Source organism: Giraffa tippelskirchi, chromosome 3, assembly GCF_054371585.1.
Source record: "Giraffa tippelskirchi isolate mGirTip1 chromosome 3, T2T-mGirTip1v1.2.pri, whole genome shotgun sequence".
Lineage (NCBI taxonomy): Eukaryota > Metazoa > Chordata > Mammalia > Artiodactyla > Giraffidae > Giraffa > Giraffa tippelskirchi.
This window is the reverse complement of record NC_137277.1, coordinates 166,962,122-167,250,479: the sequence shown is the minus strand read 5'-3', so window position 1 is coordinate 167,250,479 and position 288,358 is coordinate 166,962,122. Positions and strand designations below refer to the sequence as shown.

The 288,358-nt window shown below is 39.8% G+C and overlaps 2 protein-coding genes and 3 long non-coding RNA genes across 7 annotated transcripts; 2 read left to right on the top strand and 3 right to left on the bottom strand.

Moving 5' to 3' along the window:
• Nucleotides 1-55,123: 55,123 nt before the first annotated feature.
• On the bottom strand, nucleotides 55,124-57,642 carry LOC145541817 (uncharacterized). Its single transcript, XR_014079312.1, has 3 exons — nucleotides 57,519-57,642; nucleotides 57,038-57,227; nucleotides 55,124-55,736 (listed from the first exon to the last, which is right to left on the bottom strand). It is a non-coding gene; the product is annotated as an uncharacterized LOC145541817 (long non-coding RNA).
• Nucleotides 57,643-57,697: 55 nt separating this feature from the next.
• On the top strand, nucleotides 57,698-70,725 carry LOC145541816 (uncharacterized). Its single transcript, XR_014079311.1, has 3 exons — nucleotides 57,698-57,774; nucleotides 63,892-64,070; nucleotides 69,562-70,725. It is a non-coding gene; the product is annotated as an uncharacterized LOC145541816 (long non-coding RNA).
• Nucleotides 70,726-100,177: 29,452 nt separating this feature from the next.
• On the top strand, nucleotides 100,178-263,280 carry EPHA4 (EPH receptor A4). Of its 2 annotated transcripts, none has more exons than XM_081579276.1 (18): nucleotides 100,178-101,777; nucleotides 104,790-104,857; nucleotides 108,988-109,651; nucleotides 170,100-170,255; nucleotides 192,015-192,353; nucleotides 224,311-224,435; nucleotides 225,467-225,626; nucleotides 226,826-226,937; nucleotides 237,752-237,810; nucleotides 240,004-240,117; nucleotides 240,368-240,553; nucleotides 244,507-244,568; nucleotides 245,020-245,229; nucleotides 247,083-247,232; nucleotides 252,591-252,784; nucleotides 255,795-255,950; nucleotides 256,295-257,209; nucleotides 262,742-263,280. In XM_081579276.1, the coding sequence occupies exons 1-17, from the start codon at nucleotides 101,687-101,689 to the stop codon at nucleotides 256,407-256,409; spliced, it is 2,961 nt and encodes a 986-aa protein (XP_081435402.1). In that variant the 5' UTR covers nucleotides 100,178-101,686; the 3' UTR covers nucleotides 256,410-257,209; nucleotides 262,742-263,280. The 2 variants fall into 2 exon arrangements, with proteins under 2 accessions (XP_081435402.1, XP_081435403.1); XM_081579277.1 differs by having other exon boundaries at nucleotides 255,795-255,978.
• On the bottom strand, nucleotides 224,829-230,281 carry LOC145541815 (uncharacterized). The gene is made up of 2 exons (XR_014079310.1): nucleotides 230,201-230,281; nucleotides 224,829-225,604 (listed from the first exon to the last, which is right to left on the bottom strand). It is a non-coding gene; the product is annotated as an uncharacterized LOC145541815 (long non-coding RNA).
• On the bottom strand, nucleotides 249,046-249,997 carry LOC145541814 (acidic leucine-rich nuclear phosphoprotein 32 family member D-like). Of its 2 annotated transcripts, XM_081579279.1 has the most exons (2): nucleotides 249,667-249,997; nucleotides 249,046-249,543 (listed from the first exon to the last, which is right to left on the bottom strand). In XM_081579279.1, the coding sequence occupies exons 1-2, from the start codon at nucleotides 249,878-249,880 to the stop codon at nucleotides 249,131-249,133; spliced, it is 627 nt and encodes a 208-aa protein (XP_081435405.1). In that variant the 5' UTR covers nucleotides 249,881-249,997; the 3' UTR covers nucleotides 249,046-249,130. The 2 variants fall into 2 exon arrangements, with proteins under 2 accessions (XP_081435405.1, XP_081435404.1); XM_081579278.1 differs by having other exon boundaries at nucleotides 249,046-249,997.
• Nucleotides 263,281-288,358: the final 25,078 nt, after the last annotated feature.

Sequence of the window (288,358 nt, the reverse complement as noted above, 5' to 3'; positions counted from 1 at the left end):
CAGCTGGTAAAGAATCCTCTTGCAATGCAGGAGATTCCCTGATTCCATCCTTGCGTCCAGAAGATCCTCTGCAGAAGGGATAGGCTACCCACTTCAGTGTTCTTGCCTGGAGAATCCCCGTGGACAGAGGAGCCTGGCAGGCCACAGTCCGTAGGGTTGCAAAGGGTCAGACACAACTGAACGATTAAGGACAACATGAAATTTTAATACTGTATATCTGTAGCTCTGATATACTGTTATCTGCTGATGATACAGTGACCCTTCCAAAGGTCACAAACCATTTTAATAGCTACAAATTTTTGGTTCCTTCCAAAGACTCAAATTTTGCATCTTGAGTGCAATATAGCCCAGGATGAGAATATATCCTTTAGACTAAGGAACAATTGGGATAAAAAAAAAAATGCAAATGTGAACCTTAGAGATGAAAGAATTGTTTGGGCTTCCCTGGTGGCTCAGTGGTAAAGAATCCATCTGCCAATGCAGAAGACACAGGTTCCATTTCTGATTCTGATTTGGGAATATCCCACATGCTGAGCAGCTAAGCCCCTGTGCCACAACTGTTGAGCCTGAGCTCTAGAGCCTGGAAGCCGCAACTACAGAGCCTGTGTGCCCCAACTACCGAAGTCCTTGCACCCTAGAGTCCGTGCTCCGCAACAACGGAAGCCACCACAATGAGAGGCCTGAGAACAACTAGAGAGTAGCTCCTGCTTTTTGCAACTAGAGAAAAGTCCATGCAGCAACACCCAATGCAACCATAAATAAATAAATAGATAGATAAAGTTATTTTAAAAAATTAAAAAGAACTGTGTTCAGGTCTGGATTGTAATTCCTAGATGTGTAAATGTGGCTTTGACGTCTGATCCACAGAAATAGAGAAGTAATAAGACTTTTCTCACATGGAAATAAGAGCCTGCACTTAGCATTTCTTTATCAGGTGGTTTTTTTTATGTGCTTTGCCTCATTTAATCAACAATCCAGAGAACTTCATTTAACTCCATGTTGCTGGCAAAGAAACTGAAGTGCAGTGTGGTTTTAAAAAACTTGCTCAAGGCCACACAGTTAGAAAGTGGTGGGTAGAACTGGAATTAAATGTCCTGAATCCAGCTTCTGATTTTAACCACTACGTCACATCTTCTCTTAACACATTTGCAATTGCAGTTAGGTCTTGCTTTTGAGGAAGAATGTGTACAAAAGAAAATTCACAGACTCACAAAAAAATGTGATCAGTGTGATGAGTCACGTCCGACTCTTTGCAACCCCAGGAACTATAGTCTGCCAGGCTCTACTGTCCATGGAATTCGTCAGGCAAAAATATTGGAGTGGATTGCCATTTCCTTCTCCAGGGGATCTTCCTGACTCAAGAAGAGAAGCAAAAAAGCAAAGGAGTAAAGGAAAAATATACTCATTTGAATGCAGAGTTCCAAAGAATAGCAAGGAGAGATAAGAAAGCCTTCCTCAGTGATCGGTGCAAAGAAACAGAGGAAAACAATAGAATGGGAAAGACTAGGGATCTCTTCAAGAAAATTAGAGATACTAAGGGAACATTTCATGCAAAGATGGGCACAATAAAGGACAGAAATGGTATGGACCTAACAGAAGCAGAAGATATTAAGAAGAGTGGCAAGTATACACAGAAGAACTGTACAAAAAATATCTTCATGACCCAGATAATCACGATAGTGTGATTACTCACCTAGAGCCAGACATCCTGGAATGTGAAGTCAAGTGGGCCTTAGGAAGCATCACTATGAACAAAGCTAGTGGAGGTGATGGAATTCCAGTTGAGTTATTTCAAATCCTAAAAGGTGATGTTGTGAAAGTGCTGCACTCAATATGCCAGCTAGTTTGGAAAACTCAGCAGTGGCCACAGCACTGGAAAAGATCAGTTTTCATTCCAATTCCAAAGAAAGGCAATGCCAAAGAATGCTCAAATTATTGTGCAATTGCACTCATCTCACATGCTAGTAAAATAATGCTCAAAATTCTCCAAGCCAGGCTTCAACAGTAAGTGAACTGTGAACTTCCAGATGTTCAAGCTGGATTTAGAAAAGGCAGAGGAACCAGAAATCAAATTGCCAACATCTGCTGGATCATCAAAAAGGCAAGAGAGTTCCAGAAAAACATCTATTTCTGCTTTATTGACTATGCCAAAGCCTTTGACTGTGTGGATCACAATAAACTGTGGAAAATTCTGAAAGAGATGGGAATACCAGACCACCTGACCTGCCTCTTGAGAAAGCTGTATGCAGGTCAGGAAGCAACAGTTAGAACTGGACATGCAACAACAGACTGGTTCCAAATAGGGAAAGGAGTACGTCAAGGCTGTATATTGTCACCCTGCTTATTTAACTTATATGCAGAGTATGTCATGAGAAACACTGGGCTGGATGAAGCACAAACTGGAATCAAGATTGTCGGGAGAAATATCAATAACCTCAGATACACAGATGACATCACCCTTATGGGAGACAGTGAAGAAGAACTAAAGAGCCTCTTGATGAAAGTGAAAGAGAAGAGTGAAAAAGTTGGCTTAAAGTTCAACATACAGAAAACTAAGATCATGGCATCCAGTCCCATCACTTCATGGCAGATAGATAGAGAAACAGCAGAAACAGTGGCAGACTTTATTTTGGGGGGCTCCAAAATCACTGCTGATGGTGATTGCAGCCATGAAATTAAAAGGCGCTTACTCCTTGGAAGAAAAGTTATGACCAACCTAGACAGCATATTAAAAAGCAGAGACATTACTTTGCCAACAAAGGTCCATCTAGCCAAGGCTATGGTTTTTCCAGTAGTCATCTATGGATGTGAGAGTTGTACTATAAAGAAAGCTGAGCGCCGAAGAATTGATGCTTTTGAACTGTGGTGTTGAAGACTCTTGAGACTCCCCTGGACTGCAAGGAGATCCAACCAGTCCATCCTAAAGGAAATCAGTCCTGAATATTCATTGGAAGAATGGATGCTGAAGCTGAAACTCCAATACTTTGGCCATCTGATGCAAAGAGCTGACTCATTTGAAAGGACCCTAATGCTGGGAAGGATTGAGGGCAGGAGGAGAAGGGGACAACAGAGGATGAGATGGTTGGATATCATCACCGACTCAATGGGCATGAGTTTGAGTAAACTCTGGGTGTTGGTGATTGACAGGGAGACCTGACTTGCTGCAGTCCATGGGGTTGCAAAGAGTTGGACACGACTGAGGGACTGAAATTAACTGAACTGAACTGAACTGCAGGAATGAACCCATGTCTCTTGCATCTCCTGCACTGGCAGACAGATTCTTTACCACTGTATCACCTGGGAAGACAAAAATTAGGGGCTGGGTTCTATTTCTTTTCTTGTCACAGTGTTTATAATTTCCTGGAAAGGGTCAATGCAAATATTAATAGTAAAATGACAGTCCACTTTAATTTACTCTATTGGAGAACTCTGTTGAATACTTAATTCTGAAATACTATACTTTACCTTTAATAAAGGAAATATGTGGAATTAATCCCTTATAGAGGAATGACTTTTTCACCATAGAAAATTCTCACCCTAGATGTTGAAAACATTCGTTTGGAATCACATATCTTAAGACATAATCATCAATTAATTGCTAGATAATCAGGGAATATCAATGAGTTACAGTCAATCTTTTTATGTATACACTTAATATATAGAACTTAATACTCTTGATTTTAGGGGCTTCCCTGGTGACTCAGTGCCAAAGAATCTGTCTGCCAATGCAGGAGATGCAGGTTCGATCCCTGCGTTGGGAAGATCTTTAAGTGGCAGTTCACTCCAGTATTCTTGCCTGGGAAATCTCATAGGCAGAGGAGACTGGTGGGCTATAGTCCATGGGATCACAAAAAAGTCAGACGTGACTTAGTGACTAAACAACAACTCTTGGTTTTGATTGTTTGGGAGGGGAGTCAAAGGCCCAAAAAGTTTTTTCAGTTTTCCGTGCCATAAATTTAAATCATATTTATATTTAAATTGATATTAAATCAATTTAATAAATATCCCTGGGAACAACAGAGCATTAGTTGCAAAACTCTTCAGCTCAAGAACAATAATAATAACCATAATGGATCATATAGTCAAATTCTTGCCTTGGGACAAACATTGTGCTGTTTTTTGCATTCTTGGTTTCATTCAATCCTCAAAATAACCCTATGGCTACTATCACTGCTTTTCTTATTTTATAGAAAAAACAACTGAAGATTAGAAAATTCGAATTGTCTAAGGATTAAGTACTAGTGTGAATGCTAACTTGAAGTAACTCAGGTCTGCCTGAAATGCAAGCTCATACTACATTTTGTTGCCTTCCATGCATTGTTATGTACTAGCTAATAATAAAAATAATAACTTTATTTATAATAAAAATTTCAGTTGGGTGCGTTTATAACAGTTTCACTAATTTGACACATATTGATTGAATGACTCTGTGCTAAGCCTAGAGGTTGCTGCAGAGACAAAACAGACATATTCTCTGCCCTCATAGAATTTACATTTGGGGGCCAAGGATTAGCATTAAAGAGATAATCACAGAAATAATTTGGGAAGTGCAAATATTAGAAAGGAAAAGTAGAGGGTACTGGAACGTTATACCTCAGGTACTAGTTTAAACTGAGAAGTGATCATCATGGGAGAGATGAATGTTTATCAGAAATTGTAAAGAAAATTATTTTGTGGAGTAGGGATATGTGTAGAATGCAGGAGATACTTAGTGGAAATGTGACACAGGAGAAAGTCCCAGAACAAGGCAGACTGTTCTACACTTGCAAAGATGGGGATTCAATATGGCCTCCTGAACATACCCTCACAAAAAAGGTAAGTATTTACTATATATGGGCTTCCTGGATGGCTCACTGAGTAAAGAATCCACCTGCCAATTCAGGAGACACTGGAGACATGACTTCAATCCCTGGGGTGGGAAGATCCCCTGGAAGAGAAAATGGCAACCCATTACTGTATCCTTGCCTGGAAAATCTCGTGGACAGAGGAGCCTGGTGGGCTACAGTCCATAGGGTTGCAAAGAGTTGGACATGACTGAGCAACTGAACATATACTCTACCATATATAATTATGTATGTGTGGGTCTTTAAAGAACAATAAGTTGACTTCATGAAACACTAAGAAAGGGCTGGAATTTAGATTCCTAGAGCCATCTTTAGGACCAGCAATGAATGAGTCAAATTAAGTACACTTTGAAACAGGTGAAGAATCTAAGTTTGAACTAGCGAAGTACCAAAACCTAACAGTTTCAAATTTAAGAAGTTAAGATTTATCTGCCTTTCAATTATCATAAGCAAAACAGAAAAATGATTTGTTGCTGTCATTTAAAATACACTTTATTAGAACTCTCAAGCATATCTTACTTCTTCCACCTGTCCATGTATCTGCAGTGAATGTATGTATACCCTTTCAGGGTTTCTAGGTACATACATGCAGATATGAAGATACAATTTTATTTCTACTCATTTGTACATAAAAGATATCTTCATATATAAGCCATTCTTCACATTGCTTACTTTGTCATTATCAATCTATCTTGGAGATTGATTTCATTCTTTATCTCTTTTTCATAGTTGCATAGTAGTCCATTATATGAATTTACCATGATTTATTTTATCAGTACTCTCTTGATGGACATTAATGTTTCTGTTCTTTGCCAATTATAACCATTACACAATTAATTACCCTCAAAATATTTATTACTCATGCATGAGCATATCTATGGTATAAACTCTATAAAGCTTTCACACTGATTTCTTTTTTCCTAGATATGGTCAAATACTTCTGTTTCCCCACAATTTTAAAACTAAGCATGCCATTAAACTTTTGGATTTTTATCACTGTGATGTGTGAAAATATCCTACCCAGTATAGTTTTATTTTGCTTTTATTTTATCTTTGGTGAATTTAGTGAATATCTTAGCATGTTTAAGAACCATTCATGTGTTTTTTTTCCTACCAGGTCCTATATTATTTCATTTTGAATTAAATCATTGGTCTTTTTCTAAATCAATGTTTTGTTTTGTAGTATCTGCAAAGTTAAAAATATACATATATATGTATTTTGAATCCTGTAATAATTCTAAGCAACTGGGCTAACTTTGCCTGAGTAAATTTGATGAAAACAACTCAAACTAGAAACAAGTGCATTATGGAAATGAAGATAAACAATTCTTCAACTTGACATAAAATTCTTTCCAAGTTTTTAAATCAATTTGAACCATGTCTTTTCTTTTGTGGTCACGGGCTTTATAAACAGAGCTTGAAGAGAGGAAAATATATTAAAAGCATTAAATTCTTTAAATACAAGCATAAGAAAAAGAAATCTTTATCATATGACTTTGGAGTAACAGCTGATCTTTTAAATTTAATCCCAGATCTACTCAAAGAAGGATTATAAAAAAGATATTAAATGTCAATAGTGACTAATCTTTCAGGGAGTGATTAATCTGTGTCGTTATCTAAACATCTGCCTAATTATTTTATTAAATTCAATCTAGCCAAGATTACAGATTCTTAAAGTAAATACACAATATAAGCTAGTGTTAGTTCTCATTTAGTAAATAATAATAATACAAACAGATCTGTTCTCCTTTCTTATTGACCTGACCAATCTCTATGTGATTCATAAGACTTTGTTAGTGGTCAAGATTCTCCAGCTCTTGGAGAGCTGATCTTAGCACTCTTGGAAAGCGTTCATATTATCTCATAACAGATTCTTCATTAGGCTACCTTGACTCTTCCAGGAATCTCACACAAGTGTTCCCAGTCTAACTTGGAAGTCCCAACTAATGGATAGATGTGTCTGTGGAGAAGTTTGGCTAATTCCAATTCTTTGCCATTGTCCTTGCACACGCACAATCCCCTGTATACACTTCAAGTCACATAGCTTTGCTTATCAGATTGATCAATGGCTACTCCATCTTGAATCTTGATGCTTATATCTTTTCAGATGTATTTGAGAATAGGTTCTCAGGCTGTGGAGGTTTTAGTGACAGTTATTTTAAAAAATTGCTGCTACATCTGCCCTTTGCTACTCTTTAGGCTTCTCACCAGCCAGCCAAGAATTCTCAGAGATAATGAGCTGTGGTCTTGGGCATTCAGTTCCTTAAGTGCCCCATGATGTATCAAGGCTTGTAGAGACATAACTACATCCAATTTACTTATGAAATCTTTCTATTTTATGGTGGCTTTTGAGTCTCCAATCATCAGTGCTTCTTATTTCAGATAATATGTAACCCTCTTTAATAAAAAAAAAAATCTATTAAAAAAACCTCATAAATTATTGAGACTATTTTGTCTTTTCAATGTCATTGATTTAGGGACTTTAAAATATACACCGCACAGTCATAAGTATACCCTGATAAGCAATACAAAGATAATAGAAGACATTAAAGAGTTCAGTTGAAATCTGTCTGCTCATTAGCATATGCTGATGATCATGTCTGTTTCTATGAAGAGATTTCAGATATTGAAAGCATAATGACCATCAGGAAAAAGTAGTCTGCACTTTCCCCATGCCCTGCACTCTTTTCCTTTCCTTTCTGTCTGTTTTACACCCTACACAAAAAGAACCCGCTGCTCATTCATTTTTCAGAGGCCACTATAATTTTTCTTGACATGGCAATTACTTTTTAATCTGGTTAGCATGGACTGTAATGGAACCAAGTTGTAAAACATCCTTTCTTGTTTACTCTTTTATTTTGCTTTTAATTTATTGCCTTGATTTCAATCCCTTTTATAAACCCATTAAAGCTCAATTACTCACTTTGAAGTCAATCACTAATCAATTCCATTTTATTTTGTAGTTTGGGGAGTTGGGAGGGTAGTTACACACTATGTCTGTATTTCAATAAATTTTGTGATAAAGAGCAGATTATGCTAGGCTTTACTGTTCTAAGGAAAGGGAAAATTCTGTGCAAATAAAGGGGAAATCTCTAGAGGAGAGGTAAGATCCATAACTTGGTTGATGTTGTAGCAGGAAGGAAATGCATGGTACATGAAGCACTTAAAACATGCGCTGACTTCATGAATCTAAATTGATTAGTGAAAGTAAATGAAGAACTGTCATTCTATTACCAGCTGATTTTTCTTTTATAAAACTAAATCTAGAAGCTCAAAAAGAACACCTTTTGGTAAAATTTACAATTTTAAAAAGGCTTCTACACATATGATGTTTAGTCTCTAAGTTGTGTCCAACATTTTTTGCGACCCCATGGACTGTACCCTTCCAGTTTCATCTGTCTGTGGGATTTTCCAGGCAAGAATACTGGAGTAGGTTGCCATTTCCTTCTGCAGGGGATCTTCCCCACCCAGGGATTGAACCCAGGTCTCCCACATTGCAGGCAGATTCTTTACCGTCTGAGCTACCAGAGAAAGAAGGCATTATTTTTTTCTTCTTTTAGGTGTTGATGTTAAGGCCCCAAAAAGATGCAAGCAATTTTTGTGATGTGTTACAGTTTTTAAATGGAGGATCCAAAAGAATCCTAGATCTTGGGGCTTGAATATAGTCTACTCCATGCCATTCTCCAAGCTCAACTTGCATACAGTTGACAATAATTCAGGGAAAGTCTACCATGTGCTCTAATGGTGCATTGGGATAGGGTGTGAATACATTTTTATTAGGGGAATTGATGATGAAAGAAGCCATAGAAGAGAGGTAGTTGTACTGAGCAATAGAGAATAAACAGTTTTCAACGAAGTTGTGGAAGTAAAGTTTGGTAGACTGAAAACAAAGGATGAGTTCTAAACATACTCAGTAAAAGTACAGCGGCAAGCTTAAACAAATGATGAATGAGGAGGTTAGCCTCAAGAGATCATCTTGGATCATGCTTCTCAAAGTGTGATCTGGGACTTCTAGTGTTGGAATCACTACACATTTTTTTGATGTAAATCACAGGAATCCATGCTGGGTCTACATTCAGAATCACTTCAGTTCATTATCCATAGTAAAGTTTTGAGGACTGCTGTGTGTCAAAAACCAAAAAAAAGTTTTTTAAACAATTTGAGTGACAAAATGTTATTTTAGAGACAAAAGATTCAAGAAGCAGTGTGGTGCCTGGCTAGGAGGAATAACACAGAAGAATCTGGAGATCAAGTTGTGTGTAGGCAACAGATGCTGAGGGTTGAAACTAGAGTGAAAGTCAGAAAAAAGGAAAGAATCATCTAGATTGAAAAAAATATTTCGGGCCTGGGGTTCTCATCCTTGAGACCCTAGACATCTAGAAGGTACCTACATGAGATCTGGGGATTCTGTTAATCCTAAAAACGGCCTATGAAATTTTGTACACTTGGATGCATCATTCTTTGGAGAGGTTCATGGTTTCACAAAACCTTAAAGGAGCCATAAACCACATTTTTTTTTTTTTTTAAGGAATAACTGTCTGTGACAAAGAATTGATTAACTAGGTTGGAGGATGGCAGGGGCGGTGGGGATGGTGGTCAGGGACTAAAAAGAAAAACTATTAAAATATCCAATAATTCTTAACCTGAAATCAGCTGGGAGATTGATTCTATTATTAGTCAACATAGATATAGTAATAAGAGGGACTTTGCTGGAAAATAACATGTGTTCTCCTTTTTCCAGAACAAACTTAAGGTATTTGCATTTATCATGATAAAGATGTTCCTTAGGTTCATAGAGAGGTCACAGGGTGCAATGATAAGTTGTAATATTTTATTCAGTGCTAAATATTTGTTGGATGCTTGTGTATATTCTTATTTACATATATTCCTATTTAATTCTCACAACATCCAAGTAATTATTACTCTCCTAATGTTACAGAAATATCAAGTTGAAACTTTTAAGTGATTTTACCCAAAATCCCAAACCTGACAAATGGCAAAGACAGAGTTCAGACTTAGGTAATCTTCCCAACTGGCCTGAGACCATGTTTTGAGGTTCTCTACTATAGCTGCCACCTTGGCACTCAGCAGCTGAAAATGAGATTCATTTGGGCAAAGGGCATTTCCACAAGGAAGAAGCTTAGCTACAATGTCTACAGACTAGATTTTGCCCACATATTTAAGGGCTGTTTTCTCTTGGATTAAATCAGAAAAGAGAGAATTGCTAAAGCAAGAGATACAGGTGAGAACACCATCAATGCAAATCAGAGTTACCTTGACTATTCCAGCTTCTCTTGGGTTCAATCTCTGCACCACACCTAGGGCTCTTCCTCTACACTATTTGCTTTTGCTCATCTTCTTCTCCAATTAAGAAAGTTGTTAATTTGATTTGAAAGTTCATAAATTAAAACTCACTGCAGTCAAGGTATTCCATAAAAGGCCCTATGTGAAGGTGTTTGAACAATGGGATAGACATGCAGTTTCAGCAACACAATAAAACGAGCAATTAGGAGAGGCATGTAAATATTTGAATAGAGCCTGTTATGTGTATAAAGCTATATTTATTTCCAAAGTTACCTTCTACTGCCTTATGTAGCCCAAAAGACCAGAGTAGTCAGTTCCAAGCATTTTATCCCCATTCCTGGGGTTGCAAAAGATATGACGTAGAGACTAAACAACTTCATATAGATGATTTCCTTGGATTAGAGTGAAAAGAATTGAGACAAAGCACAGCAAGACACTGATTGTATGTTAGCTTACTTTCTAGTTAACTGTCAATAGATTGTGTGTGTGCTCAGTGGTTTATCTGTGCCCGACTCTTTGTGGCCCTATGTACTGTAGCCCACCAGGCTTCTCTGTCCACGGCATTTTCCAGATAAGAATAATGAAGAACGGCTCCATTTCCCACTCCAGGGGATCGTCCCCACCCAGGGATCAAACCTGTCTCTTGCATCTCCTGCACTGGCAGTCAGATTCTTTACCACTAATGCCACCTGGGGCTTCTGAGGTAACTCAGCTGGTAAAGAATCCGCCTGCAATGCAGGAGGCCCCAGTTGGATTGCTGAGTCGGGAAGATCCCGTGGAGAAGGGATAGGCTACCCACTCCAGTATTCTTGGGCTTCCCTGGTGGCTCAGATGATAAAGAATCTGCCCACAACGCGGGAGACCTGGGTTCGAATCCTGGTTGGGAAAATCCCCTGGAGGAGGGCATGACAACCCACTCCGGTATTCTTGCCTGGAGAATTCCCAATAGAGAGAGGAGCCTGGCTGACTACAGTCCTTGGGGTCGCAAAGAGTCGGACATGACTGAGCGACGAACAACAACATCAATAGATTGTCCCAGTTGAAAGGAGATGGAAGGATCCTTGGTAGGAAGAGTTGTGAGTGGTAGCTGCAAAGGAAGCCTGTTCAGTTCTCAGTGAACTATGTGAAAGAGGGTTTGGTATTAGTGGTCAGAAGAGTATTGGAGTTGATAGCCATTTCCTTCTCAAGGAGATCTTCCCCACCCAGGAACTGAACCCAGGTCTCCTGCATTGAAAGTGGATTCTTTACCATCTGAGCCACTGTGGAAGCCCATTATAAGGATATAAGAGGTGGAAGGAGGCTGTGACAACATAGACCAAGGAAGAAGTTTGGTTCCTATGCAGTTAAGAGCTCTATTACAAGAATAGGAAGCATTAAGAATGAAGTGCTATGTTTTATCTCTAAACTGATCTTATTTCTCAAAAATTATATACACTGACATTGCTATAACAGAATTTAAAAAATGAACTAAATCAAGTACTCCATAAAATCAATAATGTATTCTGTTTGAAAGGACTTATTCTTCAGAAATACCATTTTAGTCTTCCAACAGTTTTGAGAGAATCATAGCTAGTTTTTGCATTTGATGTTTTTCTTCATTCTCCATTCTCTTTAGGGTAATACTGAAGGAGATCTCTTCTGAGGAAAGAGACAGGAGCTTCTTCCTGAACCTGTGGAAGAACACCTTCTGTGGATTATAATAGTCCCACCTCTAGTTTTGGAGTCACCTTCAATGATGCTCAATCCTTTGACCCTCAATCAATCACCAAGGCTTCAATAGGGATCTCAGATTTATCCCTGCCTTCCTTCTTCCTCTTCAATGAATATGAGCACAAGTCATTGTACAAGTGCTGTATATCTGCCCTTCTCTAACCTATCTCCCAACCGATGCCCTGCCGAGTCAACTTTGTACACCTGTGCTGCTTTCGTCATGGATCTTCCTGCCAAAAATCTGCAATAACTCAATTACATGTGACATCAAGTCCAAATTCTTCTGTTAAGATTTCAAGGGGCTTCAGTTTGTTCCCGCTAAATTCTGCAGTCTTGTATTATACTCTACTATACTTAAAACCTAGGTTTTGTCAGAAAAAAAGCAAAGGAGAAAAGGAAAGATTTACCCATTTAAATGCAGAGTTCCAAAGAATACCAAGAAGAGATAAGAAAGCCTTTCTCAGTGATCAATGCAAAGAAATAGAGGAAAACAATAGAATGGGGAAGACTAAAGATCTCTTCAAGAAAACGAGATATCAAGGGAACATTTTATGCAAAGATGGGCACAATAAAGGACAGAAATGGTATGGACCTAACAGAAGCAGAAGATATTAAGAAAAAGTGGCAAGAATACACAGAAGAACTATACAAGAAAGATCTTCACGACCCAGATAACCATGATGGTGTGATCAGTCATCTAGAGCCAGACATCCTAGAATGCTAAGTCAAGTGGGCCTTAGGAAGCATCACTACAAATAAAGCTAGCGGATGTGATAGAATTCCAGCTGAGCTATTTCAAATCTTAAAAGATTATACTGTGACAGTGCTGCACTCAATATGCCAGCTAATTTGGAAAACTCAGCAGTGGCCACAGGTCTGGAAAAGGTCAATTTTCATTCCAGTCCCAAATAAAGGCAATGCCAAAGAATGCTTGAACTACCACACAATTGCACTCATCCCACATGCTAGCAAAATAATACTCAAAATTCTCTAAGCCTCAACAGTACATGAACTGTGAACTTCCAGATGTTCAAGCTAGATTTAGGAAAGGCAGAGGAACCAGAGATCAAATTGCCAACATCCACTGGGTCATCAATAAAGCAAGAGAGTTCCAGAAAAACATCTACTTCTGCTTTATTGACTATGTCAAAGCCTTTGACTGTGTGGATCACAAAAAACTGGAAAATTCCTCAAGAGATGGGAACACCTGACTTGCCTCTTGAGAAACCTGTATGCAGGTCAAGAAGCAACAGTTAAAACTGGACATGGAACAACAGACTGGTTCCAAATAGGGAAAGGAGTGTGCCAAGGCTGTATATTGTCACCATGCTTATTTAACTTATATGCAGAGTACATCATGAGAAACACTGGACTGGATGAAGCACAAACAAGAATCAAGACTGCTGGGAGAAATATCAATAACCTCAGATATACAGATGACACCACCCCATGACAGAAAGCGAAGAAGAACTAAAGAGCCTCTTGAAGAAAGTGAAAGAGAAGAGTGAAAAATTTGGCTTAAAACTCAACATTCAGAAAACTAAGATCATGGCATCTGGTCCCATCACATCATGGCAAATAGATGGGGACACAATGAAAACAGTGAGAGACTATTTTTCTGGGCTCCAAAATCACTGCAGATGGTGATTGCAGCCATGAAATTAAAAGATGCTTATTCCTTGGAAGAAAAGTTATGACCAACCTAGACAGCATATTCAAAAGCAGAGACATTACTTTGCCAAAAAAGGTACGTCTAGTCAAGGCTATGGTTTTTCCAGTAGTCATGGATGGATGTGAGAGTTGCACTATAAAGAAAGCTGAGAGCTGAAGAATTGATGCTTTTGAACTGTGGTGTTGGAGAAGACTCTTGAAAGTCCCTTGGACTGCAAGGAGATCCAACCAGTCCATCCTAAAGGAAATAAGTCCTGAATATTCATTGGAAGGACTGATGCTGAAGCTGAAACTCCGATATTTTGGCCACCTGATGCGAAGAACAGACTCACTTGAAAAGACTCTGACGTTGGGAAAGATTGAAGGCAGGAGGAGAAGGGGACAACAGAGGATGAGATGGTTGGATGGCATCACCGACTCTATGGACATGAGTTTGAGTAAGCTCTGGAAATTGGCGATGGACAGGGAAGCCTGGCGTGCTGCAGTCCATGGGTTCGCAATGAGTCGGACACGACTGAGTGACTGAACTGAACTGAACTTTGTCAGAAAGACTTCCTGTCTACACTGCCACTTTCTTAGTGTCTAATACTACTGTGTCCTCTCAGCTTTTTATTTGCTTGTGTTCCTCTCCAGATTTGAAATTACATCTCCTCACTCTACTATACTCAGATGCTAAGACTTAAAATCTAGTTCAAGTGTTATCTCTTCAAGGAGGTATTCTCTGAGCTTGTCAACCTTCATTTACCTCCTTCTGCTCTAAGCTATAAAAGCACACTTAATCCCCATATCAAGTAACTCCTCTCCCTTGATCAGACTCTGTTGTTTATCCCTCTGCAATTTTTTTTGAGTAAATTTGCATGTTGCCCTCCAACCACACCTAAACTTCTTAGGGATAGTATAACTGCCGGTCACATTTCAATATAATCTTTACAGGGAATGGCCCTTAATAGGAACTCAGTAAAGTCTTAATTGTTGACACATAATCCACAGATCTGTTTGATTTTGATTTTCCTCAGTATGCCAGGTATATGCTGATGGAAGTCTTTCTAAAGTTTTGTGTTGAAACAGAAAGAATGCTTTCCTGAAGGGAAGTACTCATAGACAGGAATTCAACTGTACAATGTGCTGGAACATTCTTGTGACATGTCCACAAAGACAAGTCTTACCTCAGGAATTTTCTCCCTTCCAGGCCAATATTGAAGAACAAGTATAAAAGAATTGAGATTCCCTGTATTTTACATATGGTGATGTATGTGTCTCAGTGCTGCTCTGTCAATTTGTCTCCCCCTCTCCTTCCCCTGTTGTGTCTGCAGGCTGTTCTCTATGTATCCGTGTCTCTATTCCTGCCCTGCGAATAGGTTTAACAGTGCCGTCTCTTTTTCTCTTTCTGACTTACTTCATTCTGTATAACAGAATCATCACCTTCACTAGAAATGACTCAAATTCATTCTTTTGAATGGCTGAAAAATATTCCATTGTATATATGCACCACAGCTTCGTTATCCATTCATTTGTAGATGGATATCGAAGTTGCTTCCAAGTCCTCTGGTACTCTGGGTGGGAGGGAGGTTCACAAAGGAGGAGACATATGTATACTTATGGCTGATTCACATTTTTGTATGGCAGAACCAAGACAACATTGTAAATCAATTATCCTCCAATTAAAAATAAATTTAAAAAAGAATTGAGATCTTTTGTAACTCAAAAGAGAAACACATACTCATTGATGAGTATCATCTCTTTTGTCTAAAACATTTCCAGTTCTATCCTAGATGCCACAACCAAAGCAATGATGTATGAAGTAAATATTTGCTCAAATAGTAAGCGGTTTGGGAAGGAAATCCTCACCAAGTCACTGAATATGCTGTGCTGTAAAAATGCCCAAAGAACTGGAAGGTCAGAATGGCTGTGACGGGCAGAAAAGTCCTCCAGCCATTTCAATAGAGACCCTTCCTCTAAATGAGGTTTTTACAAAATAATTATGCCTTGACAGCTCTCAAAATGGAGATCCCAGAGGCAAAATGAATATTTGGCTACAGGGGAGAAGCTAAACCTTTTCTTAGCTTTTCTGCTTTCTTTTGGAAACTTTTTTCATTTAAATAAACAAATTAGGCGTTCTGAAATTCAAAGGCCTATACAATGAAAGCAGTTGCTGTTCATGATGGATTAGTCTGATGTTTAAAAAGAAGGCAAAAAAAAAATGCAAAACAAGCTGTCACCACTAGTTATATGAGAAATAGATCACAGGTGACACTGGCTTCTGTTTCATCTGTGGGAGGTTAGGAAGAAATGCATTCAAGAAGAATACACTTCATTCCAGGTATTACTAGTGGGAGGCTCCTGAGCCATGTTTGTGTATTATTCTTTTGAGAACATGTATACGCCCCCCTGAAATTCTAGCTGCTTAGAATATTTTTCATCTCAAAACTCAAAACCAGGCTCAGATTTATTGAGAGCAAACCCCCTGGTAACCTTCACCTATAATATGTTTTCTAAATCCTCACACTCTGAGAGGCAGGAGTGGGTCACTTTGTTCAGAAAGGCTCAAGGAGTTTGAGTGGAAAGAAGTCTCTCCAGGTTGCTTTCAAGTTCTGGAAATAGTTTAATTCCATCTGGCACATCTAAGTCTATAGATTCTATATGTCTAGGTTATTGGTCTTAAATGTGAAGTCCAAGGATTTGTGTCTTTGGTTCAGTGTGTGGTAGCACAGACACAAAGTGTGTACAAAAACTTCCAGAGGGTGGTTATTTGCCCTCTAAACACATAGACATTCTCTGGAGTGGACTGTGACAGTTTCTAGCAACTTTTAAGAGTTGATGATATGGCTGTTTGTCATTCACCCCTCGGGGTCACAAATGGGACCAGAAGAACTGCGTACCTTCTAAATGATTCCTTCTCCAAGCAGCCCATCAATTGCCAGACCGAGTCTTCCAAAGAAAATTTCTAACCAATGACTCTGCTATCTAGTCTCAACCCTCCACTTCTGTTAAGTTCAAAATGCCTGAAGAGAATTCAGGAGTTTCAACCATCTGACCTCAAACCAGTTTAAGGGGTGATTTCACCTTCTTGTACCCTAGGATTTAGCAGCATTTACTGCTGGCTGATCTCCCAACATGCCCTGAATTTTTATGCCTTTGTGTCTTTACTCTTTTCCTCATGACTACAGAGTCAGAAGTCCTAGAATCAAGTTCTGCTGCCAGCTTCCTAGGTATGAAACCTTCATTGTTGCTCAGTGTCTAAGTCATATCTGACCCTTTGTGACTCCATGGACTGCAGTATTCCAGGTTTCTCTGTCCTCCATTACCTCCTGAAGTTTGCTCAAATTCACATTCATTGAGTTGGTGATGCTGTCTAACCATTTCATCCTCTGCTACCCACCTGTTTCTTTTGCCTTCAAACTTTCCCAGCATCAGGGTCTTTTCCAATGAGTTGGCTCTTCACATCAGGTGACAAAAGCATTGGAGCTTCAGCTTCAGCATCAGTCCTTCTGATGAATATTCAGAGTTGATTTCCTTTAGGATTGACTGGCTTGATCTCACAGTACAAAGGACTCTGAAACATCTTCTACAACACCGCTATTCAAAACCTTTACAGATTACCTGTTATTAGCCTCAAGTTCCTTAAAATCCGAAGAATAAAATCTACCTAGTAAACTTTACAACTGATTATAAAGATTAAATGAACTAAGACTGGGGAAAGAAGATACTGTATGATGGAAATGTTCTGGGTTAGGTTAAGATGCTGCTCATGACAGATATGTTGGTCAGGTCTATCTAAGAAAAACAACCCATTTGGAGGCATATATATGGATTTATTTGGGGAGGATAGTTTGGTTGGTTAGTGAGGGTTTTCAACCTCAGCACTATTGATATTTCAAGCCTGATACTTCTTTCTAGTGGGGAGCTATCCTCTGCATTGTAGCACATTTAACAGTAGCCCTGCCCTCTACTAACTAGATACTACTAGGATTCCTCCCCTGAAAGTTGTGGCAACCAAAAATGTTTCCAGATATAGCTAATTCCCCCTTCTTTATCTCCAGCTCAGAGGCCTGAATTGCCCTGTTAAGAACCACCGTTTGAGATTTCAGAGATACATTATGTCTACATTAATGTCTGAATATATCAAACTCAGTTTTCTAAAAGGTCACACTCATTGCCTTAGGGATGTTATGAACTAAGAGTAGAGGGCAGACAGGTATGTAAGCAACAGCTTATGCTATGAATGCTATGAAAGGAGCACAAACAAGGCACTGGAGGCACAGAAGGAATCATCAAGATTTGGAGAGTGGAGGTTGCATTCAATGCAAAGCACAAAGAGAAATTTGCTTCGGCATCAGTCTGGAGATAAGAAAGGGAGCCTGTGGCTCCTGGCTAACTCACCATTGATGGTGAGTTTCAGTACAGTTATTGCTAAGCAGAGATTTTTGAGAGACTGAACAGGTGAGAGCCTTTGAAGAAGAACTTTAAGTGAAGCAAAGGAAGAGAGGAGAATGGAAGTGAATGGTCCAAGAGAGATATCAGACTTCATAAGACTGTCATTTTCTAATTTTTTAACTTCTGTGCAAACCTAACTACCTCTTCTCGTTTTGGTAGCCCCTTTTGTTTCTCTTTCCTTTTTGCTGTTTCTCCTTCCTAAGAAATGTTTTTTTATATACTTGAAGTTTTTATATACTTGAAAGTATTGATAACCTCCCCCAACACTTGAAAGCAGTGATGGGCACACATACACACAGCTTGGTGGTATTACAGTGAATCTAAATCACTGGGGCATTCAAGCCAGCCATAGTGGCTGTCCTTCTTGGTTTATTACGGGCAAGGAGATAATAAATACTGACTCTGCAGAGTGAGGACAGTTGGAAACTCAGTTTTAATGTGTGTCCTCTGTCCTTGTCTATAAGTTTAATATGGGGAGGTGCTAAATTACACAAACCAGTGCATAGCAATCTGTATAGTTGTCAAGGCAGGGATTCAAAGAACCAAATGCTGGAAAACTTGCCATATTGACAATGCCCAGCCTGGGGCTTTTGAGGTCATAGCTACATGATACCAGCTTTTTATCCCATCCTGCTCAGAAAATGCTGAGAAAGCCAGGGAGGATGTAGATGGTGTGATGTAAAACATGATCACTGTAAATATCTCAGCATGCATCTTGCTGACAGTGGGAAGTCCAGCTCTGGAAGAAACACTGTCAGCAGTAGCATCTATTTATATGAAAGATTAAGCTAGAAAATGCTTATTCTTGTTGATATTTTTAGTAGTTCTCCCAGAATTTTAAAATTGTTTTCAATACCCTTTTTTGCTTGCTTAGATTTTCACACTTAAACCGATTCTATTCAGTGCATCCGTAAGGGTTGGATTGACCAACAGACAGACATTTAATATCTAAATTAAATAGCAATTGGGATTTATGGACTGTAGCCCCCCAGGCTTCTCTGTCTGTGGAATTCTTCAGGCAAGAATACTGGAGTGGGTTGCCATTCCCTTCTCCAGGGGATCTTCCTGACCCAGGGATTGAACCCAGGTGTCCCGCATTGCAGGTGGATTCTTTACCATCTGAGCCACAGGGACACATGTATGAAAGTCACTCATTTGTGTCCAACTCTTTGCGACCCCATGGACTATACAGACCATGGAATTCTCCAGACCAGAATATTGGAGTGGGTAGCCATTCCCTTCTCCAGAGGATGTTCCCAATCCAGGGATCGAACCCAGGTCTCCCGCATTGAGGGCGGATTCTTTACCAGCTGAGCCACAAAGGAAGGCTGAGCCACAGGGAAAGACCTAGCAATTGAGTGGTCAGAAATACTGAAAAAAAGATCCTGCATTAGTTGTCAGGAAATTTGAATTCGAATGTCAGATGTGTCAACTATAAAATGGTTAACCTTGAAAAAAAGTCACTAATCATTTATAATACCCAAATATCATTCTAGTGGTCCTATCTCTTAGGATATCTGTGAAGATAAGGTAAATTGACATATGTGAAAGCATTTGGCGACCCTTCAGCTAGGAAGAAGAAAGACAAGAAGGGAGGTTGAAGGAAAATGTGTAGAGAGGGAGGGAAGGATGGAGGGAGAAAGGAAGGAAGGGTGGAAGGAAGGATGGAGCCCAAAGCATTCAACATTCTATTTTAAAGCTTGACAAATTGAAAACAATTTTCTTTTTTTCAGCTTTATTGAGATATAATTGGCAAGTAAAATTGTAATATATCTAAAGCATGAAATGTGATGCTTTATATATAGGTATATATGGCGAAATAAATAAACCCATGGTGAGTTAATAAACACATCAATCACCTCAGATATTTACCTATTCACCTTTTTTTGGTGAGAATATTAAGTTCTACTCTGTTAGCAAATTTCAATTATATGACAGTGCTAGCAACTATTGTCAGGTTTTCTTTAGATCCTCAGGCAATTATTATCTTATAGATGAAAATTTGTATCCTTTACCTTTTACCAAACTTTCTCTATTTCCCCAAAACCGCAGTCCTTAGCAACCACTTTTCCACTCTCTGTTTCTATAAATTCATTATTTTGGATTTCACATATAAATGATACCATGCAGTATTTATCTTTCTCTCCCTGGCTTATTTTAATTAGCATAATGCCTTCCAAGTTCATCCACCTTGTAACAAATGACAGAATTTCCTTCTTTTTTAAGGTTGAATGTATATATACACATGGGCTTCCCTGGTGGCTCAGATAGTAAAGAATTTGCCTGCAATGCAGGAGAGCTGGGTTTGATCCCTGGGTAGGGAATATCCCCTGGAGAAGGGAATGGTGATCCACTCCAGTATTCTTGCCTGGAGAATTCCATACAGATATTTCTTTGAGATAATGGCTATATCAAACTAAAGAGCTTCTGCTCAACAGAGGAAGTCTCGACAAAATGAAAAGACGACCTGTGAAATGGAAGAAAATATTGGCAAACCACATAGGTGGCACTAGTGGTGAAGAATCCATCTGCCAGTGAAGGAGATGCAAGAGACATGGGTTTGATCCCTGGGTCGAGAAGATCCCCTGAAGTAGGACATGGCAACCTACTCCAGTATTCTTGCCTGGAACATGGGCAGAGGAGCCTGGTGGGCTAGAGTCCACAGGGCCACAAAGAGCTGGACATGACTGAGTGACTGAGCACATTGCATTGCACGTTGTACAATGAGTTAATATCCAAAATATACAAAGAACTCCACAGCTTGGTAACGAAAAACAAAACAATTAATAAATGCAAAAAGAGACTGAATAGACATTTTTTCCAAAAAGGATATACAGAGCCAGTAGGTACATGAAAAGATGCTCAACATCACTAATCCTCAGGGAAATGCAAAACAAAACCGCAATAAGTTATCACCATATACCTGTTAAGATGGCAGTTATCAAAGAGACAAGAAATAGCAAGTGTTGGTGAGGATGTGGATTAAAGGGAATACTTGTACACCATTGGCGGGACTGCAAATTGATAAAGTCATTATGGAAATCAGTCTGGAGGTTCCTCAAGAAATTAAAAATAGAACTGGCATAGAACTATGGTACTGTCCAGCAGTACCACTTCTGGGTATTTGTATGAAGGAAACAAAATACACTTTATAGTGAAGTTAGAAATATGTCTGAGAGAAATACTACTCTATCCTGTTTAATCACAATCCTATTATAGACTGTGCTTACGCTTGCTTGTTTTTCTCCCTCATTGTCTTCACAACATTTGGTGGCAAGAAGAATGGGGAAGCAATGTCCTTTTCATGTGCTAAGAGTTTGGTTAATCACAAAACTGTCAAAACCACCCTAGAACTACAAATTGACGGATGGATCTTCACTGATTGATGACTCTGTTTTACCTGCCTGAGACCATCTAGAGAGACTTATTGTTAGGAAATGCTAATGTTTTGTGTGTTTCCTTTAAAGGGTAAACAATAGCTACAGAACTAGGGTAGTAACTTCTTCGAATATGACTGAAAGGGTTAGTTCTGAGTGAAACAGGTGGTCACAAAAACAACGGGACAGACCTATCTGAGCAGCAACTATTCTTGAGAGTAATCACAAATAAAGAACATTTAAATTTTGAATAAACAAATCTACTATATTTTAGTTGCTCATATTTTATTGGAAGGGGGCACAGAATGATAAAAATGATTTTTAATACCCTAACAACTGAGGGGTTTTTTGCTTGTTTGCTTGCTTGATTGAATGTTATGGTTGTTTACATTTTCCTATGATAAGTGACAGGCCACATATTTTTTTCATTTTAGCTTTCCATCAGAAGGGTTTCTTACCATCAAGCCAACCAGCTCCAGATGTAATTTCACTGATGAGCAAGACAATCTCTGCCAACTGAATTCCTATTGATTAGCATCTGATTTTGTTTGTCAGCAAAAAGAAAAACTTATTCTTTAATGGCATGTTTTGGTACATAACCAGTGGGTATATGTTGGAAGGGGAAGGTGTGGATGGAGGGGTCTCTTTCAAAAGTTGATGAAAACATATTAGTGTGTCTGATCATTTTTGCTCTCAACTCTATAAATAACATCTGTGATCTTAAAGCAGCCAACATCTTGCCCTGAAGATGAAAGAAATAGTTGGCTTGATGTTCTTTGGAGTTGAACGCTGTCACGGTCTGAGATGGAGGACATGATGTACTATGGGGCCAATGTCTCTCACCGTCCGCTCAGCCCCCTAACTCCTCCTCCCTGGAGGGTTTGAGGGGCTACACACAGCCAGTCATTCTCACTGGGTAGGAGGAATGACAACTCCTAATATCCTAATTACAGCTGTTGTAGAAAATATGCCAGCATGAAGGCAGGTTTCTCATCAATATAGTCTGGATGGGGATTTGAGGGTCAAACCGAGCAGACCTAAAATTTTATAAACAATCACACACAGACAGACTACAGTTACAGAGTATTAATTTACCAAGACCTTTTCATGCATTATTTCATTTAATCGTGACTACAGTCGCATGTGCGCATGCCAGACCACTTCAGTCATGTCCAACTCTTTGCAACCCTGTGGACTGTAGCCCCCTAAGCTTCTCTGTTCATGGAATTCTCCAGATAAGAATACTGGAGTGTGTTGCCATGCCCTCCTCCAGAGGATCTTCCCAACCCAGGGATCAAACTCACGTCTCTTAAGTCTCCTGCATTGTCAAGTGGGTCCTTTACCACTAGCACCACCTGGGAAGTCCCACAATCGCATGAGGTAATCATTATTATTATCTCTATTTCATGTCACAAAGATATGCAAGGTCCAGAAATAGTCAATGACTCATCCAATATTATACAACTTATAAGTAACAGACATAAGTGTTGAGCCTATGAGTCTGGTCCAGTGTTCTGTCCAGCACAATGGACTTTTTATCTCAATTTGCTAAGGGAATATATTTCCTACACTTTTCAGCAAAACTTTTGCTTTCCATTGGTAAGACTTTTTTTTTCCTAAAAAGGGCCTTTTATTACTAATCATATAGAATTTCAATAATTTATGAATGTAAATGTGTCACTTAGGTGTCATAAAGAAAGAACAAAAAATCAGTATTAAGATTACAACTAAGACATTTGTCACTTAAAAAATTTGATTTCTTTAGTAAGTGGATATGCTTCTTTCACATTAACATGTATGTCTTTGCATCATGAGAGGGAAGCAAAAGGGTGTACAACATGATTAAGTAATACAAAAATTTCCAGGAATGACTTAAATGAAATAGATTTTCTTAAGTGATTGACCGAAGACCTGTGAAGAGTTCCCATTCAATTCCTTTTCCAGTCAAGAGTGTTTCTGGTTAATTGTAGCCCTCAAGGAATTAAGAGGTCAGAGTGCCCTTGCAGTGCTAAGATAAAATACAGAGTAATAATAGAAAAATAGAAAAATTGGCATGAAAGTATGGGACCATCCAGTGTGTATAAGCTCAAGATTTTCTGAGAGAGCTCACCTGCTCTCAAGTGGTAATAAGAATTTAGTTAGCTGAAGACAGGCAAGAGATCTCCTTCAAGCAAATAAGATGTAATTTCATAAAGCAAGACCATGAAGCATGGTTTAATATGAAAAATATTTTTGTAACAGGATTTTTTTAAAAAATGGAATTTTAACTCTGTGTGGGTGCCTGCAGGAGACTTTAATTTTAGATCTTTGACCTTACTCCTGTTCAGATTACCTTTCCCAGTAATTCCGTAATTTACTGTCCATTAAACCATCTTCCTCTTAACAAATTCAAACACAAGCATTCCCTTTAGGTCCTGCTTGGATTTTATAATGAGCAGTCAATGGCACAATGATCTTCCTTTTTTTAATCTGCTTGCTCAGAGTCTCTATTACTCTTCTTCTGCCCATTCCATTAGGCATATGCCTAGTTTATGCTTTCTCATTTTTTGATGCCTTTGTCCCATATAATTATATCTGCATCTGATATCTACTTCCTCTACTTTGCCCCTGAACTAGATGCTAAGTTTGCTTTAACAGAACATAAGCATGGTGGCAAGGTACTTGTGACAGTTTTTAAGGACTGGCTAATTATAATTTTCAAATATTTTTTCTTGATTCAAAGAGTCAGCTAATATTATGTGTGGTGATAAAACTGCACACCTCAGGTTGAGACTTGAACCCAGTCAAAATCCAGACTGGGAACTTGAACTCACTGTCTTTTAATTGTGATCACACAGTTGGTCTCAAAATATGATATGACAAAAACTGGTTAGAACAAACTGGGTCCAAGATGATGGGAGATTCAACTGCCAGTGGACCTTGAGCCTCAGGTTCTCAATGTCTCATCACAGAAAGAATTCAGTGAGAGACAAACTGATCGGTGAGAAGTGGATTTATTTAGAGAGACACACATTCCATAGGTTAATGACTTTTATTTTGGGGGGCTCCAAAATCACTGCAGATGGTGACTGCAGCCATGAGATTAAAAGATGCTTGCTCCTTGGAGAAAAAGCTATGACCAACCTAGACAGCATGTTAAAAAGCAGAGACATTACTTTGCCCACAAAGGTTCGTCTAGTCAAGGCTATGGTTTTTCCAGTAGTCATGTGTGGATGTGAGAGTTGGACTATGAAGAAAGCTGAGTGCCAAAGAATTGATGCTTTTAAACTGTGGTGTTGGAGAAGACTCTTGAGAGTCCCTTGGACTTGGATGTCCTAAGGGAAATCAGTCCTGAATATTCATCGGAAGGATGATGTTGAAGCTGAAACTCCAATACTTTGGCCACCTGATGCGAAGAACTGACACATTTGAAAAGACCCTGATGCTGGGAAAGACTGAAGTTGGGAGGAGAAGGGGAAGACAGAGGATGAGATGGTTGGATAGCATCACCGACTCAATGGACATGAGTTTGAGTAAGCTCTGGGAATTGGTGATGGACAGGGAGGCCTGGTGTGCTGGAGTCCATGGGGTCGCAAAGAGTTGGACAAGACTGAGTGACTGAACTGAACTGAATTCATGAAGCAATTTATAATAATAATAATGTATAAATTCAATATAATTCCAATAAAGAAATCCCAGCAGAATTTTTTGTGGAAATCAACAAAATGATTTCAAAATGCATTTGGTAAGGCAAAGGAACTGAAACAGTCGAAACAGTTTTGAAAAAGAACAAAGTTGAACCACTCACATTACTTGATTTCAAGACTTGCTATAAACTACAGTCATCAAGCCAATGAGTTAATGGCAAAAGGATAAAGGTATAGATCAGCGGAATGGAATAGAGTCCAAAACCAGACACACACACATATGGGCTAATAGATTCTTTTCAAAGTTGAAAAAGCAATTTATTGGAAAAAGGATAGTCTTTTCAGCAAACGGTACTGGAATGATTGGAGTTCCATATGGAAATTCAAACTGGGCATCATGTCTTACACCACGGACAAAAAAATGAACTCAAAACACATCATAGACTTAATGGAAAGCCTACAACTGTAAAATTTCTAGCAGAAAGCATAGGAGAAAATCTTGGCTCTGCAGTATCATCTATAACCCCTCCAGAAGCAAGGGAGATTTCAGTCTGTTTATATTGTCTCCTGGAAGTTGCTAGATATCTGATCCACAGGTAGTGGAAAATGGTGTTTCTGGGGAGGAGCCTCTGACTGTGGGAACCATGTGGTCCAAAATGGCTGCAAACACGCTTCAGCCTTTATGAGCCAGCGGCAGCAGGTGTATTACAGCCGCTGATTTGGCACAGTGGAAAACATCATAATATCCTCGAGCTTTTCCCGTTCTTGCAAATGGCTCTAAACAGACTACTCTAAACAGACTCTACTGGGTCTAGACAGACATTTGGAGCCAACCTATTTTTTGTCCTGTGAGTGAGACAGGAGAGCTATTCTAGCCCAATGATGGCAGAAATGTGTGGTGTTCTTCATTCCGTTCCCCACTGATAATTTGTTTTGCAGCCTCCCTCTTGCTACTCCTCTGTAGCAGCTGTTCCTTTTCTTTGCTCTGTATATGTCTCCTTTTTATCTAGGCAGGCAGGGCAATTTCTTTGAAATAAAGCCCCCTTCTCTGTCGCCAGTGACCTTGAGAAATTCAGTGCTATCATTTCCCAGCTGTATTAGTGACTCCAAATCCAATTTCAAGGTTTTGAAAGCTTTCCCTTGTCCACCTTGTGTTCACTTGCCTTCGTTTAAGTGTCCTACAATGCAATTTCTTTGGGATCCTTGTATCCATTTTAGTATGTGTCTAACTTAGCCAAAGAGAATTGTAGCAAGCGTGGCCTCAATGCCTGGGGCCTGGCAGTGATCCAGGGTGTCACAGTTGGGGCCTCTGTCATGTCTTTGGATGCTGTGAATAGCCAGTAATGGGAAAAGAGGAAAATGTCATGGTAGGACCTCAGGGTCTAGATCATGCAAATCATTTAACAAGATATAGTGGAGACTCAATTACTCACAGTATATAGGACCAGGAGTGCTTTCCTAACGGTAAACTTGAATAATAAGCAATTATAAGCACATTTTAAAATGCAGATGCATGCTTCTGATTGATGGGTGGGCTGGTATACATGGTGATGCCATTGAAACATGCTATTTATGGTTGTCATCAATTATATTGGTGTTTGTCAAGGCACACCCTTGTGAAACAGCTTTTTCATTTGTAAAATTTGTGTCTAAGACATTTTTCGGAACAGGACTTCTGGGCCACCTGCTTAGTGAGTATTCAGAAATATACTTGATCCAGCTGACTGTGACTTTGTCTTTTATCCCACAAATTCTCCCATCCCCCCCAAAAAAAATGAGAAATAAATTTTATTTCTGGTGCTCAGGATAATCGAACAGTCACAGCTGCCTGGATTGCAAAGAATTCTCAAAACTGTGCTTAGCATCACCCAGCACAGGATTGGGGAATGATATCAGGTGTGTTTTAGGAATGACATCCCAGCCTATGGGTTTATCCCTTTAACATTCTCACACTATGTCTGGTCTACTTGACTCCTTGCCTCCATGTTTCCTCCTGTTGGTGGAATTCAGTCTGCCTGAATAACAGCTCTCTTGCAAATGTAAAAGAATTTAAAAGATATTCATAACCTCCTGTTTGAAATTTTAGCAGATTGTAATTACAAGGGAAACTGACAGGGATTACCAATAGAATTAGGGGTTCAAATTAAGTGAAGTTTCAAAAAACAAATTATACCTACTTTTTATTTTTGAAAAGTAAATAAGTGAGTCCTGTATTTTGATATCTCTAAGAATCCTTTTTAAAGCATTCCTAGGAGAGCCATAATGGCGCTTCCCAGGTGGTGCTAGTGGTAAGGAAAACACCTGCCAATGCAGGAGACAGAAGAAATGCAGGTTCAATCCCTGGGTCAGGAAGATCCCCTGGAGGATGGGATGGCAACCCACTTCAGTATTCTTGCCTGGAGAATCCCATGGACTGAGGAGCCTGGCAGTCTACAATCCATAGGGTTGCAAAGAGTTGAACACAACTGAAGAAACTTAACATGCGCAGGAGAGCCGTAAACATCCTTTTTGACCCCCTTATGCTGTTTCATTCCACTGAAAAGAAGCACCCTCACTTAGTACTACTATTTCCTGGACATGATAAAGAACATTAATAAATGCCACTTAGGAGCATGTGATCTCAGTGTTCAAAGGAGATTAATTTATATTGCAAGTGACACCATAATGCAAATAACATTTTTCTCCAAATTTAGCTACCAATCTTCTGTCTTTAAACAGGAAAAGTCACCCTCAGTCATTATGTAGAAATGTTGTGCTCAATACAGAATACCATTTTAAATTCCAGGGTTATCTAATCAGCCAAAATACCAACCAAGATTTCCATGTAAGATTCACTGTCATTGACTGGAAATAAGTTTTACAGTCCTTTTATACTAAGTGCATATACTTTCTTTGTCCAAGGCTTTTGGGGTTTTAAATTTCAAATGTTTTACCCTACTGCATTCAGTGAAATTCAGTCTTTTGAGTTTAGGAAAGTGATGCTCTCCTTCTGGCATTTCTTTATGGATTTAGCTAGCCACTTGTAAGCACTCAGGCCCATGTGTACATGTATGTTGTAAGTGTGTATGTCTAAATGTTTGGTAGGGTGATTTCAGTTTTCCCTGGACAGACACACAGAGTGTCGCGGGGGGCGGGATGGAGGTGAAGATGGGGTAATGAGCCTTGGGGAATCCCAGGCCAATATAGGCCTGGGATTGGAGAAACTAAGTATAGGCTTGGTTATGTTCTTGTTTACCCTGCAAAGGATTCCTGTACCCAATTCCATGTAAAGAGGCTTCCCCACATCAACAAGCAATTCTCAGATGCCAGCAGGGTGTCTGAGAATTCAACTCAATTCTGACACTATCTACCCAGACATAGAATTCGATTCTATAGGTAAAGAACTCAGTCCCACATGACCACCCTTTGCTTCCAAGGCTAGTCTCAAGTCCAGGTTTTAACCTGCGCTTCTAACCAACTGCCTATAAACCAGACGTTCTCACGACCCCTTCCTTGTGTTTGATTAATTTGCTAGCACAGCTCATAAAACTTAGGAAAACTCATTACTCAGTAGATTACTGATTTATTATAAAAAGATACTAAGGGATACAAATCAACAGCCAGATGATGAGAAACATAGGGTGAGGTCCAAAACAAAGGAGCTCGTGTTCCTATGAAACATGGACCCAGCAGGGTGGTAAGCAGCAGCATTCTCGTTCCCCAATATGAAAGCTCTCTGAGAAAGGATAAGAAGCTGTCCTTTGGGGTTTTTAATGGAGGTTTTATTACATAGTCATGATTGACTAAATCATTGGCCAGTGGCAGTTGATTCAACCTGCAACATCCTCTCTCTTCCCTGGAAATCAGAGGATGGGACTGAAAGTTTCAACCCCCAATTCACAGGGTTGGTGATTGCGGCAATCAGCCTCACCCTTGGTTGGGACCTAAAAGTTATCTTTCCTGAAGCATTTTCAGGATCCAAAGACAAGAGACCAAATATTATACTATTGCTCTTTATCAATAATGAATTACCAAGAGTTTTGGGAACTTCTGAGCCAAGAACTGTGGATGAAGATGATATATTCTTAGTCTGTACATTTTTCTTATAAAACACAATATTTCATACCCTTTTGCCTTACCAGGATTTACTCTACCTCATTCTAGTGACTCTCTTATCAAGAGCAGAGAGCAGACTTCTTTCATATTTCAAGATGCCTAAATGTGATAGGTAGGTTCTTAAATTTTAAATATGAAGACTATTTGAAAAAAATAATGTATATACCATTATGGGATTCTTCATAGTAGTCTTTTTAGATCTTGATATTTGTCATGAGACAGTATCTGTACTTATTTTCTTGCCCAAATTACTAGTCTATTTTTATTTGTAGCTCTAGTGTCTGAAATCCAGCATAAGACAGGGTGCTGCTGCTGCTGCTGCTGCTGCTAAGTCACTTCAGTCAAGTCTGACTCTGCGCGACCCTACAGACAGCAGCCCACCAGGCTCCGTGGTCCCTAGGATTCTCCAGGCAAGAATACTGCAGTGGATTGCCATTTCCTTCTCCAGTGCATGAAAAGGAAAAGTGAAAGTGAAGTCGCTCAGTCATGTCCGACTCTTAGCGTCCCCATGGACTGTAGCCTACCAGGCTCCTCCGTCCATGGGATTTCCCAGGCAAGAGTGCTGGAGTGGGGTGCTATCGCCTTCTCCGATAAGACAGGGTAGATTATGAATCAACATTATTGCAGGAATAGAGTTATTCAATATTAGTAAAAACATTTTAAACTGTTATCTCCTTAGACTCAGAGAATTCCATAACTTGAAGAGAACTTAGAGTTTATCTTGCCCAAAGCCTTTGTTTTTTAAAAATTTTATTTATTTTTGCCTGTGCTTGGTCTTTCTTACTACACACAAGCTTTCTCTAGTTGCGGCGGAGCATGGGGCTACTCATTGTTACAGTGCACGGGCTTCTCATTGTGGTGGCTTCTCTTGTTGCGGAGCACAGGTTCTAGGCCTGTGGGCTCAGTGGTTGCTGCTCGCAGATTCTAGAGCAGGGCTTGGTAGTTGCGGCACATGAGCTTAGTGTCCCCACAGTATGTGGGCTCTTCCTCAACCAGGGATTGAACCCATGTCCCCTGTGTTGGCAGGCAGACTCTTATCCACTGAGCCGCCAGGGAAGTCCCCCAAACCCTTTGTTTTAAAGTAAGAAAGCTCAGTATATATATAACCATATCACGTTGCTGTACACTTGAAATGATGCAGCATAGCAAATCAACTATGAAAATGAAAGTGAAGTTGCTCAATCATGTCCTACTCTTTGCAGCCCCAAGGACTGTAACCTACCAGGCTCCTCTGTCCATGGGATTTTCCAAACAAGGGTACGGGAGTGGGTTGCCATTTCCTTCTCCAGGGGATCTTCCCAGACACAAAGATTGAACCTGGGTCTCTCACATTGCAGGCAGACACTCTACCATCTGAGCCACTAGGGAAGCTAACTATACTCAAATCAATTATACATCAGGGAATCAACTATACTCAAATATAAAATAAAAATTAATTAAAAAATAAATATAGTAAGGAAAGTCAGGTTTAGAGAGAGAATCTTATAATAATAACAAGGAAATTGCTTAAAGATCATCTCACAGACAGAGTAGATCTGAGCCTGAGGTTCAGATGTCCTGACTCCTAGTGAGTTTCTTATCCTTCCTTCTTTTCAATGTAGCATCTTGTTTAAAAATAAAAGATATATTCCTGTTTTTGGGGGGTTTTTTTTTGGCAATGTTTCCATGTATTGGAAAGAAGGAAGGCACAAAGGGAATCTTTCATGAAAATGGCCTGTGCCCTAAAAAACTGTGAGAGTTATTATTATAAAAGGACGCTATTTTCCTCCCTATTGCTCTAAAATTATTTTTTATAACATCAAGCCCAAATGTCTTTTTGTCCCCCAGGTGTCTGACAACTTTGTGGAAAAAAGGTACCATAGAAAAAGTTTCCTTGTGAGGTCCTTACATTGAGGTCACCATCTTCTGCCATATTTAGGTAATAAAAATGGGAAGTTACTTCCTTAAAAAAATGACATAATATCCTAAATATAGCAATCATATTAGTGAATGGTTAATTCTATTTGGTATATAAAATTCAAATGTACTGGGATAAGGGCATTAGTGAGTTGTTTTTGTTTAAACTCTCTGCATTCCCCTTAGAGATTCTGCCTTCTGTCAAGATTAAGTTGTTTAAGCTTTAATATTTGTCATCAAACAAATGGCTTTGATCTCACAGATGCCATAGAGAGGCAGGGTGGAAGAGCCCCATTACTCAGAGAGAAAACGAATTTCATGGGCTGCAGGCATACATTCTGAATGTCAAGCCCCAATGCAGTAGCCATTCTCCAAACAGAAATCAAAAAGCCCGCAGAGAAATATCTGTTTCCCTAAGAGGCAGTTCACCATGGAAGAAATGACAGATCAGCATCCACATGGTCAAGCTTGAATTTCCTGATTTAAGCTGGGTTTCCCCATGGCTTCCCCACAAATTCTCATGATGGTCTGGATACAACACCACCAGATGTTTCCTTAGACACTTCTCTGTGGGTCCATGAGCACCAGCCAATTAAGGCCAGAGCTAGGTCCCCCTGCCCCAGTCTGGCATACAGTGAGTGCTCAGCAGAAATGAGTGCTCAGAAATAACCAATTTATTGCAAATAGAACTGGAGTCTAGGCCAGTGGTTCCCAATCAAGGATGATTTTACCATCAACCCCAAAAGTGGCAGAGATATTTTTTAGTTTGTCATCACGTGGGAAGAGGGTGCTATTAGTGTCTAGTGAGTACAGGTCAGGATGCTGCTAAATATACTATGTTGGGCAGGACAGCCCCTCAACAAAGAAGGATATGGTCCAAATTGCCATTAGTACTGAGGTTGAAAAATTCTGCCAACGCTGTTAGAGGGAAAAGGGTATCCTTCACCCTTCGGGTTTTTCTTTCCACTGGATGTAGATCCATCAACTCAGCATCCATGGGTGATTCCTCAGATTGATGAGACATGGCTGAGAACCTGGGTATGCAGAGACCAGCCCTTTCTTCATCCCTTTCTTGTGGGCGCTGGGCAGCCCACAGCCTTCTGCTGTGTCCCTCACACCACAAGCATTACAGCTCAGGCCTCAGAAGGGCCTACCCAGCCTGGACCTCAGCAAGTGTGTGGGTCTAACTTTGTGGTTTCTCCACACCTAAGGCAGGTATAAACCTCTTACTTGGTTCCAAATTCAGGCAGGGAAAATAAGCGCAGTTTATGGTTACCCATTTCCCAGATAGGCTGTATTTGCATTCATTAAGACCCATGAATTTGAACTTCCCTGGTGGTTTGGTGGTTAAGAATCTGCCTGCCAAAGCAAGGGACACAGGTTCAATCCCTGGTCTGGAAAGATTCCACTGCTGAGGGGCAACTAAGTCCATGAGCCCCAACTACCAAAGCCTGCAATCTAGAGCCTGGGCTCTACAACAGTAGACACCATCACAATGAGAAGCCCCCTACCCCACAACTAGAGAGTGCCCTGATTGCTGCAACTAGGGAAAGCCTGCACATAGAAATGAAGACCCAGCACAGCCATAAATTAATTAACTAATTTAAAAAAGACCTATGAATTTGTTTCATTAGAACCATCCTGCACTGTTTCAGCCAGGCTGGGGCAGGGGTAGGGTTGGGGGAAGGTGGCGTGGATTTCTCCTCAACAGTCAGTCATTCCCAGGGGCACATCCTGCCTAGACAGATATGCAGTGATATGCTTCTGCTATCAGGAAATGGCCCTAAATTATTGGGAAGCAGGAAACTTAAAGATATGTTTGAAGTCATCATCCAGCCAGCACTGCTGTGACAGACATGAGCCGTTTTGGAAATGGAGGTTACTGATTAAAAACTGATAACATGGATTTGATAACATGGACAGTACAGCCCTTGTTGGTGGGCTGAGGTTAAAGTGATGTTTTCTCAGACTGAATGGATATAGAGGGTGGCAAAGAATGGTCTCTTTCCAGGACATGGCCTGCTGATGTCCTTGCTGTACTGACAGCAGAAGGTTGTACATTTTCATTAGATGCTCGAGGGCTGAGAAAAGATTATTTTATATTATCACTCTCCCATAATAATGATAAGCAAGCCTAGGGAAAAAGAAAAAAAAAAGTTCTTCAAATGGTCTCACCAAAATGGACAGAGAAAAATGATGCTGGTGGTTCCCATCTCTCACAGCTCTGTTTAAAGCCTTATCCCTCTAGACTCATTTGTTTTATTTTTAGTGTTTCCCCTACAACATCATTGATTATATCTGATTCATAATTAACTTAGGAAATATGAGTAAGACTTGGGATTTCCGTTTAACACTTAGATTTAGGAAAGAGAATATTGATTATTTCATTCACTCAAGTTAGTACCTCTTAATGAACTTACAGCATACATCAGTTTTGCTTTACCTTTTTCACTAGATGGAATAAAACTGATATCTGATGTTGAGTAAAAAACATTTATTTTTGAAAATGTTCCCCCGCCATCATTACTGTTCATTTATAGCTCTTCCACTGTTTCTTCCAGGGGTTGAGATTGAGCTAACATCACCAACATCCCCAGCATCATCATTACTATGGTAACAGCCCTCATTACTTGAGTACCTACGTTGTATCACAAATTGTCCTACGTGCTTGACACACTATTTCCTTTAAATCTTATAATAACCCCGTGTAGTAGGCACTATATCCCAGATTTTACAGGCAATGAAACTGAATCTCAAAGAAGTTAAATATTTTGCTCAAGGTCACATACCTGTGAGGGAAGAGTCCAGATTCAGACTGAGGTCTGCCTGACTCTTATCAGGGATACAGATGTAAGACTGTATCAACAAGGCACAGGGTAATTCAATCCACAGTTGAATCAGTTAAGTCCTTTTTCTGTGGCATGTCCTGTGCTAGCTACTGCCAGCACAGGTGTGGAGGTAAAGTGTTTGTCAATAGTTTTATTAATATGGCATCACCGACTCAATGGACATGAGTTTGAGCAAACTCTGAGAGATAGTGAAGGACAGGGAAGTCTAAAGTGCTATAGTCCATGGGGTCACAAAGAGTCGAATGCAACTTAGCGACTGAACAACAACATCAATGTACCATAGGTGGCAGAAAAGATTATTCTGTAATTCAGAGGATCTGTATATGTGGCCCCAAATGACTACAATGGGCATGGAACACTTTGGAAGTACTGCTGTAGAATATGATTTCATGTTATCTTGGAGCATCATGCTGCTGTGAATATCTACAGGATGAGTCAGAAAACTGGAGATCCAAGAGAGAGGATGGGCTATGTTTACTGTGAAGGCCAGCAGGCTTGAGGCCAAGGACGAGCTGATATTTCAATTCAAATATCGTCAAGCAGAAGGAGTTTTCTCTTAGTCAGCCTTTTTATTCTGTTTAGGTCTTCAACTGATCAGATAAGGACCCTCTACAGTAGAGAGAGCAATCTGCTTTACTCAGATTGCAATGTCAACCTCATCCAAAAACACCCCCGAGAGAAGACCCAGAATAATGTTTGACCAAATGTCAGGGCACCTCACAGTCCAACCAAGTGGGCTTGTAACATTAACCATTATGTTCCCAAAAGAAAAAAATTAAAATTGAAAATATAAAAATATCTCCAAAGGTTTAATTTTTAAAAAGTGAAAAAAATACATCTCTAGATTAAAAGAAAGTAAATCTGGACTTGATATAAATAATGAAATCCCGGACTTTGAGCTTGTTGCTATGATTGGATAAGATTTTGGAGGTCTTGAGATGGAGGTGAGTATATTTTTCAAGTGGTAAGAATATGAATGATTGTGACCAAGAATATGAATGTAGTGAATTATTAGCTCCAGCTCTTCACTCCCCTCTGCATCTATAGCTTTCGCCATGTGACTTTATAGCTCTTTCAACTAGAATTAAAGAATTCCCTCTGCCCCTTGTCATTGGCATTGGGCACGTGGCGGCTTTCATTAGCCAATGAGATATTTGCAAACATCACACAAACAGAAGCCTGAAATATGTGCAGATAACCTGGAACTGTGTCCATGCCTTGGCACCAACCCCAGCTGAGCCCAGCCGCAATCAGTTGATCTCACTGACCTAAGGGAATATATACAAGGACAATATCAGTTCATATCAGCAAGACACAGAGCAATTCAGCCAATATCCATTGAATGCTTCTTCTTGTGTCCTCCCCATCCACTGTTCTATGTACTGCCAGGAATGATAAAGTAGGAACTGAGAATTCCTTCCAGACTGTTGTTAACCATTGAACTTTAGGGCCAGCTTGTTTCACAGAAAACCTAACAGATCCCTTGGTCTTAAAATACTATTCTTTTATTCCATAAATATGTGAGTACCGACCCCATACCAGGACCTGCTGGGCATGTGATCTTAAATAAAATAGACATGCTACTGGATCTTACAGAGCTGACAGTCATGAACCTATCTTTCTTTGTGTTAAAAAGAAAAGTGATTCTTTCATACTGCAAATCATTACCCTCCACCATCTACTGCTTTCAAAATTAAATTCAAGTCTTATAAGTATTCACGGCCATAACATTTCAGGATAAAAGCTGTGGTGCAGAAAGTAGACCAGGTGCTAAGTTTGGGGTTTTGATTTTGCTTTTATCCGCAAAGCAGGGCAGTATAATTGGAAAATATGGTGGTTGAATCCAGTGAATAGTCCAGTGGCTTTTTAAACATAGGAAGATGAGTGTGTGTGTGTGTGTGTGTGTGTGTGCGCGCACACACATATGCATAAACAATATCTCAATAAATGGCATGTCATCTAACTGCAAAACCTACAAATTGTCTTTGACTCTTTTCCAAGTTTTTCTAAATATCTGATGACCATGTAGACTTTTCTATCATGTAATACTATCATCCTAACCAAGCCATTGCCATCTGCCCCTTGGATTATGAGGCAATAACATTATGAGGTCTCTCTGTTTTCTCTTCCTCTTCTCTGTCTAGTCTATATCCAAAGATTTATCAAAAATATAGAACTGACCTTTAACTCTCGTGCATGATGCCCTTTGATGTTTTCCTATCCCTATAGAATGAAGCTTAAACTTTTTAGGGCACAAAACAAGACCTTCCTCATCTCAATGCTGCCACCTCTCCTCCTATTACTCTTTGCCTCAGACATAGACGTCAGTAAGTAGACACATCTTTAGGTCAGGGATGAGGGTAATGTAAGCAAGGTGTCTAGGATGCAAACTTTAAGGAGGTACTGATTGTCAGGATCATACAAGCACATCTCAGAATAAATACCTTCCTAAATGTTGTACCCTGAAGGTTTTGATTGCCTCAAGCTGGTCTCCATCTTGAACTTCATGCTATTTCTCATCTTCTGCTTCTTGACTCCTATGGTCGCCTTTGCTGGGACACTATTTTCACCTTCCTTTTCCTACCAATTCTCACCCACATTTGTTAGATTGGGCTTAACTGGGCACTTCCTGAGGAGCATTTTCTTACTTGCCAGGTTGGTGCAAGTTTACTTATATTTTCTATGTTCCCATTGGAGCTCTGGGCTTACTTCATCTTAGCATTTACCATATTGGGTCAAAACTGCTTATCACTCCTGTCCCAATCCATTGACTCAAAATTCTCTTAAGATAGAGTCTTTTTTTTAACTTATCTTTGTAGCATAAAGCACTAGGCCAATCATCCTTGTAATTTCACCTTTCCTGAGTCCCCCATACCTAATCTATCACTAAATCATGTAATCATTACCCTCAAACATCTTTCAAAGCCATCTACCTCTCCCCACCTCCTCTCAAAGCACAAGGCTGTCATTATCTGTCACCTGCACTATTACATTTGTGTCTTACCAGGACTTCCTATGTCTTCTCACACACACTCACAGTTCAGCACCCTTATTTATTCTTTTCATCATAACTATAGTAATTTTTGCAAATTGGAAATAAGATTATGCTCCCAAACTTTAATGGCTTTTAAAAAAAATTGTTATTTATTGATATTTATAAATTATTTATTTATTTAAGTATTTTTTGTTTGTTTTTTGGCTACCCTGGGTCTTCATTGCTGTGTAGAGGCTTTCTCTAGTTATGGCGAGCAGGAGTTACTCTCCAGTTGTGGTGTGCGGGCTTCTCACTGCAGTGGCTTCTCTTACTGCAGAGCACAGGCTCTAGGGCTCATGGGCTTCAGTAGTTGTGGCCCACAGCATTTGGAATCTTCCTGAGCCAGGGATCAAACCTGTGTCCTCTGCACTGGCAGGTGGAGTCTTAAGCACTGGACTACCAGGGAAGTCCCTTTAATAGCTTCTTATTTTTCTTAGGACAAGAACTCATATCCTTATGTTGGACTAGAGAACCCTTGCATAGTCTGGCCCTGTCTGACCTCTACAGCAAATCTTACTCAATTTGAGCCACTGTTTTTCATATTTCATCCTTCTTTTAGTTCTAGAGTGTTCTGAGCACTTCCCTGCACCTGAAAGTCTGGATGAAGCTGAAGTTCCAATACTTCGGCCACCTGATATGAAAAACTGACTCACTAGAAAAGAACCTGATGTTAGGAAAGATTGAAGGCAGGAGAAGGGGACCACAGAGGATGAGATGGTTGGATAGCATCACTGACTCAACAGATATGAGTTTGAGCAAGCTCTGGGAGTTGGTAATGGACAGGGAGCCTGGCATGCTGCAGTCCACGGGGTTTTCGTAAAGAGTCAGACACAGCTGAGTGACTGAACTGAAGTGAATGGTCTGGATGCAGGTGGGTCCCACTGGTTAAAATGTTTTTCCTCTTCCAATATTTCACTGGATTAGTAGTTTCTTCTCCACAAGTCAGTCAAGGAATCACTAGATCAGACCTCTTTGAAGTTTCAACACAGATCAAGTTCCTAGCTATTCATTTTCCTAGTTTTATGTTCTTTTCCTTCAAATTTTTCACCTCAGTTCAAAATGTTTCACATTTTGGGGCAATTATTTTTGTTTAATTGCATCTAGTCTTCTTTGTGTTCATAAAAAAAATTATTAGGGAAATTTTCAAACATGTACAAAGTGGGATATAATGAACTCCCATTTCCTTCTTCCTGCCCTAACCATTAGCACCATATGGATGTTTTCTCTTTTGTACCTTTTATTCCTCTCCAAATATCACATTTTATCCTTATATACCTTAGCCTGTATTCTGGAAAATAAGAACTCTTTCTTTGAAAAATCCTCAAGATATAGTTAAATGCTTACGTTGTCAAAAGGGCTTCCCTGGTGGTTCAGACAGTGAATAATCCACCTGCAATGCAGGAGACTGGGATTCAGTCCCTGAGTCAGGAAGATTCCCCTGGAGAAGGGAATGGCTACCCACTCCAGTATTCTTGCCTGGAGAATTCTGTGGACAGTGGAGCCTGACAGAGTATGGTCCATGTGGTCGCAAAGAGATGGACACGACTGAGTGACTAACACTTTCACTTTCACTCACACTGCCAAAAATTGAATTTTTAAAATTATCAAATACCCTGTCAATGTTCAGCCACTATATGAGATTTTTACTTAAGTTTTTACTTCCCACAATATTGAGGTCAAGGATGATCTGCTCAATGCAATGCATGCCACATACTAGTTACTCAAATATTGTAGAAAGAGACTGAATATAAATGAATTGTTGCTTAATAAATATTTATGAATATTTATGAGCTGGACACATCAAGGGTACCTGGGGAGCAAGTCCTAAAGAAGACCAGTTAAACAAACTGCTACCCCTTCCTTCACTCCATGTGGGACAAACCTCATCTTCAGTTGACATTCTGGGCCTTGGGGCAGGATGGCACTCTGGGACAAATGCAGAGAAATGGAAAGGTGTCAAAGCTTTGCCCTCGAGGTAACCTACTCTCATCTTTGAGTGAGGCTGATAGATGACACAGTGCTTCCTATTATAGGAGAGGTTCACTTTTGAAAAAATTTAATAAACAGAGATCTCCATTAAATAAGAGTTGAGAGATCAGAAGCAGGAACTCTCACATCCTACTGTAGTAGCCAAGCCCAACAGGAAGAAAATAAGACTCCTTTGTTGTCTACAACTTAACCCATGAAAAGCCATGGACTTTTTGTTTATTACAGCCCCTCCTGATTTTCTTTTCCTCTCTATAAAAAGTTCTCCTTTCCTTGCTCCGCAGGGACTTGCATGTGGCTTGCCATGGTCACAGACCCAGAATTACAAAAATTCTCTGTTGATCCTGAATAAATCCATTTTGCTAGAGAAATAACTGGAAGTCTGCTTTAGGTCAACACTTCTTTCTTCCCATCAATCTCTTTCCTATTACCAAAGAGTGTTAGACTCTATAAGCAGGGTCCACTAGTCAAAATGGATGAACTGGGCATTGCTGGGATTGGTGGTTGGTCAGGAAGCTTTGTGTCTCTGGGTGGACATGAGAGCATGGTCTGAGTGTGTTATTAAGAAGCTCACATTTATATTGTCTTACCACAGGGGAAGAGAGCAGTTATAGTCAAATTTCATCACGGGGGAAAAGAAAGGCTGTGATGTTTATTACTTCTACTCTCTATAACTTTGATTTTTTAAATATGTAGTTATATAATTTTTCTTACAAAAATAGTACATTTACCCCTAGTTGTGATTTTCACTCTTTCATAAGCAGTTTTCCATATTATTTCCATATTGGCATTATCTTTCAGAATATTCCATTAAATGGCATTTCCAAACTTTTTATAGTGAAAATTTAGTTTGCTTCCATCTCTGAACTATTATAAATAATGCTTTGACAAACAACTTTTTGTAAAGCTTTTTCTGTATCAAAGATGATTTTCTTAGGGCTGATTCCCAGAAGTAGAATGACTCAGTCAAAGAATATGAACAATGTTAAAACTTATATAAGCCTATTACAAAATGGCTTGGAAAGCATTGCTGTTCATTTATAAAATTAATTTGCCTTTAAATTAAATTTAATTTTGAAGTACCTTTTATTGCTTTTCTATTGCATAAATAATGCATATTTATTATAGAAAAACTAGACAATACAAATACAAGAGGTAAATTAGAATCAGGAGCAATGCCAGCACTGAGTTAACCACACAACTTCTTAGTGCATAGACTTCCGGATATTTATTTATGCTTATCAGCAATGTGATTATATTTTGCATACGTATATATCAAGCTCTATAAGGTCTGAAAGAAGAAACATCACAGAGTACTGTTTTTTTTTCTTTTTTTTTTCCCGAAAATAATCTTTTATTTATTTATTTATTTTTAACTTTACAATATTGTATTTGTTTTGCCATACATTGACATGAATCCACCATGGGTGTACATGTTTTCCCCTTCCAGAACCCCCCTTCCACCTCCCTCCCCATCCCATCCCTCCGGGTCATCCCGGTGCACCAGCCCCGAGCACCCTGTATCATGCATTGAACCTGGACTGGCGATTCGTTTCACATATGATAATTTACATGCTTCCATGCCATTCTCCCATATCATCCCGCCCTTGCCCTCTCCCATAGAGTCCATAATACTGTTCTATTTAATTGTGTCTCTTTTGATGTCTTGCATACAGGGTTATCTTTACCGATTGACTAAATACCATATATATGTGTTAGTATACTGTACTGGTGTTTTCTTTCTGGCTTACTTCACTCTGTATAATAACTGGAGCCTATTACACAGAGTACTATTGAAAACGAGGATTTGTTTCAGGGGTACATAGGGACACAGTGTAACTAGAGAAACTGTTTCATGATAAGTATAGTCTTTACAGATTCAAATGTTTCCAGGACAAGGATTGGCTGGGCCAAATAAAGAAACAGATTGGGGCCATCTCTTTGTACATCTATTCTTAATTCATTAAATGCTGTTAGCATTTTTACTTTCTGAAAGAGAGATTTGATTGGGTTTGCTATCCTCCATATGGGCCGTTTCTACATCTCTTTTGGATAGAGTTCATTTCCTCTTTTATACCCCGCCTATTTATATTACCTTGTGTTCTTGCATGGAGACTTTCAGTCTGTGGAAGAGAGTCATATGATTGGTTTCACTCCTGCCAGGCAATTTATAAAGCAAAGAACTAACTCAGACACCTTTCTCTGGCATGATCTAAGGATGATGTATAGTTTTAAAATGTCACTCGCGTTAATGTTAGTATCACATTGTTTTGTAATTCACTTTATTAATTTATTACTGCATCTTCAGCACTAAGCTTTAGCATCCCATCATATAATTGTGCCAGAAATTATTTAGTCAGTTTCGTATAGCTCAACACCAGGTCCTTTCTAATTTGAGGCTACAGTTTTTTAAATGAGAAAAGAGAAGCTTTGTAGCTGAATTATTTTTGGTTTCTTTCTGTGCTAACATGTCTTTGCTCATTTCTTTTTTAACTTTTCTACAGCATTTTATTTTGGGTGTGTGTCTTAAATCTTAAATTTTTGTGTTTTAATGGATGAGTTTTGCCTATCTACATTGATTTTAATAACCAAATACGTCTTATCCATTTTCTTTTTAAATAAATTTATTTAAATAAAACAAAGCCAGTTCCTCATTTCTTCCAGCCCTATTTTCTTTCCTATACCTATTTTGTTGTTTTTAATGTGCATCCTGATGGTTTCTCCTTTTAGTCTCATTGGTAATATTACTCAAGTCTCATTTGGAAATAATACATTGTCTGACTTGGAAGAATACATTCAATTTTTCTGCTAACTACCTTTGAAATACATACATACATACATATATATATATATATATATATGTTTCTCTAACAAATGGGAAATAACATCTTTGAATAGTTTTCACAGAGGCTCATACACTTAGGAAAAACTTAATTCCTTTGTCTCTTGAACTTGCCAACCATAATTTTATAGGAATAAATGAAGGTTATAGGAGTAAACAAATCATTATGAATGGACATACTTGATTCATCTTTGCTCGATAATTTCTGGAAAATGTATAATTCTAAGAATTTTCATGTTTTCATAAGTTTTATAACCCTTTTTCCAATCATTATTTATATACAAATTATGATATACTGACTTTATTTATAATCTTTATGCTGTATACCTTCCTATCCTTTAGTGCATTATTTTGTTTACCCCGGTCATCTACTGTAGCATTTCTTCATCTGATTTGATTAGGAAAGGTATGTGGGTGCTCTATTTTCTGAGTGCTTACTTGTCTTAGGAAAAGGGAATTTTTGGATTTAATCTTCTAAAATCTAAACTAGTTTTCTGCCTTAGACAATCTGGTATGTGCTGCCTCCATTTCATTTTAAAATTAAACTTCTGTGGAAATTCAGTCTTCCCTAACTTGCTTATTTCCCATTTTATTATTCAGTATCTTAAGGATTTGTATTGATGGTATATGTTTTTTTTAAGAAAAGTATTTATTTTTATTTTACTTATTTGGCTGTGCCAGGTCTTAGTTGTAGCATATAGGATCTTTTGTAGCACGGGGGAGCTAGTTCCCTGTCCAGGTATCGAACCCAGGTCCCCTGTTTTGGGAGTACGGAGTCTCAGCCACTGGACCACCAGGCAAGTCCTGATAGTATATGTTTTATAATTTCTAACATTTGCTTGTTTGTTTCTTTTAAATTGATTTCATATAGAAGTATCTAATCTCATTCCTCCGATTAGTCCTGAAAGTCATAATAGGACTTCAGAGTATTTTCAGATGTCTTGGGATTTTTTTCCTATATTCTTTTTAAAAATTTATTTATTTTTTAATTGAAAGATAATTGCTTTACAGAATTTTGTTGATTTCTGCCAAATATCAACATGAATCAGTCATAGGTATACATAGGTCCCCTCCCTCTCGAACCTCCCTCCCCAATCCTATATTCTTAATTTAAGATTGATAAAGTCTTTATATATGTCAGTGTGTGTAGCGGGAATGGGGTTTGGGGGGGAGGGTCATCTTTATGTATCCAATTATTGGAGCTTAGATGATTTCTTTCAGAGATTCTATTTAAGACTCTACAAAAACCTTGTTTATGCTCAGCTAAGGGAAAAAGAAAACATTTACTTTTGTAGTATGTGTTGCTGTTTTGTATTGCATCTTTTTGTTCGTTTACGTGTGCAATTATCTCCCTGACTCAGAGCTCAAGTTATATGTAGGAATTAAATGGTGCTGCAGTCAGAGGCAGACCTGTCAGAACCTATTACAGTGTTTTTTTAAATCATATTTTTTGTTGCATTTTGTGGTCATCTGAGACACCTTTCTGTATCTTTCAGCTACACTGTTCACATATAACCTTTATATTTTTATAGATTCAAACCTGTTAATTGTTTAATGAAAAAATATGGAATTTCTTGTCTTGCTTATGAGGGCCCCTCTACCTTGAAGTTTAACAAATATTTGCCTGTATTTCCTTTTGCTGTGTTAAATTTACATGGCTATTCAGTCATTCTGCAAGTTATTTTGTATATGAGATAAAAGTCCTTCACTAGCTTCTCTCAGATAGCTAGCCAGTTGTTTCGAAGCTATATTGAATAATCCATCATTTTTCATTGACCTGTCATACTACCTTTATCATGTACATCTTCACATGAACTTGCCTTTATTTCTGTACTTTAGATTTCAATTATATCCATCAATATAAGAATTTCAATGCCATATTTTCTAATAACCTGCCATGATCAAATTCTTTTGATTCTGGTTGCTTTTAATCCAGGGTATTATTAAGTTTTCTCTTAAAGTATAGCTAGTCCTTTATAAAAATTCATTTTTAACACATAGAATTTATTATCATTACTTACTCTGCATTTTACAATTCATCATTGCTTCTTACATTGACTTTCCCCATCTTGCATTCCCAATCTGATTAATTTTTGTTGGCTAAAGTAATTCCTCAGATATTTAAGAGACTTCTTTGGTGGTATACTTTCTGAAGTTCTGCACATCTGAAAATGTTTTCTTTCCCCCTCACAGCTGAAGAGTATCTTTACTATTTATAGAAATCTTGGGATTTACAAGTGAATATACATTGTTCAACTATTATCTTAGCTTCCAGGTTTACAAAGAGATATCTGATAATCCTCTAATTGTCTTATGTAAGTGTGTTCATGTCTGCTCAGTCACTCAGTCATATTCAGCTCTGCGACCCCACGGACTGGTAGCTGAACAGACTCCTCTGTCCATGGGATTTACCAGCAAGAATATTGGAGTGGATTTCCATTTCCTTCTCTAGGGGATCTTCTTGACCCAGGGATCAAACCTGAGTCTCCTGCAGCTCCTGTAGTGGCAGGTGGATTCTTTACCACTGAGCCACCTGGGAAGCCCCATCTTATGTAACTTGTCACTTCTTTCTGTCTACAAAGAGGGTCAGAACAAATCTAACAAGCTGCTTCTTTCTGTAAATAAAATTTTACTGGGACACAGCTACAGCTATTTATTTGCATATTGTCTATTGCTGCTTTCACTTGCTATATGGCAGAGTTGAGTAATTACAACAGGGACCATATGGCCACAAAACTTAAAATATTTACTACCTGACCCTTTACAGGAAAAGTTTGTCAACTGCTTCCCTAACCTAACTAGAACGAACAACTGTCCAGTGAGACTGACAGAGAGCAGTGGGGAAGATATTTTGGAGCTTAGCATCTTTGGCTATTGTTCAATCACTCAGTCGTGTCCAACTCTCTGCGACACCATGGACTGCAGCATGCCAGGCTTCCCTGTCCTTCACCATCTCGTGGAACTTGCACAAACTCATGTCCATTGAGTCAGCGATGTCATCCAACCATCTCATCCTCTGTCATTCCCTTCTTCTCCTGATTTCAACCTTTCTCAGCATCAGGGTCTTTTCAAACGAGTTGGCTCCTGGTGGCTGAAGTATTAGAGCTTCAGCTTCAGTATCAGTCCTTCTATGAATGTTCAGGACTGATTTCCTTTAGGATTGACTGGTTTGATCTCCTTGCTGTCCAAGGGACTCTCAAGAGTCTTCTCCAACACTGCAGCTCAAAAGCATAAATTCTTCAGCCTTCTTTATGGTCCAACTCTCACATCTATACATGACTACTGGAAAAACTATAGCTTTGACTATGCAGACATTTGTGGGCAAAGTCATGTCTCTGCTTTTTAATATGCTGTCTGGGTTTGTCATAGTTTTTCTTCAAAGGAGCACGTATCTTTTAATTTCATGGCTGCAGTCACCATCTGCAGTGATTTTGGAGCCCAAGAAAATAAAGTCGGTCAATATTTCCATTGTAGATGCCCAACATGCTATTGGAGAAGAGTGGAGAAATAGTTCCAGAAGGAATTAAAAGGCTGAGCCAAAGCAAAACCAATGTCCAGCTGTGGATGTGACTGGTGATGGAAGTAAAGTCCGATGCTGTAAAGAACAGTATTGCATAGGAATGTGGAATGTTAGGTCCATGAGTCAAGGTAAATTGGAAGTGGTCAAACAGGCAAGAGTGAACATTGACATTTTAGAAATCAGTGAACTAAAATGGACTGGAATAGATGAATTTAATTCAGATGACTATTATAGCTACTACTGTGGGCAAGAATCCCTTAGAAGAAATGAGTAGCCCTCATTGTCAACAAAAGGCTCCTAAATGCAGTACTTGGGTGCAATCTCAAAAGCAACAGAATGATCTCTGTTCGTTTCCAAGGCAAACCATTCAATATCGCAGTCATCCAAGTCTATGCCCCAGCCACTAATGCCGAAGAAGCTTAAGATGAATAGTTCTATGAAGACCTACAAGACCTGCTAGAACTAACACCAAAAAAACAATGTCCTTTTTGTCATAGAGGACTGGAATGCAAAAGTAGGAAGTCAAGAGATACCTGGAGTAACAGGCAAGTTTGGCCTTGGAGTACAAAATGAAGCAAGGCCAAGGATAACAGAGTTTTGCCAAGAGAATGGACTGGTCATAGCAAGCACCCTCTTCCAACAACACAAGAGATGAGTCTACACATGGATGTCATCAGAGGGTCAATACCAAAATCAGATTGATTATATTCTTTGCAGCCAAAGATGGAGAAGCTCTATACAGTCGGCAAAACCAAAACTGGGAACTGACTGTGGCTCAGATCGTGAACTCCTTATTGGCAAATTCAGACTTAAGCTGAAGAAAGTAGGGAAAACCACTAGACCATTCAGATATGACCTGAATCAAATCCCTTATGATTGTACAGTGGAAGTGACAAATAGATTCAAGGGACTAGATCTGATAGAGTGCCTGAAGAACTATGGACAGAGGTTCATGACACTATACAGGAGGTGGTGATCAAAACCATCCTCAATAAAAGCATTTTTGGGTGGTATCCCTAATACCATGCTATTAATATGACCTCCTACAAATATGGAAGACCAATCTTGGAAACATCATTCTAAAATGAAGGTCATGCCAAATATCTGAGACTCAGATGGGTCTGCACCAACTATGATTCCAAACAGTGTGTTGATGCCAATTTCATTCTCTCTGAGTGAGCTAGGAGCTGGGGGCAGAGAGGAGGACAACCTTTTTGAATGACTTTCTACATTCTGCAGCAGATGCAGCTGTCATGATATTGAAGCTGCTGATCGCCTGAGAGCAATACTTCCTTTCGGGGCAGCACAATCTTGCTCGTGGAAGAGGTTTAATTTATAAGTCGTCTAATTTAATTTTCTCTGTTTGGACAGACTGTAATTTGGTGCTAGAAAGTAACCCTTGAAAGAGCTTTGTTGTCTTAGCTGACAATGACATGGCTTCACGTTGCCCTACATCCAAGCCCTTGTGCTCACACATACATGGCAGATTTATGTTCTTTATCTCTTTAGTTGCTATTTCAAATCAGTGCTTGGGTGATAGATACTTAGACAAGATAGCTAGTCCAATTCTACTTATGCCAAATTACTTTAGTACAAGAGAGCAGAACAATTTAAATGATAGAATCCCAAAATACAACTTCTTTCAGAGCTCCCAATTGGAAAAGGTAACATGTTCAGTAGTCCCCTGGAACTCTGGAAGAGCTAATTCATCTCAGCAGAAGGAGCAATTGTTATCAAAGACATGCATGCTTAGCTTACTCCATACAGGACCAGATTCATGAAAGGAATCAGGCTTTTAGAATACTGCATTTAACCTAAATTTGCTGTCTGTTCCATCTACATGAATTTAGCTTGCAGAAACCACTGAGCAAGCAAGAGGAGCTTCAAGATCATTCTGTAGTTCACTGTTTTCATATGTGTCTAGAAATAGCCAAGAATCTTAGCAGCAGAAGAAATCAAGCCCATCTGTTTTGGAGACTCAGAAAAGCTCCTCTTTACCATCACTGAGTGCTTTGAATAGAGCTCTGGAAAAGCAGTTTCATTTGAGTCAAGTCAGACACTCTTCAAATCCGAATTTATTTTATTGAACAAACGCTGGAACAGTGCTTACTTAGATGTCAGGCACTGCTCTGAGCACTTAACAAATTGAAACATTTAATCTTCACAACAGCCCTATTAGGGAAGGCACTGTTATTAAAATCCATTTTGCAGATGAGAAAACTGAGAAACAGAGAGGCTAAGTAATTTTCCCAAGATCATGGAAATAGGAAAAGTCAGGATCAGAATTTGTCTTCAGGAAGCCTGGATCCAGAGACCAATCCCTTAACCACTGCTACCGTGGTGCCAATTCCATCAGCATCGCTCACCACCAGAGCAGAATCCTTAAGTCTTGTGACTTTCATGAAGCATCCTCAGCTCACCCAGAGCAACCATCCTGAATTCTTCTACCACAGAATTTCTATAGCATTTATCTGTTCCTCCAGATTGCCACTGAGGATTCTTGTCTTTTATTGTTAAATAGCAATTCAAATGTATGCTATAAATCTTACTCTTTAAATTCCTTGGGAAGGGTATAAACACAGCATTGTGCTTCATAAATACATATAGACTTCTCCATTGATCTTTGTTGTTCTTGGAGTTGCTTTAGAGTTTGTGGATATTTTATTCACTAAGAATGGAAGTGTCTCTTTGAGATGTGTTTACCTGGGGAAGTTTGATGGTATAGCATTGCAGATTCTTCTAGAAAAAGTGAAGAAATCTCAGGCCAAGGGGTTTTGGGCTGTGTTCTAGAAAGTCTGTGGAGGTCAAGTTAAAGAGCTCTTTTTGTTTTTTGTTTTGGTGTTCCATGTAATTTTTCATTTTAGAGATAGTTCCACTGCTATACTGGTGTACAAGAGAAAATCATTGAGCTAGAGAATGAATTGCGCAGCAGCCAACTTTCCTCTTGTAGCTCTGTGCCCTCTTTTCAACATATGATCTCATCTAACTCCCACCACAAGCTGTGATATAGTTATTATTATGGCCACTTTGCAGATAAGAAAACTAAGAACATCAGTTGTGTAGTGGTTATTTGCAAATACTACCTCAAGAATTATTATAATCCTGGAGAATATCAAGCTTCTATTACAGCTAGTAATTAATGGATTGATTTCTACCAGAGGCCATGAATCTTTAAACACATTTATAGCAGTGGGTGCATGTGTGCGTGCTAAGTCTCTTCAGTCACGTCCGACTGTGCGACCCTAGTATTGCAGCCCGCCAGGCTCGCCTGTCCATGGGATTCTCCAAGAAAGAATACTGGAGTGGGTTGCCATGCCCTCCTCCAGGGGATCTTCCCAACCCAGGGATCAAACCTACATCTCTTACATCTACCTTCTCTGGCAGGTGGGTTCTTTACCACTAGCCCCACATGGGAAGTCCTTATAGCAGTGAAACTGTCTCTAAAATGAAAAATTACACAGGAACCCCCAAAACAAAAAACAAAAAGAGCTCTTCAACTTGACCTCCACAGACTTTCTAGAACACAGTTTGAAAACCACTGCTATAGGTCAAGTAAAGATACTTGTGTTCTGTGTTGGTTAGCCAGAAGACAGTCAGGAGCTGAAAATGGGCAGATACTCCATTTTTTATGGCTTCATGTGTATGTAGCTTTTATTTTCATCAAATACTTTCATATGCAAAGATGCCAAGAGCCGAATTTGTTGAATCTGCTTAGAATTCAATTTAGATGATCACTTAGACATTTATTTTATTCCTTCTCAAATGAAGATGTTTTTAAAAGACAAGAATTCATAATCTCTTATTTTAATGTGAGTGAATTTTGAAAAGAACTGATAGTAATCCAGAGACCTCTATGCGGGATGACTCCATGAATTCGTAACTTGAAATATCCACTGATGAAAAGCAGAAAGGGGTGTTAGGGATTGGACAATAGAGCTGAAACCCCTGGTCTAATGGGCTCTATTCCTGGAAGCCAGCAGTATGGGTTGAGTGTTCAATTTATGAAAGGTGGTAAGGACGATTACTGGCTTCCCAGGTGGCACAGTAGTAAAGAATCTGCCTGCCAATGCAGGAGATGCAGGTTCGATCCCTGGGTTAGGAAGATTACCTGGAAGAGGAAATGACAATTCGTCTCAGTATTCTTGCCTGAAAAACTCCATGGACAGAGGAATCTGGTGGGCTACAGTCCATGGGCTTGCAAAAAAGTCAGACACGACTGAGCAACTGAGCGTGCGTGCGCGCACACACACACACACACACACACACAAGGACTAAGGTTGCAAAGTGGATGATAAGGTTGCAAGTGGATCATAAGGGTCTGAAGATAAGTCTGGTGAGGCTTGCTAGCTTGTGAAGAGAGACAAATTAATTAAAAAAAAAAAAAGCTTACCTGCAGAGTTCTGGGATCAAGGCTTTAAAAGAAGCTATGTCCTGGCATCTGTGTGATCAGGAATCAAGCTGCTCATCACACTGGATCTGTGACACTCTCGGCATTGCTGCAGGACAGGTCCCTCCAGATTGTATTTTAAGATCTAGTTCTAAGCTAGAAGAAAAAGACTTCAGTGGAAGAAATTCAAAATTACAAAACTGCTAAAGACAAAAAATAGAAAAACAAAAATAAAACAGAAACCAAAACTTCCCTCAAATGAAACTGCAAAACTAATTTCCAAACCAAAGAATAAAGCTGATGCTAAGGTAGATAATAACATTAACATAGGTTTCCTATACTGTTCCATGAGCTTTTCAGTCTCTCTCTTTGCCCATTATATGTTTTACCACGTATTTTTACCTTATAGGATGTGTTCTCAATCCCTTAATATTCCTTTTCAAAATTGTGCTATTTTCAACCCTTACCTCTTCCATCATACTTACAAGATAAGTTTGCCAAAAATTCTACTAAAAAATGTTGAGACATTTATTGGAATTGAATGAAATTTAGGTAGAATTTATATCTTTTTATACATATTCAGTGAATGTATATACATATCCATTGACATGAGCTAAATATGAACCTATTCAAATCTTCTGGGAAAGTATTATCATTTTCTCCACAAAGATCTTACACATCTTTTACTTTACATGTAAATACCTTACAATTTTTGTTAGTATTATGGAAGAGACAATAGTATTTTCATTAGTTATTATTGTTCTATACGTTACCTCAAGTAAATATCCATTAGATTGACAAAGAATTCTTATTTTCCCTAATAGAGACCAGAAGATCAGGAACTGATACCTTCATAGTGTTAAGGGGTTCAGTTCAGTTCAGTTCAGTTGCTCAGTCATGTCCAACTCTTTGTGACCCCACGAACCGAAGCACGCCAGGCCTCCCTGTCCATCACCAACTCCCAGAGTTTACTCAAACTCATGTCCATTGCGTTGGTGATGCCATCCAACCAACTCATCCTCTGTTGTCCCCTTCTCCTCCTGCCTTCAATCTTTCACAGCATCAGGGTCTTTTCCAATGAGTCAGTTCTTTGCATCAAGTTAAGAGGTAAAAATGACCAATTTAGAACTTCATATTTTGCTAAATCGTCATTTTGGAGGTTGGGGAGCGGAGAAAGGTATTATTCAACATACAGAGACTAAGAGAGCTTACCATCTACAGATTCTCACCAAAATAAAGAGCAGTAAGTTATTATTTATTTCAGTAATAAATAATAATTAACCCAGTGAAAATGTGTAGCATGCAAAAAACCAACAGGAGATTGGTAGATTGGGTTTTCTTTTTCTGTTGTTCTTGTTTCACTGCCATGTTTCTATGTGTGAATCTATCTTGATTTACCTGCTTGATATTTAAAGCACACTGTTTTGATATTCAAAGCGAGTTCTGAGATTTCTTTGTTTTTTTTTAATTCTGTAAATTGCTCAGTTTTTATCTTTTCTCTCCATACTCTCTTCTTTTGAAACTTCTATTAGAGATAACCTAAAAAATACTGTACTTTTGGTAGATATCATTCCTTTACTTCCTTTTGAGCATTTTAAATACAGTCACTTTAAAATTCTTTAGCAGAGAGTTTTTTTTTTTAAGTTAGTTTAATTTGGAGTGGATCAATAAGATAAAGACAAATGACTAGACAGGAAAATGGGCAAAGGTTATATGCAAGAAATCACACAGACACACACACACAAAATCTGAATGGCTGGATAAACATAAAAATGTTCACTGCCATTAATAAATATAACAAAGCACTCATACAGCACTTACCACATTCCAAGTACCTTTCTGAGCCCTTAATTTTATCTTAAACTATTAAATCATCAAAAACTCCTATTTTATAGAAAAAAGAACAGAGTAATTGAGAGATTAAGTAACTTACTCAAAGTGAAACATCTAGTAACAGACCTGTGATTTAGATCCACAGGCAGAATGGCTGGCTTAGTTTCTAACACGGTAGCCGTGAGCTACATGTGGCTCTTAAATTTAAATTAATCAATATTAAATACAATTAAAATTCAGTCCCTTGATTACATTGGCCACATTTCAAGTGCTCAATATCCACAAGTGACTAGTGTTTTGCCATAATGGACAAAGAAGATATAGACCATCTTCGTATTTGGTGTCACTAAGAAGGTGAAATCTGAACCTCAGTTACTCCTCCTTGAAACTAAGACTGTATATAGGCTTTTCTTTTTGAACATTCTGTGGTATGAAAAATGCTTTTATATTCTTTTCTGAAGCTCATATTTCTTTCTATGCCTCACCCTGTGGACTAATGAAATTAACTATTCAATGTCTGCAAAATTTGATTACAAAGGCCATTTCTCTATTAAGACATTTGAGCCTGGGGACCTACAGGAGCAGTATGGTGACTAAATTTCCCACTTTCTGCATCTTAACTCAAAGTCTCATCATATGGTAAACAGATATGTTTCTTGTTTCAACCTGAGTCTAATAAACTTAGAATACCCATTTTTCAATTTTCTAGCTGGTATTCACATACATATTACTCACCATTTTTAATGTTAAAATAATATATTAGAAGCAAACATTACAAACCATAAACTGTTGTGAATTTTGGATAGTAAGAACCTAGGTGTTTGTTATATTATTCTCAGTACTATTCTGTAATTTTTTAAAATTTCCCTCCAAAAGAGAATTATGAGATAAATAAATATTGTAACTTTCATTTTACAGATAAGACTCATGAGACCCCAGAGAAGTCAAATAACCTATGCAGAGTCATAAAGCAAATTAAGATGTGAGAACTGGGTTCTCACCTCATTCCTGCTGAAGTCAAATTAGCTAGCAACCCCAAGGTCGGAAGCCCCTAGATTCAGTAACTTATTTCTTTGCTGCCAAGTAGGAATAGCATGGTTTTACTCTGCCTGGAAAAAAAGAAACTCATGATTCCTCTGGGACTAAAAGGTGATGGGACTCTAAAGATAAATTGCTCACAATAGACTGGTTCTTGGTAGTTGCACAATAAAGATTTATTAGATAGCACTCAACTGAACCAAATTTAACTGAATTGAGCTTAATTGTTGGTAATTAAGGGTAATGGTGCAGGGCTTCTCCTTCCTGAACTTCATGAAAGAAATAGGAACTATTCTCCAGAACTGGTAGAACCCAGATATCAAGAACTCCAATGTAGCACTAGTGAGTTATGCCTAGTGGGTCAAGTATTCCTTTTTCTAATTTCATTGGTAACACTGGAACTCGGAAAAAATAAAAGAGGATTTCAAATCTTTTGTCACTTGAATGTCTATTTTCTTTTCTTTTTCCCCCCTTTTACCAACAAGCTCTTTACATTTTGGAACAAATGTGCCAAAGCATTTATTGTTATTGAATCTTTAATTCTGTTCAAAATAAATTGAGGAAACATTTTCCTTCCAGAAAAAGACATCTTAGGTTTTGAATAAGCATCAGAAAATCCTTACTTTTATTGGAATCTTCCAGTATTTTCTGGCTTGCCCTTCATCCCCTATGTACATATTTTCCTTAACATGTCACTTTTCCACATGACAACTGCCCTAAAGAGGCCAGTTTCCACAGCAATATGTCAGAAACGATAAGCTTTTTTTTGGTTACACAGCTAACGTGGACTTTAAAATACTGGTCTTTTCAGTCTATTACATGCTTACAAACCATTCTTTTGCTGTCACTTGGGGGAAAAAAAGGTGTGCAAATCAATTGGGCCAGGATTTTTTTTCTTTGAATTAACTAGTGAAAACTTTCTCTTCTCTATTCTTTTTTCATTTACACAACGCATAGTCTGTCTTAATTCCTCCTAATGGTACCAGACAACTGTATCCCATGGTCCTTCAAGTTGCAGTAGGCTCAAAGCTTTGGGCTCAAATCAGTCATAGCTCTACAAATGCAAACAAACTATGGAACTCATGCTATAATAGCAAAGAAAATTATCCTTACTTTTAATAATGCAGCTTTGAACCCAGAGCCTATAATGGCCTTTAAATTAAGAAATTAGTTACATTTCCTTGATAGCTCACATTCTTATTAGCATCGTTGGCATCCTTGCTTGGCCTCCTCCTAATTATTCATAAAATATTATCTTACATGAGATGTCTCATTTTCCACTAATTTTTCAGTTTAAAAAATTGTTACTATTATTATTAAATGGCATATTCCCAGTACTTATGTAAAAGGAAGAAAAAAGAAAAAATCTTTGCTATGGGATGGAAACTGGTAATTACGTTCTGCTAAGCACATTACAGACGCCCAGCTGGCACAATTAAAGAAATAGCTGATCAGTTCCAGTTATTGATTCTGCTAACATGTTTGTTCATGGTTGCTTCTTGTCTAATTAGTTTTTTCTGCTTTCTTAGTCTAAAAGCATACCTTTCCAGACGGAGCTATTTTCAGGCATTAGTGAGCAAGACTTCCTTTGGTTGCCTTTTAGATTTTTTTTTTTTTTTTGATGCAATAGTTTGCCTATTCATTTAGCTAGGCGATGACCGGAAAGCTAGACTTTCCTCTGAATTCCTTTTTGAATTTCAAATCTGGATTTTACATGCTTCTCTTTTTAAATGGATATCTCTGTAGCATTGGTACAGTCTCATTTGAAGCTGTTGTCATCGGGGGTGATGTGTGACTAGGGCTGTTGCCACAAATTGAGACAAACTGAAAATGCCTAAAAGATGCTGGAAGTCGTATGTGGCAAGGCTTGATAGAAGCATTCATTCTCCCTTCTGCCAAAAAGGAAACATTTCAACGCACTGTAATTTTCATTTCCTAAACACAAATTGTATAAGAAGTGAAGATGTTTCTGCTATTAACAAAAGGCGGGAAAGGGCAAAATGCAGCATTGATTCCTAGAAACAAAAGCTTATGATCACCTTCCTGGAAAACTGATAAAATACCAGTCTGTTGGAGGAGCAAACACGTATGGAATGGAATATTTGCCTTTGTCAAAGTTTGTGGAATAAAGCTTTAAAATACAGCAACAGATGCTAGTGTGAAATGGAGGCAGAGTGTCGGTGGCCCAGCAGAGCAGTTTACTAATAAATCCTGCCCTGACTCTATGGCTGCACTCAGTAGCAATGGCAGCTGTCACAAAGCTCAGGGACACTGGGATGCTGTCAACATTTTAATCACTCCCGCACACGCAAAGAATAAATGTTGCTCTTTTTTAATATTGATATTTTTTTTCCAATGCAAGATTTAGAATCAAAGGCATTTGTTTACCTAAGCATTAAAAATCAGACAGAGGAAAAAAAACTGAGACAGAGAGAACCTTAGAGTATTACAATAGGAATTTCTATTGTCTCGATTAAAAAGCCTGGGACCGATCCATTTTCATCTGGTGTTTTTACTGTTTAATTGCTGATTTAGTTGGTCCTGTTGCTATAAACCTTTCAAACCATAGAGGATGAGCCAATTTCCCTTCTTCAACAAAAGAGCATCTTGCAGATTATAATATTCCATTAACTTTACAGTTTTACTTTAGCACCATATTGAGGCATCAGGACACTGATTCAAATGATAGAAAATTAATTTGCAGTTTTTTTTATTACATTTGCAATGGAAAACTAGTGATGACATAGCTGCTGTGGCATAAAAATGATACAGAAATGATGAATTTTATTTCCTTCAGGGAAAAGAAAGTGGACAATTAAGCTTTGCCACTGCTTGTTTCTATCCTAAAAGTTCACAGAAGACTAAAATTTAACCTAAAAAAAAAAAGAAAATTTTTAACCTTTTAAAATTTATGCTGTTAAAATCATTACATTTGAGTGTAAAATATGATACAGAATATGAATGAAAATGAATCACATCAACTGAACAGCAGATAGTTGCAAGTAAAAGAATCTTCAACAGAGGCAGATTTTAAAAATGGTCATGTAATTTGGGAAATGGCCAGCTCTGGCTCTAGCACCAAATCTGGCCCGCAGCCTGTTTTTGTAAATAAAGTTTTATTGGAACCCAGCCACACTCACTGACTTACACACTACGGCTGCTTTTACACTACAACTATAGAACTAAGTAGCACAGCAGAGAATGTATAGCCTGAAATAATTACCTGGCTCTTTATGGAAAATGTTTGCCAGCTCTTCATAGAATGTACAAAATATTTAGGTATTTTCTTCCTTAATAAGCAAACAAAAAATTAGAAATAAAATGGAAGCTTCCTTGCTCCCTTTTTTTTTGGCACTTAAAATATATGTAAAAAAATAATAATACTGACAAGATACTAGATTGTTTCAAAGAGAAATTCCAATGGGAATCAAACCATAAAGGGATATTGAGACTTTGGAACATTCCTGAAGAAATATGCTAGTATATTCAGAAAGCGCTGTAACAAATAGGAGACCCTGTCTTAGCACATTTTATTCAGTTTATTACCAATTGGTAATGCTTTGGCTTCTGTATTGCTGTCTAAGTTCACTCATATCCTCTCCAATTCCTTCCATAGCTCTTGTCACTACCTGAGTTACCTTCTTTACACCTGTTTAACTCTATTACGTAGTCGCACAGTCCATGTCCTACTATTCTGTGCCTCAGGAGAAGCATATGTTTGGTGTCACCAGATAGAATGAGTTTAAGTCCTCTTCTTCCACCCTCATCCCATTTCAAACATTTAGTCATTTCAGACTCTGCTGCTTTTTGCCCTTCAAAGCAAAAGGAAAAGGAAACAGTCCAAACTCCTTTCACTAAGGTACAGTACCAGATAAGATAAAGACAACTCTTCCTCCCTGAAAAAGCATTTTATTTTATTATAGGAGATATAATAAAGGCACCTGCCAGCACTTCAGGCTTATAAGAGTAGAAAACCACCCCAGGGAAATGCTATTTTCCAGAGGGTGGTCTGTAGAGGTTGGGGATGTTCACTAAAGATGAGGCTTGAATTATGTTTCTAATGCTTCTCAAAGGATGTGATCAAGCTACTCCCCACATCTAAGACTCTGTGCCAAGTAAATCCTTTCTCTGCTCCCAGCCTGCCATGGCCCTTCATTAGATGGCACCAGGGGCAAAATTCCCCAACACACTGTGAACCAAATCTGAAACATAAGCTTATCAAATATTTGGATGCATGAGCATATTTTGCTTCTCAAAATGCCCCAGAGCCTTGCCTCTTGACTCAGAGTAAAAGTCAAAGAGTCCAGTAGCACCAACATAGTCTGGCTTCCATTTCCTTTCTGAATGTCAGCCCTTTGCTCTCCATTCTGTTTATTCTGCTCTGGGCCTTCTTCTCACTGTTCTCCTTGCCGCCACCCCAGGGCATTTATGCTTCTTGTTTTTTCTGTCCTGTTATATCCGTGGCTTACCACCCTCATTTCTTTCAAGTCTCTGCTCAAATATCATTCTTTCCCGTGACCTTTCATCCTGTAAGCCAACTTCTTTTTTTCCCCATAGCACTTGTCACCTTCTAAGACAATATATAACATACCTATTTATTTCTCTTGCTTTGCAACTCTCTCCATTAAAACATAGGCTCTACAAAAGCAGAGGATTTCTTTGTTTTCTTCATTGATATTCACCCAGGATGTAAGACAGTACTTGGTACAAACCACACACTCTGCCAGCGATAAGTCTTTTCTTTCTTTTTAAAGTCTTTTCTGAATGAATTATTCCAAAGCCTGTGAACAAGAAGCAGACTTACTTCCTCTCCCTCTTTCTTAGACTTTGACTGCATTGTAAATATGTACAAACAATGGCTAATGTATAAAACTGTGTTCATTTCTGTCCCCCCACTTTATATCTCCTATTCTAGGAACTTCACCTCACCTTCCCTTTAAAGTCTACTCAGAAGAAAGATAACTCCTCTCATCTCCAATTCCATGTGTATTAAGATCCTTGTTACAGTAGACTCCTATAAACCCACGCAGCATTGCTGTTCAGCTGCCTGAACAAAAACACAGAAACTATACCCTGTGTCATCCTCTTGGCCCACTCCACCAGGTCCCAGATGGCACAGATCTTCCAGACAGCAAATCTAATATATGTCGCATCTGAGCAGGCCACAGAGTTCTGTGCCTAGAGAGGAAAGAACCTCTACAAGAATGATCATTATTATGTAGCCATATGACAGTCCTCTCCCCTGACATATGGATTGGGAATTGGGATGGCTGTCACCCCACTTACTTCCTAAATTGCTGAAGGGCAAAGACCATTTCTTCAGACCAGGTAAAACCTCATCACTGCTAGCTTGCATGGTGCTTTTCTTCTGGGAAGCATTCAGTGTAGAGATACTAATAGGCAATAGAGTGAGGAAACAAAAGAGAAATTAGGCAATGGCTTAGTTATTTGTTTAGAATTATATCTATTCCACATGTAGGTAATGGCTCCAGTGGGAATATGGCCCTATGCATAGAATGAGCTTCTTTGACACTGATGCACTAGGTATATAGAGAGATGCAAATGGAAAGAGTATACATGCATGGAGAGAACTCAAATACTTTTATATCTGAACGACTTCATGCTCTTTTCTTGTAACATCTAGTGAGAAAAAAATAGTCACAGAAAACGAATTCATCCATTTCTATAATTTTTCGATGTTATATCAAATTAAAGTATGTACTTTTTCAGAATTAAATATAAGACATAGAATTTCCAAGAGGGGCTTTGAGTCTCATAACTTCTAAATAAATTTAATTTAATTAAACTAATTTTGTTCTTATTTGTGATTTTTTTTTTTTTTGAAAGAACGACCACATTACCATGCACGCTAAATTGCTTCAGTTATATTTGACTATTTGCGACCTCATGGACTTCAGCCTACCAGGCTTCTCTGTTGATGGGACTTTATAGGCAAGAATACTGGAGTGGGTTGCCATTCCCTTTTCCAGCGGATCTTCCTGACACAGGATCAAAACTTCCTCTCTTAAGTCTCCTGCATTGGCAGGCACGTTCTTTACCTAACATTACCTAAAGTTAGGGCTGGAAAGCCCTAACATCATCATGGTTCCTGGTAAAAAAGCAAAACAGAAAAGTATAAATAATTAAAAGATTATGTAGGTTTATTGTGATGAGATGGGAACTAAAAGTTACATTTAGGTTTGTCTAGGATGACAACCATTAAAGAAGGTTGAGTGCTGAAGAATTGATGCTTTTGAACTGTGGTGTTGGAGAAGACTCTTGAGAGTCCCTTGGACTGCAAGGAGATCAAACCAGTCCATCCTAAAGAAAATCAGTCCTGAATGTTCATTGGAAGGACTGATACTGAAGCCGAAACTCCAATACTTTGGCCACCTGACATGAAGAATAGATTCATTGGAAAAGACTCTGATGCTGGGAAAGATTGAAGGCAGGAGGAGAAGGGGACGACAGAGGATGAGATGGTTGGATAGCATCACTGACTCAATGGACATGAGTTTGAGCAAGCTCCAGGACATGGTGATGGACAGGAAAGTCTGGCGTGCTGCAGTCCATAGTGTCACAAAGAGTTGGACACGGCTGAGTCGCTGAACAATAGCAACAACAAGGATGAAAACTCCAGCTGCATTGCTACAAAATCTCTCTGTTCTTTCCACTTCTAGATCAGCCCCTCTTTCTTTCAGCTACTGTATATCTTACAGCTGTCTTTCCTTCCCAGCTGAATATACCTTCCACTGTTCCAAACACCCTTCTTCTCTACTGGTCAGTGATGGCAAGAGAGAGGTGAGGCAGAATGACAAAGACAAAAGAGGATCACCATCTGCCCTGTTTCCATCATCATGGCTAAGATCCACTCTCTCCATCCCAGCTCTCCCTGTCCACAACTGTCACTTCTCCTCATCCTCAGTACCCGCTCCCCTGCTATTTTCCTTGCATCTGTCCTGGGGTCTCAGTATTCCCCTCATATTAATTACCTCATTTCAGAGTTCTGGTTTCTATGCTCATCTTAATTCAGAGTTCACATCCTGGTTTCTAAACTCACAGCATGAAACGTTCTTATCACAAGCCCCAGGTCTTCTTTGTCTGGCCATAGGAAACCCTACCAATACCTTCAAGTCTACAACCAACACGGCCTGGTTGAGGGGTAGAGAAGAAACCTCTGCTCTCACCCCTAAGCCTGCAGTTAAGTGTAGGTGTGTTCTTGGCTGTAGCAATGCACTTTTGCACAGGAAGGTAGTAATGGTTGGGGATTGAAATCTTCAGTAATACACAAAGAACCTCAGTAATTAAGTAAGAATGGGGGAAGAGAGGATAATTGCTACAAACATTCATATCCAAGTTCATAAGGGAAGAAAGGAAACTTGCAAATGCTGGACAAAAATTCCCACCAGCTTTATTGAGACATACTTTATATATAAAACATTGTGTGACTTTAAGATGTACATGTGATGATTTCATAAATGTATCTATTGCAAAATTATTACCACAATAGGGTTAGCTAACACCTCCTTCACCTCATGTAGTTACTTTGTGTGTGTATGTGTGTAGTAAGAATATTTACAATTTACTCTCAGCAATTTTCAAGTATATAACATAGTATTGTTAACTATTATCACTATGCTGTACATTAGATTCTCAGAACTTATTCATCTTATAATTAAAAGTTTGAACACTTTGACCCACAGCTTCACTTTTCCCTCCCCCCTCCCCCAGCCCTGACAGACACCATTCTACTCTCTGTTTTGACTTTAGCTTTTTTAGATCACACATAAATGAAATCACACAGCATTTGTCTTTTTCTGTTGTCATAAATGGCAGAATTTCCTTCTTTTTTATGGTTGAATAAAATTCTTAATGCAGGTGTTTATAACTATAAGTGTTTATAAAAACATGTGTTTATAACATAGGTGTTTATAAGAACTTTCCTCTTAGAACTGTTTTTGCTGTGTCTCATAAGTTTTGGCATATCATGTTTTTGGTTTTGTTTGGAGGTTTTTTTAAATTTCCTTTTTTTATTATTTCCCTTTTGATTTCTTCTTTAACCCATTGACTGTTCAGGAGTGTATTGATTAATTCTCACATATTATTAAATTTTCAGTTTTCTTCATGCTATTGATTTTTACTTCCATATCACTGTGGTCATAAAAGATAGTTGGTATGTTTTAAATCTTCTTAAATTTACTGACACTTGTTTTGTGATCTCATATGTAACCTATCCTGGAGAATGCTCCATTTGTACTTTAGAAGAATATGTGATCTGCTGCTCTTGGATTGAATGTTCTCCATATATAATCTATTAAATCCATTTGGTCTAAAGTACAGTTCAAATCTTCCCTTTCTTTATTGATTTTTCTGCCTGGGTGATTTATCTATTAGCGAAGTAGGGTATTACAGTCCCCTACTGTTATCGCATTTTTGTCTATTTTCCCCTTCAGACCTGTTGGTATTTGCTTAAAATATTTGGAGTTCTCCCATGTTCAGTGCATATCTAGTGATGACTGTTCTGTTCTCTTGATGAATGGACACCTTTATTAATATAGAATGGCCCTCTTTATCTCTTGTTTCAGCTTTTGAGTTAAATCCCATTTTATTTGCTATAAGCATAATTACCTTTGTCGCCTTTAGGTTTCCACTTGCATATAGTATCTCCTTATATCTCTTCACTTTGAGCCTGTAAATGTCCTAGAAGCGAAAGTGAGTCTCCTGTGGGCAATGTATAGTCAGGTCTCATCTTTTTTTCTTTTTTTTCCCACTCAGATATTCTTTGCCTTTTGATTGGAGAATTTAATCCATTTATATTAGAGTAGCTATGAATAGGTGAGGGCTTACAAATTTTAATTTTAATCTTATTTTTTTCTGGCCCATGTTCCTTTCTTCTAGTCTCTAATCTCTGTCTTCCTTTGTGAGGTGATAATTTTCAATAGGGGTGTGCTTTGATTTCCTTCATTTTATTTTTGTGTATCTACTGCAGAATTTTGTCTTGTAGTTACCATGGGGCTTAAAACATCCTATACATATAACTATTTATTTTATGCTGATAACAACTTTTATCATAAAAACATTTCATACTTTTAATCTCCTCTTTCATATATTGAGATAATTTACTTTTTTAATACTATGTATTTATTCAAAAATATGGTAGCTACAGTTACTTTTAATAATTTTGTTCTTTAACATTTATACTGGAAGTAGTTAACACATCACATATTAATGATTCTGAATTTGACAATATACTTATATTCACCACTGTGTTGTATTTTTCATGTTACTAATTACTATCTTTTAATTTCAGCTTGAAGATTCCTTTGAGAATAATTTTGTTTATTTGTTTGTTTATTTCTGAAGTCGCTTCAGTCGTGTCTGACTCTTTGTGACTCTATGGACCGTAGCCCACCAGGCTCTTCTGTCCATGGGCTTCTCCAGGCAAGAATACAAGAGTAGATTGCCATGCCCTTCTCCAGGGGATCTTCCCCACCCAGAGTTCAAACCCACATCTCTTACATCTCCTGCATTGGCAAGAGGGTTCTTTACCACTAGAGCCATCTGGGAAGACCAGCATTTTTTATAGATCAAATCTAGCAATCATGAACTCCCTCAGCTTTTGTTTGTCTGGGAGAGTCTTTCTCTCTTTATTTCAGAAGGACAACTTTGTTGCATAGAATAATTTTGGTTGGCAATTTTATTTTCTTTCAGCGCTTTGAATATATCATCCCTCTCCCTCTTGGCCTGTCAGGTTTCTGCTGAGAAAATCACTGATAGCTTTATGGCTGTTCCCTTGCAAATTGCAAGCTTCTTTTCTCTTGCTGCTTTTAAGATCGTCTCTTTGTTATTTTTTTTATTATGACGATATTTCTTGCATTTTTACTTTACTGTATTTTATCATATTATAATGTGTCTTGAAGAGACCATCTTTAAATTGAATTTGCTTGGGGATCTATAAGCTACACAAACTTGAATGTCTAAATTTCTTCCCAGATTTGGGGAATTTTCAGCCATTATTTCTTTAAGTTTTTTGCTGCCTTCTTCCTCACTTCTTTTGGGCTCCATCAACCTCAGGTTTTTTCTTATAGTGATATCTCATAGATCAGGTGGGCTTTATTCATTTTTTTTTTCATTCTTTTTTCTTTCTTCTCTTATGAGTGGATAATTTTAAGTATACCATCTTCCAATTTGCATATTCTTTCTTCTGCTTGATCCATTCTGACATTGATGCTCTCTGTTTTACTAATTTTCATTGCATTCATTGTATTCTTCAGCTTCAGAATTTCTGTTTGGATCTTTTCTACAGTTTTTATCTCTTTGCTAAACTTTAAAAAAAAAATTGTGTATTGTTTTTCTTGTTTCAGTGAATTGTCTTGCTATGTTTTCTAGTAATTCATTGAGCTTCCTTAAACAACTATTCTGAATTTTTTGTGGGGTAAAACACAGATCTTCATGTCTTAAGGTAAGTTACTAGAAATTATTGTATTTATTCATGGTATTTCCTTGATTTTCCACATTCATTAAAGGTTTGCATTGTTGTCTTCACATTTAAAGTAGTCGTCACATCCTCCAGTCTCTACTGACTGGAGAGAAATACCTTCCATCAGCTCTGCTAGGTATTCTGAGGCTATCTCAGACCTTATGTAGATATACTTATTCTACACTTCTTGCTCCTTCCCTCTTGTGGCAGAGGACAAGATGTTTGGATAGCATCACTGACCCAGTGGACATGAGTTTGAGCAAACAGTAGGAGCTAGTGGACAGGGAAATGTGGAGCACTGCCGTCCATGGTGTCACAAAGAATTGGACATTACTTAGCAATGAACAACAACAACAGATCCTTTAGAGCCAAGCCATGTGCTGAAAACTCTCTTTTGCTTTCCTAAGAATGGTCTCGTCCAAGGCCTGCATATTTGGGCATGCTCTGGTATTAGCTATTTGCAAAATCTTGCTTTTGCCACCATCTGGAATATATATAAGAAGTCAGGCACAGTGAAGAGGTGTGTGAGTGAAGTATGAGGAGTGTTGGAGATGCCTATGGATCAGCTTGGGGGATCAGTAGGCAAAGTATTCCCAGTGGCTCATGGGCAGATCTTCTCATTGAGTTTTTAATGTGATTAGGGGGATCTACTACCACTTTATATGTTGTGTTCTGAGCCCTGGCTGCTATTTTGCCAACTACTTATTCCCCCAGGAATGCAACACAGTACTATGGATGTGACAAGAGAGAAATAGGCCCTTTAGGCAGTGACTGGCAGAGCTGGGGAAGCCAGGTGCTCATTCACTTTCCCCTACAGAAGAAATTACAAGCCAAAAAAGCCTCTCTTGGTACAGAGCTATGCCACCTTGGGGAAGATTTAGATTAAATCAAATTGTTTGACTTAAGTGAGATTGTTTTTCTTACCCTTTCTAATGCATCCCTTCCTGTTTTTTCTCCCCCATCAGGGTGTTGGAATTTCTCACTGGACTTCTGGAATTTCACAAGAGCTTTCTCATTCAAGGATGACTGTCTGAGAGTGTTCTCCATGGGTTCCCAGAGGGGAGAGGGGTTGGAGCCAGTTCATGAGGCACTTCTGGGTCCACAGCCAGGACCAAAGTCTGCAAGCTTGTTAGCTGACATATGGGTGAGTGGAGATTCCTTCTGGGTCCTGGGTTTATGGTGCTGGTGACAGAACCAAAGCCAAAAGTGTCTGTAACTGAGCCCTCAGAGGCAGAGAGCTGTTTTCAGGTGTACAGCTGGGATCACAATTGGCAGTTCAGCTGTCTTCTCAAAATTTCTCTTTTCATTCATGGACTAAATGCTTCACTCCCCATCTGGAGCCCTCAGCTCCCATAAAGACACCTTTGCCCGTGGATGGATGCCAAATTATTTGGGTGGAAGATATAAGTAAGAAATGTCTTATTTGGTCATCTTGATGTCACTCTCTGAAAATTTTAGAAATTGTTTCTAAAGTTATATAGACTTTGTATAACCTGATTGAAAATTGTTAGACTGGAATATCTTGTAAAACTTTCTTTTTCTTTGGTTAATATTTATTTGTGTTAATATTGTCTTTGGTCAATATTTATTTGCAAAATCTCTATGGAGGTCAAGAAGTAACAGTTAGAACTGGACATGGAACAATGGACTGGTTCAAAATTGGGAAAGAATTTCAAGGCTGTATATTGTCACCCTGCTTACTTAACTTATATGCAGGATACACTATGCAAAATGATGGGCTGGATGAAGCACAAGCTGCAATCCAGATTGCAGGGAGAAATATCAATAATCTCAGATATACAGATGATTTCACTCTTACGGCAGAAAGCAAAAAGGAACTAAAGAACCTTTTGGTGAAGGTGATAGAAGAGAGTGAAAAGGCTGGCTTAACACTCAACATTCAAAAACTGAAGATCATGACATCCAGTCCCATCACTTCATAGCAAATAGATGGGGAAACAATGGAAATGGTGATGGACTTTATTTTCTTGGACTCCAAAATCACTGTTAATGGTGACCGCAGCCTTGAAATTAAAAGATACTTGCTCCTTGGAAGAAAAGCCATGACAAACTTAGACAGTGTATTAAAATGCAGAGACATTATTTTGCCTACAAAAGTCTGTATAGTCAAAGCTATGATTTTTCCAGTAGTCATGTATGGATGTGAGAGTTGGACTATAAAGAAAGCTGGGTGCCGAAGAATTGATGCTTTTGAACTGTGGTGTTGGAGAAGACTCTTGGGAGTTCCTATGACAGCAAGGAGATCAAACCAATCCATGCTAAAGGAAATCAACCCCGAATATCCATTGGAAGGACTGATGCTAAAGCTGAAGCTCCAATACTTTGGCCACCCAATGGGAAGAGCTAACTCATTGGAAAAGACCCTGATGCTGGGAAAGATAAAAGTCTGGAGGAGAAGGGGACAACAGATGATGAGATGGTTGGATGGTATCACTGACTGAATGGACATGAATTTGAGTAAACTCCTGGAGACAGAGAAGCCTAGCATGATGCAATCCATGGTGTCACAAAGAGTCAAACATGACTGATCTATTGAACAACAACAACAAATATTTATTTGTGTAGGCACTAACACCACCATAGTCAAGCAGTATAATTTCTACACCTGTTATGGCCTGAATTATGTCCCTCTCCAAATTCATTTATTAAAATCCTAACCCCTTGTACCTCAAAATGTGATTGCATTTAGAGATAGAGTTTTAAAGAGGTAATTCAGTTAAATAAGGTCACCCAGTGTGTTAATCGTGTCTGCCTCTTTGCGATCCAACGGACTGTAGCCCACCAGGCTCCTCTGTCCATGGGATTCTCTACGCAAGAATACCTGAGTGGATTGCCATGACCTCATGACCTCCTCTAAGTTTATAAATGATGTGACCCTAATTGACAATCTAAATATATCTGACTTTATTTCCATGTGAAATTTTTAAGCACACTCTTAATACACTAGGAGAAAACTTTTGAAATGCTATCCCTTTGGGGACTGCTACCTGCAAGGGGTATCAAGTACTTTTCAGATTCCAGTCTTGTAAGCTGAATAAATACACTAGAGGTCCCTACTTAATAAATCTTCCTAATCTCTAAATTCAGGGATTAGAGATTTGGCAGTTCAAGTGATGGCAAAGATCAAAAATATCCTTTCTCCCCTTATTCTATAAAATAGGGGCTTTAGATAAGTAAAGCCAGCATCAGATGAAGTGTATATTTCCCAGCCTTTAGCCCAGTAGAGAGGTTTGGTCATAAAGCTAGAATCTGGCTAATGGGATGTGAGTTAAGGTATGTAACCTTCGAGCCTTATCCATAAAGGAGAAGGCACATACCTCTCTTCCTTTTACCCTTGAGTCTGAGGATGAAAGGGTTTCCCTGGCAGCTCAGATGATAAAGAATCTGCCTGCAATGCAGGAGACCCAGGTTTCATCCATGGGTCAAGAAGATCCCTTGGAGAAAGGAATGGCTATCCACTCCAGTATTCTTGCCTGAAGAATTCCATGGACAGAGGAGCGTGATGGGCTACAGTCCAGGGGCTGCAAAGTCAGGCACTACTGAGCAACTAACACTTCTACTTTTCACTTTGAGTTTGAAAATGGTGATGAAACTACCTTCAGGACAAAAGCAATACTTTCAAGATTTCAGATACATCAATTGAGACTTGGCCCCTGACAGAGTCAAGCTTCTCAACACCCTGGGCTATTTAGATGGATAAATGAGAAAGATATCATTTCTACCATATTTAAGCCACTGCATTTTGCATTTTTATTATCACTGACTAAATTGTAGTTTAACTAATACCCAAATTCCATAAAAGAAGAAAGCAGATAAAGATCTTGAAAGAAGGTAAAAAAACAGAAAGAGTGAATAGTTTCCTAGGTAAATAGTTTGTCAATGCATTAGTTCATGACTTAAAATGAACATTTAAAAAAATCAGTAAGGGAAAGACAGATTGCCAAATAGAAATACTGAATAAGATACCTGAAAAGGTACCTTATAAAAGAAGATATATGTACAGACCACATACATGTGAAAGGATGCTTAGTCTCAATAGTGATCAAAAACAGTACCACCTCTCAACCTCTGAATGGTTAAAATTAAAACAGTTGACCACACCAACTGTTGCTGAGATGTGAAACAAATAGAATTTTCCTGTGTTGTTTGCTGGCGGGAAAGCCAACGGTGTAATGGTGTTTGAAAACTCCATGGCAGTGTTTACTGCCAAGAGTTGATTAGATGTCTTTCCCGTGGGCCACCAACTACAGCACCTAAAGAAATGTGAGCCTATATTTTTCATATGCTAAAATATTCATACTAGCCCCAAACTAAAAACAACCAAGATAAATGAATTGCAGAATGATCATACAGTGGAATACTGTGCAGAAATGGCACATAACAAACTCCTGCTGCACAAAGCAACATGGAAGAATAATCACAAATATGATGTTGAGTGACAGGAACCAGACACAAGAAGAGAGAAACCCTCTGACTCATTGCTTCCAGCCTAGGTCAGTTTTGAATTCTATTAAATCCTAGCCAGTTCTTCATTTTTACTTCCTGATCCCTTCATGGTATCTATACACAAACATTACTTGAATGAAGACATTCAAGACTTAAACAAAGACAAATTCTTCTTGCTAATCTAGTTTTGCCAAATAAAATAGAAGGAAAGTCTAAGTGACACATTATCATAAGGGAAGAAAACTTTAGAAAATTTATAAGAGGCAAGTTTGTGAGTTTCAGATTAAAAAACAAAGAGGTTAAGTTCCCAGTGTCTGGGTGTAGGACTGGAAACTGGGATTCATCAAGGAAGGGCTGCAATAAATTGATAGGGCATAATTTGGGCAGAGAAAAGTGTTAGAAATAGGAATAGAGAAGAAAGACCTTATTAAGAAGTAATCTGAATACGTGGCAATAAGGAACTATGCTTAGAAAACAAGGCTTTGGAACCAGATGGCCCTAGGTTCTAATCAGAGAAATTTTACTATCTGTGTAATTTGGACAAATTGCTTAACTTCTCTAAGCCTCTACCCACAAAACTGGGGAACGTTTGTTTCTACCTTGCACCATTTTTAGGAGGATTAGACAAGGCAACAAACCACCTGGCACATACAAAGTACTCAGTAAATTTAAGATCTATTTCTATAGCTACTAATAAGTATATTATCATTAACACATGCACAGTTTAGCAGACATATTGCCGTTAAAATATATGATTCTTCATCATCCTGCTTAAATGATATATAAAGTGCTTCTTTCTTAACACTGCTGAATCTCAAGAAGGGATTCCACGCTTAGAAGAGATATTCACTGAGGTATCATTGTTTCTAAAACACTTTTAATAGGTTCTATTCGTGTTGTCCTTAATCCACATATATTCCAGTTCCCTTAGCCTACACATAAAACTGAAAAACACCAGTCAGCTTTTGTTTGCTAGATCACGTGGATGTTTGAGGTCCCTTATATCTGTGTGACTAACTCTGTGCCACACAAACCAATTGAAAAGGAAAATAAGGACAATTATCCACCTAATTCAAGGAGCAAACACTCTCTAGAAAGAAATTAAAAGAAAAATTGTATTGAACTATATTTTCTATGATGAAGCTCGCCATGGAGCTATTCAGCTGACAATTTCTTATATTTGTGCCACTTTTCTTTGCCTTCTAATTCTGGTTTTACTTGCTTTTATAAAATGATATTTAACATTTGCATAAATAAGCTTCTAAAATATGGAAATCCTGTTTACTGACATGGCTTTATAGAGAAATACCTGTGATAATGCTTACAGTCTAAGATCATTAGGAACAAAAAACCTGCTGGCTTGCTTGCTACAAATTGGAATTCCTAACCTTGTTTTCAAAGAAAGGTGTATGTTTTTTATTGCAGTCTAAATTTATAGACTGTTTTGGATTCTCACATTTCTATAGTCATTTGCATAGTACAAAAAACATATTACATAACAAGTCAGTCAAGCTAAATTATAGGCAGTTCTTTTCAATCAGGCCACTGCAGCTCTGTGTTGCTCAGTTCAGCTTCTGTCTCCCACTGCTCAGATGTTGCCATGGTGACCAATTTTTGTCATGTACATTCCTAGGTCCCGCGTGGCCCCCTTATTCATAGCACTTTGCCATCACTACAGCGACCGCTAGCTGTTATCTGATTACTTAATCTCCCTGTAGTAATACATATCACCTTGAAGCTACCTGGGTGAATTCTTGAAACCTGAATATAAATGATGTTACATAAACAAGAAAATAAATTCATATTAAATAAAATGATCATGGTAATAACAAATAAATAAGACTCCTTAAGCTATCCATAAGCAAGAACTCTATGAATTTATTATCTTACTATTCTCTAGCTGTATCATAGTCCATATCATTGGAAGATCGATTTGATTCTTTTATGACAAATGCAATAGAAAGATTGCAAAATTGCTGAGCTGAATTTGATCAACTGTGTTGCAATCCATCTGATTGTTGAGCTTTTCACTGTTATGACAGCTGAAAAACACAAATTATCGGCGTATTGGAAGAAGGCATTGAGAGGTACGTAGTCTAATTTATCCATATGCCTAAAAAGACAATTTCATATGGATAAAATAAATTTCACCTCTTTTTCCTTTTTAGATATCATAGGCTGAATGTCTTTCGAGTAAAAACACAACCTTAAAAAAATCACAAGAAACCAGATCAAAGACATAAATAGAACAAAATATGCACAAGAGATCTCATCCAAGATCAAAGATGTGAAAGTAATTGCCATGAATAAGAAGTGCAGAGCTCACCAGAACAGAATGTCTTCAGCACACAGAGAATTCTACCAAAAAAAGAAAAAGAAGAAAAGGAGGGGGAGAAAAAAAAAGGTCTCTGGGAAATCAAGCCCTCCACAAAGCCAGTAAAATATCTTTATTTTCCCCTCTGCAGTAAGCAAAATTTCTATGCCTTACCACTGAAATGACCAAATATGGGGCGATGTCCACCAATGCTGAAGAACCTTTCTACTTTGTGAGCTAAGCATCTAAATTTTATGAGTTTTTTTCTGCCCTTGTCCAAATCCACCCCCAAAACTTCAATCTTTCTAAATGTTTCACTGTAAATCAACCCAGTACAGAGAGAGTTTTCAGGAGTGTGAAATATAGACATAGTAGAATTTGAGAGAGCAGCTCGGCTTGTTAAAATCATGTAATTCACTTAATGCATAAGGGAAAAAGAAAGAAAAAGTAGAAGGAGTTCCCTTTATTAAATATTTATTGCTGGTGCCCTGGGTAGATGCCACTCAGAGAAGCAATCATTAGAGATGGGACATTGATTGAAGTGAATATTAAGTAGTACTCTACACTAAATAACAACTGCTGATTTCTTGGGGGGAAGAAAGTTCTTGGGACTCTTAGACACTGCTCTTTTAGAGAGTCTTACTGCATGCATGTAATTTTAAGTAATTCAGTCTTTTAAAAATGTGTCTCTGCCTCTGACCTTAAAGAGCTTTCATCTCATTCAAGCCAATGAACTCAACTCTTTTCTACCATTCTACATCAACAGGGTGTAGGGGAGAGGGTGGGGGAGAGGGCGTGCGACACAGAGTGGGACAGGGAACACGTGAGAGCAGATGGTTATCAGAAATGCAAGCTCATAGCTGCAGAAAGAGGAGACATAGCAAATTAATAATCCATGATTCTATTCAGCCTACCAGGACAAAGACAAATGTATGATTCAAGGTAGTTTGCTCAGATAGCTTAGTTTTGAAGGTGCTTACTTGATTCTCTGTAGCAAAAAAAAAAAAAAAGAAAGAAACACTTAGGAAACTTTGCATTTTCTCATGATTTTGTTGTTATTTAATTGTTAAATTGTGTATGACTCTTTGGACTGTAGCCCGCCAAACTCCTCTATCCATGGGATTTCCCATACAAGAATGCAAGAATACTGGAGTGGGCTGCCATTTCCTCCTCCAGGGGATTTTCCAGCCCCAGGGATTGAACCCTTGACACCTGTGTCTCCTGCATTGCAGGTGGATTCTTTACTGCTGAGCCACCAGGGAAGCCTTGCTAATGATATTGAATTATAAATATATTCATTAACAGATATGTACTTTTTACTTTTAGAATGTGGATATAATAATTGAAAATATTTTTTTGAAAAATAATATGAATTTTGGACAATCTACTTCTATGAGGCTAATATCCCTAACAAATTAAATGTACCAGCATTCATTTTGAGGTTATTCCTAATATTGTAAAGTTATTAGGAAGAGCAGTATTTTCCTATCATTCTAGATCCTGAGTATTATCTGACTTTTATTCTGACCAAGGCTTTTTACACATTTAATGGGCTAGTTTCCTGTGGTTACTTCACCTGCAAGCAAAATGCAGCCTGCACCTACATAAAACAAAGCGCTATTCAAGGACATGGGATTCCTTGCCACAGAGATTTCAGTTGCAGTGTGAAGTAGAAGAAAACTAGTGTTGAGTGAAATATACAAGGGGCTATATGTAAGAAGGGAATACAAGACATTATAAATAAACCTAGAAAGACACTGAGGCCTATGTCTTCTTAGCTCTAAGTATGGTAAAACAAGCAAAATAAAAATGTGTCTAGAAAACAGAAGTCACCTCCCAGTAGCAAATAATCCTGTACTATTTGTTGGAAGGAAAAGTATGGGCTACTGAATCAGCTTCCCTGGGTGTCCCTGGTGGCTCAGAAGGTAAAGAAAGTGAAAGTGAAAGTCATTCAATCAGTGTCCAACTTTTGAGACCCTATGGATTATAGAGTCCATGAAATTCTCCAGGCCAGAACACTGGAGTGGGTAGTCTCTCCCTCCTCCAGGGGATCTTCCCAACCCAGGGATTGAACCCAGGTCTCCCACATTGCAGGCGAATTCTTTACCAGCTGAGCCACAAGGGAAAACTAGTAAAAAATCTGCCTGCAGTGTAGGAAACCTGGGTTCGATCCCTGGGTTGGGAAGATCCCCTAGGGGAGGGCATGGCAACCCACTCCGGTATTCTTGCCTGTAGAATCCCTGTGGACAGAGGAGCCTGACGGGCTACAGTCCATGGGGTCAGGAAGAGTTGAACACAACTGAGCAACTAAGCACAGAGCACCACTGAATAGGCAGTAAAGAATCTGCCTGCAATGCAGGAGATGCAGGAGACTCAGGTTTGACCCCTGAGTTGGGGAGATACCCCAGAGTAGGAAATGGCAACCCACTCCAGTATTCTATCCTGGAAATCCCATGGACAGAGGAACCTGGTGGGCTACAGTCCATAGGGTGGCAAAATAGTTGGATATGACTTCACTACGAAGTCATATCCAACTATTTTGCCACATGCTAGTAAAGTAATGCTTAAAATTATCCAAGCCAGGCTTTAGCAATACGTGAACGGTGAACTTCCAGATGTTCAAGCTGGTTTTAGAAAAGGCAGAGGAACCAGAGGTTAAATTGCCAACATCCGATGGATCATTGAAAAAGCAAGAGAGTTCCAGAAAAACATCTATTTCTGCTTTATTGACTATGCCAAAGCCTTTGACTGTGTGGATCACAATAAACTGTGGAAAATTCTGAAAGAGATGGGAATACCAGACCATCTGACCTGTCTCTTGAGAAACCTGTATGCAGGTCAGGAAGCAACAGTTAGAACTGGACATGGAACAACAGATTGGTTCCAAATAGGAAAAGGAGTACGTCAAGGCAGTATATTTTCACCCTGCTTATTTAACTTATATGCAGAGTACATCATGAGAAACACTGGGCTGGATGAAGCACAAGCTGGAATCAAGATCGCCGGGAGAAATATCAATAACCTCAGATATGCAGATGATATCACCCTTATGGCAGAAAGCAAAGAAGAACTAAAGAGCCTCTTGATGAAAGTGAATGTGGAGAGTGAAAAAGTTGGCTTAAAGCTCAATATTCAGAAAACTAAGATCATGGCATCTGGTCCCATCACTTCATGGCAGATAGATGGGGAAACAGTGGAAACAGTGGCTGACTTTATTTTTTGGGGATACAAAATCACTGCAGATGGTGACTGCAGCCAAGAAATTAAAAGACACTTATTCCTTGGAAGGAAAGTTATGACCAACCTAGACAGCATATTAAAAAGCAGAGACATTACTTTGCCATCAAAGGTCCATCTAGTCAAGGCTATGGTTTTTCCAGTGGTCATGTATGGTTGTGAGAGTTGGACTGTGAAGAAAGCTGAGCACCGAAGAATTGATGCTTTTGAACTGTGGTGTTGGAAGGCTCTTGAGAATCCCTTGGAATGCAAGGAGATCCAACTAGTCCATCCTAAAGGAGATCAGTCCTGGGTGTTCATTGGAAGGACTGATGTTGAAGCTGAAACTCCAATACTTTGGTCACCTGATGCGAAGAGCTGACTCATTGGAAAAGATCCTGATGCTGGGAAAGATTGAGGGCAGGAGGAGAAGGGGACGACAGAGGAGGAGATGTCTGGATGGCATCATCGACTTGATGGACATGGGTTTGGGTGGACTCAGGGAGTTGGTGATGGACAGGGAGGCCTGGCGTGCTGTGGTTCATGGGATTGCACAGAGTCGGACACGACTGAGAGACTGAACTGACAGACTATATAACAACTGAAGAGTAAGTCCACTTCCTGCAGCATCTGGAGTTTCTAAGGAAAATCTCTTTCCTCCATCCGTGTATTTATATTAGCTTTGCTATGGACAGAATGCTTTGGAGGCTTCTATTGAATCTGTTTTCAGGGATTTTAGAAATGTTAGGGTAAGGGGGGAAAAAAAAGACACTGCATCCTAGCCAAAAAGAATAGTGTTGTACTACCATTGATCACAAACACCCTTGGGACCGTTTTCTTGAGAAACTAATACAGTGGTTTGGTAAATGGAATAGCATTCCTCTGAGGGGTGCTTACACAACAGTAGTAGTTCTCAACTAGGAATAACCCTATCTGCTCTCCCCTACCAGGGCACATGCAGCAACGTTGGGAGATATTTTTGATTGCCCACGTGGATGGGGAGTGCTCCAGGGGTCTAGTAAGTAGAAACCAGAGATGCTGCTCAATGTCTTCAACACACAAGTCAGAACCCTCATCAAAAAAGAAGAGCTCAACCTAAAATGTCAGCAGTGCAGAATTTGAGAGACCGTGTATTATATGGTCCCCCCGTTTTTTCTCCACTTGTCCTTTGGTTCCATGGGCACATTTTTACTAAGAGATAAAGCTTATATTTTCTTTAAAGATAATCAAATCACAAATTTTCTTAGGTGACAATCAGATATTCATAATTCATTTACTATAATGATGCTTCAAATTCATGTGTTGAAAATTTAAAGTTTGATAAATATTCAGCTTGATTTTTCGGATTCAGTATTTAGTGACTGGGCTCCAGCCCAAACCTTTTGTTAGAACGAAGTGGTACCCCACGTGGTTATTTCACTCTTGCATCCCTCTCATGATTAGGGATCTGATGCCCAGAAATGGCTTGGCAGCTCTGTGAACCCACACAGCTACATTTTCCTTTGTGTGTGGATTTTTCTGAGAGCCCAGCACCTTACTGATAACATTTTTACCTTGGAACTTATTTGATTTTTACAAATTATGGCCTTTACAAAAGAAGAAGTGATTTTCAACCACCTTTATACCTCCATTTTCTCCTGTAAAACTAAGACAGACATCTGGTGATTTTCTCTGAATGCTCAAATAACTGTTTTGAATAGGAGAATTACTATGGTCAGAATTTCAAAAGAAAAAAAAAATCTCCTCTTTTCTAGTCCTTTTGACTCATAAATTCCTGCTAAATCAAGTCAGAATTCTAGATGCTGTAGAGTTGATAGAGAAGAAGATTTTGAGCTTGCCTGAACAGTGTAGTGTGACATCACATTAGAACACAAAATCCTCTTTTAGATGTTTCCTAGTTCAATGAGAAAGATGCCCTGGTCACTATTATGGTCTCAGAAACCAGCTTTGATCGCCACACTGTGACAAGACTCACAGTATGTCATGAGGCCACTTCATAATGAGCACTGTACTCAATATAATTTATTTATTTCTAACAACTTTAATAAAACCCATTAGGCAAGACTTTTACCTGAAAATCCTTTTATCCATTGTCAAGTTACCCTTGAACTTTAGGCTACACTTCTTTAGTAATATTCTATAATCCAAAGTGCTCATACAATCATGCAAAGATGTGTATTGAATGTTCACTGCTTAAAATATATCTGAAGTATAAACTTCTGCTAGACTTACTTCTGATGTAAGAAACTAAAAAACTTTTTATTTTCAAGTCAGTGTTTTCCAAAATGTTCTGAGCATAAAAAAAATTATCTGGGTTACTTGTTAAAAGTAAAGGCTCTTAGCCCAAAGAAGACCTCGGTGGGAGGGCCCTAGGAATCTGTATTTTTAAATAGCACCCAGAACTGACTCATTGGAAAAGACCCTGATGCTGGGAAAGACTGAAGGCAGGAGGAGAAGGGGATGACAGAGGATGAGATGGTTATATGGCATCACTGACTCAACAAACATGAGTTTGAGCAAACTCTGGGAGACAGTGAAGGACAGGGAAGCCTGGTCTGGTGCAGTCCGTGGGGTCGCAAAGAATCGGACACAACTGAGCAAATAAACAACAGGGAATCATATGACTTGATAATTTTGGAAACAGTGCCTTAAGAAAATGCACATACATGGGAGGCTACGAAAGATATCATATTAAATTACTAATAGATTTGGTACCTATCTTTCAGAAGGTTGTTTGATACATGCAGAGCACTTAGAAGAGTTTCTGGCACATAGTAAGCATGTAAGTGTTAAATATTATAATTTTCCCATCGTCCTTGGTGTAGATAAGGATTATCATTTCACAAGGTCAGCCTTCAAATATCATTAGTCTTCTCAGTCAGTGACCCAGAGCCTTGTACTTACTGCATCCATGACTCTTTGTCTTTTTCCTCAAGTATTTGACCAAATTCCTGTCTTGTTTTCCTTAACTCTCCTATTTTGATTGCTTTCTTATCTCTCCTTTTAACTGAGTGTTCCTCCTGATACTGACTTTTCCAAGAGTCATTTAATTCTTTATCTGTGCACACAAGGAAAGCTTCCTGGGAATTCTGACATTCCATTGATAACCATCAAGGTGTGTACCTTGATCCTACCCTCTAAATCCAATTTACCTGTACCCTGAGCTTTCCCAGGATCTGTGGGTCTCACCCTCTTGAACTAATGTCACCGCAATCCACAAATATTTGAACATTAGTTTGGAATGTTCCACTTGAGTTGTCTGAGCCCACACCGTGTACATGTCATAGAGATTATGTTGAACTTGGGAGCAACCCAGAAGACATATTGATTTTTTTCTCTAATTCAGAAGAAATCCTGGTGCTCATTCACTACATAACTACATAATTTATCCATAACTACAGCTTACATTCTCTTTTATGTAATGCTTGGTACAATCATAAGCAAGGAATAGGAAAGGCTGTATATAATCAGTCTGTCCCTTTCCATATTACTCATTATTGCAATTTTTCCTAAGTAAAAGTATTTGCTGCATAAATCAGACATGTCAAATCTATGCTGTTGATCTAAAGAGAAAAAGAAAGAAGCAGCTTTGCTTCAGCTCATGTATGTTTAACCTTTGCGTCTAGTATCAATATTCCTAGGCTGGATTTTATAATAGAAAGATCCCTCCGCATGTTGTGAGGAATTCAGGTATGTATACAAATGGCTTTATTCACAAAGATAATTTTTTTTTCTTTCTAAAGAATAATTTCATTCTGAAGTGAATAAAAAAAAACAATCGCTTTGATTTTACCCACTGATTCTCTCCTTTCAGATTGTAATGAAATATATCAGTGGCAAGTCTGGAAATTCCTAAATGGTCACAGAAACTACCATTACTCTGTGTTAAAAGAGGTTAAACTGCCCAAAGCCATAATTTCGAGTCTTAATTGAATGCTAGCAATTCAACCGTAAGCAGGATCCCCAGAAGAATGGCGGAGTCCTCTGTACGCTTCCCACAATGGGGATGTGTGGGTAGATGCCATCTGAGGCTCAGGGTAGGGGAACAAAAAGACATTTGAGGAAGGGGGGATTTCTTACAGATATGATATAATGGGAAAGAGCTGAAAGTCATCCATCATGACTCTGACATACCTCACACCCAACAACAGCCAAAAGCCATGAGATGTCACGTACCGCCTGCAGCGTGTCAGGCCTTCTGGCATCAGCACTTTTGTGCACCCTTCCACCTCCCCTTTCTTGCTGTCCTGCCCGGGGAGGTTCAAGAATGCCTCTGCCCACCCCACCCCAACGTTTGCTAATGCCTTCTTTATTATCACACACCACAACAACCACTCGGGACAATTCATCTGGTGACAGGGAGGGACAATCAGAGCCGAACAAGGATGCCGATGCCACCAAAGGTTGTTGCATCTCATAAACTGGGTTAGTGCGACCATGCTGTTCCAGGAGGTCAGAGCAACAGGGACCAGGCAAGGACCCGTGGGTGCTCAGAAGCGCTCATGGGGACAACTGCTCAGAGACACAGAGAATAAGCCCGGGTTTCCTTCCTCTACTCTCAGTTTTCCTTACAGGTCTTTAAAGTAATCATCTCAAATGTATAAAATATGGATTGGGTTAAGATGAGCAAGAAAAATAAATAAGCCATGGTTTCACATCACTTGTGTGATGGCAACCTGTCATGTACATCATAGTGCTTTTTCATTTAATTTCAAAGTACCACATGGCCTGAAGACACACACACATTTAACTTTAGAATTAGTTATAATTAAATCTCTATGATATTCTCTTGTTGTTTAACTTCTGTAAACAATTTGCTTTTATCTCATCTTACCAACAAAATTACAAACTCTCCAAGTGCAGAGGCCATGGGTAGCAGTGCCTCTTTGGCCCTCACAGGGCCTGATTCAATATTAAAACACAAGTTGCTTAATGACCTATGAAAAGGTTTTACTTTCATTTTGTTTTTAATATTTCCTAAGACTGTATAAGAAAATTGAAGACAACATGCAGAGTGAAGAAACAAGGTTGGAAATTATTGACTGCTGCTGCTGCTAAGTCGCTTCAGTTGTGTCCAATTCCGCGCGACCCCATAGACGGCAGCCCACCGGGGTCCGCCGTCCCTGGGATTCTCCAGGCAAGAACACTGGAGTGGGTGAAATTATTGACTAGCTCATATCAAAAAGATAAAAGGTAAGGAGTTCAATTTTATCACTTAAATTAAGGGTATCAGTAGCCTGAAAGTCCTATGCTTGTTCAGAATGATTTTGCAGGTTAACACTCTGAAAGCTGTGCTGACATTTCATGTTGTAGGCTTATTTATGTTGTTGTTTAATCATTAAGTGGTGTTCGACTCTTTGTGAACCCATGGACTATATCCTGCCAGGTCCCTCTGTCCATGGAATATCCCAAGCAAGAATACTGGAGTGGGTTGCCATTTCCTTCTCCAGGGATCTTCCAGACCCAGGGATTGAACCTCCTGCATTGGCAGCCTCCTGGATTCTTTACCACTGAGCTACCAGGGAAACCCAGACTTGTTTATACCATAATATAAATAGCCCATTTGTGGTGCATCTAGGTGTATTTGCTACTAAATCATAGGAATCCATAAAATTACAAATAAAGGACAGTTCTCCAAAGCAATAACTTGTTTGAATGCAAAATAATTGGGACTCTGACTGACTGAATATAATGAAGTGTTGGGAAACAATCCTATGAAAATACCAACCATATCCTGAAGCTGACACTTCAAGTTTACGTAGGAAAATATGCAATTGCATAATACAGTGTTTTCATCTCCATTTTCACATTTTTTGAATATGTCCATATTAATCACTTTCTTCCTAGGTTTTAGCTATTCTTGTTTCTTGTATCATTTTCCACACACATACAAAGAGTTAATTTATATTATAGTCAACTTATTGTATCCATTTCTAAATATGTTCTCCAGCTTGAGTTCCCAGAGTTGGTACAATGTTAGTATTGTATTGCACCCTGAAACAACTCTTATCTGGGGGCATTGATTCAATAAAAATATTGTATATTTATCATGGATATTAATGGTAGAGATTACCCAGTGTAAATGACAAGTTCTTACTCTGTTTGTTGGAAAATTCTGATTTAGTGCTCATTTATGAATTGTGGACCAAAACGTAGGTTGGGAAAAGGAGCAAAGCAAAATCAAACACACGATTATTAGTAAGTATTAAGGACATATTGATGTTATTCAAGTTACAAAAATAGTGTATATAACCCAGTTCTTGAAATACAAGTCAAAAAAATATGAACCTAAGAACAAAAGAATTGATTCAATACATGTTTTCTATAAACCACGTTTTCTTGTTAGAATTAAACTATAAATAACCAGATCGAATGCAAGTAAGAGGTTACGCTAAAATAAATTAATCAATATTTTAAATATCTCTTCCTTTTTGATGAGGCACTAGGAGTCTGACATTTTAACTTTGTTGAGTAAGGGTTTAACTCAGCATAAAGAGTATGAAAATATAATTTATACATTGCATATGTGGACACTGAGGACATACTAGAGAACACAGTCCATATGTGGATATACTACCTCCTGAGCTGACTTCTCTGACATCTTATCTTTGTAACAATAATGTGGCTCCACCTTCAGCTGCCATTGCCTTTATCACTTATTGCATGATGGGATTCGTTCATTCACTTTATTGTCCCTCTCCCCCACTAGAAGTGGCCTCTAAGGAGACAAGGACTTTGATACTTGGTCCCTACAGTATTTTTACCGCTTCACATAGGGCCTGGGACTCAAAGGAAAAAAAAAGGGCAAATGTTAGAATATATATGAAATCCACATGTTCTTTTGAAAATAAATAAAAGAAGAACACCAAGAAGACTTTTCATGTGTGTAATTATGATCTTCTAACATCAGTTGTAATGTAAAATATTTCATTCAAATTAAGTGCTTTACACAGAGTATCTTAGTATGCATTGCACAAATAATCTTTTTCAGTAAATCATTTTCAATAAGTACTTTTCCATAGAGTGGCTGAAAAGAGAGTTTGAAAGAAGGTTATAGATAAAACATAATGAAGCTTTATGATTAAAATTTCTGAAATCCTCAAGGTATTATTCCATGACTCAAGAAATAAAGGTCCTTAAAATCAATTAAATGAAACCAAGTTCAGCATGTTGTAGTCAATACTTAGATTCCTGAATTTCATATAATGTTCACATTTGCCAAAAAGGATGCATTATTAATGCCTACATTAGATTTGCTGTGGGTAAGCAACTTCAGTGATGAATGGGGAGATTTTCTTGCATATACACTATTTTAAATGTTTCAATGAGTATGCATAATTTTAGAAAAATTACACTAAATTAAAACAATCTGAACATTTTTATGTAGTAAACACCTCTAATTCTAGTTAGCTCTAAATGCATAGATACATGAAAATGTTGATAAAAGTGGAAGGTCAATTTCCACAATGAGTGATTTCATTTATTAAAAAGTCTTACGGGAAACTTGGGATTGTACTTTGAATAAAGAAAAACAAAAAGTAGATGTTTCCAAAAACTTAAAAATCTCCTTTTCTTCCCAATTATAAGAGGTACTCCCCTTTAACACACTTACTTCTGACACTATGTTGGTCTAACTTCAGCATCCAAACAACATGCGTGCATGACCAGTCGTGTCCAACTCTTTGCAACCCCATGGATTGTCGTCCACCAGGCTCCTCTGTCCATGAGATGTTCCAGGCAAGAATACTGGAGTGGGTTGCCATGCTCTCCTCCAGAGCATCTTCTCAACCCACGGATGGAACCCACATCTTCTGTGTCTCCTGAATTGGCAGACAGATTCTTCACCACTGTGCCACATGGGAAGCCCCTAGACAATTGGTAAAAGACCAGTTTTTCTACAATCCCATATCCACAGATAGAGTGTTTTTAAGTTGTGCCCAATGTCATTCTAGGATTCTCTTTTTGAAAGAATACCACAAATGTATATATATTTTTTCTTTTTTAACCCTGAGTTATTACTTTTCATTTTCCTCAGGTTTCCCACTTCATCCACTATCCAGTTTCACTTGAGTTCTTTTCCTAGAAAATTTCTGTTCACTGACTATTTTCTTTATTTCTGTCACCACAGTATTTGCGTGCAAGCACTTGGGTAAAAACATGATAGTTTCACTGCTCTCAACATTCAAATCTTTTTTCCCTCTTAGTTTGACACTCTACTGCTAAATTAAATTTCCTCAAATACTTCCACATCGAAGATGTTCAAAGACAACTTTCTAGACCCTCTTTGTCTTAAGAGTCCTTAACAATTGAGCCCTTACCACCATCTTCCTTTAAGGCGCTGTGTGAACTCTCCACTCTGCCAAATTGGCCTAATCTGTATTCCTTTGTTTCCTCTAAATGCTGTAACTGATTAAATAATTCCACTGGATTAATTAGTAGTTCTATTGAAAAGACAGCAAAATATTTGATTTGTTAATCATTAACAAAAATTGGTCTACCTTTTTGAAGGTTCTATCTCAGATACGTCATAACATATTGGAGAATTCTGGAGCCAAGCTAACTGGAATTAGTTCTTGTCTCCACCACCTATGTACTTAGGTAAGTTACTTTATTTCCCCATCTGTAAAATGGGCTAATAATAACAGTTACCTTATAGAGTTGCTGTGTAGCTTAGAACAATCCCTAGCATGTAGTAAGCACTATAATCTTCTCTACTTCCAAAAGAAAAAAGTGATATATTATTCCTTTATAAACCCATATTTGCAGCTATTACTGATGTGCACTGTTAATATTATTGTACTTATTGGTATGGTGGTCAAAGTGATACACCCTTTAATAATGTCTAATTGCTTTACCAGTTGCTGAATATGTTCTGAAAATAGCAACCTGATATATATATATATATATATATATATATATATTTTTTAAAGACCTTAAAAGATTTTGGAAGCCTAAAAATTCCTACAAGATGCAAAGCCTCAGTATATTCACCGTTCCCACATCAGCCAAGTTCTTCTTGTTTCCAGGGTTATCAAGTTTCTAAAGTTTAGCATTCAACTGGTTCACTATTAATTAATACACGACTCTGATCTACTTGGGGAAACTGTAAAAAGCAATTAAGAGCAAACCAGACCCAAGAAAAGGACAGGCTTTCTTTCTCTGTTTTATCTTTTCCCAGAGTTTCAATATTTTTCAGTGTCGCTCCCCATGGGTGGGTTGAAAGGTGGAGCAGTTAGTAAGCAATTTATTTTGAAATTGGTGAAGGGTAGAAAAAGGGGTCGGCATTTCTCCCTAAACCTGGCCTTCCTGTGAAGTTGCTGCTGTCTCCCTTTTCTTTACCCTCTTTTCCCTGGGTGGTCTGTCTCTCCCTAAGTGATCGTAACATCAGGAAAAGCAGAAAACATGGGACAATATCGATATGTGGCTACATGACTTTGTTGCCTGATGTACAGGCTCCAGTAACCATTTTATTTCATAAGTCAAATCTTTTTCTGTTGCCATCTCCTCAGTGTGGTATCAAACTCGCCCCAAGTCCTCTTTCAACCACCACCCCCTTAAATGGAGCTAGTAGAACAAGCAAGGATCTGCCTGTAATTACTGCTTAATTCATTTGCATGTGGATGTTCTCATTATAATGTCATTAGCATGGGGAGGGAGTCTGGTTGCCAAAGCAACCAGGAGTGGGGCAGGTGCAGTTCAGCCTCAAACGGATTCTCGGCTGTTTGGTCAAACTCCACCTGTATTCCTGGCTCTTATACCTCCTGAGGTTGCCAGAAGAAAACATCCTGCAGTTTTACCTTCTTCATTTTGGCTGTGTTTCTGGAATGTCTTGGTAACCTGTACAGTGCTTCCTGATTTTACTAAAAACTTATTTTAACTAGCCAGGCTTAGGGATTTTAGCTCCCACTTGCCACATATGGCTTTTGAGCCCTTGAAACGAAGTAGTTGAAACAGAGATGTGCCATAACAAACTGTAATATATGCAAAGGTCTTCAAAGAGATTGTATGAAAAAAAGAGTGTTAATTATTTCAGTTAATTTTGAAATTTGGATTCTCTATTGAAATAGTAATATTTCAGACATCTGGGATCAAATAAAATTTATTATTAGCTTTTTTATTTTGTAAACTGTCTACTAAAGCATGTAAAATTACATATGTGGCTCATATGTGTGTTCCATATTATGTTTTTATGGACCACACTGTTCTAGATGATAGATTTTTCTTCTAAGTCTCCCCTCTGGTCAATACTGCATTCTTAATCCTTATAGACATTTACAATAACACATCCACACAGAATTTCCATACCTAATTCTTTCTGGATTGCCTAGCAATTTGCTTGTTTTAGCCATCATTTCATAAATACTCTTCAGAGTTAAAGAATTCGATTTTCCCGTCAACACAGGAATTCCCTCTTAAAGCAATGCTGATGGAGGATTAACCAGGTTCTGCCCAAGGCTTTCCTTGGGGGCCCTGCTTTACAGAACATCAGATAGAGAAAAACTCAAATTATAAAACCGCTTTTCCTTACATTGGCAAGAAATCAGCTGCCTTCATAGAATCTACTCACTAATCTTAGTTCTGCCCTTGGAAAAAAAGTGAAGTAAGGGTGCTTCTCTTCCACATGATAGCCCTCCATTTACTTGAAGACAGCTGTCATGGTCTGCTAAGCTAAGCTTCTTTGTTAAACATTACCCACTCCCCTCCACAATTTCTCATAAGTCATGGCCTCAAGGCTCAACCATCCTTGCCGCCCTCCTCCAGACTTTCGTCATTTGTCAATGTCTCTGCAAAAATGAGGAATCCAGAAAAGAACCTCCAACTCCAAATTTGGCGCACGCTGTGTAGAGACAGTAAACCTCTTGCACCTCTTCATCCGGACACAAGAGTTTGGTTTATTCAGGCTACTTCTGTGCTTGGGTCGTTACCTTCTCTTTCCCGTTGTTCACATATATTGAATTTCTCATCCACTCAACCTAATAGATCTTTTTTCATATAAACTGTTAGGAAGTCATAGCTTCTTTATCTCAGACTTCTATAACTGATCTTTTAAAAATCAAAAACCCAAGGCTTTATGTTTATATCTGTAAAATTGTGCTTGTGTGCTTTATTCCCAGGTAATTTTCTCTGGTTCTCACTCAGTACATTAGCCATGCTTCTCAGTTGTGTGCCAGTCAGAGGCGTGATAAACCTGCTTTCAATGTCATCTTACTACTGATAAATGTGTTGAACTAGACAGAGCCATCGTGCCCATTAATAAAGAGACTTTATCAACTGTCTTTCTAAAATCAAGATGCACTGTGCACTATGGCGTTATCTGATCAAACTATTCTACCAGAAATGAACAGCAGTCAGTGACTATTTATTGTGTGCCTACAATGGCCAGATATCTTCTAGGCATTGAGGTATGATTTGGATTCAGTGAAACAGTTCTGAGGCCTAGTGATCACCTCTTCTTTCTATACACTTTCCCTATCTTTGTTTTTAACAATCTCTTAGGACTATTTTAGAACATTTTTTTGGAGTTCATTATTGATCTTACTAGTTCATAATTTCTGTTCAACCTTTTAACTTTTCAAATACCAAGACATCATTTGCAGCTTGCCACTTTTTTCATATCCCATCCATTCTCAAGGTGTCTTGAAGGCTATCAGTCATTATACTACAATCATACCTGTGAGTTATTTTATTTTCCCGCAGAAGAATTGAACTGTACTTGGAGATTTACAATTATTTATAGATCGTCTTTCATTCCCTCATCCTGGGAAAACTGTATCTGCCTTAGTTATCATGGTAGCCTGGCACCTAATATAGAGACTAATTGTTGACTTGGTTAGATTTTCAATCTTTTTTCCTTCCCTTTCCAGTTTGAAAGTTTTCTCTTCATCTCAGTGAAAAAGAAGGAAAACTAAGCTAAACAGATCTTCTGCTTTCTTTCTTTTAATTTTAATGTTAAAGCATTTTCCCAGGCACGATCAACAAATATGCTCTTTATTCACTTTCCGAAGGCTAAAGGTACAACTCTTTTTATATATAACTTTCATCAAGATAATGAGGTTAGATTGCAGAAGTCTTTCTCAGTTTCTGTACTTGAATTTACTAGTAGATCATTTGGAAATTTTGTATACTTGTTTTTACCTTTTATGCTATATTTTTAACTGACAAAGATGTAAAAATGTCATCAATTAAAATGAAAAATTACACAAATTATCATCAGATTTTGTATAGAAAAATTCCATTGAATTTCTAATTTAGAACTGATTTTTTTTTTTTGGTAGCTTCTACAGAAGCATGCATTATCTTGACATTATTAAATAGACTGATAAAATATTGCTTAACTCATTATTCATTCAATTCCTAGCCCAATTTTTGCATTAATTATATTTCATGTATTTATGTGCCACAGAGGCTGGCAACAGTTGTATGGTGATAATGGGCTAACGTTGCACATTGAAATCTTTTGTATAGCCGTGCTACAGGGTCCCAGAGAAAAAGTTCTAAATAGGTGCTTTCGAAGAAAAGAATGACAAATTGTTACTATCTATGTTGCCAAAAAGCAAGTGATTATATATAATTGGATGAATCTTGAAAGGTAGTGTAAGCTATGAGTTTAGTGTTCTGCATTTATAAATGTTACATCCACACTTAGATTGTATGTAGTCATGTAATGAGAAGGCAAACTGTGAAAGAGTAATTTGACTAATTCAGTCAAAATTATCATATCAATCATTAGGATATTTCAGAAGAAAGTTTTAAGTGCCTGAATTATGGAAATAATTACTTCACTTCTCCATTGCCGTTATCCTGTGCATATGAAGAGATAATCTGATAGACTGTTTTTTTCTTATTATAAAAAGACAGCTTTAAAATTGGGAACCACCCAATATAATCTCTGAAAACCTTTCACAATTTTTCATCTGGCTTCTTTTGATGAATATCATCTTCTCATTTTTACAGCAATTTTTCCAGAACAAAGAGCATCTTTTTTTCTCAAGTTATTTGTTAGTATAATGCAAATGAAAAATTGAAGCATAATCTTGTAAATTATTTCTTTACAATATTGCAAAAACAGCCTTGAATTGAACTAGATCATACAGGCTTACTTAACTCAGTTAAAATCTGTAAACATGAAAGAAACTAGATTCTGATGGTAATTTTATTCATGTCTCGGATTTACAATAACTTCAAATTATTTTGTTTGATTTGTTTTTCCAGCAATAATTTAGTTTAATTTATCACCATAGAAAATGTGAATAGGTTATCAAAGGATTGAAATATAAATTCTTTTAGGAAATCCTGTCATTCTGAGATTGTCTTTATTTTTGCTCCCAATGAAAGATTTTGTTACAAACTACAAGAAAATTTTCTAACCAAAAGATAGCAATAGATTGACTAATTAAAAATGCATCCATCTGTTGGTTTGCTTGTTGCCTTGCTTTGAAAAATGCAGATCTAAGTGGGTTGTTTTATTTATGAAGACCCTTAACTGTGAAGAGTTATAAATTCATAAGCTTGCATTCATCAACACAATAAAGGTTAACATTAAAACAAAAGTTAAATATACAGAGTGTTACATATATTTCTTTAATAGGTTTGAATTTTTAAACATGTAATTTTGGAAAATAGAGCTTTTTTATATAAAATGCAAAACAAGTTTTAACGATTCTCCTTATGGAATTTTTATAGAAATTAGGATTTACAAACAAAAACATCAAGTTGCATATGACCCATTCAATGTTCGCTTTGTTTATGAATAGTAGATAATTACTTTGAAGTGATTGAATATGAAGCTTTAGTCTTCCTCAAGGAAGAAGTGTGAAAATTGGTACAACTAAGATTATATTATTTTAGCATTGAAAGGAACTGATGAGAAAAAAACTGAGGCATCAACAGATGTGATTACTTGTCCAATAATCCAAAAATCCAGAGTCTAAGATTCTTGCTTTTCTTAATACGGCATTTCTTTCACTGATGTTTCTGTAGTACCCTGAGTTAAATTGTTTGATTTTTGTGCTCTGCTTTGTTAAATTATAAACAGAATCTACATTCCATTAGTTAAGATTTTGTTATCTGTGTTTGGGAGATAGAAATTTTTAATTATATCTTTGCTTCCATGTAAATTTCAGATTTAGGAAAGAAGTCTTGACTCACACTCTGTGATAGCCAAAGGCAAAGAAGCAGTTTGTGTGTGTGTGTGTGTGCGCCTGTGTGCATAAGGTATTCTTATGTGTGTGCATAAGGTATTCTGCTTATGACTGAATATAGAGCATCTCACTGAATTCCTATAACAATCTTGAAGTGGGCAATACTATTAGTCCCATTTTACAGATGAAGAAACTAAGGCTTTCACTGGAGCATCCATTTCCCTCCTAGAATGTGATAAATGTAGAGTTACTGTGTGTGACTTGAAGAACAGAAAACATGAGAGCTGAGATGAAGTTGAATATTGATGGACAGTTAGAGTCTTTTAACTAAATGACTCTCTCCTGCTTCAGCCATCGACGTGTAATTTGAATTTGGGTCTCAGTAAAGTTACAAATCACATCATGGGCAGTCAAACATTGCAATGTTAAATCTTTCTATGAGTCTATTATGACACATCCATGAAGAAATAGATTTTTATACAATGCTTAATTCTGACAGTATTTTTCAAAAGTCAGACAATTCTAAATTTTCTTTGATTCCTGACAAAAACTGAGAACAGGGAAAACGTGTAAAAGCATTAGTTTTCCTGAACCTCATTTTAATCACAAATTTAAATGTTCTAAACCATCCAACATTTAAGTACACGTGCTAACTAATAGGTAAGCTATTTGTGTTTGTTTGGGGTTTTATTCCTTTCTATGTTGGGGGCAGTCAAATAATCATCTAAAAGGAGAAGTTAGTTTTGGTAGCATTTGGGGACAGGTTTCAAGCTCCTGAAATCAAAAGTAGACTACAGAGACGATGGCGAATGTGATTAGATGCTCTGTTTACAGAAGTGTCAACATTTGTCCAATTTGGTTAAAGACCATTCATTTTGGTTTGGCAGGAGGCGAGTAATTGTGTAACAAAAATTTGCATTTATTCCCCAAATGGCTATAATTAATGAGACCCATAAGGAAAGTCAATGTAAATCCTATGTGGTCACAGAAAAGAAGTAAACCTCCAAAATTTGGGGAAAATTTTTTACCATCAGCTAGTTGCATTTTATAGCATAGGTTAATTATAACCTGATTCACTGATGAATATATATATATATACACACAGGAAAACACCACTCCATGCACAATATGACTGTCTACTGAAATTCATTTTTATGGTTATTATTTCCCAAATTAAATACCTTGAACATAAATGGAAAATGTATGTTTTCCATGATGAAGAAAGAATTAAGGAGAAATTCAATAATATGAACTTGAAAGAGAAAATCAATAACGTATTTTGAAGTTTCAAGAGTCAATTTTATACAGATGTCAATTTTTAGGGAGTTTATTTTTTTCCTGAACAATCAACCATCCTTCCCTCTCTTTATATAAATTGCTTTTATTCTGAGTTAGAAGGCAAGATGGTATTACTTGAAAGCATATTCTTTAGAGATAATGAATCTCAGTGGCTTGCCAAGAGTATTTCTGGGTTTCTGTGAGTTTGTGCCTATGTGTGTGCATATGTGTGTGTGATATTTATACAGATAATCTCCAAGTACATTTTGTATTAAAATACACCAAACCAACCCAAATTGAATTCTAAAGACCAATATTATTCTTGGTATTATCTTACTAAGAAGACAATTTACTAAAAGCCTATTTCTATCCACAAGCAAGTTTAATTTGTTGGGGGTTTCCAAGAGCGTTAAAATATTAATTCCAAGTACTACTCCATTTGTTCTCACCAATTAAATCAGTTTGAAAATTAATCAACTGTCAAAAAAGTTCAACTCTAAGTGATATTAGATTTAAATTATGCATCAGAACATGAAGAGCAAAACATATTACAGAATTATAAATAGGTAAATTATCTTTGAATGAGGATCTGTATAAACAGAATAATCAATAAAATGGCTTTAATTCCAAAAGTTAAAGACTTTCCTATCTTTGCAACTCCTAGTTACATCTATGCATATTTTTCCAGAAATCTTTACATTTAGATTAGTTTTACTTTTTTTTTATACTGAGTACCAAAAGAAGCACTGTTTTTGAAGATTAGCTGTGTTCAGAAAAAAGAATCACAAAATTATTTTCTTGGTAATTATTAGCTTTGCACTCAACAGGTTTAAGGCACTGGTGAATCAAACATTTGCTCAAACATTCCCCATGGATTTGCCAACCATCTGTGTTAACATCCCAAATAAGCTCCAGGGTTATAAAATTATTTGCTCAGGTTTATTGGTTACACTATTGCCCCTGAAAAACTACTGCTTGCCTTTTGCCTGGTAGACCAGAAACCCAGTTGTTACAAGTGACTGTGTTCCAAGAACCACAACAAAATAGATAATTTATATATGATGATAAGCCATAATATTCAAATTTATACCTTTCATGTTTTTACTTTTACATCTTCTTATCTCCCAGAAAACAAAAGCTAAAAATAGACACATAGTAAAAGTAAAACTTGAGTATAACTAATGCAAAAGTAAACTATAATATATTACCATGTATTTTATATTTATATTTAATACTATAATGTATTAAGTATTTAAAATGTTAAATATTTTCTTAATTGAAACACAGGCAAATATATTTCATTTCCTGTGATAAAGTGAAAATTAATCTGCTTATTTTTAGAGACTACCAGGGTTCCTAGCAATGTTATTGCAAACTTGAAGCATTTTGTTTAAAGATCCTACAACTTTAGTTGATCAGGAAATATGATGCTGAATTTTAGAGACTCATAATCAGAATGCAGTTGGCCCCAAATAGAAGCAAAGTAAAGTAAGACATCTTAACCCAGTCATTCTTTCTAGCAATTGGAATTTTAATTTGTGCTAATGACTTATCTGACTTTTCAGGGAAGTAATCTAATGTATAAACAGAAACATCTCAATGGCAAGACTTCATATTGTAGAATGCAACCTCCTTCCAATATTAAGACATTACATTATACAAGACACAGTCTGTGCAAAGTCACGAGCATAAGATTCCAACTACTTTCCAGTTAGCAAAAACAAGTGTTCCCAAGTAATTTTATGAAGAGATATCAGTACTTACAGGTCAGCTAAGACTCAGTCAATCCAAGAAAGGAAAAGCTAGACCCTCTGATCATTCATACTAAGAGAGAAACTATTGCACCAACCCCCGATAAAATTCAGCAAAGGAGCTTTATTGACATCACATTGGATGCTGGGCTACGGATGTGGGAGTTTAGTGTGTGTATGTGCTTGCATTTTTGCCTGTGTTTGAGAAAGCAGTTTCTGTAGAACTGTGGACCAAGCCCTCCCTCTGGTAGTGTCTCATCACTAACTTCTAAAGAAGAATTAATCACATCCTCCCCGCCACCATCACCACTCTTTTCTATCTAAATGTAGTTCTGGGTCTCAGGAGGCTTTAGCACACAAAGCTTCCATCCAAGGATGTCACTTGACTGACAGCAAAAAGGTTGCCCGGAGATGGACAGCTGTGCGTAGGTGGACATGGAAAAAACAGAAGAGCTGAATACAGAATACAGCAAGAGGAAGGTTCTAAATCACAAGACCCTTCCAGGCTCACCAGCCATGAGAAGCTTTAAAGCCAACTAGTTTTATTTTTAATCAAAGTAAGGTTTTAAAACAAGTACCCAAGTTTATAAATAGATGGATATATATAACATAAGAATACATATTATAAGCTGGCACAAGAACTGTTTTGCTAAAGAAAACTATAAATGGCAAGACCTAAAGCATCTTGAATTTCCACATTGCCTTAGTTGTTCAATCTGTGCATTTATTTCTGCATTGTAAATTTAGTTCTCAGGGTCACTTAACCAGGGTGACCTGCTAAGCAGTATAGCTACAACTAGGCATTTATCAAAATATTTTAAAAGATAACAATCTGATTGAAAACTATAAAATTTCAGATGAGAATATAATGTGATACATGGAGGAAATGGGGCCCGACTTTACTGAGCTGTATTAAACTGACCATTTTATGTATGGGACTTGAATAATTTCCTGCCAATGATCAATTACCTAGGTGCCTAATGTCATATAAATAGATAGGTTAAAGCTGCTGCAGTGGGGCCTCACCCTCAAAGTTAATGTATGTTAGAACACCTCTCATAATCACCTGTGCATGTTTTGGTTCAAATTTGTTTTAATTCAGAACTACAAGAGATAAAGACTTAAAAGTCAGGTCATATATTTTAACCCACACGTTAATCCTGAATGTCAGAGTGAAGCATCAAGTCTCAGGAGATAAATCCTATACTATTTATCAAGTACAAATATTCTATATAGAAGAAAGACTTATTCCACACTGGGATGACTTAGTCTCCAATCCAGCTAGAGATGCTTAAGGATGTTCTTCCTAAATGGATACATATATATGTATGGCTGCGTCCCTTTGCAGTTCACCTGAAACTACCATGAGATTGTTAATCTGGGGCTATATCCCACGACAAAATAAAAAGTTTAAAGTCTAAAAGTTTATTTTAATTGTGACAAATTTACACAAGAATGGCATGGGACTACCATTCTCTGTGTGGTAATGCCTAATTTTTAACTTTTTTCTGATTGTGCCACTGAAAGAAAACCTGGGATACGTACACATAGAATTGAATAAGAGGAAAAACAAATGGTCCAATTGATACACTTTAAATGTCAGTTTGAGTCAAATGATCCGTTAATAACAATTTCTTTTCACCTCCCTACTTCAAATAACTCATTGTTAGCCTGAATTTCAGCCAGTTTATTTGTGCAGATATAGGCATGATCTAAGAAAAAGTGATTCCACATATAACTAATTGGATGAAGGCTGCTTAATATATTTTAAAGTTGTATATGATGTAGGTTTGTGCATAGACTCCTGAATTAGCAGTTTTTTCACATGAATTTTTCATTGTTTTTAAATATTCTATGTCCAAATAATGCCAGTTCTAACTAAATCATGTTTATGAGCCTCACTTTTGTATCATATTTTGTAAATATTTTGTGTTTCTTTATATAGGGAATTTGGTGGTGGTGGTGGTGGTGGTAGTTTAGTTGCTAGGTCGTGTCCAACTCTTTGCAACCCCATGGATGGTAGCCTGCCAGGTTCCTCTGTCCTTGGGATTTTCCAGGCAGGAATACTGGGATGAGTTGCCGTTTCTTTCTCCAGGGGATCTTTCTGACTCAGGGATCAAACACATGTCTCTTGTGTCTCCTGAAATGGCAGAATTTTTTTTTTTTTTTTACCACTGAGCCACCTGGGAAACCCAAAAGAGGGAGTTTACTAGCATTCAATTGATTTTAATAAGGTTTTAGTGATTTACATTGGGCCTTAACTAATTCAGGGGGAAAAAAGGCACATACTGTTTCTTGGAGTTTTTACTGAGTTTGCCCTTTAGTCCTTTTGAATAAATAGCCAAGAGGCATAATCTTTAGGGAAAAGGTTTTTCCATATTTATTAATTAAAATAAATGATTAGGTTAAACAGATAAAATATAAACATAATTTCAGAAGCAACATTTCCTCTATAAATATGCTTATAAAGTTCCATTAATTAAATAAACATTTAAAGAATTTATATTTTAGTGCTGACTGAAAACACACACACACATGCACAATCTAAAAGTTGAGAATCCTATTTTATTTTGGGCATTACTGAGAACTATAGGCTGGGAAAGTGACCTTCTCAGAAAGCTCTGAGGAAATGTTTCGAAGAGGTAAGGGAAGAGCCAGAATATATAGGAGTTTTTGTTGAAACAAACGAAAATGCAAAAAAACAAAACATTCTGTCCAACATCAAAAGATTACTGCTAATCACAAAACCCAGACATCTTGAGTTAATCATTTTAGTGCTTTCTATATATGGAAAGATGCAAGATCCTGGGCATGTTGAAATTATTCCTTTGTTATGCATCTGAACTACCTAGGGCCAGCCTCCTGCTTTTTTCCATCCTAAATCCCCCACAGGGTGTGCCCTTGGAGGCGGCTTTGTGGCTGATGACTCAATGGCCAATGATGTTCATTTTTTACTGAGTTGGCAGGCAACAGTGTTTTGTTCACAGTATGTATCTGACATTTTAGACATCTTTAGAATATTTAGAGATCTTTTGAAATTACAAAATAAATATTTGGAGTACCAGCATTATACAAATGCTTTAGATGATGATGGAGGAAGAGAGAGTTTGGTTTCCAAACTTGCATTCTCATTATACACTAAATCATAAATTATGTTTATGATCCTACTATTTCTCTTACTTACAGCATTTCACTACAATTACACATAGCTTTTCAGAAATAAAATTTTTTTAAAAAAAGGGAGGAATGGCTGTTGCTGTACTTCCAGAAAATTGGTTCTTTAACGAGAGAAGAAATTGGTTCTTTAAGAGAAGAAATTACTTCTCTTTTAAAACAGCTAAAAAAAGTTCCAGTTTATGCTAATCCCATATTTTTAAAATTTATTTTTAATTGGAGGATAGTCCTATATATACTGGAGCTTCCCTGGTGGCTCAGCCAGTAAAGGCTCTGCCTGCAATGTGGGAGACCCTATGTATTATTATTAGTTTTTAATCATGAAACATTTTAATTCCAAAGGCTCTTTTAATAATCACAAATCAACATGGTTATTAAACATTACAATATTTAATAGCTAAAATATTTAGTGATTGTAACTTGCAGCTTTACATTGGCATTTTGAGTAAAAATGAGTGAACACCATTTCCAAGGTATTTTATCAAAGGGGTCCAAGTAAAAAGCATTTTACATTTCTTCCAGGGCATGGCTTTGATGCCTGAAAAATAAAATAGTTTTGATGTTTGACTCATGTTCCCAGTGCAGCCAAAAACAATGCGTATGATCTGCTCTGCATTCTTCTGAAGAGAGGTGAATTGTCTCTGAAAAATGTTTTGTTCTTGGCCTCTAGAGTCGCTGTGGAACTGAACTGGGTGTCTTCTCCTCTCTGCAGCTCCCAGGAGAACAAAAGTCCCCTGATGGTTTCTCTTGGGTTCCAACTGGGTCCCTCCACCCCTACATGTGGGTACCATGCCTGCTCTGGGCTGAAAAGACAACTTTACATCTTAAACATGTGATCTTTGGCATTTGAGAAGTAAGTGTTTGTTAGAGTTGAACACAAATTCAGATACAGCACCAGAGAGAGTTTCAGAAAAGTCTTGATCCTTGAATGAAGAGCTCCAGAGAATAGCAAGGAGAGATAAGAAAGCCTTCCTCGGTGATCAGTGCAAAGAAATAGAGGAAAACAATAGAATGGGAAAGACTAGAGATATCTTCAAGAAAATTAGACATACCAAGGGAACATTTCATGCAAAGATGGGCTCAATAAAGGACAGAAATGGTAGGGACCTAATAGAAGCAAAAGATATTAAGAAGAGGTGGCAAGAATACACAACAAAACTGTACAAAAAAGATCTTTACAACCCAGATAGTCACGATGGTGTGATCACTCATCTAGAGCCAGGTATCCTGGAATGTGAAGTCAAGTGGGTCTTAGGAAGCATCACTATGAATAAAGCTAGTGGAGGTGATGGAATTCCAGTTGAGCTATTTCAAATCCTAAAAGATGATGCTATAAAAGTGCTGTACTCAATATGTCAGCAAATTTGGAAAACTCAGCAGTGGCACAGGACTGGAAAAGGTCAGTTTTCATTCCAATCCCAAAGAAAGCCAATGCCAAAGAATGCTCAAACTACTGCACAATTGCACTCATCTCACACACTAGTAAAGTAATTCTCAAAATTCTTCAAGCCAGGCTTCAGCAATACGTGAACCGTGAACTTCCAGATGTTCAAGCTGGTTTTAGAAAAGGCAGAGAAACCAGAGATCAAATTACCAACATCCGCTGGATCATCGAAAAAGCAAGAGAGTTCCAGAAACACATCTATTTCTGCTTTATTGACTATGCCAAAGCCTTTGACTGTGTGGATCACAATAAACTGTGGAAAATTCTGAAAGAGATGGAAATACCAGACCAAATGACCTGCCTCTTGAGAAACCTGTATGCAGGTCAAGAAGCAAAAGTTAGAACTGGACATGGAACAACAGACCGGTTCCAAATAAGAAAAGGAGTACGTCACGGCTGTATATTGTCACCCTGCTTATTTAACTTATATGCAGAGTACATTATGAGAAACACTGGGCTGGATGAAGCACAAGCTGGAATCAAGACTGCCAGGAGAAATATCAATAACCTCAGATATGCAGATGACACCACCCTTATGGCAGAAAGTGAAAAAGAACTAAAGAGCCTCTTGATGAAAGTGAAAGAGGAGAGTGAAAAACTTGGCTTAAAACTCAACATTCAGAAAACTAAGATCATGGCATCTGGTCCCATCACTTCATGGCAGATAGATGGGGAAACAGTGGAAACAGTGGCTGACTTTATTTTTTGGGGATCCAAAATCACTGCAGATGGTGATTGCAGCCTTGAAATTAAAAGACCCTTACTCCTTGGAAGGAAAGTTACGACCAACCTAGACAGCATATTAAAAAGCAGAGACATTACTTTGTCAACAAAGGTCCATCTAGTCAAGGCTACGGTTTTTCCAGTGGTCATGTATGGATGTGAGAGTTAGACTATAAAGAAAGCTGAGTGCAGAAGAATTGATGCTTTTGAACTGTGGTGTTGCAGAAGACTCTTGAGAGTCCCTTGGACTGCAAGGAGATCCAACCAGTCCATCCTAAAGGAGATCAGTCCTGAGTGTTCATTGGTAGGACTGATGTTGAAGCTGAAACTCCAATACTTTGGCCACCTGATGCAAAGAGCTGACTCATTTGAAAAGACCCTGATGCTGGGAAAGATTGAGGGCGGGAAGAGAAGGGGACGACAGAGGATGAGATGGTTGGATGGCGTCGCCGACTCAATGGACATGAGTTTGGGTAAACTCCCGGAGTTGGTGATGGACAGGGAGGCCTGGCGTGCTGCAGTTCATGGGGTCGCAAAGAGTCGGACACGACTGAATAACTGAACTGAACTTGAAGCTTCCATCCTTTCTCTCTCTTTTTTTAAATTTTTTATTTTGTATTGCCATATAGCCATTTAATAATGTTGAGATAGTTTCAAGTGGACAGCAAAGGGACTCAGCCATACATAGACTTATATTCATTCTCTCCTAAACTTCCCTCCCATCGAGATTGCCGCATAACATTGAGTGGAGCTCACTGTACTATACAGTAGAACCTTGTTGATTTCCCATTTTAAATACAGCAGTGTGTACATGTCAATCTCAAACTCCTTAACTGCCACTTCTCTCTATCATTCCCCCTGGCAGCCATAAGTTCTTCTCCAAATCTGTGAGTCTGTTTCTGTTTTGTAAATAAGTTCATTTGTATCATTTCTATTTAGATTCTGCACGTAAAGGATGTCATATGGTATTTCTCCTTCTCTGTTTGACTTACTTCAGACAGTATGACAATCTCTAGGTTCATCCATGTTGCTGCAAATGGCATTATTTCATTCTTTTAATGGCTCAGTAATATTCCCCCATCCTATCTTTCTTGTCTTTTTCTGCCTCAGTGATTCTGAAGGTCTTTTCCTGTGTCTTGGTATCTCACCCTTCTGAAAAGTCAAGTCCTGAGCTCTGTGGCTCACTTTCCCCCTCGGGTGTCAAGGGCTAACAAGTGTCCTGCTTCTTATTTGCGTAAGAAATAGTATCAAAGCCTTGATATCTAAAGGTGAAATCTCCAACAAAGTTTCCTGCGAGCTGTAGGAAGCCCATCAACTGGTGTTTCAGGTCACTATATTTCAGGTGATAGTGAGGTTGGGAGCATTTTTTCTGACAAAAGCGGATATTTCATTAGAGCTTAGGTTATTTAATATCACCAACTTCTTGACTTGGTGGTAGCATTTTTGATTCCTTACACCTTGTTTCATTTAATTATTTTTGAAATATTACCTCTGAAGATACCTGCAATCCCTAGATTCAAATCCTGTTGAATCATGTAGGAATATAAGAGTTAAGGGGCTTCCCTGGTAGCTCACTAGTAAAGAATCTAACTGTAATGCAGGAGACCCCACTTCGATTCCTGGGTTGGGAAGATCCTCTGGAGAAGGGATAGGCTACCCACTCCAGTATTCACAGGCTTCGCTGGTGGCTCAGACAGTAAAGAATATGCCCCGCAATGTGGAAGACCTGGGTTTGATCCCAGAGTTGGGAAGGTCCCCTGGAGGAGGGGATGGCAACCCACTCAGTATTCTGGAGAATCCTCATGGACAGAGGAGCCTTGCAGGCTACAGTCCATGGGGTTTCAAAGAGTTGGACACAACTGAGTGACTGAGCACAGCAGTTAAGTGTGAGCTGTAATAAATCAACAGTGAAAGAAAAGGAAACACTTAGAATTTATTTCCATACCTACTCCAGGAGTTGGTGAAATAAAGCCTCCTCCCCTCAAGGAAAGCAAAAGGTAAATCACAGAGCTTGGTTTCCTCGTGGAAGAGAAGGTTCAAGCTGAACAAATGATTGCTCAGTTAATAAATATGAATCCTTACTAATGAGATATTATTTGAAAGTAATAATAGCTAGTGACCACAAGCTGAATACCATATAATCTGCTCTACAAAATTTTTTCAATTCACTATTTCCAGTTCACAGATAAGAAAACCATATCTCAGAGAGGTTAAAGTAACTTACCCAGAGACACACAGCTAGTAAAAGAGCTATTAGAATGCCAAAGGAAGGATTTCAGTCTTGAAAATCCTGGTTTTGGCAATGACAGGGAGTCACTGGAGCACTGTTGGAGGCTCCATTTTATAGTAAAGGGACTGAAGTCCAGGGAAGTCCAGCTACACTAGCTAGCTACTCTGGCAGAGCATCTAGTAAAAGGCAGAGTGGATTTCTGTTCTCATTCTGACCTTTTCTCTAGCCTTCCACGCACTTTCTTTCTTGTTGCTTATTTGTCCAAAGGTCTTGTTTCTTCTGTAAAATTGGCCCTCCACTTAGAGATAGAAATTCTAAGAGACCTGGAGTTATTTTAAAACGTCTTTACACATTAAAGATACTTTTGAAATTCAACCTTCATTCAAATAAGCATTTAAAATATACTTTGCAGCTCAAATTTTTATGGTAGGCAATAAAAAAAAAGAAAAAATTTATCAAAAATTCAAATTATTGAATTATTATTTTCATTAAGCTTTTAAGACTATATATTTTGACATATTTCTTATTGGATTCAAAGTATTCTCAACTTCTTATAGCAGTTAGGAGGCTAGATTTACTTGAGGCAAGCCAATTTATATTAAAAGCAGGTGATTTTAGGTGCTTTTGATGTAGTATTCTATTGTATGCTTGTGACTCCATTGAGTGATTGATTTGTTATAAGTACTGTCAAGTGTCTGAAAACTCCAAGGTGTTTTCTGATAAAGTAGGAGGTTTGCATAGAAGGTGGATGGACCAATACCATTTGGTCCATTGATGGACTAAGACCACTATCATTTTTTTTTTTTCACTGTTGCCCTGTTTTTTTTGAAGGAGGAATCATGTCTATTAGATTAGGACAATTTTCCTCTAGGTTGTCACAATGGATAGAGGAATTTGGAAGATCCCCTGGAGAAGGGAATAGCTACCCACTTCAGTATTCTTGTCTGGAGAATTCCATGGACAGAGGAGCCTGGTGGGCTTCAGTCCATGGGGTCACAAAGAGTCAGACACAACTGAGTGACCAACATTTCTTTTAAAAAAAATTCTACTACAACTTTTTAATGGAAAACACTGAATAAACATAAGCTTAGAAAGGATAGTGTAATGACTTCACGAGTCCCGTTATTCAGCACTTAAAAATACACCAAAATTTTCCAATACTGTTTTATCTATTTATTCCCTTATACTTTTTCTTTCTTTTCCATTTTTTTTTTAATTGGAATGTTTCTAGAGAAAGCCAAACTATCATATACTTTTATCCTAAATACTTCAGTATGCAACAGCTCATTTCTGATCTTCAGCCCAGAAATGTTTTAAAGAGAAAGTTATAGTTCAGTTTTTCCAAGTTAGCATTTCCTATCTCTTGGGTTTCCAGATTATTGGGCTGCTTTGGGTCTTGAAAAGGGAAATGGGAAGAAAAAAGGGGACCGAAGTCACTGAATGTCCTCTAGCAAATGAAGCCTTGCTTTCGGGCAGCTGTAGCTAGAAAGATTTTAAAATTCAGCGTGCATATATATAGGGTAGGGGGGAAGGGTTGGTTCAAGTCTTAGAAATGTTACTGTTTTTAAGAAGGCAGACAGTCAATTTCCCATTTCAACTACCCATACATGCAAAAATTAAATCTTGCAGAGAGGCAACTAGCAACTATTGTTTCAAAAACGTTTTAAGAAGAATTCAGATTGCTCCTTTTATCTGATGCATCTGTGTATAGAATGACAGGGATCAATATTCATCTCCTTTTCCTAGAAACTCAGGCCATGAAAGAACCTAGAAATGCATTCCTTGAAAGGACTTCGTATAGTTGTTAAATAATTTACACACACACACACACACACATATATGTATATCCCAAGTGTGCATTTCTTTGCCCCTTTTTACTTGTGTAAAATCAGTAGCTACAATGGCTGAAATCCACTTCCTCAGATTGTGACATTTCAGCAGGTCTTTCACGGAGAAATCTGAACGTCTGCAGCCGCACAAGCTGTCCCTCCAAGCCACCAGGCTCACACAGCTACTGCCCAGCGCCTCGCCCAGCAGCGCTCAAGTAAAAGTTGCCCGTCTTATTATCTCGGGTCTAAATTTGCACAAGTGGAGGAGACACGATGTGCTCCGGAAGCCGATGACCTGAAACCGTGGACGAGATCTTCTCTCTCCTGCACCTTGCCCTACACCCTTCTCGCTTTATCTAGGATTTTTCAGGGACAGCAGCTATTCAGGTTACCCCTGGGATACTGACTACGAGTTTCTCCTTGAAACGCTTTCGGATTCCGTCTTCTGCCATCCAGCTAGCGAGAAGTGCGACAGGTTTCCCGGGTCCTCTCCACGGCCTCCCGCCACAGCTCCACAAGTGTGGCCTGGGGGCTCGGGACGGGGGAGAGCGGGTGAAAAGATAGCCCACCGACATACCTACTCACGGCGGGCTACGTGGTGCTGTCTTTGTCCGCTTGCCCTTCCGGGGGCGGGGGTCGGGGGGTGCCGCGCATTTCCTTTCATGGCCGGCAGGTGGCGCGGTTGGTTCACGATCAGCCGCCACCGGAGAGAGGGGGGAAAAGCGCTTCCACCTCCCGGCGGTCACCCTCCCGCTGGGACCCAGGCTCGGGAGGAAAACCCAGCCTCACCTCACGGGGAGTCAGAGGAGGGGCAATTTGGGAGGAAGGAAGAGGGGAGACATCGTCAGGAATCGGGGAGTCTTCTAACATCCGGAGAGTTGCGTCTGGGGCCAGGCCCCAGGCCGCCTGCTGCGTTGCGGTCTCTGGGCAGCGCTCGGTTTGCTGAGCCCGCGGCCAGGGCATCGGGGGACAAACCTGGGCCCAGGGCTGCCGGCTCCCCTAGAAGGGCCACAGGGACACTCGAGCACTCCAGCAGGGGCGGCTGCGCCCATTTCCGCGGGTCCTGTCACCCACACCGTCTTCCTGGCGGCGGCGAGAGGTGTCCGGACCAGCGCAGGGGAAGCGACCCCGAGCGCAGAGCCGCAGCCGCTGCTCGGGGCAGCTGCTGAGCTCGGGTGGGCGGCCCGTCTGCACTACCACTGGTCCCGCACTCCCTCATCAGCTCTTCGCTTCAGCCCCCTGCGCCCCGGACTTGCTAGGCCCGGTTCCAGGGATTCCCCACCGGGAAGCGCACAGTCGATTCCCGGCAGTAAAGGCCACCTCCGGGCGTCTTGCCGGGGTGGGGAGTCCTGTCCCAGAGCCGGGGCTGAGTGCGGAGATGGTTCCACAGGGGACTTCTCCGTTGCTACAAAGTCTTTCGTTCAGCCCCCGGAGACAGGGACAGAGCCCTGCTTCTGGCCGAGCGCTGCACTCGACGTTGGGGACTGATTAGGTCCAGCTTTCCAGGCAACTAGGAGCCTGGGAAAAAGGAATAATCCAGTCCCCAAACTCTCCCCAAAGAGCATTTCTTATGGAGATGCGCCACAGACACGAAACGGGGCAAGGTAGCAGAGTGGCGGTGGTGGCCGCGCACGGGAGTGACTGCAGTCCTAGTCGGGGAGCGCGGGACGCGAACACTTCAACCCTCAGAAAAGAGCAACAGTAAAGAGGCAGGTCAACTTGATACTTTTTTTTATGGCTATAAAATAGCGTTTTCCTCCATCTCAGACCGCCCGAGGAGGAACACGGGGTGCCCAACCTTTCTTCGGACTCCCCTCCCCCCGCAACCAATTCAGAGTTTCTCAAAGCTCCTTCCGCCGCCCAGGGGCTGGAACCCTGAGGGGCGACCAGGGGACCCCGCTGCCTCCCTGCAGCGGAGAAGGGAGGCGGCAAAACTCGCCCCCTCAATCCCGGGGAGACTGAACGCCCCGCCGAGCCCAGAAGGGGCGGGGCTCCGGGACGGGCTCTGCTCATCAGGGGCGGGGCCAGGCAGCACCGTCTGCGCTACCATTGGCCGAGAACCCCCGACTGGCGGGTGTACGTCACGGGCCGGGCCCACCCCCTTGGCAATGTCTTCAGCCTGCTGCACTCCTAAGTTAAGCATTTATTCCACTGGGATAGAAGCGGCAGGAGCAGCGTTGGCATCGGCGAACCATGGCTGGGATTTTTTATTTCGTCCTCTTTTCGTTTCTCTTTGGGATTTGCGACGCTGTCACCGGTTCCAGGGTGTATCCCGCGAATGAAGGTAAGAGCGGGGCGACCTTTCTGCGGTTTGGGACAGAGAAGCGACTATCGGCGGTTGAATGGTCCCCGGGAGTGCGAGGCCGGAGGGTGCGGGGGGATCCCGGAGCAAGCAGTGCGCCCTGACTCCGAAGAAGGGAGATGGAGCGAGGGGGAACCGCGAAGGGACCGCGGGGAACGGCCGGGCAGCCTGCTGCGGGGCGGTGACCCGTGCGTGTGAAGGGGTTGCCCAAGTTTGTAGCGAAACGACGAAGTTTATCGACATCCACAGGCGAGGGCAGCCCGTGGATGCGCCCCGAGGGGACGCACAGGAGACAACGCCAAGATAAAAAAACAAAATTTGTGGACCTATTCCGACTACCACTTCCCAACTCCGCTCAGGTCGAGGGGAACGGAAGCCTAGAGCTCCTTGAGGGTATCGTAGTGCTCTCGGATTCTTGCGAAAGCCTTGCGAGCTCTGATTTCTGCAAAGTTTCCCAAGCCCTGAGCTTCCCGGGACCCGGATCCCGAGCCTCCGCCGCACAGCGGTCGTGGCGCCGCTTGCCGGGCGCTGGTGACCTGATTTCTAGCATCCGGCGTTAAACACCTTTCTCCCAGTGGGGCCCCGCGCCCTGGGGGTGCGATTGTCGGCCTAGGGAGCCCCAAGCTACTTATGTCACCCCCAGACCTGGGGAACCCGCTGGCTAGTTGAATGTACTCGAGTTTTAGCTTTTGGCCCCCAGAACTCTACCCCGGGTTAGTTTGGAGGGAACGTGCGGGACCGACTGGTTCCGTGCGGGTGCTCAGTTTTCTCCGCGTCGGTTTGGACGTGCTGGGAGGGCTGTGTGTGTGCCTGTGTCGTGGAGGTGGGGGTTGATCATTTAGTTTCCAATGATCTCAGAGAAAGGCGAGTTGCGTGCGCGTGTGTGTTTGCGCGCGGGCGCATATGCGTGGATGTGGGTGCGCGGGTGCCCGCGTGGACGCGGACAATTGTGTGCCTGTGCTCGAGTGCCCCGATTGGGAGCGCGTGTGTTCTGGTGATGCTCGCGCTCGAGCCTGCGCGCATCCGTCTCGTCTACTCCTCCACCTCCCCACCCTCCCCCATCCACCCATCCACCCATCCGTCCATCCGTCAGTCAGTCTCTTCAGGATCCGTCCATCCATTCCTGTATGATCTATCCTTTTCTCTATTCCGAAGGAGGGAGCCAAAAACCAACTTAGCTTTAGCTGGGCAGCAGGTACCCAGAGCTCGCCAGACGGAGGCTCCCAGAGATTCACACACCTGCCGGCAGACACGGCTCGACTTGGGAGGAAAGGGGCGCTCTCTCACCCTCCTGGTCTCCTCCCTCCTTCAGAAGGGCCGTCTCGGTCGCTCCTGCCCCCTCGGTCCCCAGAGTCATTCCTCTGAGCCGAATCCTGGATCCCGCGTTCTCCTGACTACTTCGCACTCTTGTTAGGACGTCCCTCAAGACCTTTCTGCACCAAACGCAGAGATTTTTTTTTTCCCCTTTGCTTTTTCTTTTGGAAGGAAAACTTGGGAACCCTAGACAAAAAAGGCGCTGATGGAGCTGTAGGCTGCTGTCGAAATGGGGGGGGGGGGTTGTCACCCCCTCTCCGACCCCTCCTCCCCCTTAAAAATTAATTCATTTTGTTGCTTTTTATTCCCATCACGTTTTCTTTTCTCCCTTTTACCCTCCCTTTCTACTCCCTCCCTTTTTTTGTAAATTGGGTCTTATTGTTCCCTTTGTGTCCCTAATCCACCTTACATAAATCCAAATGGATGTAGCGGGCTTTTCTCTAGGGACCGAGAGGAGAGAAGGGGGGGGCGCAACTCTGGGCTGGAGCAAACCAGGGAAAGCTTTACATTTTAAAATAATTAACAGACCCTAGGAATTCAGGCTTCTCGGGAAAATCAGGAGAAAGAGGCTCGGTTTAACTACTTTGACGTCGGGGTGAAATGAATGGGGAGGTGGGCAGAATTCAGAAGCCGGGGGGCAGGACAGAGTTGGGGTGCGCTGGAGCAAGAATGAAGGGTTCGCATTCCCACCCCTCCCCCAGACCAAGGAGCTAGCTTCGCTGATCAAATTAATAACCCAGTAGTTTCTTTGAGATGGGCCTTTCGACCCCCAGGCCTGCAGCTCTCGGTGGGAAAGAGAATGTGGAGAGTTCAGGAATTCATGGCGTCCTTTTCAATGCCCTGCGTGCCTAGGACTGTTTCAGCTTGGGCAAGGTGCAACGGCTGTGTAGTCGATCTCCTGGTGGTCCTAAGCTTGGATGCATGCTCATAGGTGTAGCACAAGCACAGTAAATCTTTTCGGCAGCCCTCCTCCATATCTCAAATTTAAACCTGGCCAAAGGAGTAGTCTCCGATTGTCCTCAAAAAGGCCTGGGGAAGCGAATACTTAAAGTGTATTTGCATCCTAAGTCCACACATCTGCCCTACCCCCCTTCTGAAACTTTGATATTTGAAAAAACAGCGGATACCACATCCAGAGCCTATTTATTTGGTGGTGGAGGGAAAAAAAAAATGGTAAGAGAGACAGCCTTTTCATGACCCTTTGAGTACTCTCTGATAGAATTCACTTGTGGCTCTGTCACCATGATGATGAGTTATGTGGTCATCTGAAACTTGCAAAAACAAATAACTCTCGTAGATACCAGACAGAGATGAATGCAGATTTTGCTCTGGAGTGTAACTGCTTAACATAGATATATTTATTTTTTGAATTGTACTTGAGATTCTCTATTCATCCTTTTTAGAAAATGAATCAACTGAGTCCCAGGATGGAATTTTAAATGCTAAGCAAGTTAAATAAATAAGAACCTGCAGATTTAAAAAGGGGAGAAGATCAAGTGAGTAATGATTATTTACATAAGTGAGACCGAGTTTAGGTTTTGATCAGAGCTGGATATGCACACCCTCGGCACATATGGAAACGCTCAGGCAAATGGTTTTTTGTAGTATTGGCTTTTTGCAATTGGAAATTAATCTATTTTTCTTTGGTTTTCTTTTCTTTTTTTTTTTTTTTTTTTGCAGTTACCTTATTGGATTCCAGATCTGTTCAGGGAGAACTTGGGTGGATAGCCAGCCCTCTGGAAGGAGGGGTAAGTTTTTCGAATTGCTCTCTGATCCACAGGGTAAAAAGGAGTGATTAGCAACTTTCTGAGAGTCCTAATGGCTTGATTCTTGTTGATTGTGGCCAGGGGGTCAGATTTCCACCATGGCCTATGAAGTGAATTACGCTTTGTTGGAGAAATCCTATACTCCCTTTGGATAGCTCTGTCATGGCAGAACTGGAATCCAAAAGGGCAGAAAGGGGTTTCAAAACTAGGAGACTGGTGGAGGCATCGCCTTAGATGCCCATTTAAAACTAAAACACTGACAAGAAATATGATCTGGGGACCAAATTAGAATTTATGCCTATTCCTGTGATAGCCCTGAAATCCTGACAGGGTTAATTTTAGAGCAATTGTTCTGTTCCAGATGAGGAAAATGAATAAATAAAGATACCAGAGAGAAAACATTTCCAATTGTACCAGAAGCAGGTTTAGTTCTGTGTGTGAGCAGTGGGGGGCTCTGTAACTTGCTATGAGGACCTTAAATCAGCTGCTTTTCGCTTGCACGCTGAAAGAAAGGCTTGCGAACCTGCATAGGTGTCGCACCAGGGGCAACGTCTATGCAGAAAAAAAAAAGCCCCATGTTTGTGCATTGTTGGTACTAAATGTGACAGTTAAAGTATTTGAAATCTTGGATCTTTGGGGTTCAGGGAGACTGGATTCTTAAAGTATGAGAGAGTGCATCACTGTTCATTTCTTCTTGAATTTGCCATCACTGCCTATATCAGAAGATTCAGAGAATAGAATTAGATCGATAGCCACATTCTTCTACCCTATCCCCCTGTCCCCAACACCTTAATAACAGATCAGAATGAATCAGCTTTGGAAAGAAATCAGTACAACGTGTAACTCTGGCTTCTGCCACATTGAAATAACTCTCAAATGTTTTAAAAATTAAGCATATCATCCTACCTTTACATGCTTGATAGTCTGACTCAGTCATTTGATTAAAAGCAATGGGGGGTGAAAGATTAGGCGTCCTTATCAGGCAAAAACTGTAATTCCGGCACACAGTGTGGCACTTCACACCTGGCCATTGAATAAACAATAAAGGATTGAATAAAAACAAAGATTCATAGAAACTTATGGAAGATAGGTGTAACAAATAAGGCAAGAAAGCAGACATGAAAAAGGAGAATTTTAGGCTGGTTTTTTTTTTGCAAAGCCAGTCTTCTCATCCATTTGAAATAAAATGGAGATTGCCCTGCCATCCTGTTTTTCAGCCTGAACTTGACTGCAGTTGGTTGGGTGTCTGCTGAAAAATTCTAGTCTGCCCTCAAAACCGTTTTTTTTTTTTAATGGGAGGGAGAGTGATTGGCAGGTCTCTGGCAGTGTAGACAGGCTGTATTCACCGCTGATTGCAGGCAATTGCCCTCATCCTTTGAATGCGAAGAAAGGTACAGCTTTATCTTGTGAGAGTCAGACTCTTGTTAATCCTATACCCTGGAAAGGTCACTGATTCAAGGAGGCTTTCCCATGCTACACCAGGGGTATTGCTCCGTAGGTTGAAAGTGTTAGAACTGCTGGCAAAACTGAGACTGAAGGTATCAGTACTTGCATTAAAAAATATAATGAGCTTTATTTTGTTCCCAAGTTTAAAGAGAGGACATATCTAGCATGATTTTGGACCTGACCTGTTACACTCAATGTACATGCGACCTATTTAAAAGCAAGGAGTAGCACATTTTTTGAGTACAGTTCATGGTCTGTCTAGTTTCTGGAAAGCTTTTATTGCAAATTAATATGCCACAGACATCTCCTTCCCCACACCCCAGCTCCTGAGAACTGTTGAAAGACCATCGGATCACTTTTTCTAGACACAAAACTTCTTTTGGTTGTCTTGATGTCCCTTAAAAAAAAATACTGTGCATAGCTGAATATACACAACCCAGAACTTTTTATGGGCAGAATGTGGACTTCTGAATATAGAATGTTCTCTTTCCCTTTCCTGAAATGCCATGTGTGTGTAATGTTTTAAGTATTATTATGAAAGGTAAGAAATGAACTTGTCTGTAAGAAAATTAGTCCTAAAATATATAGTAGCCTTTGAAAAATTATGTGCCAAATTATCAAGTTTAATTAATTTCTAGCTTTTGTAATAAAGAAGACATTTTCAGACTTGAATGAAGAGCTACCAAGTAGGAGATGGATTGGCTTTAAAAAGTTCTTTCTTTAGTGTAAAAGCATATTTGAGTTTTTTTGATTATTCTGAAATATCTACTTATCCTTAGAACAGTTCACACTTTTGTTGGAAATTTGAAATTATGATTTTGACCAATAATAACATACATTTGTCTGTTGTTATTGTTATCTTTAAAAAGAAACCTTATTTGACAATACCACCAGGTCAAAAATGAGTTATGGTTTCATTTTTCCATTAGAATAGCTAAGCAGAACATGAAATAATGGAAAGTGATGACTCCTGATGGCAACATTGTAGCAAAAACCTAATTTCTTGGCAGTATTCATTTAAAGGAGAATATTGAGTTTCTGACACTGATTGTAAAATGCAAAACTAAGGGGAGATTTGCCATTGTTCTGGTGAACTGATCAATGTGTTTAGACAATTAAGTTTGGCTGGAAAATCTGAATTAGATCTGAATTATCTGTGTGAACTGTGGAGATGTCCCTATGTGCTTTCATTTACATTGATACATGTGTTTTTTCATATTTCCTTTGTTCTGGGATGAGAAGCATGCTGAGTAGGTTTTTTGAAGGTGGGGATCTATTTTTGGATTTACATGAATTTTCCCAAATAAGTAAATTACTGGTGATTTATTGCTTAGTGGATAAAAATACATTTTAATCACCACAGGGCACTTATCTCTCTCAGTTCCAACTTTCATAATGGTGGCAGATGAAAGGGATGCAGAATTTTATGTATTATGGCCCTTCACATAGTAACATTTCCATCCATTAATAGTTTTCCAATGCACAGATGGGAAACCTGTTAAAAGATACATTATGATTCTATGTACTTCATTGGATTGAATGGAGCTTTAAGTGGAGCTATTATAGAATATGATTTTTTTTAAACTATCTTTTTTTCTTCTAATTATATTCATGTGTTAGATATTTAAGCTGATTTATACCAGCTCTCTATAAAGCCATTACTGTGGATGTTAATGAAGAATTGGAGGCTGCCTACTAGTCTGGTAGGAGCCCCCAAATTATCTTGCTGCTTTTAGGATTGTTTTAAAAGCACAGCAAAAATGAAACTAGAATGCTAGTCACAGTGAATTTTGCGAAACTCAGATTATCGCACTGTGAGAATCTTTATGTTACAAAGTAGATTGAAAGAAAACCCTACCATCCTTTAATTTTCTTGGGCTTTCCATCATAAATACCACTTACTATTTTTTTCTCAGTATCCACAGAATATCTAGAAGCAATGCATATGTACATTCATGTTTACTTAATGTGGCTTTGTTTTACAAATAAGAACAGTATACAAACTTTTGGACTGAATACATGCTCTTGAAAAGTGTCCTACCATTTTAAATGACAGTGTATTTGAGAAATCCAACCATAAAGTTTACTCTCTATCTTTCCAGGATTACCAAAACCAGAATAGTGAGATTTTCTTTACCCCTTTAAAGAGTAATGACAATGCCAAAAAGAAAAGAAAAAAACAAAATCGACTGCCTTTTTTTTTAGGTATTAGCAAAGTTCTGACAGGAGCACCACTAATTAACTGATAATTGTCTTCCTTTGGCAAACTCTGCTCTTCCTGCTCTTAATTTGCAGGTCTGTGCTCAGTTGTTGGAACAATACATATCCCTAGTTTTTCATTTATGAGTAAATTTGAACTGTTGCCACTTGAAATTGCAGCTGTTGTAATAGGTGAATTTGAGGTTGTTAGACCACCACCAGGAACTGCCGGAGAACTCAGAAGCAATCAATCCAGTAATACCTCTGGAATTTTAGGCAAAGGAGTGAAACAATGAAAAGAAAACAGCTCCCCAATACAGTACCATCTTGATGAGGAATTGGTGCTGGGTAGTTTTCTTTCTTATTGAAACAAAAATCATCACTGTCCTATGAGGGGAAAACAGAACTGATAAATCACTGTGTGATGAAATGTTTGCAATTGATGCATTTCCTTTGGATCTTTGCAGTGGGAGGAAGTGAGTATTATGGATGAAAAAAATACACCAATCCGAACCTACCAAGTCTGCAACGTGATGGAGCCCAGCCAGAATAACTGGCTGCGAACTGATTGGATCACTCGAGAAGGGGCTCAGAGGGTGTACATCGAGATCAAGTTCACCTTGAGGGACTGCAACAGTCTTCCGGGTGTCATGGGCACTTGCAAGGAGACGTTTAACCTGTACTACTATGAATCAGACAACGACAAAGAGCGTTTTATCCGAGAGAGCCAGTTTGCCAAAATTGACACCATCGCAGCCGACGAGAGCTTCACCCAAGTAGACATTGGCGACCGAATCATGAAGCTAAACACGGAGATCCGGGATGTGGGGCCGTTGAGCAAAAAAGGGTTCTATCTGGCTTTTCAGGATGTGGGGGCCTGCATCGCCTTGGTATCGGTCCGCGTGTTCTACAAGAAGTGTCCGCTCACCGTTCGCAATCTGGCCCAGTTTCCGGACACCGTCACAGGCGCTGATACGTCTTCCCTGGTGGAAGTTCGAGGCTCTTGTGTCAACAACTCAGAAGAGAAGGATGTGCCAAAAATGTACTGCGGGGCAGATGGTGAATGGCTGGTACCCATTGGCAACTGCCTATGCAATGCCGGGCATGAAGAGCGGAATGGAGAATGCCAAGGTAAGGAGAGCCATATTGTACTTTTCATTAGGGCTTAGTGCACCGTAATTAAATCAGAGATGAGACTAAATGGAGTAAAGCCAGTAATTAGCAGCCCCTGTGGGCTGTGGTGGGACAGAGGGGTCTAATGAGTAAGTGCTATAGCTCCAGGTGGCAAAGCTAAGACGATTCTAATACTGACAAAATAAATGATGCTGCTGTAATCAGCAGAAGGCCAAACACATTTGCTAACAGGCACTTAGATGTGAACCTGCTTGATGTGCCCTCTGAAATGTAAATGAACAAGCTGAAGAAAGGGCCCTGATTGATCCTTGCTTCAAGAGGACCCACACATTTTTGAACCCTGGCTCTCCTGTCGGTAAACATCTCTGCTCCTGTGGATATGTCCATGAATGATTTCAATGTCAAATTAGGGTTTGTTGTTCCAATGTCCTCCTGCTGATTAAAATCGAACTGTGTGAGGAAAGTCCAGTTTTTCTTGCCTTGTGGAGCAGTGTAGACGTGGGTCAGCACAGTGGAGTGACAGGGTTTCACATGCCTTCTGTTCCATTGCGCTCCCATTGATGGGGTCTCCAAAGTGAACTGAATCTTGATGAAAGACCTCTTGATTTCCCTGAGGAGGTGATAAAGAGCTACTAAGAGTCTTCTTATTGGATCTGTGGTCAGAGGCAGTAGTAAATTGTGATCCATTTTGATTATTGAGTTTTTGAAGAAATCCAGGGTGTTTGTTTTTTTTTTTGTCACGTTAATGACTATTTATCATATTACTAAGGTGACTTTTTTTCCTCTCATTTAAAAGTTCCCTATCTGCAAATCCCTCTTCCCTTATTTCCCCTTTCGGGGAGAGTTTGCAGACTTCTTATAGTAGCTTTGTTTTTGAGTAAAGGCTGGGAGTATTCCATATTTATATGGATTGCTCATATCACGTGTGAATTAAGGCTTACAAAAGTCAGTTATCTCAAGACTTGTATTTTTGCTTGGTGTTTATCTTCAGTGATTATCAATAGTCTGCTGCTGCCAGTCTTATTACGGTTACTACTAAAGCGTGTAACTCTGGGTCCCACCTCTGGAACAGATCAGATTAATCTTTTCTCAGGGTGATTGTTGAGCTGGAGACTACACTACCACATGGCTCATCTGATTTGGTGACTAAAGAGCCCGAAATAACTGACAGCCAAACAATTTGTCTGGCATTTCAACCATTTTAATGACAGGGTGGGATTGACTATAGAGCAATCCACTTGACCAATTGGAAGTCAACAGTTATAACCTAAAGAAAGTTGCATTTAGGGTAGTTTGGTGTCATAGAGTTGTATATTTCTCCTGTCAGAGATCATAAGTGTCCTTCTTTGTGCTGTAGTTATTTCTAGAAGTAGCTAACAATGAATGTCTTTTAAATGCATTGAAAAAATAAAACAGGATAAAGACTGGCAACCTTTTCTGTTGACCTTGAGTCAAAAGGTAAAGTTGAAAATTTAGATGTTTGAATTTCAAGGTTTTTTTTAAGCAATGATTAATTCCTTGCTTAGCAACTACTAGGTAAGCTGTAGTAGTTCAGGATACCCTGAAGTATATTCCAGTGTTAATATTAGAAAAATATGAGTGCATTGTTGGCACCTAAATTATAATCATCATAGGGGGAAGAGTGAAATGAATAGGGTAATAATACTGCATCACATCTTAGAGTAAATTGTTCTTTTTGATTTTTGTAAGACAAGACTTGCACATCTTAACATGTCAAGATTCTTACATATATGTTTCTTAATAAACACAATTGTCTTCCATTTCTTGCTCAGATGTTCATGTTTCTGGCATTAGTACATCTCTCTGCATCTAATGTCATTGATTTCCAATTGTCACACAGCCCAGTAACTCATACATTGCTGCACTGTGAAACTCCTTGACATTTTTACAACCCAAATTAGAAAGAAAAGAGAAAAAGATGGAGGGGGGAGTGAATGTAAAGGCAATTGAACATGGTAGTGGTTGGCTTTATGGAAATAATCTTAGGAATACAGTTCATCATCACATGATTCATAGAAAGGTTGAGGCTGCATGGTTTAGGTTCAGTCCATTTCTGAGCAAACTGTTCCTAACACAAGACTAGATATTTAATGGAAGTGGAAGTTTGATTAAGCTATTGTTGAGAATCTTCATTCTCTGCACTCACTCATGCTACCCATGTACTTTCTTTGCTACTTGTAGAAAGATTAAATCTTTCAAGAAGACACTTTTTGCACAAAACATTGCACTGCTTGTTTTTAAACACTATCAGGTAAGAATCTCTGATGAATTTAGAGAGGAAGAAAAAACTTGAATCACAAGAATTCTTAAATCCCAAACTTGAGTGAAATTTTTTTAAAGAGATAAGTCTGTAAACATCTTAAGAATAATAAGAAATGGTTGCTTCCATCTGTGCCACCATTTGGCTTCCCAGGTGGAGCTAGTGGTAGAGAACCTGCCTGCCAATGCAGGATACATAAGAGATGCGGGTTCAATGCCTGGGTTGGAAAGTTCCCCTGGAGAAGGAAATGGCAACACACTCCAGTGTTCTTGCCTGGGGAATTCCATGGACAGAGGAACCTGGAGGGCTACAGTCCATGGGGTCGCAAAGAGTTGGACACGAGTGAAGCGACTTCTCATGCATGCACCCAGGAATGTGCCATCATTACTGGGATATCAGGATTATCTAGGTAGAGCAGAAAAACATCCACACAAGGAAATATGTCTCAGTTTGGTCACTTACCTGCATGACCTTGAGCATGTTTCTTAAACCCTCTGTGCCTTTGTTTGTTAATCTATAAAATGGGTTGATAATAATTGTTCTTAGCTTAGAGACTTAGAGGACACAGTGATGTAAAATTGGTAAAAAATCACTGTTTAGATCATAAAGCATTAAACTGATGTTAATGCTAGCTTCTTTTATCACTCTTATCAAGGTCATATCTGTTGACTTTTAAGGGTGTTGAGTTGAAATGGTAAAAGGGAAGTCCATCTTCGAGCCACTCTTAGAAGTCAAGGACAAAGATAGGAAGCATTACCTTTGCCCTAACAAAGAGTAAGGATCATTTGAAAATGATATTTGGAGAGTGTCTATTTTTTTTTCCCCCTCTGCTATAGGAAAGAGAACTTTTCCTTTGAGTGAAAGAAAAGTGATTTGGGAGCGGAACAAGAAAGACCAGGGTGTAAAGGGAGCTTAAGAAAGGATATAAAAGAGAATGGGCAAGTCTTCAGAACTCTGGCAGCAGATCCCTCCCCAATTGTCTTTTCAATGGGTCTTCTGTGGCAGGACAAATAGAAGGACAGGTGAAAGGTCGTCTACTTCCTCATCCATCTTCCTTGGGGTCTGGGAGGTCAGAGTGAAGATTGATTAAGATCTTAAATGTTTGACAAAAGATCCCTGGGCAAAAATGGCCAGGGCGGGTGGGGGCCTGGGGTATGCTATTGTTTGAATCTAACCCTGATCATCTGCCAGAATCCTCCAGGGACCTTGAAGACAGAAGGACACTTCCTCTTGGAGTTCTTACCTCCAAGCAGTACATGCAAATGCAGACGGAGGGCTAGGAGACCCGTCAAAAGTGTCCAGAGTGGCAGGGCGATGGCGGGCTTGCCCTCTGCAGCAGCTGCAAGTTCACCCGCCCCTGGAATAACATTTTCTGAAATGATTTGGCTCAGTCTCAGCAGGACAAAAAAAGAGTGGAAGCCACTCATTTGTCTCTGCAGGAGAATGTCTGGCTGGCATTAGCAGTAGTTTGAACTTGCCTAGTGATGGGGTGCAGAGGATAAGTAACTGTTCTAGTTAGTCGGAGAAAGGGAAAAAAAAAAATCCACCTCAGACATGTCTCCCTCTCCCCTAGTACGTACCCTGCCCCTCCATGAGGGAATGTTCCAGATGTTTTACAGGGCTATTTTTATTACTTCAAAAATGTTAAGCTGGAGGAAGAGACGAAAAGATTCTTTATTACCTTATTTTTTGCTTAATTAAAAAGCTGAAAAATTAAAGGGAGGTCACAGATTTACTCTTTATGAAATAGTAATAAGCAGCATTTTCAGAGAGCATGTATAAAAATAATACTAATAAAAAGAAAACATTCTTATGGAGTCACTAAAGGACAAATAATCACAACTGTGACAAAATTAAGCTGGGTAGGAATCAAACCTTGTTTAAATACATAATTTTGCTGTAAATTGTTTGGAGTCCTATATACTTAGGGACCTCTATTACGTATCATTACATATATGAAGACTTCATATGAGTAAAAGCTTCTTATTAAAAGCTCTGTTGAGAAAAAACAAGATGGAAATACTTTGATGGCTGTGAAATAGAGATATTTCATATTCGTGCTCTGAAAAAAGAGAGAGGGCTGTGTTTGAAAAAATGACTACTTTGTTTTCCTAATATATTATAGAAGAACCTTAGGAGAAAGAAGTACCAGAAAGGATGCATTTAAAATATAGTTCAGAGAGATGCTGTTATATACTTTCCACTTTTGAAATTTTTCTTCCACCTTTGAATCATGTCTTTAAGAATCAATTGCTTAAATCACATGGTTGCTTTTATCTCTGACTTTGAAGCATGGCTGTGATCACTGAAAGACGCAATTCTTTATATCCGAGAAGAGCAGGATTTAATTATTGTCCTTTTTATGTTATACTTTTTTTATTTTCCCTTCTACATGTGACCAGGCTTCTTTTGTGAGTGAATCAGGCAATGGTCTATTTTGGATTCACTAAAGCATCACGTAGGAATTATCTCAGTTAGGGATTTTTGAATCTGGTATTTAAGATTTGATGACTTATTTTAATCTGACTGAGCTTCCTTGTACTTTTCAAAAATGAATTAAGACATAATTATTCTGTTAAGACTTGAGTCTTTAGGAGAAAGACCAATTAAATGGCTTTTCAGCTACTACTGTGCAAAGCAGAGGTGGTCATGATATATGTTTGACTTTCACATCATTGAATTTTAATACTTCGTTTGGGGGGGGCATTTTTTTTTTTGCATTTAATTGATGAATTTAACGTTACAAAAGAATTGTATGCTTCAGACTCTTACTCCAGCTTATTTCTGATTTATCAGTCTTTATGATTTAGTAGATAACCCAAATATATCTATACATGTGTATTTTGAAAAATAACTGAAATGGAATCATCTTCTTGTCATCTCGTTTTTATGATATTTGACTGTCTATTTTGGACATCATTCTATATTAGAGAATATAACTTTTCTCCATCCTTCATAATTGATAATTAATATTCTTTAGTGTGAATATATCATACTTTATTTAATTTTTTCTTTGCTGATGGATAGTTAAGGGCTCTTAGTTTTTTCTGGTCATATTTTTAAACCAACAGTTTAACTTGTCAATCATACATATACTTTAAAAAAAAATTGAATGGTTAACCTTGCTTTGTTATTTTTCTTGGACAAATGATTTTAATAAACCTTCTTGACCATGAGCATATATATGGAAGGAGTTCAGTCCAGGACAACCAGACAAGTAACACTGCTGACAATTAAGGAGCATAGTTGGGTCTCATTAAATGTTCATTGAATGAATGAATAAATAAATGCATAAGGAACTATGGCCTGTTTCATATTAAACATTTATTTGGTGGAGTAACATTTCACGGAGTCAACATGATATATCAGAATCTTTGCATGTGACATGTATTAATGAAGTCCTTGTTTATAATTCCTACTTCAATTAGGTCTTAGCTATTTTCATTATATTTATGAACCATCTCTACACCTGGATGTTCAAAAATCTCTGTAGTCTATGCGCTAACATAATTATTAGTATAAAATGGCTAAGATCTGCCTTTGGAGTTTGAGAACTGAGTTTAGTTTGTAAGTGTGCTACTTAACTAGGTGGATGATCATGGTCACTATCTTAACCTCCCTAACTTCAAGTCTTATTTGCAAATTGGTGACAATGATATGTTATTATGTATGAGACACACATATATGGACAAGGGCATGGCAACCCACTCCAATATCCTTGCCTGGAGAATCCTATGGATAGAGGAGCCTTGGCAGGCTACAGTCCATGGGGTCACAAAAAGTCAGATATGACTGAAGTGACTTGTCACACACACACATGTATGTATAAAGGGTCTAGCACTGTGCCTAGAATCATTAAGCACCTAAGAAGTGGAAAATGTTATTGTTATTTTTGTTGTTGTTCAATAGAAATATGGTGACACTAAAGGCTATTTGGTCATTGTTTGTCCAACAATGGAAACTGGTTTAGATTTTGAAGCAGTTTTTTGAGCGGAGAGGTGAGGGCAATGGTGACAAATGCAAGTGTAGGGGATGGTATGAAATGACTGGTCTTGCCTCTATTGGTCAGGTCCTCTGTTGCTCAGTTTACTGCAGTGGCCCTCAAAGTGTGTTCAGCTGGGTTCCCCCAAGACCCTTTCCTGTGGTCTACAGGTCAAAACTTTAATATGTCATTTGCCTTTTCCCTCCCCGTTTCTCATGAATGGAGTTTTCCAGAGGCTAATATGATATATGATATGTGGTATGTGATATCTCATTAAATTAAATAGAGAAGCAAATACGAGAATCCAGCTGTCCTCTATTAAGCCAGACATTAACAATGTCACTCTTGTTCCTAATTTAGTTTTTCTATTTAGTTTTAGAAAATATGGTTCTTTTTTCATTAAAATGTGTTATTTGTGTTAAAATTAATGGGTTTAATTATCAATACTTTTAAATAAATTCATCTGAGTTTCAGTTTCTAATGGTAAGTACTGGTAGCTTTAACTCACATGCACAAAAGCACTTTGGCATCCTCAGGCTTTTTAAACAGTGTGTAAAGGGGTCCTGAGACCCAAAAGTTTGAGAGTGAAGTGAAGTCGCTCAGTCGTGTCTGACTCTTTGCAGCCCCGCGGACTCTTGCCTACCAGGCTCCTCCGTCCATGGGATTCTCCAGGCGAGAATACTGGAGTGGGTTGCCATTTCCTTCTCTAGGGGATCTTCCCGATCCAGGTATCAAACCTGGGTCTCCCGCATTGAGGGCAGATGCTTTAACCTCTGAGCCACCAGGGAAGCTAAAGGTTTGAGAAGCTCTGCACAAAGAGTGTTAGCTTTTTGTTTCTCCTGCGGGTACAGAAAGTGTACCTGAGTTGTCTGCAGACACTTTAGAATCAAAATAGATCAGGAAGCTCTGGAAACTTTCAGAATCTCGGAGATTTAGGTAGCTTAGAAGGATGACATTTATTCTACCCTTTAGATGTTTCTATAAAATCAGGCAGCAATTTGTAGCTCTTAGCTTTTTAAAAACGGTTTATCTGCGTCCAATAACATGCCTCAGTGCTCTCTTTAGTTTTACTGTGCTTGTGAGAAGGAATGATTAAGGAAAGCCTCAGCTGGCCCATGGGACCCTGAGAGACTGTATCTTTTTCACTGAGGGCATAAAACCTTTCTCCCTTACAGCTGGTACCTCTGGGCCATTTGCGGTGGGGGGTGGGAGCAGGTGAGGTCACTGGGTCCCATGATCTGGAGAGTAATTAATAGTCCCATGACTAAATGGACATTTTATGAATATTCAGGGTCTATTTGGGCTTCTGGGGAAACAATCAGGTTGGTGCCGCTGACAACTCCCTTTGGAGACCCAGAGCGTTTTCTGGGTGAATGCGGGTCGTCAGCTGTCGGCCTAGGGTTGCTTTTTTGCCGGCAGCAGATCCCTCGTTTGCATATTCTGTATGTGCCCTCATGCAAAACAGCACACCCATTTCCCCCTTTCACAAAGGCTAGAGAGCTTCCTTTGGAAACTCCAGCCAAAATCTCCTTCTGTTTATGCAGAACCCAATGATTTAGACACCATGCAAATTAATTCGGTTTTGATTTGAATGCTTCCAGAGATTGGGGGTGGGAGGCAGAGAATGGGGTGTTTGCACAGGGCCCCTTTTGTGCAAACTGCACCCCCCCCCCGCCCTCCCCCAGTGTGGGTGGTTGTCACTCCCGGGGCCCCTTGCCCCATGTGAAACAACCCAAGCTCCTGCTGCTCATTTTATTTTGACCTTTGGAAAGGAACCTAGTCTTGGTGAATCCATTGGCTTGTCTGTTTCCTGACAGTTTCAGCAGGAATCTCCCTTTTTTTTTCTGAGGAGGGAGGAGATAGCACTGTGCAGATTATGCTAGGAATGCTTAGAAGTGGCCCAACAAAGGGCTTTCAAAAATTGTCCAGTAAAAAGATAAAATTCTTGGAGAAAGAATTGTCAGATCCCAGAAAGTTCTGAAAATAGGCATTAGGTCACTCGTAGGCTGGGACCTAGTCACCCCTTCAACAAATAGATCCTGAAAGTGTAGATTTCACAAATCATCATTGGTATTTTCATCGCGTTACTGTCATACATCTATGAATGAAGACAACCAACTGCATGCCTAGAGTCATGATTAAAATTCCTTATTTTCACTCCCGTCCCACATACATTTCTTTCAAAGGTGTATTGACGATAATTCTGTTCCTTATTCTGTATGTGTATTCGCTTTGGGTTGAATGTTGCCTTTTGAATTCCTGTTTTCCCACCCCACCAGTGTCTCCAAATTTACTTAACCTTTGCTTTATTCCCTCAGAATGAAAATGTGAGTATAATACATATTTAAGCCAACAAACTTCACTGTCATCTTGAAAATAGTACTGTCTTCAGAAGGCCCTGATTGTATGTATTCTATAACCTAAAAGAAGAGGACTTGGCATGAAATGTTTTTGAAGTTCAATTAGTTTTGAGTTCGAACTAATTTCACAGGGCAGCAAACGGGCAGAGCCAGACTTTGCAGTGTAATTAAGTGTAGGCAGGGTCAGCTAAAACAACATCTAAATGTGGAAGAGCTTTGGTTTAGCTCCACATGGCCTGACAAAATTTGATGATGCTGCTGTTCAAAGTCCATTTGGGATGGATTATTAGGATTAAAGAACAGCAGAAGGCTCTGTACTTGGTATGTTCTGTCGTGTCATTAGTGGATGAGAAAATTCAGCTGCTTATCTGGCTCTGGATTCTAAGGATGGATTTAAACAGACCCACACTTTTCAAAGGTGATCTTACTAACCTCTTCTTAATAAGTTACAGATCTCCAATTGCTCAGAATCCTGAAAATACCATTTGAAGTAAGTTGATTGATAATTATCATTTCCCCCTCCATGTACAGATATTTTCCACAGCAGTACAAAGCTACGGTACAGTTTCTTAATTACCCAGATAATCCTGTTTGCTTGTATTTTTAAACTATGAAGTGCTGGGTAATTATTCAATTCTTAATAGAAGGCAAATGGCAATGTAAACAATAATTAGGATGTTAGACAGACTAATGCGCTTCAAAGCAAATTGGATTTTTTTCATACTGTTCAGCATGAAGTCCCATAAAGCCAACAATTTAGAAGTAAGGCAAAAAAGGTTCCATTTGGTTCATATTTTATGGCGTTATCTCCTCATGGCTTGTTTCTGTGAATAGCAGTTTGCCCCACTGAAACTGGCTGTGCCCAAGCCAACTGTTTCCGTAACAATTGCTTCCCTGCTGTTTGACATTTGGTGGTGTTCTCCCAGGCCTCCAGATTGGTCCTTTGTCTGCTGCAAATCCGAGGGGTCAGGGGTTAACAGAATACTGATTTCCTCCATAATACCATGGCAGGTAAATATGGGCCAACCTCATGATCAGTTAAGACGCAGCTCAGTAAGGAATGCTTTTCTCATGGGCTTTTGTCCTTAAGAACTTCCCTGATTTGAGATGCTGAGTTTCCCAGCTCTTGCCTTCCACAGGGGCTTCTTCATAACCAAAGCTGCCATCTCTCTTTTCTATGGCTTTCTCTGTTAATAACCATTCACAGATAACAATATATCCTCAGAAATACATGACCTGAAAACTGAGCAAATCATCATGTTTGATGAATTAATTTTACAAGCTTAACAATACTTTGCAACCTTATGTGCTTAATTATGTCTTGCAGTCTTATCTGTACTGTGTGTTTCATTGATGAAATAATAAACTGATAGCAAAGGTGGTAGACAAAGTTCCTTTAATAACGGTGCTCTTACCCACCCTACTTTTTTTTTTCCATCTAGCCATCACAGTGTGTTGCCAGTTAGAGGTATAATTAAACAAACAGTTTTATTCCATTTTCACCATTATGGAGATGGCTAAGCATTCACCAACATCAATGCTATTACCATTTTGAATCAGTTTAATTATATCTGTGATTATTCTTCTCCCAAGAAATATTGTAAGCTACACAGTAGGTTATATCCTAATTGTTCATGGGGGACACACAGGCTCTAGAAGTTTAAAGTGTCTTTCAAACTTTTAAACTTCTTGTTACCATCAATTAATGAATGCAAAGGGCACTTTTGCATATATCACTTTCCGCATTTCTGTTTGTCCAACCTCCTTCACATTGCACTGTGAACTTGATGCTTAGATTCATTTGTTTTCAGTTTTAAGTGTTTGAAAAAGACATCTCCACTTTGAAAAACAGTTTCCTTTTGAAGTGTCCAGCTTGGCAATGACTGAAGCAGCCCCCAGGCCAATTAGCATGTTAAAAGAATGGATCAATACCTTTCTGCCTCCTCCACCCTCCTTCCTCTTTTCCAAGGGGAAAGAGTTTGGAAGAACCCTGGGAGGCTCTTGACATCTGTCAAAGATGTGCCAGGAGACTTCAAGAGGATTGTCAATTGCCCTGAGTGGGGAACATTGACAATTTGATCTAGTGCCCGACAGCTTCTCTGCTAGCCATTTGAAAATGGATGCAGGAGGAATTGACAGCATCAGGAAAGCTCTAGCAGTTCATGTGATTATGGAGAGGATTAGAAGAAAAGTGTTGGGAGAAATAAGAGATCAATACAGGGGCACTAGTTGACTTGAACTCACCTTTAGCTGTTAAACACTACATTTTGTAACATTTAGCCTATGCACATGGAAGACTATAGGTGTTTATTTTATTTTATTTTTTTAGGGTTGTGTAAACCCATGCATAAGAAAAAATAAAAAAACATAAGCAGCTACTGATTTTTGAGAGCAGACTCGAAGGTAATTAACAGTGTGTAACACTTTCAGTACTTAAGATGCAAAGGTGCTAATTAACTAATGGGAGAAATTGAGATTTCATTACTTGGTTCTCTAACGAGGTGCCAGCAAAGAAATGCAGCTGAAAGTAATATTTGAACATTCAGGTTTCTTTTAAAGCGGTTTCTTTAGGAACTGCTTCTCTGTTTATCCTCGAGTTTCAATTAGCCTAATGCAGGGCTACAGTAAAACATTATAAAAATGTGGTATTTTTGCACCAGGAAACTCATATTGATGGAAAAATGAGAACGTTATCATTGCGAGATTAAAAAGAAAAGCTTTAAAAAAAGTTTGAAACACACCACCTGAAGGTCTCACATGGTCTTCCTTTAGGACAGCTACTGTACTAAGCTAAACAGATCCCATTACATCATTTATTCTAACCTTCACTAAGATTCTGGGGTCCTTATTTACCGAATGTTGTTGCTGTAACTATTTCAGTAATTCTTAAGTGGGTTCTTGATAAGGCAAGAATTTTACACTGTGATTTCAGCAATTGTACTGAACCATTGTTGAATCTTTCCTTTTCTGTTAGAGAAACCAAGTCATTTATTAAAGAGAAGTAATGTCTGACCTTGTGAAAAATCACAACTATTATTGCAACTTCAAAAACTAGACATACTAAAAAGAGCCCTTAGCCCCACAAAAGGATCGTTGACTTCTGCTACAGATAATGATTGAGATACAGAAATCTATTGTGTTTTCCCAGTATTTTCCATTATATCTTCTGGCTGGTTATCACTGATCTACAGGAAAGCTACTGATTTTTGTATGTTTATCTTGCATCCAATCTTTTTATTGAACTGTCTTGTGAATACTAACAGGTTTTCAGTTAATTCTCTAAACTTTTTAGAGAGCCGATATTTTTAGGTACAAGCAATTATATATTTTTCCTTCCTTTTAAAAACTAGACTTCTTATTTATGATTTTTATCTTACAACATTGATCAGAATTTTTAGGCCAGAGAAAAATAATAATGTTGATTGTAAGCATCTTTATTTTATGCAAGTTTTAGTGGACATAATTTAAGCATGCTGTGAGATATTTGTAAACATTTCTAGGAGAGAAGGGATTTTGAATTTTGCTAGATGACTTCAAATATCTCTTTTAGATATGTCATCTTTCTGACGTGTGTTTATGTGTGTTTATTCAATATCATGAATATTGAATATATTTGTAGATTTTTAAAAATAATCCATAAACTCTCTTTGGATCTGTGGAAAAAAACCCTATCAGGTGGCAGTAAATTTTGGTTAAAAGTTTCTTACGTTCTAGTTGTTAATTGTGGTGATGAAGAGTCAGGGCCTTGGAATAAGAATTTAAATTTAATCTCAGCTTTGTCATTTATAGTGGTGACTACCAGCTCTAGGTACTTAACTTTAGTGCTCTGTTATTTTTCCCCTCTGTAATAGGAGAATAATGACACCTACCCCATAGGTAGGGCTTCCCTGATAGCTCAGTTGGTAAAGAATCCGACTGCAACGCAGGAGACCCTGGTTTGATTCCTGGGTCGGGAAGGTCCACTAGCGAAAGGATAGACTACCCACTCCAGTATTCTTGGACTTCCCTTGTCGCTCAGCTGGTAAAGGATTGGCCTGCAATGCGGGAGACCTGGGTTTGATCTCGGGTTGGGAAGATCCCCTGGAGAAGGGAAAGGCTACCCACTTCAGTATTCTGGCCTGGAGAATTTCATGGGCTCTATAGACCATGGGGTTGCAAAGAGTTGGGCATGACTGAGAGAGTTTCACTCACCCCGTAGGTATCCTTAGGATTAAATAAGACAATGTACTTCACGCTAGGAAGTGACATCTCTTCAGTGCTCAGTAAAATGTAAATAGAAATTTATATTATTTTTATTTTGAATTTTTAACAAGTAACCAACTGATATTAGCCTATGTATTCTCTTTTCCTCTTTCTAACTATATCTCTTTCTCTCTTTCCTCTTTTTCTTAGCAGATTTTAGGATTATAATTGATACATAAAGTTAAGATAGTTTTCCATCTTTTATTAGCATTGCAGAGAAAATGTGCAGAGAATCTAGCTTTACTCTGCAATTTTGAAAGGTTTCACCATTAAAACTGGCTCTAGATTGTTCACTTAGGATTTGGACACTTCTTTTCTGTATATTTGCTAGACTTCGGTAAAAAAAAATGCAACAACCACAAGGAAATTGACTCTGGAACCACATTCCATTGCTTTCTCAGTCACATAAATGACTCTCTGGTCCATAGTGGATGTGTTCTCTGACTTTGGGCTGTTCCCTGCCTCTGCTGACTTAGGATGGAAAGTGCAGATGCCACGTTGCTTTCCTCCATAATTACACGATTGAGCTTTCTCATTACCTGTGTATATCTTAAACGGAAGTTAAAGGCAATGGGATATTCAGCCTGGAGTCAGTGCGCAGGCATGGTTGAGCTAGGCATAAATCGGGATCCTGCTTGTTAATGAGGATCTAGTTGAGACAGTATTTATTATTAATCTCATTAGGAAAAGCTGCATTTCACTGCAGCCCCTCTGAGTTGTGATGCTTTGCTTATTTTTTTAACTGAGGGAGAAAAAATGCGAAATGACAGATTCACTGTTCTAGAAACATCTGGTGTTCCTTAGAGCCGCAACTTTGACGTCATAATGTGTAAATATTTTATATTGGTTTGGAGGATGGGTAAGTTTCATTTTGTTCATTTCAAATTATTCTATGGGCCACATGGAAACAAAACGAGGACCAGAGGACAGGTACTGCCTCAGTATCAGAAAAGACCCATCTGATATTTTGAACTGGACCAGAGTGGACGTGATGACTTTTGAGAAGATGAGTTCTCTTTTAGAGCAGGTGTTCACACTGGCTGGAGGACCCTAGGGCATTTAACTGTATATCCTTGCAGTAAGAGATTGGAGATTTTGTGTTTCTTTCTTTCTTTTTTTTATCTTTTAAATTTCTTTATTCATTTTATTTTGTGGTTGCCCTGGGTCTTCTTTGCTGTGTGCAGGCTTTCTCTAGTTGCAGCAAGCAGGGGCTACTCTTCATTGCTGCATGTGGGCTTCTCATTGTGGTGGCTTCTCTAGTTGGAGAGCACAGGCTCTTCACACGCGGGGCTCAGTAGTTGGAGTTTGCCGGCTCAGTAATTGCAGCTCTTAGGCCCTAGAGCATGGGCTCAGTAGTGGTGTCACATGGGCTTAGCTGCTCTGTGGCACGTGGAATCTCTCCAGACCAGGGATTGAACATGTGTCCCCTGCGTTTGCAGGAGGATTCCCTGCCTGCAATGTGGGAGGCCTGGGTTCGATCCCTAGGAGGACAGGAAGATCCCTTGGAGAAGGGAATGGCTACCCACTTCAGGATTCTTGCCTGGAGAATTCCATGGACAGAGGAGACTGGTGGGGTAATAGTCCATGGGGTCGCAAAGGGTTGGGCATGACTGAGCAAATCACAGTTTCATTTCTTTTTTTTTTCCCTTCTACTGTGTCACTGGGGAAGTCTGATCCTGTGTTTCTTAAAAGGGGCACCATTGTCATTTTGGGCAGGAGGATTCTTCCCTGAGTGCAATATGTATCAAGGCTTGTGAATCCATCCTGTGCATGGTGGGTATGCACTTTGCAAGGCATTTGGTGTCCTGAGAAGTCCCTGGGTAGTAAATACCTGTGGCATCCTCTAATCACTGTGACAGGCTAAATCTTCCCTTCACTTGTTCAACTGCCTCAGGTACGGATACTGATCTCAATGGCAAACTTCTGGACTAGACAAACTAAGATAATTTACAGCTCTTAAGATTCCAAGATAGTAGGATATTCCTTGTTACAAAGGTTGCATATTTCCTATAGGGTAGCTAGCCCAGGTTTAGGATCCTGTAGTTGTAAGAAAGATGGAAAAGCTCTTCAAGCAGTCCTGGATATCAATTTCTCTGTTTTCATTTTCCTTAAACCTAAGTGTACACCGTGGGGCTTCCCAGGTGACTCAGTGGTAAAGAATCCAACTGCCAAGCGGAAGTTGCGGGTTTGATCCCTGAGTCGGGAAGATCCCCTGGAGAAGGAAATGGCAACCCACTCCAATATTCTTGCCTGGAGAATTCCATGGAGAGAGGAGCCTGGTGAGCTATAGTTCATAGGTTTGCAGGGTCAGACACTACTGAGCGACTGCGCACGCACGCAAATGTACGCCATAGCATCACAAAGTCAGATTCATCTGTTTCCCCAGTAGGCACCAATTATAGGAGGAGATGGGGATGTCTTCTGGAAGAAATTACTCACATTTTATAAAAGCATCTGTAACGATGACCATCAACCAAGTTCTCTACTAACTTATGTAGTCCTGAAACAGCCTTATCAGGCAGGTAGAGTGTTATTATCCCCATTTTACAGTTGGGAAGCTGAGGCATGGAAGGGTGCCCAAGATTCTGTACTGCCACTCAAAATGATTTGAAACTAGGTAGACTGGCTCCAGCCTCTAAGTTGCCAACTCTGTGCCATACTTTTCCTGGATAAGAACTGTTAGAAATCAAGAAACATCCTCCTAAGTTAACTTAACAATATGGAATCTGCTTTGCATTCTTACAAGGTAAGAAGAACATTTTGAATGCCTGAGTTATAAACTTAGGTAAACAGTGTCCTGTATTTACTCCAAGATTTGTCAAATACTCATCTGTCACTGGGTGGCATTTGTATTATTTCAGATGGCCTGGCAAAGAGCAAAATGTGACTTTGCAATTATTAAAGCTGAAGACCTCGTCATAGAATGTATTACTGAGCAAATTATTCTTATTTTGACTCTGAATCACAGCACAGAGGGAGGTTATAAGCATAGACCCAAGTCTACATAAGATAGAACATCATCTCCTCTTAACTGGAGGATAGCTGAACTGAATAACTTTTTTAATTTCTCAAAGGCTGTATGATAAATCCAAGGGCTATTTACCTGGAGAATCAATCTAAAAAGGAGGATGTACTTTTAATAATCTAAATGTTGGATTTGTGCTTTTATGCTGGTTCAGGTAGCACATTTATTTGCAAATGTGTGGAGGAAAAAAATGGCAACGGAATCATTTGTAACGCAATTCATTTCTGCAATTGGGTACAAGGAGAAAAAAGGTGGGGTCAGCATTGCAAATGGTGGCATACGTGGTTCCTTCAGTACCTACACAGCTATTTACCCTCCTTCCCTCGTGTTGCTACCTTGTGGCTTCAGTGGAAATGGTTCACCTTTCAACACCTAACACCAGCTGTATCCTGAATTGTTCTGTTATGCAAGTCTCAAAAATTCTTTTTTTTTCAGAGGGGGTCCTAAATCATTTAGAACCAGGTTTTCTGTTGCTTGCAACACAATGCTAATTGATAAAGGAGGTCATTAATTTAACATGCACACCAGTTTTCTATACACAAATGTTTCACATAGGAAATACAGTAGGTGGCTCAGACAGGAAAGAAATCTGCCTGCAATGCAAGAGACCCTGGTTTGACTCTGGGTCGGGAAGACACCCTGGAGAAGGGAATAGCAACCCATTCCAGTATTCTTGCCTAGAAATTCCATGGGCAGACCATGGGGTTGCAAAGAGTCTAACACGACTGAGCAACTAACACAACAGAAAGCTGAGTAATTAGATTCCCAGGTGGCACAATGGTAAAGAATGTGCCTGGCCATTGCAGGAGACTCAGGAGACACCAGTTCAATCCCTGAGTCAGGAAGATCCCCTGGAGGAGGAAATGGCAACCCACTCCAGTATTCTTGCCTGGAAAATCCCATGGACAGAGGAGCCTGGTGGGCTACAGTCCATGGGGTCGTAAAGAGTCGAGCATGACTGAGTGACTGAGCACACACACACAGGCACACAAGCTGAGTAGTTACTTTTCCAAAAGATTGCTTTCTAGTCTTGTAAATAATAGAAACATATTGGAGGCTATTTTTGCCCTCCCTTCTCAGCCTGATGGCAAGATAGACTAGTTTTGGTTTGGTTCTGTTGCTGACAGAAACCCTCTTCCATACGTGGCTTGGTGAAGTGGGCTGCCTTTCTTCTCAGAGCTAAAAAATATTCAAACTGGAAGGAAATCCTTTATTTAATTCATGCGTTTCATTTTCCAGACGAGGAAACTGAGGCTCAGATTAATAAAGTACATAATAAATTAATAAAGAGGTACAAACTTCAGTTACAAAATAAATGAGTCACAGAAATGAAATGTACTGGGTGGGGAATATTGTCAATAATAATGTAATATCTTTGCATGGTGACAGGTGGTAACTAGACTTACCGTGGAGATCATTTTGTGATGTATGGAAATATCCTTGTGTTGTGCACTAGGACCTAATGTAATGGTTTAAGTCAATTATATTTCAAACAGGTCTTCCCTGGTGGCTCAGACGGTAAAGAATCTGCCCACAATGTGGGAGACCTGGATTCGATTCCTGGGTTGGGAATATCCCCTGGAGGAGGGCATGGTAGCCCACTCCAGTATTCTTGCCTGGAGAATCCCTACAGTCTTTGGGGTTGCAAAGAGTCTGACACGACTGAGTGACTAACACTTTCACTTTCACTTTCACAGCTGCTGTGTACCAGGGGGCATTCTACTTATTGGAGTACTTAAGTGTGGTTTAAAACCATATTGAAAGGAACTGATGAATCACAAAGTTATTGGTATCAGAAAAAAAAAATCTTGAGAAATTCATTTTTGTTTTGTAGAAAAATATGGTAATACCATAGGCAAGTAAAAAAAGACTGGCCAAATCAGCTATAATGTCACCACATAATGAGTCATACTTGCTGTTTTTGGTTTCTGTGCTTCCAGGTTTTGGTGCACGCCCAGGCACGCACACTCACTGAGTTATTGATCACATGGAATGATGATAAAATACAACTTCATAACATGACTTTTAAGGGCTACAGAGATTTCTGTGACTTGGATGTAGCACACTTTCTTCACCTATCTATTGTTGGGCTTTTAGGTTGCTTTTGGTGTGGTGTAGTAACATTGTGAATATTCTTAAGCAACATCTTCAAATATAGGCTTAATTATTTTCCACTAATTGTTGGTTTGAAAAATGTGCAGTTTTAGAGGCTTTGATATTATTGAAAAAGACTCAGTTTTGAGATAACATGCTTACCTAAGCTCGAAACAATGAGAAACAGCATACCTTCGGTGAGATCATATGATAATTTCCATACAATCCTCATTAATGAAGTGAACTCCAAAGTGGAGGTAGTTTTACTCATTAGCACTTGCATGTGAGAAAACTTCTTTTAAGGTTTTTGCCTACAGATGCTTTCTTTTCATCCTAAAAAAAAGCAATTAACTTTTAAGCTTATTTTAAACAAAGATAAGATTCATTGGCTATCTGTGATAGCTGTTGGTAACTACCCTTTAATATGAAGGATGTGTGTGTTCAGTGTGTTTGTGTGTTGTCTGACTCTTTTGTGACCTAACAGAGTGTAGCCTACAGACTCCTCTGTCCATGGAATTTTCCAGGCAAGAATACTGGAGCCATTTCCTCCTCTAGGGGATCTTCCTACCCAGTGATCGAACCCACATTTCTTGCATCACCTGCATTGGCAGGTGGATTCTTTACCATTGTGCTACCTGGGAGGCCCAATATAAAGGATCCTCTTTGATATAAATGATTATATAGTATCAATGATTATAGTATCAATAATGTACCTGAAGTACATTATTGCCTCTAAATTGCCTTTTAATTTTCTCTCTTACTATCTAACGAACATCATTGCTTTTGAAACTCAGAGAATCACTGCCTTTCATAAAGCCATTGTGAAAGTGAGCTTGATGAGGCTGATTGCTTCATACAATCCCCTAGATACTGTTTTCTTATAGTTTTACAGTATGCCTTCAGGGCTTCAGCAACTGGAAAGGAAAATGACGTCATGTACTATGTGTGGGCTTTAAAGCATGTCCACTCTCAGAAACCAGCTTTTCAAATTCTTGTAGGGTTGGCTAATTCTCCCTCTTTATGAATTAAATGCACTGATTCACTGATTGCTGTGTAATCAATTGTTTCTGTGGCCTTAAAATTCGTCTTGTCACACTCTAGAGATTTAACACCTTTAAACTGGGTAATCCAACTGCCTATACGAGCATTCCCTTCACTTATCTCCTAGGACCGACTTGCTCACCATGGGATATTAATTATGCAGTTTAGTTTTAAGATAAACATTGCAAGTTATTTCTCCAATTGCATGGATGGGATATGGAAAAACATTGCATCCTTTCTTTCCCACCTTCATCAATTCCTTTTGCCTCTATCTTTCTCAGTGAAGGGCTCCTGCACACATTGGCTTTAAACTGGAAAATCCTGTCATTTGGAAATAGTGTCTCCAAGGACAGTGAAACCTTGCATGCATTTCCTCAAACCTATAACATTCATTCTTCTTTCAGCAACTCATCTCTTAGTGATGTGAAAAAATAAAAGCATGTTAGTTTTGATGGATTTTCCCCTGTTAAATGAATTATCACATTTTATTTATGAAACAAATACTGTTCATTGTAGAGCATCTGGAAAATGAGAGAAGGAAATACACACAAAGAAAGTCAGAAGTCACATTTGGCATCACCCCTGTACCCATCCTCTGGCCTCTTGCTGTCCTTGCCTCAATGCAGAATAATGTTTCTCTGTTTGCCTGGTGGGACTTGCCTTTTCCTTTCTCCTGCCGGTACAAGACAAGAAAGTGCTTCTTTAGAATCACCTACTTCCTGGGTGGGTGATTCGTTTTGCTGTTGTAGGCTGCATTCCCGTCCTGCTTGGAGTGATTATTGGAATCTTCACGTCTGTGGTGTTGCAGCTTCCCACGGGCTTTATTGGCCCAGAAACTCCAGCTACTCCTTTCTCTTTCCAGCTCAGCATTCCAGTTCCCCAATGGGACCAGCACCTTTGGCTGGAACCCCAAAATCCTCTGTGAATGCGCTTGCTGATCCCTTCCCTTAGAGAGTTGCACCCTATTTCTCAATCCCACAGAATCTTGTTCTGAATCACCAGGAACTTGAATGTGGGTCGCCTACTCAACTGCCAGGGTGGTACCTTCTGAGGACGTTCTCTCTAGCTGCTTCTAGCTGGGAGTTCTGAGAGTTTGATGTTGTCCCCAATCAAGACTTGGTTCTTCATGATATTTTGGACATGGATTTGGTCACTTTCTTTAGATCTAGTCTCCTGAGAGTCATCTCCCACTGCTGCCTGTGTCAGTGAAGTTTTACATGTCTGAACAGCCAACCCGTCAAAGATAAGCGGCTCTATGCCATGGAAACGTTTAAGCAGAAACTAGAGGGAGTCTTTAGTAAGAGAAGCCTCAGCAAGTATCCCACACTGGAGAGAAGGACCGGAATAACTACTCTGATCCCTTATAATTTTAAGATTATTATAATTCAACAGTAATTGCCACTCCCACTCACAGATTCAGTAAAAATTCTCTCATTTATTTTTCTGATCCTATGATGAGAGCACAGATTGGTATGGAAGGCTTGCTGAATTCCCATTGAATGTAAAGTCACATTTTAAAAAGGTCATATTCTACAAAAGGAGGAAAAAATAATGTGTTAATCAGAAGTGTGACTATTTGGTAATTTAAATTGTCTTGACAAAAATATTTAAAATATGTATTGATCCTATTTACTTCTATCAGATATCAAGACAACTAAGGGAGGTTTGATTCACTAGCTACAATTTATCACCAGTTGAATGTGTATTTGTTTTGTTTTGCATGTGGAAACTTGAGTCATCTCAAGAGCAGTGGCTGGATATTTTGCTATGAATAGAGAGTATTTATTGAATTTATTAATTAAGAAAAGTATCTCATAAAAATGGACAAGTGCTAATAAATGAAGTGGTATTTAGGCATAATGACAAGTCTGTTCCCTCTTCTCTCTGGTCCTCCAGACCCATCCAGCCTTTATGATGTAGGCTGGATTATATAATTATAATGGGAAACATATAGGCTGGGATTATTCATCTTCCCAACCCTGAGTGTTGATCATGTGACCCTCCCACTCTGAAATCACCCTTGACTTTTACCTGTGACCCTGCAGGGCAAGGTGGTCCAGAGTCTTTCATGTTTTCTTTCTTTAATGCTTTAGTGCTGTAAGAAGCAACCTCAGGGCTTCTGTCTACAGGATTCCTCTGCCCAACAGGCTTTCCTGCCCATCACTGTTAGATGCATCCTTCAAGGCCCTCTCAAGCAGCACCTTTCCCTTTGAACTCTCCTGAGAGTTTTGATTGTGCTTCTTAGTGTTGCTTATACTTTCTGTTAATGTATCCTTACTTTTCAGGGCACAGTGTATTAGTTAGTGAGTCAACTCCTTACTGCTTATTACCTGTTTGACTTTTCAGCAAATCAATTTACTTCTCTGTGCTTTATTTACTTGTATATTATATGCAGATAGTAATAGTGCCTCCTCCACAGGTGGTTGTATGGATTAGACATGTAAATCCTTGCAAAGCCCCTGAACCATGTCTGGAACATAGTAACTACTCAGTAAAAATAAGCTCTTACTACTACTACTACTAGTTGTTATAGTCTTGTTTCAAGACCCAGAGCTTGGTAAGCAGCATTTTAGCTGTATTTCAGACTCCTCTTTCCTTTCAGTTTCCCCTTCAGTTTGATGCCTTTGTTCAGTGAACAACCTGTACAACTGTACATGACAGTTCAGTATCAGAATCTATGTTCTTCCAGGCCTCAGTGTATTTTCCATTTATCTTTGCATCTCTTCTAGTCCCTAAAATACAGTACACAGAGTTCTATTCTGTCCTGGTATTCCATATGTGATCACCGAGATGAATGAATAAACAAATGTAAAAAGAAAAATGTCACTGCAGTTTTGTTTGTTTGTAAGAGGCCCATTGATTTTTAAAGCACGCTTACAGAGTGCATCATGTCTTTTCAGTAAGAAATCACTATTTGTCACCATCTTGTTACAGTACTAGATATGTCATAAATTTAAAGAGTGTAATTGAGGGTAAATTTTCTGTGGGTTTATTTACTAGATCAAAGAGTGACTTCAACTTTCAGCACTTATTTTATTTGCCAGCATAAACTCAGGGGTTTAGTCAAGTGCCAAGAAAAGAAGTTAATCATCTGAATTATGTGGATTCTGGCAAATCACTTTTTTCTTTTGGGGGAGGGAGGGGAGTAAAAAGGGCTTTGAGTCTTTATCTCCCTTCAGCAAATCCAAATGATTATAAAAGTAAGAATAAAACTCTAGTAATTAATCTAATAGCTCTAGGCTGCTAATCATTTTGGAAAAGTTGACATTACCCAGAATATACTGGTTATCGTTATTGCTTGTCATTGATATATAATTCAATTGATTTTCACACTTTTTACATTCCAGAATGAAATACAGCTTTTGTCATGTCACTAGATTGGAATTCTTTGACAATACATTAACATGCCAAAAATAATATTACACGCAAGAATAATGTAGAAATAAATTACAGGTAGAGCTGTATCCCTAAGGAGATTTTCATTTGTGTTTTAGAATAGAAGACTTATAACCCTTCTCACACATCTATTTCATTCCAGTATGTTTTAGACTCTTAGTTCTATTCAATAAATTACTCGTTTTGTGCTTGCTGTATGCTAGACAGTCAGTTTTGCTGAGCAGTGTACTTACACAAAGTCTGTGTAACTCTCAAGTACAGCATGATTTTATTCCAGAGCGCCCATACAGAGACTTTTATGCAAATGAATCCTTGAAAGTGGTCACCTTGACAGTGTTATAGAATTAATATATTGCTGCTATGACTTGAAAATTTGGGGATTGCCTTTTTAAAAATCCCTGTCTTCTTTTCAGATGTGCTTAGTACTGGATAATTGTGTGCTTTAAGATGGATTTCATTTTTGGAAATCAAATAATTTATAGACAGGATTGTGGTAGGTGAGGAGATCAATCATGCTGTGTTATATGTATTTGTTAATTCAAGAACAATGAGTTGTTGCCCTATAACAAATTCTTTTCATGAGTAACCCTACTGTGAGTACAGCTTCAAATGAAGTGTTTGTAGCTGTGGTTAAATTAGTGGAATAAGGATGTACTCCAGCATTCTTGGCTTTAGCTGTCAATCACAGTGTAACCTGTATGAGATCAGGTCTAGTTAATTCCCTCTTGAATTCTCAGAATCCTAGAACTGAGCCTGGTATGTACTTGCTGTCAAAATGAATGAGTGAGTGAATGGAAACCTGCATGAATGAATGTTAACAGCAATTCACAAATGCACTCATAGGCCCTTGGGCATATAGCAGTTTATCTTGTTTATTTTATTTATTTATTTTTTTAACTTTCTGCCATTACTTTAAATCATTTGTGTTAAGGTCACCATGCACATTTGCTGAGAAGCTGGCTCTATGTTAACCTCTTTTCTTGCAGTATTTGTAGCTTTACAACCTGGTGAAGCAGTGACTGTCATTATTCCTTTTTTCATAGATAAGGAAACTAAGGCCCAGAGAAACAAAACAACTTGCCCAAAGCCACATAGCTAGTAAATGTGGAGTCTGGACTCAACCTGAGAAGTCTGGCTGTTGATTTACACTCTTAACCATGATTCTATGCTTTCTTTCAATGTGTCTTTGTTTTCCTGGTTGGATACATGTTTTCACATTATACTTTGAATCATCCTAAATTGGGATTATAGAAATCCTTTTCAGAGGTTTGATTTGGTCAAATTGAAAGATTTGACCAAATTATATTTTATAATCAGTTCAGTTCAGTCGTTCAGTCATGTCTGACTCTTTGCAACCCCATGGACTGCAGCATGCCAGGCTTCCCTGTCCATCACCAACTCCCGGAGCTTGCTCAAACTCATGTCCATCAGTCGGTGATGCCATCCAACCATCTTATCCTCTGTCATCCCCTTCTCCTCCTGCCTTCAATCTTTCCCAGCATCAGGGTCTTTTCAGATGAGTCAGTTCTTCACATCAGGTGGCCAAAGTATTGGAGCTTCAACTTCAGCATCAGTCCCTCCAATGAATATTCAGGACTGATTTCCTTTAGGATTGACTGGTTTGATCTCCTTGCAGTCCAAGGGACTCTCAAGAGTCTTCTCCAATACCACATTTCAAAAGCATCAATTCTTCAGCGCTCAGCTTTCTTTATGGTCCAGCTCTCACATCCATACATGACGACTGGAAAAACCGCAGCTTTGACTAGCTGGACCTTTGTTGGCAAAGTAATGTCCCTGCTTTTTAATATGCAGTCTAGGTTGGTCATAACTTTTCTTCCACGGAGCAAGCATCTTTTAATTTCATGGCTGCAGTCACCTTTTGCAGTGATTTTGGAACCCAAGAAAATAATCTGTCACTGTTTCTGTTGTTTCCCCATCTATTTGCCATGAAGTGATGGGACCCAATGCCATAATCTTAGTTTCTGAATGTTGAATTTTAAGCCAATTTTTTCACTCTTCTCTTTCACTTTCATCAAGAAGCTTTTTAGTTCTTTGCTTTCTGCCATAAGGTTGGTGTCATCTGCATATTTGATAGGGATTTTCTAATTTAGGAACTAGTAGGGTTTGGGGAAATAAAGGTCGAGGGTCTACTGCAGAGCAACTTTATGCAAGGAACATAATGGTTAGCTTTCAATGAAAGGGTTAAACCACCAGTACATTTATTTAAGGTAATTTCTCATCTAAAGCCCAAGCTACCCAAGAGGTCTATAGTCTTCTTGAGGAGTACTTTAGGGTGGAAACACTGAGCTTCAAGTCTCTGTTCTGAAAGTATGCAGTTATCTGATCATGGGCAAGTTTCTTAACTTTCCCACATGTAGAAAATAATTAGCTGGAATAAGTCTTTTACAGGATGCCTTTTAGCTCTTTGTTGTTAAAATGTTTGATAAGATATTAAATGCTGGTTCTATGGAGATGGGGGGGAAGAGTTGACTGGAGTTATATGAAAAGGTTTTCAGGGAAAAGAAGAACTTGATAAAACTGAGTTAATTAAGGTGATACAGAAATGAACACCTCTTGAGCTAAGAATAGGGAATTAACTATCATTCCTGGGCCTGAGGACACTAGATTTTTGGAAGACTTTGAAGAGTGGAGGAAGGATTTGGTTTCTTCTCTTGCTCATTCACTATATAGTCCTTGATTGCCTGTTCCCTTCTAGCCATTGAGAACCACTGAGCGTGGAAGACCAGATATTTCCTTCAGCTACAGGGAGTGTTTCATTGATATGAAGATTTGTGGTGTTTACTCAAACCTCTGTTCTACCATTAAGGCATGAAGAAAAAAGATAAAGCCTCCCAGTAAAGTTGACCTGAAGGTTATATTTAAAGGTGGATTTGCTTTATTTAAGCAAAAGGAGAAAATGACAAATCAGTTGTTTGAAAACCAAAAAAAAAAAGGTACTGTTGATTTGTCATGATTGTTTTTCTTTCAGCTTTGAGTCTGTATCCCTTAAGAGATTTTCATGTGTCTTAGAATAGAAGACTTATAACCCTTCTCACACATCAGCTTTGAGCACAACAGCTTTCTTCGCTAAGAGTCATCAACCCCCTTAATCAAGTACATATCGGTGTCCTTTATTGATATGTGTGGGAGGCAGGGGGAAGGGGTGATGACTGCTACTGTCTCCATTTCCTCATTCAAACATTCAGCGAAGGGCCACAAACAGGACGAGAAACCAATAAGGCCTTATGATTTGTTTACATATTTGGAATAAAAAATGCCAGTGTTTAGAGAAGTAGAGCTGCCATATGATAGGATAAATAATGAATTTACTATGTGCTGAGTCATGTCTGACTCTTTATGGCCCCCATGTGCTGTAGCCCACCAGGCTTCTCTGACCAGGAGATTTTCCAGGCAAGAATACTGGAGTGGGTTGCCATTCCCTTCTCCAGGGGATCTTCCCGACCCAGGGATCGAACCCTTGTCTCCTGCATTGCAGGCAGATTCTTTACCACCACGGAGCCATCAAGTTTACTATAAGGCATATCCATTTTAAACAGAACTTCCTCTTAGTTTCCATACCAAGGGCTTTTGCTTGGTTCAGATGAAATGTAACAGGCAGTTTTGACATGACTGCTTTATTTTTACGCTGATCTCCTGAAAGCTCATAAATTGGCTCAAAGTGTTGATTCCTTGAGCAGGAACTGGAAGTTAAAACCTGCCCTTAGAATGAAAAGGGATTTGGTTAAAGCATGTGCCTACTTAGGAAATTACAGGTGGCCAACAATCAGAATTGATTGTGGAATCTCAGCTGATCCATTTTTCTGATTTTTTAATAGGATGCATTTAACTATCTTGGTGACAGTCAATAGTTGTTTGAAATTTCCCTTGCAAACACTGTAATACAATTGGTTTGTCTCAATGGGTTCCTCTCTGAAAGAGCACTGGCTGCACCTTGAAAAAGGAAAAGAGTCAGTGATGGCAGCTAGAGGTCCTTGCTTCTGACACCTTTTCCTTTTATTTGTTTTTTAGCTGTTCCACATGGCTTGTGGAATCTTAGTTCCCCGACCAGTGATTGAACCTGGGCCCAGTGCAGTGGAAGCTTGGAGCCCTAAACACTGGTGCATGCTCAGTTGCTCAGTCATGTCTGACTGTTTGCAACCCCCAAGAGTTGTAGCCCACCAGGTTCCTCTGTCCATGGAATTTCCAATGCAAGAATGCTGGAGTGGGTTGCCATTTCCTTCTGCAGGGGATCTTCCTGACCCAGGGCTCAAACTCATGTCTCCTGAATTGGTAGGTGGATTCTTTATCACTGAGCCACCTGGGAAGCTCCCTAACCACTGGACCACCAGGAAATTCCTCTGACACATTTTCATTGGGAAATTCTGCAGGCAGTCTCTCCTCATTCATCTGTCCCTTCATTAAGCAGACATTTGTCCTTCAGTCTCTACTTTGCTGACAGGACCACCAGGTCCTGGCCTTTGTTCAAATACAGAATTCTCTTTGGGTTTGAATAGCTGGTGGTTCAGCTGGTAAAGAATCTGCCTGCAATGTGGGAGACCTGGGTTTGATCCTCGGGTTGGGAAGATTCCCTGGAGAAGGGAATGACTACCCACTCCAGTATTCTGGCCTGGAGAAATCCATGGACTATATAGTCCATGGGGTCACAGAGAGTTGGACATGACTGAGCGACTTTCACACTTTTGAATAGCTGAAGTGTAAAAAGTAAAAATAAAATACACATCTAGATGAAGTGTTTTTGTCTATATCTAGATACATAAAAATTGTTTAGATCAGATATAGGTGTGCTACAACTAGATGGATAAAAACTGTGATTGCTTTTTGTTCTTTAAAAAAAGAATACAAGCTTTTCATATACACCAATGAAGGAAAAGGGTATCATTAAAAACCTGCCCTGAGTTGCAAGACAAATGTACTTATTTATACCAGAAGTATATTTTTATATTTTTCATTTCTATCATGGTTCAATCTTGAATTAGAATATCTTTTTTTTCTTTTACTTTCACTTGTGATTACTATGAAATTCCTGCCTGAGGACTGCCAAAAATCTTATAAAAAGAATACAATGCAAACTTCTTTAAAAGAGGATTCTGAGTGCCAACCATCCTGGCTCTTTAAGCTTAAAAAGTACACATGGCATTTGCAAACAGAAACAAGTCTAATGCTTTGAAGAATGTAAGAAATGATTAGTGTTTCAGAGACATTGAACTGGTTAATCTGTTAATCTATACTAGGGTAATAAATCCCAGTATGAACACTTTCTAACTAGGTTTTGGTGTTATAGACTTATGTAATAGAGAGTTGAATGTTCATAGTCATTCAAAATTAGAAAAATTTTGTAGTTTTTGATACTAAGTTTGGTTAGAAGGGGGCTTCCCAGGTGGCTCAGTGGTAAAGAGTCTGCCTGCCAATGCAAGAAATTCAGGAGCAGGTTTGATCCCTGAGTTGGGAAGATCCCCTGGAGAAGGGAATGGTTACCCACTCCAGTATCCTTGCCTGGGAAAATCCCATGGACAGAGGAGCCTGGCAGGCTATAGCCCATGGGGGTTGCAAAGAGTCAGGAACGACTGAGCACACACGCATGCACATGGTTAGAAGCGCACACTGGACTTTTCTAGTAGTAATTTTTTCTTGACCTTGCTTTCTTGAGTTGTCTTGTGTGTATGTGCTAAGTCGCTTCAGTCATGTCCTTGAAGGCACTTAGCGTGGGTTGCCATGCCCTTCTCCATAGGATCTTCCCAACCCAGGGATCAAACCTGTGTCTCTTAGATTTCCTGAGTTGTCTTGAAGTGAAGTGAAAGTCGTCAGTCGTGTCCAACTCTTTGCTACTCATGGACTGTAGCCTGCCAGGCTCCTCTGTCCATGGGATTATCTCAGGCAAGAATACTAGAATGGGTTGCCATTTCCTTCTCCAGAGGATCTTCCCAACCCAGGGATCGAACCTGGGTCTCCTGCATTGCGGGCAGATTCTTTACTGTCTGAGCCACCAGGGAAACCCTGAGTTGTCTTAAAACATACTTGCTTGCTGCAATTGAAGCAGCTGAATCTTAACTCATTCTTTTCTTAACTTGATTGTAGCTGGGTACAACAGGGCTGATCATGTGACTCCAAATTAATGTTTTTAAGTTAGTTCCCAGGCCTTGGAGGTGTCAGTTCTGTCTTCAGCCACTTACAACTGGTGTTTGAAGGACTTCCAGGGTACCCGGGAATGGAGGTAGGGGCTCAGAGAATCGCATTTACCCACAACACAGTGGAGTAGTGGAATCTGGGCTGAGTGTAGGATGTACTACTTTCTGGACAAAAAAAAAAAAATGTCTTCCTGCCAAATGCAAATGTCCTGCTATAATTCTTCCCTTCTTGGCTCCCCCAGGGCTGCAGAGTACCCAGTGGAGCCAGAAAATAGGATTTCTCCTGTCCCCCATTCCCAAATCATAAACATCAAGCCCTCAGCCCACGTGTTTAAGGATGCTGAGCCCAGCAGCTTTTTCTAGCAGCCGTTCTCCTCCTAAGAAGGATGCCCAGGGCCCCCCATGTCCTTGTTCCCCTGCAGGATTCTACTGTGTGAGTCACCTCCTGTCCCATGCCTGGCTCAGATCTTCACCCATCCCTAAGTCCTTCCATGCATCTGTGGTTACCTGCTGCTGCCTTGTTTCATTCTAGAACTGGCTTCCAACTGCGCTCAAATGCTTCACTGTGAACTGCTGTCTCCTCCCTAATGAATGATGCTGAACACGAAGGCAGTTGAAAGTAACAGTGTGATCAAATCCTTTCTCTTCCTGTTCTGCCGCATGAGTCAGTCTCCTGGCCTTATGTTTACACAGATCCTTAATAACAAATAACAGCTGATGGCGACTTGCTGAGACATGTACAATAAGGAAAGAAATTATGTATTAAAGATTTGGGCCTCGTCCCAATTTTTTTTTTTTTTGAAAGAGAAAAAAAAAAGCAGGGAGGGAGAGAGAGCCCTGTGCTAATAGCCAGTTTGTGAAATAGTGTTCTTTTTTTCAAACCTAATGAAGTCCGATTCCCACAAGTGTTTTGATTTATTACCTGCTCCTGCTGGCCTGTCTGCTTTGCGTGTTTATTATTTTGACATTCAGTTAATATCACACTTGAAATGCTTTCACTTTCTGAATCTGTTTTTCTCCCTTTTCATGAGTGGGTTTGTGGGAGGTCAGACTTCCTCCTGTGAATGTAACACTCAGGTTAAAACACATTTTCCATTTCTGGTGCTCTGTCTTCAGATTGAGGAAACCCTATTTGTGGGTTTGCCCAGTTGTTGCATTGGGGTCTAAAAGCTCCATGTGTCACAGCTGGTGACTGAAATTTCTGCCACCTTCAGTGCTGTGAATGTGGAGCCACTGAGAGTTGGAGAGGTTATGCCCTTTGGCAGCATCTCAAATGTTGCTTTTTAGTCTGGGCTTCAAGACCAGGTAACGATGACCTCTGAGATGCTTTTGAGTCAGATCTGATACCAGGGGGATCTCAAAGCATTAGGTCAAAATAATTAGCTCTGCCTACGGGATAATCAACCCCCTCTCTGCCCAGATCCAAACAGTCTTGAAACTTGTTTTAAAGGATAGGCATTCTCTGTTGGTACAAGTCAGCGTGTTTAGATATGGCAAGCGTTGGCAGCCCTTAGGGAGGGGCGGCTGATTCCCAGAAGTCAGAGTCCCTGGTGGAGAGAGGGAGCTGTCCACTCAGTTACTGCCCCCACTACCATGTGTTCAGTGGATGGTGGGTGCCGCCTTCACCCCATCTTCTCCACAACCCAAACATGACCCAGCAAGATAAGTCCCTTTCCTTCCTTCCTCAAGAGACATGACATCTCCATGTTTTCATTGCTTAACACTTTAAAAAGTGATGTTTCCTCCAGTGTCAGTATGTGATATATATTAATTATAGAAAATTTATAAAGTATCGTGATGAAGAAAATTACAATCCCATCACTCAGTGAGACCCACAAGTACTAGATTGTGTATATTCTTGAGGTATATTTTTGCCTTTTTTGGCGGGGAGGGGTGAGCGTGGAGGAGCATATGGAGATGGTTTTTAATGCTCTCTGCTTTTTAATTTATTTGAGACTGCACGAGCTAATTTGATTCTTGATCTGGTTGTATCAGAGGGGCATATCTGATCCAGGCTAAGATCATGCCTTTAGTTGTAGGAGTGAGTAAACACTGTTGGAAATTCTGGGATGTAGCAATTTGGGGATGACACAGAAGAACATAGAACCAGAAGGCTGGGATGCAGGAAGAAGGGTGTGGAGGTGGCCGTCAAAGGGACCGAAAGTGGTGAAATGGGAACAGCAGTGGATTTATTATAGAATCTGGAGATCAGCTTCCTGCTCTCTGGGCTGGGCAACCTCCCTAAAGCTCTATTTCCTAATCTGGGAAATGGGAGAACTCCAGCTTTTCTGGGTTGTACCGATGATTCAGTTTATTATATGAGGTACTGTTTGTGCAAACGATTTATAAGCAGGCACTGCAAGAATCAGATAATAATATTATGATAATAAAAAAGGTGTTCGGGCTGGCCCTGGCGATTCAAAGGGAATAAGAATAAAGTGACCAAAGGAGGTGACTAGGAGTTTTAGGCAAGTGAGCAGATAAGAGGTTTAATTGTCAGGTTTGATTTTATTGTTGTTGTTAATGCATTTAATGGTTAATGTGGACTTTCAGTGGAGGTGGTTATCTGGCCTGCAGGTAGGTTGATTTTCTTTGCTATTCCATTCTGGTCACTCCTCCTTTTCTCGTCTGTGTATTTTTAACTCAATAAGTACATTCTCCTGTAAAGCTAATATGTTTGCTCTTTCACCTAAGAGACCCATATCAGAGTTTCGCTGAGGGATTACAGGCCTCCATATCAGAAATCTCCCTGCATTTAAACAAGGGTGAGTTGGACAGGCAGAGCTCTGTGTTTTAAACAACAGATAAGGTTTGTGTTGTGTGTGTGTAGAAGGAGGAGAGAAGGAAGAGGGAGTAATTGGGTGGGGGTAGGGCCTGGGAAACGTGTCTAAACACCTTTAATATGTGAAAGAATTTCCCTGTCTCTGCTCCTGAGCTTCAGAAATGGAAGGAATATGAAAAGAAGGGGTTTGCAGGGCAGCCTCAAGAGCTCCCTGGCAGTTCAGATGATAAAGAATCTGCCTGCAATACAGGAGACCCGGGTTCAATCCCTGGGTCCAGATTTTGCCCTAAAGAGGAAATTCTCCAGTATTCTTACCTGGAGAATTCCATGGACAGAGGAACCTGGTGGGCTGCAGTCCATGGAGTCGCCGCCAAGTGTCAGACATGAGGGACTAATGCTTTCACTTGAGAGCTCTGGAGTCAAATTGCCTCAGTCTATACACGCTGTCCCATCCAGAGCTTAGCTATGTGACAAGCAAGTTACTTCATCTTTATGTGCATCAGTTTCCTCTTTGGTAAAATGGTGATAACCATAGTATCCAACTCCTAGGGCTATTGTGGGATAAGTATAAGCTGTTGGTATCTTTGGGACTGAATCTTGCCAACTTTGCCTTGACTCCTCTGGAAGGATTTGAGGAATGGTCTCGAGGCAGTGTGGGCTTCCAGGGTCTGTGACTCTGAGCACACGCGAGTGGGGTGCAGACCCTTGTGGGCCTCCCTTGTGCGGGGCCTGCCCAGCCTGGCAGTACACTTCTAGGCAGGGAGGAGGGTGGAGGGTCAGGGCTACATCTTGAGCAGTGACCCCTCCGAACTGTGGGGCTGAGTCTTGTCCTAAATCTGGACATTACCAAGATCTGTCCAGGGTGTCTTTTGAGGAATGCATGTGTTCTGAGTCACTTCAATCGTGTCTGACTCTCTGTGACCCCATGGACTGTAGCCTGCCAGACTCCTCTGTCCAAGGGATTCTCCAGGCAAGAATACTGGAGTGAGTTGCCCTGCTCTCCTCTAGGGGATCTTCCTGACCCAGGGATCGAACTCGCGTCTCTTGTGTCTCCTGCATTGGCACACGGGTTCTTTACTGCTAGGGCCACCTGGATAATACATTTGATCCTTTCAGCTGCCTTTTCCCTGCATCCTGGTTAAGTATTTCTCCTTTCCTGTTCCCTTTCTCTTCACATTTTTCAAGGAGAGACTGGGCTGGTGGGTCTGCGCATATGGACGTTAACCAAAGACACTTATTGAAGAGTTGAACACGTTTTTAATAAGAATCCTCTGAACAAAGAAAAGATGGGGGCTTGTTGAATTTACTGTAATTTCTACACCATTCTAGATTTTTTTCCTTATCCAAAGCAGATTGGTAGACTGGGACTTTTAACTTTTTTAAAGTTTTTCCCATTTTAAATGTGTGTGTGTATGTGCGTCTGTTGGGTATATGTGTGTGTACATGTGGTATATGTGTGTGTGTAAAGTGAGTGTGGGTGTGGGGAGGTATGTGTGAATTTTTCTTGACTCTGGATCCTATTATTTCCTGAGCACACAGGGGAAAGAGAAGCTTTCGAGGCATGCATGCTTCTGGAATTATATTTCCTTGGTTCAAACACTGACACTAAAATTTATTACCCACACTCCAGCACTTGCTTAACTCTACATGCCTCAGTTTGCATAATCTAAAACAGAGGTCATACATTTTTTTATTCATCAGGTTGTCTCAAGTACTTTGCAAGATTATGCATGTAAGGTTCTGAGCCATGGTAATTCAACAAATATTAGTTAGAGTTATTTTTAGAGTGCGGCAATCCTCAATTTGACTTACGCTTTGGCCATTTTTAGCTAATTGGAACCTTTTTTTGAAACTCTATTTTGTCATCTAGAAAATGAAATGGGGAAGTTCAGTTCAGTTCCGTCGCTTGGTCGTGTCCGACTCTTTGCGACCCCATGAATCGCAGCATGCCAGGCCTCCCTGTCCCTCACCAACTCCCGGAATTTACCCAAACCCATGTCCATTGAGTCGGTGATGCCATCCAACCATCTCATCCTCTGTTGTCCCCTTCTCCTCCTGCCCCCAATCCTTCCCAGCATTAGGGTCTTTTCCAATGAGTCAACTCTTCGCATGAGGTGGCCAAAGTATTGGAGTTTCAGCTTCAACATCAGTCCTTCCAATAAACACCCAGGACTGATTTCCTTTAGGATGGACTGATTGGATCTCCTTGCAATCCAAGTGACTCTCAAGAGTCTTCTGCAACACCACAATTCAAAAGCATCAATTCTTCGGCGCTCAGCTTTCTTCACTGTCCAACTCTCACATCCATACATGACCACTGGAAAAACCGTAGCCTTGACTAGACAGACCATTGTTGGCAAAGTAATGTCTCTGCTTTTAAATATGCTATCTAGATTGATCATAATCTTCCTTCCAAGAAGTAAGCATCTTTTAATTTCATTGCTACAATCACCATCTGCAGTGATTCTGGAGCCCCCAAAAATAAAGTCTGACACTGTTTCCACTGTTTCCCCATCTATTTCCCATGAAGTGATGGGACCAGATACCATGATCTTAGTTTTCTGAACGTTGAGCTTTAAGCCAACTTTTCACTCTCCTCTTTCACTTTCATCAAGAGGCTCTTTAGTTCTTTTTCACTTTCTGCCATAAGGGTGGTGTCATCTGCATATCTGTGGTTATTGATATTTCTCCCAGCAATCTTGATTCCAGCTTGTGTTTTTTCTAGCCCAGTGTTTCTCATAATGTACTCTGCATATATGTTAAATAAGCAGGGTGACAATATACAGCCTTGACGTACTCCTTTTCCTATTTGGAACCAGTCTGTTGTTCCATGTCCAGTTCTAACTGTTGCTTCGTGACCTGCATACAGCTTTCTCAAGAGACAGGTCAGATGGTCTGGTATTCCCATCTCTTTCAGAATTTTTCACAGTTTATTGTGATCCACACAGTCAAAGGCTTTGGCATAGTCAATAAAGCAGAAATAGATGTTTTTCTGGAACTCTCTTGCTTTTTCGATGATCCAGCGGATGTTGGCAATTTGATCTCTGGTTCCTCTGCCTTTTCTAAAACCAGCTTGAACATCTGGAAGTTCACAGTTCACATATTGCTGAAGCCTGACTTGGAGAATTTTGAGCATTACTTTACTAGCATGTGAGATGAGTGCAATTGTGCGGTAGTTTGAGCATTCTTTGGCATTGCCTTTCTTTGGGTTGGAATGAAAACTGACCTTTTCCAGTCCTGTGCCACTGCTGAGTTTTCCAGATTTGCTGGCATATCCAGTACAGCACTTTCACAGCATCATCTTTGAGGATTTGAAATAGCTCAACTGGAATTCCATCACTTCCACTAGCTTTGTTCGTAGTGATGCTTTCTAAGGCCCACTTGACTTCACATTCAAGGATGTCTGGCTCTAAGTGAGTGATCACACCATCGTGATTATCTGGGTCATGATGATCTCTTTTGTACAGTTCTTCTGTGTATTCTTGCCACCTCTTCTTAATTTCTTCTGCTTCTGTTAGGTCCATACCATTTCTGTCCTTTATCGAGCCCATCTTTGCATGAAATATTCCCTTGGTATATCTAATTTTCTTGAAGAGATGTCTAGTCTTTCCCATTCTGTTGTTTTCTTCTATTTCTTTGCATTGATTGTGGAGGAAGGCTTTCTTATCTTTCCTTACTATTCTTTGGAACTCTGCATTCAGATGGGAATATCTTTCCTTTTCTCCTTTGCTTTTTGCTTCTCCTCTTTTCACAGCTATTTGTAAGTCCTCCTCAGACAGCCATTTTGCTTTTTTGCATTTCTTTTCCATGGGGATGATCTTTATCCCTGTCTCCTGTACAATGTTATGAACCTCTGTCCATAGTTCATCAGACACTCTATCAGATCTAGTCCCTTAAATCTATTTGTCACTTCCACTGTATAATCATAAGGGATTTGATTTAAGTCATACCTGAATGGTCTAGTGGTTTTCCCTACTTTCTTCAATTTAAGTCTGAATTTGACAATAAGCAGTTCATGATCTGAGCCACAGTCTGCTCCCGGTCTTGTTTTTGCTGACTACAGTCAGAGCTTCTCCATCTTTGGCTGCAAAGAATATAATCAGTCTGATTTCAGTGTTGACCATCTGGTGATGTCCATGTGTAGAGTCTTCTCTTGTGTTGTTGGAAGAGGGTGTTTGCTATGACCAGTGCGTTCTCTTGGCAAAACTCTATTAGCCTTTGCCCTGCTTCATTCTGTACTCTAAGGCCAAATTTGCCTGTTACTCCAGGTGTTTCCTGACTTCCTGCTTTTTTGCATTCCAGTCCCTATAATGAAAAGGACATCTTTTTTGGGTGTTAGTTCTAAAAGGTCTTGTAGGTCTTCATAGAACCGTTCAAGTTCAGCTTCTTCAGCGTTACTGGTTGGGGCATAGACTTGGATTACCGTGATATTGAATGGTTTGCCTTGGAAACGAACAGAGATCATGCTTTCGTTTTTGAGATTGCATCCAAGTACTGCATTTCAGAAAACGGTATCTAATTCCCAGTTGTAAAGAGCATTTTGGGGGACGCACACCTAAAAGCACTCCATAGGTTTTTTTCTTCCTCACTCCTAGCCACTTTCCTTGGCAACATTTTTTCAGGCAATATCACTCTCAGGAAGACGCACTTCTGCATAGAGGATATAGGCTCCCTGTTTATGTTTCCTGCCGAGGCCCTCAGGGCAGCCTGGTAGCAGTGTGTTTTGAGTGCCATGCCAGATACTTGGTGGGCAGTCTTCCAATATCCCTCACACAATGTTGTCCCAGTTTCACTGAGGAAATGGCAGCTGAGGGTGAAGTCTCACATCTCATTGTTGAGCATCACCTCCATCCTTCGAGTCTGTCTGACTTCTGGTTGTGTGCTTAACCCCTGAGTCATCCTACTGCTGCTGAGGAAGCACAGGGGAAGCCAGGAGTATGGGCATTCCCACTGCTGGAACTAATGGAGCTAAGTAGAGGGCACATCCCTTGCTCACCTCCTTATCTTGTTTAACTGCAATGTAATTTAAGAAGCATATGATAGCTCGTTTTCCTCCATGGTCGAATATCCCGACCACGAGTCAGAAAATTTACCTTTTAACTTAATATATATGTCGTTTATGCAGTCTAACGCCAGTTTTCATCGACCTCAAGGTAGGTTTCACGCAGCTTAATGAATGTCCTCTCTGCGTACACAATATAGGAGATGCATGTCTTGCAGCTGCTTTGCCCTGAGGCCACTGTGAATGCCACGTTACTTGACAGATGGGTCTAGTTTACATCATCAACTTTTATCACATTCTTTTATGAAATAGAAATTTCTATCATGGGCATGTAATTTGGTGAGTATTGAAAATAGTAAGCTCTTTCAGAAAGCTATAAAATTATATATTTATAAACTTATGAAATTTGCCTTGTTTTTCCTCTCTCCTTTGCCATTTATCTCACGTGAATCAGACAATAGATATGGCAGTTTGGGAAATTTAAAGAGTTATAAAGTCATAATCATTATTCAAAAAACTTTATTTTAAATCTCTGAATTGGGGAAATGCTTATCTCAAATATGAGCCTGTTTGTAGTAATTCAGTGGCAATAGCCATTAAAATGTGATCAAATCTGGCTTTGAAATGCTAAGAAAGATCTTTTATTTGGCAATGGATTCAGGTTGTGTTTAGTAATCTGAATGGACCCTGAGCTGTTTTAAGTATTGAGAAGTCCAAGTACAAATTTCTTATATGGTGTGTCTTTCTAGCTTAAGTAAAGCCATTAAGATGTATTTAAATTTTATGTAGATGGTTAAGCATTTGGGAAATTCTGAAAGGTTGCTCTCTAGGACTACTTTGCCTTACCTTTTCTAGTTTGCGTTTTCATTTGATATAGGCTTCATTCAGAAGTGACAGCTGTACTTCCCAGGTAACATTCATCCTCATGTAAGACTAGTTGTAAGTCTAACTCAGTGGGTCATGATGACTTATATTCTCATTCTTATTTTAGCAAAAACACCTGCAAAGAAAGGCAAACACCGGAGAAATGATCATTTAACTTACCACTTACCTTATTGACTGCCCATGATTACACTTTCTCAAGTTTCACGTTTCTTTCTTCCACCCAGAAGCCTGGCATTAAAGTGCACTCAGACAGAAGAATCTGGTGGGTTTACTACTTAAATTCTTGAGGAGTTCTGGTGCTAAGGAGGGAGGGGAGCACCTGGCAGGAAGCAGTACATAGGAGTGATGAGAGTCTTGGCTCTGGAGCCTTTCTCTCTGCATCTCATCTCCCATCCACCACTTAATAAATATTTTATTGCCTCTCCCAGTCAAGCCTGCTTTGGGCACCTCATTTTTCTCAATTGAAATATATCTTTTGGGAGGCCTATTGGTGATATTGAGGTTCTCAAGTTATAGGTGGTGATGCACAGTTTTAAAATAATGTAACCGAATTTTATTTTTACTATCACCTTCAATTTATGGCAGGGGATATTGGGTTTTAAGAAATTAAGCGTATGATTGAGCTTTCAGAAGATAAAACTGAAAATGGAACATAAGTCAGTGAAGTGTGGTGGATCCTGCTAGAGCCATGTGTTGGAATGAGTGTTTATTTGGTATGTTGATTGGGCTTAAATCCCTGTAATACGGGACTTTCTTGTTAACAGTTAACCTACTGTCTTAATGTAATTTCTAGATTGGTCATTGCATAAGTATTGTTACTAACTCTTTGACTCATTGTACTTTATCAACGGGACCGATCTTAAAATTTAGCTGCTCCCCCATCACTCACCAGAGACTCTGCTCAAAGAATACAGACATGCTGACAATCCAAGTCTCTCCCTATGCCTCTTCCTCCTTAATAATCTCCTTGGTTGTTTGAAATTCTGATCTCCTTTAGCTTTCTTCGTGCACCGTCCTGTTTCTTCCACAGTGAATGTAGCATTTGTTCTGTGGCAGTGGACACTGAAATTTTCAGGTGCTTGCACACACAATGGGCATAACTGGCAACAAGAGCAAATGGTGGGGGTTAAATGTGATCACATATTTAAGTGCCTGGCCTAGTCCCTGGTAGTGGCCAATAAATGCCAGTTCCCTTTCTGTTATCTGTCTTGCCTTTTTAATTCAATATTTTTTCCAGTTGTCTTTGAAAGATGTTTTCAAGATTCTTTCCTAAACTTATTCTGAATCCACAACTTCTCCACTCCTGTGATTCTTTTTCTCTTTGCAGATGTTTTCTAAATCTCCACCTCTAATTGGCTGACCTCCAGACCTGTATTTCCAATTGCTTCCTGAACATTTCAATTCAAACATCTCAGATCCAGTGACCACCTAGTGACCTCATGCCCTTCCTTGCAGAACCAGCTCCTCTTCCTCTAGTCCCTATTTTGGTTATGGTATCTTTTCTCTCAGGTATTTGGTCTAAAAACCTTGGCACTACTTTCAATTCCACTTTTTCTATATCCTGCAACATCTCATCAGAACTGTTGGTTTGCTCCTGGGTAGAGCTTTCTTCTTTTCCTCATTCAAGGACAAGTTTAGAAGTAAAGTTGGCTGCTTGAAGTTTGGCCAAGCAATGGCTATTTGATTGACATCCATAGTAGTCCATCACAGAGTCTGTGGAGTTGAGAATAGGCAAGGAATTACTGCAAAATGTGCCTGGTTAACACTGTATGGATGAGGCCAAACCTTGTTGTATATGGAGTCTCTCACAATCTAGTTTTCAAATACATGCAGGTGCTACTATAGTTAATAAAATGGAGATTTTTTTAAAGAGTTATTGAATGTGTAGTAGGCTTTTGTCATTGTATAACTTGAAATAATTCCTATTGAAGGTGCAAGTGTTGGAGGTTTCATCAAATGTTATGATGTCATATTATAAAACATGGATTTCAAGGATTATTGATTTTCATTTGTTCAGAGTCACAAATGAATAGGAAAAAGAAAAATCAGAGATTACATGAGCTTTCAAAAATTAGATTTTGGGGAAGAGAAATCAGAATTGAAAATCTCAAAACACTTGACTAGTAAATTTAGAACTCTCACCTGTTATCACCAAGATAGGTTGTGTGTGTCTGTGTGTGTGTGTCTAAAGATAAGAATGTCCTCTGGGTTTACCAGTTGCCCCCTGCATAATAGGGAACTAAATATATATGTAAATAAACATGAAGATAGAAAGAAGTGTAGTGGACATAAGATAAATTTAAGCTCTAGTTCCTGAATATAGAGAAATGCTTCATAGAAGAGATGTTGGCTAATTTTATTTAGGCTTACAAGTGTCCACTGAAGAAAAATGCATGACCTAAATGTTGTGAGTTATATTTTATTTGGGAGACTTTACTGAGGACCATAACCCAGGAGACTGCCTTTCAGATAGCTCTGAGGAACTGTTCTGAAGCGGTAAGGGAGGAGCCAGGATTTATAAGAGTTTCTGTTGAAAAGAACAAAAATAACAACAAAAACCCCCCCCAAAACTACATAGTTGAACAGCAAGAGGTTATTGCTGACCACAAAAAATAGACATCTTAAGTTAACAATTCAGTGCTTGTCTATGTATGGGAAGATGCAAGAGTGTGGGCTCATCAAAACTCTTCCTTAGATACATGTCTTAACTGTTTTAGGTTTAGTATCATGTTTTTCAACATCCTGACTTCCCTACAGGGTACACTGTCATTGGTGGCTGATTTCTTGATAGTGGACGACATTCTTTGTCTATTGAAACTGTAGGCAACACGTTTTTGTTCTGCAGAAGAGAGGTTAAGATTTTATTATCTGGCAGTGATGGAGAATGTGTGAACCATTCAAGTGAGAACAAATGCTACACAATCTGAGTTGATTGAAGTGTGGGCTATCTGAGGGACAAATTGGGGCTGGATATGAGGGGTTTTTGAGTATCTCGACTCTTCTGTTGGAATTTGATGGAATACACAGTGGGAACCTCGAAAGATTTTAAACATAGGCATGAGATGATCAGTGTGACATTGTATTTTATTACCCAAAATGTGTATTTAAAAATTACCTTGAAATCTAGATGATTACCAATGAAAGAAGTGGAAGCATAAAGTAGATGTTAAAAGGTGAGAGACAGAAAAACTGAGAAAGTGTAGTGGAAGTAAAAAGATGTTGGTTGAGGAGTTAGAAAGAATATGGTTGGAACTCTAGATTGTGTTGGAGGTAGCCTGATTTTGTTTACTTGGTCTGGGAGTTTAGAATGCTGTCTTTGCCTTGCATTTGAAAGGTCAATTTGTTTGTTCCACCACTATGCCCAGATCTTCTCATATTCTTGTATTCTTAAACCCTGAGAGGCTCCTTTCCTAGGAGGTGGTTAGTTGTATAAACTGAGTGGCAATGCCAGCAACGTTAACACCTTTCAAGACCAGTATCCTAGGTGGGTTGTCTTTATAGCCGGTTCAGAAAAAGATGTTCTATTGGATTAGCCTGAAGAGCTGAAAAAAAGGAAATGAGTTTTCTCGATGTCCCTTCCTGTTCTCCACCTCTCTCTTTCCCTCCGATTCTTGCTCTGAATCACTATCTGTTTTCTACCTCACAGTGTATTTGGAGTGAATGTCAGCTCTGCAGTCTGTGACTCAAGGTCCAAACATCCTTTATTAAAAGCTACATCATTTAAAATACATTGAAGAAATTTGGGTTCTCTTTGCGGCCGTAGGACTCTAATACTCTCAGTATTCTCGTATTCTCAAACCATGGATCATGTTTTGTTATATTCTGCCCCCTTTGATGTTTTCTTTTTTTTAATTTTTAATTTAAAACTACATTTATAGGCACCCTAGCTGTTACACTGCACTGTTTTGTTTAACACATGTGCCTGCTTTGTTAGTAAAGGAGCCTTTGCCAAGAGAATTGTGTGTAGGTGGGTGTGACTAACTTGGCCAAGAGACTTATCTCTTCTCCTATCTGCCCAAAGTCTCAAGGCTGCCTTTGATATGACTTACTTCTCCCCTCACCAGCCCTGCCCCTTCCAACATTTATTGCTTTTTTCTCCCCATTTTTTTATATCTAAACATTTTAACTTTTCAAAATGAATCAGCTCTCTGGATTCATTTTCTGGTGGGTGACCTGAACCACGGGTTTCCTACTGCTTTGAGTGCCAAGTACTCAAAGCAGAACATTCAAATTTTGCTTCCCCACCCCCCCCACCCTTAGTTTTATCAGCAAACCTTCTTGCCTGCCTGGGTTGGGACTGTCTTGTTTCCCTTTTGGCAACTTTCAGCAGACGCTGTAATGTTGCGAGGCTGTTTGAAGGGAAATCGGAGTCCCAGGGACCAATAAACATAGGAAACAGGAAAAGGAGCCAAAATGATCTTTATAAAGCTTAGTTCCCTGGTGACAGTAGAGAATCTGCTTGCAATGAGGGAGGCCCAGGTTCCATCCCTGGGTCAGGAAGATCCTCTGGAGAAGGGAATGGCAACCCACTCCAGTATTCTTGCCTGGAGAAGTCCGTGGACAGAGGAACCTGGTGGGCTGCAGTCCATGGGGCCACAAATTGTCGGACATGACTGAGTGACTAACACACAAGGCTTGGTTCACAGAGTCAAGGGTGGTCTGGTCGTGTGTTTAGCCTTCTGGGGCTAATCATCAAAGTTTAGATGGTAAAGGTGATCCATCTGTTCCTTTATCTACCAATATGTCATGAACAGCTACCAATATAAGATGCTACACTTGGTGCTAGAGATACCATCGCAAACAGAACAGGCACATTTACCACTGCTGTTGATCAGAGGATCCATTCTACAGGGAGAGATGGGCAAAGAACCTCTAAACACACAGTTTATTACTGAATGATAGTTATGCAGAAGGTGAGAGTGAGAAGGCAGTCTGTAAGAGAGAGGCTTTCCTTGTAGCTGGTATCAACAACCAAGGTGTTTCCTTTATTCTTACAAGCTGGAGATGACTGTTTTCCACTGTGGGCTACGGACTGAGCTATATGACCACAAGAGCTATCAGGAAAAAAGGTACCAGATCTGAAAATTCTACTCTCATCTTTTCAGTTTTCCTGGACTAGCTGTCTGCAGTCTCCCATTTAGGTCAGCCTCAGCTCTGTGCACCAACAGGAAAGTAAAGACCTCACTTGGAAACCTACAGAGCCTGCCCACACCAACAGCTGCTTAATGTCAACTCAAAACCTAACAGCTCTTCCTTTCCTTCTGCTGCTGTTGACAATGTCTTGTCAGTTGCATTCCTAGTTCCAGTTGGTGTCATGCTCGGGAATCCAGCCCCTAGGCAGGTTCCTTAGAGTAAGTGAGCGTTGTCACGCAGCTGCTATCAAGGTGTGGCGCCTCTCCGTGGTCAGAACCCTGGACCTGATTACCATCCCCAAAGAGACCATTGTGTTAGCAGGCGGTATTGTGTCATCAGCGGTGGGAGCGATGGCCCAGTCTGCTCAGGTGGTTCTAGACATGACTCATGTAGAAGGACAGAGACAAGGGGAAAACCAAGATTTACTCCTTATGTCACTTGTTTGGTATCTTAAGTTCACACCCAGGAATATTTTGTGACCACGGTGAAGAGCACAGTGAGTCCTTTATGTTACTCACTTGGAACTCAAACACTGATCCCAGCTCCTCAGCCCCCACCCCGGTCCAGGTCACCATCATCTCTCCCTGGTCTCCCTCAACAGCCTCCTTACTGGTGACCCTGCTTCTACTAGCGCTTCCTACCTCCCACCTCCCATGTGTGCATGCTAAGTCACTTCAGTCATGTCCAACTCTTTGTGACCTCATGGACTGTGTAGCCCACCAGGCTTCTCTGTCCATGGGATTCTTCAGGCAAGAATACTGGAGTGGGTTGCCATTTCCTCCTCCAGGGGATCTTCCTGACCCAGAGATTGAATCCATGTCTCTTATGTCTCCTGCATTGGCAGGTGGGTTCTTTACCACTGAGCCACTGGGGAAGCCCTAATACACAAGCAAGCACCAGCTCTAAGCCCCTTCTCCACCACTACTGCCCATCCCTTTTACTTCACCATTTTGTTCCCCTGTAATTATGTTAATATGTGCACCAATGGAGTGTGGGCTTTTCCATAGTACAGACCCCCCATCCGTCATCCCCTCCCTGTGCCAGGCATCTCGAGCTGCTCAACTGTACATGTGGAGTAAGTAACCTTGACCCATGAGCTTTCTTTTCTTCATTCTCTTTTCTGATTTAAGCAAGTGGAAAAAAGCACATAGGAATACTCAGAAATCTCTGCTAGGACAGGTAAGAGAAAATTCAGTAAACAGTTTAAAGTTATGGGGACTTCCCTGGTAGAGTGGTTGGGACTTCACCTTCAAATGCAGGGGGTGTGGGTTCAATTCCTGGTTGGGGAGCTAAAATAAAGATCCCATATGCCTCTAGGCCAAAAAAACCCCCTGAAAACCCAAGACATAAAACAGAAACTATATTGTAACAAATTCAGTAAAGACTTTAAAAATGATCCACATCAAAAAAATCTTTTAAAAAAAGAGCTTAAAGTTATGAATTTATGGGGAGCAGTTGTTTAGATAAGCCCATAACACAGCCTCTCACTCATGTTCTCATGGTTGGTAAGTGGCTGAGCTCAGGTACTGAGTTCAGTGGCTGAGCCCTCATCAGGCCTGAAAAGGAAGGTAAATATTCTGAACTCATCTGCTGAATAGTGTTTGAACCAAATTGTAAATTACTTTAGTGTGTATTAAAGCAGGGTTTCCCTGGTGGCTCAGATGGTAAAGAATCTGCCTGCAATGCAGGGATATGGATTCATTCCCTGGGTTGGGAAGATACCCTGGAGAATGGAGTGGCTACCCACTCCAGTATTCTTGCCGGGAGAATCCCATGGACAGAGGAGCCTGGTGCTTGACAATCAAAATCATGTGTCTGTCAGATCACAGGAGGAGACGTAGAACTATAGAAGTTTCAGTTCAGTTCAGTTCAGCCTCTCAGTTGTGTCCAACTCTTTGCAACCCCATGAATCACAGCACGCCGGGTCTCCCTGTCCATCACCAACTCCCTGAGTCTACCCAAACCCATGTCCATCGAATCAGTGATGCTATCCAGCCATCTCATCCTCTGTCATCCCCTTCTCCTCCTGCCCTCAATCTTTCCCAGCATCGGGGTCTTTTCAAATGAGTCAGCTCTTCGCATCATGTGGCCAAAGTATTGGAGTTTCAGCTTCAACATCAGTCCTTCCAATGAACACCCAGGACTGATTTCCTTTAGGATGGACTGGTTGGATCTCATTGCAGTCCAAGGGACTCTCAAGAGTCTTCTCCAACACCACAGTTCAAAAGCATCAATTCTTCAGTGCTCAGCTTTCTTTATGGTCCAACTCTCACATCCATACATGACCACAGGAAAAAGATGGACCTTTGTTGGCAAAGTAATGTCTCTGCTTTTTATTATGCTGTCTAGGTTGGTCATAACTTTCCTTCCAAGGAGTAAGCGTCTTTTAATTTCATGGCTGCAATCACCATCTGCAGTGATTTTGGACCCCAGAAAAATAAAGTCAGCCACTGTTTCCCCATCTATCTACCATGAAGTGATGGGACTGGATTGCCATGGTCTTAGTTTTCTGAATGTTGAGCTTTAAGCCAACTTTTTCACTCTCCTCTTTCACGTTCATCAAGAGGCTCTTTAGTTCCTCTTCACTTTCTGCCATAAGGGTGGTGTCATCTGCATATCTGAGGTTATTGATGTAAATTATGTAGTCTGGTGTCCTAGAGGAAACGGAGGCCCAGAGACTTTCAGTTGGTGAATGCTGGGACTAGAACCCAGGTCTGGTGCCCCCACAGCCTGGCCTTTGGCCTCACTTCATGCACTTCTACATATGCTAGGAATGAATTACTGGTCGTGTTTCTGACATACCAAGAGTAACCTTGACATAGCCGTGAGGAAAAAAGATTCATTTTGTTCATGGAGATGATCACCCACCTGCTAAGTTTTTTTAATGCTCTCCTTTTTTTCTCTTCTGGGAGAAGGATTTATGACTTCATTTTTTTTTTTTTTTTTTTTTTTAATGTCTTCAAATCTGGACCTCATTCAGAATGATCCTGCCTCAGGGCTAGGAAAAAGTTTTCTATTCTAATAAATAAAATACAGCTCTTCTCCTGGTCTCAGCTTTCCAGACACAGAACTGATCTACTTTTGACAGCTGTTCCGAGGGACTTTTAATGATTTTCAACTGTTTTGTGATGTACAGAAAGGAAGTGTAATTAGTAAAGAAATTAAACTAATTTCCAAAATCCAGGTTGGCTGCAATCTTGTAAATATCAATAGAATCCTAACAAAAAGGTTTGTTTCCCATGCTGCTTACAATCATTTTTGAAAGTTACTCCAGAAATTTGTTTTAGATCAATAAGGACTTTCGTCTCTCTGCGATGAATTTAGGTTATGTTAGTAAAATTCAGTTCTTTTGTATTTGTCAATAAACCTGATTTGCTCTATTCCTGCCTTTAAATGGGTTGATTCTCACTGTCACCCCATCTATATGTTACACACAAGAGTTGTCCCACTCTTTCCTCATGATTCAACACTGTGGGAACTTGTCAGCATCATAGTCTTGTTTTTGTTTTTATTAGCATCAGTTTTCATCGTGATTACTTGCGTTTGATATTTGGGAGGAGATACAAACAGATTATGACTTGCTATTTCCCCTGGCATTCCTGCTTGTGATTTATAATTTATACCTGGAAGAGATTTACTGACCTAACTGATAATCCTTCCCAACATAAGATAAACACCCGTGTAAGTCATCTGTGTAAGTCAGATGCACTTGAAAGGGACAAAGAATTCACCTGCAAGCACTTTTGGCGTCTTGCCCTTTCCCATGAATTCAAACTGATGACAGAGAAAGCTGAGTCTGCCAAAACACTTTCAGCCAAAGAACCTCCCAGAGCCCCTGAGGGTGGGGCCTGCCTGACCTGTCATACTGTAAGGAGGACCTGGAGACTGGCCCTTCCCAGCCGCACCTGCCGTACTGTAAGGACCATATACTGCGAAGGAGGTCTGCTCTTTGTGCTTTAACTAGAGGAGATCTGATGAAAGCAAAGAGATTGTCCCAGTGCTGTGGAGCTCAGATCTCTGAACATGCAGCTTTGCTGCTTCCCTTTTGTCCAAGTGGTCCTGTGGAAAACCCACAGGTGAGCCCAGGCCAGTTGTTAGGTCTTCTTTGCCCAGGTGGATGCATGTGGGCTCTCCCTATTAAATTACGTATTCCTGCTAGCAATTCAAACTGATTTCTTGGGACCCTGATCTGTCAACCTGGTGTGTTCAAAAACCATTAGATAAATGATCAAATCCACCCCATCCCCAGCCCTGCAGCTTGTAGGAGTATAACTGAGTCAGTGGGAGAGACTGAGTTGGTATTAGCACTATTCAATTAGAAAGTATAGTGTATAGTGCTAGCACACTATTTTATTGGACTTTATTTGCTTTACAATGTTGTGTTAGTTTCTACTGTACAGCAAAGTGAACCATCACATGTATATGTATACCCCATCTTCCTTGGACTTCCTTCTCATTTAGGTCACCACAGAGCACTGAGTAGACTTCCCTGTGCTGTATAGTCAGCTCTCATTAGTTATGTATTTTATATATAATAGTGTATATATGCCAATCGCAGTCTCCCAATCCATTGTACACTTTTTTTGCCCTTGGTATCCGTATGTTTGTCCTCTATGTCCGGATCTCTATTTCTGCTCTCCAAATAAGTTCATCTATACTATTTTTCTAAATTCTACATGTATATGTTAAGATACGACATTTGTTTTTTGCACTATTCTGTATAATAGTGAAGTCATGGTTCTTGCTCTGATCTCTCATATTGTTTGTATATCGCACCAAAAACAGACAGTGCACATGCCCCATAAATTTCACTTAGTCTAGACTAGGCCTCTTGAAGGAGTTCCTTGGGATTTTGTTTTTGTTCTCCTCCTCAGATGTGAGCAGTGTTGAAATAGTCAGTTCAGTTCAGTTCAGTTCGGTCACTCGTGTCCGACTCTTTGCGACCCCATGAATCGCAGCACGCCAGGTCTCCCTGTCCATCACCTACTCCCGGAGTCTATGCAAACCCATCTCCATTGAGTCGGTGATGCCATCCAGCCATCTCATCCTCTGTCGTCCCCTTCTCCTCCTGCCCCCAATCCTTCCCAGCATTAGGGTCTTTTCCAATGAGTCAACTCTTTGCATGAGGTGGCCAAAGGATTGGAGTTTCAGCTTCAACATCAGTCCTTCCAATGAACACCCAGGACTGATCTCCCCTAGGATGGACTGATTGGATCTTCTTGCTGTCCAAGACACTCTCAAGAGTCTTTTCCAACACCACAGTTCAAAAGCATCAATTCTTCGGCGCTCAGCTTTCCTCACCGTCCAACTCTCACATCCATACATGACCACTGGAAAAACCATAGCCTTGACTAGACGGACCTTTGGTGGCAAAGTAATGTCTCTGCTTTTAAATATGCTACCTAGGTTGGTCATAACTGTCCTTCCAAGGAGTAAGCGTCTTTTAATTTCATGGCTGCAATCACCATCTGCAGTGATTTTTGGAGTCCAAAAAAATAAAGTATGACACTGTCAACACCTATAATATTCAATGCTGTCAGATAGTTAAAATCATTGATACACTACGTGCAATACCAAAAACAAAACAAATGTTTAACCCAATCATATGCATTCTGTATAAATCCCTTTTTAATCATTAGTACTCAGAATTTTAAAACTCCCTCAAAAAATATTCAGTACTATACAATGATATTCAAGAAATAAATGTGAAGAGACCCACAATCAAAACCTCAGCAGAGAATTGTAATGCGTCAGTAATAACTGCAACGGTGAATCTTGTAAAGCTTCTTTTTCTTCCTCTTCTTCTGAGCTCCTCTGGCCCCATCAGCATAACAAAAAAGACGAGGGGGCACTGAGCAGTTATTACTGTAGTCATTTCAGCCACATAAATCATGATTTGTGACAATTCAAGCCAGCAAGTCGTTTGGATGACAATGACTGGCGATGGTGTCAGAGTTAATCAAATGATTATTTAACATGTGTTTCTCTTGGTCTGGCCTTGGCTTTGGAACATATTTCATTCGTTCCCTTATAATCTTTGCTTCTAAATGGAGAAACAGCAAGTGTAGGATGTACAATGAGTTAATGTGAAAATCCCTAACTGGGCTGTGATCCCCCTAAAAAGAGGGGCCTTGTCTAAATTAGTTGGATAAAAACTTAGAGTGCCCACCACTATGATCTGTTCCTGGCTAGCAGTCACTAAGTCTTGTTTTATTTTCTTCTGAGTAGAACCAGCTTCACGACCAAACTCTTTTTCCTTCAGGAACACTCTGCTTAGAGGGTCACTCATTCTTACAGATGCCATCTTTCTACTCAAGTTCCTTCTATAAGCAGATAGTCTTGGGTTAGGTGCATAGGAAAGGCTCCCATAAAGGATGCCTTCTACCAGAGAGCATCATTGAGACGGGAGTGTGAGCCACGGTCTGCTCCCTTCCTGAAGGCAACAGCTTCACATTTCCCAACCCTGTTGCACTTAGTATGTGCTCAACAAATACTTGCTATCAGTGTTACTAATACTCTTATTATAAAGGCTTAACAAAAGTAGTATACTAATATTAATAAATATTCGAACATGAATGGTCAAATGAATGAACAGATGTGCATACCTACTAACGGATGATCTTTTTACGTAATGTTGCTCATCAGATGGATTCAAGTATTAAATTCAGACGATGTAGTGTGAGGAGTGGAAGAAAACAAAACTGCTTCCTTTATTTAGTGCTCTGACCTTGTATTTAAAATCGGTGGATGTGTAATGAACCACTAGTCTTTATGTACCTCAAATATCAAGGGGCAAAGAAGGCAATAGCACAACTCATTGAAAAGGTGGTCCTTCTTTGAAATGCCAGGGGTAATCAAGTTCAGTGTTAATGGCTTCAGAGTCGCATGTCATCACTGTGATTAATGTAATGTCAGTGGTGAGGATGGACCGTTATATAGCAGCACTTATTGCTGCTATATAAACCCATATGTTTTCAGTAATTTTATATTCAAGTTCAAGGCAGGGATTACGTGTTTTTAAAAACACGATTAGGGAATTCCCTGGCATCCAGTGGTTAGGACTCAGCTCTTTCACTGCTAGGGCTCAGGTTCAGTCCCTGGTTGGAGAGCTAAGATCCCACAAGCTGCAGTGGCTCAGCAGTAAAGAATCCACCTGCCATTGCAGGAGACTGTGGTTCTATCCCTGGGTCAGGAAGGTCCTTGGAGAAGGAAATGGCAAATCGCTGCAGTATCCTTGCCTGGGAAATCCCATGGACAGAAGAGCCTGGCGGGTTATAGTCCGTGGGGTTGCAAACAGTTGGACATGACTTTGTGACTAAACAATGACAACATAATGATAATAATAAAAAGTAAAAACATAATTACACCCTTTCTACATTTAGTTTATCTTCACTATTTGGTTTTCTTGATTTTTTTTCTTTATATTATGAATGGTTGTGATTTTTTTTACCTTACACTTGTTTCCTTTCTTAATATAAACTTGTGTGCACGTGTGCTCAGTTGCTCAGTCATGTCCGACTCTTTACAAACCCATGGGTGCTAGCCCGCCAGACTCCTCTGTCCGTGGAACTTTCCCAGGCAAGAATACTGGAGTGGGTTGCCATTTCCTCCTCCAGGGGATCTTCCCAACCCAGGGTTTGAACTTACATCTCTTGCATCTTCTGCATTTGCAGGCAAATTCTATACCACTGAGCCACCTGGGAAGCCCCAGTATAAACTTTTATATATTAGAAAAGTAAGAAATAAAAAGTAAGAAATAAGAAAAACTTATCAAAGTAAGTCTTTCAAGTTCTGCTCAACACACTCATATGTATATCTTCAATAAATTTGGATCAATAAATTGAAAAGAAATCAATCTTTAATCTCAAATTTTACCAAAGAAAGTCACGGTTGTTGATATGTGAAATTTAGTTTGAAATAAAAGGAAAATATCCACAAAATTTGTAGAGCTCTGGGTATTAGATTGGGAAGCCTAACTGCCTTTGTTGAAGCCCTTAACAATTCTCCCCTGAGAGAGAATCCCAAGCTGATACCACCAAAGATTAGAGCTAGCAGCCTTCATCTGAGTCAGTTCCTTTATGGGTATTCAGAGGAGGGCTTCTTCTAAGCAGTTCCTGGTAGTGGAATTATGCCTTATGCTTGAAACAGTCTAATCGTTTTTGAAGGCAATATTGAAATACATGATTTTTTTTAAACATAGCAAATGTTCAGTGTCTTGAGGGGGAGCATAAGAACAAAGGTTAGAGGTGAGAATAAAAAATCTTTAACAAACTACATATTAAATATGTATGTAGTGATTTGCATAGTTTGCATGCTGCCTTCTATTTTAACATTGTTGTTCCCTATAAAGTTGAAATAACTTATTCGTGTCTAGCAGTTCTCTGCTCTGATTTATTATAAGTATGTATTAACTCACATCTTAGAAAATTGTAAAGGTCAAGCTAAAGTTTCTGGCTTCGATGTGATCAATTCTGGTAGTAACCTCTGGGCTTTAAGATGAGAATAGATTCTAGTCTCTTTCAAAAATACCGAAGCCCTTCATTTGTCCTACCAGTCAAGTCACTTACATCTAAATTTGGAAGCCTAACTGCCTTTGTTGGAGCCCTTAACAATTCTCCCCTGAGAGAGAATCCCAATCTGATACCGCCAAAGATTAGAACTAGCAGCCTTCATCTGAGTCAGTTCTTTTATGGGTATTCAGAGGAGGGCTTCTTCTAAGCAGTTTCTGGTAGTGGAATTATGCCTTATGCTTGAAACAGTCTAATTGTTTTTGAAGGCAATATTGAAATCCATGGTTTTTTTTAAACATAGCAAATGTTCAGTGTCTTGAGGGGGAGCATAAGAACAAAGGTTAGAGGTGAGAATAAAGAATCTTTAACAAACTACATATTAAATATGTATGTAGTGATTTGCATAGCTTGCATGCTGCCTTCTATTTTAACATTGTTGTCCCCTATAAAGTTGAAATAACTTATTCGTGTCTAGCAGTTCTCTGCTCTGATTTATTATAAATATGTATTAACTCACATCTTAGAAAATTGTAAAGGTCAAGCTAAAGTTTCTGGCTTCGATGTGATCAATTCTGGTAGTAACCTCTGGGCTTTAAGATGAGAATAGATTCTAGTCTCTTTCAAAAATACCGAAGACCTCATTTGTCCTACCAGTCAAGTCGCTTACATCTAAATTTGGAAGCCTAACTGCCTTTGTTGGAGCCCTTAACAATTCTCCCCTGAGAGAGAATCCCAATCTGATACCGCCAAAGATTAGAGCTAGCAGCCTTCATCTGAGTCAGTTCCTTTACGGGTATTCAGAGGAGGGCTTCTTCTAAGCAGTTTCGGGTAGTGGAATTATGCCTTATGCTGAATCTACTAATTAATTTTCTTCTCCTCCATGTTTGTCTTCTTTGGAACTTCCACTTTGTCTTCTTTGGAACTTCTGCTGTTCACGTTGAATCCCAACAAATTCACTGAAGAGAAATAGCTCCGCAAGTAATTAGACTGTCTATTTTTGAGGCAAGCAGGGAAAATAATAAGTCATTTCTCTATTGCATTCTTTTTGCTTGTGTTCAATAATTTTTATGGAGTTAATTTAAATTTAGCAGGCTTTATGTGAACTTGCTTCTAGAGGATTTATTGCATCTTACGTGAAAACCGTCTGCGACTGACATTTTAGAATTACCTATCTATTTATGGGATTATACTGCATTCTTTTCTTGAAAGAGCAAGTCAATTTTTGGTGTAGATTTTTCTGTCATTTTTTTTCCCCCTGTTCATCTATTTTTATGAAAGCTAACTCCAAGGTAGGAGTGGAAACAATGGAAGGAAATAGAGGGTAGAAAATAGGACGGAACTGTGGTTTGCTGTAGGAGATCATCTGTCTCATCAACTATTGATAGAAAAAAGAAACCTCAAAACCCAACTCAGTGATTTACTTAATTTTAAAAATGTGTTTACATATTTTTGAAATAAAATGATCTTATCCAAATAAGCTGCCAATACGATGAGCCAGAATTCAGTCCAAGGTTTTCCATGTCATGTTAACAAGGGAAATAAAACACTGAACATGTTCTCTCATAATGGTTTTGAAATTACATCCAGATCTATTAAAAAAGAAACAAAAACTGGAGTTTGATATATTTATTATATGTTTTTAAATGTATGGATTATCTTCACCTTTGCAGCCTGTTACATCCTACTGTAGTATAAGTTACCCTTTTAATGAGCAGTTAATACACACTGGACACTGTGCTTCGCTTCATATTTATTATCTCACTTAATCAGCACACCAGTCCTCAAATCAGGCTGCATCCCTTTCTTAAACCATTGGTACAAAAAAATAAACTTTCCATTAATTATCTTACCTCCCGGTAGGGTAATTTGACTAATTTGACTCAGTACTAGATTAAGGACATTTACTTTTAATTCGGTTTTCCAGGAAGGTTTTTAAAAGGCAATGTTTGGGGTGACTGCTGCAGGGTGTATGACTTTCTTCTGATTGGTTAGTGGTGAGGTAACAGGGTGGTGTTCCAGGAATCATAATTATTAACTTTCTGATTCCAATCAGGCTGGGGTCTCTGAAGTTCCTGTTTTCCATCTGGGTGGGGACCTGAGTTCCTACAGAACTCAGAGATGTCTATCAGATTGTCCTGTATAGCCCTGGAGGAGGAACCTGGGCTCTGTCTTATCTCTGAACTATTGTTCAAGCTATTTTCCTCAATTGCCTTCCCTTTGCTTCTGCATTCTATCAAGTCTCAGATTAGTAGCTGCTTGGAACTCCAGGAGACACTGCAGGATAACAGAGATCTAGGAACCTTGGATTCCAGGCTTGATCCTGGCATGCTGCAGAAAGAGTAGGGTGGTCAAGTCATTCATCTCAAAAATGAATATGGTGCACTAGATTTAATGTTGACAAAGTGTGACCCCCATATCTGACACCTGTTTTTATGATCTAAGAGCTAAGAATGATTTTTATAGATGGCATTTGCAATTGATTTAATAGTTAGTTTAAACCCCAATTGTGTAAAATATCCCTCCAGTTAGAAATTCCATTCTCATGAGCAGATAGCACTTAATTGTTAATATTATATTTTGGATTATATCAGTAAAAACTTGTAAAAATTTCTCAGAATTTTATCTTGTTATATCAGTACCTTCTTAATATCCTTGGTTTTTCCCTTGGCCCACAAAACCTAAATTATTTACTATCTAGCTCTTTACAGGGCTTCCCAGCTGGCTCAGTGGTAAAGAATCTGCCTGCCATTGCAGGAGACGCTGGAGACTCAGGTTCAATCCCTGGGTTGGGAAGATCCCCTGGAGGAGGAAATGGCAACCCACTCCAGTATTCTTGCCCAGAGAATCCTATGGGCAGGGCAGCCATGGTTTTGCAAAGAATCGAATGTGACTGAGCGGGCAGGAGAGCTCTTTACAGAGATGCTTGCACACTCCTGGATTAGATGATCAGAAAATTTTCTTAAAATATTCAGTTCCAACATATATCAGGAGAACCAGTTGTGCTAGGCAGATGACTGGATGGTGTCGTTTTGCCACTGTTTTGCTATTTCTGAATGAAATAGAGTTGGATGGTCCCAAAGCATAGCCCCGTTTCCCTGTAACAACTGTCCATCTTTACCTATAGCTTTCAAAAGCATGAGAAGAGATTTATACACCTGATTTATAGGTTCAACTACACTGCCTAGGTTAGAAAAGCAGCCTTGCCTTGGGCACATCTTTAACCTCTCTGCCTCAGCTTTCCCATCTGTACTGTGGGGGCTCTGTTAATGTTCACAGCTTCCTCAAAGATGGCTGGAGATTGCACAGTTTAGCAAAAATCTGAAAGCAGAAACCTTCTTTCCCACTGCTATCCACTGCTAAGTCACTTCAGTTGTGTCCAACTCTTTGTGACCCCATGAACTGTAGCCTTCCAGGCTCCCCTGTCCATGGGATTTTACAGGCAAGAATACTGGAGTGGGTTGCCATTTCCTTCTCCAGAGGATCTTCCCAACCCAGGGATCGAAGGCATGTCTTTTACATCTCCTGCAATAGCATTGGCAGGCAGGTTGTTTACCACTAGCACCGCCTGGGAAGCCCAGAAACCCTCTTTAGAGACCTCATTTTATTTTTGTTTTCATTTTTTAAAACTTTTGTTTTTGTATATATTTTTCTTTTTTTTTTTTTTGGCTGTGCTGTATCGCATGCAGGGTCTTAGTTCCCTGACCAGGCATTGAACCCTTTGTCCCCAGTACTGGGAGCACACAATCTTAACCACTAGACCACCAAGGAAGTCCCCAGAAACTTTCTTTGACAGATTTCTTTCCTCTTGAGAAATCCTCTTATGTTAGTCATATACAGTTTAACAAGTGAATCAATTAATCCGAAACTAACTTGGTAACAATAGCTTCCCTGGTGGCTCAGACGGTAAAGAATCTGCCCACGATGCAGGAGACTCGGATTCAATCCCTGAGTCGGGAAGGTCCCCTGGAGAAGGGAATGGCTCCCCACTCCAGGATTCTTGCCTGGAGAACCCCATGGACAGAGAAACCTGGTGGGCTACAGACCATGGGGTCGCAAAGATTCGGACACATCTGAGTGACTAACACTTTCACTTTCAACTTGGTAATGGCCATTCCTTAACTTTGATATATCTAAAATAAATTCCTAAGCATATTGAAGGTACTATATATTCAGTACACAAAAGGCAGAACTTCCTGTAGTACAGGTCTGCATGCGTGTCTGCTCAGTCAGTTCAGTTGTAGCCTATCCCTTCTCCAGCGGATCTCCCCAACCCAGGAATCTGTCCGGGGTCTCCTACAATGCAAGCGGATTCTTGACCAACTGAGCTATCAGGGAAGCCCACAGGTCTGGAAGTGTGTGCCTAATGTCCCACCCACATGATGCAGTTAGAGGGACCCACAGGCCTCCCAGAGCGAAATGTTCCCCCAGAATCAGTTTGTATATAGGGCTCAGATTTCCCCAAGGGAGCCACTGTTGGAATTTCAGCTTTGACCTTCTGGAGACTCCAAATTAAAATGCAAATTCATTACCTAGGAAGGTAATTTTTAACACATTAGTGTTTATTTGTTAGTACTTTAGCACAGATTAGGTTTTTTTCAAATTAGCCAGCTGCCTAAGAGCAGTGCTTAAATAGAAGTGAGTCAGCCTCCCAGAGGTGGGCTCAGGGTAAGTTTGAATAAAAGTCCTTGGGTGATGGTGTTAAATCCCCCACCACAGTCAGATCCCATCATTTGCAAGAGAGTCCCTCACTCTCAGGTGCACACACACACACACACACACACACACACACACACGAGACTTCATAGTCCAGACTCTAGCATAGCATTGCCCAATAGAAATATAGTGCAAGTCACATAGATAATTTACGGGGTTTAATAACCAAATTCAAAAATGTGAAATTTAAAAGGTTAAATTAAACTTAATGGTATTTTATTTAACTTAGCATATCCAGAATATTGCTTCAATATATAATCAATGTAAAAATTATTGTTATTTCTCCTATTTGAGTACTGAAGCTTTGAATTGTGTATGTGTGTGTGCTGAGTTGTGTCTGACTCTTTGTGGACTGTAGCCCACCAGGCTCCTCTGTCCATGGGATTTCCCAGGCAAGAATACTGGAGTGGGTTGCCATTTCCTTCTCCAGGCAATCGTCCTGACCTGGGGATCAAACCCTCATCTCTTGCCTTTGAAATCTTGTGTGTATTTCACACTTATTTGGACCAGCCACATTTCAAGTGCTCCAGGGCCACCTGTGGCCAGTCGTTACCTTATTAAACAGGGCAGCTTTGAAGGATGTGGACCTGGAAAGTGGGTCATAGATATGTGACTGATGAAGGTAGCAACCAGATGGCCTGGGGTGAACAAATAGAAGTTAGGACCACCTCTGTTTCCCCAGCACTCAATTATATCAGTGTCACATTTTTGCTCTAAGTCAGTCATAACTTTGTATAACTACGTGAAAACTTTCAGAAGAACCTGATGTTGACCCCACCATTTAACTGTATGACCTTGGACCAGTTACCCAAAACCCTCAATTGTTTCATTTGCCAAATGGAAAATGAAAAGCTTCAATCTCACAGGATTGTTGTGAAGATTAAATGAAATAATGCATGTAAACATTATAAATGCTCAATGAATGCTTGCTATATCATCGCAATTGATATGATCGTTAGCAAGTTTTTATAAACTAGCTTAAAAGATGAACTATAAAGGCAATCAGGTTCTATCAATCTTTCTGTATTTCTCTAAAAAGGAGAAAAATGACTAAACATTTATATGTAATGACTAGTTCCTTAAATTGAGCAGTACACCTCGTGTGTGTGTGTGTGTGTGTGTGTGTGTGTGTGTGTGTGTGTGTTAGTCCTTTAGTCATGTCTGATTCTTTGTGACCCCCATGGACTATAGCCTGCCAGGCTCCTCTGTCCATGGAATTGTCCAGGCAAGAATACTGGAGTGGGTAGCCGTTCTCTTCTCCAGGAAATCTTCCTGACCTAGGGATCCAACCCGAGTCTCCTGCATTGAAGGCATATTCTTTATCATCTGAGACATCAGGGAAGTCCATACCTCATCTATACACTAAGAAATCCTGCAGATACTACCTTGCCTTAGGAACTATTTTGTTACTATTTTTAAACAAAAGTAGTTATATGTAAGTGCTGTATTTCACAAGGAAACATGTACAGAATATTATCCTGCTCCTGCATGGTACTGGGTGAGCCAATGATAGAAAGGTTTTTGTTTCTCTTCTGCACTCTCATTTATTAATATCTTCTTTTACTTAAAGGCTGCATAAAAAAAAAATTATTAAGGCAAAGCTAAAGGAAAAGAAAGTTTTGCATGGCATATGTGAACTAATTTTCCCACAATGGCATATATGAACTGTCAAGTAAAGCACTCCTTCTACTGTACCCCATCTAGTGAATCCTCACCAGCAAAAGGGCAGAAGGAGCGCATCTCTTGGGTGTGCTCTCCCCAAACCCATTTACCAAGTCACTATCCTTCAAAACTGTAGTGGAATAGTTTCCACCTAAAAGAGAATGATGGAAAAGCATAGCACATGTCAATGCTTGCTATATACGTTTCATGGAGATTTTGTTTAGAATGGAAGATGTAGTCTAGATTTTAAGATGCAAATAAGTGGTGAATAAACATGGGATGTACTTACACATTCAAGCACCAAATGCTGCAAGTCTGTGAACCACACAGAGCAAAGAAATGTACTCAGCCATCAATTTAGAAGGTCATTTTGAATGTAGGCAGTGAAATGGCTGTGTGCATGAAAAACTACCACTATATTTTGAGAGATCCTTTCTAAGAATCCTGAAATATTAATAACATGGTCCTAATGTAGTTGAAGACAAAAGAATGTGTTAAGAGTAGCAAGGGTTGCTGAGAGTTGCACAATGACAATTTTGTGTTTTCTGCTCTTGCTTATAAAAGCAAGAGGAAAAGAGAGTAAAAATAGTCAGTGTGTTTAAAGAACAGCAGCTTTCAATATCCCCAATAGATATAAAATTCAGTATTCCTCAAATGAATTTACAAATACTTGCTCTTGGTAACATTAATATACTAGCTTCAAGGAAACAGAAAAGAAGTATAAAATTGAAAACTCATTTCTTCCTTAAATGAACATGTATATACACAACTAATTTTTGAACTTTAAGAAATTTAGGACATCCTTCAATTTTATTTTTGTCAACTAGGAATTTAATTTTCTAACCGAAAGTATTCTTATCAGAATAGACATTGCAGAAGCAGCAATGCCTTTTTTTGGTAGCAAGTTTTTAAATGTGTTCTGTTTTCACGTGTCAGTGAATCAGTCATAGACCAATTTTTTGTTCTCAATATTCCACTCCCATTTTAAGTTTTTACATTTGATGCCTGATGAAGGAATGTTCACAAGGATCAGTCAGGAACGTGGAAAGCTTTCCTCCAATATCCAGACGTGAACAAATAAAAGCAATTTATCACTTTGGCCAGTCCCAGCCCGGAGCGACCAGTTTCCACAAGTTGACTTTCTGGGCTGTGACTGACTGAGAGACGTGAGACCCAGTGAGTTTGTGTCAAGTTCAAGGACCCGTTGTGTTTGAAGTGAGAGGGTCAAATTGAACCCTCAGTGCTTCTTCCTGCCAAAGCTGGAGTTTTTGATTTTAATCAAAAACGCAGGGTCATCTTTAAGCTTGACCAGAAACCACCTTGCATGTTGAACCTTATCTAATGATATGATGTGTATAAACTTGAGACAGCATAAATCTCAGCCACTGGGGCAACTTGTTTTTCTAAGATGCTCCGGTCCAGTGAAAGACGAAAGCAAATAAGGGAGAGATTGATCTCCGAGCGCTTTTATTGTCGGCACTACACACATCATAAAGTTTTGGCTCGTTAAAGGAAGTTCCATAAACAACATTAGTTAATAACGGTGAAGTCACTGTGGACCTTTCTGGAGCTTCTGCTCAACTCCCTTTCCGCTTGCCCATTGGCAGAGCATGATTAAGAAAATACCAAGAGGATGTGCTGGAGGGAGGAACAGACTTCCACTGGAAGCCATATGGATGCCTGATGGATGAGTAACAAGATGGGGAATGTGGCCATATCTCTCAGAGAATCACACAGTTTGGTGGATCTCTTTTTATCTTCTGGTTTGAGTAAAATTTGCTGATTGCTGGCACAGTTGGTCTCTTGCGGTGGTCACGCTGATGGAAATGGGCCTTCTCCCAGCTGATATTTTTGATAGTATGGAAATACCCAAAGTATGTGATAAATGGAAAAAAAATTGGGAGTGAATCATACTGGAAAGATTGCGGGTAACTGTCACATTTGTAATGGTACCTCTGGTCTTATAAAATAAGTGTATTTTTAATGGCCTTGTCACTGTGGGTTTAATATGGATGGTGTGGGTCAATTTTTATGTGAGGTTGAGACAGATTTGGGAGGTGATCTTAAAGGGCATAGGGGAGAGAAAAAGGGAGAGCAAGACCCTATTAATTATTTTTTATTGTGAGGTTTCCCAGAATTATTGAGGTTTTCCACATTAGTCAAAGCAGTCCTCAGTGTCAGCATGATGTTTATAAAGATGAAGTCATGGAAAGCGTGTCAGGTGCATGAGGAACTATATGGTCCATGTTCTCCCCACCAGTCACTTGGGCTGTGTGTGCAGAGGGAGGGAGGTGTTGAAAAATGGAGGAAGGGGAAAACAGGAGGGTTTTATGAAGTTGAAAATAAACACAGAGTATCTGCTGATCTTAAAAAAATCTTAACATATTATATTCCAGAATGTTCTGTGGGTAGTTTATATTGCTTTCCCCTGAAATCATGATCTATGTCTTACCAACTGTTTTATGCTTGGTTGCTTATGTTGGTCTTTCACTTTGGCTGTAATTAAGAAATAATCACCTACCAGTTTTTGGTTGGCACTGAGCTACACTTCCAACTGGTTGGTTCAAGACCATGCTCTCAGATTCCATAGCATGGGGCCAAAAGTACAGGCTTTGGGGGCCGAACACTTGCGGTCAAAGCTGGTCCCTGACATTTACCAGATGCGTGGTCTGGTGCCGACAATTTACTACTCAAAGCTGGTATTCCTCATTTCTAAGGTAAGGCTAATAACAGTGCCTGTGGAAACGGAGAGCTGTAAAGATCAAACAATGTTGTGCATATAAGCATGTAGGAAGCACTTGGGTAAACTTTAGGTGTGATTTTATTGATACAACTGGTTTTAAGAAAATTTTTTTCATAGGGCTTTGCCACCTGACCAATCATGTTAAAGACTGTTAAAGAGTGGTTGTTATCAACAAATATTTTGGGTTGTTTTACCTGCATCTCCAGCCAGATGCTCACTTGTTGTTGTTCAGTTACTCAGTTGTATCCGACTCTTTGCGACCCCATGGACTACAACACACCAGGCTTCCCTGTCCTTCACCATCTCCTGGAGCTTGCTCAAACTCATGTCCATTGAGTCGGTGAGATTAGCAAAAAATATTTCCTTCTTCTGAATCAAACAGGTGACATCTTGCTTTGCTTTGTTAACTAGGGGTTTACATTGGTTTGTGTCTTCCGCTTCCCTTTAGCTTGCAAAATCGGATATTACAAGGCCCTCTCCACGGATGCTGCCTGTGCGAAGTGCCCGCCACATAGCTACTCTGTCTGGGAAGGCGCCACGTCATGTACCTGTGACCGAGGCTTCTTCAGAGCGGACAACGATGCTGCCTCCATGCCCTGCACCCGTAAGTTATACACTCATCTCCCATGTCTTAGATGCCAACAGCTTCCATTACCATCATCGGGGCACTTGTCAGCCCTTCTCCCAGGACAACGGTGCAGGGGAGCAAATGAAATCAAATGTGTGTTTTTTCTCACTCAGAGCAGGAGAAATGCTTAGGAAAAGAATGGCTCATTCTCACTGAGTTTGTTGCCTTCAAAACGCACAGCTGCCGACAGACTAGTTTTTGTAGCAGAGGTGGTATGTTCAGGGGTTGTGTGACAATGTAATTAGAGCTGAGATGGGAATTTATAAACGGTTTTAACATGTCATCATATGGACTCTTGGGAAGTTTGACAGCTGCAGGGGAAACGGGTAAAGGATGGGATCGCGTGTGGGCAGGTGGTTTCAGTTCTGTGTGCTGACCTCATGGCTTGCGATGTCATTTCCCTTCACTACTTTTCTTCTTTCCTCATAGTTTTGTGTTCATAACATTTAGGCCTGGATCCTTGTGAATGCTTGTTGAATGATGGGCACTGAACACACGCTGGGGTAAGGAATGAATGGGGTTGGCACCTTGGGATGCAAGGGAACAGAGAACTCTTTCTCACACTTTATATGGACAGTGGTCCTAAAGGTTACTATTGCTTTCATTCACATTCTGGGATTGATAAATCCTGCAATGGCTATGACCTTGACCAAAAGAGGGAGTGGTGGACCTGGGTGCTCTTGTGTTCTCATTGGCCAAGTCTGTGTTTGGAGGGTCAGAGCCAAGTGGCCAGACACAGAGGCTTTGCACAGGTTTTGGCTTTGTTTCCCAGCCCGCTGTTTAGTACCCAGGTGACTGTTAGAGCCTTTTAAGTCTCAGTCTCCTCATCTGTCAAATGGACTAATAATAGTACCTCCTTCAAGGTTGCTCCTAGTCAACACCTTCACGTTGTTTGCATACTGTGTAAAATGAATAAAATCATGCCACTTGATAGATTTTAGCCTTTACTATCACTAAGATTTCCATTATTTTGTTTCTTAACTACCATATATTCTTCCTTGGCTGACCTGGAAATAACACTGCAGACAGGAGTATTTTCTGGTTTGGAGGCATTTGGGTCAGTGGTGGGGGCATTTTCTTGCCCAGTCAAGGACCACATTTAAAAGGAGCAGGTGGAGAAACTTCAGGGCAGTCCCAAATATGTGCTGAAATTGCCCTACCCTCAGGAGTTCCTTTCAGAACCAGAGATGATAGTAATTATAATCATGATAACGGCAGCCTTTCTATCATCACATCCAGGTAACGTATTAGACACTTTCCATTAACCTTATCATAGGGCTCACAAGATAACAAATATATGAGATAGATATTATCTTCATTTTAGAGAGTAACTGCCAGCCCCAGTGTCCACCCTAGCTGAGTGATGGCTCTGCAAGACCAGAAGACTCTTGCAGAGTTTCTATTTATTTGGAGGCACTCTTACCCCTCCCCCAGCTCAAGCACAAACTTCCAGAAGGAAGTTTATTAGGGCCAGCCTTAGGTGTAAGCACAACTGGGCAAAGATTTCCTCATCTTCTTTTTCTCTTCCTTCCATAGACTACCTGCCTCCCCTGGATGCCAGGTCGATTTCATATGGTCAAGTCCCAGCCTTTTTCTTTTCCAATCTAAATATTCTTCTCTAATGTTCCATTGTGTGAGATTAGCTTAATAATAAACTCTCCTCTGTCTCCAGTTGATTCTCCAATGATTCTCCAGTTGTGATTTTAGGTCACAGTTCAGTTCAGTTCAGTCGCTCAGTCGTGTCCAACTCTTTGCAACCCCATGAATTGCAGCATGCCAGGCCTCCCTGTCCATCACCAACTCCCGGAGTTCACCCAAACCTATGTCCAGACTTGGACATGTACCAGGTCACAGTAGCAAACTCAAAGGGAAACTCTGTAGGCCAGCAGTGTGCTAATTGGCCTCAATTTGCATCATGCAGCCCAACTCCTACTTTTCAAACAGATAAAGTCTTTCTCTAGGCCAGGGCTTGACTGTGTCGTGAACCCCATAAAATTCTCCTCTGATGGCAAGACAACCTGGCTTTTTCTCCCAGGTGTTTTTAATCTTATGATTCTGATCTGTTGTCTAGCATCCTAGGGGACCATGGGCCAATCACTTAATTCCTGCAACTTGCCATGTGGGAGTTTAGGGAGACCCCAAAAGTTGGTACATGCCTGAATTACTGACACATTTGCCATATGTGTGCAAGTGGTTTCTGAACCCTTGAAATTTTATGTTTTTGTAGGAATTAAATTGTCCGCTTTACCTTAACTGTACAAATAAGAAAAAGAAAATATTGATTTTAGCCCGCGGGTAGACCTGAAAGTTTTAACACTAAAGTAACTTTTGCATTTTTCAGAGACTGTTTTTAACAATGAAAGAAAGATGGCTTTTTGTGTCATTGATAAGAGACCCATGAAAGTACCAAAGCAACATGTGATCCTCTGACACTTTCCTAACGGGACCCTTGCGTTTATTTCATCTCTGACTCTAAATTAAGAGGGAACATGGTACTGATGCTAACACCACACACTTGTGAGGCTATTTAATCTCTTCAAGCCCCAGTTTCAGTTCCGTTCAGTCATTCAGTCGTGTCTGACTCTTTGCGACCCCATGGACTGTAGCACACCAGGCTTCCCTATCCATCACCAACTCCTGGAGCTTGCTCAAATTCACATCCATTGAGTTGGTGATGCCATGCAACTATCTCATCCTATGTCATCCCCTTCTCCTCCTACCTTCAATCTTTCCCAGCATCAGGGTCTTTTCCAACAAGTCAGTTCTTTGCATCAGGTGGCCAAAATATTGGAGTTTCAGCTACAGCATCAGTCTTTCCAATGAATATTCAGGACTGATTTCCTTTAGGATGGATTGGTTTGATCTCCTTGCAGTCCAAGGGACTCTCGAGAGTCTTCTCCAACACCGCAGTTCAAAAGCATCAATTCTTCGGCGCTCAGCTTTCTTTATGGTATGACTCTCACATCCATACGTGATGTGATGGATCATGGAAAAAGCCATACTGGAAAAGCCATAGCTTTGACTAGATGGACCTTTGTTGGCAAAGTAATGTCTCTGCTTTTTAATATGCTGTCTAGATTGGTAATAACTTTTCTTCCAAGGCACAAGCGTCTTTTGATTTCATGGCTGCAGTCACCATCTGCAGTGATTTTGGAGCCCAAGAAAATAAAGTCTGTCACTGTTTCCATTGTTTCCCCATCTATTTTCCATGAAGTGATGGGACCAGATGCCATGATCTTAGTTTTTTGAATGTTGAGTTTCAAGCCAGCGTCAGAGGGCAGACAGAATGAAAGCACCAGTTTACTCATCTGTAAAATGGGATTCTCACTAACTACCTGTGGAGTCATTTTAAAAATTAAACAAGAAGATATTTGGGAAAGTCTGGCGCAAGGTAGGGATGTAATAAATGTTTGTTCTTTCCTTTTATTTCCAGCTGGTCACTCCCTTCTCCAAAATACCTCCACAGCAGATGGCCTGTGCATCTCATTGCCCCTCTAAATAGATTTTCTGACTTGACTACAGTATTAAGCTACCAATGGCTGTACAGTACTCCAGAAGCCCTGGCGGGTAGGACTCAGACATCAGGATTTTCAGAAGTTGCCCTCCTCATTGTACTGTACAGACAAGGTTGAGGCCACTCCTCTGTGAAGTTAAAATTTTAAGTTTTTTTTTTTAATTTGATTAATATTAACTACACAAAAGACTCTTAAGACTCTTTGAGATACAGCTAATCTGCGAGGAGACCATATTTTGCTAATGGGTAGACTACTGAATTAACCAGCAGAATAAGAATCCATTCTGGCCTGTGGCTCTTCCTCTAGATTTCTCCCATCCTGGTGAATAGTGGACCTGCATTGTCCAACATATTAGCCACTAGGCACATGTGGCTATTTTAATTGGCACGTTGCAAGGACTCAATAGCTAGCATGTGGTGAGCATACTGAATGGCACTGCTAGAAAATATTTCTGCCATCACAGAAAGTTCCGGTGGACAGACAGTATGGTAGCAGATTTTTCAATAGAGAAGACAGTGGGAGTTTCTCAGAGAACCTTTTGTTCAAAATAACCCATAAAATGAAGCCCTTCCCCTTTGCCCCACCCCAGCTTTATTGGCTTCTCTTGACAAGATGTGGGGATGGAAAGGAACGTAAACATCAAGGATCCTTTCAAAGTGACTCCAGCCTCTAATCAGCTCTTCCCAGTTGGTTAAGCCAGGTGACAAACCCAATTCCCTTGCACTGACAGCCATGGTAATCAGGGACCTTCTTTGTTCATTATGCTGTCTTTAACCCCAACATTCTTATGCAGCCCTGCGTTTAGTGATCGCTCACTGTGACGGCACACTAATGAAGAAATAAAACACACTCTCTGAGACTCATTCTTCTAGCCAAAGAGAGAGACTGCTCCACTGGCTTGTAAAATCAGGTTTTTGTTCACTTGGCAAATGATTAGACCAGGTGAATACAAGTCGCATTGGCTAATTTAGAAGGAAACGCCTAAGACGTTCTCCACACCATCGACATTGCTGGAAAACTTCAGAGAATTTAATGGTGAATAAACTTTATCTCTTGGAGGACTTTTTGGCTGGAGCCTCTGGTTAGGTGGACATAAATGGCTATGAGTGAGATAGGCAGGGTTTCAATGGAGACATCATATAACCCAAGAAAATAATCCATACCCATTAGAATAGAGAGTTTTAACAATGCTTCTTCAAGGTGAACGTGCATAGAAATCATGTGAAGTCACCTAGGGATTGGTTGGAGAGGTCAGGTCTGACATTCTGCATTTCTCACAAGTCCCCAGATGCTGCTGTTGCGGTGGACTGTCCTTGTTTTGTTGTTTAGTCACTAAGTTGTGTCCGACTCTTGGTGACCCCACAGACTGTAGCCTGCCGGGCTTCCCTGTCCATGCGATTCTCCAGGCAAGAATACTGGAGTGGGTTGCCATTTCCTTCTCCAGGGGATCTTCCTGACCCAGGGATAGAACCCAAGTGTCCTGCAATGACAGACAGATTCTTTACTGTTAAGCCACCTGGGGAGCCTGGACCATCTTTAGGCAGTAGGAATTTAGAGCCTCCCTGATGGGTGGCACGTGATGGGAGATCTGCTCTTCAATACCTGTCACTTACAGGCCATTTCTTTAGTTCAGTGGTAGCTCTAGTGGAGACATTTCAAAGGTTATGAACATTCCCCCTTAATGGAAACTGAGTACTTCCTCTGTCCCTCAGATGAAGAAAATCTCCTGGTTTGGAGTTGCATAATCAAACACGGGCACTGTAGCCTCCGCAGGTTACTAGGTTACAGCCAAAGAATGGAAGTGTCAGTGTTCTCAGACACATGTATCAGTTAAAAAGTCGCAGGGTTTTTGGTGACTTTGCCAGCAAGACAGACACCCAGACCTCCATACATACAAGGAAGCTGATGAAGAAGTTTTCATTTCATGAATCATTCCTTAGAAGAAATTTCAATATGATTTTTAAAAAGTGAAGTATAGTTGATTTACAGTGTTGTAGGTGTACAGCAAAGTGACTTGGTTGTATATCTACATTTCTTTTCAGATTCCTTTCCATTATGAGTTTTTACAAGATACTGAATATAGTTCTCAGTGCTACACTGTAGGCCCCTCTTGTTTATCTATTTTATGTATAGTCATGTGTATCTGTTAATCCCAAATTCACAATTTATCTTTCTCCCCATCCTTTCCCTTTAGGTAACCATAAATTTGATTTCTATGTCTGTGACTCTATTTCTGTTTTGTAAATAAGTTCATTTGTATCATTTTTTAACATCCACATATAAATGGTATTATATATTTGTCTCTCTCTGACTTCACTTAGTATGATAATCTCTAGGTCTATCCGTGTTGCTGCAGATGGCATTTCATTCATTTTTATGGCTAATATTCCATTTAAATATATCTGTGTATACATACACACACATATACACAAACACACATCTTCTTTATCCATTCATCTGTTTTCTTATTTTGGCTGTTGTAAACAATGCTGCTAGGAACATTGGAGTGCATGTATTATAACTTTTCAACTTAGAGTTTTCATCTTTTCTGGATATATGCCCAGACGTGGGATTGCTGGATCATGTGATAACTCTATTTTTAGTTTTTTAAGGAACCTCCATACTCTTCTCTGTAGTGGCTTCACCAATTTACATTCCCACCAACAGTGCAAAAGGATTCCCTTTTCTCCACACCCTCTCCAGCATTTATTATTTGTAGATGTTTTAATGATGGCCATTCTGACCAATAAGTGTGATTTCTGTTAACGAGATTAATGTCCTTTAATTCTGCTGATCAGCAACCCCTCCCCTCCAGATCTCTTTTCCTTTCTCTGTACCTTTCCTTGTAGTCAGGAATGTAGTCCGGTGATCAGCAGTGCTAGGAGACCAGTGCAGGACCTTGATGTCTTAGTCATTCAGTTGCTTGTTCAGTGATTCTAGTGAGTCTTCTTTTCCCTCTTTGGGAGACCAAACCAATATTAGATTTAAGGTAACTTTCTGATTCTTTCTTGTGTTTCAAAAGGTATTGAAAAAACACCTTATAGCAGAAGCAGATTGGCTTTGTACATCTAAAACAAAATAACTACTTTGTTATTTTGCCTCTTTGACTTATGAGCACCATTACTGGAGTGGTTTTCTGTCCTTTTCAATTGGAAATCTGTTCTTGTGTTGTGGGGTCTTCTTTATTTAATTTGTTTGATGAAACTTATTAGGGCCTCGTGACTGGGGGCAGACCCACTCTAGGACTCTTGCCTGGAAAATCCCATTGGACGGAGGAGCTTGTTAGGCTACAGTCCATGGGGTCGCAAAGAGTCAGACACGACTGAGTGACTTCACTTATTTTAGATTGCCAACACAAAGGGCCTTCATGAATCTGTCTGTAAGTGAACACCCTTGAATAATTCAATCAGCTATGCCAAACAAACAAAGAGTGATTGATTGATACTTAGATATGGCCTAAAATATTCCAAAATTACAGCTTTTAAGACAATTTGTACTGGAGGAGCTTAGTGCTAATGAGGGCAAATTTACCAAGAACTATGAGGAAAGGTCTTGATTTGAGAAAGCTTTCTGTAGGTATAGGTTATCAAGAAATTGAAACAGCCCAGCTCCAAACAGCAAAACACCACTTACTCTGTCTTTACATTTGCCTTTTCTAATTGAATTTATTTCATCACTGTATTTCCTCCAGAAAGTGTATTGTTTTAAAATTACCATTTCAGTTCTATTAGTCAAATCCCCTCACTTCTAATGCTTTCTGACAGTTATCAACATAATGAACCATAATGAAATGATGAGCAATCTTCAGTGGAAACCCAATGTGGATCCCAGTGGTGCTGTGTGACTGTGCTGTTAACATTTGAATGCAAATTAAAATAACATTGTCCTTACTTGTTTCCAAGGTCAGGAGAAGAGAGAGATTTTTTTTTTTTAAGTGCTTTAATTTTGGAAATCTCATATCCATTTTCAAGCAAGCCCTTGAAGGTTCCACTGATGTTCAGTTCAGTTCTCTACCCCCAAAGATTTACACACTCACATCCGGCTAAAGGATGTGTGGAGGGGTGTTTAACACAAAGCTTTGATGTTATGAACCATAGGATAAAAGGTAGCCTTTGGTTTCAAATAAAGCACATTTTCCCCCACCCCAAAGCATATTTCTTTTTGCTTTAAAACTGCAAGTAACTAATAATATAATGATAGGAGGAAGGACATTTATGTGAAATTGATAAATGAGAGTGCAGTTAGTTCTGATGACAGATCAGTTAGTAGCAGAGTGAGAATAAAGGCCAAATATTCCTAAAGTGTTGTCCATGAAAGTGTTTCAGAAGATCCATTGGTTGACCTCTAACCATTTCACATTTTATTATCTATGTAATCCTTTTTTTAGAACATATTTTTATGAAAATTCTTGAATCTAAGATTTGGTTATTTCATGTCATTTATCAAATTTGCATTATTAGAGTACAGTTTCATGCTACGTTTCATTTGTCATAGGACAAAAACGCAAATTGAGACATCAATTCCCCCCATTGCCAGGTCATAAGACATGGTTTTCAAGGCAGAACATATGGTCCACTGCCTGTTAAGCCAGTTGATAGTCCAACAAATGTGTCTGTCCTCTGGACCATAAAAGCTGGTCAAAGCAACCAAAGACATTTTCATGATTCAGATGCAACCTTCTATCCATTCCATTTCTAGACAGATTCTTTAGTTAGAGCTTTAGTTCAAGATCTGATATCAGTTAGTGAGTAAACTACATCTTTGTTTCTTCCTTTTGGGTTACCTTGTAGCATTTTGACTGTGAATAGGAAAAATTACCTCCAAAGAAATTAAGTGCATGACTCTTGTCTAAAGACTAGGATATGGGGTAGGTGGCGGTGGGGAGGAGAAGCACCAAGTGTGCTTAATGGAAAGCACTAGATGGACTGCAGGCTGATCACTTGCCATTTGGTAAAATTTTAAAAGATCTATGGTATTTAAGGAAGACCAGATATCATCTTTTTGAATTATTTTTTGAAAATGCTCTTTTAGCCTCCATCTTATCCTCCAACCTACTTCTAGTTTTATACAGATAAATAGTCCATTGTGGACATTTTATCAGGATTAATAGTACATTGTAGATTCAGCTGAGAAATACAGACATTTGAGGGACAGGATTGTGAGCCCAAGTGAAAGACTTGACTCAACTGCCAGTATCATTTAGCCAGGTTATTACAATTTTTCCACCACTATGAATAATTAAGAATGGCTTGTTATCACCCAAGCCCTGTCATTTCTGGGTAGCATGTTTGACACTACTCATGGAAGTCATACCCTGGCTGTGCACAGCATGCTTCTGTGAAACAAGGTCAATTAGACACTTGCCTGAGATCCCCTGGGGTAAGAAGTGAATACCGTCTCTGCTATCAGCATTTTGATTTTGCCATCATAGCTGACTCTTGTTCTACAAGCCATCTACAGCTTGACAGAAAATGGACGGAGGGGAGAGCCCTGTGGCATGGGTAGAATTGCCCCCCACCCTCCTGTGACCTTCCACCCAGGAAAGAGCCTTTAATAAAAACCCCTGCTCTGGACCGGAATTTAGGAATCAGGCAGAGAGCACATCTCAGCTAAGACCAGAGCACCTGGCAGGAAGTAATGCCAGCAAACGTCAGCCTGAAGGGCTGAACAGCCAGGAGAAATGTGAGAGGTCCCAGCTGGGTCCACAGAGAATGCGTAGATACACTTCATTTTTTTCCTTTGGGTTGTGCATATCTCTGGGAAGGGGATCCTTTTAGGCTTTGAATCAGGCTTTCTGATCCTATCATCGCACGTTATCGACTGGGTGAATTTGGGTGAGTTGCTTCACTTCTCCTATCTCTGTTTTTGCTCATCAGATTGCTTCGGGTAACACATACTTTTCTACTAGATGTGATTATGGGGAGCAAAGGAGATTAAGGATGAGAAAGGATTTTGCAAGAGATGAATTCACAGGCTAGCTAATTCTAAAGCAAAATAGTCATGCTTTTTTTTTAAAATTACTTTTCGTAGGCTTCCTTATTGTGACTTCTTTCTGTATAACTGAGAGTTGACTGTATAGAGCACTTCAGCCATAAACTAGTCATCTTAGAGAAAATTCAACCACAGTTAACCTGGTAAAGAAAAAGCAAACGGTTCCTGGGTGTAAAATAGAAAAGAAAAATATATATACTAGATATACTGAAAGAATAAGTGGTAGCAAAATTTCAGTAAGGAGTAACCTCGACTGGGAACCCAAGATTTTTTGGATAAAGGATTGATGTGTTTGCAAGACTCAGATTTTTAATAATGGGCCATTCTGCTTTGGCTCTAGCTGTTGTTAAATGCATAAACTCCTGTGATAAAAGGTTATGCCCTGTGCCTACATGTCAGAGGAGGTGTCCCAGAAGCCATCTTCATGTAAACTCACCCATGGCAGAAAAGGCTGAGAGAAGGCAATTAGCAGTGACAACATATACAGCTGTCAGGGAGGATGCACGACTTTGTTTGAGTCACAACTTACACACCCCAACTGTTTATTCTACCTTATAACCTGTCTTGCAGCTGGAGAGAGATTAACAAAGGCTGATCTGAAGGGTTAGAGGGTCTTACAGCTAAGGCACTGAAGTCTTATTGACCGTCCAAAAGTTGTCCATGATTAATGAAGCCTTATGGGACTCAAGACCCAAGGTGCCTCTTCCTCAGAAGCTCTTTCTTGCACTGGTTGCCTCGGTGTATCAGAAAGGTGACAGGGAGCGCTTCAAGAAATTGGTCACTTATGAACTGCATTTCTGTCTGTGCTCAGGGAGAATGTTTCTTTCCGTATGCAGAATTAATTTCATGACACAGGCATTGAGTTTTCATACACTGCATGGGGTTCTTCAAGCAAGAATACTGAAGTACCTTGCCATTCCCTTCTCCAGTGGACCATGTTTCGTCAGAACTCTCTACCATAACCTCCACCGCCTTGGGTGGCCCTGCACAGCATGGCTCATAGCTTCATTGAGTTACACAAAGCTCTGATCCATGTTATCATTTTGGTTAGCTTTTTGTGATTGTGGCTGAGCACCAAAGATTTGATGCTTGCTAATTGTGGTGTTGGAGAAGACTCTTGAGAGTCCCTTGGATTGCAAGGAGATCAAACCAGTCCATCCTAAAGGAAATCAGTCCTGAATATTCATTGGAAGGACTGATGCTGAAGCTGAGGCTCCAGTTCTTTGGCCACCTGATGCGAAGAGCTGGCTTATTGGAAAAAGGTCTGGTGCTGGGCAAGACTGAGGGCAGATGAAGAAGGGAGCAACAGAGAATGAGATGGTTAGATGCCATTGCTGACTCAAGGGACAAGAGTTTGAGCAAACTTTGGGAAATAGTGAAGGACAAGGAACCCTGGAATGCTGCAGTACATGGGGTCGCAAAGAGTCGGACACAACTGAGTAACTGAACAACAGCAACACTTGAGTTTTAAAATGGTGATTAAAAATCAGTTCAGTATGAAAAGTCTATGATATATTTGAAAATTGCTTTATACAAGAGCCTGGCGCCTTTGATGTCCTAGCAGCTATCTGCCAGCCCTGGTTGTGGACTTTTAAAAAAACCTTTTAGCACGTGATTGCCTTTTTTTCTTCATCAACTTTTGTGATGTGATATACCCGAGTGCCATGGTGGTGATGCTTCTGAGGAGTGGGGTTAGGGTTAGGAATCATCATTCATTCATTTATTTGTTCAGCAGATTCTCCATAAGCACCCGCTACACCTTTGACTTCTTTCTAAGGGCTGGGGGACTCTCACAAATCAGAAAAAAAGATTGTTGTTCTCATGGAGCTTCTGTTCTAATGGGAATATAAATGATATACAAGATAATGTAAAATTCTTACAAGAAAGAGGGAAAAAAAAGAGCATATCATAGGGTAAAACAGAGGAAAGGGAAGGATTTCACTTTGCAGGGAGTGGTCAGGACCAAGGAGCTGAGATTTGAGCTGAGGTCCAGGGTGCAAGGAAGAAGCCAAGGGACAGAATTCCAGGCACAGCTACCAAGTCTAAAGAATTTGAGTTGCGTGTTTAAAGTTTTGTTAACAATGTGAGTTTTAAAATGACTTATCTTAAACCTCTTGGTCCTGGAGTCTGTTGGCATTTTAATTCCAATTGTTGTAAGAAACAGAAATTTCAGGTTTGTGGCACATTACTCCATGTGTCCATATAGATTTAAATACTTTAGCAGGACCTACTTTTTTTTTTTAAAGATTTTTGATGTAGACCATTTTCTCAAGTCTATTGAATTTGTTGCAATATTGCTTCTGTTTTTATGGGTTTTTTTGTTTGTTTGTTTGTTTCACGAGGCATGTGGGGTGCTAGCTCCCCAACCAGGAATCAAACCCGCATGCCCTGCATTGGAAGGCAAACCCTTACCCACTGAACTGCCAGGCCAGAGACGTCCCTGGCAGAACATACTTTTAAATGCATTTCTCAAAGCAGGTGCCCATCTGTTGCTGAAATTTCAGTTTTCTGAAGGGAAGTTTCAGAATAAAGAAGTGAATTTTACCTTACTTGTGACTTTGGAGTAAGGTATGTAAGGTAACTGCCCAGCGGCAGTTACTCTGACCTAGACTTTCCATGGGATGGTTTACACCAAACGCCTAGTTCACGCTGGAGGCATTTTTTGGCTTTGAGTTTAGTGTTGGCTGACCCTTTTTGAATGATTGTATTAAGGCTCCTATAGACTTCATGTGAATGTCTAAACATCAGGCTGCCCTAAACGGTCTACTATAAATCCTGGCATAAGCCATCAAGCATATTTTCTAAACTCAGGAATTTCACTCAGGAATTTCTAATCCATAAGAGGGAAGAATTTTGTTTTGTGGAATTATTAGAATTTTCTTTGATGCTTGAAATATTGCCCTTCTTAAATGTCACATTCACTTAATTCCTCTAGATAGTGTGAAAGCTTGTCTTTTCCCAGAGGAAAGTATGTGGTAGGTTAAGGAAGATCAAAATTTCTTTTATGATGTAACATAATATGATGCAGTAGTCCTTTGCTTCTGCTGTAATTTGGCTATGGTTTCTTGGGAACTTCACGCTGTCAAACTCCTGTCAGCTGAATGCAAGTTGACATCCCACTAGAAAATAATAATTACCCATTGTAGCACCTTCCACCAGTACCTGCTGTGCAATACAGAAAGTATTTTACACCAGCGAAGCAAATGGATGTTCATTAAATTTATCCACAGTGGTAAGAAATACAGGGGCCATTGCTTTTAGAGCAATGAGAAAACCGAAACATAAGCCATAATATACATAACTGTATTTTATTCCTTTGTTAGTCACAAAAATGTAAGGGTAACTTGGACTTTAGAAGCCATAGTTGTTATCTGACCTGTGCGTGCATATGAGCTCAATTGCTCAGTTGTGTCTGATTCTTTGCAACCCCATGGCTCCTCTGTCCATGGGATTCTACAGGCCAGAATACTGGAGTGAGTTGCCATTTCCTCCTCCAGGGAATCTTCTCGACTCAGGCATCAAGCTCAAGTAAGTCTCGTATGCCTCCTGCCTTGGCAGGCAGGTTCTTTACCACTAGCATGATCTGGGAGGCCCTGTATAAGTGTGTAAATCATGGGTGCAATCTCCCTAGATTAGTTCAGAGTATACTTGAAGTCCCTAGAATTCTCTGCAAAATCATTAGTGATAATCTTTCTAGGAAGAGGATATTTGCTCCCATCAAATTCTCTGTAGCAGGGCTTGGTAAACTATGGCCTGAAAATCAAATTCAACTGCCCTTGTTTGTGCAAATAAAATTTTCTTGGAACACAGTCATATCCATTTTTTAGGTATTGTCTGTGGTTGCTTTCAAGGAGCCATGCAGAGTTGAACATTTGCCAGAGAGACCATATAGCCCATAAAGCCTGAAATATTGACTATCTATCTGACCCTTTACAGAGAAGCTTGTTGAACATTGTTATCAAGGGTTAGTAAGTTAAGGATTATTGCATTTGACTTTTGGTTCTGTTAGTTCAACTATTACCCATGTCACTAAATTATTTTAAAAATGTGAAAGGCATTCTAAACATGAGAACTTTGAAATAGCTAAGCATGCCAGACCCATTCTTTGATGAAGAAAGATAGAACCTTAGGCTTGTATGTGAATATTAAGCAGTTTTACAAAAAGAGCCAAAAATGTAAAGGGAGGACATTTATTATCCCTTTAAATATGCTTCAGTACTTGATTGATTTGTATTTAAAAATTGTCTTAATTTTGCTTGTAAAAGTAAAGTTGAAAAAAAAAAACATAATTCTATAAAAGCTAATAAGGAAAAACCCATGAAATTAACTTGCTTCAGAGATAAAGTTTTCCATAGTTCCTTGCTTGAAGAAATCACCACCTGAAATCAAGATGGAAAAAGAAAGGTCATAAAAAACAATGCCAAATTAACAAAGCTTCGATTGACAGAGCCCACAATTTAAATTTCCAGTCATACTGGCTGGTTATGAAGCTATAAAAACAAGAAGAGGGCAGGGTGCTTACATTTCCATCCTCCTGAGGCTCACATTATCCATATTTAACTTTCTTTAGTCTCTTCCTTCCCTCCTTAAATCCATGCCCCTTCCCTCAACTATCCAGGGAGTATCACAACGAATCAGAATATTTCTTTTTATTCCTTCTTCTAGAGCAGGTAAGTAAAACTGGACACAATAAGTATTTCTTGAATAATTGCATGGCTCCACAATCCCTCCCAACAGATGTCACCATCTCTATATGATGTATAGCCCTTCCCACTTGTTCAAAGCGTTTCTAAATTGTAGCAAAGAGAAACTTGAATTAAACTAGCTACATTGAGATGCTCCATTACAGGACTTAATGGTAATGAATCTGTATGTGAAAAGCTGGCTAATACAGGCTTAGCTCAGAAAAGCCTGTATTAATTCACAGGCTTAAAATACCATTGTAGGTGGAGAGGCAGAAGATAATTAGAGGACCTTGTTTCCAGCCAGTCATTCATGACTCCTCAAACAGCTATTGAGCTTGCTCTGAACTAGGGAACATAGGAGACACCAGGAAATGATGAAGACATCACTTCTTCTATCATACAAACTGTAATAGAAACAGATATCCAATGCATGTTTGGTTAGCAAGACCTTTTTATCCCTTCATGTTCCAAAAAGAACCAGAAATATTGATAGCTGCCCTGAAATAGGAAATAATATAAGCAGGATAATTGCCAGTCCTACATTCAGGCCAGTAGTGGGGTAGTTTGGGAAGACATAAAACGCTATAATTCACAATGACCTACAGCTCCCTGATATTGGTGTGTGTTTAGATATGAGGTCAATACGGAGACTAGAAAACTAAATAGTATGATTATCTCTCTTGTTGTAAATCTCATATATGTAATTGGAGACATTAAGAGGTGGGCATATTTCTGAAGAGAAAAGCAATCATTTGTCAGAATTTAATTATTCCTAAATATCTAGATACGCTATTACCGAACCTAACCTATGCCTACTTGCCTGACCCACAGCAAAGCAAATCTACTGACACAAAGTTGTGGGGAAGGAAAGTACAGCATTTATCACCAGGCACTAAGTGAGGAGAATGGAGAGCTAACACTCAAAAACACTGAGGGAAGGGTTTCTAAAGGCAGTGTAATGGAGAAGGTCTTGGGGTAAGTGATCAGCTCATGCTCAGTTCTCTGATTGGTTGATGGTGAGGTAACAGGGTAATGTTTCCAGAATCTCAGTCATTGATCTTCTGGTTCCAACTGGCCTGAGGTCTAGTGATTGTGGTCACCATGCAATTAACTTCTTTTACCTGATGAGGGTTTGTATCTGCAGAACTCAAGGATATGGTTTAGGATAGTATTCCACCTTTGAGGAGGAACACATGAAGAGATGGAATGAAGAGATGGAGCCAAAGCAACAACACCACCCAGTTGTGGATGGAACTAGTGATGGAAGTAAAGTCCAGTGCTATAAAGAGCAATATTGGATAGGAACCTGGAGTGTTAGATCCGTAAATCAAGGCAAATTGGAAGTGGTCAAACAGGAGATGGCAAGAGTGAACATTGACATTTTAGGAATCAGTGAACTAAAATGAACTGGAATGGGTGAATTTAACTCAGATGACCATTATATCTACTATGGGCAAGAATCCCTTAGAAGAAATGGCATAGCCATCATAGTCAACAAAAGAGTCTGAAATGCAGTACTTTGATGCAATCTCAAAAACAACACAATGATCTCTCTTGGTTTCCAAGGCAAACCATTCAATATCACGGTAATCCAAGTCTATGCCCCAACCAGTAACACTGAAGAAGCTGAAGTTGAACGGTACTATGAAGACCTAGAAGACCTTCTAGAACTAACACCCAAAAAGGATGTCTTTTTCATTATAGGGGACTAGAATGTAAAAGTAGGAAGTCAAAAAATATCTGGAGTAACAGGCAAATTTGGCCTTAGAGTACAGAATGAAGCAGGACAAAGGCTAATAGAGTTTTGCCAAGAGAACGCACTGGTCATAGCAAACACCCTCTTCCAACAACACAAGAGAAGACTTTACACATGGACATCACCAGATGGTCAACACCAAAATCAGATTGATTATATTCTTTGCAGCCAAAGATGGAGAAGCTCTATACAGTCAGCAAAAACAAGTCCAGGAACTGACGGTGGCTTGGATCATGAGCTCCTATTGCCAAATTCAGACTTAAATTGAAGAAAGTAGGGACAACCACTAGACCATTCATGTATAACCTAAATCAAAATCTCTTATGATTATACAGTAGAAGTGAGAGAAATAGATTCCAGGGATTAGATCTGATAGAGTGCCTGAAGAACTATGGACTAAGGTTTGTGATATTGTACAGGAGGCAGGGATCAAGACCATCCCCAAGAAAAAGAAATGAAAAAAGGCACAATGGTTGTCTGAGGAGGCCTTACAAATAGCTGTGAAAAGAAGAGAAGCAAAAGGCAAAGGAGAAAAGGAAAGATACACCAATTTGAACACAGAATTCCAAAGAATAGTGAGGAGAGATAAGTAAGCCTTTGCCAGTGATCAGTCCAAAGACATAGAGGAAAGCAATAGAATGGGAAAGACTAGAGATCTCTTCAAGAAAAGTAGAGACATCAAGGGAACATCTCATTCAAGGATGGGCACAATAAAGGACAGAAATGTTATGGACATAACAGAAACAGAAGGCAATAAGAAGAGACGGCAAGAATACACAGAAGAACTATACAAAAAAGATCTTCTTGACCCAGATAATCATGATGGTGTGATCACTCACCCAGAGCCAGACATCCTGGAATGTGAAGTCAAGTAGGAAGCATCACTAGAAACAAAGTTAGTGGAGGTGATGGACTACCAGTTGAGCTATTTCAGATCCTAAAAGATGATGCTATGAAAGTGCTGCACTCAATATGTCAGCAAATTTGGAAAACTCAGCAGTGGCCACAGGACTGGAAAAGGTCAGTTTTCATTCCAATCCCAAAGAAAGACAATGCCAAAGAATGCTCAAACTCTGTTGCACAATTGCACTTATCTCACACACTAGCGCCCATTATTGGTGACTTAGATGGTAAAAGCGTCTGCCTACAATGCGGAAGACCCAGGTTCAATCCCTGGGTCAGGAAGATCCCCTGGAGAAGGAAATGGCAACCCACTCCAGTACTGTTGCCTGGAAAATCCCATGGATAGAGGAGCTTGGTAGGCTACAATGCATGGGGTCACAAAGAGTTGGACACGACTTCACTTTCACTTTCACACACTAGCAAAGTAATGCTCAAAATTCTCCAAGCCAGGCTTCAACAGTATGTGAACTATGAACTTCCAGATGTTCAAGCAGGATTTAGAAAAGGCAGAGGAACCAGAGATCAAATTGCCAACATCCGTTGGATCATCGGAAAAAGCAAGAGAGTTCCAAAAAAACATCTGCTTTATTGAGTATGCCAAAGCCTTTGACTGTGTGGATCACAACAAACTGTGGAAAATTCTGAAAGAGATGGGAATACCAGACAACCTGACCTGACTCCTGAGAAATCTGTATGGAGGTCAGGAAGCAACAGTTAGAACTGGACATGGAACAACAGATTGATTCCAAATCGGGAAAGGAGTATGTCAAGGCTGTATATTATCACCCTGCTTTAAATTATATGCAGAGTACATCATGAGAAACGCTGGGCTGGATGAAGCACAAGCTGGAATCAAGATTGTTGGAAGGAATATCAATAACCTCAGATATGCAGATGACACCACCCTTATGGCAGAAAGCGAAGAAGAACTAAAGAACCTCTTGATGAAAGTGAAAGAAGAGAGTGAAAAATTGGCTTAAAACTCAACATTCAGAAGCTAAGGTCATGGTATCTTAGTGACAGGCTTTATTTTTTGGGGCTCCAAAATCACTGCAAATGGTGACTGCAGCCGTGAAATTAAAAGACACCTGCTTCTTGGAAGAAAAGTTATGACCAACCTAGAGAGCATATTAAAAAGTAGAGATATTACTTTGCCAACAAAGGTCCATCTAGTCAAAGCTATGGCTTTTCCAGTATGGCTTTTTCCATGATCCATCACATCATGTATGGATGTGAGAGTCGTATCATAAAGAAAGGTGAGCACCCAAGAATTGATGCTTTTGAACTGTGATGTTGGAGAAGACTCTCGAGAGTCCCTTGGACTGCAAGGAGATCAAACCAATCCATCCTAAAGGAAATCATCCCTGAATATTCATTGGCAGGACTGATGCTGAAGCTGAAACTCCAATAATTTGGCCATCTGATGTGAAGAACTGACTCATTTGAAAAGATCCTGATGCTGGGAAAGATTGAAGGTGGGAGGAGAAGGGGATGACAAAAGATGAGATGGTTGGATGGCATCACCATCTCTGTGGACATGAGTTTGAGTAAACTCTGGTTGTTGGTGATGGACAGGGAGGCCTGGCGTGCTGCAGTCCATGGAGTTGCAAAGAGTTGGACATGACTGAGCAACTAAACTGAACTGAGGAAGAACTAAAGGTCCTTGACTTTGTTTCATGGCCAAATGTTTATTATTTTTTCTTGCTTGACTGTTTTCCTTTGTTTCTGTGCGTTCTCTCTTCTCTGATTAGATTTGCTCTTTGGAACTTGAGGAAGGCCCAGGAGGCTTAAACTTTTCTACAAACTGCACGCAGGGGCCACAGGGATCTGTCCATAGTTCCTGCTAGGTTTTAGTACTTACGGGAAAAAAAGACAAGATAATGTAAAAGTTAAGTTTTTTCCCTTCTGGGTGCCTTGTGTTTCTTGAGAGAACTACTCATGTTGCTAAGGATGCCTATTTTTTTCTCTTTAGTCATCTTTACAGGTAATTATTTTAAGATGCTGCTGTTCAGGATGACTGTTTGGCCCAGATTGACTTTTGGCTGTATTAAAGTCCATGCTTTTTTCTCATTTTCTTGAGAATAAGGTGCCTTCCTTTCTGAGGAAGCGATGATCTTTCCCTATATATGAAAACACACGTGATGTATTTACCATTTTTTAGTTGGCAAGAATTTTCAAAAAATGAAAAAACACAGATACAATACAACCACCATAATGATTTTAATTTATAAAGTCCTTTTCCAGGTGTCTTTTCCCAAGCTTATATAGGCCGACAATGATATTGGGTACACATTTCTTTTATTTCATTCTCCCCACCTTAATTCTCCAGTTATAGTCCAAGTTTTAAACTGCTACTATGGCACCATGGAGCCATCACTCCTTATGGCAACAAAACATGAAACATATGCAGTACAAATTCACCAAACCATTCATGGAGGGAGCGTTGAACTTCCGAGCTTGCTTATTAGTTCTCTGTCTTCCTTTGAGCACCTACTCCAGGGTAGATTGTTTAAGAATCACTGCCCAAAGGAAGAAGGCTGTTGCAGACTGTGTCTTGTTTTCACGCCAGCCTTCCATTCTGAAACTCTGCAGCATCTTTGTATTTTTTTTTTCACGTGGCAGTGTTATATCTCTGAGTCCTGCGACCATTTAGTTTTCTGCTCCATTTCTTCTCTGTTTAGACACTGCCATGTCCTGTCCTACATACTAATTACTGACTTTTTGCTTCTGCAGTGCTTGATTCATTGTGTCACATTTTCCCATGTGAAAGTGGACTAGGAACCTTGGCAAGGAGGTTAATGGATTTAAGAGTCACTCTTATTTAACCCTGAAAGTCACAGCAAAATAAGAACCAGTGGCTTGACCCATTTTATGAACCAAGCTGTGGTCAACTTGAGCAGCAGACTAGCAATCAGTTTCACTAGGATGGCAAGAAGCATCTCAGAATTTGAACAGAATTGAAGATACTTGGTCCTTTTTCCTGTCTTTGCCTTTCAAACTTTGGTGGAAGCTCCTGATTTTGTTGTTATTTTGTCTTTAATGTGGAAATAACTCCACTGTGTGGGAGTTAGTACTTTGGGATTTTAGTTGAACTCTGTTACTAATTAGATTGCAGGAACTTTCAGTATTACCAGCTCCACTTTCTGGCTCTCAATTTCCTCATCTATAAAATGAAACTACTTAGGCAAATGATCTTTAACATCTTATCTGGCTCTAAGTGTCTGTTATTTCAAATAGCTCTAATCATGTTATTCAAAAAAAAAAAAAAATTAATGCTGACTCTAAGGACCAAAGAGATAAATTTAAAATCTAAATGAGAAAGAAATTTGTGCGTTTTTTTCTGAGGACTTCTGTAGGGGCAGTCTTGTCCTTTAACACAAATTTTACAGCACTGTTTTTCCTTTAAGGTTCTTAGGATGGCCATCAAGTCTTAACACTAAGAGAGAGAGGTTGTCAGTAATTAGTATCCAAGGGAGATTGGGAGGTCCTGCCTACCCTGTTACAGTCTTCAATTAAGTTGTATGAGAAGAAAAGGAGATGAATTACCTTTGTTCAATATTACTGTCAAAATCCTTTAGCCGTTCGTCACTGTGAACTCAGTAATACTGAGTATGACTCCTCCTTCATAAAGTTACCTCTTCCAATTCTCTGGCAATGGCTAGTCTGGGACAGTATATTCCATTATGATTGACTGGACAAGGAAGCCTGCCAGTTACTTCCTTTTACCTTCCTTTTCCTGAGTAACAGGGACAAATTTCCCCGAAAGCAATGATTACAAGTAAATCAGCAGTAGAATAGAAACAATAAGCAAGAAGTCTCAATTTTTCATTGATACTTACTTCGGCTCTTTTCTTTGAAGACCAAAATGGGAAAGAGGGAAGCAAAAAGAGAACTTTCCAGTTGTTGCAGTGAGTCAGTATTTTTCATTAGAGTGTGGCAGGCATCTTTTAGACCTTTAGAATCAGGTCAGATCAGGAAATCCCCTCTTTTGTCTCCCATCCTGATTCTTCTCCCTGAAGGCAGCTTGTGTCATAACATCTTGGCCTAGAGACTAATCTACAGCAAGAATCCAGAGGCTTCTGTGCTCTTATTTATTGTTACTGTTTTTAAACTAAGTACTATGTTGTTTGCAATCAGTTCTGTTTCAAAACAGTCATGACCACCAGATATATTTTGGAAACCTTTGGTGTCAGTGGAAATGAGAAGGTCCTGGTGCAGCCCTGGTCAGCTGAAGATCAGGCCATGGAGACCTGGGCACCTTTGCACAATCCTGCCGTAGAGTTGAGATTTCTCAACAGCTGTACCTTCGACTTCTCTGCAGCCAGGCTAAACCAGTTCCTACTAATTACCCACAAATAGCTTAACTCTCAACTGCCATGTCGGACGGAAGAGGAATATCTATGCCATTCAGTTAATTTTATTCCATATTGATGACACACTGTACTTAGGAATCATCATTTATCTTCAAAAGTGGTATATAACTAGTAGTTTACCAGAGTCCCACAACAGCCCTGGGAACTAGAAACACAGTTGTGTACACATCTTTCAAATGATAAGAGTAAGGCTAGACAAGTTATGAGAAAAATAGCCAGGTCACTTCAGAGAGCAAGCTGTTTGGAGCCTATTTGATATAGAGTTACTGCACATCTCTGGCCAGTGGTGCACTTGTTTGCACAGAAAAGGGAATGACGCTTACACAGACAGCCTTCTGTCATATTGCTCTTTTAAAATGATTTTTGCTGGCTTGATTTGCTTTCGGCTTTCTTTGCTAAATGGGCTCATCTTACTTATAGCTGCATAAAAGAATATAAGTTCTGAGAGATTCCAAAAGGCTCGTTTCAGTTCTTGGTTTGATAGTTATGTTTTGGGTTTTTTTTTCCTCCAGGCCCACCATCTGCTCCTCTCAACTTGATTTCAAATGTCAATGAGACTTCTGTGAACTTGGAATGGAGCAGTCCTCAGAACACAGGTGGCCGCCAGGACATTTCCTACAATGTCGTGTGCAAGAAATGTGGAGCAGGTGACTCCAGCAAGTGCCGACCCTGTGGAAGTGGGGTCCACTATACCCCACAGCAGAACGGCCTGAAGACCACCAAGGTCTCCATCACTGACCTCCTGGCTCATACCAACTACACGTTTGAAATCTGGGCAGTGAATGGTGTGTCCAAGTATAACCCTAGCCCAGACCAATCTGTGTCCGTCACTGTGACCACCAACCAAGCAGGTAGGAATCACATCCACTTTGTTGTAGGATCTAAATGTATATAGAGAAAGAGCTTATGTTGATATCTGTGCTTGTTGCTTAAGTTCTGCCCTTGAAGAAGAACTACAGGGATCTAATCGTAAATGTGTGAGTTGTGTTATAATATAAACAATACTTAGAAGGATATTTATTCATTCAGCAGATATTTTTTTGGATACTAACTCTATAGCATGCATTGTACTAGGTGGTGGAGATTAAATGAAGTCTAGGACACGGGTTGAAAACAGGTGACGGTGAATTGGGTCACTCCATGCTGGGCTTCTTGCAGAAAGGATGTGTCTTGGCCTTTTTAATCATAAGGTCATGGTTGGATATCAAAGCATTTACAGATTATTTAGGAATACAAAATTGATTTTTAGCAATGCAGAGTGCTACACTTGTATTTTCCAACAAAAACATTAGCAGCTGTAGTTTTGATTTTTTTTTTTTTTTTAATATTCAACACAGGTCTTTGTTAGAATTACCCTATAAGCCTGTGAACAATGAATGGTTTAATGGGGAGCTTGATATGTGTGGTTGACAAAATTTTCCTTCAAACACATCCTACTTTTGGAGCCACTTTCATAGTTACAGTCACACTGGACAGGTGGGAGAGGAGAACTAATTTACCTCATTTCCTGCACACTTTCCTCTTCTAATGCAGATGACTAGAAAACATATTCTGTTCCTGGGGTGTTTCTGCTGAGTTCATTTCAGAACGGTTATCCAGTGTTGAATATCAGATTTTCCACAGTGTGAATGAGAATCTAGATTTCTAGGCTCTGCTCCTGACCCACTTACTCCCATTCTTCCCCCAAAGCAGTCTCCACACTTTCTCATACTAATTTTCCATTCTGGATTCCTACCACATGTTTCACATCGCCAGCTCCCTGTTATTTATTTTTGGGGATTTAAAGGGGTGGAGGAAGAAAGGACCATGGTTTATCCTTTTGTGAAGCTATTAAGAACAACACACTTCACTGGGAAAGGATTATAAATTGCCAACAACCCTGTTGCCTCTTGCTGCACTTCTCTCTTAAATGAATGTTTCAGTAAGTGCAGTCAATAGTTAAGTAAAATATATCTGTACTAATTGATTCTATAGGAACAACTATTCCAGTATTCCAATCCAAAGCCATTCTTTTCTCACTTTCCCCTGAACTCTCTAGAATAAATAAAAAGTTAAGAATGGGGCGGGGCGGGGGGGAGCAGGATTTTGAACTGGCTCTGGAATGGCAGACCTTCCCGGAAGGTAGTTTCAGTTATACACATGTGACCAGTCTTTTAATATATGTGGTGTGAACAGGTCCTCTGGTTATGCGTTTGCCTTTTATTTCTGCACTTTTAGGATGTGAACACTGTATGGTCTCCAGTTTTATTTCTCTACAATGGGTAGTAGGATTTAGGAGGTTTGGATAGCATAACAAGGACTCTGAATGGCAGCCTTTTGTTAGTTGTCTTTTGGAAGAAGGCAATGGAAACATTGCCCATAGATCCTCAGAAACCTAGGATGTCTGATGTCTGAGTTCCAGAGTTCCAGGGAGCCGAGAAGGTGCAGAGTGGTCTGCGAACCCCTGGAGAATCTGGTTTATGATTCAATCAGTATGTTCTGCCCCCCCGTACCTTTCCGGCTTCCCGCCAGTACATCTCTACTTTGTGTTCTTAACGAAATTAATACGAGGAAGGAACCTTTTGAAGCCTCAGCTGTACAAGGTGAAGTCATTCTATTTGGCGGAGGGTAGCCTCTGGGAGATGTGCTGAGGACAGGCTTGGCTCCCACAGATTTTGTGGGGAAACTTCTCTGTCTGTGTACCTAAGGATTCAAGCCAAGGGATTATGTCAACCCTTACCAAGCCAGGAGGCACAAAGCACAGAAGGAAGACCAGCCAAAAATCCTCCAAAAGAAGAAAATGTGCAGAAATGTTACGCGAGGGAAGGAAACAAAGTCAAAGTTTTAATAAAAATGTAGGTGTAATTCTTTTAGATCTAGGAAAAAGGTGAACAGGGAATTCTTCTGACACAATGAGATTTTCTCTGCCATGGCAAGCAGTCCTGCCAGGAGGTTTGCTGAATAGGACAAAATTCTAGCTCCTTATTTTAATTTTCATGAAGGGTAATGGTGGGAAGAGGTTCAAAATTAAAAAGAAACTTTTCAGTAAGGAGACCTCCTATGTGGCCGGCCAGAGAGCTTCCACTTAGCAGAGTTGTCTGTGCGCACAGCATTGCCTCATTATGCTGCCGCAATTTGGCGTTTACTAATTCAGCATCATCGTGATGGTTTATCTTTGATTAACAAACCCTTTCTTCATAGTAGTGCAGATTAATAATGTAGGTCAAAAATTCCGGGTGAATGTAGCAGCCATAAACTCTATCAATGTTCCCCTATGCATATTTACTTACTCACAATTATATTCTAATTGCTGTCATTCTGATCATTTCATTAAATTAAATTCCTTAGGGACCTCTATAGGCAGTGATGTCTCACTCTATAAGGAATACATAGAATAAATGAATGTTAGCTTTAACCACCTAGAGTCCACCTAGTTTCGTGGATTCTGCAATTTTTGTCCTGTTTTCACAGGGTTCTTTCTCTCGCTGGTAATATATTTAGAAACAAACAAACACAAAATCTAGAATTCCTGGTTTTATCGTCACCATCACTGTAACTGTCATAGTTGAACAGCACTGTGAAGGTGAAATTCACCTAAGCTAGTGTCAGAGCCAGTGCTTGAACCCAGGGAGAATCATGCTCCCAAAAGGAAAAAGTTGATTTCTTTTAAAATTAATAGATAACTAATGGCTTTTGTGAGACCAGACTCTGAGTATCTAAGCCTAGAGGTGGCGGCCTAATTGGGCTTTGATCTTGTAGTTGTGAATGTGGTGTAGTTGTGAAAGTAGCTGGGATATAGAGTGTGAATGGATTGGTGTTCTCATGTGGTTATTTAAGCCATCCTAACCCCAGTCTTACAGTTGGTGTCTTAAGGGGCTAATAGCACCCTTTTCCTCCCCTCCTGAGTTCAAGCCGAATTGAAATAAAAGCCAGGACAAGACAAAGGGAACTCAAAAGTGCCAGCTTTATTGCTGAAGAGCTGATGAAAGGATGTGAGCTTTGTATCTGTGGCCAAAAGGACTGACTCTGGTGACACTTACCCAGTGTCACTTAGGGACAGGGTAGCCCAGCTGGCTGACTGCCGGCTCCCTGCCAGGACAAAGCCTGCTCTGCTCAGGTCACCCAAATGGATGCTCTGCCAGGAGGCAAATCAGAGAGCAGCAAGGGTTGACCTGAGGACATGAGACTTCTCCCAAATTCTCTTCCTCCCTTACTCTACCCCCTGCCTCATGCCAAGAAGATGAAGGAAAGTTGAGAAGAGGAGGGGGGGAATGTGGCTGCTGCTGAAGTGGTCCCGTAGGTAAAGATCACACAATGAAAACGGACGTTCCCCCTACACTCCGTTGCAGTCCAAAAGGAACGAAATGAGATTTCCCTTGAAAACTCATGTTTTCCTTCCTCCATCTTCCATCCTCCGGCAACTGTTCCGTCTTTTGTTTAGGAAGAGACGGTTTTGATGCTTATGAAAAATGTATAGGCTGACTGCTGGGTGATTTGTTTTCTAGATGACTTTCCTTCAGTTTACTTTTACTTAAGTGGACCATCTCGGGGAAATGAATACAGGATGTGTCCCTAGGAGAGAGAAATGCTGTATAAATGAAACAAGGTTTTCCTGACCAAGCAACAGAACTGTGGATGTTTTTGCTAAAAATTCCATGATGGCAGCCAGCAGTAGACCTTAATATTACCACCAAACCAGTTTCCACTCTGCACCCCTTAAACCCCCCACCAGTCTCCCAGCTCTGGGGCTGGACTATGCTCTAGGTTGTTTTGTTTGTTGTAAATTCTGGTGAAGCTCTATGGCTCATGTTCTCTACTAACCCCACATTGTATCCAAGACAACTATATTTTGACTTTTACTTTGCATATGCTGTTCTAGACACCCTTTACAAGGAAATACATCTGATAACCTCTCTTAGGCGCAACTGTCCTGTCCTGGTGACAAAACATCTCTTAACACTGGATTTGGATGAATTCCGATACTCAGTAGGTTGCATAATCATTTGAACCTAGCTAATCTCTAAGATCTTTTCTAATTCTAAAATTCTGTGATCCCAAGAATTGTAGCCATAAGCAGTGGGCTTGAAGAAAGAGAATTTAGTTTCCTTATGATGTTTCGAAACTGGCTCTTAAGGCCATTCCAAGACAGGGAGAGCATTCCAAAAGTGCTGCAGCTGAATTGTCAGAATGCATCTCAGTCTTGCCTCTCCTCAGTCCTTCCAAGCTGTCTGTGCTGCAGGTATTGGTGTCCCACATCCCTCCCCAAGACATTTGGCAATGTCAGGAGACATTTTTCAGTTGCCAAAGCTAGGAGGAGGGAGAGGGCTATTTCATCTACCACATGAAGTCCAGGGATGCTACTAAACATCCTATAATGCAAAGGATACCGCCCTCCCCCCAACAAAGAATTATCTAGTCTGAACAGTCCATGGTGCCAAGACTGAGAAACTCTGGTCTAGTGGCATATTTGAGAAACAGATTTCATGACTTCATAGCAAGGTCCACCTTTGAGCATTCCATCACCGACCTGTCTTTGCTGGGTTCCATCACTCTGTGCTGGGGATGCAGGGCTCTCAGCGCTGTTCTCAGAGGATAGACAGTTATAAAAGGCCCTTTTGGGGTCTCCTGTAAAGAATCCTAGGGGCTTTGCCATCAGATGAATTGGTGCTGCTTGTCAGACTGGCCTTGTTCTCTAGGATGGACCATTAAGAAAACTGTAAGAAAATGCCACATCGACGATAAAGTGGCAGGAACCTCATTGTAAGGCCAGTGCACGACACCCATATCAGTGCACAGCACAGATATTCAGCACCCATCTGTTGATTAACACATTTATTTACAGTAAAAACAACCAGTGAACACTCTTGTCAAGTAGTGATAAAGTTAATAAAACCAAAATAATGAGTAGAGAAAAGAAAATAACCAAGTACGAGAGGCATACTGTCTCTTATTACTCAACTGCTCAGTTCCCATTCTGTTTCTTGGCCGTCTTTTAATTAGACATATTATGTTATTTGAGTGAGATAATGGGGAGCAGTGGGAATTCTCATCCCCACTGGGTATAATTGCTACCTGTCTTACAGATAGTGAGAGGACAGCTTTAAGGGGATGGTGGAAGAAAGGGAAACATCTTAAAGCAATTGTGTGAGGCAGTGTGCTCCAGGCATGGTGGAGTGGAACAGATTTTGTTGAGTCTGAAGCCTAGACAATTTTTGTGTGATTTCAGGGGAAGAATCTACAGAATTGCACATATCAAATGAAGAAGAGCTTTGGAAAGAGCCCTTGCAAGCTTTCTTAATTTCAGTATGTAAAATCGTGCCTCTTAGATGAATGCAATTGTCTGGTAAAGGGGCTCTTGTGTAAGTATGCCTAGACATGCAAGCAAACAGGAAGAAAGTAGAGATTTCAGAAAGTCCAGTCTGGCTTAATAGGTAAGGTGATGAAGTGTGTCACACTGGAGTGGTTCTGGCCTATTGTTCGGGGTGAGGGACAGTTCTGGATGGGCCTCATATGTGGTTTAAGATCAAATTAACAAGCAGAAAACACACTCCTGGCGATTGTGGGAATGGCTGTTGTTGTTCAGTTGCTGAGTCACGTCCGAATCTTTGTGACTGTATGAACTGCTACACACCAGGCTTCCCTGTCCTTCATTATCTCCTGGAGTTAGTGCTCTAGAGCAGGCTTTGGCAAACCAGAACCCAAATCTTGATCCCCCACTTTGAAATCCCCTAAGAATCTTTTTTCTTTCTTTCTTTTCTTTCTGAAGGGTTGAGAATAATAAAAATAAAAATAATAATAATAATGTTTTGTGAAATTTGGAAATTATGTAAAATTTAAATGTCAGTGTCCATAAAGTTTTGTTGAAACAAAGGTCCACTCCCTTGTGTGTGTGCTGTCTAAGACTGCTTTTCCAGAACCACAACAGAGGGGAGTTCCTTTGCAGAGATGCCTGTGAACATATTTGCCATCTAGATCTTCCCAGAAAAAGTCTGTTGATCCCTGCTCCGGAGGACTACATTAAGAGGATAGGACATTGCAAGTATGCAACTCTGCATTGTAAAGCAAAAGCAGCCACAAACAATATGTAAATGAATGGGTGTGTCTGTACCCCCCCCCCCCCCACAAAACTTAATTTACAACATCAACCAGTGGGCCAGAGCCAATCCTAGCACTGGAAGGTAACTGACTTTTAGAGTCCACATTCTATTTTTTTACTTTTTTTTTTTTGGCTGTGCTGGGTCTTCATTGTGGCATATGGACTTTCTCTAGCTGTGGTGAGCAGACTTACTTGCCCCATGGCATGTGAGATCTTAATTCCCTGACCAGGAATTGAACCTAGGTTCCCTGAGCTGGAAGGCAGATTCTTTTTGTTTGTTTTTTTTTTAACTTTTTATTTTGTATTGGGGTATAGCCAATTAACAATGTTGTGATAGTTTCAGGTGAACAGAGAAGGGATTCAGCCATACGTTGACTTATACATGTATCTGCATGTGCCTCGGCACAAAGTCTCTTCAGTCGTGTCTGACTGTGCAACCCTATGGACTGTAGCCTGCCAGGCTCCTCTGTCCATGGGACTCTCCAGGCAAGAATACTGGAGTGGGTTGCCATGCCCTCCTGCGTTTCTTTCTTCTAACCTGCATCGGCTGGTGGGTTCTTTACTACTAGCTGCCCCTGGGAAGTCCATACATGTATCCATTCTCCCCCAAACTCCACTCCCATCCAGACTGCCGCATAACATTGAGCAGAGTTCCATGTGCTGTACAGTAGGACCTTGTTGGTTATCCATTTTAAATATAGCAGTGTATACATATTCATTCCAAACAAAGGCAGATTCTTGACCACTAGACCACCAGGGAAGTCCCAGCATCTACATTCTTAACCATTATCCACATCTTGTTTCATCCTCACATATTTATGGTGAAGACTAAAGGTGAAATCACACGCCCAGCTTCTAGCAGATATCCAATTAATATTGCCTTAAAAGAAGTTTAAAATCATTATTTGGAAATCGTAATTCAAATCACTACCCCTCTACTGTAGTTGAAAAGGACCAGTGAGAGATACTGAAATACTGGTGTTGTCATTTGTCAGAAACTACTCTGGCAAAGGATGAGGTGGATTAACATTTAGGTTTATCTCACATTTGAAACAACTGTGATATTTAGCAAGACAACTTCTTGTCTAGAGGTTTTGACTCTATAAACAAGATTTCACAAAAACAATTAGGATTTCAAACAGCCCTTTGCTTTCTTGTACCACAAATCTTTCCCCACTGGCACTCAGGTTTAAATATAGAACATGGCACGTGGTGGACTGTTCTGAGAAGGCAGCGTTCAGGTTTTCTTGAAAACATGCATTCTTAGCACTGTTGTATGGTTCCTAGATGATGGCAGCATTTTTAAAAAAATAATCATCTCCGCTGCTTTTTAAGGTTGCTCCCTCACTGAGATGACGTCCCGTTTGCCTTGATCTCAAGTCAATGATGTTTTTTCTTTTTCTTACTCCTAAGAAATGTAAAGGAAAAGTCACTTGATGAAACTAGTGAAATCTATAAGTCAGAAATATTCCTAAAGGCACATTTCAAAATTTTTCAAACAAATTATAAATCAATTTTATTGAGAACTTTTGCTGAAAAATTGGTTACACATCCTCAGTGGTTGGTATGCAATCCATAAGACCTCTAAGGTGGAAACTGGTTGGGGAGTCCTTTCTGTACCAGGGTCGTTGTAGCCCTGAACAAGCACATAATGGGCTTCAGAGAAGCCTGGCTGTGGTTTTCTCATTAACATTTCTGATCCAACTGTGAGTTTCTGGTTTAGTTTGTAATGCCTAGGAAATAATACATTTTTAAACACGCAATACAATTTTTTTTTTTAAGTGAGCAATCTCTTGATTCTAACTTTACACATAAAATGATTTCATGTCTGTGGAATATTGTTGCCACCTTGATAATTATCAAGCAAGCTCACTAATTATGATCATAATGAAGAATAAAATAAATAGGGTAGACAACGTTACAGCTTCTTGCATGTGGCACGAGAGTCCATGAATCTGTATTCAAGGTGGGAGCCACAAGTCCTGGTGAGGAGAAAAAAATAGAAGCCTTCCAAAGGAACCTCCTAAATTATCCAGCTTCAAGGTTGACTGAACAGCACAGACAAACAGTATGTCTATAGAGTTGAGAGGTAATTACTGCATATAAGTAAAAATTGGGTTGCATTTTTAAAGAGGTGAATATTTCACTCTAAGAAAATGAAAGTTTTATTTATACATCCAGAACTGAGAACATTATTTTTCCTGATTTTTTCCCCCTTCTGTTCTACCTAAGCATACACACATGTTCATTTGTGAGAACAGAAATCCTTTCACCAGCATTGACTAAACACTCTACAGTCTTAATGCTGATGGGTTTTTCGTTCTTCAATGCTATATATGCTTGTTGCTTCGGACAGTACTGCCAACTTTTACACCCTATGCAGAAACCATCAAGAGATTTGGAAATAAGCACCCTCCTGAGATGAGAAATAAACAGCACAGGGCGAGCAAAGGTTTTGGACGGGCTTCTAAATTATCTAGTTGTTACTCCCACTGGCTGAATGAATGTCTCCTCAGAGAAGCCAGAAGAGGCTCTCTAGCGTCCGGCTTGAAATTAAGCATCAATAAAGAGATCCAGAGAAACTTTTATCAAGGCTTCCATTAACCCCATACTGATGTCTTTAAAGAGTTTTTTTTTCCCTTTAAACATTGGGAAAACCAAGAGCTGTGCTGCAGAACTAATCCTGCATGGAGACATCTTAAATCTGCAGGGACTAATTAAAACACCTGTCTCTGTCACCCCACTGTACAGAGCCTTCTCTGAAACTCAGTGTCCCGTGTGCTGTTTTCAGGCTGGTATACAATAAGAGGGCGTTTTGTGTGTTGTCTTCAGTTAGACTCATGAGGGTTTTGTTTTGTTTTTTTCTTTATGCTTTAATCTGTCAAGATAGGCAAACCTTACCTAGCTATTTCTGTAAGTATTAAAAATTTCTCTCTTTCTTTTTTAAATAGATCTTCTCCCACTGCCTACTTTTCTCACCCCCAACACATACACAGGTGCATATGTGCACACACAACAACAAACATTTGTTTTCCTCCTTAGCTTGTGCCTAAAAAAACAAAATGTTTCCATGCATGCATGCTAAGTTTATTTAGTCATGTCCAACTTTTTGTGAACCTATGAACTGTAGCTCACCAGATTCCTCTGTCCATGGGCATTCTCCAGGCAAGAATACTAGAGTAGGTTGCCACGCCTTCCTCCAGGGGATCTTCCCGACCCAGGGATCAAACTTGTGTCTTCTACATCTTCTACATTGGCAGGCAGATACTTTACTACTAATGCTACCTGCTGCTGCTGCTGCTGAGTCACTTCAGTCGTGTCTGACTCTGTGCGACCCCATAGACGGCAGCCCACCAGGCTCTGCCATCCCTGGGATTCTCCAGGCAAGAACACCGGAGTGGGTTGCCATTTCCTTCTCCAATGCATGAAAGTGAAAAGTGAAAGTGAAGTCGCTCAGTCATGTCCGATTCTTCGCGACCCCATGGACTGCAGCCTACCAGGCTCCTCTGTCCATGGGATTTTCCAGGAAGCCCCAAACATTTCCATAGGTTGCCCCGAAACTGCAGTGACAGAAAAAGAGAATTGATCCCAGACATCACTTGTATCATGAAGCCATGGCTTTCATTGTGAAACGTGACTAATGATGTGGTCCCACATGTGGAGGTTGGTACCCAGAGTGCTGGAATCTCTGAACATTCAGCAGGATGGCTGCCAGTATAGACTCATAGCTGAAGAAACAGCTCTGACATTAAATTCCTTCTTTCCCTATTCTGATAGATGGATCTGCCTACGCTCGAGGAGCGTTATGGTGGCTCTCTTGTGCTTTAGGTGCTTTATGACAAAACACGGGAGCTACTTTCTAAAACAGAATCTATCTAAGATATCTTACATGGAAAAATGATAGGAATTTGCTATCACTCTTGGAACGGCTTCCCAGGTAGCTCAGCTGGTAAAGAATCCACCTGCAGTGCAAGAGACCTGGGTTCAGTCCCTGGGTTTCGAAGATCCCCTGGAGGAAGGCATGGCAACCCACTCCCATGTTCTTCTCTGGGGAATCCCCGTGGACAGAAGAGCCTGAAGGCTATGGTCCGTGGGGTTACAAAAAGCTGGACACGACAGCAACTAGCACACACACCTTGGAAGGGAAGGGAAGAGAGAGAACACGAGGAAGGGTGGGCCACTCCTTTTTGCCTGGCATCTTCCTACTGATCATCTGTGCACATGAATTTCTCAGGTAGTTTGGACAAAAAGACTTTGATAAAGGCTGTGGAGTTGGTGTTTTAAAAAGTTTCTTCTCTAGACTTTTTGTCAGTGTCGTCACTGAACACAGTGACTAAGCTGTGTCTGACTCTTTATGACCTCATGGACAGCAGCTCCTCTGTCCTCCATTATCTCCTGGAGTTTGCTCAAACTCATGTCCATTTAGTTGGTGGTGCTGTCTAACCATCTCATCCTCTGCCATCCCCTTGTCCTTTTGTCCTCGATCTTTCCCAGCATCAGGGTCTTTTCCAGTGAGTCGGCTCTTCACATCAGGTGGCCAAAGTATTGAAGCTTCAGCTTCAGCACTGGTCCTTCCCATGAATATTCAGGTTGATTTCCTTTAGGAATGACTGGTTTGATCTCCTTTCAGTCCAAGCGACTCTTCAAGAGTCTCCTCCAGCACCACAATTCGAAAGCATCAATTCTTTACAGTCCAACTCTCAAATCCGTACATGACTACTAAAAAAACCATGGTTTTGACTATATGGACCTTTGTTGGCAAAGTGATGTCTGTGCTTCTTAATACACTGTCTAGTTTGTCATGGCTTTTCTTCCAAGGAACAAACTTCTTTTAATTTCATGACAGTGATTTTTGGAGCCCAAGAAAATAAAATCTGTCACTGCTTCCACTTTTGTGCAGACGATACTTAAATATGTAGCTTCCACTTTACAGTGGGTGCTAAATAGGGACCTGTATCCAACAGGTTCGCTGTATGTAACAGGGTTGGATAAGATCCATCCATTAGAACAAACACTGAAAGGGGCAAGCTCACAATGGCTCCCTGGAGAGTTGGTGTTGTCTAGATAAGGTACTGCAAGCCATAAATCTGCCTCCTGAACCACCCTCCCCCTTTTTTTTTAGCATAGTAAGTGTGTATTTTGAGCATAATAGCGTGAAGGTGGATGAGAGCACAGCTTCCTCCATGTCCTTTTATCAAAGCCATGGCAAATATATAAACAGGCCTGTGATTTTAAATATGCAACTAGCTGAAAGCTTAATCAAATGTTCCTTCCATTAAGATAATCAAAGACTTTTTTTTTCATATGAAGGTTGCAGGTCATCCTAAGGGTTGCTGGTGGAGCCCTTGTCTGCACTGAAACCCGCTGAAACTGATCCTGATTCTAGAGGGCAAGATTTTAGGAAACTTTCTAGGAGGGTGCTTTTGGAGGCTTGGGAGTTCTTATTGCTAACAGTATCTCATTTCTTCCCATTTAAAATAAGAGTAGGATGGCCATTACAGTATGTAATCAGGATTTTTATTGCTTTGTTTTCCACTGAAAGCAAAAAGTACAAGTACAGCAGAATCTTGCCCTATGAACACTGAGTGTCGTTTTGTAACCTGAACAGTGGTCATAGGTTTTAAAACATGTTAGTTGTGCTCACAGCCCTCCTTGTATACATCATTGCTGGTTAGTCGACTTATTAAGGTGTGACTCTAAGAGACTGGTAATATATTTAAGGAATCGTGATATCATGTAAAAATGTATTGTTTGGGGAGCTTGATAAATGGGAAGCATCTCACTGTTAACTTTTCAAGGGTTTAACCTTAACTGTGTGAGTTCTTTGAATGATGGCTTTCACTCTTTCTCGTCTCTCTCCCTTCTGATTTTAGAACACACATAAAATAAAATCCATAAAACAGCCCCTGGTGTACTGGAGCCCTGTTCCAATATCTTTTTTAGAGACCCTGCCATGGGACTATTTCTGGGTGAGATGTTGTTCTAATGAGGTCTTTTCGGTATTTATAGATTGACTTCTGGGTGGAGCTAGTAATATTGAAATTTACACTTTAGCAAGTTGTGTTAGAAAGGCCTCAATGAGATGCTGTGAACTTCTAGTTAAAAAAAAAAAATCGGTCCTAAAACAGTTATAACTTTCCTAATACATTTTTTGTTATTCTTTATGACTACAAAAGTCATCTTGGATTCTCAAGCACAAATCCAGTTGGAGACGTCCATTAGCCTTAATAACATTTTAAAGTCTTGCATCTCAGTTGTTCTCACTCTCAGTCTTATAATGCCTATAGGAGTTTAAACTCTGGCACATACAGTTTGGTTTCTGGCTGATACCCCAAAATAAAAAAAAATTAATTTTGTGGTTGCCAATTCCCAAGCTAAAAATCCCTATTCATAAATTATGCTCCTTTTTTTAACCTCTATCATAGCTTTGAAAAGAATTGCCAAAAAAGATAGAGTTTCAAATATGAGGACTGTAAGAATATCATGTCATGGCTACAGTTTTTGAGAGCACAGCATGTGGTGACCATTTGTATATGAAGCATTTTCACATGGTGCCAGCTGTGATTTAACTCAAAGTCTCTGTATCACTACTCTCCCCTTACCAGTCACTTCTTTGTGCTTGTCTACATAGCCAGCAAGATATTGGGTAAGAATGATTTCACTATAAATAAAATGAAGGCTTCCCTCAGTTTAGTTCAGTCGCTCAGTTGTGTCTGATTCTTTGCGACCCCATGGACCACAGCATGCCAGGCCTCCCTGTCCATCACCAACTCCTGGAGTTTACTCAAACTCATGTCCATTGGGTCAGTGATACCATCCAACCATCTCATCCTCTGTTGTCTCCTTCTCCTCTCACCTTCAATCTTTACCAACATCAGGGTCTTTTCAAATGAGTCAGTTCTTCACATCAGGTGGCCAAATTATTGCAGTTTCAGCTTCAGCATCAGTCCTTCCAGTGAACACCCAGGAGTGATCTCCTTTAGGATGGACTGGTTGGATCTCCTTGCAGTCCAAGGGACTCTCAAGAGTCTTCTCCAACACCACAGTTCAAAAGCATCGATTCTTCAGTGCTCAGCTTTCTTTACAGTCCACCTCTCACATCCATACATGACTACTGGAAAAACCATAGCCTTGACTAGACGGACCTTTGTTAGCAAAGTAATGTCGCTGCTTTTTAATATGCTGTCTAGGTTGGTCATAACTTTCATTCCAAGGAATAAGCATCTTTTGATTTCATGGATGCAGTCACCATCAGCAGTGATTTTGGAGCCCAGAAAAATAAAGTCAGTCACTGTTTCCACTGTTTCCCCATTTATTTCCCATGAAGTGATGGGACCGGATGCCATGATCTTAGTTTTCTGAATGTTGAGTTTTAAGCAAACTTTTTCACTCTCCTCTTTCACTTTCATCAAGAGGCTCTTTAGTTCTTTTTCACTTTCTGCCATAAGGGTGATGTCATCTGCATATCTGAGGTTATTGATATTTCTTCCGGCAATCTTGATTCCAGCTTATGCTTCATCCAGCCCAGCATTTCTCATGATGTACTCTGCATATGAGTTAAATAAGCAGGATGACAATATACGGCCTTGAGGTACTCCTTTTCCTATTTGGAACCAGTCTGGTGTTCCATGTCCAGTTGTAACTGTTGCTTCCTGACCTGCATACAGGTTTCTCAAGAGGCAGGTCAGGTGGTCTGGTATTCCCATCTCTTTCAGAATTTTCCACAGTTTATTGTGATCCACACAGTCAAAGGCTTTGGCATAGTCAATAAAGCAGAAATAGATGTGGTTTTTTTTTTAACTCTCTTGCTTTTTCGATGATCCAATGAATGTTAGCAATTTTATCTCTGGTTCCTCTGCCTTTTCTAAAACCAGCTTGAACATCTAGAAGTTCATGGTTCACATATTGTTGAAGCCAGGCTTGAAGAATTTTGAGCGTTACTTTACTAGCGTGTGAGATGAGTGCAATTGTGCGGTAGTTTGAGCATTCTTTGGCATTTCCTTCTTTGGGATTGGAATGAAAACTGACTTTTTCCAGTCCTGTGGCCACTGCTGAGTTTTCCAAATTAGCTGGCATATTGAGTGCAGCACTTTCACAGCATCATCTTACAGGATTTGAAATAGCTCAACTGGAATTCCATCACCTCTACTAGCTTTGTTCATAGTGATGCTTCCTAAGGCCTGCTTGACTTCATATTCCAGAATGTCTGGCTCTAGGTGAGTGATCACACTATCGTGACTATCTGGGTTGTAAAGATCTTTTTTGTATAGTTCTTCTGTGTATTCTTGCCACCTCTTCTTAATATCTTCTGTTTCTGTTATATCCATACCATTTCTGTCCTTTATTGAGCCCATCTTTGAATGAAATGTTCCCTTGGTATCTTTAATTTTCTTGAAGAGATCTCTAGTCTTTCCCATTCTATTGTTTTCCTCTATTTCTTTGCACTGATCACTGAGGAAGGCTCTCTTATCTCTCCTTGCTATTCTTTGGAACTCTGCATTCAAATGGGTTTATCTTTCCTTTTCTCCTTTGCTTTTTGCTTCTCTTCTTTTCACAGCTCTTTGTAAGGCCTCCTCAGATAGCTATTTTGCTTTTTTGCATTTCTTTTTCTTGGGGATGGTCTTGCTCCCTGCTCTTGTACAGTGTCACAAACCTCTGTCCATAGTTCTTCAGGCACTCTATCAGATCTAATCCCTTAAATCTATTTCTCACTTCTACTGTATAATCTTAAAGGATTTGATTTAGGTCATACCTGAATGGCCTAGTGGTGGTCCCTACTTTCTTCAATTTAAGTCTGAATTTGGCAATAAGAAGTTCATTATCTGAGCCACAGTTTTGTTTTTGCTGACTGTATAGAGCTTCTCCATCTTTTGCTGCAAAGAATATAATCAATCTGATTTCTGTGATGTCCATGTGTAGAACCTTCTCTTGTGTTGTTGGAAACGGGTGTTTGCTATGACCAGTGTGTTCTCTTGGCAAAACTCTATTAGCCTTTGCCCTGCTTCATTCTGTACTCCAAGGCCAAATTTGCCTGTTACTCCAGGTATTTCTTGACTTCCTACTTCTGCATTCTAGTCCCCTATAATGAAAAGGACATCTTTTTTTGGGTGTTAGTTCTAAAAGGTCTGCTAGGTCTTCATAGAACCATTCAACTTCAGCTTCTTCAGCATAACTGGTTGGGGCATAGACTTGGATTACCGTGATATTGAATGGTTTGCCTTGGAAACCAAGAGAGATCATTGTGTCGTTTTTGAGATTGCATCAAAGTACTGCATTTCAGACTCTTGTTGACTGTGATGGCTACTCCATTTCTTCTAAGAGATTCTTGCCCACAGTAGTAAATATAATGGTCATCTGAGTTAAATTCACCCATTCCAATCCATTTTAGTTTGCTGATTCTTAAAATGTTGACATTCACTCTTGCCATCTCCTGTTTGACCACCTCCAATTTGCCTTGATTCATGGACCTAACATTCCAGGTTCCTATGCAATATTGGTCTTTACAGCATTGGACCTTGCTTCCATCACCAGTCGCATCCACAACTGGGCGTTGTTTTTGCTTTGGCTCTGTCTCTTCATTTTTTATGGAGTTATTTCTCCACTGATTGCCAGTAGCATATTGGACACCTACCCATCTGGGGAGTTCATCTTTCAGTGTCCTATCTTTTTGCCTTTTTATACTGTTCATGGGGTTCTCAGGGCAAGAATACTGGAATGGTTTGCCATCCCCTTCTCCAGTGGACCACATTTTGTCAGAACTCTCCACCATGGCCCGTCTGTCTTGGGTGGCCCTACACAACATGGCTCATAGTTTCCTTGAGTTAGACAAGGCTGTGGTCCATGTGATTAGATTGGTTAGTTTTCTGTGATTGTGGTTTCAGTCTGTCTGTCCCTCTGATGCCCTCTCTCAGCGCCTACCGTCTTACTTGGGTTTCTCTGACCTTGGACGTGGGGTATCTCCTCACAACCACCTCTCCTGACCTTGGACGTGGGGTATCTCCTCTCAGCTGCTCGCCTTAGGTAGTACTAAACCCCAATTCCTCAGCATGCTGTGGTTCATGAATCTTGTTCCCTGAGTTTTGATTCTCTGTGTTCAGAACCTTCCCAGACTTCCATACCATGATCCATACAAAGAAACCAGACTGAAAATAAGATTGAGAAGCTCAGTTCTTCACCTGATTAGTGTTCCTTCTGTTTCTCTCTCTGTCTCTCTCTCTTTCCACTTGTAACTGCAATCTACTGTACAAATAGAATGGTCCGTAGCCATCACTTCTCAGTATTTAGTTATTGTTCTTTCAACCAAGCAACATTTGGAGCTAGATTTGCAACCAGAATCGTATTGGAATGTTTCCTCTGCCTGTCTCAGCCTGTCACTGATCATCTATAGCCTATAATTTCATGCTCCACTTTATTCTTCGTCAGATATTTTTCATTTCTGTTTCTTTCTCTTTTCTGCCTATGTGTTTCAAAATGCAATAACAGAAAGAAAGATGAGCTACGAAAAAAGTAGTTTCAAAGATAAAAATAACAATGGTGAAAATGCTTACCATTTATGGAGCTTATATCATCAATTTAGGGTCACCATGACTTTTTCTTTTTTGAACAATTCATGTGGTCTTTTAAAGTCACTATTAGGAAAAATAGGTATCTTGTTCCAACTATATATGTGATGGGGAATTGGGTGATGGCTCAGGAGATGACTAATGGGACTCTAGACCTTTCTGTCTTTAGGTCACCCTCTTGTATCTGGACTATATCATAAGTGGTCCAAGGCCTGATCATCTGGCAGCCATTGAGTGGCTATGGTAATGGAATTGGTCTCAATCCAGGTCTTAGTCGACAGGTGTTCACATCATAAGTGACACTAATTGACTTCCTATCTGTCAACTGGGAAGACAGTGGACCATCACTGAGACAGCAATGGGGAAGGAGTTATTCGTGATATATTCAGGCTCCACTGAAAGCCAAGGGCTTCAGTTCCTTGAGCTGGCACCTTGCAAATATTATACTTGTCTCTTTCGAGTTTCATTAACCTCAGAAATAAAAAAAAAGAAAAAATTGGAATCTAATTTCAAAAGATTTGCAATAAGTCAGAATAGTAAACACTGCTTTTTTGAGGTTACATGAGCCTGATGTGTTTATGCTTTTTCTCTTTATTTTGTATTATACTAATTAGATGCCTCCTATGAAAATTACATGTAAGGACAAAAAAAAAGAGAGAGAAATTGGATTCTTAGCCTCAATGATAGAGCAGTCAGGTTCTCTGCTTTTATTTTGCTATTTTTTTTCTTTGTTTTGCGGTTGACTACCAGCTCACTTATTCATAACAAATGATATGGATGATGCCCTTTGATGGAGAATTTAATGAGGCTATCTTCAGTGCCCTTGTGAAATGGAAACCAATGTGAAAAAGTAACTTGAGGCTTTTATTAACATAAATTTCAAAGCATAGAATTCAAGGGGCTTCATCCAACCCACATCCTTTTCTGTTGTTCCGGGTATCTGTGTCATAATTTATTCACTCTCACTGGGGCCATGACCTAAGGAGATTATTAGTATCATTAGTATTGTGCGTGTGAAGTCACATCAGTTGTGTCTGACTCTTTGCAATCCCATGGACCGTAGCTCTCAAATCTCCTCTGTCCATTGGATTCTGCCTCTGTGCAGGCAAGAATACTGGAGTGGGTTGCCATTTTCTTCTCCAGGAGATCTTCTGGACCCAGGGTCAAACCCACATCTCTTAAGTCTTGTGCATTGTGGTTCTTTACCACTAGCGCCACCTGGGAAGTCCATCATTAGTATTATTAATACTAGGTTTCCTAGGTTTATCTAAGGGCATTTTTTTTGTTGTTGTTTTTAACTACACAGATGATTTGAATATCCCTTTAGCAAGTGGCAAAGCCACCCTCCTGAATTAGTTATCACACTTAAAAAGTCAAGATGACAACAGCCACAGTGAATCTATTTATTGAAGCAGACAGACTCTTTTAGCAGAATGATCAATGTCTTACCTCTTTCTGAAAGGCTTTTCAGGCATACGTGGGAAATCGTCAAGCATCTATCTGATAGAGAGTAATGAACAAGGCTTTTTATTGGTCAGTGTCTGGAGTAGGCTTTTAAGCATTTCTGCCTGTAAATGTAGAAACCTGAGTGTGAAAGTAAAAGGCAAGAGCAAAGATTTACTGGGTGCATCTATCATCCTGGCTTTTAGAGTCCTTGTGATTAATACATCTTTAATTGGGGAAGGATCTAGATGCCTTGGATGTCAGAAAGCTTAATGTTACAGCATTGTCTCATTGGTTCCTAACACAGCAGGACGATTAGCAGCTGTCTGAGTAACAAAAGAACCTGAAGCCCACAGTACAGCTTTTATTTTCCATATTTGGGATGCCTAAAGCTCTCCAGTGGGGTTGACAGCTAAAGGAACAGAAGCCTTCCTTCACAGCAGATAATCCTTTTCCACTCTCTATGCTGTATTTCTGCTCAATAGGAAAAAAACTTTTCCTTGACACCATCCTTCAGATTCCAGATTAATTTTGGAGGGCATTGTCAGTCATAGAGGGGAATGTATTGCCTAGGGCTCTTTGTTTTATCTAAGCAAGAAATCTATAAAATAATTTCAACTAAGAGTTTATAACAGACACTTTCCAGCATACTAAGACGCAATGAGAAGATTCATCTTCCTAGAGGTGTTGAGAGAAAAAAAGTATTTATTTAATTTTTTCTGTTGCTTCTAGCTTTGCACTGTTCTCTTATCTTAAAATGGTGTCTTGCTCAGGCAAATTCTTATACATCGCCTTCCAGTGGAAAGGCTTGTTTCCCTGTTTGCCTCAAACTGGCATTCTAACTTAACAGGAAATATACACTGAATCCTGCTATGTTTCTGTTGGCAAGTGTTGGACTATCCTTGACAGAACCTGCCAACGAATTTCTTAGTAAGCAAACAGAAAGCAAAACAAGCGGCTCTCAGACCAAACAGAAGATACACGTGCTACATAAGAGACACTTGGATTGCCCTGAAGTTATCTCCAGTTAATTCTGGGGATGTGGCTTTGGTTTCACGTTGAGACATCACTCACTTGTAATTCTACAACTCATCATATGACTCTCCATGTAGGAATGCTAGTTCAAGATAGTTATTTTAAAAAGAAAAATAGGCATTTAAAGAACACATTTACTTTACTGTGAAAGTATTAATTGCTCAGTCACGTCCAACTCTTTGCGACCCCATGGATGGTAGCCTGCCAGGCTCCTCTTTCCGTGGAATTCTCTAGGCAAGAATACTGGAGTGAGTAGTCAATCCCTTCTCCAGGTGATCTTCCTGATCCAGGGATTGAACCTGGGTCTCCTGCATTGAAGGCATTTTTTTTTTTTTTTACCATTTACCAGCCACCAGGGAAGTCCCTTTACTTTAAAGGACAGCTGTTGTTGTATGGCTCAGGTATTCAACATAGTGAATAAAAAGTTATAAAAGCCCTAATTTGCAAAAACTTGAATCTTTTATGGAACTTTTAGATTTTTTTTTTTTTACCCCAAAGTGTTAACTAAAAATTGTGGATGGATCTTTGTTATTAATTTTAATATTCCAACTTTTATACTCTTAGCTAACACTTTTATTTGTTTTTTAACCTTTTTATTGTGAAATATATACACATATAGAAAAATAGACAAGGCAAGTATATCATCAATAAATTATCACAAAGCAAATATCTCTGTGCTAAATAATAAAATACTATTATTTCATTTTGTAATTAAATTTTCAATTTCAGCTGATTCTCTTCTTAGCTCTGTAGGTAGTTCTAATATGAGGGGATTAATGACCCAAAGCTTTATACTTTGTCTCTTAACAAATGTCATATCTAATTTATCTCTGGATTTCTAGCATCCAGCAGTGTACACATGGCCCTGAACCTAACATATACCAGACCTAAGATTTGCCCTGTTGCTGATGCAGCTGATTGATGCTGTGGAAGAAGATGGTATTTAGCCATCAAATCCCTAATTTCTTATCAGTGAAAGGAGGGGAGAGATTAGAACTAGAGGATTTTATAGAGTAGTGGTTGAAACTGTGGCTCCTAGATCCTGACTTTTGAATTCATCACATAAGCTATAACTTGTAACAAGTTGTTCAGACTCTCTTTACCTTATTTTTCTAATCTGTAAAATGGGAATAATAGTAGTACTTGCCTCAGAGGGTATTTGTGAGATTATATGAATTAATCCATTCAAGAGAATTAAAACAATGTTTGGCACATAGTACTAAATAGTTGCACCATAAATGCTAGTTCTGTGTGTATGCTTTTACAGACATGTGTTAGGGAGAGAGGATTACAATGCTTTTGAGCCATGCAGCCTTGGTTTTAAAAATCTCACTTTATAGCTTTGGTTGCATCATTTCATTACTTTGTGCTCCAGGAGTTTCCAAATAGAAAATCAAAGGTGCTGATGATAACTATGATTTCAGAGAGTTGCAAGGATTGAATGATGTTGAGTATGTCAAAATGCCTCACAGGGGAGGCCAAAAAGCATCTTTTTGCTCATGTGCCCATTCTTCTCTGTTTAACTCTGATTCACGTGGCCCAAATCTTTACCTGTATGAGCTGTCAACTATGCAATGAAGACTAAACTTTTTTTCTAATAAGAAAACTAAACCAAGCCATTTTGAGAGCTCCACTGTCTTTTCCCATTTCATATTAAAGCAAGCTCAGGTGAATCTTTTAGCCTAACATTTTGTGATTCTACAGAATTCAGTCTGTTGTTAGGAGACCCGGTGCTGTGCTTATGTCTTGCATTCCTGCAAAGCTGCAGTCTTTTCCTGGCATTGCTGATGCCATGGCAGCACTCAGCCAGTGTCTCACAAATGAGTGACTCTCCTATCACTGTGAGTGCCCAGGAGCTGGAGTTTCCAAGAGGGAGGCCATTCAGGCAGCTTTCAAATGCAGCTCCATCTTCTGTTGGCCATGATACTCCTATACTTTATTTTAGGTGGTTATTGTATGATGTTATTATAGCTCTTCCTCGACTTATAGTGGGGTTTCTCCCCAGTTAACCCATTGTCAGCTGAAAATACATTGAATACACCTAACATACCAAACATCATAGTTCAGCCTTGCTGATCTTAAATGTTCTCAGAACACTTATATTGGGCAAAATCATCTAACACAAAGCTTATTTTATAATAAAGTGTTGATTAACTCATGTAATTATATTGAATGCTGCTGCTGCTGCTAAGTCACTTCAGTCGTGTCCGACTCTGTGCGACCCCATAGACGGCAGCCCACCAGGCTCCGCCATCCCTGGGATTCTCCAGGCAAGAATACTGGAGTGGGTTGCCATTTCCTTCTCCAGTGCATGAAAGGGAAAAGTGAAAGTGAAGTCGCTCAGTCGTGTCCGACTCTTAGCGACCCCATGGACTGCAGCCTACCAGGCTCCTCCGTCCATGGGATTTTCCAAGCAAGAGTACTGGAGTGGGGTGCCATTGCCTTCTCCCAATTATAGTGAATACTGAAAGTGAAAAATAGAACACTTCTTTGACTACATCCACCAGCCCGGGGAAAGAACAAAATCCAGAATTCAAAGTATGGTTTCAACAGAATGCACGTCATTTTCACAGCATCATAAAGTCAAAAAATTATAAATCAAACCAGAACTATCATAAATCTCAGACCATCTGTATAGGAAAATGCCCCCCTTTTTTTTTCTTGAATGGCTCCACTTTAACTGAATGGGCTGTTGTCATCCCAGATGTCAGGTAGCAGGTTAACACAATAGAAAATTATTTCCTACTCAGGTCACATGCAGGGTGATGAAGAGGGGGATAGTCGATGAGGAACTTATGAGATGGACTTGGGCACCAACATGGAGCTGGCAGATGGTGGGTCAGAGAGGATGGAGGGTCCCAAGGGGAGTCATCACTTCAACCCTCACTCCACTGCCCAGAATTCAGACATATAAACCATCCTACACATGAAGAAGTCTAAGAAATGTAGTGCTTGTCTTAGCAGTTCCATCCCAGACACAGTTATTTATTGGAAGGGAGCTCCCATCTTTGTGCAGTTAGCCAGAGGCCAATCTGAAGACCTTCAGCTTCTGTATTTGTGTGCATGTGTGTGTGCGCATGCGTTGTCACTTCAGTCATGTCCAACTCTCTTTGACTCTTTGGACTGTAGTCCACCAGGCTCTTCTGTCCATGGGATTTCCCAGGCAAGAATACTAGAGTGGGTTGCCATGCCCCGCCTCCAGGGGATCTTCCCAACCCAGGGATCAAACCCTTAACTCTTTTGTCACCTGCATTAGCAGGCAGGTTCTTTACCACTAGCACCACCTGAAAAGTTCCAACTTCTGTGTGCAAACACTTAATGTGAAGCTAAGAATTGCATCACATTCCATTATTTAAAATTTGGGTAATAGCTCTCTATAAAAAATTTGAGACAATCTGCTACTCATTTCTCTACAGAAATAAGTAGAGTCTGAGTTAAACACTTTGTAAAGTCTTGCTCTTAAATCACTTAGTTAAAGTGCCATTAGTGTTCCCCAAATCAGATCCTGACCATCCCTGCAAGTATGAGTCTGTTATAGCCTTTCGTGAATGTTACTGTACTGTGCTTTATTTTATTTGTTTAAAATAGGTTCTGTGTGTACTGACCTTGGAAATCATTTTATGTGAAAAAAGGGCATCCTTCATACATTTTAAGTATAAGCTTAATTAATATTAATATTTCCATATTTAAATATAAATGAACTTCATTTAATTCAGTCTTCTGAAGACTCTAATTGAGAATTTGGCTCCATGTCTCTTGTTGAATAGGAAAATAATTCCGTATCAATTTTGGCATAATCAAGTTTTTCCATACCTTTTGTCTGTTTGTTTGTTTTTCAGTTCTTGACTATGAGAAAATGTGCTTAGGTGGTTATTAATGATACAGCAGCTATAAGCTATGGGGTGCAGAACTGACTTCTTACAACATCAGTGATGTTCAAGGGAGGGTGGATAGGGATTCAATCATTAATGATTTTTACCTAAGGATTAGCGGAGGGCTAACTAACCCAGCTGATTGACTGAATGTGGCTCAAACAAGAGAGTGTGTCTAGGAAAGCACTCTGTGCACTGTTGAGTGCTGTAAACTACTACAGTATAATATAAAACAAAATAAAACTTGCTCAGTGGCGTTTGGTACTGTAGGTATAGTGCAAAACTCAGAGGAGGAATCCTTTCCTTCCCTTAGTGAGATGTGGAAGACAGCAATTAATATTAGCACCTGAATTCTTAGCATCTCTGTGACGGCAAAACCCTTAATCACAAGGATATCATTAGTGCTCTGAAGCATTTAATTTTGATGCTTGACAGCATTTTGAAATGCACCAACCTTTGATAAAGAGCAAATCAGAGCTGAGGCGTTAAAATGAGAAAGAAAGAGGGAACAAAAACCACCTTAAGCTCCAAGCAATTCATTTTGAATATGCTACTTGTATTAAGCAGAGATATGTATAAGCTGTGGGTTTCTTTTTCTTATCAGGGAAAGACCTCATTAAGTAAACATCTCCTCTTTAAATTCAGATCCTGGGGAGGGACACGAAACCCTGCTGAGGTTAAGAAGTCATCTCCCTCCAAAACATGGGCTTTGGGAACCACTGTCATCCTTTACTTTAGGTTTCTTAAGGTCCATAAAGGGCTGTTTTCAGTCTTCTTTGTACACAGGCTGGAGACTTTTTGTTGCTTCTGTTTATTTCCTGCCTGACTCCTTCCTCCCCCGCCCTAATTAGAGCCAGTAGTGAAATGCCTTGTGTCTGTTTCAGCTATTTCCCCACCCAAGGTCCCCCAAACTGTTTTTAATTCAATGCTTGTGATGCAGAGCCGAAGAAAACAGTTTTCAGCCCACAAGTGAAGGACTGTAGTGACTCCCTCCTCCCTTTCTTTTCCCCATGTCTCTTTTTCTCTTCCATCCTATTTGGGTGACACAAGGACCAAACTGCTGCAGTAAAATGACTTGTAGGTGTTTGATGGCAAGTCATTGAGGAAGTGAATAAAAGAAAATTGCAGCATTCACATCAGTGGGGTGCGGGAAGAACTGCTGAGCTTTGAACCAAAGAAGGTTAAATTTACCATTTTCCTAAAAGAAGCCACCTCTGTTTGACATCAAAGCACCTCCTGTAATTCTTCATTGTGAGACACACACACAAGTCGTGATGGAGCCTGGAATCTATGCTGTGTCTGTTTATCCAAAACACACACAGAGATAAAACCCACCTGTACCTCCCAGATGCGCTGTGGTCTGCTCTCAAACCAAATGTAATCACAGGTACGTAGCCCAGGCGGAGTCCATGCCAAAAGCATTTGCAGTTTCTCAGGGGTATGTGAAATTTTGAATACAGAATTATTTGAGGGGGAGAGAATTTATCATGGCTTCCTAGTGGAAAGCTCAGATCATTCAATCTCAAGCTTCAGGGAAAGTTTCCTTTGATCCTCTTGGGTTGTTGCTCCAGCTTTAAAAAGTGATGTTTTCTTACCATTTTGCTTGTTTCCAGTGGGTGCCTAGAAAGACAGTCTCTTTCACACACTTAATCTTGCTGCCTCCACCCTAACTGCAGAGGGCTCCCTACTCTGTTCCCTTGACTTCAACAAAGATGTCCTTTCCCTGCGGTTTCAAGGACAGATACAGTACTAAGGGCAGCCGCTGGCAGTGACTTTGCTTACACTAATGTGTCTTGGAAAAGGCCATGATACTGGAAAAGATTGAAGGCAAAGGGGGAAGGGGACAGCAGAACATGAGATGGTTAGACAGCGTCACCAACTCAATGGTCATGAATGTGAACAAACTCTGGGAGATAGTGAAGGACAGAGGAGCCTGGCATGCTACAGTCTTTAGGGTTGTAAAGAATCAGACAGGACTTAGCGACTGAACTACAAACAGTGTGTCTTTGGAGATAACTCTGGTCTTGTCAAACTAGAGGGTTGTTTGGGGCTCTTTCTGGATTTAGGTTTCTAACTTGAAGGGAATTTAACACCACTCACCTTTGTAGATGAGAAGTCTGGAAAACTGTTTACACATGCCCTCCAGATACAGAGGAGAAATATCGAACAGATTGTCAACATCTTCATCCAGGGAAAGAGCAGTTTCTCAAAATGCCGTCTGTAACAGGTGTAGTGCAAACTAGTTTTCATGTTAACTTACTTTTGAATGACATTTTACAGCCTGTATGTTCAAAAGAAGTTCAGCAGCATTGTAAAACCCTTAGGAAACAAAGGCTGCATTTAAAATTAGAATTGTCATTTGCTTCACTCGTAATTGTCAATATCTTTGTTAACCTAAATAGCAAAACTGAACCCACAAAAGGTCATCTGAAACAGGTGCAGATATTAAGTTGTTTTAAGGATGACTTACTTCAGATACATTATACATAGAAAATATTTTGCTGGCTACAAAGAGGTTTTTTTTTTTTTGTTTGTTTTTTTAGATGTGTTTCAACATTTAGTTCACTTTTATTCCTTTGACAAATTTATTGAGCACCACTGTATGCCAGATAAGATCTTGAATAGTGGACGTAAAAAGATAAGCCTTGTGTTCATAGGGCGTACTTTCTAAGAACTGACATGCCTGCATCTGGGAAGAAGGGGTTTTACAAATGGGTGAACAGAGGTGAGGAAATTTAAGTAACTTGTCCAAGGTGGCAGCTAGTAAATTTCAAACCTGGAAGTTTATCCAAAATTCTTTTTCAATTCATTGATTTTTTTCCCCTCACCAAATTAGTAAAATGAAGACTTCACCTGGATCAGGAGGCTTTTTCTTCTTCACCTCATTTCACATGTCCTTAGATGAGCCCCCGCAGAGCCAAGGTGCTGCTGATTTCCTGAACTTTCCAGTCACGTGTGCAGCAGTGCAGCTCTGTTGCCCAGCAAATCAATCTTGACCACAATTCCCCAGCCTTAATCGAAATCCTCTGTGGTTCTCTGTAATCCACAATGCACCCCTCCACATTCTGGCTTCTTATCCCACTTACCACCTAGTCAAGTGTTTAAAGTTTTTAAACATAAATGCCAATTTAGGTCTACTTTAAATTAAGTTCCACAAGCAAAGACTTACAGGACTTGTGTAGAATGACTGCACGAGGATTGAATGGCTGTATCAGCATGATTTGTAAGTAAAAAGAAGAAGAAATGGAGGCCATGTTTTGGATTCAAAACTACTGAAATCCCCTTGAGAGTGCTAGGAAAAGGGGGTCTCAGACACCTTCATCTCAAGACAGGAAAATGGACACTGAAAATTCTGCTTCAAAAATTTAAAAATTAAGGGCTTCATTGAATTAGATCACAAATCTTTCTTTAGAAACTACTCTTTAGGAGTTCTTGCCTTTGTGATTTTTGCCTCCATCTGTCATCATTCTCTAACTACACTACTGTCAACTAGCACGACCAGCTCTTCTGGTTGTGTGCTATGTCAAAATATTAGCCATTACAGGAAGCCTGCTTGTGTCCAGGGGCACAAGAGTGTCCTTAAAGCAAACATCTCTTTTATGAAGGAAGTTTGTGGGTAGAGAGGAATGCCTTTCAGTCTAAGATGTGCCTTTTTCTTTTAATGAGCCTACTTACATCAACCCTCAGCTTCCTCCCAGCTTCTTACTCTTCTGCAGGTGTATGGTATGTCTAAGGACATAGTATGATGAGGAAGCCCCCACCTCTTGCTTCTCCCCATTGCCATGAGGAAACTTGGGTAAGAATGTTAGCAGGAAGTGTTTCTTCAGTTCTAGAAAACGGACTCTCTAGGTTGACAATAAAGAGTGCCTTCTGTGTGTGTATTTGTGCATGTTCATTTGCTCAGTTGTGTCCAATTCTTTGCGATCCCATGGACTGTAGTCCACCAGGGTCCTCTGTCCATGGGATTTCCCAAGCAACAATATTGAAGTCAATCGCCATTTCCTCCTCCAGGGGATCTTCCTGACCCAGGGATCAAATGTGTGTCTGCTGCATTGCAGGCAGATTCTTTATAGCTGAGCCACTGGGGAAGCCTGTCTTCTCTGTAAGACTATTAAAAAATTCTCCATCATTTTGTTTTTTCAGTTAAGAAGCTAAAGGATAGGATAGCACTTAATTGAACACCAAAGATTGTAATTAATTTAGCTTTGTTTGCCCTTTTCCATCTTTGCCTTGTTTCATTGTTGCTCCTTAAGTTTGTGCTTAGTGGATGAGTCAGTATTGAGGGGAGAAGGCAACGGCACCCCACTCCAATACTCTTGCCTAGAAAATCCCATGGACGGAGGAGCCTGGTAGGCTACAGTCCATGGGGTCGCTAAGAGTCGGACACGACTGAGCAACTTCACTTTCACTTTTCCCTTTCATGCCTGGAGAAGGAAATGGCAACCCACTCCAGTGTTCTTGCCTGGAGAATCCCAGGGACGGGGGAGCCTGGTGGGCTGCCGTCTATGGGGTTGCACAGAGTCGGACACGACTGAAGCGACTTAGCAGCAGCAGTATTGAGGAAGAGCCAAGTCTTCCTTCCTTCCTAAGGTTTGGGAATGTAAATTAGCCCTCTGGGAGGCAAGCAGGACCTTTTTTCTGCATAGTCTTTTTATGTTGACCAAAATTCCCACTGTGATTAGAAGCCTTCTTTTGAACTAAGACGTTGATTTGTCAAAAGCTCCTATTAAACCAGGTATTTGGGACGAGTGCTCAATCTATTATTTTATTAGTTGATTATCTCCTCTTCTAATTCTGTTAGCAAAGGGCAGAACTCTGAGGTTTTAGGACTCAGAATCCGAAGCACTTCTAAACCGAGTAGAGTTTGGCCATGTTTACCAACTTGTGGAAACCGACCAATGGTGGCATCAGAGATGATTTTTAGGGAAAACCTGGATGGAATGTTATGTAGTTCCGAGTTTCCCTGTGTGAAAATTTTCAGTTCTCTCTCAGTTCTTCTGATGTCCCCAAGGTCAAAATCCCAAGTTGGTGTCAGGATTATCCTTAATGCTTCTCTAACACTGGCTAATCTTTTTCTTTGGCCAGATGCAAGAGCGTTTAAGTTTGTTTTTTTTTTTAACATTGTGTTAATTACACTATTATTACATATTGTTATGGATGTATTATTTAAAATATTTCTGTGGTTACCTGCCATTAATAGCAAGTGATAATTGTAGTGAGAAGTTGTCTTTTGAGAATAAAGTGTATCGTTTTAAGAAAAATGTTGCTTAAATCATAGTCCAAGTTGCAGGAGGAGGGATGTGGCAGCAATTACATGGGTGGCATGAGAAGACTGGTGCTTGGGAACCACTAGGGGAGGGAAATGATTGAGAAATGCCATTGCCGAATGCCTCCTCCAGGGAAATGAGCCACAGGCAGGCACACAAGGCATGATGATGGCTTCCAGATGTAGAGTTGGAGGCTGTATTGGAAGCAGGCTAGGACAGGCGAGGAAAGAACCCTTATGTGGCTTGTAACATGGAGGACATCCAAGTTGCCTCTTCTCTCCAAAGTGGTGGTGTGACAAAGCCCAGTTTTTCCCAAAATGATGTTCTTCTTGCCGGAGAAGCTCTCTTCCAGTGGGAGGAATGGCTGCCCTATTTACTATTACCATACACTTTCCTGTTTTAGGACTGATTCTCAACCTCAGTTGGTCATGGGTTGCTTTTGTCACCATGGCCTGATAAAAATGCTCTTCTGAAAAACATCTGTTGGGAAAGAATTCAGACTTTACAGCCACACAACATCATATTTTTTGTCAATTACCACGATTTATTTTTCTTTCCTCTTTTATCTCCTTTTCCTCCATTTTTACAACAGCTAAGTCAGCAGACACTCTCTCAGTTTAGTTTCACATTTGTGCCTATGAATTCTCCAAGTGGAGCAGCATTAGGAATATTCTATTAGTTAACATGATGATATTGTTAACAGCCTGCCTGAGATTTTGTGAGCACTTGGTGGAGCTCATATTCCCTTTGAATGGGCACAGGAACACTGCTGCTCCAACTCCCGAATTGGAAATCAGGTTCATTTCCCACATGCAGTAGTTCAGGGATAACCCAGCCAGAGAGAAACCATCTTAGTTAATCAGTGCACTCACTCCAAGGGCAGCCAGGCAATTCTTTCCCGAGAAATCTGTCGATTATCAGGCTCTGACCCAGAACATTTCTGAGCGTAAGTTCACATTATAACTTTATGATTTTCCTCCCTCCTGCTTTCTTTCTAACAGCCTCGCTTTTCTATTTCATTTCCCCATCCTGACCATCGGAGTTGAAAGAGCCCCTTTTTATGGAGTGGATGCTAAAGTGCTCTGTTAGGCAATATATTTATTACCGGGAGTGAAATAGCTTTTCACAGCCAGGCAACCTTCCTAAACTCCTTGCTGCCTCTACATTTAAGAAAATCACTCCTTGCATTGCACTGGACAATGGCTCTGTGTCAGCCGGTAAAGGAAGAGAGAGAGAAAGTGTGTGTGTGTGTGTGTGTCTGTTGGGGCAGGGAACCTTAATACAGCTAATGAGCACATTTCCGGTTTTCATTTTCTTCAGATGTTCAGTGGCTTCCATATGTCTGCTGCATGCAACTCGGCTCGCTCAGTTTGGTATTACTAACCTTGAGTTGCCTTTGATGGAGGACATATGTGTTCACTGTATCGAAGCTTCACTTGCATTTATGCCTGAGATCCAATCTGGAATAGCTTTAGGAACGGGTTGGGGAGAAGAAGAAATAGGGAAGAGTGTGTGTGTGTGTGTGTGTGTGTGTGTGTCTGGAATAGCTTTGGGAACGGGTTGGAGAGAAGAAGAAATAGGGAAGAGGGTGTGTGTGTGTGTGTGTGTGTGTGTGTGTGTGTGTGCGCGCGCATGCACGCGCACGAGCTACCATCTCCGTTTACCTCTAACAGAGATGCCAGGCTGTTAGATGGCCGCCTCCAAGAGATGCTCTGCTGAATGGGCTTTAGCAGGAAGATTTGTTTGTGTGACATGTGACTCTGGGGGGTCTGGTTGTGTCCCTTGTCACCAGGGAACCTGTCAGATATGGTCAGGTGGGTTTGCAGCCAGCTCCATTCCACTTGCAGATCATTTATTTTACTTTTTCTCTTTTTTTCTCTCTGAGGTAGGATTTGGAAGTTGTATGTATTGGGGAAAGGCAGGAAGATGACCCAGCACAACTCTGTGGTTCCTCAGTGGTCATTTTTGGATGTTTGTTTTCATGTTGTTGCTGTTGTTCAGTCGTCAAGTTGTGTCTGATTCTTTGCAACCCCGTGGACTGTGGGACGCCAGGCTTCCCTGTCCCTTACCATCTCCCAGAGTTTGCCCAAGTTCATGTGCAGCTTGTTTTCATATATATTCACAATTTGAGAATGAATAAAAAATATACGTTTAATTTAGGAAGACCCCTAATCTCCGGTTCTGCAGACCAGCTTTGTTAGATAAGATTGCACATTTTGTGAATGCTCCCTCTTTTCCCTGGAGATGGCACATTTGTGCCATTGTCAGTCACTGCAGAGCTTGATGACAACTGGCTGGAGATGTGACAACCACAGTGCCGAAGCAAGGGGTTAGTCAGCATGGGCTGATAAATCTCAAAGCTGTTTTTTCTCTCCAACTATGATAAAACACCCAGTGGAGGACAGTTTTTGTGTCCTTCTCAGTGGAAAGGTTTTCTACTCAATAGGCCAACAGGCAAAAGCAGTATTTCAACTCTTGTAAAATAGTTGGAAAATGCCATCTATGTCCTGAGACTATTGTGGCTTTATTTATGTTCTTCATTATTTGTATGGTTATGTTCAAACTGGAAAGTCTTTACTATAATTAAGCGGTACTTTTATTTATATTGGAAAGTATGTAAATTATTTGCCTTCCGGCATTCCCTACAGTACCCTTGGAAGAGTTACACTGTCTCTTGCTTGTGTAAAATTAAAGATCAGTAAGACAACACTCGATACTTTGGAGGTAGGATGAGATGCAGTTCCTCTGAGCTTAAGAGGAGATTTTTCAAAAGCTTTTATGGCTTGCAAAAAAAAATAAACGAGCAGATACAGTACAGTATCGTGTTAGCTGCTCAGTTGAATCCGACTCTTTGCAATCCTGTGGATTGTAGCCTGCCACGCTCCTCTGTCCATGGAATTCTCCAGACAAGAATACCGGAGTGGGTAGCTACCCGGGAATCTTCCCGACACAGGATTCAAACCTGGGTCTCCTGCACTGCAGGCAGATTCTTTCCCATCTCCGCCACCAAGGAGACAAGCAGAGAGCATTCTCTATTGTTGTTGTTTAGTCGCTCAGTTGTGTCCCACTCTTTGTGACCCCGTGGACTGTGGCCCACCAGGCTCCTTTTTCAATGGGATTTCCCAGGCAAGAATACTGGAGTGGGTTGCTATTTCCTTCTCCAGGGGCTCTTCCTGACCCAGGGATCCAACCTACGTCTCCAGCACTGCAGGCAAATTCTTTACTGCTGAGCCACTAGGGAAGCCCCAGCATCCTCTGTACTGTAGCATTTCTGAGAAATGGCTACAGAAGCTGTAGAGGTGACACTGTAGGACTGTGGACTTATTAGACTTTACTTTAGAGATTGTCTTTCTAAGACAAATCATATGCCCCCCAAATACTGGAGAGAACCATAAAAGGGTATGCGTTTGAACTGGGGATGTGGAAAATAGGCATCTGGAGAAAGGTAAGTCAATACTTCACAGTTTTCTAAGATTAGATGATATTATTGACTGATGCCACCAGTTTTTTCCCATTAATGTAAGACATCGTCTTCTTTTCTTTGGTCCCAATAGCACCCTCATCCATTGCTTTGGTCCAGGCTAAAGAAGTTACAAGATACAGTGTCGCCCTGGCTTGGCTGGAACCAGATCGGCCCAATGGGGTGATCTTGGAGTATGAAGTCAAGTATTATGAGAAGGTATTACTTGAATGAACAAGGTTCTTCTCCTTTCTCCCTGCTACCCCTCCTCTTTTTTACCCTCCTTCCCTCTTCCTTCCTTCCTTCTTCTCTTTTTCTCTATAGCTTTTGGCCAGTTACAAATTCTGAAATACTAGTAAATCTCAAAGCCAAATGTATTTGGCTTTCCAATCGAGTCCAATTGTGAATTTTATGCATTAAGTTGCTATTCTTAAAAAATAGAAAAAATATATTATGTTCTAATATAACTGTATTTTTTCTTTCTAGTCATGAAAGTCAAAGTCAAGATAGCTAACAAGGTCTAATCTATAAACCTTCTATCAGGGATAGTGACTCATAAAAGTTGAAATAATGATCTGTTTAAGTAGATCACTGCTATTCAGAATCAAGATGTGGATTTTGATGACTTTTAATAGAAAATCAGGGAAAGAGAATTATATTCTGCAGCCTCTTAAAGTTATAGAAAGACATTATTTTTACAAATAACTCAACTCTTAAAGGATAGAATTCTGAAGAGAGCTATCTGCATTCAAGGTTATCTAGAAAATGAATAACTGTCTTCTCTTTCCTTTTAAAAGATAATCACTTATTGGCTTCCTTAATAAAAGCAGGAAAAGGACAGGATTTTTTTTCCATTGAAACCAGATTATAACATTTTTGACATTTTCTAGCCAGGAAATAGAAAAAAGAAAAGCAACCTTCTTACAGCTGTTACTTCTGTTAAATTGCTGGGTGTGGAGTGAGTAAAGCCACCAACCATCATCTAATGTTCTTTTCAAAAAAAAAGATTATGGGTAAAGATCGGGATATGGTCGTTGTCAATAGTGATCATACCTGAACTTCACATTTCTTTCAATATCTAAGTCACAATAGTACTTCTAACATTGAACCAAATACAGTGTTTAGAGTTCATCAATCTCCGTTTACTTTCAGCGTCTGAGTGGACTGGCTCAGCTGCTTTAATATTGTGTCTGGAGTAAGTGGAGGATTTATTTTGCCACCTTTCTTCATCTTATCCTCTTGTAACGTAGGATCAGAATGAACGAAGCTATCGGATCGTCAGGACGGCCGCCAGGAACACAGATATCAAAGGCCTGAACCCTCTGACTTCCTATGTTTTTCATGTCCGAGCCAGGACAGCAGCTGGCTATGGAGATTTCAGCGAGCCCCTGGAAGTCACAACCAACACAGGTAATGAGTTCTGAGATTCTTTGTACAATCTAGGGCAAATCCTATTCTAGTGAAATCTAAGAGACTGTACAAAATTTTTGGTTAGGCAAACATTTTGTTTCAGAAGCTATTGCTTAAAATTAGATAGCCAATATCTGTAACATAGAACACCTCTTGGTATTTAGAAAAGACCATTTTTCATACTATTATCTGATCTGTTTTTTCATATGATTGAGAAATATCTTATTTTTCCCTTGTGCTAAGCCTTCTATAAACTGTGAAAAACAGGATTGCCAAACTGACTAATTGACAGTTGCATAACTATCTTACATTAAGCTGGGGAGTTTTCTCCCTGGGAAGATTAGAGAAAGCACCAAGTTTTTTTTTTCTCTCTCCTGTTCATTTCTAGGAATCTGTTCAAAACAAGTCAGATCATTTTTTATTATTATTATTATTATTTTTTAAGGCCCTCTAGACAACTACATCAATCTTTCAACACTGTGAGTTGTACCAACTGGGTGATTGAATCAAAATGTTAATAGAGGGCATACCTATGAATAAGCAATTTACATAAGATAACTCCCCTTCATAATTAACAAGCCCAAACTGAGCCTAGTAGATTAGAAGCTGCTGGGACAGAACTCTCTATGCCAGTTCTAGAAAATGATTTTATTCACAAATTATTAAATAAAATAAGAATAAAAAAGAGAAAATTCAGAATTAAATCTGAAGAGGTTTGACATCCTTTGAGATTATCCTAGAAGGCTTCAGGGAGGAAGTGGCTTTTGAGATGGGCAATAATGGGCAGGTTTTTTACTAGTTGGGGTGTGTGTAGAGGGAGAGAGGATCATTCAAAAATACTTGTCCTTTTGGAAATTTCCAAGTGTCTTTTTCACTAAGGAATTCATCAGATCCTTGAGTTAGAGTTTAGGCTGAGAGTAGAAAGGAAAAGAAGAAAAGGCAATGGGTGGAAATATTTACCATAGGCTTTCATAAGAGTTTTCTGGTTGAAGTTTTTCATACAATTATAAAAAGAATATTTTTGTCTCATTAAGGATGTCTTAGAAAGAAAATGCTGTTTGTTGCCTGAATACTTCATGAAGAGCAGAGTAGACTGTGAGCCTTTCAAATGGTTTCAGAGAGTCGAAACTTGTGACAGTCAGAAGTTCTAACTCTTAGGACCTCACCCAAGGTGATGCTTGTGTAACTGTCTTTGCCAGTGCCTTCCAGGATCATCGGAGATGGGGCCAACTCCACTGTCCTGCTGGTCTCCGTCTCAGGCAGCGTGGTCCTGGTGGTTATTCTCATCGCAGCTTTTGTCATCAGCAGGAGGTAAGCACTAAAGCCACTCACTTCCCCCACCCGCTTCCCAGTTTTTCTGAGGGAGCTTTTTGTCTCCTCCACACAAAGCTGAGGCTTTTGATTAGCATCATAAACACAGCATTTGCATCGCCAACTCGCTCCTCTTTGCTTTGATCTCCCTACTCCCCTGCTGGAGCTGTGGGCTGGACCCTGGTGGCAGCCTTCACTGCAGAGAGTCCTAGAAAGACCCAGCTAATTCCAGGGAACCAAGCTGAAAGCAGGCCATTGGAAGCTTTCTAGATTCTCTAGGCTGTAAAGGTGTTATATTTATACCTCTCTTAAGCCTGGACTGATGGCCAAAGGCCAAAAAAAAAAAAACATAGAAAACTTGGACCTCACCTTTGAGTTCTGCCATCTGTCACCTGTCATCTGTCATCTCTCTGAGGCTTTGTTTCCTTTTTGTGAAATAGGGATAATAAAATACCTGTCTCTAAGAGCTATTGACAGGAGAGTTTTGATAGGCAAAATAGATAATCCAGCACACAAGTGCTGGTTTAACAAGATACTGGTTCATAATAACAGTAACCAAAGCAAGAAAGCAGGCACTATGCTCCATCTTCCCTTAGGGAAAGCCAGGGACTTTTCCAGAGAGTACCCTGTGAGCACTTTGTGAGCATGGCATTGTTCTTGGAAAAGGATCTAAAACAGCAATTACTTATTCTATGAGAGTTTGCAGTCTAACTTGGTACTTGAAAAACAATCTAGAAAGGAGAACTAGAACGAGTTTGACAGCATATTGTTTTTTGACCCAGTTTTTCTTATCTTGTCATTATCTCCACCTACTTTTAACTCTGCCTGGAGCCTCCAGAAGAAGGGGGGGGCGGTGTTGGGGGGGCATCTGCCCGTCTTCAGTGTGACCATATCTAGGCCTTCTTTGTCTCACGTGTGGGATCTTCCCCTTCTCCAGCCTTCACCTTCCCTATGCCATCAACTGTTTTATAAGGTGGGGTTTTTAAGAAAAAATGTAGAACCCAGGATGTCAAAATGATCATGTTAATTATAAATCTTTTCATGTTACAGAAGAGGAAACTGATGCTCAGAAAACTGTAGTCCTTGTCCAGAATCACCCTGTTGCTTTAGCAGTAGATCTGTTACTGGACCACCACAGCCATGCTTGGCCTCAGGCCACTGTCTGTTGGCACTGTCTCTTTTTGCCTCTTTGGTTGGCCAGCTCATTGATATCAAAACACTGCCTCTGGCTATTTCCATTGGCCTGGGCCAGCCACCATGATTTTCTCTCACTTTGTGGTACATTATAATTAGGATGATGACCATACATCTTCGTTTGCCTGGGTGGTTTGAGTTGTCACGCGTATTTATTAATATCATGTATCTATTCTCACTCTCCAGAATGTCCTGGAATATAGAGCTCAATCATCATCACTCTCACATAGTATAGAAAAGCTCCTTATTGAGTGTGGACATCTGCATTTGTCATCATGTTTGTTCTTTCTGATGCAAAGTCGGTTGGAGTACAGCACTGAATTTTGTCTTAAAGAAGTTAAATCTGCCACATTCAGTCCTATTGCTGTCATACACTACACACATACAGACATACATCTAGACACACCCACTGCCCTCTATATAATAGTACACCTTAGACTTTGGAAACTTCACCTTGGCCTGAACAGAATCTGAATTCCCAGAGTTCTTTCCTCCCCATGCTTTTGGTTTTGTAAGTCAATAAAGATGGACCTCTTTCTTGTCATTGCCATTTGACTTTGTGCATATACACATGCCGGGCTCATAAACACATGAAAACTACAAACCTTAATCTATATCCATCTGACAGCAGGGCCGATAGAACAGAATGAGGAGTATATAGAAAGTACATCAGCGTTTGCTTTTGGTATTATATATTTCTGTGTTTGAAATTTTTGCAGTGTAGATAAAAACTTCTGTCATTGGAAAATAAAGATGTTGAGTGGGTTGCCATTCCCTTCTCCAGGTCATCTTCCTGACCCAGGGATTGAATCTGGGTCTCCAGCATTGCAGGCAGATTCTTTACTGTTTGAGCCACCAGGGAAGCCCTTTTACTTTCATTACATATTTCTACATTTGAAGTTTTACATTGGATATAAACTACTTGTGTCGTTGGAAAACAAAGATGTTTAAAAGTCTAAAAGAAGAATAAAATCATTCATTACTGCCACCTCAAAAAAATATTTAACTGAAATTCAGCACCCCAGAATGCTCAGAACCATTTAAGATAACACTTGTTTATAGAAAGTAGAAAGGGAACAACAAAGGATGAGATGGCTGGATGGCATCACCAAATCAATGGACATGAGTTTGAGCAAATGCCAGCAGATGGTGAAGGACAGGGAAGCCTGGTGTGCTGCAGTCCATGGGGTGTCAAAGAGTCAGACACAACTGAGCAACTAAACAACAACAGGTCTCATCTTGAGTCTTAACCAGGATTTTGGTTGGGAGACTTCTCTAGTTGTAGTCTAAATTTCCTTTAGCATGACTTTCTTTGTTTGATTTTTGCATTTTAAGTTGCCCTAAATACAGCAGTCAGACAGGAGTAATTAGATATAGTTCACCTTGTTATAAGTGTGTTTTTTTCCCCATGTTCTTCTTTGACAAAAAAAGAAAAAGGAAAAGCAGATGAAAATGTAATGCAGGAAGACAAGTTTATTAAAATCTGTAGCTATAGAAAATAGCGTCACAAGCTTGATGACTTAATTTCCTTTCTGCTTTTATTGAACACTTTATTATTTAAGCCAGGATTGATCGAATTTCCAATTATGAGTCCCCACCTTAGAGAATTGAGCCTGTCAAGTTACCCAGCCATGATTCCTGTACCTTCTTCCCCATTTAAAAAAAATAAGTCACTTTCCAAGGCTGATAAACACTGCTTGGTGATTGGTCCTCAATGGATCACTTTTTAGAAAATGAAATGTCAACCCTTTGGCCTCCTATTGATTCTTCTTTAGTGTCAGACATAAAGCTGTCAAGGAAAGGCTGCCTGGAGCCAGGTAGCTGACAGGCTTTGCAGTGGCTGGTGCACACTCAGCTTATTCTTCTCCGCGTGCAGGCTGTGTGCTCTGTCATGATGACCGTAGATGTTTAAATGGGATAAGATCAGGTGAGAAGGGAGACAGGTATAGTGTGGACCAAAATCTGGTCCATGCTTTTAGTGAGAGTACAAATGAAAGATGGTAAATGGTATGCCTAAAACCCACGCTGCAGTCAGCCATCTGGGAAAGGAACAGATAAAACACCCTTGCCTGGAAAATGATGGGGCTCCTTCTTGCCTCCTAGAGCCACGGATGCGAAGTGAACTGACACTTTGTGATCCCATGGAATGTAGCTTGCCAGGCTATTCTGTTCATGGAATTCTCCAGGCAAGAACACTGGAGTGGGTAGCCATTCCCTTCTCCAGGGGATCTTCCCGACCCAGGGATTGAACCTGCGTCTCCTGCATTGTGGACAGATTCTTTACCAACTGAGCCACCAGGGAAGCTCTGGATGGTTGATAGCAATTTGGATGCAAGAGATGTTACCGCTGATAAGGTGAATCCCTATACCCTCCTGTCTCCTATGATGACAGGGGAGATTAAAGATGTAAATGAGCAGAGACCCACACAGTGACAAAAATTTTAGTCCTTATGATTACCTCAAAGAAAAATGCTAGTTTGTCATTTAAAAAAAAAAAATGTCCTCAGACTCATAGCCAGTGTCTTGGAAGTTTGTTTTGTTTTCTATATAACAATTGTTTTTTATTTCGCTGTATTTACTTTATACTGAGAAGCCTGAGCTTTAGGCAAATCAGAGTTGATCTCTAATTTCTTCAATGAGAAGATCTACTTTTTCCTTTTGACCAACTTGGAAATGAAAACATTTGGGGATCTCAGTGAAAGCATCAGACTTCAAAGTTTGTAAATTTTATTCATTTAAAATGATATACGGAACACAATGATTTAGACATATTATATGTTTTTACCATCCACATTATGTTGAGGAAATTAACTTACATTTTTTATAAGCATCTTTGATCAGTGTCTTCCTGTGTCACTTATCATATAAGTTATAATTTAAGGATTCTGTCAGCTTTTCAGAGCATGTAATTATATCTACCATCTGGGGTTGTTAAGGGTGCAGCATTTCTTACATTTATGTGATGTTGTCCCTAGAAATCTTCTCCTAGACTGCATATGTACATTTCATTGGCAACATGGCACCATTTCTTTATCCTCCTGTAGGTGTACATTTGTGACTTCCACAGTGTAACTGCTTTATTGCTTTTAAAACTGATTTTTGACTGTTAGCAATGACATCATAAAATGCAATGATAAGGTCATAACCTCAGGACTAATCATCCTAGTGGCTGTGTTAAATTCCTCTGACAACTCCCCCTGCCCTTTTGTGTTAATGACTTCATCAGTTTACCTCCAGAAGCATCCTGAATAGTATTAATTCAGGTTGCTTTAGGCTAGTGTGTCTTTATTTTTTGTTTGTTTAGTTTGTATGAGAAACACTTTTAAGAAAGGACTAGAATGCAAGACAAGCCCTTCTTTTCTAAAGGACAGTTTGGTGATTGAGACAAGTATTGCCTGATAACCAGCCATAGGTGGCTTTTATACTGATAGGCTTTTATCCTGATCTTCTGATCATAGCTAGTGCTGCTGGGTTTCTAGTTATGTTAGGGTTATAAAGTACTCCTCTTACCTGAATTAAAGAAAAAATAGTGAATTGATATATATATATATATATATATATATATATATATTTTTTTTTTTTTTTTTTTTTTTTTTTGTCTTTTTGATTGCCCTGGGTCTTCGTTGCTGTGCACAGACTTTCTCTAGTTACAGAGAGTGGGGGCCACTCTTCAGTCGCGGTGCTCGGGCTTCTCATTGTGCTGGCTTCTCTTGTTGCAGCATATGGGCTCTAGGCACAGGGGCTTCAGTAGTTGCAGGATGTGGGCTCAGTAGGTGTGGTGCACAGGCTTAATTGCTCCCAGGCATGTGAGATGTTCCCGGACCAGGGACTGAATCTGGGTCCCCTGCATTGGCAGGCGGATTCTTATCCTGTGTACCACCAGGGAAGTTCAGTAGTGAATTGATGTTAAGAAAAAATGAAATGGCTTGGCACAATTTGTAAAGGAGGGACACGGATGGCTCAGGGTAGGAAATTGCTGGCATCTTGTATATTAAGAATTTGAGGCCTAGAGAGGAGGTTAAACAGTTAACTACAGAAGGTCACACAGCTAGTTAGTTAGTTGCTTGATCAGAACAGGAGTCCATCTCTCCTGACTTCCAATATTGGGTCTAGATAGATAATGTTAATGTCTTCTGAACTGGAAAATGTACCCATATCAAATGCTAACGTTGACAGTTGTAGGGAACCAGAGCTTCAGGAGTCTCCTCCATGATGTGATGTTGGTACATTTGTGTTCTGTAATTTAGTGTGCCTCTAATGCATGCTATTAAGAAGTCAGACTTTGCAAGTTGGTTTTGTCTTCTGAAGGTTACAGTTTTCCACTTTGGAGGTGAAACTCTTTTCATAATGCTAAAACAGTTACCATTCAGTATCTCTCTCTCTCCTGGTGTCCTAATTGGAATATTATGATCACATAAGAATGAATACACTTAAATGTTAGCCTAAATTGGCTCTGATGAAGTCATGTAAATTTCTACAATTAGGGGGCAGATGGTACTGCGGGAACATTTCTAAACAACTTGTGTGCAATCGTACGGTTCACTTCCACCCATTTCAAAATGTTGCTTGTGAAGAGCATTTAGCCGTCATTTGGTGCAGGAACAATGACAGCTTAAGGAAGGGGAAAAAGAAGGATGACTTCGATGAATCTTCGTGGGTGATGCCATTAAACGCTGGAAAGGGTCCTCCTGGAGCCATGCTAGTTATTACATTGCTTTATCTTCTTTAATTTGCACTTTAGCTGAATAAATTACTTACCTTTTGCTAATTAGTTTTGGAACAGTGAACCCCATCAATCAAATCTGTCGACTTGATCAGGGAAGTCAGTATTTTCATAAAAGTGGGGTGTATACTGGGCCCTGCCACACTTCCCTCCACTATTTTGTTGGTTTTATCGGATAGTCAAGGTGCCAGGAGCAATGTGTTGGTTGGGGGCGCAGCTCCAGGGGCTCCTGCTGTTCCTGGACATTGTCTGTTAATACCTCAATTCCGGTGGGCTTATTCACAGCTTTCAAAGTTTCACCTGCAGGCAAGTCCCTTTAATTTAGTTGAAAGGTTGTATATTTCCTTCTGGAGCATTCACTCACAAACCACTCCCCTCTTTCCCAATTTTTTTTGTTGTTGTTTGTTTTTTTAATCAGCTTGCCCACATCTCAATAATTAGAAAATCTTCCACAAAGGTTCCCTTCTGTCATTCAGGTGATCTGCCTCAGATGTCAATTTCGCACACTTTTATATGGCGTGGTTTCCTGCGGGCTGGCTGACCCAGTGATAAGCTCCAGTGGGCTTTCTTTCTCTGGACAATAAGGGACACATTGTCCTACCCTGAACCAAAGGAGAAAGGGTCATCAGGTGACAAAGGGAGAGCAGGACTCAGGCTTTTTAGTTTTCAAGGTATTATTAAGTAGCTAATAGGCTACAATTAGCCTTTGAACAGTAATCCTTGTGTTTCTTTGTCAGCATGCATTCCTTGTACTCCACTAGAGAGTTTTCCAAGTAACAGTCCAAGTAAAGTTTCTTTAAAAATACATCTTCTCTTCTAATTTACTTCCTCCTTCTATGTTTAGAAGTATGAGGAAGGGATGGGCAGGTCAACCTTATAATGAATGATTCTTGTCATTTTGCATTTCCTCTGGCTTTGCACAGATTTTATGAATGTGTTGATGGAAATCAGCGCTCCTAGGCTTCTTGAGACTGTTCTTTCTTCTGGTATCTATCAGAGTTTTTGACGAAGTCACTGACAGTTTAAAGTTGGGACAAAAGCTTCCTTGCACGATGCTTTTTTTTTTTTTTTCTTTTTCTTTAAAGGAAAGAAATTCAGATCAGTATTCTTGATCTAAAGTGGTTTAAAAGATATACTTGTAATTTTAGATAATGCTTTTAGGAGCTCTGATAAGATACAATCTCCCGGGCTGGCAGGGCCCTATCACACCCTTGGGACCTAGCCACGCGTTTCCCTGACATAAAATGTTGTTTTCATAGTCTCTGACCTAACACACTTGTATTTCCTTTAAAAGGAGAGGAAAGGGGGGAGGCTTGGAGGGAACTCCATCTTTCATACAAGCATCTGATTTCAGGTTGTTTAAACCTGTTTAGCTTCTTTAATGAAGCAATGGCTTTTGAGAGCAAGCAGAATCCAATTTAAGTGGATTTACTGATATAAAATGTGCTGTTACTTATAATTAACTCTCGCCAGATATCATCATGTAACTTCATCTCCACTATGAGAGGCAGTGAGCTGGATGTGGCAGACACACTCCTATATTTGCTGTAGAGTCATGGATGAATGACTTGCCCCTCTGCCTCCGTCGTTTTCATCTGTATAGTGGGACTGAGCGTGTGTCTGTCTGCCGGACTGCTTTCATAGGATTGTTGAAAAGATGCGATGATAATAGATGTGAAGGTTCTTTTAAAGCTTAAATGCAAAGTGAAAATGCAAGCTGTTATTTAAGACTGAACGACTTGCCTTCGAAGTAAACTCTAGTAACTGAGGTCTGTGTTGACTAAGCAGGTCCCTGCTTTGCAAACAGTTAGGGGAGGAGATAATATGTGTAATGAGAGCACTTTGAAAAGTTAAATGCAGTGTGAAAAGGCAAGGTATTATTATTTGCAAGGGAATTATACACATGGAGAAACATCTGTAGGCTCCAAGGGTCTGATTGCAGAGCTGGTTCCTGCATGGCTGACAATTTGGAGAGGAATGTGGGTGAGGAGATGGAATATGTGACTGTGATTGGGCTGCTCTCTGGTCTTTGTGACCCTCTTCCATGAGTGTCCCACCCTTCTCAGCTTGTTCAAAGTGCAGGGGTTCAGGTTATCGGATTCAGACAGGACCACACTGCTTCAATCCTCCATGGCCATCAGGGACTCCTTTGTCACCACAGAGCTTCATTTTCCACATATGTAAGAGTCTTGACTGACCTCATCTTTAAAGCGCTAAGAAAATTACAAGATGATTATAAACTGCAATGTAAACTTGACATTTTTGGCTGAAACATAAATGCACATATTTTATTCACTAATGTGGTCTCATTTCCCAACTTTAGAGAGCTCTAATATCAACTGAGTTGATTTTCCAGTTTATTTAATTTATATCCCCGAAGAGGTGGGGCTTCCCAGGTGGCACTAGTGGTAAAGGACCCACCTGCCAATGCAGGAGACCTAAGAGACATGGGTTCAATCCCTGGATTGAGAAGATCCCCTGGAGGAGGGCATGGCAACCCATTCCAGTATTCTTGCCTGGAAAATCCCATGGGCAGAGGAGCCTGACAGGCTACAATCCATAGCTTTGCAAAGAGTGGACAGGACTAAAACAACTTAGTATGCACACATGGACACATACATGTAGATGTGTACGTGTATAATGTATCAAGATTATTGATTAAAGATTTATATATACTCAGGGTTTCTTTTTCCCAAGACTTTTTATAACCAAGTCAGATATCACTCCTATGGATCATTGAGAGTAGAATGCCATCTGTAGGACCATACACTCTTTTTCAGAAAAAAGAATTAGCTACAAATGGAACCGTGAACCGTGAACTTCCAGATGTTCAAGCTGGTTTTAGAAAAGGCAGAGGAACCAGAGATCAAATTGCCAATATCCGCTGGATCATCGAAAAAGCAAGAGAGTTCCAGAAAAACATCTATTTCTGCTTTATTGACTATGCCAAAGCCTTTGACTGTGTGGATCACAATAAACTGTGGAAAATTCTGAAAGAGATGGGAATACCAGACCATCTGACCTGTCTCTTGAGAAACCTGTATGCAGGTCAGGAAGCAACAGTTAGAACTGGACATGAAACAACAGACTGGTTCCAAATAGGAAAAGGAGTACATCAAGGCTGTATATTGTCACCCTGCTTATTTAACTTATATGCAGAGTACATCATGAGAAACGCTGGGCTGGAAGAAACACAAGCTGGAATCAAGATTGCCGGGAGAAATATCAATCACCTCAGATATGCAGATGACACCACCCTTATGGCGGAGAGTGAAGAAGAACTAAAGAGCCTCTTGATGAAGGTGAAGGAGGAGAGTGAAAAAGTTGGCTTAAGGCTCAACGTTCAGAAAACCAAGATCATGGCATCTGGTCCCATCACTCCATGGGAAATAGATGGGGAAACAGTGGAAACAGTGTCAGACTTTACTTTTTTGGGCTCCAAAATCACTGCTGATGGTGACTGCAGCCATGCAATTAAAAGACGCTTACTCCTTGGAAGGAAGGTTATGGCCAACCTAGATAGCATATTTAAAAGCAGAGACATTACTTTGCCAACAAAAGTCCGTCTAGTCAAGGCTATGGTTTTTCCAGTGGTCATGTATGGATGTGAGAGTTGGACGGTGAAGAAAGCTGAGCGCCGCAGAATTGATGCTTTTGAACTGTGGTGTTGGAGAAGACTCTTGAGAGTCCCTTGGACTGCAAGGAGATCCAATCAATGCATCCTAAAAGAGATCAATCCTGGATGTTCATTGGAAGGTCTGATGTTGAAGCTGAAGCTCCAATACTTTGGCCACCGCATGCGAAGGGTTGACTCATTGGAAAAGACCCTAATGCTGGGTAGGATTGGGGGCGGGAGGAGAAGGGGACGACAGAGGATGAGATGGTTGGATGGCATCACCGACTCGATGAACATGGGTTTGGGTAGACTCCGGGAGTTGGTGATGGACAGGGAGACCTGGCGTGCTGCAATTCATGGGGTTGCAGAGAGTCGGACACGACTGAGCGACCGAACTGAACAAATGGAAATTTATTTTTACTCTTGCAGTATTTTCTACAAACTCTTAAGGAATATAATCCAGTATGAAGCAAATATTTACCTTTTAAATTGTCATTAATAATTTAGGAATTTGTAGGCAGCAGTTGAAGCCAGTAACCACAAAACTATTGTTTTAAGGATATCATATAACACGATAATGAGTTTGTTTGTTTGTTTGTTTGTTTATGGTAGTGGTTATTGTGGTGAAAGCAACAGGGCTTACTGTTACTTATCACATACTGACCATTATTGCCTTGTGCAGAATTCACCAAGGGAAACTTTTTTTTTTAACTTTTTGTTTTGTTTTGTAGTATAGCCAATTAACAATGTTGGGACAGCTTCAGGTGGACGGCAAAGGGACTCAGCCATATATATGTTTCATTCTCCCCCAAACTCCCCTCTTATCCAGGCTGCCATGTAATACTGAGCAGAGTTCCCTGTGCTATACAGTAGGACCTTGTTAGTTAGCCATTTTCAATGTAGCACTGTATACATGTCAATACCAAACTTAGAGAAACTAAGTGGGGAAATTATATGTGGGGAAGTTAGCCAGTAAATTATAATCTATCTTCAATACAATGAATTTCTCCTAAAGATTTAAAATTCTAATTATATTATAAAATATTTGCTTTATCACCTCAGTTTACTACTGTGGTTAAGAATAGAGACTCTGGACTCTGCTTGTATTTAAAGCCATTATTTACTATTAATAACAAGGTGACAAGTTATTCACCCTATTATTTTACCTCCCATAAACCTCAGTTTTATCATCTGTGAAATGTGTATACTACCTGACTTATGGTAGCAAAGAACTTGTGGTTTACAGCTTCTGAAAATATATATTTTTTTATCTTTTAATAGACGGAGTAAATACAGTAAAGCAAAACAAGAAGCAGATGAAGAGAAACATTTGAACCAAGGTATAGAAAATTGGGATAAAAGTAATTTTATTTTTAGAGCATTTCTTGTGTGTTTAGAAATGTCTAAATAATATTCGTTTGGTTATTAATATTATATTCTGTTCATGGAATTATCCAAATAATATACTTCAGCATATCTAACTAAAATAGGTGATTGGTGTTTGTTTAAGGTGAGATTAAAGATGCAGATTGGGGAATTTCCTTAAATGCTTTTTTCCCTTATTTTATCCTCCACCCTGAAAAAGTGTTGGTAGCTGGCTCAGTTTTGTAGATTGGTAGCAAGATTTAACAGGTAACAATTTTTCTGAGGTAAAAATTTGGAGGACAAATAGAATAAAGAATTGAACACACGGCAGAATTTGTGCTATGGAATTCGAGACTATCAATGTTTCTTCAGTGGATTTTAGTTATTTTGATGTTCCAAGTGGCTCCAAAGAGTAAATTCAAAGAATTGAATGACTTGAGGAAGATAGAAGACTCTGAAATGGACAGTGGTTAGTGACTCTTCAGGAGTACCCTCCACTAGAGCTTGCTGAGGTGATGGTAGGTCTTTATCTGCACCATCCAGTTCATTAGCCAGTGACCACACACTGGTGGATACTTGAAAAGTAGCTAGTTGTGAATGAGGAACTGAATTTTTAATTTCATTTAATTTTAACTAATTTACATTTAAATAGTACCACGTGGTTAATAGCTACCCTGTTAGCAGGGGGCGGGGCAGGAAGAATAATCTTGAGAAAGATTTTTTTGGCTGGAGCATACCAAGTCATGGGTCATGGAGTATCCAGTAATTTTCCCTTTGTTTACCTTGTTCCTTTTCTAAAACCACACTTTCTCATTTGCATGCAGTATATATTTTTAATAACAAAAATGATGGTTTTGGGGGTTTTTTTTGAGATGAGGACAAAACTGACAGTCTTGGGAAATCTAAGGGATTGGGCCAACCTGTATCCTACACCTCTCAGTGCCCCAAAGCTCCAGGAGTTCCAGAAGGGAAAGGCAAGGTGTGAATGCCAGTGGAAAGTTCCCACTAATTTCTAATACATCTTGTCCCAGACATCTCTGGCTGCCTAAGTGCTCACATTCTGAATTCAGCTTACGAGTGACTGTAGGGTGTGGCTGAATTACCCTTCCTGGTATTCAAAGCATTCATGATTCAGCTACAGTATTTTCTTCAGAGGAAACTTCCAGGTGAAATTCGGTGTCTTGACCTACAGCACCTTCTTTCCAAAACTGAATGAAAGTGAAACTCCAATATAGAGTTTGCATTTTCAAATCAACTAGCAGATTAATTATCCCTCTTGTCCATTTAACCTAGGTTTAGTTTGTTTACTGTTATCAATTGTTGGTGGAGATGGAGCAAAATGTGACACTTTGTAGCCCAACCATTGGAAACAGTTTCTGTATCTTCCCTAGGGGAAGAAAGCTGGAGGTGGTAGATAGGACTTGAGCAGCTAATTGGGACAATATATTTTTTAAGTCATTTGTGTTGCTTTCAATTATTTATTTATTGGCTGTGCCGCATGGCTTGAGGAAATCTTAGTTCTCCAACCAGGGATCAAACCCTTACCCCCTGCACTGGAAGCATGGAGTACTAACCACTGGACCACCAAGGAAGTGGTGGTCCAGGACAACAATGTTCGGCTAACACATTCCAAATTCCCTTATGGAGACTCTCTTTCCCTCCATGGGATAGGTGGTTTTTAAAATTTCATCCTTGAAGTGTGAAGGCATTCCAGGAACTCTGTAGAGCTACAGCCTCTTACATAGTGAACAATTCTTGTTTACCTGCTAACAAAACACAGAGCGAGACTTTAAACATTTTCCTACATCTGTGCTATTTTTCTCATGCTAAGAAAACTTTTTCTGTGCTGAGTATTTTTAGATCCAGAGAATTTCAGTTTATTAGTGGTTCCCGAAAAGTGTTTGGGCTTCCCAGGTGGCGCTAGTGGTAAAGAACCCACCTGCTAATGCAGAAGATGTAAGAGATGCAGGTTCGATCCCTGGGTCAGCAAGATCCCCTGGAGGAGGGTATGGCAACCCACTCCAGTATTTTTGCTTGGAGAATCCCATGGACAGAGGAGCCTGGCGGGCTACAGTCCATAGCGTTGCAAAGAGTCAGACACGACTGAAGCAACTTAGCACACACGCCTGAGAAGTGTCCTGCCAACTTTTTGCATGTTTGTTACTCAGGTGTTAGAACTTACGTGGATCCCTTTACGTATGAAGATCCTAACCAAGCAGTTCGAGAATTTGCCAAAGAAATTGACGCATCCTGCATTAAGATTGAAAAAGTCATAGGAGTTGGTAAGTCTGTATCTATAAGCCTGCTTTCTATGTGAATATTAAATATATATATATGTGGATTATATAAAGGCATATGAATATATTGTGTGTGCCTATATATGTAAATAGCTGTGTACTTGAAATTTCCTTAATCTACATAAAACACCAGCACAGTGCTCAGTGTGTAATAAACACTCCACAAATGCTAGCTATTATTCTTTCACTTTTAATGTGTTTCTGGTTCAGAGTCAATTCTTTTTCTCTCCCAAAGGTGAATTTGGTGAAGTATGCAGTGGGCGTCTCAAAGTGCCTGGCAAAAGAGAAATCTATGTGGCTATCAAGACACTGAAAGCTGGATATACAGACAAGCAGAGGAGAGACTTCTTAAGTGAGGCCAGCATTATGGGACAGTTTGATCACCCGAATATCATTCACTTGGAAGGCGTTGTCACCAAATGTACGTGAGTCGCTCCCTTTACAAAGCCAAGTTAGAAGTTACTGGCAAATTAAACACACATTTTCTTTCCAGGGAAATGACAGATGGAACAGACCCACTGATTGCTAATAGGAGGAAATCAGTGCAGGACAAGTCATTAATCTTGTAGTCAGTTCTAAATGGGTCTGTGGTGTAGGCTGATACCCTATTTCCAAAGCAGCTTGTGTGAGATTTTAGTGAAATTAATACTGCAGATTTTTAGTATGCCTCGCCATCTTTCAGATGTTTGCTAGACCAAACTGATTGTCACAGGGTAGGCGCAAGCAGATGGTAAGCAAAATAAATTTTAAGTACTTTTCCTATAAAACACTACAGAACCTCGCCACACCTTGTGCTTGAAGCTTTGGTTCCAGATGCGAGGAGTGCATCCTGGGAATCTGTTATATTAGGGGATTTGCTTGTCTGCTCGGCCTGATTTATGGCAGTTGCAGTTCAGCACCTATTTCTAGTAACACCTGGTTGAACCTTCCTTTTTTTAGTCCATTAGCATTCGCTGAGCCTGTGAACCACGCTTCAGTTAAAATACAACACAGCTCAACAGATGCATTTTGCGGAGCAAACCCTGAATACATCTGTAAGGCTGGCTAAGACGCACTTATAAAGCACCACATGAACAAGGCAGGTGAAATGGTTCCTATTGAAGGTGGCTATATTCCAGAAGTCTTAGTACCTACTACAGTTACTACAAGTCAAGGATCATGTAAGCCTGGGGCTATGTCTCCAGGAAGCCAGTGTACCATTTGATTCCAGGTGCCTGGGAAAAGCATCTGCCGTCAACCGGTGCAGAGTGGTGGCTGCAGGGGGTGAAGTGGGGACGATTTAGAGTATAAACATTGGACATTAGGTCTGGGGCAAAGAGGTCAGTAACGTGCAAAGGTACACAATCTTTAGGCAGGGAAAATAAGGAATTACTGGAAAGTCGCGGCAAATTTACATTCATTTAGAGGTCCTCAGACTTAAACATACATCAGATTTCTGGAAAACTCATTGAAACACTTTCCTGGACCTCATCCTTGGAGGTTTGATTCAATGGTTAGGGACCCATGAGCTCACAATCTAAAGAGCTCAAGGTCAACCATGCTGTAGTCCCTGGGACCACACTTTGAATCTCTTTGGCCTAGTGACCAAAGATTTGCACACCATCTTCTGCTAGTAAATTGTGAGGTCTTGACTGGTTGCTCAAGCTCTCAGTGTCCTCATCTGTAAAATAGAGATAAAACTAGGACTTGTCTTACAAGGTTGTTTTGAATTAAATATTTAGGGTGTATGGCGTAATGCTTATATAGCAAATTAAAAAAAAAAAAAAAAAAAACTGTTAACTGTTACTATTATGTCTTAAGAAGTACATCTTTCCCCCAGCTTTGGAATCCTTCAAAAAAGGAACCTTGGTGCTAAGGGTATATAATTTTCCACCTAAGGTGAAGGCTATAATTAGCATAGAATAGCTCTATTTGCTTTTTAAGATTCGTTTTACAGACAGGATTTTTTTTTTCTGTAGCCTGTGGCCTTTGGGCTTGCCTGGAGCCCTTCACTTCTTTAATTAAAAGATAACATTCCCTTTAAATACTTCTGTAGGTCCATCTTCTCACAAGGAGGCTCTGTTCAGCTTGGGGTGTTTTTCCTGGGGCAGACAGTGATTTTTGTAGCACCTCTGCAGAAGAGAGAAGAAACAGGGCATCTTTGTGCTAAAATCCCACCCCGCTGCTCTAAAACCCGTAGCTATTACAGCTGTAACTGTTATAAATGACTGGATGCATTTGCATAATGCAGTTGTCACTGAATTAAAATGATTTAAAATTTCCACCAGAGGAGCTACCCCCTTCCCCCACCCCTCCCCTCCCACCTCTCCCCTCCCCACGGCATCCCTGCCTATTCTGGGGTTGGGTATGCCTCCACCCATGATCCAACCAGGACCCATTTTATAAGCTCCTCTGTGCCGATGGAGACATTCATCTTTATTTATCTTGTAGTGCTCATAGATTCTGACAAATGGATACTTTAGTAAACAGGAAAAGGAAAAATTGTGAAGATGATGCCAACTGTCAGATTAGGCGGGTGTGAAGCTGAAAAGGTGAAGTGAGAGTCTGAGTTCCTTGAGAAACTTTGTTAATGGACAGAGAGACTATAAATTCTCACCACTACCCCCGTCTCTTTCGAATCTTGTGCTCTCTTCCCCACATTTCCAGAGGGGCCTGGTAAAACGGAAGTAGGTGTTAATGCACCACCAGGGTAATCACCCTTTCTCATGAATTGACAAAGTAGCATTTGATAGAGGCAGGTTCATTAAAACTCATTTAGATGCATTTGTTCTGTGTGGTCACAGATGTAGAGAGTCAGTGAGTCTAAGGACTCGAGGCTTCCTATTTATATTGACCGAGGATGGAAAGGCAGTCAGGGACCATTCCCAGCAGCCAAGGGAAAAGAGATTCTATTCATCCTTCAGTCTACACCAAGATTCCTGCTTCTTCTGTCCACTTTCCTTCATCCCTTGTAAATAAAATGTCCAAGGTGTTGTTTTCTAATTCAACATGTTTGCCTTGGAAAGATTTCTTCGGCATAGCACTCAATGCATAATCAAAAAACAAATTGATAAATGGTACTTCAATAAAATTAAAAACTTCTGCTCTTCTGAATTTTGGCCTCTGAAATGAAGACATTTTCCCTTTCCCTATGCCAGTAGAGAGTCTAATTTGATAGGGGCTTTGGGTGGGAAATGTTTAGAATAATTCTGGGTATTTTCCAGCAATGACACATACTAGCCTAGTTTGCATGATTAAGTCCTAACCACAAGGACAACAATGAATATTTTTGATAAGTCAAAAATTAGTTTGATTTATCAAACTAATATTTTATTTTCCTCCCAGGGACTCTCTTTTATTCTCTTTGCTTTACCCTTAACCTTAGTAAAATATCAAAGATTTACTTCCGACTCTCTCTCCACTCCCACAAAACAAAAAAGTGGAAGTGAAAGTCGCTCAATCATGTCTGAGTCTTTGCGACCCTACAAATACCATTAGAAAGAAGGAACTTCAGATCTTGAGTCCACTGCCAGGGATTAAGAAACTAAAGAACCATCCTTATTTCCTAAGGTCCTCAGAAACAAAACAAAAGCAAAATGAAAGTGTGTCCCCACTTCTCCAAACCTTAAAATCATTTTGATTTCTTTGCTTACAAAGAGGACTGGGGTGCACAAATGTTCCAGTCCTGAACTAAAATTGCTGCTAGGATGAAATCACTCATTGACCCTTTCCTGTGATGTTGTTGCTGCTGCTGAGGTTGGCATCTTAAAGAAGCAAATAGACTGAGTGTATTGATAGATAGGAAAAGGGAAAAGAAAGGCTATGGCCCATGACCTGAATGAGGCTGGGGGAAAAGCTAAGATTGTACATGCTTGAGCTTTAAGATGAGTTCCAGGTAATGAAGTATTCAGCATAGCTACTGCTCCTGGAAACTTGAGTTTCTCTAAATAGGTAAAAAAACAAAACAAACTTTCTCTGTTCATTGATTCCTTTAGCATTGCACAATTGGCTCTTCCAGGGGCAAAATTAATTAATTATCCTAAAGATTTTTTTTTTTTTTTTTTTTGCTTTAAATGGGTCATTTATCTTCTTCTCCGTTTGCTTGAGAGAGCAAATACTCATCATATGCCCCTGGGTACTGGAGGCCACTTTAGTTAAAGACCTTGTCAACAAGCTACCCAAAGGGTTAACCATCCAGATGGAATTTAAACCTACTCGTCCTTTTAATATTTCATTCCTAGCTCCCCACAGCTGAGGCATAAGCTTGGCTTGTTTTAATTAAATTAGATCGCACAAGACAGGTGTCTTGGCAGGAAAATTGTGCACAGCCCATTTTTATCTCATTAACTGCAGTGCTCATCAAGGGTTTTGTGTTTTTCTTTCTGGAAACTCTAGGTAAACCAGTAATGATCATAACAGAGTACATGGAGAATGGCTCCTTGGATGCATTCCTCAGGGTATGTAACTACTTTATATTAAACCCAAGAATGTTGGTATTTAGAAAACTCTAACACACTCTGAATGTGTGTTCTGTTTGGTTGTACACAGACCTTTTTTAATGGGGCAGAGGAAGAAGAGGAGAAATAGAGAATGATGTGATTTTTAAAGGTTCTTTAATAGTCCATGTTCAAGGAGGGTAGCATTTGATTTACTTTTGTATTGTGGGGCTGTTGGAGCCATAGATTCATTACAGTTGGATAATTTCCATCTATCACAGGAAGCAAACCCAGCTCCTTGCTCATACTCTACTCATGAATTAGTGACTTTGGCCCAAAAGGCCCGGAAATAGTATTGAATTTCACTGCACACCGGATACAGATAGCAAAAAAGATCCAAGTAATAAATGCTTCATGAAAATTAATTAGGCTTAATGTTAATGAGATTGTACCTCATTCCTTGCCTCTGCAGAAGAATGATGGCAGATTTACGGTCATTCAGCTGGTGGGCATGCTTCGTGGCATTGGGTCTGGGATGAAGTATTTATCTGATATGAGCTATGTCCATCGAGACCTGGCTGCACGGAACATTCTGGTCAATAGCAACTTGGTCTGCAAAGTGTCTGATTTTGGCATGTCCCGAGTGCTGGAGGACGATCCGGAAGCAGCATATACCACCAGGGTAAGAAGGGTTTGTGACCTCTGGGCTTTGACTCTAATGAAACTGTTCCTCTCACTTGATGTTTAAGCTTTTTATGATATTTATAAGTTACTTCATCTTTCAGAGCCTCTTCATAGCCATGCATCCATTTTAAAACCATGTTTCCAAGAGAAATTTTGAAATACGTTCTAGATGTATGATCACAATTTAGAGCATCACTTATTACTGTATTTTTTCACACTTAATCTACTTTGCTTCCTTCCTTTCTTCCAGTTAGTTTGCTTTAGATTTTATACTTGGTTCCTTTTCATTATTTAAAAAAAAAATCTTATTTTAAACAAGACAGAACGATGTTTCTAGTCAGCTGCCTACCGAATCTGAGAATGTATATACAGGATTTATAAAACATTTACACTACACAAGGTTTCCCAGTATCTAATGGCCTGCATTTTACTACTAGTAGATAAGCCGGGATTAAGGCATGGTAAAGAGTTATCAGTATACAGTTAATGGCTTTGCTATCTTAGCTGGACAATCTGAATATAAGATACTAATGGAATAAACACAGAATCATAAAAGTTATTGGCCATTAGGGCTGACACTGTTAAAATCAACATGAAGCAGACCAGCCATTTTCCTCCTTTAATGCTAACCATTTTGCATCTGTAATAGTAAGCATCGGGGGTTTTTTTGGTATAGTTTGGTGTGTGTGTGTGTGTGTGTGTGTGTGCATGTTTTCTGGTAGTGTTCCGTTTCTATGGCTGTAGCTTTGATTCTTACACATACATTCTCCAGAATTCTAAGTCCATTCATTCAGGAAAGAATACACCTTTATCAATGCTAAAGACTTTTTATTTCCCCCCAGTAGTTGGAGAAAGGAAATCAGAAAGAAGCTTCTCGAATGATACATTTATATAGCCAAAATATTTAAGGAAGTCAGCATAAGTGTCTCACTGCATGGAACAAGCATAAATGTAATACAGTGTAAAGTATAGTGAATCAATGAAATTTATGGTACAGTTTAGTGCCCTCTTTAGTAGCCCTAATGAAGCAAAGAAGACTTTTAAATGATGTCCTCTTGAACAGTTTAAGGGTCTGAATTAAAGTTGAATTAATTTCCCCAGATGGAACCCTAAGAAATTTGAAACTCCATTAAAAATACCTTGCACATAAGCATCATCAACAAGAGACATTTGAGACCTTTAAACTTTTGGGGGGTAATATTCAATTGCTTTACCATTTTTGCAGGTGTCTTTTTAGAAAATTAAATAATCAAAATCCCACCCTTCCTCCATTAAAATCAGTAATGGCTCTAGCATCTGGTACTGTTTGACTTCCTCTAAGAGCCTGTTCAGCGTATTATCTTCTAGCTAAGTTAGGCATGTTTCTCATGTTCTGTAAGAGTTGGATGACCATGGAGTATATAGAAATATTCCTATTTAACTTCCTTAGCTCATGATTTCTGAAGCAGTACTAAGTATTGGTTTTGTGCTGCTGGGTAAGAGAATCCAACAAGAAGTCAAAATTACTGTCAGCTGCTCGTTCATTGGTATACACCATAGATAATGTGTATTTTGTAAAACTTAAAATATCCTTTCTACTATAATATTGCCTTAAGCAGAGCCCAGATAATAGGTTGGCTTTTTAAAAAATAATTAAGGAGATTAGTTGTTTACTTCCCTCTAACTTAAGAAAACATATGAGAACTGTCTCAACCTGGAACATTTTAGTTAGAATAAACAAGTATCTTGTGATTGTTTGGAAAGCTATCTCAGGAATGCTGTTGTCCTGCTTGGCACACAGTAATAACATTCAGAAACTAAAAGGGCACATCAGTATACTTGGGGAATAATCTAGAGCTTGAATGTTCACAGGGTGGCAAGATTCCTATCCGGTGGACTGCACCAGAAGCAATTGCCTATCGTAAATTCACATCTGCAAGTGATGTATGGAGCTATGGGATCGTTATGTGGGAAGTGATGTCCTATGGAGAGAGACCTTATTGGGACATGTCCAATCAAGATGTGAGTCTTTATGTTCTGAAATATATGTTTTCTGAGATGCAGGAAGTTTCATGTTACCGTATGATGGAATAAGTGTTGAGTGTGAAATGATACATTAAACTTCAGGGTCTTAATACAGATGTGTCTAGTAATCTAGCTAAAACTTATGGTCATTGATTTCAAGGACCAAAACTACAAAGCCTAAATAGTATAGTGTGGGAGATAGATTGATAGACAGATGGATGCATAGCTCAACTGATTAGTGATATGGAACAGTAGTTTTACTTGGTTAGCTTTCAAGTTCATACTGAAACAGAATTAAACTTTGAATGTTTAGAAAATGCAGGGATATATGAAAAACACATTTCACATGAAGTGAAATTGACATGAAAGTTTTATTGCAAGAAAACTAGTGAATATTTTAAAGCTGGCAAAGTTGTAATTAGAGCTTGCCCCTTGAGGACTCTAAAATAAAGCATCACTAAATGACCCTTTGTAAATTATGCACATCCCTTTAAATGTACCATCTGGACTACTTCGTATGGGAGTATCCACAATGCCTGCAATTTTAGAAAAGCATTCAATAATGACACTAATAAGATTCCAAAGTAATAGAATTTAATTACAAACATCTCCAGTGAGAAAGAGAAAAAAAAAAAAACAACCTAGACCAGGGGGGTATTCTTAGGACACTTACTAGCTATTTCTAGGAAGGTGTTAGTTCTAGAAGGGTTGGAAATCAGAACAAAATAAAATGGTCATTTTTAAAACTTTTCTAATATTTTTGGTGAGATGAAATATTAGCATCTAATGTGTTTACGAATGGGTGATACTCAATTCATCGATAAAAACTATTTTAGAAAAAGTTTTTGCTTTTTTTAAAATTTTCGCTGAAGTGGAATGTTACCTGACCATTTGCCTTGTCCTGAAACAACAGGATGTTGCAAAACCTTGACAATTAAGTGAAAACCAGGTGCACTCAAGATCTTGATGCTGGTTGCTTAATCAGTAGAAGAATGTTTAGAGCAATACAGAAGTTGATGTACTCTGTGTCCAGTGGGGCAAAAAGAATTCTCTGGCCAGATTAAGAGGGATGGTAGTGTTGACACTGTAGTACCTATAAATTATAAAGGAAGGTTCATAACAAATAGGAAGAAAGACAACAGCTAGCATAACTGATAGATAATTACAGACTGGAGACAGACTCAGCTCAGTTCAGTTCAGTTCAGTCACTCAGTCATGTCTGACTCGTTGCGACCCGGTGGACTGCAGCATGCCAGGCTTCCCTGTCCATCACCACCTCCTAGAGCTTGCTCAAATTCATGTCCATGGAGTCGGTGATGCCATCCAACCATCTCATCCTCTGTTGTCCCCTTCTCCTCCTGCCTTCAATCTTTCCCAGCATCAGGGTCTTTTCCAGTGAGTCAGTTCTTCACATTAGGTGACCAAAGTATCGGAGCTTCAGCTTCAGCATCAGTCCTTCCAATGAATATTCAGGACTGATTTCCTTTAGGATTGAATGATTTGATCTCCTTGCAGTCCAAGGGACTCTCAAGAGTCTTCTCCAATACCACAGTTCAAAAGCATCAGTTCTTGGGTTCTCAGCTTTCTTTATAGACCCAACTCTCACAGAGATAGACTACCAAAGTGAGCAGTGTGTAATCTACTGTTTGATATGATTATGAAGACACCTTCAACTACCTTTCTTTTTTTTTTTTTTTTTTTGGCAGTAAAAATAGTATTTTATTCCACCCCCTCCTACCCTCCCTCCCCCCACAACCCCCAGTACACTTTTCCCCTCTCGTTCCCACAGCAACGTTACAATCAGAAAAAAATAAGTTTCGGGGGGCGGGATTTGGGGGGGTACGGGTAAAAACAGTCAAATCACAATAGGAATTTTTCAAAATAGGTTATTCCACTTAGTCATCGTCTTCTCCCTCATCTTCAGGTTCTCGTTTTCGCTTCTGACCCCTTTCTTCTTCACCAAGTTCCTCTTCATCTTCCTCATCGTCTACTTCCCCGTCGTTATAACCTTCCTCATCCTCCTCTTCCTCTCCACTCACGTCCTCCTCTTCCCCTTCCTCCTCCTCGTCCTCGTCCTCCTCGTCTTCCACTACCTGAGCATCTTCATCATACTCTTCCTCGTCCTCATCCTCTTCGTCGTCGTCCAGGCCCTCCACGTAGCCCTCCGCATCTGAGTCGGGGGCCTCCTTGTCGTCCCGGTCGTAGCCATCAAGATACGTGAGCTGTGGAAGGAGCTTGAACACGTTTTCTCGGTAGTCGTTCAGGTTGGTCACCTCACAATTGAAAAGGTCTAAGCTCTTGAGGTTTTCTAACTTTTTCAGTGGCTCTATTGTGCTGAGGTCTTTAATTTTGTTGCCACTTAAATTTAGATGCGTGAGGTTCGGACACTTTTCTGCCAATACTTCCAGGCCCCCTGAGATTCTGTTATCACTTAGTTCAAGCTTCTTAAGTTTGTTTAACTTTGGTAAGTTTGCGACTGAGGTGAGACCGACATTGATTGTACTCAAGAACTCCAGTTCTTCAAATTCATCTGTGAGGCCTTCGATTTTGCCTTCATTCGACCAACAGTTGTCCAGGACGAGCTCTTTTACATCAGAGGGCGTCCTGTTCCGCAGCTCTAAATGAATCCGTTTGTCCATGTCCATCTCTCGCGCTCTCTCTCTGCAGAGGCTCCCGCGCCGGCGGAATTCAATCAATAAACCCCGAACCCACGGCCGCGCGTTTTAGGACTTTGAAGGCTCAACCAGCTCCGCTCGGTTCTCCTCAACTACCTTTCTTGTAGTAACATTTGGTTTTGAGTAAGAGACATGCAGAGAAACAAAGGCCAACAACCTAGAAGAAGGAATTTGTTGTTGTTTAGTCACTAAGTTGTGTATGACTGTTTTGCAACCCCATGGATCGTAGCCCACCAGGCTCCTCTGTCCATGGGATGTCCCAAGCAAGAATACTAGAGTAGGTTGCCATTTTCTTCTCAAGGGGATCTTCCCAACCCAGGGAATTAACCTGCGTCTCCTGCATTGGCAGGTGGATTCTTTGCTACTGAGCCACCAGAGAAGCCCTCAAAGAAGGAATAGTTCTGTATTTACTTATTTAATTGTTGTATATTTTAAGCTTGTCTTTATTTCAGTTGAGAGCAGCAGCCAAGTGCTCATAAAAGCAGAATATCTAAAGACGTCATTTTTCCCACCCTAAATAAATATTTTCAGACTTAGTTTTGACAGTTTCTATATTATATTAAAACAATTTCATTGTTTTAAACTTTTAGTTGTCTGCCTTTATCCATGTAAAAACATCTGAAGCCGATTCACCCCCACAAATATTATTGATCTATTATTCACATGCATTTCTCTCTGTGTTGGAGTCTGTGTAGAATAGCAATTAATAGGAAATGTAACTGGAGAATTACTTTCATGAGAGAATTCATTTGGCACATAGTGAATGGAGTCAAAGTAACAAAGTAACTGTTAAAAATATGTTAAATTTATCAAGTTTTTCATCAAGTTTGTTTTAATCATCCCCCCCTCCTCCTGCCTAGCCCCAGACATTTAGCAGTAAACTGAGAAAATATGCTCTGTTCACCCACAAGCCATCTTCCAAGCTGGCAGTGGATAGGGAGCTAGTGAAAGAATACTAAGCAGTCTGAGGGTTTATAACAAATTGTGTTCACCTGGCATCAGCCCAGTGTTGCTCACATTCCCATCAGTTCAATGTAAAATGTTTTCATCAAGTCTAGAGTCAACACCATGTACCTGGAAAGATAAAAGAAAGTCAAAGGATCAAACTGACCTAATATCATTGCCAGGAATAAAAAAAAGCATGTTCAGTAAATTAGCATATAGAAGTCTGCTTTAGAAGGAGTAAATTAATATTAATACAGTAGGAGGTTGGCAAAAATACATGGGAGAAAAGGATTCAGAGGGCTTAATAAATCACAAGATAATTGTTACATGGAAACAGTATCCTGGTTAAAAAGAACCACAGAATACTGCTGTATAGAAACTGGACCCAACTGAATTGATTATTTTCTGTTGAAGGCTGATCATTGAGCAATAATAGATGCACCACAGAGGAACTCTGTCATGGTCATTGAGGTGGCTGCAGCCGGTGGTGGTTTCACTAGGAACTATAATTTTTTGGGGGGTGGCAAGGAGGGTGGGAGGACTGATTTAAAAACAAACGAAACTTTTAAACATCCTCAAACAAAAGTACCACCAGAATCATATAGGATACTCATAAACAAAGCTTATGAGTAGCCAAGAAATTAAGAAGTAGTTCCCCTCTTTAACTTTGGCAGGAGGGATACCATATTGTTACTGGGATTCACATCCTGAAGAACGGGGGTTTAGAGAAAAGTCAATGAGAAAAATATTGTTGTATCTGTGATGACAATTAGAAAAGTCAGAATTAGAAGAAAACTATGGAATGACTTGTCTTATTAGGCAGGAGAACCGCTCTGGTTAGTAGTTGTCACCTACCATTATAATTGCCTTCCTTAGATGTGTCAGGGTCCCCTTAAACTATAAATTGCTCAAAGAAGGTTTTTTAAATTATTATTTTTAGATTTTTTAATCTAGCTATTAGCACTTTTAGCAGGATCAGCTGAGACCAAGAAAGAGACACAGAATTGATAAATTATGCATTTTGGTCTTCCAAAAGTAAAAATGGTGGGGCATCTGGAGGGCTTGAGGAATGTGCTAATTCAGAGAGGTAGTATCTTCTGAACTGAAAGATGGGCTCTGATATTGACCCATCAGCTGTCTGAGCAAGAGGACACAGACTTGGGACTTCCCTCGTGGTCCAGTGGTTAAGATATGCTTCAAGGGGTGTGGGTTCCATCCCTGGTCAGTGAACTAAGATTCTGCATCTCATGCAGAGTGGCCAAAATAAAAGAGGACACAGGCTTAAAGTGTCGCAAAAGGACTTGTATTTTGGAGGCATCCTAAGAAATATCTTTAAAGCCTTTAACTAAGCTAAAATCTCTTTTGCTAAGAGCATTTAGCTGATAGAAGAACAGAGAAGGTCACCAACCTTTGGTCTCTGGGGGCCAGGCCAACACCATGGGGTTGATCTGATTGGGTTCTAACCACCTTGGAACCCTGATGCATCTTCACTTTGGAGTTCCTGATGGGCATTGTCTGCCATTTGAGAACCCCTCATAGCAACAGCTGGCTTCCCTGCCCTGTTGCCAGCAAAACTCAGGTCCAGCTCTGGCTTCTGTGAAGGAATTGGAGCCGTTCCCACACTCAAGCTTGCTGGCAGCTTAATGGACAGGGAACTTGCCGAGCAGGAGTAAACCTCTAACAACAGATTGCCTGGCAGACTAACATACCATTCTGTGGGGGTTTTTTTTGCTAGGTGATTAAAGCCATCGAGGAAGGCTATCGGCTGCCCCCTCCAATGGACTGTCCCATCGCACTCCACCAGCTGATGCTAGACTGCTGGCAGAAGGAGAGAAGCGACAGGCCGAAATTTGGGCAGATTGTCAACATGTTGGACAAACTCATCCGCAATCCCAACAGCTTGAAGAGGACGGGGACCGAGAGCTCCAGGTCAGCCCTGCTTCTTAATAGTGATGTATGAAAGAATACCTCAGAGGTGGCACGCAAGTGGTAACTCACTTTAATTCCTGGCTTTTAGTCAGAGGCCACGTCACAGTTGTCTGCAACGTGGGTGGCTTCTTCCTCCTCGAGTGGAGTATTTATGGTAGTTTTCTGTTCACCATTTTGAAGAGCTTTGTACCTGTCAGGCCTCAAACAAAAGTCAGAAAAACAAATTTTTTAAAAAAGCAACAAAGGAAAAGCTCAAGTGCTTATTTTGTGAGGCTGGAACTGACAACTTAGAGGGATGAAATGTACTTTTGGAAGATAGTCAGGCTACTAGATGCTATATTTTGAAAGGGGAAGAAACATCAGGAACAAAAAATAAGGATTCCAAGACAGCTCTAAGTTGAGTTAATAAAATGTGAATTGAGGCAAGAGATTCACCGGTTTTGGTTCTTAAAGTTGCTCTTTTCTGAGTCTTTCAAGAGGAGAAGGAAACAGGATCAAGGTATCAACATGCAGGTGAATATTTGAGAAAAGTTTTAAAAATTAAAATGATTGAACCACCCATAAAATAGTTACTTCATTGGAAGGGGCTTCCCTGGTGACTCAGAGGTAAAGAATCCACCTGCAATGCAGGAGCCGCACAAGAGGCAAGTTTGATCCCTGTGTCAGGAAGATCCCCTAGAGGAGGGCATGGCAACCCACTCCAGTATTCTTGCCTGGAGAGCCTCACGGACAGAGGAGCCTGGCAGACTACAGTCCATAGGGTGGCAAAGAGTCAGACACGATTAAAGCAACTTAACACGCATATATGCACTTCATTGGAAAGGGCAAAAAAAGAAGCATTCAGTCCGGAGAGAAGATAAAGATACTGCAAGTGACCTAAAAGAAAATCTCCCATCATTTCTGGCCTGTTTATAGTTTTTCTCTTCCCCAAAAGGATGAAAATAGGTGGCGCTAAGACCTCTTTTCCAGGTGTAGTTAGTTTCTTCTATTCCAAGGTAAACCTCCCCCAACTTTTAGATCTCCAACTCCCGATCCCATGTATTTTGTCTGAAGGTCCAAGTCCAGTTCTTTGGTATTTGAGGCTTCTCCTGGTAGCATAAACTTTTTAGCTGCTAACTCTGTGTAATGAGTGCTTTGCACCAAAGGGCAGAACAAATTGGGTTATTGGATACACTTTTCTCACTTCTGAATTTTTCTCATTGATCGTACTTACAGAGCTTTGATGCTTCTTACTGCTTGCTAATAATGGGATGTAGTATAGCGTGGTATGTGACTCAGCACCAAATTAGGCAAATGTCACGGTGTTCCACAAAGAGCACAAAGGCTTCCAGAACAAGCTTGAGAATGACCCTTAGAATTAATTAATACTGAGTAAGGATATTTTCATTCTAAGGTCATTTTAACCTTGTCAGGTACCTAGTGCCTCCATGTTGCTCTTCTACTGCTCTTGGTTAAAGTTAGAAGTAAATGCAAATTATTTTTTTTTTTGTCCGTTAACAAACATTCCTGGTAAAAATTCAACACTAATATCTCAAACTCTATGTGGCCATATTTGTTACTGGCTCAAAATTTGGAAAGAATGAAATCTTGATTATTATTACCATAAAAATCTGCAGAATATTACTTGGAAAGTTTGATTTAATTATATAGTGGACAAAGAGAAAGGTCATAAACAAGCTATTATTTGGACAGAACTGATTGATAAAACAAGTTTTTGTTAATATACTTATATAAAATAGAAGTTATGCAAATCAAAACAACTTAGGTAAAAATTAAAATGAAAAATGGATTGGATTAATTCTACTATGTAGAAAGTTAAGCCATTAGATGGGCTTGATTTTTTTTTTTTTTTACAAGAAAAGAATTTTTTTGGTTGAAAATTCAGGATGATAATATAATTCTGATTTAGATGTTCATGTTCAAGGAACATAGTCACAGGATAAAAATCAGATCAAAATGTTAAGGACAACCACATTCTGTAATTTCTATGGAAAGGAAGTTTAAGAAAATAGAATTTAATAAGTAGCAAGGTTGCTATGCAGGTAATTACAGTGAAGGTGTATAAAATACCCTATTAATGTTTATCCTATGATTATTAAGTAGTTTGATGATCAAGATGACTATAATTTACTTAATTAATATTTTCCATGAATAGGTTATTTATTGTTTATCAATATCGAGAAGGATGACAGATCACTTACCTTGCACTCTAGTTGCTCTTGATGGTGATCTAATGAAAAACACCTGGCCTGAGAAATGCATCAACTAATAAATAAGTTAATAAGAAGTGCTTAGAATTTGTTGAAATGATTCTTTAGGAGTCCCAGCAAAGGAAGACAAGAAGCACATTCCACAATCCAAACAGTGATCAAAGTGGCCATTCTTCCTGCCAGTCTTGGCACACGTGCTGGTCAGGCTGGGTTGATTAAAGAGGGGATTAACTCCCTGCTGTCCCAAGTTTGTTTGAATGAACTGAGCCTGCCTGCAAACCTGGCTGGAAACATGCCGGACTTGAACTCTCACTGTTCTCTCTGTTTCCATCAAGTCTGGCAGGTTGCAAGCTCTCAGTTTTCCTTGCTTATCCTTCACTAAGGTTTCCATAGCTGCTGAACTAAAGTCTGTGATATTCTGTCCTGGCAGGGACTGTCTTTCTGCAAAGACTGAGCAGGTTTCAGCAACAAGGGTCGCCCCCGTCACCCACCCCCCCCAACCTTTGCCCCCAGGCTAGGTTGTTAAAAGACCTGCTCTGATCCTTAATGCATTAAGAGGTCCACATAAAACAAATGCAGGAAATGAAGTTAAAAACAAGTAGGGTGATTGAGACATGCTTTTGCAGCTTTATGAAATTAGGGTTGAAAAATCACATGATGACGTTTGTCGCTGGTGATTCTATCTAAAGTCCGTTCTTGGTACTTTGGTTCCTCTCTCCTGTCTTGGACCATCTGACTTCTGAGTCATGCTGTCTCACTGATAATTCTTATCTGTCTATACTTTCTCATTCCATTTCCAGACCTAACACTGCCTTGCTGGATCCAAGTTCCCCTGAGTTCTCCGCTGTGGTATCAGTAGGCGATTGGCTCCAAGCCATTAAAATGGACCGGTATAAGGATAACTTCACTGCTGCTGGTTATACTACGCTAGAGGCTGTAGTGCACATGAACCAGGAGTAAGTACTCAGCGATGTAACACAAAGGGTAAATCTAGATTTAATAGTATTTTCCTTTCCTTTTTTTTTTTTTTGCTTTGAGCTGCATAATCATCCTACTCATTTTTCTTTTAAAGAAAACTGGAATGCCTTTCATTTTGATTGATTGAATGTAATTTTGCACAGCCTCTATAAAGCACCTACATTGTTGCATTCAATTGCTTAATTAAACATTTTAATACACCTGCCTTGTTGTGCTGTATTAATTGTGGCTGATTCAAATGTGTGTCTGCATGAAGCCCGGAAGAGATTCTCAGCCCTCATCATATTTTCCTCTCCCACTTTTTTTCTCTCCCTACTTACAGTGACCTGGCCAGGATTGGCATCACAGCTGTCACACACCAGAATAAGGTCTTGAGCAGCGTCCAGGCAATGAGAACCCAAATGCAGCAGATACACGGCAGAATGGTTCCAGTCTGAGCCAGTATTGAATAAACTCAAAACTCTTGAAATTAGTTTACCTCATCCATGCACTTTAATTGAAGAACTGCACTTTTTTCACTTCGTCTTCGCCCTCTGAAATTAAAGGAAAAAAAATCTGCAGCGTTGCTTGGTGTACAGATTGCTGAAACCGTGGGGCTTACAGAAATGACAACTGTCATTTGAATTAGACTTGGAACAAATTGTTTCTCAGAAGTACATCCGTCCATCACTAATCTGTAAAATAAATGTATCTATATAAATAGACCACTGCCTCCGAGTTTCGATGCCGTATTTGCTGCCAGACGCTGAGCTTCTCTGAGACATCCTCGATCGTCTCTTCATTTGGAATTACAACCGTAGTATTTTGTTTGTGGCATAAACTACAGTCCATCCTTCTTTCACTGGAATGAAGACCGTGCCCAGGACCATTTTTTGAAAGGACCCAGTTGTAACTTTTAAGACTTGGTTCGTACAATGGATAAAACCTAAGTGAATGTCATGTGATTCATCAGTGTTGCTGCCCTGTGCTCCGGCCACCTGGTGGATTATGACGACATGAAGGGCTGGAGAGGAAAGGAAAGTGGATTTTAAAATAATAATAGTAATAATAAATCCCAAACACCATACCCCCTTCCTGGGCAAACAAGGGGTTTTGGGCTCGAGGCTGTGCCATAAAAGTCTTATTTGGGAACTCTACAAACTTATCGTAACTACCTTATGGATAGTGGATTTTGACAATCTTGTGTAGGGAACTTTGATACTTTCCTCCTTTAAAGAAGCAAGCCCAAATCTACAAGGTAAGACAAAAGAACCAGCAATGAGTCTTTCTCCAGTGAAAGTGTTTTTTAACTTTATGTTATTTGAAACACTAAGCAGTAAATATCTATCATGCCTATCAGGTAGTTTGGGTTGAGATTTCAATGGGAGAGGAGACCCAAAGTAATATGGCTTCTCTCCTGTTCTTCCAGGAAGAAGTGAAATAGAAACCATATGAGGTCAGGACAGCATCTAGACCTCCACTGGCTGTGCTTTCTTTTGTACTGTGAGGGTCCTCTTGCCCTTCTGTGCCCTTCATTCCTGCCACAAATGGTTATTGAGCATCTTTTGGGTACTGGGTAATAACCTCTAACCTTATTGGGCCTGCATGTGTTCCAGTCTTTGGAGAATTTTTTCAGTTGAGGAGTTCTGGAAGGTCTTTTCCATTGGTTTCATTTCCTTTTTTTTTTTTTTTTTTTGAGTATTTGATATGTACCATACCCTTCTTAAAATTTAATTTTTTTTTTACATTTTAGATTGGAGTATAGTTGATTTACAGTGTTGTATTAGTTTCAGATATACCAAAAAATGATTCAGTTATACATATACATGTGTCCATATTTTTTCAGATTCTTTTCCATTATGGTTTATCACAGGATGATCAATATAGTTCCCTGTGCTATATAGTAGGTCTTTGTTGGTTATCTATTTTATATATGCATACATGCTCAGTTACTCAGTCGTGTCCAACTCTAAGCGACCTCATGGACTACAGTCTGCCAAGCTCCTCTGTCCCTGGAATTTTCCAGGCAAGAATACTGGAGTGGGTTGCCATTTCCTCATCCAGGGGATCTTCCTGACCCAGAGATCAAACCTGAGTCTCCTATGTCTCCTGCATTGGCAGGCAGATTCTTTACCACTAAGCCACGTGGATAGTACTGTGTATATGTTAATACCAAGTTCCTAATTCTCCTTTCCCCGCCTTTTCCCTTTGGTAACCATTAGGTTGTTTACGAAGTCTGTGAGTCTGTTTTGTAAATAAATTCATTTGTATCATTAGTTTTAGATTCTATATATAAGCGATATCATATGATATGTGTCATATTATAGATTCTACATATAAGTGATATCATATGGTATTTTTCTTTCTCTGTCTAACTTACTTCACTTGGTATGATAATCTCTAGGTCCATCCATGTTGCTGCAAATGGCATTATTTCATTCTTTTTACAGCCAAATAGTATTTCTTTGTATGTATGTATCCATTCCTCTGTCAATGGACCTTTAGGTTGCTTCCACACCTTAGCTATCGTGACTAGTGCTGCTATGAACATTGGGGTTCATGTATCCTTCTGGAGTATGTTTTTCTCCAAATACATGCCCAGCCATGTTCCTGTCCTGCTCTAGTGCCCCTGATACCAAACTACATCAGCTGGGAGAGATCTATCTAGATGGCAACAGTGAGACTTGAAAGTCACCTTGACTGACTCATTATTAGAAAGTGACCAACTGAAAAAACAGACTTTTCACCCATCAAGCCCAGTAGCCTTAGGTGCTTCTGCTTTAATCCCGGAATTTTCTTCTTAAAACATGTGAGTTTAAATGATTATGTTCATTCCTAGAAGCAAATAGCCTAACTTTTTTGACTGGACAGATTTTAACTTTCTAAACTCTTCCTTGTTATCACTTTTAAACAAGAGCTTGGTTGATTTTAATGACTTTTTTTCCCTCCTTGGTTTTATCCTGAAAGCTATTTCTTATAGAGCAAGAAATGTTAAATTTGATGCTGTCAAGTCATGACAGTTTAGTAAAAACCTTTTTGCAACATTAGTTGTAAAAGCTTTTCTGTTTAGAAGGAATGTGAAATTTGCTTTTTAAACTACTCTAAGAATTTTTGTTTTATCACCACTTTTGCTGAAGTTTTGGAGTTCTGGATATTCATGTTGAGTTGACAAATGTGAGGGAAGTCACTTGCTTTTTTAAAAAGAAATTATATATTTTCTTTCCTTCTGTAGAGCTTTGGGGTATTTTGTTTTCACTTCCCATAGTCCCATTCAAGTAGGGTCCATTATAGTGTTATCCTATGAGTAAAAAGAGAATATTACCTTGCATACATTGAATAATTAAAAGTTTTGCTTTCTTACAATCAACAGTGTAAGACTTGAGGTATTTTTCTAAACATAGTCAAAACAATATTTTTATTTTTTTGAACTTTTTCTTTTGTACTAGGGTATAACTGACTAACAATACTGTGATAGTCTCAGGTGAACAGTGAAGGGACTCAGCCATACATATACATGTAACCATTCTCCCCCAAAACCCCCCTCCCATCCAGGCTGCCACATAACATTGAGTAGAGTTCTATGTGCTAAACAGTAGGACCTTGTTGGCTATCCATTTTAGATATAACGATGTGTACATGACTGCCCCAAACTCTTAACTATCCCTTCCCTGCTGGCAACCAACCCAAGGTTCCTTTTCTTAATCTGTGAGTCTCTTTCAAAGCAGAATATTAAAAAAAAAAAAAAAGAGTGTGCCAATTCTAAAGTATCCTAACACATTAATGTTATATACTGTGTTGGAGTGGATTTGTTACATCTCAGCAGGTATCTTGGCAATGTTCACATGGGAACTGAGAGAAAAGTGAAATATGAAATTCATTCAAAGGTTGCCCTCTGAATCTTTTTTTTTTTTTTTGCTCGGCAGGTAATTTTATTAAATGTGGGTTGGGGATGAGGACAGCCCTCTGAATCTTAATTTTGACACATCGTCTGAGTTTGAGTTCAGGCCAATGGAAAGGCCCCAAAATGGCTAAAATAATATCCAGTAACAGCAAAAGTGGAACTCCACTGGTTCCAGGAAGCTACCCACATTGGAAGAGAGATTGAGGACAATAGGAGTTTGTATTATTTCTCAGGGTGAGGAGCCAGACTCTGGCATCCAGACAGCTTAGATTCCAAAGCCAACCGTGATGTTGACACTGGGAAGTTCACCGTGTGTTTCTTTATAACTCCGTTCCTCCACCTGTAAATTAGAGATAATGACACTTCAATAGAAACACCTTTCCCAACACATGGTGTTGTATATATGTCATGCTCAGATGACATAGAAAAGAAGTGTTTTCTTCCTCCAAGTTATCCTAAGTGTTACTCACCTGTCTTTCACTTGTGAAGCCAAATGTTTGGTTGCAACAGGCTGCAGCAGGGTGAAGTGGAGTTCAGTGGTAGAGAATCATCCAGGTGATGCTTGTTCACTTTCAGTGGGTTTATGAGGGTTTGGGGGTAAGTGCTGCTGCTGCTGCTGCTGCTGCTGCTGCTGCTGCTGCTGCTGCTGCTGCTGCTGCTGCTGCTAAGTCGCTTCAGTCGTGTCCGACTCTGTGCGACCCCATAGACGGCAGCCCACCAGGCTCCGCCGTCCCTGGGATTCTCCAGGCAAGAATACTGGAATGGGTTGCCATTTCCTTCTCCAGTGCATGAAAGGGAAAAGTGAGAGTGAAGTCGCTCAGTCGTGCCCGACTCTTAGCGACCCCATGGACTGCAGCCTACCAGGCTCCTCCGTCCATGGGATTTTCCAGGCAAGAGTACTGGAGTGGGGTGCTGTTGCCTTCTCCAGGGGGTAAGTGCATATCTATACAAAAGGTGGAAAATCACTCCTGTATTATTCAGCCTTGAAATGTATAAAATTGTTATTTTATAATTGGAAAGAGGGAAACGGTCAATGAAAAGAGCTGGTTGGTAAAGACACTTTGATGTCTTCATGACCGACTCAAAGGAACAATGCTTTTGTTTATTTAGTCACCACGAAAGTCACATCTTTCACTCCTGATCCCACACAGAACCACGTGCTTTGTCTGGTCTCTGTTCAGCAATTCTCCACCATAAAGAGGTTGCTTGAATTCAAAGAAGAAAAGGTTTATTTTTCTCCCTCATTCTGACATCAACTAGATACAAGTCTCCACATTCCCACACTTCTCATTACCAAATCCTGTCCTTTTCATATACACACTGAGTTTCCAGATAGCCTACTTAATATTCCAAATATATTTATATCTAGGTGTTCAGTGAAGAAGGAAGTTGGCAGACACAAAGGAGATAAATATGTTTTTGAGATACCTCTCTCCTTGAAGGATGGGGTTTCTAGGAGCAAAAGAAAATTATCTTCAAAACATGTGCATATCCCTATGGAGTTTGTTATTCTGCATTAGAGTCTTTAAGGTCAAATTTGAGTCCACTTTGTCCTTCATGTAAATAAATCCATATCTGTCTGACAGAGTTACTGGCTTCCAGAGAAAAAACAGTACAAAAAATAAATCTTATCCTTTTTCTTTCATTTTTTTCATAATTGTCAAAAATGAATGATATTGATAAGTGGCTTGGTAGTTATGCCCTTACCCACATTTATAACTTTAAATTGCTTAAGAAGTAATATCTATCTGAAAATTTATAAGAAAATTTTATTATTCTTTCTCCAAATAAAGTATTTTCTGCAAGTTTAAATAATGGTCATTTACCACCAAGAAACTCAGTTTTATTTATCTCCCTCCTACAATAAACATGCACATATACAAAACAAGCAGATAAATGGGTTTGGTAAAACAGGGGAAATTATCTGTCATGAGATGCATTTTGGTCTTAATTTTGCTGTACATTTGAGGCCAGCAACAGCTTACCATGATCACTGTGTTTGGAAATATAGTCCAATGGGCAGTCTTGATGGAAAGTTATCAAAAGAAAAGAAGAAGAATTGTTTCTTTTGGCTTGAGTCAATTCTTTGATGACCGAGAGGACAGTGATTCCATTGCATTGTGCCAGCCTCATTGAAGTCTAGGTTGATAGGGCGACTGTGGATTGTTAGCTCTTGGTGGGGTTCAGTCTCAAGACCCCCCTCACTGTACCCATGGCTTGGGTCTCCTCTCTCTACCTGTTATGTGCAGATTGCGTGGATCCTTTACTAATCAGATATTTCATTAGAAGTCACTTTCTCTTTATGAAAAATACCTAATGCTTTTTATTTCATGGTTGGCATTTTTTTTTTCAATTATATTGTTGAGTATTGATGGATTGGGATGTTTCCAGATGTGTCCCAGAATACACCACTTTCCTATTTGGAAGGACTGGGACTTTTTAGAATAATACAATGGGCACTCTTTCACCAACTCTAAGTCCTTCTTGCACAAACGAACCATAACAGGTCAGAATTTTTATTTCGAAGAAAAACTGTTCCCATTGTGGGTAAAGCCTGGCTGTAGACTCAGACTGGGTGGGTTCTAATTCCAGCTCCTCTACTTCTGAATGTATGAGCACAAGCAGGTTGTTTAGCTTCTCTGTGGTTCCATGTCCTCATCCATATAGTAGGAAAATGAATAGTATCTTACTCAGAATTGTAATGATTAAGATGTTAATAAACTTTTTTCTTGTTGTTATTTTAGTTATCATTTGTCAGAAGAGGAAAGTAAGAATTTATGATCTCCCTCCTGAACTCCTTACCTAGTCATCTCTGTACTTACATGGGTTGACAACTGGCTGGCAAGATCAGTTGATATTTTGTCTGAAGTTTTGTTCTTTTCTCTACAGGGAGTAGATTCTGCTATCTCGGCCTCATAGCCCTTCCTGTTGATTACAAAGCCCACAGGAGCAAACAGAACACACCCTCCTCAGTTCCTCCTGAACGTGTTTCTTCTGCTTCTCCTATGACAGTTCTGGAGCAAAGACACTGATGAAACGAAACTCATTGATGAAAAGAATATGTTTCTGACTTTCAAATCCTCTTTCCCGGTGAAAGAAACAGCAAACATTCAAGCTTCAGCATCTGTTCTCCCATTGCACTGAGGAATGTCCTATCTGGCAGCACCAACTCTGCAGAGCCCTTGTTCCTGAACTCCTTCGGTTTTATTTATATGTATTTCCATATCTCATTCCTGTACGTCCCTGCTGCATTGGTGTGGCAGCAAATGACTGAAGGCTACAGGTTTTACCACGGACACCAGGTCAGGTGCCACCACGCAGAACAAAGCCAGTTCCCATGAGCTGCCTATGATATGCATTGCTGAAGTAACGTTATACCCAGGGTGTGCCATCACAGTGATATAAATATATTTTTTTTCCTAGACTAACTATGAGCTGACTATCTCTTTTGATGTGTGTACATAGGTGTGCCTGTGTGTACGCGTGTGTATGTGTGTTTGAGTATATAACCTCATGCTTAGAACTGCCTGTGAATGTTGTGGAATGCTACCCATGGAGGGGTCTGGTTTGCCACCTGTTCTGAGATGAAGAGCCACATGAGACAGTGGGCCTGGAGACCGTGCCCTGTCCCCTTAGAACGACAGCCAGGAAGCATTAAATGTCCTGTATCTATACGTGTATTTTGTAGCAGCCACCCTAACCTTAATAAGTCATCCTACAGCTTTGGACAGAGGCATTTTCACCTTAGTGGTGGAGTGATTTTAGAATATAAATCCATGCAGGTGACAACCCAGCATCAAAATCACAAATTCTGATTGAACTCCTCATCTGACTCACCAGTTGCTTGGTGGAGGGAGAGAAGGGGATGGAATTTGTCTGGTACCCCCCAGTGGAATACAAGTAGCCTTTGTTTTCCTGCATAAATGGACTTGTTGAATGCGAACAAATATATGCAATTCATATACTTTCGGAGATGAACGTAGATGTGTGTGTCGGCTTCGAGATGATGTGTCCTGGATTAATACTTTGTCTCCCAGTGTCACAGAAAAATACATGCCAGTGACTCTCGAGGTTAGCATAGTTGGGATGAAATGGCCTCAAGCAACTTCAGGTTCCCAGCGTACACGGAAAGTTCTGCCGTTGTGAATATGCAGCTAACTTCTCTGGCCCTCAAAGGTGCATCAGCCTCCTGGAATCTGAGGTCCAGTGTGTGAAGATTCAGTTTTGGTCTGATACATATACCAAACTCCAGCCAACACACTGCCATTTTTCATAATCGGAGTGGCTGCCTTGCTTATTCTAAGCTATGGTTGCAGAAACTGTGGCCATTTGTATAAGCTATAACATCAAATCAGGGAAAAATGAGGAAAAAATTCTAAACCCTATGTTGTTGAATAAGTAGAGAAAATCATCAATAAATATTTATTGCATTCTGACAGGGTGTATGGCATTGTATTCTCATAACTATGCCAGAGTGACAAAGTTAATTCGCCCCTTTTGGGGGACTTTAATATATTTTTAAAGGGATGTGCCTATGCATTGATGCCTGAAAAAAATATGTATAAAGAAATGAGGTTGAATCTCTGAGCGGGTTTTCTTTCCCCAGAGGTCAGGGCAGGAGACCAACTTCAGGGGCTGTATCTGGTCCCAAGAATGAATGCTGCCCTAGTGAATGCAGATGCTAAGTCATGCTCAGATGCTAAATCATTAGGCAGCATTAAGCTGTTCCCCTGCACCAAATTAAGTAGCTTCACCATGTGTTTGCTGGCCCCAAATTATTTTTAACAATCTTAAGAACGAAATGCTTTGGTGTGTTTTACAAAGTTATTTTAAAGAAAGGTTATGCTCGCTACATTGCTGGTGTGTGTGTTTTTGAGACCTCTTGTATTCAATCTGTGAAGGATATGTGTATTAATCCATACACACTTATAGCCTCAATATTTGTCTGAAGACACTTAAATTCTGACGAGTAAAGGAAAGTTCTAGAAGCAATATTTTCACTTCTTAAACATTCTCCAAACAACATCAAGCATTGATACACACTGAAGAGTGCATTTATTTTTTTGTATCACTCCAAGTATGTTGGAATATGCAAGGACTGTGGTTAAAATTAGAATGTACAAGGCATATTATAATTTAGTTCATACTGAAGCAGAAATTAACAGAACAATGCTTGGTTCATACATTTTCCAAAATTTGAACAATCTCTTGAGTTAGACATAGAGATTTTCTATTTTGTTTTAATTTGTCAAGGTATTTTTCTTCCCTTCATGAACTTTAGGTACACATAACTTATGTCATTTATTTATGGTCTTTTATACCTAGTTTGTAAATTGTAAAATAGCAAACTAAATGCAAAGAGTTTGCATTTGAAAATAATAAAGTAGTTGCCGTATACAAACCTGGAATCTAGTTGTCTCTTTTCAACAATTTTTGCTACATGCATGATGTTTCTAAATTAATTAATTGCTGGTTGGCATTTGGTTAGAACCAAAATCTTCAATTGTAAGCATACTTATTTAGAAAATAAAAAGCATTTTGACATCTAAATGGCCCTTGCCCTTGAGAACAGCTTATTAGCAAATCTAACAGATTCCGTAAGATCCTGTATCCCATTTAATTAAGACCAAACTTTAGTTGGAATTCAGGCTGCATCTTTTACTCATCATACTAGGGCATGTGTCCTAATCTCCCTGTGCCCATTTTTTTTTTTTTTGGTGGAATGGCAATTATAATGCCAAGAGCTTTTATAAAGACTAAATATATTAAAACGTTAGCACAGTGTCTAGCATCTAGCTAGAACTCAACAAACAGTAGCTTTGATGAGGAGGTGCTAGTGACATAAATTGTCTTTAAAATTCCCAGTTCTGCACCCTCTCTAATACCATTGCTACTGATCCAAGTGACCAGCTATGCATCCTTACCACAGGGCTTTAATCCAGAATCCATAGACCCTTGGGGCTTCCCTGATAGCTCAGTTGGTAAAGAATCCACCTGCAGTGCAGTAGACACCAGTTCAATTCCTGGGTTGGGAAGATCCCCTGGAGAAGGGATAGGCTACCCACTCCTGTATTCTTGGGCTTCGCTTGTGGCTCAGCTGGTAAGAATCCGCCTACAATGCAGGAGACCTAGGTTCGATCCCTGGGTTGGGAAGATCCCCTGAGGAAAGCAAAGTCTACTTCTACCCACTCCAGTATTCTGGCATAGAGAATTCCGTGGACTATATAGTTCATGGGGTCGCAAAGAGTCAGACACAACTGAGCAACATTCACATAGACCCTTGAGGATACACCACTGGAGCGCGAAGCTTCCAAAAGTTTTCCTAAAACATGGTGCAGATTTAATGATTATATGTGTGTTTTGATGGGGAGAAAGTTCATAAGTTTCATCAAATTGGTGTGGAACATAAAAATATGAAAGGCCACAGTTTTAAGAATGAATGTTTGCCTCATGATATTATTTCATTCAACAAGCTACCAGTGACTAAGCCTCTATTAACTGAAGATCAGACTCAAAGACTTATAATAAAATCCTAAATGCAGCTGGCTTCAGAGAGCAGGGGTGTATGTGCCTTTTAGTGTTAACTGGGACATTTTAAAACATGGGCTTTGAAATGAAAAGAATCTGGACTATGTCTGGCTATTTTGTGTTTATTTCTTACTGAAACACCTCTCTAGAATCTAGAATCTAGAATCATCTCAGTATTGAAATGTAGAGCAATTGGGAATGTATTTGTGATTGTAAAGGGTCTAGGCTTGACATTTCCTCCACAACTTGTTTAACAAGATAGAAAAACACTGGTAATAGAAGATATGTCTCTTCTCTATATGGAGACAGGGGCTTCCCTGATGGCTCAATGGGTAAAGAATCTGCCAGCAATGTGGGTGACACGGGAGATGCAGTTTCAATCTCTGGGTCGAGAAGATTTCCTAGAGCAGGAAAATGGCAACCGACTCCAGTATTCTTGCCTGGAAAATCCCATGGACCAAAGGTCGCAAAGAGTTGGACAGGACAGAACGACTACACACGCATATGGAAATATAACAATATAAGTTTATAGACATTTTATGAGGAAATGGTTCATGAAGTTACGGAGACAGAAAAGTTCCACAATCTGCAAACTGGATATCAATAAAGGCCAGTGGTATAATTCAGCCCAGACTCAAAGTCCTGAGAACCAGTCGAGCCAATGGTGTAAATTCATGTCCAAGGGCAGGAGAAAATGAGATGAAATGTTGCAGCTGAAAGAATGAGGCTGGGAAAAGAGGAAGGTGGAGATTCCTCCATCCATATCCTGACAAATTAGCTGATACCCACCCATACTGGGGAAGACAATCTACTGAGTCCACTGATTCAAATGCTAATCTCAACTGAAAACACCCTCACAGACACACCCAGAAACGATGTTTAATCTGGGCACCCTGTGGCATGTCAGTCTGACACATAAGCTTAACCATCACATCATCAATATTTTCCCTTACATTTTCTAGAATGAGCAAGTAGAGTACCACATGTAATCTTAATAATTTCAAGATTAATTTCAGTGTAAGTGTGATGTGGGATTTTACATTATTTGGGGGTAACGCATACTAGCTTCTGACCCCTATTCTTTGTGCTGGACACACTGAAGTTTGATTTCCAGCTCACATCACAGCCTGGAGAAGATTCAGAGGAACTGCCTGGCAACTTTCCAATCTGTGACTCAGGAATCCAAACTGTTCCTCTCCTGTGAGGCTGCCGCGCATCATGTCCAAGGCCACCACATAAGGGGGAAGAGAATGTGGAAGGTGGCGTTGCAGACTGTATGGTCAGATTTGGAAAGGGCTTGTATTCCTGCTTCTCTGCTTCACTGACCAGAACCCAATCACATGGACCTAATCTCTTTGGAGGCTGGGCAGTGTGCATAGGAAGAGGAACTAAAACAGTTGAGCAGGTAGCCAGGTTCTATCACGAGTACAGGATACCCATGACCCAATGGGGGTCAGGGAAAACTTCCTGTAGAAGTCAAGTGCATCTAAAGGTGTTGTTTGATCGCCCATAAATGTGTCTGTAACCATTTCCGAGAGATGCAGACAAGCACAAGCAATGTTCAGACTTGTTACAACATTTGCATTCTCATCCTTGTCAACCTAGATGCTTTAAGGATTGTATTTTCCTTTCTGCATCACAGATCTCTACTTGGACAACTTTGGCTACCTACAACCTCCTGTTTGTACACAAAAGTGCCTGCCTTTTAGAGTTTAAATTACCTTAGCCACTCAGCTTCTCTAGGAAGAAAGGGGGCTACATAGAATAAACTTTAATCCAAGCAACAGTTTTGAGGTGTTATGTTTTCCTCCAAATAAAGATACAACTATTGCACAAAACCATGCCACCTTAACCCCTTGATGTCTCCCAGATGGACAAGATCCTGAAGGCTTGTTCTGAGATATCTGAAGAATTAGAGCTAAAGTGCAGTCTTAGAGAATTTCAGTCCTTGAAACATTTGTGTACACTTAACCACGTGCTAGCCATGTACTGAACTCTATTTATTTATATATAATAGCCTATGACAGACAGAAGCACTCAGGCCCATTTTGTGGATGAAAACACTAAGGCAATAGTTGATCGCACCACTAGTCTGAGGCCAACCCGCTAATAAAGGTTGAAATTTGCAATTTAAAGACAGGTAGTTGAACTCCAGAGATTGCTTGTCGCCTCTATTCCACCACTATACCGTTTGATGAACCCGGGTTTCCCCCTCCTATCTAATTAACCAGTTTGTCCAGTGGGTATGTTCCATCTGATGATGCTACACACCATTGTGAGCAGGTATATTAGTCGGTGCATTCTTCCCTAAACACCCCTTGCCTATTCTGGTGCCAGATGGCTTACTTTTGTCTGATTTGTCATGTTAATTATTTTTGGTAAACTCTAGTGAATCAAACTATACTTTAGTACAGTATTCACCTTCCACACTGTGTTTTGTGAGAATTAATTTCCAAACTCTGAAGTGAAAGTGTTAGTCACTCAGTCGTGTCCAACTCTTTGAGACCCCATGGACTATAATACACCAGGGTCCTCTGTCCATGGAATTCTCCAGGCAAGAGTACTAGAGTGGGTTGTCATTTCCTACTTCAGGGGATCTTCCCAAACCAGGGATTGAACCCACGTCGTCCACATTGCAGGCAGATTCTTTATTGTTTGAGCCACCAGGGAAGCCTTTAAGTACAGTGTTTACCATACACATTGTGTTTCATGAGAGTTAATTTCCAATGTCTCCTTTTCACTAAAAGCAGAGTGTAATCTATTATTGCTAAGATACCACCTGTGATATATAGTTGGGGAGGAAGTGGTGATTTTCTTTAATTATCATTTTCATGTTCTAAGCATAAAAGCTATGGACAGCATTTCTCAAATGCCATTTTACATTTTGATGATGGCCTCTGACAAAGAGGCTAGTTATTCACCAAATAGGAAAAAAAGAGATGAGTCCAAAGATGAGAGAAAAAATTAACTAAAGTAGAGACTGAGCATGATGGAATAAAAAAGAACACAGACTTTATGTGGACCCTGTCTGTGTGACCTTGGACAAATCCCCTTAACTTCTTTGAAACTCAGTTTACTCATCTTTAAAATGAGAGCCTTCTTTGTCAGGGTGATCCTTTCTTTGTCAGGGTAATGTGAGATTCAGTGTAGTCAGTTCTAAAGAAAATTCTAGTGGATGTTTACATGAGCCAATTAGACCATGTGAACGAGCCATGTTGTCCAAATGTGACACCATAGAGAGTACATAAGTATTTAGATAAATCATTAAATTGATAAGATGTTAACGAGTATTAATAGATGGTAGGTTGGGGCCAGAAGGATTCTATGATCAAATAAGACTGGAAGACAGTAATGTATTTCACTTCTCCCTTTTGGAGATTCATAAAGCATTTTAACTTAATACATTAAAGACTCTAAGAAGTCCCATGGGAAAGAAACTAATTTTGCCTGTTTAACTAAGCTTTTTCCAAACACATTTGAAAATAAAACCCCCTTAACATATTCATGTTGATGAAATGGTTGGATAGCATCACTGATTCAATGGACATGAACTTGGACATGAATTTGGATGAACTCTGGGAGATGGTGAGGGACAGGGAAGGCTGGCATGCTGCAGTCCATGCAGTTGCAAGGAGTCTGACATGACCTAGCAATTAAACAACAACAACAACAACATCTCCATAGAATGAAAATTGTTGGAAACACAATTTAGACATCTATTCACTGGGGATTCGGATGAGAAAACTGAAGGAGAGGACCACAGATGCGTCCCACATTGCATGACTTTGAGTTCCTGTAGCTTGACTCCCAGCTCATGGTGCATCTAGCTCCACAGCCCCTAATGCAGAGTCCAGGGACTTACCTGGATATTCAGCTGCACAGAGATTTGCCTTTTGCTCATTGGTGGTCTAGGGGCTATAGTTCTGGCTGGGGTAGAGCCAGTTCTGGTGTGAGGTGCGAGCATAAGTTGGAGAGATTGTGTTATTGGAAAGTGTGATTGTCGAGCCTTGATTTGGGAACCCATGTAGGAGGTTTTAAGTCATGAAATGACCATTGTGAGCCAGTCATGATCTGGGCTAAATCTTTGAATTCTTCTAGTCATAATGAAGAACCAAATGAATTTTGACAATGAAAAAATACCCCACACACTTAAATCAACAACCTAATTAAGACTTGTAGCTATGTTGTGGGCTTTGGCCTCAGTGATTTTACCCTTTCCCTTTGGAGGAAGTGCCTTGAGCCATTGACTGCTCCCAGTTGAATGGGTAATATACCCCTGACATATCTTGTTTCTGGCAAACTCCCTGGATATAATGCTTTGTTTACAACACTGCTGTAGAAAACTTCATGAATGCTTAGAAGAAAATAGAATTAGGACCTAAGGACCCAGTTAAAATCAACTTAGTAGAACATAGACATTGCTTTGTGTAGAGCTGGAAAAGATAGCCATGAGAGAAAGCGGCTTTAACATGCACCCAGAGAAACTATATATTATACCCATAATGTGTAAGAGGCAATTATGGCTTAGTAATCTGCAGTGTATCACTACCTAGCAATCAGATTGACGTATTCTAATGAGACCCATGTTGTTTGTAATCAGACTGGCATTGCTTATTCAGATCTCTATTCCATAAGATGCACTTTTAAATGGCTCAGATTGCACCAGATGCTATAAGAAATAGCATTCTATTTTATTCCATTACTAGCATTTTTCCCTCTTCCAATTAGCATAATTTAAAATCAGCCAGAGGCAAATGTGAGGGGCTGGAAAGTTGCAAAGAAGTTCAAGAACAACTTGATAGAAAAAAGGCAAGAAGACATACATGCATATGTTTTTCTGTGGATAAGAGAACATTGCAATTAATAGAGTTCTTATTCTTTAAATTGCCCAGAATTTATTTCTGTGACTTATTGAAATATTAGAATCTCTCAGGAGGCTAATTGCCCTATAGGTTCTTCTTGCTTATGCATTATCTTGTGGATGACATAATAGAATCACCCCCTCATTTACTATTCAGTTAAGGTTTAATTGAGTTCATCTTTCTCCACCTCAAAATGGCCAGAAACTTGGAGAATCAAAACAAATTCTCATTTGTAAAATGAGAAGATCTTTGTAAATTGCCTCTTTTATAACTTAGGTCTTGGCTATTTATAAAATATCTGAAGTTAAAACCTGAGCTAACATAATACACATTTTTCCCTGGTGTAATCAGCCATGATGCTAGAAACACTAGTTTTTAAATAAGTTTTTAAAATAAAGATTGGCATCTGATGTTGAAAGACTACATTTCCAATGATTTGTCTTCCCAGGATCTTTGCATCACCCTTGCAATACAGTGTAAACTCCCTCGGCTGTGCCTTGGGCTTTTGCTGCTAGTTCAACCAGAATTCATTCCCCCTTGGTTCTCTTCCTAATAGCACCTAACACGAGGTCTATGTCCTCTCTTTATGTCATCTGAGTGGGACTGACTCATCCTTGGGCTTCCCAGGTGGTTCAATGGTAAAGAACCTGCCTGCCAATGCTGGAGACATTTGAGACACTAGTTCAATCCCTGGGTTGGGAAGATCCCCTGAAGGAGGAAATGGCAACCTGCTCCATTATTCTTGCCTGGGAAATCCCACTGACAGAGGAGCCTTGCAGCCTACACTCCATGTGGTCACAAAGAGTAGGACACGACTGAGAAGCTAAGCATGGACCCATGACCCATCCCCAGCTATAGTTACCCTAGAGGATCTGAATCAGAATAAACCCTTAACACAAGGACTGGTTCAGGGGAGGTCCAATCAAAGTGAAACTTGAGACTCCTTTTCCATAGCAAGAGAAGCCACTTTTCTGGAACCCTACCCATCCCCACCCCTGCATGAAGAAAAAGTACCATGTTCTCTAGCACTCTGAGATCATGAGAAAAGTCATCTTCACTATTGTGACACACATAGGTGAAAAGAATCTCAAAGAAACGAAGCTGGATCCAGCTCTCTTGGAGCTGGTTCATACCAGCTAGCTCATGAGAGCCAATTGCTAAATTTTCAGGGATCTTGTGAGTTGGTTAACATTATGTTTGTAGCTTAAAACATAAATTGGCCACAGTGGAAGTATTCACACCATGGAACTCTGCAAACACTAAAAATCAGGGCTACTGATTCTTTTTCTCCTTCCCCCTTTTCTCCTCTTTCCTCTTCTTCCTCCTCCTCCTCACTTCCAGATCCAGTGGTTAAGCATTGACTAGTTTTCCATAGCCTGTATCTCCAACTGAATCATGCCTGAAAGCTTGGCTTACTCTGGTGGTTTTCAGATCAGAAGTCTAGATTCTCCCTTTATTGGTAAGTCAGTTTGACCCAGATGGTTTTTGGTTACTGTTCACCAAAGGCATATCCACCTGACCTGCAAAGTTCTCCATGATCACAACAGCTAACATTTACGAACACTGTGCTAATGACCAAGAAATGTGCTAAGCACAAATTTACTTTAGCTCAAATTAAACATCCATTCCTACAAAAGAAAATGATACTTTTATTATTTCTGATTCAAATGTGAAGAAACTAAGCCTTAAGGTACAAGCACCACTTGTTGAAGTTTCAAAGAGACCTACTTAGAGTTTTCCAAATGCACCAAGCATTTTCACACCTTAGTGCCTCCCCTGTGCTGTTTATTGTCTTAATAGACCATGTCCACCTGGTTAATGCCTATCATCCTTCAAGTTCCTGAGTCAGTGCCTCACAGAGGTTTTCTTTATCCCCTTAGTCTGAGCTGCAGGACACCCCACATCACCTTGAGCCTATCTTGCTGGCAATGTTTTTTAACAATGCCAAGTACTTAATTGATTTCCCTCTTGGTTCCCCTGCTAGACTCTAAGTTGAACAGAATCTTAGAAATCTTTTCTTTTTCCTGTCTATGTGTTCGTGCCTGCTGACATGGCTCTCCACAAGGTAGCTGGTTAACTAGTGCTGGCTGAATGACTTGAGGGAATGAAGCAATGGATCCATGTCATGTGTTTTGCTGCACTGAAATTCAAGGAAAGAAGAAATCTTCTGTCATTACCCTGAATACATACTCTTGTGCTCAATATGAGAATCATCAGAAAGCTATCAAAACTCTTTTGTCTTTTTCATCTTTCCCATGTTCAGTATCACCATGTTTCATCATCAGGCATTGTCTGTCTAGATATTGGGCAGATAGAAGAATTGTGTTGAGAAGATTAGAAAGATCATTGGCTTTTGTGTCCAAATAGACTGGACATCAATTCTAGCTCCACCATTTACTACCTGGGTCATCTTAGGCAACTTGCATGCTTTCCTCATATGTAAAATGGGACTGATGTCCAACATTTAAAGTTCCTGTATGAAAGTAAATAGTTGTTAAAAGGCCAAATGCATGGTAATAGACACTTAAGAAATAGCAACTCTATCTTATTGTCCCGTGACTTTAGTAATGTAATGCATATATTTCCTCCCTGTCCCCAAGACTATCACCTAAGATTTGGTGTCTGAGCTCTGTTTACTTAGTTTGGATATTTCAAACTACTACTGCATCCTGTTTTATTGTTGTTCACTCGCTAAGTCGTGTCCAACTATTTGCAACCCCATGGACTGCAGCACACCAAGATTCCCTGTCCTTCACTATCTCCCAGAGTTTATTCAAACTCATGTCCTTCGAGTGGTGATGCTATCTAACCATCTCATCCTCTGCCGCCACTTTCTCCTCCTGCCCTTGAACTTTCCCAGCATCAGAGTCTTCTCCAATGAGCTGGCTCTTCTCATCAGATGGTCAAAATATTGGAGCTTCAGCATTAATCCTTTTGACGAATATTTGGGGTTGATTTCCTTTAGGTTTGACTGGTTTGATCTCATTGCTGTACAAGGGACTCTCAAGAGTCTTCTCCAGCATCACATTTCAAAAGCATCAATTCTTCAGCACTCAGCCTTCTTTATGGTCCAACTCTCACATGCATACATGACCTGGAAAAACCATAGCTTTGACTATAAGGATCTTTGTTGGCAAAATTATGTCTCTCCTTTTTTAATATGCTGGGTCTTGGTTTGTTATTACTTTTCTTCCAAGGAGCAAGTGTCTTTGAATTTCATGGCTGCAGTCACCATCCACAATGATTTTGGAGCCCAAGAAAATAAAATCTGTCATTGTTTCCACTTTTCCTATGAATACTAATTTTAATTATAAATAACAATAGCCACAAATATTGCTATATCCCAAGGGGCACTAGAGTCTTTTAAAGCTGAAAGTCTATTACTTATAGGTTTGTAAGAAGTTTCTTATTTTAGGGTGAGGCTATGATTTATCTTTAAATCCATTTCATTTTTTTTATTCTTTTCATTAGATCCTGTGTGTGGCTGCATTTCACTATGCCTTACTCACAAGAGATTAGAATGTGAGACCAGACCATGACACGAGTGAGGTATACTTTGTCATGTTTTTGTATTTCACCTTGGGAAAAACACTTTGACAATGTTTTTAAAAATGCTTAGCATGTCTTTGTAACCATTGTCCTACATGTGTTGTTATTTAAGACTGAATATACAAGACTTTGGAAAATATCCCCTTGACTCCAGGGCATGTCACAACTGAGACATCAGGCCAAACTTTACATGTTAGGTGGTCATTTTGCCCTAAAAAAAGGGTTAATTGCTGTCAGTTATCCTGTAAGGAGGAAGTTTTAGGTCTGGATAGGAACTGGCCTTGGACTGGTGAGGAAGACATTTTTTTTTATGGGTCCCCAGGTCGGGAAGTGAAGGTGGTCCCAGACTCTAGGCATGGGAATGTTTGGAGCATTCCCAGTGGGGAGAATTAGTGAGCCCTTGTACAGGAAGGCAGGTTGCAGGATAGAATGGGTGTTGACCTAAGAAGCAGAGCTAAGGTACATTTGGGGCATGTGAGATGCTAGTGGTTGTGTTATTCCTTATAAACCTAAACCTCAGCTAAATTGGGAGTAAATCACATCGTCCCTAATTGTTTCCCGATTGTAATACAGGAAGTTGGGTTGAGCAGCAAGCACATGATAAAACCAAGGGGATGGCAGTGGGGACCTATAGTCAAAAATAGTTGCCCAGGAAATTCCTTGGAAGTCCACTGGTTAGGATTCCATGCTTCCACTGCAGAGGACATGGGTTCGATCCTGGTCAGAGAACTAAGATCCAGCGTGCTGAGTGGTGTGACCAAAAAAATAGCTGCCCAGAAGAGGAGTGCTATTGTGGGGACTGTCAGAGCACAGGAGAAGATGCAGATGAGGAAGCTAACAGATTTACTCTAGAGCACGTGGGAGACAGGATGCTGAGAAATACCCAGAAAACTTTGAGGAGGTTATCTGCCAGGAGTTAGTTCAGATCCTAACAGTCCGGACATGAAAAGAAAATGCAACATCATTTTGTAGCCACAGGCAGGTGAGGCTGATGTCTTATGAGTCATACATAAATTTCTTATTTAATTTCTACAACAACCAGGTTACAAGTATTATTTCTTGTTACAAGTATTTCTATCAATATCTTACAGCTAGATAGCTATAATACTGATAATTAAATTCAAATTTTAGCTATTTATAAAGTGGCCACACTGAGATTGTCACTGTATCCATCTGCCACTGAAAATGGTGCTCTTCCTGTAAGATCATCATGCCTCTTGAAGGAGTGAAATAGAAGTGAAATGTGATTCACTGGTTAATTTCCTGTGGCATTTCCACAAAGCAAACCCGTGAAAGTATTGTTTTCCATTTGTTTCAGCCATTCTTTTGGTATAAATTATCTCTCATTATTATCTATTTGAATGCCTTGATGGAGGAGTGGGATGTAGAGGAAATTTGTATTTTCATAAGAACCAGTAATGTTTCACTTCTTCAGTAAGACTTTTAATTCTCTGGTTGATAGCCTGAAATTGATTTTCCACCAGCTGTTGACCAGTGTGATAGAAAATCTACTTAGTGTAATAGGTACTCACTCCTTGAGCTGTTGAAAAAGAATATTGTACAGTTTTGATACTTGATCTAGCCCAACCAGGATCTGTGCTTCTGAATCCCTTTCTGCTCTAAAATTCAATGTATAATTTAACTTTCTGGGTTCCTACATATGCATTTCTGAATTCCAGAATGTTTATACACTGACAGAAAAGAAAGGCAGCGTTGATATTTAGCAGATACACACTGGTATTACTGTAGCAGTTGTATATTTAAGTGCTTTCATGCTACTTGGCACATGGCTTCTGTTCTGAGGCACCCTGAGTGGCTCACATTACCCCAGCTGTACCTATTACCCCGTTATGCAGTCCTACAATCACTGAGTCAAGGTATTTCATGGAAGTTTATTTTTTGAAAGGTTTAGAAATACTTTTGCATATGTAAAGTAACAATAACTCTGAATAGAGTATGTGGACGTAAATTTTAAAATGACACCTAAGATAGAGAGAAGCAATGGCTCTCACTAAATACCCATAAGAACGACGTGAAAACTTAACACCATATTAGATATGCATAGTCTACTGTGTAATTTTGTCTTTTCTTTCTTTTTACAAACTCCTTTTTTCTTTCTTCTTTTTACATCATCCAAAAGTTAAAGAAATTAATATTTTCAGACTTTTCCTGAATCTTTTTGCTAGGCTTGTCACCAGCACAGAGCTTTGAATAGGAAGATACCTTTCATTTAAAAAATTAGACTTTTAGTACTTTGAGACTGAAAACACATAAACGAAAACATTTCTCATGCTATTAAATGAGCTCAAAGTGCTTCTTTTATTCATTCCTTTATTCAAAAAATGAACAGAATGGTCTGTGGTGGTTTGGATGGTAAAAAGGAATGAGACACTCACAATGCAAGGTCTTTTACTGACCTGTAGTCACTGTTCCTTGCAAAAGGTAATCTAATAATCCTCTATTCTATTTAAGAACTATAGGAGCTTGTACATTTCTAGACATTTTAAATGATTTGCTCAATGACCCTTCATGCCCTTCTGATCCAAGTATTGTTATTACTCTTGTTTGATGGGAATTTAGGTGGACTGAAGTTGAGTGAATCTTGGATGCTAATATATGCCTTGCTGATGTGTGGTTTTTTTTTAGTTATAAGTCGGCCAATACATTGTCCAAGAAAGTCCCCCCAAAATACAAGTGCATGGCTCTGAGTTTTTGGTTTTTTTTGATTGATGTGAGTAACTTTCAGAAAGCTCTCCGAAGTTCTTTGAGGATCTATTGCTGTTCTTGACAGAGTTTTGTAGTTGATTGCTTTGAAGCCTACTTATCTTCCTCTGATTGAAGATGTTGCTGATGTGCTTTTTTAATTAGTTTGTGAAGTGGGTGGAGTTGGGGCAAAGTCAATTTCATCTTGCTAAAATCCAATCAATGCTAGTTGACTGAATGACTTTAGTTTATTTAGCTGATTGACCCTAGACTTCTTCAGAAGTTGTTTTCTCTTATTTTCAATTTTGATGATTAAAAAAATGACTTAATTACAGAAGTCACCTTTATGTTGCTTAATATGTTGGCATGAAATTTACTCTATTTTTCCACTTTATGTATAACTCATAAGGCACACTACGATCCTCTGCTAAATTCAATATTTGCTGTTCAAAACTACAAATGAGACAACACATCTCTCTCATTTGGCTTTTAATTTCTCTTACTGTGCAGACAAGTATTTATAGAAGGAAAAGATTGCCCAAACCTTTGCAAAAATATTTACAGTGCACTAACTTTTGTTGCAATTTTCATTAGGGTTTTTACAATGCAGTGTTTTGCAAATCCTTTCACCGGTTAAAGTTTTCTTATTGAAGTAATGAATAGAAAAACGGTGGCTCCCATTTATTTGGAGAAGAATTATTGTGACTGCCTGCCTGGGCATCAAGCTGAAATGCTTGCAAAACCATTTCCTATCTCAAACAACAACCAACCAAATTTTATTTCTGTCAAAATAATAGAAACAAATGGTTTCAAAGCAGAAATGCTGCTAGTAAACATTTTCATCAGAATCAAGCACTGTGACTATTAGAATTAATCCAAATTAAATGTCTATTTCTGAAACAAATGCCTTCTTTGTAAAATATTTGCCAGCAAAGACACGACTAACCCTGAGGGGAGAGTTCGCTTATGTGGAAGACCTATGATTCATGAAAGCTTAATCAGAGAAAACTCCAGTAAATGTTTCTTTCAACGGAAATGTTAAGTCTGAATTTTTAAGGCGATAGCGAAAAGTTGTATTTTAAAAATGCCATTTTTAAGAAATTCTACAAGCTGACTTGTGAAGAACGTGGGCAGGTCACTGTTAATTAAATGTACAAAGAGATCCACGCTGAGTCCCAGACTGGATGCAGGTCCTTGTTTCATTTTGATTGGTTTGGTCCTGGGGTGTCTGAATGAAACAGAGGAAGAGGAAAAAAAAAAAAAAAAAAATGGAATGGATGGATTGGTGTCTATCCCCCTGGCTCAGCCTCAAGGACTGATTTTGAGATCACAGCAGATGATGAAAGCTGGCCCTTAACTCATAATCTGCCTATAATTTATCTTAAAATGCCAAGCACATTTCAAACTTCTATGTATGCTTTATAAACTAATATCTCAATGGTAGAAATAAGCTACATGGTTGAATTCAAGAGCAAAGTATATGACAGTCCATTCACCCACCATGAGGTCAAAGCAAACCACATGCTTAAAACCATGTCAATGGATGGGGACATATTCTCCTGTCATGAGGGAGGGTGAAGTGAATAAATGTTTCCTGAACAATATTATAATGTACTACAAATGGTAAAGCCAGAAAGTAAGGATATGTGTTCATGAAATAGTCATGAGTGTTGGTCCAAACAGTGCCATGGTCCATAGTGCAGCTTTGGCATCCAGGGTTTAGAGTTGCCACCAGTGGAGAATTGATGAACATGGTGGAACAATATTGTTCCAGAGGTCTCTTGGCTATAGTCAGTGACCAGGTGCCTTGCTAAGACATTAGAGCAGTGAAGTAAGGAGTGTGTTTGTTGCTTTGTTCGCACCAGATGCTACTACCCCTGGAGAACCTAAGAAATATGCGGGAGAGAGTGGCTTTCGCTGGGGCTCAGCTTCTAAACAAGCAGGAGAACTATATAGAGAGATTAATTTGTATTTATTTCATTTGAACACTGTTGTTTCATAAATGAAGTGGGAGATTCACTCCACTTACTAGATAATTACAAAATAAGGCCCCAATGAGTCTTATATCCATATTGTGAAGATACGAGGACATATTTTGCCAATGACCACATTTATGTATAGGATGGCCATACAACTTTTATTTAGACAATGAAATAGATATGTGCAGTGGTGTTTTTAGTAAACAAACAAAAAAAACAAGATGCAATTTGAAGGTTTACCATGTAGTTTTTCCATTTAACCTAAAAAGATACAAAGCTTCTATTCGTGGAAGCAGTTCATGGTCCTACCTGCTCGTCTGTCTGCCATTGCTTTCCTACTAACACACACAGATGGATATTGTCACATCACAGTGACTACAAGAATGAGCATGGGGGTTGTGGGCAGCAGATGGCTAATTTCTTACCAAGCCTATTTCCTCTTCTTCTTGAATATATATACAGTTATATTACATTTTACAAGTTCCTTGAGGATAGTTGTGGCCATTTGACTGAGTTCTGGGCATCCCAAGTGGCGCTAGTGGTAAAGAAACCACTTGCCAATGCAGGAGATGTAAGAGATGCGGGTTCAATCCCTAGGTATGGAATATTCCTCTGGAGAAGGGCGTGGCAACCCACTTCAGTATTGCCTGGATGGATAGAGGAGCCTGGCAGGCTACAGTCCCTAGGGGCACAATGAGTCAGATATGACTGAAGCGACTAGGCACAGCACACACGACTGAGTTCTAGCCAATGGAATGTGCACAGAAAGGATATTATGTCACTCCTAACACTGACCCATTAAAAAACTCTCATTTTGATTCTCCATCTTCTTTTCCTTTTCAGGGTTTGATGCAGATACGAATGCCAGTTGTGGAATCCATATACTGAAGATATTAAACCCATAAGATAGAAGGATACTGAGTCTTTGAGCTATCACTTGGTACCCGCTCATCAGGACTTTATTTGAGCCTGTGACCATAGGTAATTTATTTGTTTTCCATGCACATCAATTTCCTCACTGTACACCCAAGAGGAAAATAGAAATGATTACATACAATCACGTTGGAGTGGTTTAATTTCACATATCTTTTTCTTTCATTTACCCATTTAACAGGGGCTGTATACTTGCTGTTGGGCTCTACGCTTGAACTGGTTACAAAGGCAGAGGGGGTCCCAGAATGAACTGAAGCTGTGTGAGTGGCATGTGGGAGAACTGGTGAGGCAGGCTCCTCAAGAATTTTTGCATCAAAGCCAAGAAATCCTGGGAACAGGAATGGAGAGGGTGAGGAGCAGGACACGCTTGACCAGGAAACAAGGGTTTGATCTCTGTCTCCAGCTTAGACTTTGTTGCTTCTGGTCTGGATTTTAGCAACATCATATATTTTATACAACATACTTCAGCAATATACATATATTCAATAACATGATTTTCTGTATGTATAGTCTATAATATAGATTTCTGGTTTTCAGTAATATCTGAAAGCTCATTCTTTGTAAGATATCAGGGTCCAGGGAATACTACTTTTCACAGCATTCCTAATATATTTGACACCTGTAGTAGATCACTAATACTTCCTAACTCAATAAAATTGTTTCCAGTAATAATTTATGATTTTCAGATTTTAATTTAAAATTTCATGCAATAATCATTCTTGATCTGCCTTCATTCATTAGCAAAACAATTAAAATATTCAATGTAATGAGATAACTAAAATTAAAATTCAGAAAGATTTTGAGTACATAAACTAAAATTTGCATCTACCAGGCAGAATCCGCAACTTGTGCTTTATCCTATTTTTAAATTTCAAACACAAAAATTTCCAGTGGTCATCTAGAATGATAAAATTGAAGTAATTAAAATTCTGTTTGTTCAATCATCTTGTTGTCATTATTTTGAACCTATCATTTAATGCAGGAATATGTAGCAATCAGGGAATTGAAGACACAAACTACAGTCTCAGTGAGCTGAACCTATTCCAAACACTTTCAAACTCTTCAAATGAAATCACACAGTTGAATCTGTGTGTTTGGAGATTGACTGTAAAACTAGGAGTTCTCTGAATTAAATTTTGTGTAGCTACCATGTTTATTAAAGGATAAGTAACAGAACTCGCTAGTTTGGAGCTTATATTATTATTATTGCTAATGTTATTGTTTTATTATTAAAACATATTAAAAAGCAGAGATATTACTTTGCCAACAAAGGTCCGTCTAGTCAAGGCTATGGTTTTTCCAGTAGTCATGTATGGATGTGAGAGTTGGATGGTGAAGAAAGCTGAGTGCCGAAGAATTGATGCTTTTGAACTGTGGTGTTGGAGAAGACTCTTGAGAGTCCCTTGGACTGCAAGAAGATCCAACCAGTCCATCCTAAAGAAGATCAGTCCTGGGTGTTCATCGGAAGGACTGATGTTGAAGCTGAAACTCCAATTCTTTGGCCACCTCATGCGAAGAGTTGACTCATTGGAAAAGACCCTGATGCTGGGAAGGATTGGAGGCAGGAGGAGAAGGGGACGACAGAGAATGAGATGGCTAGATGGCATCACCGACTCGATGGACATGAGTTTGGGTAAACTCTGGGAGTTGGTGATGGACAGGGAGGCCTGGCGTGCTGCAATTCATGGGGTCACAAAGAGTCAGACACAACTGAGCAACTAAACTGAACTGACTGATTATTTTATTATTATTGTTAAAACTCTACAGTGACTGTAGCAGTTGTTCATAACTTAGCTCAACTGAAGATGCTTTTAAGGAAGCAGTAGTTTAGCACTGTTGAAATTGCCAATGCGTAGTGATCGTATACAGCAGATTGAGTAGTTCCCTGGTGGTCTAGTCGTAGGAGTCAGGGTTTTCACTGCCAGTGGCCTGGGTTCAACCATGGGTTCAATCCCTGATCAGGGAACTGAGATGCCACGAGCTGTGCAGTGTGGCAAAAGAGAAAAATATTTAAAAAACAGATTGATTTCTAATTGGTTTTATTATTTTTAATGTCTGCAGGCAATGCCCCCCTGTATTGCCTGTGCCTAATCTGAATCAATCCCATTTTTCTACTGTTGCTACTCCACTGTGGTCATGGGAAATCCTATAATGAAGCAAAATCCAGACAGCAAAGAAAATTCTTTCCGCTTGTTCATAGACTCAGTTTTGTTACTTAGAGTATTCTCAAGGAACCTGGAGGGTGATGACTGGGGTGGACAAGGGGAAGTGACACCCAGTGGCAGAGGCAGGTGAGTTCACAGAATTCAGCAGTGCCGTGTGCCTGCCAGACAGAGCAACACTGCTGGTTTCCCAGAAATGCTTTGCTAGGGTAGGGCCCTGGACCAACCAGTCAGGGCAAGACCCAGTACTTCTGGATCTACCCAAAAGTGGGTAAGACAAAAAGAAGGTCTGTTCTCAGAGAACACACAGCCCAAGTAGAGCAAGCGTCACGTTAGTAAACATCATAATAGAGAGGGATTTAATATAGTGTATGATAACTAGAATGGTAGGCAAATGTGTATGGAAGGTTCGGGAAAGTTTCCTGGGAGAAATGACACCTGAACTGACTCTTAAGAGTGGGAGTCAGTGACCTGCTGAACTTGTGTTGTTGTGTCTTCAGATGTGGGTCTTGTGTTGATAAGATATTTGGAGATGAGGGGGCTCCCAAAGATCCTTTTAAATGAAAGAACATCATAATAACCCAGATGTATTGGCATTCACAGTGTGCCAAGTCGAGTGCCCAGTGATTTATACTCATCATCTACTTTTATTCTCAGTGCATTCCCTGGGATATGTGCCGTTAATCATCTTCATTTTACCAAGGGGGGAAACTGAGGCTTTGAGCAACTAAGCAGTTTGCCAAAGGTTGTAAATTACTGAGTGACAAAGACTGATTTGAATACAGTCTGACTTCACTGTCTAGGGTTTAATTTTGCAATCAACTCCCAAAAACAAACACAGGAAGGAATCTGGATCACTGTTCACTTGAAGCCCTTGGCTCCCCAGTCCCCATACACTGTGTTTAAGGCTGACATTGATCTAGTGGGACAGCCGCTGCAGGTTTTCAATTGAGCTAGGGTTGACGAATGTGACCATTTGATGGGTAAGATCCAGGATTTGTGTTCAAACTTCATCTCTGTTTCCTCTTGACCATATGACCTTGGCTAAGTCATTTTACCCTTTCCGAACTCAGCTTCCTCATCCATAACATGGGACTAAGACCTAGGTCTCAGAATTGCTCTGAAGGTTAACCGCAAGTAGGAGAACTAGATCTTGACACATAGTAGGTACTTTTCCCATGTTACTCTGACATACGGCAGAATTAACTCAACAGGGCATATCACAACTGGTTTCTGGAGAAAATGTAGCTTGCATTCAATTTCATACTTCCACCATGACATATTTTGAATCTTAAGTAAAAGACCCCAGGATCGCTTTTTATTTTAAACAACAAACACCTGTCATTGCTCAAATTAGAAACACTTGCTGAACCATGCTACAAAATATTTATAAATTCACAAATGTGTTTTAATTGCAGCTAAGTAAAATGAATTCAGCTGTAGTTTTTTCACTTCATGAAAAATGTGCCTTCATTCCTTTTTCCCCAGTCCTAAATAGAGTGGTTAAATACTGGATTTGTGCAGCCAACTGTATGGTACAGTAAGTCCCCTACATACCAACTTTCAAGTTGCGAACTTCCAAAATGCAAATTTGTGTTCTCATATCCAATTACATAAGTTAGCTCATATGTCTGGTGTGCATTGTCACGTTTGTGCACCCACAAGTGGTTGTGCTTCTGTATACTTGACAGTATAGTTCTGTATAGAGTACAGTAATACAGTATCTTTATTTCAAACCCAGGATATTCAGAAGCGGGTGTAAAAGCAGCAGTGATGTTGCTGATACTTTTCAAGGTATTGTACAGTAGAATTAAAATTTTTCTTTATTTTTTTGTGTTTTTTTATGTATTGTTTGTGTGAAAAGTATTACAGACCTTTTACAGTACAATACTATATAGCTGATTGTATCAATTGGGTACCTGGGCTAACTTTGTTGGACTTATGGACGAACTGGACTTACAAAGGCACTCTTAGAACAGAACTCGTTTATATGTAGAGGACTTACTGTATTTGTGATAAAGGGAAGTTTGGGGCTTGGAAGCAAAGGGAGTTGAAAGTGTCGGAGACAGATGGCTTCATGAGAAACAGCCCTTTAACATTTCAGACACAAATGAGGCAAAGGCAGTATATCTCTATTTCACCTTGTAACTTCTACCCACAGTGGGGAATCCATCACCTAATTTGTATAATGTGTTTTCCTTTTACTTAAATAACATCAATCTGAATGTATCTATGACTTTACTCATAATTTTTGTTTTTTCCTAGAGTCCAAGGGAATAATAATAGCAGTTTTATCTAAAAGAATAAATAATGCAGTTCTACTTTCACTGGTGATGGCTTTTCAGAAATTGTATCCCTGACCCAACTTGTTCACAGACTGTTCAACATTAAGATGTTGAGTGTTATTTCCATCTAATTTAACATAATTTCTGGCAGGAGAGTGATAAACTGAGAACACTCGGGTCAAATTCCACCTACACATATGTTTCATTTGGTGTTGGAAAACTTTCGAGTAAATTTTTTTTTTTAATTGGAAGATTTCATTCAAAGCATGTGAAAAAATTGGAAGATTTTGCATAAAATCTGGATTTCTCTCTCTCTTAACAAAAATGGAATATTAAGCAAATCAGAGCCATTATACTCCATGGCAGTGGTTCTCAAAGTACAATGGCTACATCAGCTTAACCCAGAAGTGCAAATTCACAGCCCCTGCAGACCTAGGTGAGGAGCTCTGGGGTTCAGCCCAGCAACCTGTCTCTTAATCACGCTCCAGGTTACCCTGATGCACACCAAGTGTGAGACCCTCTGCCCTGCAGCAGCAGTCCACGGATCTCCCTGGAAGCAGATATTTTCTTGTTGGTCTTTGATGTTCCAGCTGGCTGTGGACCCTATTGTAGAACTGACAAGTGTGCCTGTCTGACCTTCTTAGGAAAAATTTCCCCAGTCCTGGGGGTCAGTCAGCTTCATGGGTGTATGATCTGTGCAGTCACAGGGCCCCAACTCTCAAGAGTCCTGAGTTTGCTTTAATGCTCTGCTGTTCTGTCTTGACATTCTTAATCCTTCTAGCTTTGATTCTGTGTTTTTTATGTGAAGTGTGATGGGACAATGGAACATGCTTGTGGGCAGAGAAGATACTCTAGTTGGCAGTATGCATGGGCTCAGGCGGCTGGATGCAGAGAGGTGATGGGCAGCATACGTGCTGTGCAATTGACCTGGGTGCCCAGTGCCCACGTGCATGCCCAGAGCAGTCTAGGGCGCTCTGGATCCTCAAAGGAGTGATGAGATGAACAGGCTTTTGGCTACATACAACTGGGACAGGAACTACTGGTGCTCAAGTTGTAAATTTTGCCAGTAAATTACTACAGAGCAGTAGTGTATCCATGGACATTGCAACAAAACATATTATGAATTATTAGAATTCTTCAAAAATGTTAGAATCTCTTTGGTTGAAAACTTCTGCACCATTGCAAAACCAAAATTCAGAAACTTGGAAGTTAAATTTAAAAATTATCACATTGGATAGAAAAGAGTATTATTTTCACATGAAGCTTTAAATGAATCATCTACTAACAAGAAAACAATTTTATGATGAATATTTTGCTGTAAGTGACAATACAGTAGTATAATGCATAAAATAGGCTTTTGAATTATATACACACCATGAAGCCATTTTTAGTTTCTTATATGACCTCTGGGGTTTCCCAGGTGGCTCAGTTGGGTAAAGCATCTACCTGCAATGCAGGAGAAGCAGAGAGCCGTGAGTTTGATCTCTGGGTCGGGAAGACCCCTTGGAGGAGGGCTTGGCGACCCACTCCAGTATTCTTGCCTCAAGAATGCCATGGACAGAGGAGTCTTGTGGGCTACAGTCCATGGGGTCACAATGAGTCGGACACAATTGAAGGAACTGAGAATGCCCACATGCATATGACCTCTGCAAGTTACATAAAATGTCAGAGTAAACATTAATATGCCATCGTATAAATTTACACTTAAAATTAAATTCAGGCAAATGCAAGTGGATTCAGGCAAATCTACAGAATGGATTTGTATGAAGAGTTAAATCTTTTTAGAAAAATTGTTTCCCAAGAATCATCAATCTAGATATTTTAAAATTTTGTCGTTCAAAATACCTTGTCAAAAATTTATCCCAATATTGTGAAGCATATAAAATACTCTTAACAGCTGTAATAATAGTTGTATCAGCATAAAGTCCTTTTCAAAGTCAAAAATTATTTTTAAAATTGGCTGTATTTTATTTGCCAAAAATGGTTGCTTTCAATTTTATTGATTGAGAATAAAGTTGCTAAGAGTATAAATTTGATCTAATAAATAAATAGGTGAAAAGGAGCCAGAAAAATTTCATGATCCATCAAGATACCATATTAGTCCTTATTAATAAAATATTGGCTTTATTAGTATTCCTCTTTATTATATAAAAATATGACACCAAAATTTATTTATTTTTAAACTTTTTATGTATTTATTTAGATGCTATTTATTTTTGGCTGCGCTGGGTCTTTGTTGCTTTGTGTGCACTTTCTCTAGTTGTGACGAACAGGGACTGCTCTTTGTTGTGGTGCACGGGCTTCCCATTGCGGTGGCTTTTCTCTTTGTGGAGCTTAGGCTGCAAACGTGCAGGCTCAGGAGTTTCAGCGTGTGTTCTCTAGGGTGTGCGGCTTTCAGTAGTTGTGGCACACAAGCTCAGTAGTTGCAGCACATGGGCCCCAGAGTTGCATCTCCTGGGTTTTAGAGTGTGGGCTCAGTAATTGTCGTACAGGCTTAGTTGTCCTGCAGCATGTGGGATCTTCCTAGACCAGAGAATCAAACCCATATCCTCTGCATTGGCAGGGATACCACCAGGGAAGTCCCCCCATTTTTTTTGTTTATAATTTACAAGTTTATGTTATTTTTTATGTATTACTGCTATCCCTATTACATTTCATAGTAATAAAATATTTTTAAAGACAGAAGTTTATATTTTATTTTCTTAAACAGTATTTCCCCCTGCTTTTTGAACAAGTCCTGAATTTTTATTTTACAGTTTCTGTAACTAAGTAGCTGGTCTTACCTGGGACATCTGAGGTCACCACCCTTAGGAGTAAACATAATAAATACGAATGACAACAAAGTTAGAAGTGAAGTGAAAGTGAAAGTTGCTCAGTCCTGTCCGACTCTTTGAGACCCCATGGACTACAGTCCATGGAATTCTCCAGGCCAGAATACTGGAGTGGGTAGCCTTTCCCTTCTCCAGGGGATCTTCCCAACCCAGGGATCAAACGCAGGTCTCCCTCATTGCAGGCAGATTCTTTACCAGCTGAGCCACAAGGGAAGCCCAACAATACTGGAGTGGGTCGCCTATCCCTTCTCCAGGGGATATTCCCAACCCAGGAATGGAACCAGGGTCTCCTACATTGCAGGTGTATTCTTTACCAGGTAAGCTATCAGAGAAGCCCAAAGTCAGAAGACCCACTTTGAAAAGGCACTCTAAGACACTCGTTAGGTATTCTGAGTTTTCAATATTCCAAAGTGAAACAGTGTTGAGATTGTTATAGAGTCAGAAAGACCAAATAAACATGAAGAATAGTAATATAGAAACACTGATTCTACCATGGATGGAGAAAAAATTAAAAAGGAAATTTGGGGGACATTGGGAAATTTGAATGGGACTAGATATTAGATGATGTCCCAGAATCAATATTTAACTTATTGTGATAACGGTAGTGTGGTTATGTGGGAAAATGTTCTTCTCTGAGGAAAAAATGAAAATTATAAGGTTAAGAATGCTTCTTA

What these genes read in the sequence shown, in the direction of transcription:
- EPHA4 (XM_081579276.1), top strand. Translation starts at nt 101,687, where the DNA reads ATGGCTGGGATTTTTTATTTCGTCCTCTTTTCGTTTCTCTTTGGGATT. An exon ending in GGGACATGTCCAATCAAGAT is followed by an intron (nt 247,233 to 252,590) that starts GTGAGTCTTTAT and finishes TTTTTTTGCTAG; the next exon opens with GTGATTAAAGCCATCGAGGA. An exon ending in GTAGTGCACATGAACCAGGA is followed by an intron (nt 255,951 to 256,294) that starts GTAAGTACTCAG and finishes CCCTACTTACAG; the next exon opens with TGACCTGGCCAGGATTGGCA.
- LOC145541814 (XM_081579278.1), bottom strand. Translation starts at nt 249,880, where the DNA reads ATGGACATGGACAAACGGATTCATTTAGAGCTGCGGAACAGGACGCCC.